We start from the raw sequence: 288,358 nt of genomic DNA, 5'->3' as shown, positions 1-288,358 counted from the left end.
GTTGTGCTAATTGTAACCATGGATCTCAACGAGCATATGAAAAGGAAAGTTTTGATTTAATAGAAAAAATAAATTATTATATTTTTTAAAGATTTATTTATTTATTTATTTATTTATTTAATTTATTTATACATCACTGGGTACAGTCAGAAGCACGGGAGGGTGAGAGAATTCACCAGAGCCAGAGCGGGGAGCAGAGCAGGCAGAAGGACCGAAGGACACTGCTGAGGGGAGCAGCAGGCGGCAGGAGAGGTCTGCGCGCCATGCGGGACCCTCCTCCGGTGGCCGGGGAGCAGCCGGGGATCGAACTGGCGCTACAGAGGCCTCGGGCAGCTTCGCAACCCAGCGCTCAACCGCTGCGCCACCGGGGAGGCCCAAGAAATTATTTTTGAGAAGCACAATGGTGCTGTGAAAATTAGCAAACTGTAGAGATTTTGGTACTTAAAAAAAACTAGCCATCAAGAGCTTAGGGCTTGGTTTGGTGCGGACATGGGTTTAGATGCAGACTGGGCCACTCGATAATTTACCTGCGTGGCCTCAGCGTTTCCATCCCTGCAGTGAGCGGACTGAGAGGTCCTCTCGGATTAAGTGAGATAAGGTGAATAAGGCGCTTAGGGCTGAGTTTGACCCAGAGGCCACGTGGCAAATGAAAGGTCTCAAGACAATAATTGTTGGAGAGAGGGAATGAGAAAGTTGGGTTTATTTTTAGACCGAGGCTGACTCACCTTCGAAGCTGGGGTGGGGACAAGGGGCGGCGAAGCATGTCGTGCCTGAGAGTTTTGTGGTCTGGACTTTTTTCTTTTGTTCTGGGTCTAGAGATGGAGGCTGGTTTCTGCTGTGCTCAGCAGAGGGCAGGGCCTCAGCCATCACTGCTCTCCTGGCTCCCAGAGGAGAGAGCTCAGCCCCTCGAGTCTCCTGCCTCAAGTTGTCGTCCGTCGCAGGCAGAACGGCATGTTCTCTCAACAAGCAAATCCCCAGATGTGAGCCCATTCAGGGCTGCCACGTTTTTCCTGATGAAATTCCTGACTTGGTGTGTTGTGTTTTTTTAAAAACACGCCCACTGCCTCCAAAACCTCAGCCGGGGAAGAGAAACATTTCTCGTTGAATTACCAGTTTTTGAAAGGGTGTCAAATTATGCCCCACTTTCATGGCCTAGATAGGCCACTCTTTCCACTCTGTATTTGCGAGAGGCCGAGACGGCAGTGTGGGCATTATCTAGGTCAGCCCTTACCGTGTACAGATGGGGAAACTGAGGTTCAGAGCAGCCAGGGAGGAGCACCACACGCCGAGTTGATCTCTGAGCCTCAGCCAGACCCAGATCTCTGGATTCCAGGCCTGTTTTCCTCCTCCTTCATCAGAGGTCACAAACGGGCAGCCTGTGGCCACCTCTACCCCACAGACGTGCTTTCTTTGGCTCCAGAGTGTTTTCATTTGAATCAGTTGCCAGCATTTAAAAATCAGGAGATTCCATATAAAAACCCAGATTTCTGGCTTCTCTTAGCCCATTGGGAGATCTGCCAAATGAGGTCTGCATTCCTGCCTGGTGACAATTGAGGATCTCAGTAACAGCCACTCCCTTTAGCCAGAGTACGTCTTCAGTTTGCCACAGTCCCCACCCCTCCCTTTAGTCTCCCTAGACACTGGGGCTGAATGTCAGTTGCCATCAAAGAGCTTCCTGGTTTTCTTATAGTGGAGTTAAGAGGAAAGTATGTTATTTCTTGAATGTCTGTCTCTGTCAAAAACAAGGAAGCAAAATATCAATTGAAATGTCTCCTTGTTTAAAAACTAATGGTACAAAACATTATTTCTTTGTGACAGGGAAGAATGCTCTTATGAATTTAATAGGCAAACAGAATACATCAACGTTGAAAATAGCCAGCCCGCTTCCCTCGCTGATGCTAACTCCCTTTCTCTGCCAGCATTAAGTGTGTGACCCCTGCCTGCCACAGCCCTAGTTTCCACTTATTTTTTTAGGCAGAATTTAACTTCTTTGACCTACATCTGCCCCATTTCTCTGAAATTTGAAATGTTATTAAATCAAATTAAGAAGTTTGAAAAAGCTTAAATAATCTTTAATTGCTCAAAAAAGAATGTGTGTGTGTGCTGGGTGCCTGTGTGATGTGTTCTTGATTTATGGGATTTCCCCTGAATAGAACTGGACCAAAGTGTTTTTTTCCCTGGCTCTGGGACTGGTGCTTCTGGACTTTGCTGTAAATAGAAGCCAGGGTGTGAGGCCAAGTGGTCTTAACTCTCTCCTCTAATGGTCTACCCATGAGCTAGCTGGGTTAAGGTTGGGTTAAGATTGATGTTCTTTCCTTGTGGGACATACTGAGAACGTTCATTGAGATAAAACTTGGGGATTCCAGATTTTAAAAATGATGATCATTTTCTTTCCATGATTATTGAGCAGGAGAAAAGGGACTAACATTTTCAGAATGCCTGCTATGGATGTGCCAGGCTGTCCTGTAAAACCGATCTCTTTGCTTTCCAACGTGAGCTTTGGAACTTTCTTTTATACTGACATGTTAATTTTATTGTGTATTAGGAAAAAATAGATGGAGATAGCCTATAAAGTATGTCAATGAGTAATATTTCTTAGAATGAGGCTCGATTTATTTAAGGGGGAGAAGAACCCATTTGAAAAAGAATATGTCAAGGTTACAGAGGGTTGGAGGGTGTGACGTCACCATAAATGGTTGGTTTCATTTAATCCACCATCCTGGGGTGGGGAGGAAGTCAAGTGATAAGCCCCCTGAGTTTACAAACCCTCCTGACATCTTGTACTTCCTCAGAACACTTCAACTTGACACTGAATACTGAATACTTAACTGTGTCATCTTTTATCTAATTCTGTCTCCCTCCTTTAAACCCACCGTGCTCTCATGTCACTGCTTATTCCCAGCCTTCAGCAGCGTGTCAGGCGCACACGGTAGCTACTCGAGAATGAATGACGGAATGCTGAAGATGATGAAACTGAGTGTCAGAGGAGTTAGTGAGTCCTAGGACAGCAGTGAGGCTACGGCAAAGCCAAGATTCAAACACGTGACTCCAAGGGGGCCCAACACATGAATTTTTGCAGAACACCATCATGGGGAACTCAGCTCAGACCATGACAGCTGGCCTGTCACAAAATAATGACAGTGAGTTTCTTAGAGCTAACTGGGTCTGTTTAAAGAATGATCTGTTGCTTTTATTTCCTTTCCATGTTGAGGGTATTAACAGGTTTGCTTTGTATGACAGGGAAACTTCTCATTTGTTGTTTTTAAACAGTTTATTTAACAAATTCAAAATGGCGCCCCCCCCCCCCCACCTTGTGTTGGTTCTCCCAGCTTTTTCTTGTCTTAGAGGCTTTCAAGATGGTGGAATCTAGGAGTCAAAGAATCCTCACACACTTGCAGTCTCCTCTTGAGATGTTATCAGACAGCAAAATCTCTGGCCTCCACACCAACTTTCCTCAGATCCACTTCAGCATTTTCTCCTCAAGGGTGAAGATGTCTCCCTTACTTTAGCACATGTGACAGAAACCAGGGCAGTGTCTGAAGGACTTGTGCTCACACTTGTCCAGGTGGCCAGAGCCTGCCCTCAAGGTTGTCCAGGGAGACACACATTCCTATCCCCATGAGTCCCCCTCCCCCCAACCCTGGGGTAGAAACAGGCGCTGCCCTGCCTGCGTGCAGTTGACACAGCATCTCTTCCTGGGCTCTGCTCAACAGTTTTAATTTCAGCACAATGTGAACTTCCTGTTTATTTATTAGACCAGTCCACACCCCTATCATCCAATGGTTCATGATAACTACCTGCTGAGCAAGATTCCACCTGTGAAAGTCTGGCCACTGTGACCCCATCCCGACCTCCAAGATTGGAGGCTGCCAGGTGCTGCCTCTCCACACGCTGCCAGAACATGAAACTGTGGCCCAACTGTGACTGACTTCTAATTGGGGAGCCTCCTATGGGGAGAGGGGGGAGTTGTGATAATTGCTGTGGAGGTATGGGGCAGCCCACCCCTCAAAGAGTTTACAGCCCAGTGGGTGAGACAAGACAAGCCCTGTTGCTCACCCAGGCCTGGGTCGCAGGCCCTGTGGTGAGGGCTGGGGAATGACCGCTCATGCCACACACCTCTTCCTGGTTTACAAAGGATGTCCTGGACTGACTTCCTCTCATTTCCATCTTAAGTCCTCTGAAGTAGGTGACACTGAGCATCAGTCTCACTGTCTAGTTTTCCTTTCTTTCCTGTCCTTTCAGGTTCCCACTGGGCTTTCAGGTCATTACCTTACTCCCCAGCCCCAGGTATATACCTGTGAGTAAGTAAGGTGTAGACCTTACTCCCCAGTTCTCAGTGTAGGCAATCTCAGCATTCCATCCCGCTGCCCCCAGGGATTGGGTCAGGCATGGGACTCAAGTTGAGTAGGACCCACTTAAGGGAACTGTGCTAGAATTGTCGGGGAAAGGTCCCTTCTTTGCTGGGCAAGCTCGCCTAATAGAATATGGCCTTCTGGCCTGGCAGAAGCCTGCTGAGAATGAGGGAAGCTAGAAGGAAAATAGAGGCAAGCTATGGAGACAAAAGATTCCTGATGCCATCACTTGAGCATCTGGATCCAGCTGTTCCTGAAGCGAGATCTCCTGGGTTCTTTGATTATTTTTCATATACTTAAGAAAATTTGAATGGACTTTTCTTCTACTTGCTCTAGACAAACACAGTTGGTTTTGCATTTGCTGAGTTGCCCTGCTTTCTCTAATCATGATGAAACTGCCTTTCATTTATAATATAACCCCTCTTGAAAGTCTTTCCATCACAACTGGACTGATTTCTAGGAGACAACACGACCTGATTTTGTTCATGAAGGTTCTGAGGCACAGAAGGGAGTATCTTCACTGACTTTCATTATGGGAAAAACAGTTTTTCATACCCCAGGGGAGGGGAGTGCAAAGGGATTTGAGGAATAGTCTGAGCTTAATAGGGTCATAGAGTTCATAATAAGGGTGATTCTAATAGCGACCTTAGCTGCCTCTAAAATTTCTGGAAGATGAAAGAGGAAATGGTGGGAAGAAGCATGCGGACAGAGCAAGTCTTAGCTTTTACTTTATCTACTCTACTAGTCATTCTGAAAACTTTTACTAGGGGCATGGGTTATTTTATATTCAAATAAACAGTGAGTTTTTTGAAATGTAACAATAACTGGCTTTCCTCTGGGACAATTCGAATGTCAAATAGTGAATTGCAACCTATTGAAAAATTATGAATTACACCATGAGTTATACCAATAATAAATAAATAAGGGAGATTATTTTTGTAGACTGACAAGGGACCACTGGAAGTGTGGAGGGAGAGCTGGGTTATAATTCCATCTTGACTGGTTCTGCTAAGAAGCTTCCAAGGGTACTAAGTCTGGGGGAGGGGCTTTGGGTGAGGACTAGGATATTTGCATGCTCTTAAAGGGTCTCTCCATAGGTGGTTATTCAGCCACATTGCTTCCCTGTGTGTGCTTCTGGCCCAGAAAGCTTAGCCCGAATCCAATCACAAAGAAATGGCAGAACATCCTATTTCCTAAAAAGCACGTTATTTTTCAAAAATGCCATTCTTGTAAAGACAAAGCAAGCCTGAGGAAGTGTTCTAGATTAAATGAGCCTGAAGAAATTTGACAGCTACCTGCAGAGTCTGATTCTAGATGGATCTTACAGAGGTGGGCCAAGTGCTGTAAGTCCTTTGACAGGTTGGAATGTACAGAGCAGTTTCATTCGGATGCTGCTTGGTGTTAAGTGGATGGATGTTGATAATTGTGCTGTGAGTGCCTCAGAGACTGTCCTTATTCCTAGGAAATACACATGGAAGTATTCAAGGGCAAATAGCCATGATGTAGGCAACTTAGTTTTCAATGGTTCAGAAAAATATAGATAAATGTGTGTGCATGCGTGTATATGGGTGGGGTGGGAGCATGGAGAGGGGGCATTGACAGATCAGATGGGGCAGATGCAGATGTATCTGCATAAAAGAGAAACAAATATTCATTGTACTAGTAAGTTTGAAATTATTGACATATAAAGTTTAAAAATTACTATCAGCAAAAGATACATATGACACTAATAGCAATAGGTGGTTGTTGAGTCCCATGAATGACATCATGTACTAGTGACATGGGTACGTGATGTCACCGACTCCTCGGAGACCCCTGCACCAGCCCCTGTGAACATGCCGGTATTCCCAGAAGGTGAAACGGAAGCTGGGGCAGGTGAGGGTATCCCAAGACCCACAGTGAGTGAGTGACTGGTCCCTTATTTAAGTTTTCTAAATTCCTGATATGAGTGAGATCATCCAATATTTTTCTTTTTCTTTCTGGCTTACTTCGCTGAGCATGATCCCTTCCAGCTCCATCCATGTTTCTGCAAATTGCATGAGTCTATCTTTTTTGATTGCTGAGTAATATTCCATTGTGTATATGTACCACATCTTCTTTATCCAGTCATCTTTTTTTGGGCATTTGGGTTGTTTCCACAGCTTAGCTATTGTAAACAGTGCTGCTATAAACATAGGGGTGCAGGCGCCCTTTTGAATTAATGTTTCTGTGTCCTTTGGGAAATACCTAGGAGTGGAATTGCTGGAACCTACGGAAGCTCTATGTTTAGTAGGTTGAGGAAGCTCCACACAGCTCTCCATAGCGGTTGGACCAGTTTGCACTCCCACCAACAGTGCAGGAGAGTTCCTTTTCTCCACATCCTCGCCAACATTTGTTGTTGCTCGTTTTTTTAATAAGTGCCATTCTCGCTGGTGTCGCTAGCTGCTTTTAACATCAAACACGTGCAGGTCCTCATTCACTATGAGATAAGCGCGGGGCAGGCAACAGGCTCGGGAGAGGCTGAACGTCTTGTGTTCTTTATTCTTCTACTTAGCTTTTCTCTTCTGGCATTGACATGTCTTTTTTTTAATAACTTTTAAAACCGTTTATTTTTACGGTTTAAAAAATGAGTCAGATCCAAGAAAAGATTGGGGAAATGACAGTAGCGCAGCAGTGGGGGTGGTAGGGCATGGGGGGACATGACTGGAGCTGAGTTTGGGAAGGACTAAGGCCTGAGCAGCTGAAACTGTAAGGAGATTGACAAGAAAACAGTAACAAAGATCTGTTTAAGAAAGGAGTGAAAGACAGGAACAAGCAATTCACAGAAAAAGGAATGTAAATGACTTTTAACTATGTGAAAAGATGTTCGGTCTCCCTTAAAATTAAGAGACAGTTCAAACTATACCTCCTCGATTGACAAAAACCCCAAACTTGGCTAACAAGCTCTGCTGATGAGGCTGTGGGGAAACACACACTCTCATCTGCTTCTGGCAGAAGCATCTGTATGGGCCTTTTGGGGAGCAAAGCAGTGTATTGGGGGTTGTCCAAATGAAAAGGGTATTTTCTACCTTTTAGCCCAGCAGTCCCACCTTTAGGAATTTGGTGCAATTGTACACGTGCACAGAAGCATCTATAAGTTGTGCAGCATGGTTTATAATAGCATGGCTTGGGAATTGTGCAGGTGCTCAGAGAGAGAACTGGTGGTGTAGATGTGGTTTATCCATGCCACAGAAAACAACCGTGAGACTCTAATCTGATCCACATCTGGATTAATAAAAAATAATCCAGAAAAATATTACAAAAGAATAGTATAGCATACTGCTTTTGTTTTTAAACAAAAACAGGAGTTGAGTAAATCAGAGTAAACATTCTTACTTGCTTCCTGTTACCTAAGGAAATGTTGAAAGGATACAGGGGAAATTAGTGAACATGATTATTAATGGACAGAGAGATAAGAAAGAAACCTTTCCACTGTATTCCTTTGTCATTTTAAGTTTTGAATCATGTGGCTGTAAAGCCTATTTTTTAAATTAAATGAAAAATGAGTACATGGCCTGGGTGAGGGAGAGAGGTCTTCGTGTTGCTATTCTAAGTGTTGTGCATGTCCTGAGTTGTTATTCTGGGACAGAGCATTGCCTTGGGGTACCTAAGGCAGATAAATAAGTTCAGGTCATCTTATAACCACAGGGGATGGTTAGCAGGGCAGGGGACCCCCCGCAGTGTCTTGGCCAAGGGAATGGACCACCCCTTAACTGCAATCTTTTTCCTTTATAGTAGCCAAGAAGTGCCTGGGGGAGGTAGACTTTTGCCCAGCCTGTCTGCCCTAAGTCAGGTTGCCAATACACAGGAAGGTTTGGAATTCAATTAAGTGTAGGAGCAAAGCTGGAGCTATGTACTCAGGCTGGAGTCTGCCGAAGCCCCCTTCCACAGGCAGGGAAGTAATCCAGATGCTGGTGAGCAGGGGACCTTGGGGGAGAACAGGTGACTCTGAGCCCACCTGGGGCTTTCCACTGCAGGGTGCTGGCTTGGGGGGCACAGTGGTTAGGGCTCTCTCTGCAGAGCTGAGTTCGCCACATGCCCATGTCTCATTAATTGTGTGACTTTGGGCAAGTCGATTCCCACTTTAATCCTAAATAGGGGTGTGAATAACACCTCTCTCTGAGGGTTTGTGAAGATCATATGAGGAAATGCAGTAAGCTTTACACTAGACTTTCAATGAATAGAACACTCACAATTATTACAAGTAATATTCACAGAATATACTCACCACACTTACCATGCTGCAGAGTGTGTTCCAGGCCATTTACCTACATTTACTCGCCCCTGACTGTCTATGAAATAGGTAATTACAGTTGTCCCTTGCTCACCACATTTTCACTTTCTGAAGCTTCAGTGACTGGGTTTAACCACGGTCTGAAAATACTAAATGGAAATTTCCAGAAATAAACAAATAGTATGTTTTAAATTGCATGGTTCTCTGAGTAGGGTGATGAAAAATCAGGCAGGCTAGCTCCGTCCCACCCAGGGTGGGAGTCACCCCTTTGTCCAGCGTGTTGACCTGGATGTACAGCCTAACTCACGCCACGTGCCCTCACCACTCACCTTTCTGCATCGCATCACCGGGGCATCGCATCATCATTACATCATCACAGGAAGAAGAGTGAGTCGGGTACAACAAGGTATTTTTGAGAGAGGGACCCTATTCACATCACTTTTATTATTGAATAGTGTTAGCATTGTTCTATCTTAACATTAGTTCTTGTTGCTCATCTCTCACTGTGCCTGATTAATAAATGAAGCTTTCTCATAGCTATGCAGGGCTAGGGAAAAGCACCATATAGGATTTTGTACTATCCATGATTTCCGGCATCCACTGGGGACTCTTGAAATGTGCCCCCCCTCCAGATAAGGGGGGATGACTCTATCCTCATTTTACAGATGAAGAGACTCAGATTGAGATGCGAAGGTGAAATGTGTTGCCTGAGGTTGCACAGCTCATCTGTGGAGGGGGTGGGATTTGAACCCGGGCCGTCTAGCCCAGACACTGCTTTTATCAACTTCATCACTCTGTTCGGGCAGCTCAGGGACCTGAGCCGGAAGGAAAGGGAAATGAGAACCGGAAACCCTCCGTGAAAGCCACTGTGGACCTGAGTGTGGTCATTCGGATACAATTCTGGCTGCTCTTTACTTTGCGAGCTTCGATTTCTTCATATGCCGCCAGGGAGGAGGCTAGGAACAGCAGCTACACTTCCTGAAGCACTGCCAGGTGCCCGGCGCTGTGACAAGTGCCTCTTCTCCCTCTAGCCTCGCCCGAGCCCTCCGTGGTCCTGTTGCCCCATTTTGTAGCTTGGAAGACTGAGGCTTGACAAGACTCAAAATCTCAGGCAGCCAGTTAGTGGCAGAGATAGAATGTGAAGCCGCTCCCTGATGGCCCCGACTCCAGAGCCCCTTGTCTGTGACTTTGGGGAGCTGGCAGGGACGTGGGCTGGTTCCGAGGCACAGGCTGGCCGTGTGAAGTCACCGAACGCTTAGTGTGTGTTGATGCTACACATGTTGATGGAAGATGGACCCAGCCATGTTGGGGTCTCCCCTTCCACCTCTGCAGGGTCAGCATGCACACTGGGGGTGGGAGGGGGCGCTCTCAGGGACTGCTTTGTGGAGAGGCTTCTAGAAGATGGTGTGGCCTGGGAGCGCCTATGTGCTGAACTACAAGCGAATTCTTCCCTCCAACAAGAGCACATTGTGTTCTGGCACCCAGGCCACTCAAAATGCGGACCCTGCTGCCAACAGCTACTTTTAGCAAGGGTGGACTATCTTAGGGAGAGAACTTGTGAGAAAATAGCAAAAGGGAAGCATTGTTCCTGAGGGTTTGGAACGGCCCGGGGAGCTGGGGGTGGGGAGCGGCCTGCAGTGGTACTCTGCCATCACAAATAAGTTGTGCAAAGAGTAATAATAATAAAAACGCACTTAAAATTTTCCCTTAAAGTGAAAAGGGAGCGAGAGAACAAAACTAACTCTCAGAAGGGGCAGGATCCGAGAGTCCTATGGAAGCTCAGCTGAAGTAGCGGGGATGTTTGGAGAAGGGGTATCACATCTGGAGGCTGGCAGGGACACGTGATATGGGTGGAGTGATCTTTAGAGAAGGGGTTGAGGCAGGAGAATAAGAGTAGCTTTCTAGGGGGTGAACTGGATCATATGATGAAAGGTTGCAGGGACAGTTGCAACCGGCACAAGTCAGAAGTTTTAACACCGGATGGAAGCTGCCTGGCTCGGTAGGGAGGGGCCTGTCCCCAGAAGCATCCAAACAAAGCCTGGACGGTCCTGCTCTGAGCTAGGATTCAGGGCTTGAGCAGAGATTCACCAACACTGATCCATGGGCCAAAGCAAAGCAGAGGGAGGAGAGAGGGTTTGATCTGAAAAATGAAATTGATGTTTCTTTGAAGGACTGTCCTTTGAAACTCTGCCTTCCCCAATTTGGCGGTGCATGAATGTCCTTTATAAAATTACCCGTTTTGTGGAATGTGAAAGTCTGGAAATATCAGGATTAGATAATGTCCGAGTCTTTTCCATGGCTGTGCTGTGATTCTAGGAAAATATGCTTCTGATTTGGATGAAACAGGATAGGGGAAATGAGTGTAAAATCAAGCTTAAAACTGACACATCAAGAAATAGCCGTGTCAGCATATTATTTGGCGATTTGGAGTTCATTACCAGAACGATCAGCTAAAAATGTTGACAGTGTTTTTGCCCCTAGAGAACTTGAGTTGGAGGTGAGATTTCTCTTAAGTATCAATTCTGTGTTATCATATAAGCTCTGTGCATGTGTGATAGGATCACCGATTTAAAAAAAATACAACCTTTAAAAATAAAAGACAGATGTTAATAGCTGGCATTTATTGGATACTGTCCTAAGAGCCTTTTAAATGATTGTATTTAATTAATCCCATCTAAGCAATGAGGGGACAGGTTCACAGAGGGAATGACATGTCTGCTCCACAGAGAAGGTCACTGTCAGGTGATTTTTCATCACGATGAAATCACACATTCACGATGCTCTGTTATCCCCTGGCTGGGGTGAGACTTTAGTGAGGTTTGAGGACAGGGAGAGATGGGGACAGGGGAGATGCAGAAAAAGGCAGGAGAAAACAGGAAGAGAGAGGATGACAAAAAGGGGCTTGTGGTTTGGTTTCTAGCTTGTACATTTCAAAGATTCTGCAGAGAAGGGCTCAGATGTGCATGAATAAAGAAATGAATAAACATTCGCCCAGGACACTTTTCTTCTTTTCTCCTCTCATTTTGGACCAGGTGGGAGGGAGGCCGAGTGGTAGAGAGCTAATCATTTTAAAGACTCTACCCTGTGCTAGGAGCCTGATAAAATATCAACCCATCTAGTCTTCACCACCCTGAGAAATAACATCCACAGGGAGCGCCGTCTTCAGGGTTCTCCATTTCTGTGCTGACATCTTGGCCAGATAATTCTGTCCTGGGAGGCTGAGCACCATACAGGATGGTCAGCAGCACTCCTGGACTCTCCACCAGATGCCTGGAGCCTCCCCACCTCCTCAGTTACAACAATGCAAAGAGTTTGCCAACACTGCTGGGTATCTTCAGGGAGGCGTGGCCACCCTTCGTTGAGAACCACTAGCTTCAAGTCCTTGGGCAGGTCCTACGTACTGTCCTTAATGACCTTGAGACTACAGTCACAATGAAAGGGCGAGGGAGGATGAGGTGGGAGACTTTGCCCAAGGTCACTGGGTCGTTAATTGTGGAGCTGAGTGTTCAGCCAAGGCTTCACAGTCCCCAACTTAGAAGACCAGCATTTGAAGACCTGGGCTGGAGGTGACGTTTACCCCAGGCTGGCACTAAAATGCAGGTTGAATCTATTTAAAATAGGCTGGACAGCACCAAGGCTATCCCCATCATCATGGGGATGATGATCCACAGGACCTCCTGTCTGTTCCTTGTGGGGATACAGAATGGTGCTGCCGCTTGGGAGACAGTTTAATGACATCTTACCAAAGTACTGTGTGCTCTTATTACACAGTCTAGCAGTTGCACACCTTGGGATTTACTCGGAGGACCTGAAAACTTACGCCCTTACCAAAACCTGCCCAGGGATGTTTATAAGTTGCTTTATTCATGATTGCCAAAACCTGGAAGCAACCACACTGTCTTTGGTAGGTGAGTGACTCAAAAGACTGTGCTTCATCCAGAGTGTGGAATGTCATTTAGCACTAAAAAGAAAAGCACTAGCAAGTCATGAGAAGGAGTGGAGGAAACTTAAAGGCATATTACTAAGCAAAAGAAACCACCTACTGTGGCTACTTACTGTGTGATTTCAACTATATGACATTCTGGAAAAGGCTAAACTAGACAGTGAAAAGGTCAGCAGGTTAGAGGGGAAGGAAGGATGAGTAGGTGTAGCTCATGGGAGCCTCTGGGTGATAAAAACACTGTGCTACTACAATGGAGGATACTATAGTGGAACATACTAGAATGGAGGATACTATAGTGGAACATACTAGAATGGAGGATTGGTGTCCTGATACCTTTGTCCAAACTCAGCCTGTGCATGCTGGGCTGGCAAATGAGCCAGGCACTATAGCTATAAGGATGTATCATTGGAGGTTCATAAAATATAATGGATTTTCACTCTGGTGGGGAATGTGATGCTGGCAAAGGCCTTGGTATGCATGGAAGAGCATGTATGGGAAATCTCTCTACCTCCCACTCAGTTTTGCTGTGAACTTGAAACTATTCTTAAAAAGTTAAGTATTTTTTAAAAAGTAGGCTTGTTGTCTGTAGCTGAGAGCACAGTGTTTTCACTGCCCACAAATCCACTTACCAGCTCAGAACCCCTGACATCTTGCTTCACTTTGGGCCTCAGTGTTTCTTCTCTGTAAAATGGGACTAACAATCATCCCTTCCCCTTCTGATAAGATTGGGGATTAAATGAAATCATGTGAATCAAACCATGCCTGGCAAGAAAGTACTTAGCATTAATGAATAAGCTGTTATGTTTATTTGCAGCCTTTTAAATCCATGCCATGGACTCAGACCTGGAACTCAGACCCCTGGGTCCATTTCTGAAGTGGCTGACTGTGCTCTTTGCCGGGGTTACAGTTTGGACTGATTTTTCGCTGACCACTAAGCATTCATCTCCGGGCTGCTGGAGTAGCCAGACTTGGCGTAAGTGTCCAGAGGAGAAGGCATCCAAGCTGATCCAGCACTCACCTTCTCCACCAATAGGAATCTCCGGAGAATTATGGAAATATCTTTCCACATGGAAGACATTAATTCATGTGGCCACAAATAGCTCGAACACTGTGTCCTCAGCACTGTGATCTCGTATCCCCTGAAATTTACTCAGGGTGCCAGCTCGGCAGCCAGAAAAACCACAGGGATGCCTTCCCTGCCCAGAGCGTCTAGCTGGGGGTCCCCTCAGGAATCTTGGGGGTGGGGATGAGAGTAAGTCATTTGTTTTGAATTCGCCTCTTCCCACCACCATAGCCTCCTTCTGCACACCCCACCTCCCACCCCCATCAGCCAAATGAATCACTGTTTGGCCTCCTGGCTCCCACCTGCAAGCTTTCTCCACCCAGTTCCCACATCTGGTACACCCGCTTTTTTTGGTGACCATCATTCAGTCTCCAGATGGCTAAATACTGCCATCCTTGAATTCTAGTATCCTACCTCTGCCTCCCGCTAGCAGGTTGTACGTGACTCTAGGGAGCATGGACAGTGGAATTGGGTTTAAACCCCAACTCTGCCAAGAGTAGGCAGGGAGCTTACTCTCTGAACCTGTGTCTGAACCTCTTGGGATGGGAGAGCTCATCGATACCTTCCTCATAGGATTGTTTGAAATTCAAATAGTAGGAAACACTGGGCTGCTATAATGGGTGGCATGTTTCAGGGTACATGGGTAGCCTCATGTGTTGAGCCTGTGGTCATGACTCAATAAATGTTAGCTTGGGGTGGCTGAGACAGAAAGGGGCCTTTGGGCTACCTGGGGGCACCAGGAGAACGTTGGGAGAGGCTGGAGGGGGTGCAGGGTGGAAGCAGCAGTGTGAGGCCTGCGGGCTGGCTGGCCACACCCCCATGAATCTCATCTGTAAGTAGACAAGGCACACCGTGGATTTAGACAGCAACGTGAGCCAGATCAGCTTGGTGTCAGCTCCCACACCCCCCCACAGAGTGACACCGCGCAGAAGGGCCAGATGACAGAGGACGTGGGTGGTAGGTGGGGCACTGTTCATGAGGAGCCAACTTAGAAGGCAGCCAGGTGGTTTTCTGGTCTGCAGCTTTATCCAGAAGGGGACTGTGGACGGATTCAGACTCCACCAGCACTGAAGAGAGGGATGAGAAAAGGCTGGACCCCAGGGCATTCTGTCAAGATGGGTCACCCTGGTTCTGCTTGCCTTTGTGGCCTCTGTGGAGACGGGCAAGGCGACCAGACACCAGCACAGAGCTTCGCCCCACAGGGAGTCAGTGGGAGTGCTGCAAGGCATCCATTCCCACACCTGAAAATTCACTTACCCCACAACACTTAACAAACCCTGCACGGCATCAGGCTCTGTGCTAGTTGCTGGGATTTGGAGACAAGTCTAAGACCTGGCCCTCTCCTAAGACTTCACGTTGGAGGGCAGGAGAGGGATGCCCAAGCTGATGTCAGCAGACCAAACCAAGCCACGCTCAAGGGAGTAGACAACTCTTTGTGGAAACGTCAGAAAAGTCCACATTGGTGGCAATGGCTAGAAATCTCAAAGCAGTTGAAACAGACAAAAAGAGACTTGATTGACTCACACAACTGAAGAGTCCGCCTTTGGGTGTGACTGTATCCACCTGATCAAGCCTGCCGAAGTCACCCTTCTGTGCCGCCTTATCTCCACCTAATACTCTCTTGATCATTTTCTTCTTCATGGGCATCTTGGCAGCTCTAGGCTTTCATCACCCTGAGGGCTGGCGAGCAAATGATGTCACTTCACTGTGTCTCATCTCAAAAAATAAAGCTCTATTAGTATCCTCTTACAGTGCTGCTATATTAGTTGAACAAATCACGTTCAGTGCTTTAAAGAGTTCCTAGCACATAGTACACTCTCAGCATATCAATAACAACAGTCGTAGTAAATGTCCAATGGTGACCGTGCTAGGGATAATTAAGGGAGATTATGACATTATAACTTCTTATTAAATGGGGGTCATTGTAGCCATCATCATTATTCCATTAGATACTTTAAGGAAAAAAATGACAGCATTTGGTTTGGGAGACAAAGTGACACCATTCTCTCCCACAAAGGCAGATGTCTTTCTCCCTGGAACACATGGTTATTCAGTATTGCTCCATGGTCAGGCAAAGACCTCAGTTGAAATGACTCCCAAACCCTCTTCAAGAGGCATAGGAGGTTAAGGCTGACTCCTCTCCCCAACCCTCTTGTCCCAGCTGGAAAAGAGGGACATCCCCCTTCCTCTGGCACTTCCAGAATTTCAGTTTCTAACATGGAATTGCTCTCCTCCCAAGCCTGGAATAATTTGTGGCTCCATTTACAAGAGTAGACGCTCTTGTGATCAACTCCACTCAGCTCCCAGAAGCAGTGATGCCTGGAAAGCACTTTGCAAGGTCAGCAGAGGGCAAAGTCCAATGTGATTTTAAGTGGCCCAGTTAAGTGCCAGACTGAGCAGGGAGCCCTTTTAATTTCTGACAGCTTGCCCTCTGAGGAAAAAGACAGCCTTCCTCAGGAGTAGCATGATCCCAAAGTAATAAATCCCTTTGTGCCTGTAAAAAGTATAGACATATCTAGTTCACATTTCAGAAAGGAAAAAAAAAAATCCCAGCTGGTTGGAGTCCTGGAGTTGAACTCATAATGTGAATCTCCAGAAGGAACTTCATGGAGAATCAGAATTTTTAATTTACAAGAATTTGATCTGAGACTGCCTGAGATCACAACTTCCAAAGCTGTGTGATCTTAAGCAAGTTTCTTCACCTCTCTGTGCCTCATCCGTACAGTGGAAAGAATAGTACTCATTTCTAGGGTCCTTATAAATATTAAATGAATTGCTAGATGTGAGGCAGTTAGAACGGTGCCTGGGACAGTGGACACACTTGGAAAGGGACAGATACTGTGACCTTACACAGGCTTTTCTGTGGGGGTGGGCGGCAATTTTCTGCCTGGCACACAGGAAAGTTAGTCTAGAGAATGGCTTTGTTGTTTGCAACAGAAACCTATAATTGTCTGTTTCTCTTTGGTTTTCTAGCTTGAGATTCCAATGCATGCATTTCATCATGCCTTGATTTTCTTTTTCTTTTTTAATCTAACCTTTCAGGACAAGCTTCCAGCAAGGCATTTTGGAATTCTTGAATTCCAGGGAAATTTTTCTGGCCACATCAGCTTACAGAGGAACGCTTCAAAACCAGGAGAAGCCTGCAAACCACTGGTTAGAAAATTGACTCCTTCATCTATTCACTCTACAAATGTTTCTCGTGGGCTTGCTATTTGCAGGGCCTGGGGGCCAGGCTCAGGGTCCAGATCATGATGCAGTGACCCTGACCCTCTGGGTAACCAGCCCCTGAGGAAAGATCTGTGCATGTGATCACAACTTCTGTTTAATCATCACACAATCCTGTGAGGTAGTATTTTCATCCCCATTTTATAGATGAGGAGAGGCACAGGTTACATTACCCTAGGGCACACCGTTGGTAATAGGTTCCAGACTCAAACCCAGGCAGCTCGGCTCTATCTAAAGTCTGTATTCTTCTCTTTTCCCCACCTTCTCCCCACACCACTCCCAGGTTTGGAAAATATCAAACCTAGAGAAAATGTACCTGGTACATTGCAAACAGTACAGTAACATCATCTACCTGTTACGTGGATTCTCCAGTTCTGGGGTTTGCCACATCTGCCTTGTCACTCTGTTTACTATAAATTTTTCTGAACCATTTGATGCTTGCAAACCTCCTGGCCACTCACCCCTAAATATTTCAGTGCATGTAGTTGTTATTTATGCAGTGTAACAGAACACCCCTAAATGTAATGGCTTTAAAAATCAAGTATTGATTAGCTCATAGTGCTGTGGGTCAGGATTCTGGATGCAGTGTCTGGCTCCTCTGCTTTGGGGTTGGTCACGAGTGTGGACCCACAGTGTCAGCCTTTGTGTTGTTCTTTGTTGCATGGCTGTTGGGGAGACCTCAGCACCTCTTCACAGCGATGTTGGAGTCACATGCGCTGGCTTCACTCAAAGTATGTGGTGGGAAAAGAGAAATGCAGAAGGGACAAGGGGCCTGGGCATCAGGGTGAAGGCCGCCATCTCTATAACCTAATCTCAGCTGTGACGTAGCCTCACTTCGGCCGTGTTGTATTGGTCCCGTGAACCAACCCTGGGACCACAGGGCCATCTCAGGGATGTGAAGACCAGGAAGCAGAAATCACTGAGATCTTGGGTGCTGGTGACCACAGAGTGCCTCTCCCAAGAGCAGGGCTTCTCCGGCACAACCACAAGCTATGTCACACTCACACACAACTTGATTAGCAACCCTAGATACTGCCTCATGTGCACTCCACATTGGGGTTTCTGCAGTTGTCTCCCTGTCTTTTTGACTGGATTTCCCATTCTCTCTCCTATCCAGTCTCGGGTCCTGTCTTGCATTTGCTAGTTGTGTCTCTTTAGTCTCCTTTCATCTGGGACAGTTCTTCATTTGGGGTGTGTGGGGTGTGTGTTTGCTTTATCTTTTAAAACACTGGCTGTTCTTTTTAATTTAATTTAATTTAATATATTTTTACATCATTTTTCAGTTTTGCGCAATGTATGCATTTTCATCTTGATTATAGTCCCCACACAATTCCCACCCCCCTTTATTTGACCTTACTCCCTCCTCCCCCTGCCCCCATAGTGTGTCTCTGGTTTACAGTTGCTTGTTGATTTTGATTTTTACTTTATTATAATTCATCTTTTTCCTGGTCCCTTATTTGGGTTTTCTAAATTCTTGCTATGAGCGAGACCATCCGGTATTTTCCTTTTTCTTTCTGGCTTATTTCGCTGAGCATGATCCCTTCCAGCACCATCCATATTGCTGCAAATTGCATGAGTCTATCTTTTTTGATTGCTGAGTAATATTCCATTGTGTATATGTACCGCATCTTCTTGATCCAACACTGGCTGTTTTTGAAGAATCCAGGTCAGTTACTTTGCAGAAGTTTCTCAATTTGGATTTGGGATTACCTGTGATTGTTGGGGTAAAACATTTTTGTCAGGGACACTGTGCTGAAGGTAATGTGAATGTTTCAGATTCTGCATCTCCCAGGAGGGGTCATTGGTGCCATGGGGAAGAGACTGAAGCCCACTGCCTGGGTTCAGGTTCAGCTCCAGAGCAACCTGGTTGAACAGTCTGATCCGCCATCTATAGAATGGGCACGTCGACCAGCACCCACCTCACAGGGTTGCTTTGAGGAGAAACAAGTTAGTTGGTCTCTTTCAGAACCACCCTTCCAAGGCGAGGCCTGAGGACAGCTCTGAGGTTGGGGCTGGCTGGCATCGCTTCCTTGTCTTTCAGTAACTTGCTCAATTTCCCTACGAGAAGCCTGTCACCCACTCTTACGCTGCCTGCTTTCGGCTTGGCGCTTACTTGCCTCTCCTGGCTACTGACCTGTGAGCTGTCAGAGCCTTTCCGTTCCACCTTCTCGACTTGTATAAACGCACCTTGACTGTCCTTTCAGGAACAGTTCCTCCCAGTCCTTGGGACTCAGGAGGGGCTTCCTCCCCTCCCGCCACCATAGGCAGGCACACAACTCGGCTCTGACCAACGAGCACATGGCATGTCACCCTGATGACAGTGACTGGTCCAAGGATGGGCACATGACACGAGCTGGGCCAATCAGAAAAATTCCTGGATCTTGGCTGTTTCTCTTAGGAAAAAAGGTACTATTTTACCACTGACTTAAGGAGCTGGCGGGGTGCTGACTGAAGACACTCAGGACTCTTTGCCAGAGCTTGTGGGAAAGGATGCCTGAGAATGAAGCCAACATGGAACACAGAACAGGGGGGAGGGTGGGCGGGGGGCGGTAATGACTTTATTATTTTTTTAAATCCCCTCCATCAAACTGCACCCGAAGCTCGCTGCGCCTAAGCTTTCCAGTCATGTGAGTCAGTAGATTCTTCTTTTTTACTTAAACCAGTTTGAGCTAAATTTCCCGTCATTTGCAACAGGAAGGATCCTGACTAATACATCCATCTTCCAGGGAAAGAAAATGATTTACTGTAAGTCCTTACCACAGAAACTGATTTGTTTGCAACACAAGTTTGTTATGAGAAAGCTGGGCTGATATTCTTAGAAGTCAGAGCTCTTTGCTTTCTGCACTCTATTTGTAAAATTGGTAAGGACAGTAACTGGGTTTGTCCATCCCCAGGAGGTTTATCAAGTCCCAGTTGCTTCACTGCTTATTGCTGGGATCTTGGGTAAGTCACTTAAGCTGAGTCCACAGTTTGCTCATCTATGAAATGGATATATTATTAAGACACAAAAATGAGGGGAGAGAAAAAGTCGATGATTTTTGTTAAGTAGAGGGGCAGTACTGAGTATCTAGTAAATGCTAAATAAAACTTAGCACTCATCATTATTAATAGATCATTATTAATAAAGGACTGACTCTGTACCCAACATCATGCAAGGCAGTACTGAGTATATAGTAAATGCTAAATAAAACTTAGCACGCATCGCTGGGAAAACTGGGTCGCTACATGCAAAAGAATGAAGCTTGACCACCACCTCACACCATACACAAAAATCAACTCAAAATGGATTAAAGAACTAGACATAAGACCTGAAACCATAAAATATATAGAAGGAAATATAGGCGAAACACTACGTGATTTGCACATCAAAGACATCTTTACAGACACATCACCCAAAGCAGTGATAGTGAAGGCAAAGATAAACAGCTGGGACTACATCAAATTAAAGAGCTTTTGCACAGCAAAAGAGACAATAACAAAAACAAAGAGAAACCCCACCAACTGGGAGAACATTTTTGCACCCAACACTAATGATAAAGGACTGATCACAAAAATCTGCAAAGAGCTGATGAGACTCAACAACAACAAAGAAAATAATCCAGTCAAAAAATGGGCAGAAGAGCTTAAAACAAACTTCTCTGAAGAGGACATGCAAATGGCCAACAGACATATGAAAAAATGTTCAACATCACTTGTCATCAGGGAAATGCAAATCAAAACTACCATGAGATACCATCTTACACCAGTGAGAATGGCACATATTAAAAAAACTAGCAACAACAAATGTTGGCGAGGGTGTGGAGAAAAAGGAAATCTTCTGCACTGTTGGTGGGAGTGCAAACTGGTCCAACCACTGTGGAAAGCTGTGTGGAGATTTCTGGACCTACTAAACATAGAGCATCCATATGATCCAGCAATTCCACTCCTAGGTATTTACCCAAAGGACACAGAAACATCAATTCCAAAGAACACCTGCACCCCTATGTTTATAGCAGCACTGTTTACAATAGCTAAGCTTTGGAAACAACCCAAATGCCCAAAAATAGATGACTGGATCAAGAAGATGTGGTACATATATACCATGGAATATTACTCAGCATTCAAAAAAGATAAACACATGCAATTTGCTGCAACATGGATGGCGCTGGAAGGGATCATGCTCAGCGAAATAAGCCAAAAAGAAAAAGAAAAATACCGGATGGTCTCACTCATAGCAGGAATCTAGAAAACTTAAATAAGGGACCAGGAAAATGAATAACTATAAGAAAGTGAAAATCAAAATCAACAAAAAACTATGAACCAGAGACACCTTTAGGGGGGCGGGGGCGGGAGGGGAGGGATTGGGGTCAGAATGGGGGGCTGCAATTGTATGGGGAATATAACAATAAAATTTATAAAAAAAAAAAAAAGATAAACACATGCAATTTGCAGCAACATGGATGGCGCTGGAAGGGATCATGCTCAGCGAAATAAGCCAGAAAGAAAAAGAAAAATACCGGATGGTCTCACTCATAACAGGAATCTAGAAAACTTAAATAAGGGACCAGGAAAATGAATAACTATAAGAAAGTGAAAATCAAAATCAACAAAAAACTATGAACCAGAGACACTTTTTGGGGTGTGGGGGGTGGGAGAGGAGGGATTGGGGTCAGAATGGGGGGTTGCATTGTATGGGGAATACAAAAATAAAATTTATTATTTAAAAAAAAAATAAAAAAACTTAGCACGCATCATTATTAATAGATCATTATTAATAAAGGACTGACTCTGTACCCAACATCATGCAAAGCAGTACTGAGTATATAGTAAATGCTAAATAAAACTTAGCACTCATCATTATTAATAGATAAAGGACTGACTGTGTACCCAACATCATGCAAGGGCCTAAGAAAATGCAAGGGAATGTGATGAACCCACCCAGGTATCTCAGAAATCTCCATGGAAAAGAAAAGGCTTCCTCTGCTGTTTTAAAGATTCACCCAGGTAGCTGAAGGACAGCTGCATAGAGTGAATGGCAGAACCACAAATCAAGACTCGCCAGAGCTGGTGAGGGCTCACTGTGTCCTAGGAGTGGTTACAAGTGCTTTTCACGCGTCGGTGTATAACATCCTTAAGTGTCTTGGAGGTGGGTATCATAATTAACTATTTTACAGATAAGGATGCAGAAGCACAGAGGTTAAATCACTGGCCCAAGATCCCTTTGGTCCTAGTGAGGCCAAAGGACTGGACCCCCTCTGGGCTGTCTGGCTCCAGAGCCCCCCTCTTCACCACTCTGCAGATACCACTGTTAACAACAAACACTGCCATAACAGCAGCAGTGACTGAGCTCACACAGCGACCAGCACAAGCACAGACCTCGAGTGGTGCGGTGGCTGCAGAGGAAAAGGCATAACCCTCCCATCCCCCCCAGCTAGCTGGGGCTCCGGCCCAACTCTGTCAGCCTCTGGCTCCCAAGGGTTAAATGCTTTATTCTGTGAGCTTGGCCAAAGAGCCAAAGACTCTGGGTGGGGAAGGCAAACAGGCCTCTGAGGGAGGAGTGGACAGCTCCAGGCAGCTGGTGGCATCGGGAGCTGTGGCCAGCTGTCTCCCACTGACCAGGCCTGAGCACCCTCAGGCCTCTCCTGGGCGAGGCCCCAACAGCTGTGGGAGGGGATGGTGCCTGCCGCCCGGGCGACCTGCTGAGGAGCTGGTGACCCCGGGGTGAAAGATTTGCCTGCCGGCTCCTCAGCCTCCTGACTCGCCATCTGTCTCACCACCTGGAAGTGCCATTTCTGATTGGAATTGGCGCAAGTGGGAAACAATTACAAAATAAACAGTGGGAGCCGTGGAAAATGTCCCATCTTTCCACAGCCAGAAGTCTGCCAGCTGCCAGTCTTTGACAGAGAAGACTGGTGAGGGGGCACAGCCAGGAGACCAGCATGCCCATGCAGTGGAGGAGCTGGGCCTGGGAATCTTACAGACGAGGGTTCAAATCTTGGCCCTGCTTCTCAGAGCCCCCCAACTCAGGGCAAGTCACCCCCCTCCCACCCCATCATGTATCTTCTGTAAAGTGGCCACAGAGACTCCAAATTGCTCCTGGCAGGATTTAATGAGATGATGCAAGTTATACATGAGGTTTAGACTTAATCTCTCAAGTTTAAATTCTGGCTTCATCCCTCCCTGGCTGTAGAACACGGGCAGGCTCCTTAATCTCAGGCTCAGTTTCTAAATCCCTAATATAAGGTGATAACATCTGTCTGCCAGGACTACGGTGAGAAGTCGAATTCAATCTTAAGTGCATTACTGTGAAGTGCCTAGAACACTTAGTTGATGTGCTCTTGGGAGAGGCAGACTAGCTTAGTGGGTAAGAGGACGGGTCTGCCGCCTCCCAGCTGCATGACCTGGAGGAGTCACTCCCTGCTCTGTACCTGCGTGTGCTCATTTGTATCCTGGAGACAGGTGTGCCCTCTCAAAGTCTTGTCACAGTGATTAGATGGAACATGATAAAAGACTGGGGGCAGAGACACAAAGATTCAGACCACGACAGGCCTCAGGTCTGCCTGCTGTGTCCTGAGAAGAGCTGTCCATGGAAAGGAGAGCAGCAGGAAGGCCGCAGGGCTAGCTTGCCATCTCCTGGAGACTCGTTTTGGTTCTTTTTTTTTTTTAAAGATTTATTTATTTATGCATACAAGAGCTGGGGTATAGGCCAGAGATGCGGGAGGTGAGAGGATTCACCAGAGACAGAGTGGGGAACAGAACAGGCAGACTGACTGAAATACACTGCTGAGAAGAGCAGCAGGAGAGTCAGGAGAGGTCTGCTGCTCCATGTGGGTTGCTCCCTGGCCACCAGGGGATCGAACTCGTGCTGCAGAGGCTTTGGATAGCTTCATAGTGCGTTGCTTAATCCCTTGCGCCACCAAGGAGGCCTCGTTTTGGTTCTTAAAAGCAGATGTGCTCCTGCACTTAGCTGGAAAAAGACCTCCTTGGTTTGGGTGGCCTTTGCTTCCCTGGGTCTCTGAGGACATGTGTAAATGGGGATCTTGACAGGATCTGCTTCAGAGGGGCATCTGGATCAAAGGACATGGATGGGAGGTGGCTGGAATGGTGCCTGGCATTTGGGGAGCATGAGGCCATGTTGAGCTGAGGTGGCTGGTAGAATTTTAGAAAGCTCAGGCTCCCCACTTGTAATCTACTGCAAGACTCTTCAGCAAGTTTTCCACTCCCCACCCTACACACACACCCCAGAGTTCCTGCTGAGTTCCCACGGGCGCAGCTGGCGGCCCCTGCACCCCGAGCACTTGTAGATGCATGGGCTGCTGTCCATGAGCCACATTCTCCATGCTTTCTGGGAACTTGGGGGGGACGTGTGGGGCAACTTCTGAGTTCACTCATGTTGGGGTGTTTGATGATTTTGGATGGGATCTGGTTTTCACCTCTGCAGCCTGCTGGGCCCTTTGGGGCGTGCTAGGGAAGGGAATGCCTTGTTTCTCCCATCTGCCTAGTCAGCTTTTGTAGCAGGCTCTCGATAGGACTGTGTGTTTGGTTTAGCTTTTCAGATCTTTGCAGGCTTCACTGCAGAGGGTGGAGCAGCCACATCAGCTGCCGACAGAGGGTTGGGCCAGTCTCACGGCGCAGAGGACGCCTGTCCCACTCTGACTTGGGGTCTGGAACAAGGACCTATGCAAGGCTCGGGTGAGCCTGGCACAGAAGACCATGAGCACCAGGGTCTTGGGAAAAAATGTTGACCTTGTGAATCTGGATCTCATTGCCCAGTGGGGGTTAGTCTCCATGGCCAAGGTCATCTTCCTCCAGTGCTTGCTTGTATTTGAACTTCCTCCTCTGGACCTCACCCACCAGGTCCCTGTAGGACCATCAAACTCTGTTCCATCAGGGGTGAGAGCTGCTCCCTTCTCACTTCTAAGCTCCAAACCCTGGGAGGTGTTGCCCATGGAGATGGGGTGCGTAGCTTTGTGTTTTATTACTCTTTATTGTTCTTGTTATTTTAACATTTATGGAGCACGTCTGTGCTGTGAACTCATTTCTTGAGCGTCACTGCGGTCAAAAGCTCTCCAGGGTGCAAGGCTAGGGGTTACTTGGATTCATTTTTGGCTGTTGCCCTATTTACTTTATTAAAAATACCATTCTACTTGGGGCTTCCTTTGTTCTAAGGACTTTTCTGGAAATGGGCCTGGATCCACCCTAAGCCCCTAACACCATTGTTTGAACGTGAGCGCATGCTCCAAGATATGTAGGCCAGAAATAAGCAAACATTTTCTGTAAAGAGCCAGAGAGTAAATATTTTAGGCTTTGCGGTCTGAATGGTCTCTGCCACCACTCAACTTTAATGTCATTGCATGAAAGCAACCTTAGGCAATACATAAACAAACAAAACTTTATTTACAAAAATAGATGGCAGCTGGAATTGGCCCCTGGGCCTTATTTTACTGGCCCCTAACGTAGATGATGGGACTTTTGTTCTTCCAAGAGAATCTCACCTTTAGTTTCTTTTGTCGATCTAAAATGTAAGTCCTTCTTACCTTTCAACCGGTCTCTACTGGTATGTTTGAGTCCCCTAAAGCAGGGGACAGCACACCGTGACCGTACATCAAATCTGGCTGGCTGCCTGTTTTGTAAATAAAGTTTTATTGGCAAGCAGTCAACACACTTGTTTCTGTCTCTTCTGTAACCGCCTTCCCTCTACAGTGGCAGAGCTGACTGGTTATAACAGAGGTTTCTTGGCCCCCCAAACCGAAAATATTTAGTGTTTGACCCTTCACAGAAAATATTTGCTCATTTCTTCCCTAAAGAGCTGCAGAGTGGCTGGAAATCACCTTTTTGTTTTTGTTTTTGTTTTTAATGTACATGAAGCACATTCAAACTAGCTCTTCCAAACTTATCTCCTCAGAATCTTTCTTTCAAGTTCTCTTGTCTAGTCCTCAGATATTTTGGATCTTCTTTTCTGGACCCAAAGATTTAGCCAAAGGTCTAAAACATTGCCTTTAAACACTTTTTGGACCACACTTGTCAGTAAGAAGTATATTCATTATCACCTTGTAATGATTTAAAAAATAAAAGGCAAATACATAGACATACCCCCCCCACACACACACACCATCCAAAAGCACATATGGAAATGAAAGCTTCAGGAAACAGTACTTACTACATATGAAACGGAGCCCTCCTTGCTCCAAGCAGAAGGTCTTTAAATTGCTATGGGTACTTAAGACCTTGTTTTTAAGGAGTTAAACCTTCAACTTGGAAATACACAAAAGTGTGCTACAAGGTGATACCAAAAAATGTAAATGGCTCAGCTGCCTTTGTGGAAAAGTCTGAAGTTAATGGTGACATTGGAAGCAGGGAGAATGTAACACTTGAGAAACTGTCCCGCTAAGATGTAGTTGGGTTGAACCTACTCTCACATCAAGACTTTACTCTAAAAGTGACAGAAAACCCAATTCAAAATGGCTTAGTAAGTAAAAGGAGTTCACAGGCTCAGAGAGCTGAGAGTCCAGGTTAGTTCAGGTATAGCTGGATCAGGACTCACATGATGGAATCAGGATCCACTTGCTTTCTGACTCTGAACTTGACTTTGTACTCCTATATTTTGTTTGTTTTGCTTCATCTTTAGACCGCCTGTGGGGCTAGGTAGTGGTCTTTTGAATTTTACTCTGAATGAAATAGGAGCCACATTGACCTCCATTGAGAAGTCAGTGTGGTGATTTATAGCTGTGTCCATTCCTTTACCACTCATTCATTCGAGTGTTTGTTGAACACCTAGTACGTGCAACTCTGTGCTCACAGTAGGCAATTTTCTAGTTCCCCTCCCAAGCTGTGTAAGGGAGGGAGAGAGCCCACCAGAATGGAGGAAATTGGCATTTCTCTGGAGTTCCTGCCCACCTTGAGGCTGAGAACAAAGGAAATGTGAAGCCTCAGTCTCTACCACACACCTCCCTATACCCAAGGCACTGCCAAGAACTCTCCTTCTGAAGCAGGGAGCCCACCGAGTGGAAATGAATCCTGTACATCAAGCCCCTCAAGACCCCTGGGGGACAGCGCTCGCACTCCCTCTACCAGAATCTCGTGCTACCTGAGGGCATCCTAAAACTTTTATGGAAGAAGTTGCATTCCCACTTCTTTCAAAATGCCCAACTGAAGATGCTTCCCTAGGGGAGGAAGGCCAAGGAGTCACTATAAGTCTCAGGGCATGGAAAACAGGATTCCATCAACAGCCCCATTTCACTCTAGCGCAGTTTGACACCAGCTTATATAATTCAATTTTCAAATACAACCCCTCTCTAAGAGTTTGAGGTTCTGGAACTCTATTTTCAAAAATATCTTGACAGCAATATTTCTAATGGTAAAATACCTTTTACCATTAGAAAGCATTAAAAAGGTATTTGCTCATGTGAACTAATACTCTGATGGTGTGTGAGGTATCCCTGATGGATGCTTTACATATATGCTAAGTCATTTCATCTTCAGGGCACCCCTGCGAGATAAGGTTAGTGTGAACTCTGGGTTACATATGAGAATGTGTGGGTTCAGGGCTCGATAACTCCCCAAGTGACTCTAGCCACAGTCTCAGGAAGGTGATACTGTGCTGGGCAGTGTTTGTAAGAAATCTTGGGCAATGTGATAGATTTAGTGGATGCTCATCCACATGAAAGATAAGTGTAGAGAGAATGAGTGGGTTTGGCATCAGGGAAATGACCCAGAACTTGGGTCATACTGACATTGGATTCTTTGTGGCAAGGTCGTCCTGCGCATAGTAGGGTGTTACCAGCATCCCTGACCTCTGTCCAAGATGCTAGTACCAGCCACCACCACCACCACCCCAGTTGTAGATTCAAAAATGTCTCTAGACATTGCCAAATATTCCCCGGGGGTGGGGGGTGGGGAATAAAATCACTCTAGTTGAGAACCACTGGTATAGATCCTTGATGGCATTTTACCTTCCTTTTTCTTTACTGTGGTTTCCAAATTTCCTTTAATAGGCATGGATTTCATGAGTAAGTTGAACAAAGAAGCTATCTTTAGAAATGATCATGCTACTCTCATCTTCAGAACCTCCCATTGAATTTCCAGCATCCTTAGCTTTATCAAGGCCTACAAGGTCTTGTGTGGCCTGGCCTATGGCTACTTCTTGGGCCTGTTCTCAACCCTTTTGCCCTCACTCAGTTCACTCTAACTGTTCTATTATCATTCTAACCATTCTATTAGTCTTTCTGCTCTTCAGACTTATGCTGGGTTTTTCTGTTTGTTTCCCTTGATTCTGCCTTTATTCTAAAGGTCAGCACGTGGGCACTTGCTCAGCCTGGGTTGATGTCCTGGTGCCAGATGGACAGACGGAAGCAGGTTTTCTTTTGCTTTTCTCTTCTTCCCACTTCCTTGCTGTATTATTCATTTTCTTCTCCACTTGCTCATGCAGTCAGCATACATTTAATGGGCACCTACTATGTGTTGCCCCTGCCTGGCATTCAGAGAGTCTGAAGGGATGTAAGCACCACCCTCAGCAAATTCTACTTCACTGGTGACCGTTACCTTTGGATCCAAGTCTCTTGGGACTTTTTTTTACCCTTTATTGGTTTTATTTCTAATTGCGGAAGTCATTAGCATGCCTCGCGTGAAGTGTTAAGATAATGCTGAATCTCATGTAGTAAAGAGCGGGCGGGCGGTCCCAGGGGCCCTTCCCACCAACCACTGTTACCTGTTGGGTGTGTCATCTTTGGGTGTTTTCATCGATAACAGACTATTGTGCAAATTCGTATCGTTTTCTTTAGACAGAATGACTCGGACTTTGCACTCCATAACTTAAGCATGGTCTGCTTTTATGTAGTGGGTGTCTTCCCAGGTCAGCACTAGATCTGACCATCTTGTGACAGCCTGTGTTTCGCTGGCACTGCTACATCATTGGCTGATCTTCTTGTTTCATACATAAGTCACCTGGTACAAGCGTCGGTCAACGATTCCTGTAAAGGCCAGATGGTAAATATTTATGTCTCTGTGGACCGGACAGTCTCCATCACCACCCTCATGCTGTTGTCGGGGTCTGCAAGCAGCCATAGACAAGATGCAAGCTTAGGGCCCTGGCTCTGTTTCACTCCCAGAAATACCTGATTCACTTGGTGTTGGCTTTTTGTTGTTGTTGTTGTTTTAAACCCCCAAGGTGGTGCTAATATGCAGAAAGGGCCAGACAGGGGGTGATGGGAGGGGAGGGTGGATGCAGGGACAGGTAGACTCCCTGAGGAGGTGGCTTTTAGCTAAGCCAGATGGACAGGCAGGAAGAATGTTCCAGGCAGAGGGAATGGCACATGCAAAGGCCCAGTGGCACCACTGGAACTCAGGTTGCCAGGAGAGTGTGGGGAGAGTTGAGGCCAAAGGGCTGTCAGGGGCTGGGTCAGAGAGTTCCTCATCCAGTGTTGTTCAGCCCACGGGTCTTAATGCGTCAGTGGGTCATGATATCAATTTGGTGGGCCACAGCCAGTGGGGGCGGGGGGAGCAGAGGGAAGGGGAGAAAGAACAGAATGAAAAACACTCCAGTGTGTCACACGTGAGCTCAGTGTGGTTTCTTGAAACTTTTATTTCCAGTTTATAAAGGTGTACACTGCGCTCATTGTAAAATGTGTTTCTTACTGTGAGTCGCAGTCAAAGATTTTGAAAGCCACTGTTTTCAACTCCTATGAAAGTTTGGAATTTAGCCCAAGGGCAGTGGGGAGTCATTAAAGAGGTTTTAGTGGGGGCGTGACAAGGTCAGATTTATATTTAAAAATCTCACTCCAGGAGCGTGGAGAACGGATTTGGGGGAGGCGGCCTGGGAAGGCTGAGCGGTGGCCTGGGGCTAACGGAGGGGGTCCCTGGGAGAGAGGATGAGCCCCCAGTGCTGTGTGTCCAGTTGAGCAGCTGCTAAAGGGAGGCTTGTGCTGGAGTGGAGGAGCTGGAGGGCTGAAGGGTCAAGTTTCAGGTTCTGCCTCTCATGCCTCCCTGGGAAGCCCAAAATGCCCCCCCCCCCCCGCCCTGCTCCCCTCCCCTGTGTCACCTTTGCTGTGAACCAGATATTACAGGTGGGGTGGCCTCTGGGCTCTTTCATCACCTCCTCTTTGGCAGCCACTCTGATGAATGCTTTCAAACATGAGCTCATTAAAACCCTCTTGACAACCCTATTGGTGGGTGCGGGTACCCCTCACTTTGCGGAAAGTCACTTTCCACCACTTCACTTTTACAGAAAACTGACGTGGGTGCCTCTTTCCACCAATCCAAAGAAATCCAAAGAAGATTTTTGCTTTTATGACAAAGGCAAAAGTCGAAAATTGCCTTCACTGTTGGTTTTGCAGCAGCTGCTCTAGAGGTTTCGCACTAGATGTGGAGAGGGCCCCCCAGCTCCCTCCACCCTAACCCCGGGAATGGCTCTGTGCAGGCCGTGTGTGCAGCACATCATGACTGCTTCCCGCGTGTTGTTTTAGGTTTTGTGTGTGATTTGGTGTGATTTGGTAGGTTATTTTGGTGGTCTCGGAATACTCAAAATTTTTCCATATAAATTAATGCTAATTGCTTCTTTACATCGGTTCAGCTTATGAACGATTTCATAGAATGCTATGGAAAGGCTGCGTCGTGTACCCATGTGTTACATACGCGGAAACGGAGGCCCAAGGAGGACAAAGTAGTTGCCTAAGGTCACAGCTATCATCAGCTGCATAGCTTGTGTCTCCAACTTTGGTCTCAGTTACAGGGGAACCAAAGTGCCTGAGTTTGACTTTGTGGGAACATTCAACGAGTAATATTTTCAGTGAGGAATGTGCTGGGAGCAGTGAATGACTGGAGCCTGTTCCCCAGCGTGATACAGCAAGTCAACATGGAGCTGGGGCTCACACCCAAGTAACCCATAAACAGAATGGCAGCTCCAAATATCAGGCTTCTAATCCCACTTCTCAGTAACCAATGTCTTAGCCCTTGTTATTTGGTGCCCTGTATCAATACTTAGCACCCCATGGCCTGAAGTGACCCCCTTCTAAGTGTGAGTATGGGTCTACCTGCACAAGGTCAAACAGGAATGCAGGCGCCAAGGTGGTTTCACAGTCGCAGCCAGCAACCTTGGAACAAATATACCCCACTCTAAAAGGGCCAAGACACCATTTGCTTGCTCTCCTGGCCCCTCAAATTGTTAATTCCTTCTCCCCATTTCTAATCCCCAACAGTGGACCAAATTAGGGTTTCAGGGCCATTGGGACCATCAGGGTTGCTGGACACCCCAGAGTCCAGTCCTACCCACAGCCTCAGAAAGGAGCAGCCTGCAAAGTCACAGCCCCCATGTGGCCTCCAGCCTGGGCCTGGGCCTCCATGCCTCGGAGACCCTGGGTCTGACCTGAGTTACCTTCTTCTTTTCTTGTCTCCTCTCAGGGAACTGTTTTCCTTGGCATAGGATGGAGACAGGTGACCCCACCTGGTTGGTTCAGGCCCAGGCTTGCTCAGCCTCCCAGACACTCTTGGTCTTGGCCTCTTCACTTCCCTGGGGTTGGCACAGCCCTGCCTGCCTTGGCTCCCATCTGCCATGCAGTTCCCTGCAAGTACGAGTGGCCCTTTCTAGAATGTGTTTGTCCAGTCAAGGTTGACAGACTCCCCAAGCCACTGTCTGTTGACTTGCGGGAGAGCTTGGCTCTCCCACAAACGTCTGAGGAAATTTTTATCCAGCCTTGTCTTCACTCTTGGAGTGTGAAGTCAGCTAAGAAAGCAGGGGAACTGGCCATGATTACAGGATTGGGTCTGAAGAGAAAGCCAGTGCCCACGTTGGCCTGGACCAGGGAAAGAATTATAATTCCATGGATGTAGCACTTGGTGACTGTTTGGAGAACTTTAATGCAAACAAACATACTTGACAAGCAGGAGACAAACAAGGCAGGATCTTAGTGTCTGAACTATTGTCCATTTATTCATTCGACCACCCATCCGTACACATCCTCTTCTGGCACAGGTGCTGTCCTCAGCACTTGAGATCAGGCAGGAACAATCTGGTTTGATCTCTACCTTCATGGCATGATGAGGTCTCAGGCAGCACCGTGCAAGCCACATGTGTAATTTTTAATTTTCTGGTAGTCAAAAATAAAAAGACACAAGTGAAATGAATGTGAATGATATCTTTTACTTAGCCCAATATATCAAAACCATTACCATTTCAATATATAGTCAATAATTTTAATTTAGTAAATGATTTAGCCTTATGTTTTGGTGCTAAGTCTTTGAAATGGAATGTGTTTGAACACAGCTAGTTTGGACTAGCCACATTCCAAGTGCTCAAGTGTACTTGTGGCTCATGGTAACAGTTGAGAGCCTAACAGGAGAGGTGACGATTATACATCTAAATATTTAGCTAATTATAACTGCAGTAGTAGTAAATGTCATGAATGAAAAGTTTAGAACACAGTGAAAATGAATGCAGTAATGGGGATGGTGGAGGTGATGGTGGTCAGGGAAGGCTTCCTGGAGGCAGTGACATTAAAACATTCATGTAGAAACCTAAAGGGGAGAGAGGGAGCATGAACATCCAATACAGAGGGAACATTCGGTGGAAAGGAGCTCATTGCTTTTGAGGGACAACAGGTAGAATGCTGGTGTCACAGGAGGGTAGAGTGTGAGGAAGTTATGGCAGAGAATGGCAGGAGCCAGGGCACCGGAAGCACAGAGCACAGTGCGTGTGCACGATGGGGCTGCCCTAGTAATGATAGCTGGTGCTCAGAGTCAGCTACAGCTTGCAGATGTTTCACACATCTGGACAATTGGCTTGGCCGGGTGTACTGGAGGCAGGACAGTCCCTGCCGGTGGCTCAGCCAGCAGCCATTGCTTCTCTTTTGGGTCAACAGGGCCCTGGTGCTGTTTGGTGGCCACATGCTCAGACCAGAGGGCTGCAGAGGGTCATACACTTTCCCTGAAACATGAACCTACAGTTGAAAGCACGTCAGACCATAAAGGTTAGGATGCAGCTCCCATCTCTAAGGTGGTTTCACCAAGTGGATCTCTTGTTCTTTCGTCCGATGCCCTGATCTGAGGCCAAGTGTTAAAAAGCAGATCAACTCAGGGTGTCTTGGACCAGTGTGATAAATTTGCAGACACTCATTGCAGTTCTTTGTGAAGAATCAATTCTCAGGTTCCCACAGTAAGCATGGTGGACACACAGTGAAAAATACTGCAATCCAGAGTGGATGTCAGCTGGTATTTCTCAAGTGCCTGCCATTTTGAAACTTCCTCTCTGTTCTTTTCTCTCCTGATTCCCACTGCAGACATCAGCTTTCTATTTGTTTAAGTGTGTGTGTCAATACTTAGATGAGAGTTTTTCAACAAGGGCTGATTTTGACCAGGGGACATTTCATATTCATTACATCATTAATTAAAATAGCAAAAAAAAAAAAAAAAGAGCTGTAAATGACTTGAATGTGTATCATTTTGGACAGCAGGTAAATAAACTTTGCTACATCATTTGGATGGAATACTATGCAGTTACTAAAAAGAATTAAGTGACTCTCTGTGAACAAATAAAGAAAACTGCCCATGGCATATTTTTAAATGGGAATTAAAAAATACACGACATAATTTTTGTTAAGTTAATATCTGTTTTGGGGAATATTAAGGATTTTATAGGCATGATAATGGTGTTGTGGCCATGTTTTTCAAAAGAAATACTTAGGTTTAGAAAGGTTTATACTGAAATATTTTCAGATGAAAATATATTCAGGTTGGGATTTACTTCCAAGTACTATGAGAAGAGCAGATGGGTACATGGGGACTATCGGGCTGTGTGCTCATGGTTGCTGGAACTGGGTGATGGAAAATGGGAGGTTCATTAGGTGAATTTGGTATTTTTGTATATGTTTGAGATTCCCCATAATACAGAGTAGCTAATCATACAGGCATACACATGTGTGCAAAGGCACACACACTAACTTACATACAAATGCATTGAAGAAAATGTGGTAGAAGAGGATAGATAGATGAAAGATGATAGATAGACAGGTAGACAGGCAGGCAGGCAGACAGACAGACAGACAAACAGAAGATGGATACATGATTTGGTTCTGTGTAACAGAGAACTGAAATCTTAGGGACCTAAAAACCCCCGGGGTTTATTTCTCTCTCACATAAAAGCCAGAGCTGACCCAGCAGCTCTGCTCCTCAAGGTCATCATCAACCCAGACTCTGCCCACCTTGTTAGTCGTCCTTAAAATCATCCTTAAGGGCCTCCCTGGTGGCACAGGCGGTTGAGAGCCGCTCTGTGAAGCTGTCCACAGCCTCTGCAGTGCGGGTTCGATCCCGGCTGGCGGGCGAGAATCCCACATGGCGAAGGGGACCTCTCCTGTCCGCCCGCTGCTCCCCTCAGCAGTGTATTTCGTCAGTCTGCCTGCTCTGTGTCTGATGAATCCTCTCACCCTCCGGCACATCTGGCCTGTACCCCAGTTCTTGTATTAAAAAAAATTCATCTTATCCCCATGGCCCCATGGGGGCCAGTCCCGCACAGTGCGTTCTAGTAAGCAGGAAAAGGGGCTGGGGGAGTTTCACCCCATTCCTTGGATTAGGTATAGATTAGGTGTCAGATTAGATCTAAGTCACTGTGAACAAAAGGGGTTTTTCCTAATTTCTTCCAATTATTTTCAAAATGTGGAAGAATATCCCCGTGACACAGTGTAACGCTCCTGTCATGAGCTGTGGAACCTGAGGATGTTTCTTTAACATGCTGGCCTCGCGATTCCTTCACTTGAACAGTCAGGTTGACTCTGTACCCTGTTGTGTTCCAGAGGTAGCTGGGTAGATGTCATTCCATCCCTGCAAGAGCAGAGGAGGAAGCTGCTGTGTTCATCCTCCTCTGACAGGTGAGAAAACAGAGGCAGAGACATCCAGGAGACCTCACCCCACTAGTGAAGGGCACAGCCGGGATCTGAGCCCAGGTACCCTGCTCCTGTGGGCACCTGCTCAGTCACCCCACTGTTTCTGGTTTGTTCTGGGTTCCTGCTGGGCAGGGGAGTGTGCTGAAGACTGGTGACAGCAATTTGCAAGAACAGATGCTAAACAAATACACTAAGTTGAGGGCAGTACTCTTGGATCCCTTTCTTCTTTAAAAATATATTTTTTAAACATTTCTAAACACTTAGCAAAATAACAGATTCAGGCCACAAGATTCCTGTATGAAACCACTAGATCAAAGATTTATGGGGAAATTTGTAATAAAGGAAGTGGGGTATTGCCACTCAGACCCACTAGCCCCATTAGGGGGACCATGAAAGGGACACCCAGACACCATGTCCTCTGGGTGAGAGGGAGTAGGAAGAGCTCAGCACCTCTCTGCAGCATTACTGCCCCCCCTCCCAGTGAATCTGAACAAAATCACATTTTAAAGCATATTTATGGGAAATACAGTACTAAGAGAAATAAGTTTAACGTCACGAGGAAGCAAGCAGGAAAATCCAGATATGAAATCCTCTGCGCCACCACTCACCTCAATTCTTCAACATGTCAATAGTCTGTATAAAAAGGAGAGGGAGCCTGTTCTAGATGAAATTCATGTATGAGACACAATAAGCAAATGTAATTGTGGACTTTGTTTAGATCCCGAATCTTATAAACCAACCTTAACAGGCACATGGCGCCCGTGGGGAGATTGGATATGAGCTGTGCTCCGGGTTGCTCAGGGAAGACTTGGGAACTTTTTCCGCGTGAAATACAAAGTGGCCATATTTTTAAATGAGGTATGGGGTGAAAAGAAGAGAATTCAAGCTTCAATTTATTTATTTATTTTTTTAGAAGATTTCCTTATTTACGCATACAAGAACTGGGGTACAGGCCAGAGGTGTGGGGGGTGAGAGGATTCACCAGAGACAGAGTGGGGAACAGAACAGGCAGACTAACCGGAATACACTGCTGAGGGGAGCAGCGGGCGAGACAGGAGAGGCCTGCCGGGCCATGCTCCACAGCTGGCCACCAGGGAGGCCCTTCAATTTATTTTTAAAACCCCCTAAAGAGGATAACCAACAAATCCCAGAGCTCGGAAGAAACAGCGCCTCAAGATCTTTAAAATTATTGAGTCTGAGCAATAGGTGCTTAGCAATTCGCTTACTTTTCTATTTTCAGATACGTTTTAAATTTTTCATTAATAAAAACTTCTAACCGTCACCATGAGACAATCTTACAAAAGAGAAGGAAGATAAAAAAATCTCACTGTATGGAATTGTATAAAGTTGAACCAACCTCCATACAAGAAGAAAAACATTTGAAAACTCACAAATCACTGCCTGGGCCCATTTGTGTTACTAGAGATCAGTCATTAGGGAAGATGAATTTGGGGACATCTGCCACTGTCTGTGACAGATGGCTGAAGAGCAGACGTCCTGACTTTAAATCCATCTTCACTACTTACCAGTCGATTTTAGGCGAGTGACTTAAAACTTCCTGCTCTTGCTTTTCCTACCTGTCAGACGGGGTCACATTCTACCCATCTCCTCTGGGCTGATCGGGAAGGATCCGTAAATGCAGCGTGGTAACTGGAGAAACAGTGCCTGGCGTCAGTGCCTTACTACATTGAACTTCATTCCTTTCAATTTCCTACTGGTCAGGGCGCCTGAAGAAGGATCTGGGTAGAATGAAAATATTTTAATATTCAGTTTTAGTGTTTAGCTTCTCTTACCCTTTCTCCAATATTTTTCTCCTACCCGTTCCCTTTCTTTCAAATTAAGCTGCCTTTGTCTGCAGCCTTGGCATGCTCTCCAAGGTTTAAGATGGGTCCAGGTCACTGCTCTGGACTGTGGCTGCATGAACAAGAGGGAGAGGAAGGGCAGTCTGGGGTGTTACAACTTGAGGGAAGAGGTTGTGTGAAGGAGACCCAGGAGCTCTCTGTGCTATTGTTTTGCTCCTTCTTAAAGGGCAGAGTTGCTGGTGTGATATTGGAGGGCAGGGACCATAAATGCTTTTGCAGCTAAGAGAATGCCATCTCCACCAGCTGCCTGCTCACCTGCAGCTCAGTGGGGCCCGGAGTTTCCGGTGGCCTCAGCATTTGATGTTCCCACCATCACCGGCCAGGCCAGGCCTTCCCTTAGAGTAAGAGTCCGTGGTATTTTGCTCTGTGCCTTATTTTGTTGGTTGTGGGTTCGGGTTTGGATTCGGGTTTGATTTTGTTTTCCTTTTAATGGCACTGAATGAGAAGTATTCTATAAAGTTTTGCGTTTCGCTCCAGGGCCCAGCTGAATCCAACCCAAAATCAGCAGCACATGTGTGGCCCTGTCTCAGGTTGACACCCCACACTGGGTGCTTTTTTAAGGGTTACTGCTTGTGTGCCCAGTGATCATTGGAAACACAGGGTCACATGCAGACATCTGACTCCAAGTCGTATTAAAAAAGAAAAAAACAAGAACCAATTTCAAGAGGCCATAGGCTCTACCATTCCATTTCTACAGCGTTCTCAGTATGACACTTTGGAATGGAGAGTGAATCGCTGATTGCCCTGGGTCAGGAGTGTTGGGAGGGACAAGGGCAGAGGTGGCTGCAAAAGGAAGCACGAGGGAGACCTTGGGGTTCTGGAATGTTCTCTGTCTTGATTACAGTTGTAGTTCCATGAATCTATACGTGATAAAAGAACACAGGACGTGTCCCGGTCTTCACATTGTGCTGTAGTCTGGGGTGTTATCACTTGGGGGAGGGGAGGAGGTCGTAAAAGGAGACCCAGGAGCTGTCTGTGCTAATGTTTTGCACCTTCTTGTACATCTTCATTGATCTCAAAAAGTAAAAAAATAAAATAAATTCCAGCCATTTTTATTCTGGACCAAGTTCATGTGAAAGAGAATTTCTCAAGTCTGGATGAGCGAACCCTGTCTGGGCTGAGATTCTGACCCAGGCTGTTTTTCCCTCCTGACATGACTCCCTGGAGCCGCCCTGCTTGGCTGAACAGTGATGCTAGAAGCTTGGCCACTGCAGAGACGCTTCAATGTCAGTGTTTGTCCTCGTCCTAGGGTTTTGGTTAAATGCTTCAATCAGGGCAATTCAGAGTGTGAAGACAGGGCATGGCCAGTGGGGTTATAAACTGGTTTTGCCACCCTGAGGACCAGTTTGTTAAAGTCCTTCACAATTCCAAAGGTAGACTACCACTTTAACTTCAAGGTGTCACTTCTAGAGATTGCCCCAGAAGAACGGCCCCACCTGGCCTGGCGTTCATGACAGCACTGAGAACGTGGGGGTCTGGGGATCAGCCAGAAGAATTGTGGTGTAGACAGATGTGCTTGGGGTTCTGTGCAGCAATTAAAATGAATTGGGGCTACCTCTGTGCCATCACCCGGCATGAACATCAAGATATTTTATTATTAGAGTGAAAAAAGTCCTAAAACAGGGTGTACAGGTTAATGACATTGATAAAAGCACATTCATAAAACACATTTGTGAAACAATACTGTTAATTTTTAAAGGGATATGTGGGTGTTTATGACTAGAGAAGGTCTACAGAGCTATTTATTTATTATATTGGGCATTATGGATTACTAATGGTGGGAGGTAGTGGTCAAAGGCAACCTTCATTTTATCCAAAATTTCAAAATTTGCTTACAAATGTTTTGCAATCTTACCGCCGTAGCTAAATTTATGCCTTAAGAAATCGCAGGTAGGGCCTCCCCGGTGGCACAGCGGTTGAGCGCTGGGTTGCAAAACCGCCCGCAGCCTCTGCAGCGCCGGTTCGATCCCCGGCTGCTCCCCGGCCACCATAGGAGGGTCCCACATGGCTCGCAGACCTCTCCTGCCGCCCGCTGCTCCCCTCAGTAGTGTACTTCGGTCCTTCTGCCTGCTCTGCTCCCTGCTCTGGCTCTGGTGAATTCTCTCACCCTCTCGCGCTTCTGACTGTACCCAGTGCTTGTATACATAAATAAATCTTAAAAAAAAAGAAAAGAAATCGCAGGTAATACCATTCTTTTCTCAGCAAGAAGTCACATATCTGTGTGACTTCCTTTGCTCCTGCTCTCTGGGGGTCCCCCATTCAGAAATTCCACACAGAACCAGACAGCAACTTCCACTCTAGAATGTTCCACTAATGAGAACGGGGGGCTTGTCTGTCTGACTTGACACTGTGCTTCCATTACCTGGTACCGTCCCTGGCCTTCAAAAATAAAAAGTGAAATATAAGTAGCAGCTTTTATTCTTGATGCAATATGAGACCGTGATGATTCCAAATGATGGACAGTCTGACACAGTGAGTGGACCGAGGGTGAATCTTGCATCAGCTGTGTCCCTACTTCACTGATCCCCCTTCTTCATGGCCTTTGGCATCCACTCCAAAGTCCCTTGTTGCTCCAGAGAGATGGCTCCTATGTAGCCCAGTCCTGCACCCACAACTTACATAAGTGACACTGTCCCCATTTTGAGGGTGATGGGGGGTGTGGACAGGAGGGGCTTGCAACCCTTCCCCAGTGTAGCCCGTGGGATCCTTCATGGATGTTGAAATTGAGCATGGAGGTCATTGGCTGCACCTCCTCCTCCCTACACTCATCGCTACTCCAATTTTCACACCCAGCTGGAAGGATGTGATGCACACAGGTGGCCTAAGGCTGTGCCTCCCCAAGGAGCCTGTGGTCCTGCCCTGGAAGACAGCGGCCAGCAGCTCCGGGAGACACTGTCTGAGGCCCACGGGGGAGAAGTGTCTCCGCGCCTGCAGCTCATCCTGAGCTTCTCGTTGGCCGGTTGACTCATGGGATCACCACCCTGAGCCAACTGTAGACGCAGGGCTGGGAGATGTCAGTTGCCAGCCCTTTAGCAGGGTCAGCCCCACCCAAACCACATGGGCTGGGGTGGGGGAGAGGGGTTTTCCCCAAAGTCAGAAAGTGTACTGCCGCCACAGGCCCACCAGGCCACAGTGCTGGGGACCCACCGTGTCTCCATGCCCTTCTTCAGGGTGACCTCGCCTCCTCTCTGGCTCTGCACATCCCTCCCCTACTTTCTTAGCTCAAAGCAAGATCTCCAGAATCCTATATACATGTATCAAATCATCTGACTGGACACATTAAACCTACGCCATATTGTATGTCAATTATATTGCAATAAAGCTGGGGGACAGGCGGGGTCTAAGGAATGAAAACTACCCAGCACCACCAAGAGCTCATCGACTAGGTGGTTTAATAGCATATTAACCAGAGTTGGCAAACACCTGTGTCACGTGGACCAGGAGCCTTTGGACCATTGGTCTCCTGTGGGGCGAGCATCACCCAACATCCCCACACGTCTTCTCGCCGCCACGGCCTCCGTGAAGTGCTCATGCCGGGAGGCTCCAGGCTCTCTGAGCCCTCGCCTGGGGGGGTCAGCGGGTTATATAAACGATGTGGCGGTCAAGTTGGTGGCAGTGGCAGTGACTGGCAGTGCTTGGCACATACAGCAGGCGCTCAGTAAATACTGGCTGAATGAGCACATTCATTCAGCACATTCATCATACAGCAAATATTCATTAAATGACTGTAAGGGGCCTACGGGAGATTTTGGAAATGTGATGGTGTGGAAAACTGACAAAATCCCTGCTGTCAGGGGCTAGTCTCATCAGAATGACAGATGTGGATTAAATAACATACAAACACCCATAAAAATTGTCACAGACACTGGTGTGTGAGCGGACCACATTCCGTGGAAGCTACCTTGGGGACAAGGGGCCTGCTCAGGGTGGCCTGGGGAAATCGTGCTGGAGCTGAGACCTGTGGGGCAGTGTAATCCAGACAGAGGGAACAGTGTGTGCAAAGGCCTCATGACAGAGGAAGCATGGCGTCAGGGAAAGGCCACTGTGCTGGGATGAGAGATGAAGCAGAGGGAAGGCAGATGAAGGTTGTCTTGGGAAGTCTTTGCTGTATTCTAAGAATAAAAGAAAATCACCGGAGGTTACAAGCAAGGATGAGATCAGATTTATGTTGCCAAAAGGCCCTCAGGCTCAACAAACAGGAAGGAGGCCAGCGTGACCCTAGGGAGATGGATGTGGAGGCCATGATCTCTGTCTAGGCCAGAGAGGGTGTGTCTGCCCTGGCCAGTGGCTGCAGAGCTGGAGAGTGGTCAGTCGTATCCAGGGACGTGTGGGGATAAACTTGACAATGTGCAGTGATGGATCGGATGTGAGAGTTAAAGGAAATCGAGGCGACCTGGTGATCCTGGACTTTTGTTGTGACCCTGAGATGGGGGGACTGGGGTAGATGTATCTTGAGTTGACATCTAATGTGGGGTTGGGGGTGGAGACCACCAGAGATGCCCAGGTTTGGGCCACAGAAGCCTCTGACTGCTCTCGGCAGGTTTGGATTTCTAAGCCTTTGAAAGACGCGAGACTTGTCCCCCTCAAGTCCCCTCGGCTGACCGGCCATCTGTCCTCTCCCCCCGCGGGCCAGGCCACTGTCCTCAGCCAAGGTAGCCAGTGTGCTCAGGGGAGTATGGGAAGGTGAGCCGCCCACCCGCTTGGGACCCTCCATCTGCTTTTGATCCTTCCCTGCCTTTGAAGTCTCCCCCGCCCCCCACCCTCCAGCTGTCATCTCTTGGGCTCCTCCAGCAGCCCCACGCTCGCCCAGTGCTCCGCAGTCCCTGGGGACAGGGGTGGTGACAAGGGTAACAAATGGTGCAAGCCGCTGGCAGCAGCAGGCCACAGAGAAGGCCAGAGGGCGGGGGCTTTTGAATGCCTCTTTCTTCCCACTTCTCTTGGCCTGGGTCTGAAGCAGCAGGGATATCAGGGCGGAGGGGGCTGGGCGGGATGTTGCAACAATGCAATGCAGAAAAAAAATTTCTTTTAGTAAATGAATCCCATGCCTTTGCTTCCTTTCCCTGCCTTCGTGAAATCGAAGCTAAGTCTTTCTCCTCCCCCCCAGACTATGTTCAGACGGTCTGATTTCTCTCTTCCCTCCCCTGCAAGGAGAATAAGTTGGTCTCCTATTTCAGGTAATTGTGAGGAGGGGCGAAAGGGGAAGATGATGAGGAATGCCTTCCCCCCAAAATTGCAAGAGAACTCAACGCTGCCCATCAAACCACAATAGGAACCAGTGGTTTCCGGAAGAGCCTCTGACAGCTCCTGAGTCCACGGAATGAAGCTAATTGTGTGTTTCAAGCTTTTGTCTGTGTGAATGCAAACGATGGCTGTAGCTACCCTTTGTGGAGCACCCCTCACTGCAGTGTGTCTCTGACTTAACCTTCAGGGCAGCCCGGCAGGAAAGTATTCTTTTTCTCTCCATCCTTTCAGATGAGTGTCAGAGAAGTTAAGATAACTTGCGCACGGTCATACAGCCACTAACACAAGTAGCTGTGATTCAAAGTCCTGGAGCAGATGATGGAATGGGAGTTCTAACAGGATAGCTTAGTGGACATTGGCGCTGGATAGGCCCTGAGTACAAATTCGAACCCAGTTGCACTGCAAGCTGTAGCTAAGGGCACCAGCCTGGAGCCACCCACGCCTGCTGGCTCCACCACTAACTAGCAGTGCTCCCCAAGCTTCAGTCTCCTCATTGCTTCCTACTTCATATGATTAAATGAGCCAATTTATACAGAGAGCGCTTGGACTCAGAGTAAATGCTCTTTGAGTGTTAGATATTTTTATTTCTATTATCTATAAAAGGAGCACTAGCATCAAGGCCAAATTAAGAACTTAGAGGTCTCAGGCCTCCCTGGTAGCGCAAAGGGTTAAGATGCAACCTATGAAGTTGTCCACAGCCTCTGCCGCATAGGTTCAATCACCGGCCAGGGAGCAACCCACATGGCGCAGCAGACCTCTCCTGACTCGCCCGCTGCTCCCCTCAGCAGTGGCTTCAGTTAATCTGCCTGTTCTTTTCCCCACTCTGTCTCTGGTGAATCCTCTCACCTCCCGCACCTCTGGCCTGTACCCCAGCTCTTGTATGCATAAATAAATAAATCTTTAAAAAAAAAGAACTTAAAGTTCTCAAAACACCCAAGAGATCAGCCTCTCTCCTCCACTGCCCCATGGAATTCCATAATAAACAATATGACCCATAAGGCATGACAACAGAACTCACTATGGTCTGATACTTTATAACCTTCCTTTTAGATCCTGACAGCACAATATCTGGTCACCAAATAGGAATGATTTCTATTGCCGTGGTGCCCATGCTTTTCTCACACTTATATCTCAGTTTCGTTGGCCTTTGGGAAATAGAGGGGGATATAGATGTCTCCCAGGGTGGGTGAGAGAATGAAAGGAGATCGTGTAAACGTGATCAGGAGTTTTGCTCTGCAGTATGTGCTTGGAAAGTGAGAGCTATGATTAGAATTTTTGGAAGGTTTTGGAAGGTTTTTCTCTCACTTGCAATTGCCTTGAACTGTTCATATTGCCATACTTTGTGGTTAATGTTTGCTTCAGTATGTAGTCGTACCCATAAGCTAGAGCTGGAAAGGGGAGAAAACAGTTTTCAAGTCCTTAAGTTAGTGTAATGTTTGTTTTGTGAGGACTAATGTTTCTATTATGATTTTGTTAGTGATATTTATTTGTCTCCAAAGAATGATGTGTTTGAATCTCTATAGGCATATTTTGAATGTCAGATCTGATATCATCTAACAAAGAACTAGATGCAGTTAACTGCCTATTCCTTTTATGGAGTTAATGTCATAAATTTTGGAAAGGAAAAATTTTTTTAATTTTTTATGTCTCAATGGACTTATTTTTTTTATCACTACTACATGTTCCTCTAAATCTTTAGCAATTATTTTTATTTTCAAGTCTATGTGAAATTGTCAAATTTTCTTTTATTTAGTATTAGTGTCATATGCATTTTTCATTTTGCTTTAAATCTTGCTGTGTCTTTATATTTAAAAGGACCTCTTAAAATGAGCAGGTAGTTAATTTTCTTAATATAGTTTTGTAGTCTGTGTCTTTTAGTAGGCATATTTGTTCTCTTTACATTTAATGGAATTATTGTAATATAATGTGAAGGTACACTAAATATTTGTATTTAATGCAATTATTGGTAAATTTGCAATTGTTATAATTTTTAAATGAGGTAATTTTTGGATACCTTCATCAGGTATTACCACATAGTGTAGCCACCAACACTCACCCATAGTCCACCACTGTAGTCCATTGGGCTTCCTTCCCTCTTTATTGTTACCTTCCCTCACTCCTTCCCCCAATAAATTTGAATTTAAACCTACCTTTTCCCCCCTATTGTTCCATCTATTCATTTATTTTTCTCTACTTTTTTGCCTTCTTTTGCATTCATCAAGTATTTTTATTATTCGCTTTTCTCCTCTATTACCTTCTTAGTATACATATTTTTTTATTATTCTGCCAGTAGCTGTCCTAAAGATTATAGTGTGCATCCTTGATAAATCTTAAAATTAACTATAAATTGGTACTTTTGCCACCTCCAGGAACAGGCAAGTTTCTTAGCATGTGCTAAATGTGTTATGCCCCCCCCAACTCACACACTTAAGCTTGTTTGTTGCTCACCACCCCTTACTGAATTTTCCTGTATCCAGAGCCTCCTGTAGTGCAGGTCTACAAGTGGCAAATAATCCTAATATTGGTTTGTCTCACTTTTGTCTTTAGTTTTAGAAGATTTTTCTTAATGCTTTATCCACCCCTAAATTATATCTGTGAAATGTATCCCTCTTCATGCATGTAGCGGTAGTTCATTCGTTTTCACCACCATATGATATTCCATTATTTGACTGTATGACAATTCATGTATTCATTATACCCAAAACAGCAGTGGTGAATCCTCTTCTAGCTATTTTTGAGATTAAGATATTCTCACTTGTGGGGTCTCCCTGGTGGCGCAGTAGTTGAGCGCCGCACTGTGAAGCTGTCCACAGCCTCTGCAGTGCGGGTTCTATCCCAGCCGGCCTGCGAGAATCCCCACATGGCGCAGCAGACCTCTCCTGTCTCACCCGCTGCTCCCCTCAGCAGTGTATGTCATCAGTCTGCCTGTTCTGTTCCCCGCTCTGTCTCTGGTGAATCCTTTCACCCTCCCGCACATCTGGCCTGTGCCCCAGTTCTTGTATAAATAAATACATCTTTTGAAAAAAAGAAAAGATATTCTCACTTGTGTGCAATTTGACTGTGGTGGGCCAGGAGTGTTTTTCTCTGTATTTATCCTACTTGGGATTCCTGGTCCCATGACTTAATGTCTTTGATGGATCTGGAAACTTTCTGTCAGTTTCTCATTAAATATTGTTTCCAACTTATTCTCTCTCATATCTTTCTGTGTCCCTGTTACATGTATGTTAGGCCATTTCTCCATGTTTCATGTCATGTATGCGTTTTTAAAACCTATTTTTCAACCTTCTTTCCAGGATTTTGTCTACTGACTTACCTTCTAGCTCATTAATCTTTTCTTCATCCATGTCCAGTCTGTGGATCACATTTGAATTCTATTTCAGTTATTGAGTTCTGAATGTCAATTTTTATATTTTCAACTTTATAATATCCATTTGATTTTTTAAAAGATTCTAGTTCTCTAAGAGTATTCTCCACCTTATGTCTGTTTTCTTGATCATATTATCAAGTTTGTTCGAAAGTCCATATTTGATAACACAAATAGCTGAATTTTATATAGGGCTTGTTTCTTTGTCTTGGTTTTTGATCATTTGGTTCTTGTCTCCTCGCATGCCTGGCAGTTCTTTATTAGATGCTGAACACTGTGTATAAAAAATTGTGGCAACTCTGGAAGATGACATCTTCCCCCAAAGAAAAGTTACTTTTCTTCTGGCAGGTAGTGATAGTAGAGGCAAGTCACTTTGCTCCAATGAGGGATTACAATGACTCAATGTAGGATCTGTTTGGTTTGTCCTTACTCCAAGGGAGTAACCTCCTCCCAGTTACAAGCCTGGTGTGTTTCCCAAGGCTTCTCACCCTTGATGGCCCGTGAACTCCAATTTTTGCCTCCCTAGTGCTAGGAGATTGCCAAAAGCTCGGCTTCATTTCTTGCCTTCTTAGCTTCCCCTTTCTGTTCAGCTTCTTCACCTCTTGCCCCATCCAGCTTATGCATCAGTAAACACCTCCAAGGTAACAATCATCAACAAACCAGGCTCACTTCTCTGTGGTTTTGGTTTTTATATTTCTATAACCTTTACTCCTTGTATCCGAGCTGCCTTAATAGCTTTGAATTCCAATTTTTATCTCCCAGCCCAGTGAAAACTTTAAGCTGTTCCTTTCTTCTTCTGTGCTTGTAAACTGGTAATTGTCTTGAGGGGGAAGCGGTAGGGTCAGACTTCACAGTGCCCACCTCATCTCTCTGGGCTGTAGGCCCTCAAGCCCTGCTGTGGTTGCCCTCCAATGTCTTAAAGCCATTTTTGTAGCCTTTATTTTTATTGTGATTGTGGTCTTCAACCAAAAATACAAACTATCCCATCATAACTAGAAGGTGAGGTGAGTTGGATAGTTTAATACACTTAGGAAAAATGACTTCTTTTTAATTTTTTCTAATATTGCAGGAAAATGCAACTTTTGACTGAATAAGAAGGACTGCAATGAACTAAGACTTAAATATGAAAAGTAAACGTCTAAATGAATAGCTTAAAATATAGGTATAGAGAAGGAATTTTTATACTTAGAAAAAAAGAAATTACAGGGAAAATATGTAAGAATATTTTTGTTGTACAAAATACACCATAAAGAAAGTAAACAGACAAATGAAAGATGAAGAAAAGAAATTTACAGTGTCTAAAACCAATGATGAACTAATATATAGACTCTACCAGCCACTCTAGCAAATCAATGAGAAAAGGAAATATAAAGTAAACCCAGTAGAACAGTAAGGACAAAATATATAAATACAATTCCCAGAAGTCCATGTTATTTACATAATCACAATCATGTGAATACATGTTCAATTTCACGAGTAGTCACAGATATGGAAACAAGGATGAGATACTTCTTTCCATCCATCAACTTGGCAAAAATTAGAAAATTAGGCAATGTCGAGTGTTAGCAGGAATTTAGCAAACTGGAAACCTCACGTATTTCTGTGAGAATCTAGATTAGCACAGGAATGAGGAAGAACAATCTTTTAGTAACAGGCCAAGATCAATTCACATATACCCAATGGCACATATATTCTCCTCAAATACATATACATTTTAAGAATGTGTGTATACATATTTAGATATTGTGTGTGTGCATGTGTATTTAATGAAAATGTTCACTGCAGCATTGTATATGGTAGCTGAGAGATGAAGGCTTTCTAGATGTTCATTAGTAGGACAATGAATAAATACCATGTGGAATTCTAGCACCAAGAGAGATAGCTATCCAACAATATGCATGTGTTTTGAAATCGTAGTGAAGACTGAGTAAAAGGCTTAATAAATAGAATGAGATCTCATGCACAACACCATTCTTGTCAATTAAAACATGTCATCCATAAAAGAGCACAGCATCGTTACAAGGAGACATAATTAGTGCATTAGGGTCATTGTTATTAGGGTGTGCTGGAAAGTGACGATAAATAGGACTTTTTAAAATCTTGTTGGAAGGGCCTCCCCAGTGGCCCAGCGGATGAGCGCTGGATGAGAAGCTGCCTGCAGCCTCTGCAGCGCCGGTTCAATCCCTGGCCGCCGGGCGAGGGTCCCACATGGCGCGCACGCGCAGACCTCTCCTGCCACCTGCTGCTTCCCACAGCAGTGTATTTCATCAGTCTGCCTGCTCTGCTCCCCGCTCTGACTCTGGTGAATTCTCTCACCCTCCTGCGCTTCTGACTGTACCCAGTGCTTGTATAAATAAATAAATCTTAAAAAAATAAAATAAAATAAAATCTTGTTGGAAGAAGTTAATCATTAAATTATAGATTTCCTCTCTCTTCCCACCTTCGGGGACCCTCCCTGCTCTCCCTCACTTCCTTCCTCCTATTCTCCAATAGATGTTAATCAGAGAACAATGAACAAGATTCTATGTCAAGTGCTATGGGGGAAATAAAGATGATTTCCATGTTGACTTGGCCTTCAGAATCTAAAGCAAGGCTCTAAGGTAAATACACCAAGTGCTTTAGCAGCAATGCTCTGTCCTAGAGTTAAAACTCACAAGCGCATTCCTGCTGTGCTCTCATTTCAACAATGCTCTTGGATGTGCCAAGAGTGCTTGAGGATGACAGCAATACTCAGTAAAACAAATAAGCTCTGTGATGGAGGCTCGAAGGGTCCTATTATTCTTTCTTTCCTTGTCAGATTTGCCTGATGATATATATGCCAGGGTCTCAAATGTAAAGGCCTGTAGGGACCAGAAGGAAAAATAAATGGAACAAGAACATCAAATGCAATACACTAGGGAGTGGTAAGGACTGTGGCAAACTAGAGCCCATATGTCTTCACTAAATTGGGCAGCACTAACTCAGTCCCAGCTGATAGTTGCTATGCAGGGATATAATAATCTTCTATTTTCAAGAGTAGCTAAAAATCTAGATTTTTTTGTAAAAATGCCTTATTTTTAAATATTGGCAAGTACTTTAAATATTTTTAAATCCCCTGGGGTGAGTAAACAATTCATTTTGTTTTTAACTAGACTTTGTCATTTAGCTAACAGTTTGCTGCCTCTAACACCCATACTCATAGCATTTGGATGCTTAAGGACCTATGCGGTTTTTTTATACCTCATTGTTTATTTTTTAAACTTAAATTATTTGCATACATCCAAAAGGATGAGAGGAATGAGTTTGGATAATATGAAATTTTCTGGCACCCTGCTTATAGATTAAAATAGGGGTCGGCAAGCTTTTTCTGCCTGATAGTAACTATTTTCAGCTTTACAAGTCTATAACCTCTCCTCTACTCAACACTTGCAGTGTAAGAGTAGCCGAGAATAATACGGTATAACAACAAACAGGCTGTGTTCTGGACTTAAGGACACCGAAATTTGGATTTCATACAATTTCTACATGTCATGAAGTGCTACCCTTCTTTTGATTTTTTCCCCAGCCATTTAAACAAACACAGAACACCATTCTAATCTCCGAGGTCACACAAAAACAGATGACAGGCTGGATTTGGAGGGACCATAGTTTATGTCAACCCCTGAACTAAAATAGAGTTGAAGTCCCCAGGGTGCCTCTTCCCAAACTTCATTTTCTTCCTACCCCACTTTGCCATCCTTTTGAAACCGGTGTTTATTATTCCTAAGCATACTACTATCTTTTTATTTCATGTGTCTATATCCTAAGCAATGTTTATTATATTGATTTGTGTAGTTTGAACTTCATAGAAATGGTATTATAACTTGGGTGCCCTTCTTTTTGTTCAGTTCTTGGTTTGGCAGTCTGTCCATGGTACTGTATGGTACTCTGGTCAAGTCTTTTTCACTGCTATATTGTATTCCAGTATGTGAGCATACTGTCAATAGTGAGCATACTGCCTGTGGCAGTGAACAGGCATTTAGGTGACTACCTACTAAAAGTCCCTTCTTTCCATTATCTCTTTTCATCTTCACCAATCTTGTCAAAGAGACACTTTAATATTCCCCCATTGTTCAGGGAGGAAAACCTTTGACTTTGAGATATTTGGTAACTTGTTTAAGCAGTGAGTAGCAAAGCTGGAATTTGAATTCATGACCTAGTCACGATAGTATCTGAGTTTCTAGCCACTTTGCCATCAATCAGTACATCGTTTTTATTAACAATGATAATGGATCCTGCCCTCGATGACCTTGGCTGCACTATCAGTAAGCTTAACCTTCTCTGAGAACAACTTGAATCAATGTCAAACAATACAGTTGTAGTTTCATCCTCTGAAAAACAGGTATGCCACATTTGATATTCTGGGTATTAGCCAGAAAGCTTGCTTCCTAACCATGGTGGGTAGGAATTTAAGAACATTAAGTAATGATATGGTGCAAGAGTTGGAAAAGTTTCCAATATAAAATGAGAATGTCCCAAAGACACACATCCCTATGCTCCCCTCCTCCCTCGCCATAACATTTATATCAAAGTTGTAAGTAATTCAGAAGCTGATGTTTTCTCTCGGTAGGGACCACAGTGATGGACTGTGGAGTTTGCTGCCCAGAGGGACTTGTCATACATTGCTGGCACCTTTGAGGCTTTCTCCTTGTAACACCGCGTCCGTTTTTCTCTCTTAACTGCAGTCAATTCCTGTCTCCCCCGCAAGCCTCTGGGAATCCAAATCCAAATGCTACCTGTTCCCTGCTTTCTCCTCTGGGAGGTCTTCCTGGCTGGCTCCAACTCATTTAGATGACATTGGAAAGAGACTAAAACATAATTTTTCTGATGGCAAAATACAGTCTGAAGGAGGGGAAAGTTTTAATCAAGTGGGTGTATTCTCCGGAGGGGAACAAGTACTTCATTTTCATTCTTCATTTCCCTTTGATGAAAAGTTTAGTGAATTTTTATTATGTAGAATTTATAAGATGGCTGGGTTTAGGTAATCAGCTTTAATATTTATACTCTTAGGGAAAGAAATAGGAATCATTAGTAAGCATGCATAATTAATGAATAAATTATATTTCCCTTTGTTTTCTTCCAGGTACAAGGAAATGCTAGAACTAGTGATCTCACCCAGCCTTACTGTAAACAGCGACTGTCCGGGTAAACTGAAGCTTAACTGCGCTGATGCCGATGTCTGGACTCTGAGTGACGCAGAAGGTAGGCCTCCTGGTGGGACTGGCGGACGGCGGTGGTCCCAGCACGTCCTTGGAATAGAGTAAGGGGCTGGCAGCCTTAGACACGCATCCTGTCGACGGTCCCCTCGTTCCGTGATAGGTTCCCCTCCCGCCCTTTAGATTGCTGCCTCTGGACCAAAACTTAGGCAGACATTGCTGACAATTTTGTCTAGTCGTTACAGGTAAAGGTGTGCTCGTTCGTGTTCTGAACTACCTGTCTTGGTCTCCCGTTCCAAGAAATGCTGACACCTCCACAGAGAATAGTCAGTTTCGATGTGCTCCCGGCGGGCTGGGCGTGCCCCGCGGGGTCTGTCCCAGCTCCGACTCCTCGCTGGGCTCTCCCGTCAGCGCCGCATCCAGACAGGCGTCTGTTTACCGGGCTTTGACATTGGGATGAGATCCCAGCTGCTTTTTGCTTTCAGGTTGGGTTGGAATCAAGGAAGCAGAGGAGAGTTAAGCTGTTTAAAAATTATTGGCAAATGAGGCAGCCGGACTAGTTTTCACCAGAACAATTCCAGCTATTGTTTGCTCTGTTTGGGATCTGTCAGCCTTCCTGGTAGAGCTCAGGGTTAGCAAAAGGCATTAAGCTATTATGTTTTAACCGTTGGGCTTAACCCTTTAGTTGACCAGCTTTGGATCTGCTGCAGTTTGAGAGCTCTGCGGCCTCTCCTTTCACGGTCTGCGTTTCATGACAACTCGAGAGCACAGGTGCTTCAGAGCTGTCGTGGAAAGCCAAAGAGACTTGTATCTGGTCAAATGTAAGATCACAAGAGATTTGCTTTTGAGCAGCCCGAGGCTCGGGAAGCAATTATTGCTGTCACCTACAGTGCCATCTCCCCGCTTGGCTGGCTACCTACGAAGTGGGAACCACTGTGCTCACTGAGAGGGCCCGGGCTCCAGGTCAAAACTGCTCCAGAAAGAGCGCAGCCTCCTCACCCCCGGCATTCTCAGACATCCGTGGAAATGACTCGGGGCTCTTCCAGAGTTTGAGAACACTGTCTGAGCACGCTGTTAGAAGACAGCCACCCTTTTCTTTCTGAGTAGAGGCAGAAGGAAAGCACTGATTGCCTTCACTTCAGGGCCAAGGGAGACAGGAAAAATCCTGTACGGTTGAGCAAGGAAGAGCCGAGTCTGAATCCTAGCCACACTGCCTCCCAGCCTAACGATCGTGGGCCATGGTCGTAACCTTGGGCTTCTCCCCAGTCAAGGGCGGCCTCCTCCTGACACCCTCCCTAGCGTGCTGATGGCAAGGACTGAGCCGATATTATGTCCAGCGCCTGGCACGTCCAGCAGGCGTGGTAAATAGTTAAACTTGCTCCACAGTGGCTCTCCTCTGAATCAAATAACCACTGTGAATTCGAAACCGCAGATGCAAATTGGCAGCTCACAGCCAAGTCTGGTCCTCAGGTGTGCCTTTGGCATACACCATGTTTTAAGTAGACGTAAACTTGTCAAAATTGGGAAAGTTCATATAGAAATCAGAATTTCTCATTTCTCTTGAAATACTGAGCACCTTAGAAATGCAGCATCCCCTGCCTGCCCAGCTGCCACTAGTGGGAGCTGAGGACTGCGGTCCCTTGGAGGAGTCCCTGCCTCACGCTTTCTTCCTAAGTTTTTGTGAGCACCTACTTGGTGCCAAGTACAACACGATTCTCCTCCTCCATCTCCATCATCCACAAAGAAACACTTGACACTTCTCTGTGCCAGGGAGTAGTGTGTTAACTCACTTCCCACCACTCAAAGAAGTGGACATGGTTATTGAGCCCATTTTACATTTTAGAGGAATCTGAGGCACAGAGGGGTGAGGTAGCTTCATCAACATGACATAATTACGTGAAGTCAAAATTTGAACCTAGGTAGCTGATTCCAAAATCTGTTCTCCTAATCAGATACTGTACGGTTCCTCATTTAACTATTACAGTCATACTTAAATATTACATATGTAATATACTAAATATAATGTATATGGTATGTGCTCGTGGCCTCTCTCATGTTGGGCTCATATTACACCTTTACAGATGTGGAAATTGGTTCATGGGGAAGTCGCACAACCAGCTTAAAGTTGCACAACAAGTGGCATTTTCAGGGACCAGACCCACATGCTCAGGCTCCAGGGCCCCCTTGTCTAAACTCCATGATCACTTCTGCCAAGCTCTGAAGGGTCCCAGACCTCAGACCCCATCCCCTGTGGTGGCATCACCCAAAGCAGGCGATCACTCTCCTTCTGTGCCCCTTCCCTGCCTATGTGCAAACTGCCTGCCGAGGTCAGGCTTGGGGGGCAGAGCACAAGGGTAGAGAGAGGTCACGGTCAAGCTCAGAGCAGGTGGGGCCTGGGGTCAGTCGCGTGCACACACTTCTCTGGGGCTCTGCGGGGGGTATTCCACCCAGGTTGTGGCCCCTCATGCCACTCTCTTCCTGCCCAGCCTGTGACCTACCCCTGGTCCTTCCTTCTGGTCTGGGGTCTTCACCGAGTGAGTGCAGGGGCCCAGCTCCAGGGAAGACCCCATTGTGGGATTACACTTAGGGGATTGTGGAGGGGAGCTAGACCTGAGGGCCCCCGCAGAGCCCCCCATTGCTTTCAGCTCTGCCACCCACCAGATCTGTGTGTGTGTTTAATTACTTCATTCACTTAGCCCTTTTTTTTTTTTAAACTGGATAGCATGCCAAAGAGTGACTGTGCCTCCAGCTCATTCAGTTGCGCCCCCGCAGATGAACACCGAGGGTAATTTTCACTTCTTTTGCTCCTAGAAGCAGTTGCTCCCAGGGTGGGGTCAGTCACTCTGCTCCCAAGGCACTTTCTGCACCCACCCCCCCCCCCATGGTCACCACATGTCACTCCAGCGGGCTTGGGTTCAGCCAGGCCACGTGTGTCTCCCAGCCCTGTCATCTGTTCTCTGTATGAAACAAAGCAGGTCCCCACCCTTCTCTGAGCCTCAGTCTCCTCATCCAGGTGATGCAGACAGTTTTCTGCATGCATTTGCTTTAGACTGCACTGGCTGCCCTGGGCCAGCCCTGGTGTGGCTGCCAGGAATGTGATGGTAAAAAAGACAGTCTCCTGCCCAGAACTTTGGTGCTAGTGACAGTGGCAATTACTGTGTTTTTCAACCAATAAGGGATTTTAGGTAGTGGGGATTTCTGTAAAGAAATAAAACAGGAACGTGATAGAGTAACCTACCTGTGGGCCTATGGCTAAAAAGACTTTATGGAATCTTGTTAAGGGTGCTGCAGCTGCTTAAAAACACTCAGTGGAAATTAGTTGTGTGCTTCTACCTCTTAATAAGCACAGAATCACCTGGGAACCTGGTTAAATTGCAGATTTGATCCAGTCTGAGAATCTGCATCTCTAACAAGCTCCAGTGCTTCTGTGAGTAGTCAGGATCTAGGTGAGTGGTGCTCAAACCCTCTTCTGCATCACCTTGGAAGATTTGTCAGCAAAGAGGCCACATCCGGCATCTCTGATTCCATAAAGTTCTGGACCGGGGCCAGAGAATTTGCATTTCTAGCAAGCCCCAAGTAATGGTAATCCACCAGTCCAGGGACCACATCTGGGAACCAGGATCTAGCACTGGTTTTAAACCTGGCTGCACAATGAACTCCCGGAGAAGTTTTGGGGGAAAGTGTTAACATTAAGTCTAGATCCCACTTCCAGAATGTCTGATTAAATTAGTCAAGAGTATGACCTGGGCAATGGGAGATTTTTTTTTACGGATTTATTTATTTATGCGTACAAGAGCTGGGGCACAGGCCAGATATGTGGGGGGGAGGGTGAGAGGATTCACCAGAGACAGAGCGGGGAACAGAACAGGCAGATTGACTGAAATTCACTGCTGAGGGGAGCAGCAAGCAATACAGGAGAGGTCTGCCTCGCCATGTGGGTTTCTCCCTGGCCGACCGGGGATAGAACTCATGTTGCAGAGGCTGTGGATTACTTCATAGTGCGGTGCTTAACCCCTTGTGCCACCAGGGAGGCCCATCAATGGGATATTTTTAAAAGCTCTGTAGATAAGTTTATTGTGCACTGAAGTTTGAGGCCATTGTTCTGGATGCTGAATTCTTCCAGTGCAAAGACAATTTTTTTATTCCTATATATGTATTTAAATTTCCTAATTAGCACACAGCTAATTAGCCTGTGTGGCCCATGTGCATGTGGATCCTTAAAAATTATTTACTGTGGATGAATAGATGGATGGATGGATGGATGGATGGATGGATGGATGGATGGATGGATGGATGGATGGATGGATGTGTAGGTGGAAGGTTAGGTAGATGGGTGAGTGAATACAGTGCAGTCTTTAGAAATCATAAATAACTTGAATTTGACAATGGCTTTGAATCCTTGGTAAAGTCTCCTTAACTCCCCCAGCCTCATTTTCCATATCTGAAAAATATACATAATAACTTCCTTGTTGCATTGTAATGGGGAATAAAAGAGATAAAACCCTGATTTGTAGGACCCAACTGAGAAATATTAACTATCATCATTATTATTCAAGGGAAAATTGGATTTGAATTGTATCCCGTCTTCTGGAAAGAGAGTTCCAGAAGGGGGCAAAGTTGCAGAACTAAGAAAGCAAAGCTAAATAGAAATTTTTTTCTTTGAAATGCAGGTACATTTTGCAAATGTCAATGCTATAATCTCATTAAGTGTTTCCTCGGAGAGGTGAAACCACCGCCCCACAGAACAGGCTGGGCTGCCAGGTTTCCTCAGACTTCCTGACCCCCTCTGCCCTGGGCATGACAAGGTCTGATTTTCAGTTTCAGTCTCATGGGTTCCAGCCTGGGGCTGAAGAGATTCTTTTGACTCACTTCATTCAAGTCAGGTTGAGCTGCCAGGTTGAGCTGTCAGGTTGAGCTTTGCGGGTCCTCCCGGGGGGAGCCACAGGTCAGCTTCTCCTGGGAGGCTCTGGGCTGTATTCCTGGGGCTCAGCTCCTCCCCAAATACCTCCACCTGCATGGAACAGAAATCCCACCCTGGTGGAGTATTGGTAAAGTTTCAAGGGAGTGGGGAATCCCCTTCTTATGAAAAAGGGCACCCTTTAATTATCTGAGCCTCCTTGGGTACAGACCTGTCCCCTATGGCGACATCTCTCCCAGGGCAAATGTCACTCTCTCCCAGGCCACTTTCTGCCAGAAAGTCACACCAGCTCGCCTCCTGGTTTTCCTTTAAAGTGACTCCCTTCCAACCAATTCATCTTAAAAGGATGACTTCAAACCTTTCCCAGATATGAAAAATCATGACATCGATGGTCTCATCATTGTTCTAATATGATTAGAACGGATTTGTGATGATTTCAATAGAAGATCATACTGGCACCTGCTCTGGAATCCTCGCTCTCTGGCCTCTGGGGTCCTCATTCCTCCAAGTTCTCAGGAGCGGTCCAGAGACTCAGCGGGAGTCAAAATTGGGGCACACACTTTTGAACTCCTGATGTAGTGCTCCCTCCTACTGATCTGGGAGCACTTGAACCCCCCACCCCTAAGAGGGAGCTACGCTGAGTATTTACAAACATGCACCTTTTGTAGCAAAAGCTGCCTCGTGACGACTCACTCCAGAAATTCTCATCTCACCCTCGAAATCATCTCACTCGAAATTGTCTCATCTCACACTCAAAATTGCCTGAACTCACAGGATGTTAGAAGCAGCCCTTGGGGCCCAATTAGGCATCATAATAGTGGTTACTACTTTCAGAATCATTAGCTTCTTTAATCCTCCCAGTGAGAGGTAAAAAAGTGTGAACATTCAAATTGGGCTCCTGGATTTAAGTGGCTTAAGAAAGGGCCCCCAGAGAATGGGGAACTAATAACAGCTCCTGTGTGGAGTTGTTACCACTTGGCAGGTACCTGCTCCTGGCATCCTTGCAGCATCCTGTAGGTCTAAGGTATCACCCCTTTTTGCAGATGAGGCTGAGAGCAAGAAAGTGTCAGGTGAGGGTTCCCACTGTTATGTTGCAACAGAGGCAGGAGTTGAATTTGGGTCTGATGCCATAAGCCTACATGCTTTCTTTGGGAAAAAATTAGGTTAACAAATGATGAGATTTGGGTTGCAGATCTCTTCCCATAGTGGGTGCCAATAAACATTTGTCAAATGCATGAACCAGTGAGCAAACTGTCCTCGGGCGAGTTCCTTCACATCGACACACACACACACACACACAGTCACACCTAACTGTGTGTTCACACACAGACCCCAGCTTTAGTGTCCCCATATTGACCTCCTTGGACGCCGGTATGTGTTTGAGTTTGTGACTTCTAGAATAGATGTCTTTTTATGACCCCAGAACTGCGATTTTCTTTTTGAAAATAATTTGCTGTTCTTTGTTAGCCCGTGGTCTCAACTTGCTGCCCAGAGGGTGGTTTCTCAACCTGTTGCATCAGCCCTGCCTCGAGCTTCTTGACCTACAGACTCCAAGTCTGCATTTTATGGGGTCCCTGGGCGAATCCTATGAGTGTCCGAGCTCCCGTGCTCTTATGTTCTATACCATCCAGCTTATCCCTGGGCCCTTGTTAGAGTTGTCATCAAGTGTGTCTTCGTGTAATTATTAGGTCAGCCTCTGTCTCACCTGCTAGACAGGAAGCCCCTCAAGGGCAGCATCCTGCCTGCCTTTGCTCACTGTGCTAGCCCAGCTCTAGCACACGCCTGGCACATTCTAGGCAATGAATCAACAAGTGAACAAACCCATGAACTTATCCCAGAGGCTCTGACTATCTACTTAGCTAACCCTTCTCCCTGCACCTATAGGAAGCTGGGGAGGAAAAGGAGGCTTAGGATTTTAAACTCAGAAGTGAATGGAGGAGGATCTGCCCCTCCCCGCACGAGACGGCCACCCCACCTCCCCGCAGGCCAGCAGTGGGACTGGGAGTAAGTAGATCTGGCGATGAGTCAGGTCACTGGGGCTGCTGCCAGTGCTGCCATGTGGGCATAAGTCATCATGGCAACCTCTCCATCGACCTCAGCCTTGTCCACGATGGCGAGGTCAGTGGCACTGATGAGGCTAAGTGCAGCATGTGGGGTCAGTGGGAAGTCCCTCTCATCTGCTGGGCACCAGCTCCCACCATACCAGGGGCCCGGTGCTCCCCTGTGGACGATGACTGGCATGGTGGGATCATCCTCTCTGCTGACGGCGCTGTGTTTGTGACGCGGTGACCCTGAGAAGTATGGCCACTCCCCCAGACTGCCAGCATGCCCACCCCCGGGGTCTGCAATGCTCTGGCATCCTGGGGGCCTCATGACCAGTCCACACCCTCTCTACCCCTCTGGCGAGCTGTGGCTGTTGAGAACGTCATGCCTGCACCACAGCAAGGGCACCAGGGCCACCAAGAGGCGCTCTGCTCCCGGCGCACCCCTCTTTCCCCTGCACCCAAAGCCCTGAGCATCTCTGATCTTGACGCAGCCCCACTCCAGACCCCCCGAAGGAGGGAAGGCACCTGAAGAGCCCTCCCTTTTCAGCTGCTTTCAGGATTCTCAATGAGGCCTACGCCATCCTTACCAAGGAGAGAAGGAAGGTGAGGGGGGCGGGGAGCAGGGGAAAGGAGACCTTTCTATATATAATATAGTAATTTTCCAGGTTCTTGATCAGCCCCCACCACCACCCCCAGTGGCCCAGGATGAAAAGTTACATGTGATCCCAGTGAAAACCAGAAACAGATCAAGCCTGTGGTGAAATCACCGGGTCTGCAGGAGGAAAACCCCTCCGCGCCCACCGAGCGCTGCTTCTCAGGGGCATGGTCTCCCTCGGGGGTGCTGGGTGGGCAAGGTGGGGATCTTGCAGGTTTGCACAGCCGAGAGGGGACCTGCTCGTGCGGGGGAGGTTGATGCTCAACAATTCGGAGGCACAGAGGGCGGGGAGGGAAGCAGAGCATGCAAATCAGGCCACGGAGGTGGCCGGGCAGAGGCTGCTTCACATGTATCGAATGCCAGCGAATCGGAGCCCATGGGAATGTTTCCATAGATTTCGATTTTTATGAATATTTACGTACTTATTAAAGGAAACATATTCAACATGTTTAATTCAGTAACTTATGTATAACTAGACACTCAGATCACGGGTTTTTACCAATAATGAGACTGTGGCTGCTTAGAAAGAGACAATTCATTCTCCGGGCCTGCGAGAGGGCGAAGAAGGAGATGCAGGAGGCCCAGCCTGTGGCAGCAAACCCTGAGTGCGCACCTACTGTGCGCCAGGGGCTTGCCTTGACCTTAGACCACTGCTGTCCCGACTTTGTTTTCAATACCATGCACTGGAAGAAACGCATTTCACACTGCCTTTCTTGGACTCGGCCAGGAAGGTGATGAAGGAAATGGTTTGGAATTTAAATAATTCTTCTGTTCAAGCCCCAGCTCCTAAGCCCACAGGCTGGGCAGCTTGACGGCCCCCTTTTTTCATCCTTACTGTGGGAAAGTGACAGGCTTTCTCGCGGACATGGGGACTAAACGAGATGAGGGGTACAAGCAGTTAACACAGGGACTGGCATGTAGCTCACACCGTGGACTCCGTGGGTGCTGGCTGCTGTTATCACGGTGACTGTCACTGCCCGCTGCCGAGCCCCAGTTGCAGAGCTAAACCCCGGGAACCTGGCTCAGACCACGGTCCACCCCTTATGACCTGTGTGGCCTTGAGGGAGTTACTTGAACTCTCTGTGCCTCTGGTTCTGTAACATGGGCACATGAACAGAACCCTCCTCCTGGGAGGGACCATCAGGACTAAAATAATTAATCCAGGTAATGTAGTTCACTAGACAAATGATAGATTTCATCATCGTTATCATCATCACCACCGTCATCTCATTTAATCCTGACGTATCCTTGTGAGATTCCCCACCCTCCGCGCCACAGGAGGGAACTCTGCAGCCCAGAAACTCTGGGAAATCTGCCCAAAGTCTCATTACACTAAGTGGTAGATTTGGAATTGGAGTTGCTTGACCTGGCCTGCAGCTCCAGGGGTAAGAGAGGCGCGGAGCTCTGGGGGCTTTGGGGCCCTTCTCAGGAGGTACAGGGACACCCCAGCGGTGGCCTCCATTGTAGGGGCTGTGGCTGGCATGTTGCTACGGTTGGTAGATGGGTGATCTGGGATCTGCTGGGCTCCGCAGGAGGACATGGAGTGGCGCCGTTAAAGATGACACAGCACAAATACGCCCTGGGCATCTGTCCATCTGTAAAATTATCCTCTTGCAAATGTTCTCCCAGCTTAATCCAATCACTTCGCCATCACCCCAGCATCACTGTCTCTGGGCAGTGGTTGGGTCCCGAATGCCCAGGGATAAGGGGTACAGCAGCTGCACCAGGAGCTTGGGCCCCACACTGCCTAGAGCCGAGGAGATGACACCAGATGTGCCTGTGCCTTAGGGAAGGGGCCGGCCCCACCTGTACCACGCGGGCAGAAACAGGGAGGCCTGCAACGCCCGGTGCTGTCATTGGTAGGAGGAGACGGATGTTGGACAGTCAAAGCCAACCGGTGTCTGCCATTCTGGGGCCTTGGGTTGCCTTGGAGGGAGAGAAGAGAGTGGTTCTCCTTCCAGGGTGGGGACAGCACCAGTTTGGAAGTTGGGAAACCTGACTTGAGGTCCTAACTGTGACCTGGCCCACCCGTGTCTGTCCTGCCTCTCTGGCCTCAGGTCGTCTCTGGGGTGGGCGGGAGGGTGGACTCCACTCTGATGTTTCAAGATGCTATAGATTCTTTGCATGTGGTGCTTCAGTGAGAGCCTGCAAACTGTGCCCAGAAAACAAACAGCGCTCAGACGTCACCCTAAGTTTTTGTGTTTGAGAAAGTCCCTGGCGGCAAGTCTGAGTCTCTTCCCGGTTAAGCTGGCGTGTGAAGCCACAGCTTCTGCGGAGCGTGACTCTGACATCGAAAGCCCTTCACGGTTTTTCTTTTTCTCCCCCAGGCACCACCACATCCGCCCCCGCGAGTGTGTCCCAGCTCTTCGTGCGGTGAGTACCCCGCCTTGCGTCCTGCTCTCTGGAGGGTGGCGGCTCAGGCGGGTACCCCAGCACCAGCATTCATGAGCAGAGCCACCTCGAGCCAAGGACTCCTGGCCTCGGTCTCCCCATCTGGGAAAGGGGCCTGGCCCGCCTGCTGCCCCCTGAAGTGAGCGAAGGGGTTAAGAAGCGCCCAGAATGGGCCTGGAGCAGTGCTGCGTGGTGGCTGTTATTTCCTCCTTTCTTCTCTTTGTTCTTGTTTCTTCCTTTCCTTCTCTCCTTTCCGGGCGTCAGCTCTTTCTCCCTTCTCTCCTGTCTCTTCCCTTCTCTCTTCTTCCCTCTCTCTCGCCTGCCTCTCTCCATGTCCTCTCCCTCCTGCACCCCATCTTCCTCTCTTTACTCCCCTCCTGCCTGCTCCTTTCATCCTTTGCGCCAGCATGCACCCATCACTCCTTGCTGCCAATCCCCCACTGAGCCCTGGGGGCTTGGAGATGAGTGAGCCCTAGCCCCTGCCCTCAGAGAGCATCCAGCCTAGTGGAGGAGACAAGCCAGGAACCAGAGGTCTCAACACGGTGGGCAGAATGACCGCACCCTCAGGGGAGTGATCAGGACTGAGGGGGGCTTAGGGATGGCTTACCGAGGGTCCTCCAGGTGCCTCCCCCTTGGGGAGCTGCCCGCTGCACAGCACAGTCCTGACTTCGGCCTGGAAAGCAGGTCAGGTGCCCCTCATCTGAATGGTCAGCTCTGCTATGTCTGATCATGCTTCTCCCTCGGGAACATGGAGAAGCTTATTCTAAGGAACACGGTCTGTAGCCATCCTTTCCCTCCAGATGTTTGCAACTGTCAGTAGCAGCTGACGTCTGTTAAAACTCGCTAACTTTTCCCCCAAGCCTCAGGGCTAGCGAACTCCTTTCTCTGAGTTTTCATTTCAGCCCCTGTTTCATCCCAGCAGGATAAATTGGTTTTGATGGGAAGCAGAAGTTGATGAGCTCAGATTTCCTCCTTCTTCTTCTAAGGAAAGGTGTAAATTAGGAACATTTTCTAGTACAGTTTTCCACTTGGCACCAAGTCCTGACCCATTGGGTGCACTTCTAGGCACCTCACAGAGCAGGAATATTGACTGCTGAAAAGCCTTCCGGTGTTGGTTCTGGCATCTCCTGCACAAATGAGTTTCTTACGCACTTTGCAACAAGCTCCCCAAGCCTTCTCCATGGCAGTACCCAAAAAGAAAGGCAGGAGATCATCTTTTGATCACGCCATAAACATTTGCATGCAGCCATCTCACCCCTACCCTGAGGAGGAACTCTGTAACTGAACCTTTCACTAAAGTGTTTAACCAAAATGGAATCGGATACAGATTTGGGGCTCTCATGAGCATTTACCGGTAAATATGCCAGTTAGGATAGTTAGATACGGGATGTCAAGCCCAGGTGGATTTAGTATCTGGGTATTTAAACTAGAGGGTATGGGGCGGGCTCTGGAGCCAGAGTTCGAGTTTGGTATCAGCCGTGTGCTTTCAGTATGTTACTGAGAATCTGCCTCAGTTTTCTGGTCTATAAAATGGGGATAAGATCAGTAACTACCTCCAAGTGTTTGCACTGTAATGAGATATAACGAGCCAGTTCACATTAAGTGATGAGGGCAGTGCCTGGCTCCTGCTAAGCACAGGAATTGCTGGTTGTTTTCATTGTGAAGTGAAGTGGGACCGCTGTGTGCAGGGGGTGGTCATCTACAGAGGGGCTACTCAAGTCCAGGTGAGGCACTGCCGAAAGAGGAGAGAGGGCAGAGGGAGGGCCGCAGGGGGTGGTCTTACTGACCAGCCCTGGGAGTGGCCATAAATTCTGTTGGGCAGAACCCGGTGCTGACCCCACTGCAAGGGAGCTAGGAAATACAATCTTCCCAGTTTTCCAGAAAGAGGACAATGAAATGGGATTTGATGACCATATACATCGTCTCCGCCCTGGAAAGAGTAAATACCCAAAGGGAAATGGTGGTGTTGAGAGAAAATTAAGGAGGAAGGAATGCCAGGCTGGGTTCGCAGTGTTAATCTGCTCTCCTTCCACGCAGCCCTCGCCCACGTGCCCTGCCCAGCCAGCCCCCCGCAGCCATGGCAACCTACGGCCAGGCGCAGTACAGTGCCGGGATCCAGCAGGCCGCCCCCTACACGGCTTACCCACCTCCAGCACAAGCCTATGGAATCCCCTCTTACAGTGAGTACCAGACCAACCCTCGCTTTCTCCTGGTGTCCCCATCATCATGGTCTTTATTCTGCCCTTTGCCTCAGTTAGATGCAGAGTGATGAATGCAGCCTGAGTTTAGATTGGAAATACAGGAAAAGGACACTTAATATTTTTAAAAGCCTTATTTATTTATGCATACAAGAGCTGGGGTGCAGGCCAGAGGTACAGAGGGTGAGAGGATTCACCAGGGACAGGGTGGGCAGCAGAACAGGAGAATCTACTGAAATACACTGCTGAGGGGAGCAGCGGGCAAGACGGGAGAGGTCTGCTGCGCCATGCGAGTCAGGTTATCAAACGCATGCTTCAGTGGCTGCCAGTAGCTTCACGGTGCTGAGATTTAACCCCTGCACCACCAGGGAGACCCCGGGAGGGGTCTTTTAGACAAGGACCTGCTTCAGCTGAGAACTGAGACATGGCCACAAGCTAGAGCAAAAGGGAGAGCGTCCAGGCAGCAGGGACCGGCTGTGGGAAAGCCCAGAAAGCAGAAGGTGCTTGGCTAGTCACGAGCCCAGTGGCTGGAGCACCTGGGGCGGGAAGGTGGGAAGAGCCTGAGCGGCCTGGGGAGGATCTGGGATTTTATTCCAAGTGAACAGGAACTCCATGGTGGGCTTATAAGCAGATGACACATCTGGTGTTTTAAAGATCACTTGGGCTGCTGTTGAGGAGGTTGGATTGGAGGTTGGCTGCAAGAGGAGACACAGGAAGGGCAACTGGAAGTCAGAGAAAGCCTGGGGGAAGGAGGAGGCCAGAGGCCGTGGCCAGACACGTGGACAGATTCAAGAGCTACGTTAGAGGTGGGAATGGCAAGTCTAGAGGTGTTGCTCGGGCCTTGGAAAATTATCACCCTCGCTGAGTTCTGCCACCCACAGTTCTCAAAACTCCATGACCTGGTGCTCCTTAACAACAACAACCCACCCCCCACCCCGCCCCGCCAACCCTACCAGAGGGCCCCATCATTAGTCTCCTTTGAGAGATAAATGGAGGGAGACAGAGGGGAATGACACCTGCATCCTGACTGGTGTCCAAGTCCTTAATCGAGAGCGCCATTCCCTAAATCCCAGGGGATTACCTATGACAGACCTCAACCAACAGGTGTGGGCCTCATTTCTAACTCTCTGTCCCTCCGGTGCTAAAAGATGTGTGATACAACCACACAAGTGTGACCCTGCCTGGCTGACAGCCAAGAAAAATGAAGCCATATTATTTCCCAGCATAAAGGAAAAAACTAGGCCTGTCCCCAGGTCAAACATGGCATCGTGAAAATTGATTTGGTGCAGTCGTTTTACCGTCTCAGTTACTTTCTGAGAGTCCATTCCCTGGCATAGGGATGAGAGCACCTGTCCTGGAGTTGCCCCGCCAGGGTCACACCCACCTCTGACCCTCTGCCCCTGGCTGTCCCAACACCTGGGAGCACCTCAGTGCTCTCATTCAGCTAAGTCTATCTCCCCACCCCCAATTGTTGTGTGGATTAAACAAGATTGTCCACACCAGAGGTCAACTCACTTTGTAAAGGGCCTGACGGTAAATATTTTCAGCTTTGTGGACCATGCAGTGCCCATCACAACTACTGGACTCTGACTATGGGTCCTGAAAGCACCAGGCAGTATGTAAACTAATGGGAATGTCTATGTGCCAATAAAACTTTATTTACATGTCTTTGTGCCAATAAAACTTTATTTACACAAACCAGAGGTGAACCAGATTTGGCCCAGGGACCATAATTCGTCAGTGCTGATCTATATGTAGGGCTCAGCTCCCAGGGCCTGCCCAAGGCAATGGCCAATCACAGTGGTGGAGGCAAGGCTTTCCCACCCACCAAGGACATCCATGTCACTGAATAATGACAGATGGCATGAAGAGCCGGTTCCTTTCGCATATACCTGGACCCAAGCAAGCAGTGTTTGCTCATTGTCTGAACAAACCTTGTTGAGTCTTGTTAGGAAACTTTTTTCATTGCTTCTTGGCAGAGAGCATTACCTTTGTTTAAATAGCTTCAGGGAACTAACAAAAAATTAAGCAAACTAGAGGTAAGCAGGTTACAAGTACTGAGCATTTTTTTTTTCTCAATTTACTATGCAACGTTTCAGACATAGGTAAAAGCATGAAAAGTAACTCTACAAAAACCACGAGCTGGCCACACAACTTAAGTGAAGAACAGATTACCCACTTTCCTTCTCAGGCATCCCCAGCCCTGAATTTGACATTTATCATTCTTCTGCAGTTCATTTTGTAGAATAGGGGTCAGCAACTTGCTAGTCAATATAAAGAACTTGCTAGTAAATGTTTTCAGCTTTATAGGCCACATAATCTCCATCGCAACTATTCAACTTTACTGGTGTCATGCAAAACCAGCTATAGACATTACATAAATGAGTGGATGTGTCTTTGCTTCAATAAAAATGTATTTATGAAAAAAATCATCAGGTCACCTGCAGCCCATGGGCTATAGTTTGCCAACTCCTGATGTAGAGTATTAGGTTGCATTGCTTTGCAGCTTTCCAGACATTATTTTTTAATATACATTCTTTTGACACTTGCTTTATCCACCCCCAAATTAGGTCTGTGAAATTTATCCCTCTTCATGCAGGTAGCTATGTAGTTCATTTATTTTCACCACCATATAATATTCCATTATTTGACTATATGGCAATTCATGTATTCATTACACCCAAAACAGCAGTTGTGAATCATTTCTCATGGTTCTGTGGGTTGGCTGGAAGAGCCTGCTACTGGTCTCATCTGGACTCTCAGGCAGGTCAGCTCAGAGCTAGGCTCAGCTGGCTCAGCTGGCAGGGCTGGGCCTCTTTCTTGTTTGACCTTTACCCCCAGACTTCCTCACAGCATGGTGGTCTCAGATTTCCTGGAAACTACAAAGTCTTTTTGATGCCTGGTCCCCAGAACTCACACATAGCACTTCAGACGCTTCCATTGGTCATCACAAGTCACAAGACTGCTGCTGAGATTCTCAGGATGAAAATAGACTCCTCTTGATGAGAGAGCTGTGAAATATTGTGGCCATGTTTTCCATGTTGGCATCTATGAAATTTGAAATATAGGAAGCAGGTAGTAGACCTCCCATGTCTATCTAGAAAATCCTTGCCATCTTCCTGTACCGCTCAAGAAAGAAGTGTGGAGCAGCCTCCACACTGCCCCTGCAAAGCAAGGCTAAGATTTTTCCTCCAGATAAGTTCCTGGAGGCGGGAAGCAGGGACTCACCTTCCTTGGTTCAGGGTTTCATGCATTAAGAAACCAGAGCCTAAAAGTCTTCTGTTGAAGCAAGCAAGATTGTCAGAGCAAAGAGCTCAGTTAAACTACAGCATGGGAGAGCTGGAGGAGGGTCTTTAAAGCCCTTTGTAACTCACTGCACTCTGATCTGGGTGCTACTGGGAACACATGGTATGCAAATGAACTTTAAAAGAATATTATAGCTAATCTATTTCAATATGTATCATGAAAAATATATGTAACTTAGTGAGCCTGTACTTTGTTGGTTATTATTAATTAAAGCAAGCAGAGTTTTTAATTTGAGTTGATTTTAAAAGTATATGAAATGAATAATTTTTTGATGGTCCTGGGATATGGAAAAATCAAGCAAAATATACACAAGTGATTGTAGCTGGGAAAACTCTGACCTAATTCAAACCTCTAATTTTTTTCATGAGAAAATTGAGGCTCAGAGTGGAGGGACTGCTTAAGTAATATCACAGAGCCAGGAACTGAGAACTCTGAGCTAATGAAGAGTTTGCATCAGGGACTGTTGATGTTGCAAACTCAAACCAGCATGTATTGTTCCTCTGCTCAGAGTACTCCAGGGCTCTGCTCACTCAGGGAGATCATAGCCAAAGACCTCTCAGTATGTTCTGACTACCCTGCCTTGGCCTCCATGGCCTCTCTAAGCTCACTTCCTGCCCAATCCTCCACTCCAGCCACATGGGACTCTGCTGCTTGCTCTGCCAGCAGGCCAAGCGTGACCCTGCCTCAGGGCCTTTGCACACACCTCCTTCTGCCTGTTCTGTTCCCTTTGCCTGGGCACTCTACCTCCAGATATCTATCCAAATGTCTTGCTGCTCCACTTCCTTTACATCTTTGTTCAGATGTCACCCTTCCACAGGACTTATCCAGATCATTTACTTAAAATTCCATTTGTTCCTTTTCCTTTAGCCAACTCTCCAACCCTTCCATGCTTTATTCTTTTCCATAATACCTTAAGACTATTATAAATGGAATCCAAAAAACTCAATCCCGTGTGGGGGGTTAGTTAGTGTGCAGTAAATGCGGTGGCGGGGATCAGTGAGTGTGTCTGGCCAGCTGAGCATGCCAGGGTTTGGGAGCTAGTTGTATTCTATCCAAATTTATTTTACCAGAGTGCTTTATGTGTCGTTCAATTCTACTATGTGTTTCCCTTATTTTTCTACTCTCAGTCTCCTCCCACCAGGCTATAAGCTCCAAACAGAGATATTTTGACTATTCATTCATGCTGTGTCTCCAGTGTCAAAAATCTTTCACTCCTGGCCCACTGTAGTGCCGAGTTAACACTTGTGGAATGAACAATTAGTGTGTCTCTGTTGTTGACACCTCTGCAATTCACTTGCTTACTTGGTGGTACCACCATATTAGCTGAAGGCTGTGTGAAACCTGCAGGTCATTCCTGAGCCTCTTATGGAAGCCCACAAGAGGTTTTATTCCATCTTTTTACACCAGTAAGCATTCTCTTCATTTATGGGAGTGAGTAGGTGAAGAGGGAAGTAACAATTAAAAAACTACCTCCAGAACATCTTACAGAGCAAAGATGGTTCACTTAACACCATCACCCAAAATCCTGATGGACAGTTAAACCATGCACGGTGCTACTCTGTGGAGCAGGTGATTTGCAGGCTCAGTACCCTCAGAGCTAGGCAGGAAGCAAGAAGCTGACGGCATGTGCAAATTATGAAACCTGGCAGGCCTGCCTTCCCTTATCCACTTTTGATAGTGTCCTAAGATGTAAAAAAAAAAAAAATGTGAAGCTACAATGAAAAAATAATTCCTTAAAACCAACCTCCTCAATGTCACCAAGTAAGCACAAACTGTGGTGACCTGGGAAACACGCAAACTAGGGAGCCTATGGGATTGTCTGTTGTCACGGGGGGACACAGACCACACCATCCTGTTGCTCATGGGAAATCATAAATCAGAATTTTTGGTAAAATCTGCTGATTTTTAAATAAAAGCAGCAAATTCAGATTTTCCTTTAAAATATTCACCTCTATTAAACTATGTCTGTAGGCTACCTTTGGCTCACAAGCCAGTTTACAGCTCCAGGTTTGAAAGCTGATAAAATTGCATGCAGTCTTGACTTAGCCGCTCTTCTACAGATGACAAGGAAGCATCCTAATCACATGTCACTGATGCTTCTTTTTCCTCCTTCTAAGGTATCAAGACAGAAGACAGTTTGAACCATTCCCCAGGCCAGAGTGGATTCCTCAGCTATGGCTCCAGCTTCAGCACCCCACCCACTGGACAGAGCCCATACACCTACCAGATGCACGGTCAGTGTATGCTTCAGCCCCTCCCTGCGTGTCTCCAAGGCACTGCCTGCATTGGGTGTACAGTTGTTTGTTCATTTATTCAACAGATTTATTGAACACCTACTATGTGCCAGAATCTATCTCAAGTAATGGAGTTTCAATAGTAGACAGAATAGGTAACCTATACCTACCCTTGTGACAAGAGGGAGATTGACAATAAATAAGGCAGCAAATAAACAGACTAATTTTGGAAGAGGTTGAGTACAATGAAGCAATAAACATGGTATTTGAATAGAGAATGATGAGCAGTTGAAAGGTCAGGAGAGGTGACTTATGTACCTTTAGATTGAATCATCAGGGAAGACTCTTTGAAGAGGTGACATTGAACAAAGGACCCAAAAGGTCTCTGAGGCAGAACCAGGCATGTGCAGGCCTGGGGGCTGAGCTTTCCAGGCACAGGGACTAGTCAATGCAAAAATTGTATGGGGAGAAATATCTTTTTTTTTTTTTAATTTAACATGTTACATTTCACAAATGTAAGGGGTATTTCAAAGTGATTGTCATTGAAGCAGTATTTTTCACATCATTATAGAACAGTGTTATAGTCTATATTCAGTTTATTGCCCATGAAATCCCTGGCTTATTTATTATCTGTTACACCTTCAAGCCTATCCCTCCAACCCATCCCCTGGTAACCACCATTTTATTCTTTGATTTCCCCCCCCACATATAAATGATGTAACGTAGTGTCATCATTCTCTGTCTGGCTTGCCTCATTTAGCATAACATGCTCAAGGTCTATCCATATTGTCATAAATGGCAGGATCTCCTCCTTTTTCATGGCTGAATAATATTCCATGGTATGTTTCTATTCAACCGCTCATGGGCATGTGGTTTGTTCCATATCTTGGCTACTGGGAATAGTGTTGCAATAGACATGGGAGTGTATATATCTCATTGAAAGCCTGTTTTGATTATATTCCTTGAAGAGGAATTGCTGAATTTTATGGTCTATTTTTAGTGTTTTTGAGGAACCTCCATATTTTCCATAGATCTTGGACTAATTTGTGTTTAGTGTCCAACAGTGTCTAAGGGCTTCCTTTTCACCAGTACCTTTTGTCTTGTCTTCTTGATGATAGCCATCCTAACTGGTGTGAGCTGGTCTCTCACCTGTGGTTTGATTGGCATTTCTCTGAAGATCAGAGATGATGAACATCTTTTCATGTGCTTCTAGCCCATTTTGATGTTCTCCTTAGAAAAATGTCTGTGCAGTTCTGCCCACTTTTTGATAGGATTGTTTGAGCTTATTGTTCTTGTGTGTTTTTTAAATATATTTTAGATATTAATCCCTTTTCTAATATATGCTTTGCAAAGCTTTCCTCCAACACTGTAGGCTGCCATTTCATCTTGTTAATTGTTTGGAGGAAAAGGTCTTTATGTGTTTGAAGTGCAGAACAGAGTCCAGTGAGGCTGGAACAGAGGGGGTGTAGCAACCACATGAGCAGCTGGAGACAGAGCAGGCCCAGCAGAGCAAAGGCTGCAGGCAGGAGAACCTCCTTAGTGGGGAGGGACTCCATTGGAGACTTGGGAATCTGGGTGTCATGAGTAAAGAGGGGAGAGATGGACGTGAAATAGGAGCATGGAGCAGGACATGTGAAACGGTGATATTTCCTCTCTGGTCCTTGCAGCAACCACCTAAGGTGGGCACCATCAAACCTGCTTCACAAAAAATGAGGCTCAGAGGGAAAAGTGACTTGCTCAAGATCACAGAACCAATAAGTGTTCAGAGCTGGGTTTCCAGAATCCCAGCTCTCACTGACCTTTCAGTGCTGTTTCCTGGGCTTCTTCATGCTGCCAGGCACTGCCCTGAACTCTGCATACATACTTCCCCTTAATCCTCCCAACAGCCCCATGAGGCAGAGTCTGTCATTACCCCCACCTTACAATGGAGAAACTGAGGCACAAAGTGCTAAAGTAATTTGCCCTCGGTCATGTGACTGTGGCCATGGGATTTGAAGGGTGCAGTTACCCTTGGGAGCCTAGGCACACAACCACACACCACCCTACTCTCCACACTCCTGTGGATCCATCTAGAAGACGATTCTGCATGGGTGAACCCTGATCTCAACCTTACCCCTACCCCCCACCCACTCAATCCCCATCAGCCCTTCACAAATGGAAAAACATCTGCTCTGTCCCCGCACCCGACCATGGTTATTTTCTTATCGTCCTCCTGGCCCAGATGCCAGAAGGACCACAACAACAGCTGGACTTTGTCCCAATTAACTGCCTTCAGCCTAATGCTAATGGCTATGAACTGCTCTTGAGGCAGCCCAGACATTTTGCAAGCCTGACATATTCCTCCTTAAGTATTTTTTTCAAACACAAACACACAGAACACTCACACACCATGCCCATGTGCTTCCTATTAACTTTTTTTTTCGAGTTGTTCCAGCAGAGAAATAAACTCTCTGTAGGATTGCAGAATAGAAGACATGGGTTGAGCTTAGTTTTAAAAACGAATGAGGAAATGAAGAGGGAGATTGAGACTGTTTTAGGCCAGAAAGCCTCAGTCTTCTTGGAGTAAAATTAGTTTAGAAGCTGAGAAGAGTCTCTATCTTTTCTAAGAATTACAAGCAGAATTTGGGGGAAGCAAGGAGATGCCTACCCCATTTTTTAAAGGTGTGTAAACTGAGGCACAGCAGCAGAGTGGCTTGTATAAGGTCACAGGGCAAGCAAGAATACAATCAACTGACCTGCCTAGGTTTTCTACCTAATCTGAACTTCCAGAAACTTCAGCAGAGTCATTGCCACCCCAGGCCCTGGTCTGAGATCTGTATCTGTTTGGATAACATTGTCCCTCCAAACGTACAACAAACGTAGAAGAGAAAAGTTCACAGCCTTTGCTTGGTTTTGTATTATCTTTTTTTAAGTTCACACAGGGGGTTTTTATAGCTGAAATGCATTTCTTTTGGGTTTGAGTTTTTGTTGTTTGTTTCTTTTTGGCATGTCCTGCTTAAACACTGCTATTCACATAAATGACCACAAAGATTAAGAAAGAGAAGAAAAAAACATCTGAGTGTGTGTTGTAAGAACTTGCTGGTGCCATGCAGGGGTCCAGCACTGTGGACCTGGGCTATGCTCCATCCTGGCTGTGCCTCACATCTGTGGTTGAGACGCTTGACTTCTCTGTGCCTCGGTTTCCTCACCTGTGAAAGTGGTGTCATAGGGAGATGACCCCATGGGACTTTTGCAGGCAGCTATGAATAATTCATGGCACATCAGACAGAGTTCATAAAGGCCCATAAAGACTGGGTGCTCTTTTTGTTTTTCCTCTTAGCCCTTTTATGACATGGATATTTACATAGCAGAGAGTCCAATAGAGTGAATTATTGACATTTATCAAAACCCTAGTGGACATTGACACTGCCATGAGGCTAAGGGAGGGGAGTGAAAGGGACCTCGAAGGTGGTGATGGGGGATAAATAAGTAAATAAATACACAAGTTGGCAGAGGGGTTTCTGAAACCTAAATCATTAACTACTTTGAGATCAAAATCATTCTGGTGCCACTGTCCCTGGCCCGAGAGAGCCATGTGACTTTGGTCAATTGTTTCCTAGTTCTTGTGTTCACAAATGTTCATTGAAACAGTAAAGAGGAGGGCATGATGGTCAAATATATCAATTATATTTGGTAAACAGTGTGAGACACAAAGTTAAGTGGGCATCTTCCCTGCAGTAGTTCCGAAACTTTTCCAGTCCCGTGCACCTTGTGACTCTCCAAGGATGGAATTTGATAGTTTTCCCAGGTGATTTGAACAGGAACTTTCTCCCCACACAATGCCTGTGTGCACTAGAAAGCTCTGGATGTGATGATCTTCCTATGTTAACATTGTTTGATTCTTCTTTTCTTTTTTTTTTTTTAAGAATGAACCTGTGTGCTTTCCTTTAGTTCTGTATTTTAGTTGATTTAATTTTTGCTGAAATATGATTCACATACCATCAAATTCATCCTTTTAAAGTGTGCATTTTAGTGGCTTTGCTCTAGTCATAAAGTTATGTAGCCATGACCACTATCCAATCCCCCATTTTCATCAGCCCAAAAAAGAAACCCAGGTCTATTCTCCATTACTCCCTATTTCCCCTCATTTAAGCAGTCGTTTAAGCAGATTATGCATTTAACTAGTTTAAACATCTACAGAAATCTCTTCTACTCTTATTCCCCCATCCACTCAGTTCCCAAGCCCTCCACAGTTAATCACTTGTGCTAGATTTTGAACCCATCCATAATTTCTTTTGCAAATATTGGCAAACATGAGCACAACCTATTATACTGCGTATTTCTCAGTCAATATTTAACTCATACATGATTCGTAAATAAGGAAATGACATCAGTATAACTCTGATGTTGCACTGATTCCTTTGCTTTTAGGATTTTCTCCCTATTACTGGCTTTAGGCAATTTAATTTTTATGTGCTTCGGTATAGTTTTCTTTATGATTCCGGTACTTCAGGATCATTGAACCTCAAACATGTGAGCTTATGATTTTTGGGAATTTGGAAGTTTCTGAACATTATTTCATCAAATATTTCTTCTCCTGTCCTCCCACCCCATGTCTTCAAGTTCACTCATCTTTTCTTTTAATCTGATCTGTTGTTAATTACACCCTTGGCATTTTTCATCTCTTACATAGCTTTCATCTCTACAAGTTTTATTTTGGTCACTTTTTAATGTCTTCCATGTCTCTACTTAACATATCCCATCTTTCCTCCAGCTCCTTGGACAGATGGAATATAGTTACAGTAACTATTTCCTGTCCTTGCCTACTAATTCTATCATCTGCCTCTTCTAGGTTGTTACTGATTTTTCTCATTATATGTCACAGTTTCCTGCTTCTTTGCATGCTGCTAAGTTCTGATTGGATCCCAGACATTATTGGGTGCCAAATATTTTTATATTCCTATGAATATTCTTGATTTTTGTTCTGCAGTGCGGTCATGTTACATGAGACTAGTTATACATTTACCTGGTTTAAACATCATTCAAGCCTTGCTTTCAACTTAAGTAAGTCAAGCTGTATTTGGTCTCTCTCCACCTAACAAAGTTTTCCCAGTACCAAAGCAACCCTCTCTGAGGATTCTGCCTAGTACCCCTTGAATTCTGAGGTTTTCCACTCTGAGTGGTAGGAACAGAAACTATTCCTGACTCTGTCATGAGCTCTAAGGATGCTCTGTCTAAACTTTTTGGGTGGTCCTCTCCCGGAACTATGTAATCATACAGCTCCCTTCTCTCAAGGATTGCCATCTTAGGAATTTATTTTTTATACTACTCAGCCCCTCTTATTCAGTCTCATCAGGAAGTGGAAGAAGTAAGGATGCCTGGGTCCATTTGCATTTTTTCCAGCACATGTGGTTCCATATTTTCTTAACTGAACCCCAGATTCCAAGACCACTTATGAAAGGAAAAGATTGCAAGCCAGGTGGTGACTTGGGGAGCAGGGAAGATCACCCTTTGAGTCCTGCACCTTGGGCTTATTTCATTAGCGAGGCACACTGAGCCCTGAATGGTGGGCATCCTTGGACCTGGGGTACAGTGGAGCTGGTGCCCTGTTTCTTCCTGGCAGCAGCCACGTTCAGGCTGTCCGGGCCCAGCCCATTTTGAGCAGGCTCATTCTGCCTGGTTTGACTGCGTCGGTCAAGACAGGAGCCAGGCTTGGATTCCCTGGGGTTCCTGGACTGAGGTCAGCGTTCCTGGTGTGAGTCAGCAGTTCTGCTCACAATGAAGTGGGTGAGGTTTTCCCAGGCGGGTGAGCACTCTCGCACCAGGCAGCACCTCCATCCTGGCGGTCACCTTCATGGATGTTGGCTGGCTCGCTGCCTCCCACTGGAGCCGACGCTGCTGGGTTTAGGAAGGACAGAGGCTGTGCAACCAGTTTAATTCAGTTGCCCTTATGTCCGAAACCACTGGAGAGACACATGAACAGTCAGAGACTGCGAATATGTTTGGAGATAGGGTGAAGTTTCATCAATGACCATTTGTTCTGATAGTACTTTCCTAGAGACCTTTCTGTGATGACAAAAATATTCTGTATTTGTCCAGAATGGTGGCCACCGGCCACCTGTGGCTGTTGAGCATTGAAATGTGGCTAGTGCCCTGAATGACTAAATTTTTAATGTTCTTGAACTTTGATTAGTGACAACAATGGAAATATGCTAATGGCTACCATGTTGGGTAGTTCACTTTTAAGGATGACTAAAAATCAACTTTTGATCTGATTAGGGCAGGGGTGAAGATGAGTAATTAGTAGATGTTATGGATTAAATGTTTGTGTCCCCCTAAAATTGTGGGATTCTATTAAGAAAATATGGAGCCACATGTACTGGAAAAAATTTTAGGGGGACACAATTTTAGTCCATAATATCTACAAGTTACCCCTAACACCCAAAGTGTTGCTATTTGGAGAGGAGGCCTTAGGGAAGTAAGTGGAGTCAGATGAGGTCATGAGGGCAGAACCCCTGTGATGAGACTGGTGTCTTTAGAAGTAAACTGAGAGAGCAAGCGAGAGAGAGAGAGCACACTCAAGAGAGTGAGCTGTGATTCCTCAGAGCGCACAGAGGAAAGGCCACGTGAGGACACAGCGAGAAGATGACCATCTCCAACCCAGGAAGTGAACTCTCATCAGAAACCAAATCTACCGCATCTCGAGCTTAGACTTCCAGCCTCCAGAACTGTGAGAAATCATGTCTGTTGTTGAAACTACCCAGTGCATGGGGTTTTGTTATGACAGATCCAGCTGACTAAGACAGTCATTTTCTGAGACATGCAAAAGCAGAGGTGGAAAAGCTGAGCGCTGGGAACATGTTTTTGTTTCTCTTTTGGAGCTGTTCCACTTTCTCTTCCTGCCCATCGGGAGAGGGATTTTCAAGGCAAAGCCACCAAAACAAGGGCATAAGAAGCCCATGCAGAGTTGAGCACTTGCAGGAACGAGCCTGGCGCCTTCTTAGAGCTGTTGTTCCAGCCATGTTAAAGGGGCTCTGTGCTGGGCACGAAGAATAGGGGCAGGCAAGACGGTGTGCCCCTGACCGCTGAGTCGCCGTCCAGTCGTTTGACAATGATCAAACAATGACACAAATCATAAAATTGCATCTAGAAAGTGCTAGGAGGCAGGACTGAGATGGTGGGTGAGGGGGAGGTTGAGGGATGTGGGGGCCGCTCAGGCACACCCCACAAATGCGGAAAGAATGTTGACTTTGGCCCTGATGACTCAGGTGAGGAGCAGTGGAGAGCTCTGAGGAAGGAGTAATGTGCCCCATGCGAGGGGAAGCAGGTTTGCTCTGGTCACCTGGGAGAGCAGACTGGGTGAGGATGGCAGCAGGAGGCCCCGGGCGCAGGCTCCGCGCGGTCCGGGGAAAGACCACAGAGACTCTGCTTGGGGGCAGTGAGGACTCTGGACAGGTTTTGATGTGAAATTGACAGGAATTGCCAAGGGGTTGGAGTAGGGGTGCAGGTGGAGAGGGGCCAGTGAGGCCTCACCCTGAGCTGGATGTGCTGCTGACCAGCTTCCAGACTGTCAGGATCTCCCCAGGCCCTGGGGAAGGAGCTTCATTTCAAGCCGAGTTTTCCTTGGCAGGCAGGTGGGGCCTGCGAGTGGGGAGCAGTCTGGACCCCGAGCTATTTACACTGCTGACTCTTAATCTTAATGCCCCCTTCCTATAGCCAATATCCTAGAAACTTCCTTTTCTACCTTGAAATTTAAGTGGTATCTCATTTAACTTGTTTTTTAAAGTCAAACAGAATGTCTTTACTATAAAACAAAGTCACTTGTAAACTCTGTTTTTGAACATGGAACTGCCTGGGCATGTCCACACAAATTGACATAATAAAATAGTCAGACACACCCAGGCCGAGACTCTGTGTCCCAGCAGCACAGACATCACCTGCCATGAGGCCCCAGTCACGTGACTGCATAGTGGCAAACGGCTCTTGGTGAGATCTGGACAAAACAAAGGACAGGCATACTCCTCTTGGTGGAAGTCACCCCAATGAAGACAGCCCCCCTGGAGCCTGTCATCCCCCAGGGATGAGACTGCTGAGTCAATAGCATGGTCTGTTGAGTATATTTCAAACCAACACACACTACGGGGAAGCAATGAATGGGCACAGGTGACACTTTTGGGAGAGGGGGCACCGAGGTGGCAGGGCCTCACTGCCTGCACCCTGGGTTCTGTGTGCACGCCGTCCTCGCTCTTAGCCCCAATGGTCTCCCCAGTGAAAGCATGTGGCCACTGAGAAGATATTGAAGTTGGGCGAGAGGCTCAGCCGGCACGAGGGGTCTGGAGTCCACCCTCTGTGTTGTGGGAGATGCTGGCTGACCACACTGGTGACTTTTAACCTTATTTCTAGCCCAAAGGACCTATTTCTGTGGGCCAAGATGGTGCCCTAATGGTGGCCAATTTGGAAGTAACATAACTGGCAGTGTAAGGGTGAGTGAGCAGGTTCTTTCTAATACTGAAGGCTGACCTACTCCTTCCAGCCCCTCCTCTTGCATGTGCATCCAGCCTTTAATCACAGATTGCACTCATGTTTTCTTGAATGCATCACACCAGGTTATTGACTCTCTGCAGAGTTCTGCCTACATCTCACAAGCTACTTGCTTACTCACTAAGTTTCAGTAACACTTCTGATGAGTTTCACCCACCCCTTCTTTCTCTTATTTTAGCACAGAATTGAATACTTCGCTCTGTGCCATTAAGAATAATGAATAGTAAAATACATAATAAGTAATAAATACTGTTATGGTAGTATTCTTGCGAAGTTTAACTTTTGTTAAAATCCTGGGGGAAAAACCCTTTGCATGTTTAAATAAAACGGACTGATGGACAAGGGCTGGCAAATTTTTTCTGTAAAAGGCCAAATGGTAAGTATTTTAGGCTCCAGGAGCCATGCACCTTTGTTCCGGTTACTCATAGCTCTGCCATTGCAGCTTGAGAGAAGCCACAGACAATGCAGATGAACGGGCAGGCTGCTTTCCACTAAACCATTATTACTCTCAGAAACAGATTGGACTTGATCCCCAGACTAGTTTGCTGGCCCAAGTGCTATACGATCAGCTCATTAAAGCCAGGTCTTCGCCTGGCTGGTTAGATATTTTGAATGGCTGGTTAGATATTTTGAAAGTCAGGTGGAACCTATTTTGCTGGACTGTTCATGAATTGCAAAATGTCTAGCACTCCCATCACCTGCCCACTAAATGCTACTAAATATTCCCCAATAAAAGGGCCCCCACAAATGTCCCAAGTCCCCAAGGGGGTACCACACTCCCGTGAGAAGTACTGGTTTGCACAGAAGCAGGTACAGGGAGGGATGGCCATGTGTGAAGAAGACCATCCATCATTCACTCAACAAACACTTATGAGTGCCAGCTCTGTTCCAGGCAGCATGCCACGAGTGAGCCACACAGCCCAAAGGGACAGTCAAGCCCTGCCTTGATGGAATTTCTATCTGGGAGAGGATACAAACAGTGACCATTTGAGCTGCCATAACAAATTCCGTAGGCTGGGGGCTTAAACAACAGAAATTTGTTTTCTCACAGTGCTGGAAGTTGGACGTCCCAGATGAGGTGCCAGCAGATTTAGTTTCTGGTCAGAGTCTCCTCCTGGCTTGGAGACTGTCACCTGCTCTGTGTCCTCACCTGACCTTTCGTGTGTGTGTGTGTGTGTGTGTGTGTGTGTTTGTGTGTGTGTGCGCGTGCATGCAGAGATCTATTGGATTAGGGCTACACCCTTATGAGCTCATTGAACCTTGATTACCTCCCAAAGGTCCATCTCCAAATACAGTCACATGGGGTGTTAGGAGGACACAATTCAGGCCTTGACAGGGAGCAAAGACAATGACAAAGACAATGATGTTTGTGATGAGTGCTTGGGGGGGACATGTAGGGGGACATATGGGGGGCAAATGGGGAAAGGAAAGTCTAATTTTGGGGTGGGAGGAGCAGGGTCTCTGAGGAGGTGACAGTAGAGTTGGGACATGTCAATTAAGAAAAGCCCCCTTGGGGCCCAAGACAGGAGTCCGGGTGGTTGGTGAGAACAGGGGAGAGGGGTGGAGGGTGCGGCAGGAAGTGTGAGGTGTAGAGGCATTTGGATTTTTTCTTGTGAGCATCAGGAAGCCATGAGGTTTTTTGTTTTGGCTTTTTTAATGCAATTTTTTTGTATTATTTTTATTGTGGTAACAATGGTTTACAACATGTATGTGCTTTGGGGGTGTACTTAACACCTCTTTAAATGTATGTTACCACACCATGGAGGCTTTAAAATAGGGAGAATAATCTATTTGCACCTTAGAAAGTCTGCTTGCTCTGTGGGGTGAGGGGCCTGTAGGAGGGTTGAGGAAGATCTTTGATGACTCATAGTCCCTGCTCCCTTCCCTCCAGCCCTTCAGGGACTGGAGCCAATATTCACCCACCAGGACCCTGCAACGCAGTTTAGAAAATTCTAGACTCACCTCAACTTATCCTTTCACTCCCCAAGAAACAACCCAAGAGGCCCACTGGAGCAGCTCCTCTCGTGTCCTTTTTTCATTCATATTTTCTAAAGTTTCCAAGAAATAAGAACAGAGTTCACACCCAGGTCTGTATCTGCGTTTGCTGAAAATGTGGCAGACTAAATTTCTAATATGAGGGTGGGGGTTAGAGAGTGAGAAAAATAACAGGGAACTAAAAACAAAAACAAAAAAACTACACCGCATATAAAGAAAGGGCCCCTGCAAGGCACAGGACCCTGCGGGCAGCGCCTGAGAGATGAAAGTCCCCTTTCTCCAGCAGCCTGCTCCCAGCCCCCACAATCAGACCTTCTGCTCGGGGATCCAAAAGGATAATTAAGAAATGAGCAGCGAGGGCCAGGGAGAAACACAGCCTCGGGCAGGGACCCATTATTAGAACAGAGATACACAAATAGACAGACAGATGGACACTGCAAATCCATCTTCACTTGGAGAAGCTGTGGTCAAGCTGTGGGTTATGTAATTTGCACCCTCCCAGCAAATCAAATTTTTCTGCTCCTAAAAGTTCAGGCAGTAAAGGGGCGCTGGAGCCAGCTCTGCTAGAGACCTGGATTTCTTGCCCCGACCCCAAGGAACTTGCAGCGATTTCTCTGATTCTTAGCACTGTATTCTCTCTCTCTCCCTGTCACTTCATTTTCAATCCTTTCCATTCGCCCCAGGCGGCAGCAGCATGCTCCAGACCCTTATTCCTTGCCTTTTTTTTTTTAATTGCTTTTTAATTCTTCATAGATTCGTTTTCAAGCACAGAATTTATACGAGTGTGTATCTTTCTGGAACTTCTGCATGTGTGTGTTTGTGTATGTGTCTCCGACCCATAACTGGAAATTTTCTGCTTTTTTTTAACATAGATAATACCTTGCTATACATCTTGTTTTATAAATTGCCTTTGATTTTTTTTATGAAATGACATGTTTAGATATTTCAAAGGTAATTCACATGAACCCACCTGTCCTGTTTGCGGGCTTCCTCATGCTCCTTAGAGAAAGCCAGACGTCTGGGTTTGATCCTCGCACCACTGCTTACTGGCTGTGTGACTCCAGGCAGGTACTGTCTCTGAGACTTGATTTTCTTGTCTGTGAAAGGGGTCTGGACGCATTGCTGAGCTCACGGCCCCTGTGGAGTTGAATGCCAGCTGATGCAGGCGCCTAGGGCGCCCGGTTAGAGTTGACTGTTACAAGTCTTCGGCTAGGCCGTGGGTCTTATGCATTCCTCTTTGAATGGACAACTAGATCACTTTCAAAAGCGCAGTTACCACCTTCTATGATGCTCTCAGCCTCTGCTGTTTCCTGTCCTGGAGTATGGGTCACTACCCCGGAGCACTGGGGGCTGCCCTGGAACTTTGACTTTGCATTTTTTGCTGTCCTTGATACTCTTTGACAGGGCTCCCATCTCTGGGGGTTGGAAGGGAGTGGAGAGAGTGTCTCTCTTTGTGGCAATCAGGGCCCCCTTCCAACTTCTGCAGCAAGCCCTCCAAGTCTCCCCAGACCTGACTACTCTGCTATTCCAGTCCTAAATTGCAGTCTCCAAGAACTGGTTGCCTAGAAGGATTGTGCAATCCCCCAAATCACAGCCTGGGGTCATCCCAACTGCTGCTGCATTTGGGGCCCAATCCGCTGCCTGACCTTTAAATTCTCTAGGCTTCTCCGACCCTGTCTAGTTACAGACCCCAGGGAGCAAAATAAGGATGTGGCAGAAAACACACCAGGAGGCCTCTGCCTTGGAGGAGGGATGGGTTTTGAGCCTTCTGAGGCCCCAGGTCTTAGGATTTGCTGCTGGGGAGGCTTTAGCTTCTCTCCTGCCTTGAGACCACCTACCTGCTATGTAGGTGGGAGCTGCCTTGGCCTCGAAGATTGGGACAGGTCCTAAAAAGGGGTGGGCGGGATCATCTGTGTGTGTTCCCAGCCTGGAATGATATCAGGGTCAACACACCCTCTCTTTGGGACTCAGCTTTCCCGTCTGTGAAATGAGTGGGCTGGACGAGGCGCCGTTGCCTTTCAGCCTTTTTTGGTCACAGACACACTAAGAAAGACAACCTGTGTCACAGCCCAGGACCCAGTGTCAGGCTGCAGCGCCAGCAACAGAGGGTCCCCCCTCTTACTATTGGTTTGTGCTCTGATTGTTCCTCCTCTATTTCACTTTAAAAAAAAACCAGCAACCAAGCAAAATCCTCTCCTCCTTCATTTAAAATGTTGCTGGTCAGGCACACATTGATTTTGCAGCCCACAGATGGGTCGTGACCTACAATTACAGCCATGACTCTGGACAATTGGGTCTCTAAACTCCCTTCTGATGGCTTGCTGAGGAGAGGGCTGGGTTTTATTATTCCTTAATAATTTTAAAGTATCGCTTGTCCATTATGGAATCATTGGAAAATACCATAAATACATAACAGAGAAATTAGTATCAGTAAGTTGTCTTCCTGCCATTTAATAAAGTTGCTTTGTCTTATCTTTGATTCTACCATTTCCTTTTTAAGTTCCTTTTAAGAAATTTATGTGGGATCTACAGATTTAGATTTTATGCAATTTTTAATATTATGGGACTTTTCTCATTTCATTGAACTTTCTTTGCAACCTTGCTTTTGAATGACTTTATAGTGCTCTTGTCCCATGTGCCATCATTTATTTAACTAATCACACGATGATGGGCATCTAAGGTGTTACCGGTTTCTTTTCTCCTACAAAGGTCAAAAGAAACACCACCACACACATTCGTGTTCATATTGTACACAGCTGCTTTCTTGCTTAGGCGAATAGTTGAATAGAGACTTTGCAGCTTGAAAAGCCTAAAATATTTACTAGCTTCCCCTGGCCTACCAGATGGTGCCACAAGGAATGTATTTGCACTCACATCATGAGTGTGGTGGCCACATCTGACCATTTCCTGCTTCTTAAGGACTCATGTGTGAAAACGTAATTGATAAAACTCTAAAGTTTCTGGCTTGCTTGCCCTCCCAGAATAAACTGCAAATGACTGGATTAAAGTTAAGAAATCGGTATTCCTTTTATTTAATATTGCCATGGTAAAAGAAACCATATAATTTGTTACTTGAATCTGGACTTTTATTTTATGAAAAGGGACACCATTAATAATTATACCAGGACAACAGCATAATCCAAGGTAGCCATGCGTCCGTGGACACACCCACATAGAGAATGCACAGAATCTTACAGAAATCTTGATTGTTTTATTCTGGAAAGGGTGTGAGTCCTAGTCTCCCTGGTCTAATTGCTGTGTGATTTTGGTCTGATTATCTTGCCTCTCTGGTCCTTTATCCTCTCTGCAGTCATGCCAACAACTCCAAGACTCCTCTACAAGTTACCAAAACCCAATTCAAACTAGCTTGGGATTTTAAAGATTTATTTATTGGAATCTAGAAAACTTAAATAAGGGACCAGGAAAATGAATAACTATAAGAAAGTGAAAATCAAAATCAACAAAAAACTATGAACCAGAGACACTTTTAGGGGGGCGGGGGCGGGAGGGGAGGGATTGGGGTCAGAATGGGGGGGGGCTGCAATTGTATGGGGAATATAAAAATAAAATTTATTATTTAAAAAAATAAAAATAAAAAGATTTATTTATTTATGCATACAAGAGCTGGGGTAAAGGCCAGAGGTGTGGTGGGGTGAGGATTCACCAGAGACTGAGTGGGGAACAGAACAGGCAGATTGACCAAAGTACACTGCTGAGGGGAGCAATGGGCGAGTCAGGAGAGGTCTGCTGTGCCATGTGGGTTGCTCCCTGGCTGGCCAGGAATCGAACTTGTGCTGCAGTGGCTGCGGATTGCTTCATAGGTTGCGTCTTAACCCTTGCGCCACCAGAGAGTCCCTAGGTTGGTTGGGATTTTAAAAGGCATGTGTTGGCTCATGGGAGCTGACTCCCTGCAGGGGAGATGCAGTTGGCCTCAGGGACCTGGAAGCAGAGACATAAATCTCATACCTGGTTCTCTCTGTTCATCTGTGTCCTGCCAGTGGTTTCACCAGGCTGGAACCATTGCTTTCTGTGTCTGGCGGCCTCAAATCTCTCAGTTTTATAACCAGAGTTATATACCACATCGCCCACCTCCCTTTTGAAGAATCCCCAAGAAGATCTCTGGTCCAGAAACCCAGTTCCTATGGTCGAGGATTGCAACTGACCCAGCAGGGGCTACATGCCCATCCCTGTGGCAAGACACAAAGGGGAACTGGGAATAGATGGTCACTGCTTAGTCTCTGTCTACCAGGGAGCTGATGAATGGGGATGCCTTTCCAAGATAAGAAGTCATTCATTTTTAAATCTGGTTAATTGACTCTTTGTAAAACATTCTCAGTATATAGAGTTGCTGTGAAGAAACTGAACAAAGGCCAGGGATTCACACTTGAACTTTCTTTGAGGAATTTTTCCTATCACTTGTAGAGATAACAAGAGTTTAGGCCTCCCTGGTGGCACAAGACACAAGCTATGAAGCAATCCGCAGCCACTGCAGCAGCAGTTCCATCCCCCGCGAGGGAGCTACCCACATGGCGCAGCAGACCTCTCCTGTCTTGCCCGCTGCTCCCCTCAGCAGTATACTTCAGTCAATCTCCTGTTCTGCTCCCCACTCTGTCTCTGGTGAATCCTCTCACCCCCACACCTCTGGCCTGTATCCCAGCTCTTATATGCATAAATAAATAAATCATTTTTTTAAAAAAAAGAATTTAGTAGACATGGTGTTTGTTCTCCTCCATTAACATTAACCGAGAGTCCTGCTGACTTCCGATCTCAAGAACCAAGCAGTGGTCTAGCGAGTATGTGGCTCCTGGAGCCCAACTGCCCAGGTCTAGATTCCAGCTCTGCCCCTAGAACTGTGTGACCTTGGTTGGGTTACTTAACATTTCTGAGCCTTAGCTTCTTCAGCCAGGAGGACTGACTGAGGTCCCTACCCCTAGGTTAGCTATAAAGCTGAAGGGATTAGTATTTATGAATGCTGTAGCGTGCCACATGGCATATATATATATATATATATATATACACATATGCCTTATGATGCCCGAGGAATACTCTGATATTTGTGCGTTATCTATGATGTGACTTGAAGACTCCAGTCTGTATTTATAGTCACTCAAGCACAAGAGAATAGAAGCCAAGAATAAAGCAAATGTCAGAGTCCATTAAAGATAATCCAGGATCCCAGAATTATATTTTTGGAAGGGATGGAAAGGATCATCTTGCTCATGGTCAATGATTTTTTTCTATAAAGGATCGAATAAGAAATATTTCAGGCTTTATGGGTCACACAGTTTCTGTTGCAGGACTAGACTTGGCCATTCTATGGGAATTCAGTCCCCTCACAGTGTCACGAAGCAGATCCCCAGCTCAAAGGCCATAGTGTGCCAGCTCCTGACATGAGTTGGCCCGGTTGGCCAGCCCTTCTCGTGTCCAGGCAGGGAGGGGTAGAGGCAGCTGATGAATCCTACCCCCTGCATTGAGAGTGGAAACGGCCACGTCCCTCCTACCCAGGACATTCAACAGCCGACACCAGACCCCACAAGAGCTCTTTTTCCTCTGATGGTGTTCAGATTGGGGGGTGCTCCCTTAGTGGGTGCCAGAGAGAGACCCCAGTAAACACAGTCCCTACTGACCCTCAGTGGACAGAGCATGAAAGAGAAAACAAGTTTATATTTAAATATGGGGGGGGGGGGTTACCCCAGCATGTCATAGCCTCTGCTGATGGAATTATTGGCACAGAGTTTATTTGATGTAGGTGAGAGTGGGGTCACTGAGTGAAGAATCCATCCCCTTTCTATTTTCTGTTTGATTGAGTGATAAAGCAAGTAAGGAAATCTCCACTTAGTGTGCCTATACTTCCTGATCCCCGCGAATATCTCTTTTCTACAAAATGATATTTTTTAATGATGCCCCAGTTTAGGGCCTTTGGTTGACAGGTTGACAATAGTGTTTAGTTCATACTAAGAACATTTGTTTTCCCTCTATTTTTAATCTTTTTGGTTTTATTGTGGATAGTGATGCTGATTTTCTCGTTACGTAGTGATAGAAAGTCTTCTCCGACAGATACATTTAAATAAAAACAATGACTGATTTTATTGATATCATGAGTTAGACAAGGCGATGTTTACAAAAACGTGATTCAACCTAAAGTTGATTTAAGAAAAATATGAAGTGCAATAACTAATGGGTTGAAGAGCTGGTAAAAAGTGCAAAGAGCCTGAGGGAGGAGCGGAGTATGGAAACAGATCTCGTTGGGCATCTTCCTTGCACAATAGATGTGGAGGCTCAGGGACGGGACCTGCTGTGTTGGGGTAACCCAGCTCCCCAGGGCAGGGCTTGGCGGTGTCCTCAAGGTCTGCTGTTTAGAAGGCAGGCTTGTGCCCTAGGCCCTGCCAGCGCTGGAAGGAGACCCGAGGCATGCCAGCCAGCCACAGGACACCCTAATAATGGGGCATCGCAGACCTGGTGTCTTAAGAGAACAGAAAGGCGTCATCTCATACTTCTGAAGGCTGCAATCTGAAATTGAGGTGTCAGCAGGTAGTTCCTTTTGGAGGCCCCGGGGAAACTGTTCCCCGTCTCTCTCCTTGCTGTTGTGTCTGCTGACAAACCTCGGCAGGGCAGGGCAGCCCAGCCTCAGCTCGCTGTTGCCTGTCACCCCGTGTGTCTATGTCCTTCTTATGAGGATGCTGATTATTGGAACTGAGCCCCCCAAATCCAGCAGGACCTGTTCTTCACTTGACTATGCCTCCAAAGACCCTATTTCTACACAAGGGCACATGTGCAGGTATCAGAGATGAGACGCTGAAATCTCTTCTCCGGGGATGCAATTCCAGCCACAACATCAGCGCCCGGTTCCCTGTCTGAGCAGCACGAGCTGGGCAGGGAGCTGTGCTCTGCCCCCCGCATGACTGGGCTTTGCAAAATTGAAACCACCCAAGCGAGAGAGGTCGGTCAAGGCCCCTGCCGCTCAGCTGGCTTGCATTAGTCTCAGTCTAAGACTGTGGCGGCAGCGGCCGTCCAGACCCCAGCAAGTTGGACGAGGAGGAGCCGCCGCCAGCAAAGGTCAGGGCTCCCTCTTTACAGTGTAAATATCACCCCCTTCCCGGCCACCCCTCCCAGGCCCACACAATATCTCCTCAAAGATCTCAAAACACCGAAGCAGACCGTACCAAATTGACTTTATTGTTTTAAAACCGGCCCCTTCTGTCAGCCACCACCCGCCACCCCCTCCCCAAGGGGAAGAGAATTCATAATAGATGTCTCTCTGGAGTCCTCTGCTCTCTCCTCTCTAATGGCCGCTCAGGCCCCGGAGGCGGTGGCGCTAATAGTGAGTCATCACTTCAGCGTTTGGTGGACAGACAGTGACACCAGCCTCCTGGTGGCCGCCACACATCCATGGCCGGTCTGGAGCAGGTGCTGAGGCATCATCAGGACAGCAGCGCGGGAGGGGACTGATGGGAGACAGGCCGGAGGAGCCCCCTGCTCCCCCACCTGCTCCCTGGGTGCTCGCCTCAATGCTTATGGCGAGTGGTTTCCATTTGACAGATAAGGAAACGGAGGCTCTGAGGAAGTCACCACCCGGGATCCCAGGATCTGGCCTGACTAGGTCAAGGCAAGCAAAGCCACCCCCAGTGCCAAAACTTGGTGGGGGCCTGGACGGGGTGGGGGCAGGGCCCAAAACTCAAGATCAATATTTTAATACAAAATTTAAAATAGTCAAGGTCAATGCATTCAACTGACAAGCAAAGTATCAAAGTTGTGAATAAAGACAGACCGTTGGCGTCTGTTTGCTGTATGTCCCTGGGTCATTGTGATGCATTCATTTCCAGCCCCCATCCCACCCCAGGTGGGGTACACACGGTCAAGGGGTCCCGCCAGGTGGGCTAGTGAACATGTGCAGATTTGGTAGCGTGGAGCTTTGTAGATGGCCACACTTGATTGTAGCATATTTAATGCCTTATCCCACTTGGTTCAAAATATGGAAGGATATTTTAGTAAATCATGTAGGAAAGTGTGTTTCTCCTTCTGCCTCAGTCTAGACACACCAGCATCCCCTCCTGGCGGCCGAGTCAGCCCTTATCTTTAATTGTTGCCTTCTGGGAGGTTCTACAGCTCAGCATGTACCACCTCACGTATCCTCCTCACAAATGTAGGGGTTCGGAATGTGGGGGCCAGTGCCAGCCCTCCCACATGTTACCTGTGTGACCGACAAGCATCGGTTTGGGCCTCAGTTTCCACGTTTGTAAGGTGCAGATCATGGAAGACTCTGCGGGTCGTGAGATTGTTGTGAGGACTAAGTGAGCGCACACAGGCCAGACAGAGAAGAGAGGTAGCATGGCACAGAAGCACCGTGTGCTCCTAAGTATTGGCTCATCATTATTCGTGACCATTATTGCCCTCATTTGCTGTGGCTGCTGTAACAAAATTACCACAAAGTTAATGGCTGAAATGAGCACACGCTTGTCATCTCACAGCTCTGGAGGTTAAAAGCCGGACGTGGGTCTCATGGGGCTAAAATCAAGGTGTCCGTGGGCAGTGTTCCTTCTGGAAGCTCTAGGGGGAATCTGTTTTCTGGCTTTTCCCAGTTCCCAGAAGCTGCCCACGCTCCTTGGCTTATGACCTCTTCCTCAGTCTTCAGGGCCGGTGAGAGCAGGTCAAGTGCTGCGTGTCACCTCACTCTGACCTGCTGTGGTCACCGCCCTCTGACACTCCTGCCTCCCCTGCCATGTTGAAGGACCCTGTGATCCCACTAGGTCCATCTTGATAATCCAAAATACTCTTCCTATTTTGAGGTCAGCTGGTTAGCAGCGTAGCCTAGCACACTCACCGCTCAGGACTAAGACCGGGTGTTCTCCAGGGAGCCCAGTAATCTGCCCACCCCCCTCCCTCACGCACCGGTCAGCCATTGTTTATCCATAGTCTCCACTACGGTAGCAGCAGGTCCAGAGGTAACCTGTAAAAACGCTGCCCTGACAGAGCTTACATTCCAACAGGGGGAGACAGACAATAAATAATCCTTTTTTTTAAGTCAATTCCTTTTTCACACAGTGATGAATTTGTTCAGAAAAACAGAACATGGCTGGGCACGGGGAGCTGGTGTGGAGCAGATGTGATTTGAGGTAGACGTGGGCGATCTGGGAAAGCCCCCCTGAGCAGGTGGATTTGAGCAGAGACCGGGGAGAGGACAGGAGCCCTGCAGGGAGGTGTGGGGAAGAGCATCCCCGGCAGAGGGAACAGCGCCTGCGAAGGCAGCAGTGCACCGCAGGGTGGGAGCAGGGGAGGCGCCGGCCAACTGCAGGGGAGGAGGGAAGCGATAAGGCCGGGAGTGGGCGATGAGGCAGGTGGGCAACCACTGCAGGGCTGTGGTTTCCCTCCAGGGTGAGACTGGGCTGTGTTGGTCTCCATGGTTACTGTGACCATAAAACTGAGTGGCTTAAAACAACCAAATTTTCTTCTCTCAGTGGTCAGGAGGCCAGAAGTCTGAAACCGGGGTGCTATGGGTGCACCCCCTCTGGAGGCTGCAGACAAGACTCCTTCCTTCCTCTTTCAGTTCCTGGAGGCTCCAGGCATCCCTCCCCTGTGCTCTGTGCATGGCTGTCTCTCCTGAGGATACTGCCACTGGGCTGAGGGCCCGCTCTCTGCAACCTCCTTTGTCCCAGTGGACATGAATTTAGAGGGGCACAGCTCACCCCACTAGAGGTTCTAGCAGGATCTGCCATGTGGAGAGAGCTTGTATGCGGAGGAGGGCAGGACAGGGGGTCCGATGAGGAAGGCTCTGTTGGCCCAGGAGAGGGGAGGGGCCTGTGAGTGAACCTGTCCTGACTCAGGCTGGAAGTCTCAGGGCTCCCGTGACCCGAGACAGGAGAGTCAGAGGTCAGGGAAGGTAGCCTCTATCCACAGCCATGCAGGGACCCCACACCTACAGCGGGACAGAGTGTATGTGTGTGTCTGCATGCGCATATATTGTGGTGAGAGACATAACATAAAATTTACCAGCAAAGTAGTGTAAACTGTGTGCAGATTTCTGTGCGACAGATCTCTCCAGAAATTTTTCATCTTGCAAAACTGAAACTTTATCCACTATCCAAATCCCCTCCTCCTCCTCCCAGCCCCTGGCAAGCACCGTTGTATTCTGTTTCTAAGAGTGACTACTTTCTAGCTCCTGCAGTATTTATCTCTCTAGGGACCTTTTTAACAAAGGAGAGTAGAGACTTCTAGAAACAGGAGGGCAGATGTGAACAAAGATGTGCTGTGTAGCAGTGAGTTTCAAATGATTTTGGCCTTGACTGGGTGGGGGGGTGGGGCTAACTGCCCCCCCACAGCCCCACCTGCCTGCCACCTGTTTTGGTGCAACCCTGGAGCTAAGAGTGGTTTCTACACTTTCAGACAGTTGTGGGGGAAAAAAAATCAAATAAAGAATAATATTTCATGACACATGGAAATAATATGAAAGTGTCCACAAATAAAGTTTTATTGGCCCAAACCACTTCCATCAACTTCCACGTTGCCTGAGGCTGCTTTTGCATGACAGGGCTGAGCCCAGTGGCTGCCACAGAGACCATAAGGTCAAAGCCAACATATTTACCATCTGGCTCTTTGCAGAAAGGTTTGGCAAAGGGCCTGCTCTAGACCCACAGAAAGAAATGCAGTTTGTGTTTTAACATAATCGCCCTATAGACTTGGGCAGACACACAACTGAAAGAATCAACCACATAGCACCTCTCCCCCTCACTAAGCCAGGGTTTGCAGTTTTCCTCTCGTCTACGGAGGCTGCTTTGAGCTGATGCAGGACACAGATGGTGGCACCAGCCTCCTTGGGGTGAATCCTGGCTCTGTTGTTAGCTGTGTGACCATGGGAAGGTGGTTAACTTCTCAGCGTCAGCTTCTTCATCTCTGATGTAGGGCTTTGTCAAGAGGTTGTTATGAGATTAAATGACTCACTGGCGGTGCTTGGTGCAGGCTGTGCCCTAGACAAGTGTTAGCCAGTTTTAACCTTCATCTTTTTTGCTGTGGCTCCATCGTTTCATGAATCTAGCTCGTGGCTCCCCCCATTTTGTAAACACTGCTTCACACAGTCATAGAGACAATGTGTCTTTGAGGAACAATGTGCTGCTTAGAATCCCTGTCTGGTCCCCCTGGAAGGGGGCTGAAGGGAATCTCTTCACAGTCTGAGCCTCAGTTTTACCAGCAACCTCTCAGTGCCTCCAAGCACTGGCTCTTGTGTACTCTTGCCACCCCAGGTTGCAGGGTCAGGCCCTGGAAGGTAAGAGAGAAAGAATTTCACTGGCCTCTGTAGAGAGGCATGCAGGGATCGATCAGTGATGCCTGCCCTGACCATGGGAGGGAAGTTGCAGGGCAAGTGCTACGGACTTTTCTCCCTTGTCTAGAAAGTATTTCCCAAACTGCAGGCACTCAATATCTTTCTCACATATAAGAACCACCTGTACTATTATTTGATTTTTTAACTTATAGACTTCTTTTGGCATTAAAATAAATTCATCTTGACTTAAAATACTATTCACTGTAAAAGGCAAATTTATGACATTTGCTTAAGTGGAAAGACAGCATTGTTTGCCATAAACAGAAGGAATTGGTAAGAATTAATTCCCTGAAAATAAAATGGCATTATTAAATTCAACCAAGACTCCAAATCCTGTGAGCTCTCTTAGCTAAAAAGAAAGACTAGTAAGTAGTAGAGATTTTCTCCTTGCCCCAGTTGTAATTAATATTTATTTAATGCTTCCTGAGTTTCAGGTGCTACCTGATCAACTGCTTACAGCTACTGTAAAATATAGAAATTATCATCATATCCATTTCATAGAGGAGGAAACTCAAGTTTTGAGAGAGCCTATTCCTGTCAAAGCTCGCTCAGCAACAAGCAGTGAGAACAGAGTGTGGGCCCAAGAGTCCAGGCTGGTAGAGCCAGGCTGGCTGTCCATTAGCTGGAAAGAAAATTTCACAAGGAAGTCACTTAAAATATCTTTTGTGCCACCACTGGATATTTCTGTCACACTTTGGCACCCCTAGACAGGTAAAAAGAACAAAACTAGAAAAGGTTTGGATTCTAACCTTGTTTTGTTACAGATTCATGTGATTCTGGAAATTTAGTCTCTGACCCTCGATTTTCCCTTCTGTAAAGTACAAGAGCTATAGTTGAGATTCTAGATGGCAGGAGCCATCCCTTACCTCACAGAACCCAGAACATCCGGCACATATTACCAGTTAGAGTTCATTCAACACACAGAAGCCCAGTAGCCTAGCTTCCCTCTAGTTTTCATCTTAATTCTTGTCCCCTAATAGTCGCAAGATGGCTGCTTTACCTCCATCCCTTACCTCCACATCCCAGACAGGCAGAAGAACAGAGAATCAAGAAGGAGCAATGCCATGATCAGGAAAGTTAAAACATACAGGTTTTGCTTTTTGGCTGGATTTGTGTCATATGGCCACCCTTGGCCCTGGGGAGAGAGAAGTGATTGTTTTACCTGGGTGCATTGCTATGCCAGATGGATTCTCTTAACAAGATGGAGAGGAAATGGATATTGGGTGGGCAACCATCAGACAACTATAAAGGCTTAAAGAAGGGAAGGAGGGAGGGTTAATCCCTCCTGCCCCTTCCAGCTCTGATAGCTGTGATGAAAGAATGTCCTCTTCTCTCTTACTGAGCTCAGTACCAAGAGCATGAATGTTATATTTTTCCATAAAAGGGCTTCTCTGTGAACTTCTGCATATTGGGGCCACTTTTGTTTGTACTGGCAAACGGATTCCAGGGGAATGAAAGTTCACCACGGTGCAGATGTATATCCAAGTGCGACAGGAGGCATGGGCAGGGAACCCCTGGAAGGGGACTGTTTTAAAGGGGATGCAAACGCACAGCCTGGGAAGGTCATGCTGAGGTCTCAGGAAGAACGTGTCAGGTGGCTTCCAGCTACAGCCAAGGGCAGGAAGTGGCCTTGAAGAACGGTCTGGCTGTCCCCTGCTGCTCATGCCCTGGGTGGGACTCAACACTTTTTTCACGTGGCCTGTCAGGCCCCCAGTACGCTGCACTCATAAGGGATAGTTTCTCTTTTCATTTATGGCCTGAGCTAATATAGCATTTTTCCTGTCACTTTCCACCTGGGTGGCATTCAACAAGTTTCTTAACCTCTCTGTTCCACAGTACATAAGTCCTCACTTACCATCCATACGAGGTGCTTGGATGCTTCATGTTTAAATGAAAAATTGGATAAGGAGGGCCTCCCCGGTGGCGCAGTGGTTGAGCGCTGGGTTGCGAAGCTGCCCGCAGCCTCTGCAGCAACGGTTCAATACTCAGCTGCTCCCCGGCCACTGGAGGAGGGTCCCGCATGGCGCGCAGACCTCTCCTGCCGCCCGCTGCTCCCCTCAGCAGTGTACTTCGGTCCTTCTGCCTGCTCTGCTCCCCGCTCTGGCTCTGGTGAATTCTCTCACCCTCCCGCGCTTCTGACTGTACCCAGTGCATGTATAAACAAAACAAACAAACAAATAAATAAATAAATAAATAAATAAAACAATAAAGTCAATCATTCAATCTACATTTAAAAAAAAAAAAGAAAAAGAAAAATCGGATAAGGAAAGCAGGACCTCAAATGACATTACTTTGACGACATTTTTTCGTTAGACATTGGCCCAGTGAACGTTGCAATGTAATGGCATTGAACCAGAGGTTATTTGAAGACCTACCATATTCTCATTTGCATGATGGGGCGAAGATAATCCCCCCTTCCTGGAATTCTTCTGCGGGTTAACTGAGTTCATAGCACTCTAGCTCCCGGAGACCTCCACAGAAGTTCTCAGTTGAGGTTACTGCATCTTCCTCCCTGTCCCATGTGAGCAGGTCAGCAGTTGACCCTGCCCTACCAGGGTCGGGCAGCTTCTGAGTGATGATCTTTTTGCTGTCAGGAGGACTGGTTCATAGGTGAGGTTTTGAGATCCCAAGGAAGTCACCCAGAGTACATCTGTGTTTGGGGAGAAGAGGCCATTGGGAGGCAGAGCTGGGCCCTGTCCATGCAGCCCTTCCCCTGGGCTCTGCTGGTGATTGTGCACGTGGCCAAGGTCACCTTCACAGCAACATTGGTGTAGACTTGCTAATCAATGGGACCATGTTCTGCGTAGAGTATTAAAGTGTCTCGAGAAAGCAAAAGGCCTTCTTCCAACAGGACTGCCTCCTTTCGGCCCGTGTCTACACTTCCAGGAGCCATGAGTGCCCATGAGTACTCCTGACATTTACCCATTCATTCAACAATGTTTGTTGAAACCTACTGTGTGCTGGGCATGACTCAGAGAACAAAATATGCAAAGATCTACTTTGATGGTGGGAAGACAGGCAAAAGTCAATGTGGATAATGGAAGGAGTGAGGACATTATCTCGTGGGGAGGGGACTCCAGGGGGGTGAAGAACCGTGTGGAGACAGGTTGCCCCCTCTGTCAGATGGTCAGGCCGGGTCTTGCTGAGAGAGTGACATGAGCAGTTGATTCATTCAGTCATCAGGTGTTTGCAGAATTCTGTCATGTCCATTCTTTCATTCCTTCACTCAATACATAGTTGCTGAGGGCGTCCTGTGTGCCAGGCACCCCCATAAGTGATGGGATCACTGTGGAGCCAAGAGGACTGCTCAGAAAGTCGTCAGGCCCTGTCTTTATGACTCTTGATTGGCCTCAGTGGTGTGTGGGTTTGCAGACAGCATAGGGGTGTGCTCAGCTGCTGTAACAAAAACCAAAGACAAGGGGAGAGCAGTTTCTCTCTCTAAGGTAGCAGTCTGGGGCTAAACCAGTCTGTTGTTTCATGATCCCTAGTTGCCAGCCTCTTCCACATGGCCTGGAATGCTTCCTACAGGCCCTCTCCACCTGAGCGAAGGGCGCAAGCGGGGCTGAAGGGACCACACCTTCCTTTAAAGGGCACAACCTTGCTGTCACACAACACACCTACCCAAGTGACATCGGCCAGATCCCGGACACTTCATCACACCCGGGCAGGAGAAGTAAGAAGCTGTTGGATTTATGTTCATGGACCCAGCTCAAACTTGGGAGTTTTGTTGCTATGAGAGGAAAGGAAAGAGCAGAGGCTGAGAACAGTTGTCAAGCTCTGGCACCCAGGGCTGATGAGGGGAAACAACGTGAGGACATGCGCAGGGATGACGGCTGGCTCTCCCATCACCTCTGCACAGAGCAGTTGGCTGCAGGCCGCCCCGGAATCCCCAGCCCTCTCCGGTATAAATTCAGTGTGTGAGCTTGGATGGAAAGTGGACAGGGTCCAAGTCCTCTCGCCAAGCGTGGATTTAGTGCTGCTTTTCCTTGACCAGTTCTTTCATCCGCTCAGAATGCGTGACCGGGCAGCTGCCACCACAAACAGCCCCGCCCAGGGCGAGCTTTGGGCCAGGCTGTCCCAGCAAGATGTGCCACTGCTTATGTGCAGACAGTAGAGTTGAGTCCAAGCATTCAGCAGCTTGGCGTGTTCCTGGAGGAGGTGTCGAGAGATTTGAGCTGCCTCGTGGAGAAACAGAGCAAGCACTGAGCCTTGCTGCAGCCAACTCGCCACTTACCTGCTGAACTTCTGTTTCCTTATTTGTATGCCGGTTGGGGTGGAGTCTGACCTTCATCTCCCCCAGATTATTACGAAGACACAACTAAGATAACATTGGGGCAGCTTATCCATTTCCTAAAATTAATTTCCGTATTTCCCAAAGAATATTTTTCTCTTTTGGAGGCTTAAAGCTTGCAGGTAATGCCCTTGGAGATGCACTTAGACTAAGAGATCTTGAAGGGCGGGGACTGTGTCTCCATCCCCACTGCACTGGTGAAAATTATACAGCACGTGTGCATGAGTGAGCAGGTTAATGAATGAGATGAGAGTCCTAGTCAAGGGGCAGCAAACACAGATGCCCAGGGGAACAGGACAAGCCACACACATGAATAAAGTGGGCTGAGTCTGAGAAAAATTAGGTGACCCTGGCTGATTTTTCTTGCTCTTGCTCTTGTTCAGAGACACAACTCCTGAGTTAGTGTCCTGTTGTCACTGCAGCAAACTACCTCACACTTAGTGACTTCAAACAAGACAGATTGGTCATTTTATAGTTCTGAAGGTCAGAATTCTAAAGTCAAGGTGTTGGCAGTGCTGGATTCCTTCTGCAGACACTCAGGGAGAATCCATTTGCTGCCTTCCAGCTTCTAGAAGCTTCCAGCTTCTAGACACCTTACTTGGCTTGTAGCCCCTTCCTCCATCTTCAGAACACCTCCCTCCAACCTCTACTCCTATCATCACATCTTCCCTGTCACGTGGACCTCTGTCTCTCTCTGATGACCCTGATTCCATCAGGCTCACTTGTATAATCTAGAATATCTCCCTGTCAGAAGCTCCTTAACTTAGCCACATCAGAAAAAACCCTTTCACCCTGTAAAGTAACATAGTCACAGGTTTTTGGAATGAGGACATAGCCATCTTATGGGGTCATCATTCAGTGAACTCCAGATAAACAGAAATACTTTTTGACTCTTAAGAAAGTTATCAGACCAAGGAAAGTGGGGTTTATCCTCAGTGTTCAGGAGACAATAGGGCAGGGAGTGGAGTGTGGTCACCTGTGAAAAAAATCAGCCACTACTGATTTCTAGCATATGACTGCATATGAGAAAATAGACCCAATTTTTCAGAGCTTCCCTCATTTCTTTGTCCCAAGAGTAGATCAAAATCTGCATTTTTAGGTGAAATTATTCCATGTGGTAAGTTTTTAAAATACTGTGCTTCAGCTCCCTGGCAGATTTGATGGGATGGAATAGGTTGGGAAGCTGATAGAGGGCAGTGAATTGCTGTGCATGTTTTACTTCATTCTCTCCCAACATAAGAAAAATAGCAGAAGTCATAGTTACAAGAATAATGATTCCAACCTTGGATAACATTTGCACTTGCATTTCTGAGCACCAGGCACAGTTCCCCACACATCATGCATATTAATTCATTTGATTGTCATGGTGACCCTGTAAGATCAGTGCTATTTTAACACTCTTTTTGCAGATGGAGAGATTGTGGCCCAGAGGGGTCAAATGACTTGCAGGGGATGGTGTAGTCAAGACACAGCCGTTTCAAGCTCTGCCCTTCAGAATTCTGTCTCCTTTTTCATTTAACTTTTTGTTTTAAAGTAGGTTTTGGTCTTGGGGCCTCCCCTGGTGGCGCAGCAGTTGAGCGCTGGGCTGCGAAGCTGGCTGCAGTCTCTGCAGCGCTGGTTCGATCCCCGGCCACCAGGGAGGGTCCCACATGGCGCGCAGACCTCTCTTACCCTGCCCGCTGCTCCCCTCAGCATTGTACTTTGTCAGTCTGCCTGTTCTGCTCCCTGCTCTGACAGATTCTCTCACCCTCCCATGCTTCTGACTGTACCCAGTGCTTGTATAAATAAATAAATAAATAAATAAATCTTTAAAAAAAAAAAAAAAGTAGGTTTTGGTCTTAAAATAAGTGTCACAGATAGTATGGAGAGACTAGCACATCAAGTCACCTGAATATCCTTCACCCAACTTCCCCTAATGCGAACATGTAGCACAGTGGCCACAGCCCAGAAATGAACCGTAGCAAGTGCTGTTAACTGAGCTCCAGGTGATACCTGACCTTCCCAAGTTTCCACAAACCTTCAACTTTCTGTGCCAGGAGCCGATCCAGGTCTTCCACCTGCACTGGCCCTCACTGTCTCATCACCTTGACACTTTGGCCAAGACCGGCCAGGCCTGCGGTGGGGTACCCTCCATCTGGGTGCGTCTGCCGTTCCTCATGATCCAACAGAGCTTATGTGTTCGGGGAGAGAGACCACACAGCGATGTCGTCCCCTCGGTGCACCTTATGGGGCTACATGATATCAGTCGGCCTTATTACCGGTGATGTTGACCTTGATCTGGAGTCCATGCCCTATAGCCCTTTGGTTTAAATGCTTTCCTTGTGTGGCGAGAGAAGGAAATAGAAACAAAATGTTCAGCTGGACTCGTCGGCAGCCCCCTCGATCCCTGGGGCTAACCTGACACACAGGATGTGCTCTGCAAATGTGAACACCTCACCCCTGAGTGTTCAGCAAGGCTGGAAATCCCTCTCTGGTGATGGCAGGAGTGGGGAGAGACAACGCCCCAATTCAGGCCCTTCAGTAATCATTTCAGCTACAGGGATAGGAAGGGATGACCAGAGAAGGGAAATAAACCAACAGAGATGAAAGCCCAGGCCCGCAGCTGCTCGGACCATCAAATCTTTAAAAGCAACATGAGGTTTTAGGGCAAGGAGTGAATTATGGCTGTTAAGACCAAGGACGGGCCGGCTTTGATCTCAAAGGGGGAGACATCTTAAGGGAAGTGGTGGCCTTTGCATAACTTATTCCCACATCCTCCAGGGGTGCGTTAGATGGACCCACTTGGAATTTACAGGTCTGCGAAGAACCTCATTCCTAATGGCAAACACTTGAAACAGGCAGCTGCGTAAGGAGAGGGTGAGGCTGACATCCGCAGGGAGCAGGCGGGCACTCCTGCACTAGTTCCCGAGAACAGGCGGCCTTTACAAGGCTCTCAGCCCCGTCAAATCAGACAGATGCAGGATTTGTGAGCTTGTGAGGCATCCAAGGATTGGAGGTCATTTTGGTGAGCACTTGACCTCGCTATTTGAAAAAAAGTATCAGTTTGGAGAAGGTTGTCTTTACTGCCAGGAAACTTTAGACCAGAGGCCCTAGCCTGGCCTATGGGACCGTCACCTAGATGTTGGCCTCGTTTGTCCCAGGGCAAGCCCCCCGACCTCCAGCAGACCTCCCCCTTGTTGAGAGCTAGCCGCCGGGGCATTCTGACCACAGATTCCTGTGGGCCTGTAGCCGGCACCCCGCACTTGAGAGTAACAGCCCAGCAGGCAGCCACCTGGGGTGGAGGAAGCAGACCCCTGTTTGGGGTGCACTGGGGAGAAGACAGGGAACTCAGACACCCTCCAAAACTGTTCATGACACTTTCAGAGGGATGGAAATTCCAGTAGGTTGGAGGTGGAAGCACAATATGATGAAAAACAATAGGCCCAGGGTCAGAAGGCCTGGATTTAAATCCCAGCTCTGCCGCTTGGAATTGCTGAGTTAGATGCTGCAAGTTGCTTAACCACTCTGGGCTTCAACCTCACCTTCTGTCTATCTCTACTCAAATGTGGAGCCTTTCCTGACCCACCCCTGCCCTGCTAGTTCCACGCTCTAGCACCATCTGAGGCCTTCTCTGACCCAGGCATTCACTCTCAGCCTCTCCACACTAGGATGTTAGCTCCCTGCCCATTGCTCTGTCCTTAGTGCTTAGGACAGACTGGCACATAGTAGGTGCTCAGTAAGCCGTGAAACGATTCAAGTGGGGCCACAAGAGAACCTTCTTTGCTCTGTTACTCTCCTTGTCGGGTGGGTTCTAAATTAGGATAACCAACATAAGGGACTTCACACTTGGTTAGAGTAATAGCAGAAACTATTACTAAGGGCAATTCATTTATGTTTTTTGCTTGTTTTTTTTATTTTTTTAAAGATTTATTTATTTATGCATGCAAGAGCTGGGGTACAGTCCAGAGGTGTGGAGGGTGAGAGGATCCACCAGAGACAGCAGGGAACAGAACAGGCAAACTGACTGAAATACACAGCTGGTGGGGAGCAGCGGGTGAGTCAGGAGAGGTCTGCTGTGCCATGTGGGTTGCTCCCTGGCCGGCCGGGGATCGAACTCATGCTGCAGAGGCTGCAGATTGTTTCATACTGTGGTACTTAACCCCTTGAGCCACCAGGGAGGCCAACATTTATGTTTTTACCTGTTTGTCCAATAAATAGCTATTGAAGGTTTGCTGTGTGCCAGGGACTGTACTGGGTACCAGAAATCCAAGAAACCAGGCATTGCTTTTTTTTCTTTTTTTTCCCCCAAAATCATTTGCAGGGAGCCATGTGCTGCCTACTCTCCTAAGAAACTGGGCATAGAACAGTGACTAGAAGACAAAGGCCCCACGTCCTAAAGGGAACGAGATGGATAATCACTGTTACCAAATATGGGAGATGATTTCCAAAGGGGCGGAAAGGGCTCTGGGCAGTCCTAAGGGCAGAGGGTAGAACCAGGGTCGGCAGAGCAGGGAGATCAGCGAGGAGACGAGACAGTCCCTCAGCAAAGAGACCCCAGACATGTGCAAGAGGTGGCGGTGGAGATGGGGAAAGTGGCTAGATGGGTGTGTATGAGGCCTTATTCACAGAAACCGATGATGACATTAAGATCTGAGAGAGGGGGCCTCCCCTGGTGGAGCAGGCAGTTGAGCGCCACGCTGTGAAGCTGTCTGCAGCCTCTGCAGCGCCGGTTCGATCCTGGCCGGCCGGCGAGGGTCCCACATGCCACGGCAGACCTCTCCTGTCTCGCCCGCTGCTCCCCTCAGCAGTGTATTTCGTCAGTCTGCCTGTTCTGTTCCCCGCTCTGTCTCTGGTGAATCCTCTCACCCTCCCGGCATCTGGCCTGTACCCCGGTTCTTGTATAAATAAATAAATCTTAAAAAAAAAAAAAAAAGATCTGAGAGAGGGGAGAGGCATCGAGATGATGGCTCCATCTTCCAGCTATTCTTCTAAGAGACATTTTTTGCATATCTGGTCAGTGAAAAATGGGTATGTTCTCTCTTTCGGGAAGAGGTGATCATATAAATGCCAAGCCTTGAGAGCTCATCTACTCTCAAGAGAGATATCATTAAGCAACCATGGTAGATAGGAAGCCAATAGTAAGCCCTGTGTAACTCGACCCCTGAAGACCTCTCTGGTCTCAGCGTGCACACGGCCCCCACCATTCTCTGCACCCCACTCTACCTTCTTCCGTTCCTCCCACCTCAGGGCCTTGACACTTGGCTGTGCCCCCACCCTGGGGTGCTCTCTCTCCAGATCTTCATATGGCTGCCTTCTGCCCCACTGCCACCTCCTCTCAGGAGCCCTCCGTGACCCCTCCTATCAAGCCTTGACGTAACTGAAATTAGCAGGCATCAGTGTCTAGTCTCATGTGTGCTCAGGGCAGCATCACGATTCTGCAGCCTGCCTGTTTTCCCCAGCACCGCACACTGGACGTCCTTCCGCACTAGCATGTGTGGACCCACATGCCCCGCGTTCCCCTTGCAGCATTCTTGCCCTCCTTGTGCCCTCCCATCTCTGCCCCGGCGTCATCCCCGCTCGTGTGGCAGAGACGCAGTGACAGGGCAGCCTATCTGAAATGGCATGCTCTGGAATGCGGCTTGTTTTATTACCAGTTAAATGTGCTTTATGCTACCTGTGAATGAGGGTATTGTGACATTTAGCCACCGGCTTGATTGGACACAGATGTGGACTGTGCTCCACGTGGGGCAAAGATGCGGAGGACAGACGCTGGGCGCACGTTTGTTAAGACGGCCAGACGGGCTGGACAACACAGTGTCAGCCGGACAGATGTGGACGCCTCCCTGCCTGACATACAGACGTCTGTCCCTGTCATCTCAGAGCTGAGCTCATCTGAGCCCCCAGAAGCCTTTGTTTTCGTTTGGGATCTGCTCCCTGGTCTTATCCAAATTGTTTGGTTTGTTTTTTTCTATTTTTTTTTTTTGTTGTTGTTGTTGTTGGGTTTTGTTTTTTAACCTTCCCTGGATGTTTTATTCCCATGAATATTTTTTTAAATGGTGCATCAGTGAAGTACTCACATGTTGACACCGCCTGTGGAGATTTTTAATGCACAAGGAAGGATCATCACAGCTCCCATCCACAGAACACTATGTGCCTGGCTCTGCCCTTTGTATATCTTATCTCATAGAATCCTCACAATGAACCAAATAAACTAGGTGTGGTTCTGGTTTACAAGTGGGGAAACTGAGGCTTAGATATGTGAGCCTCTCACCCACAGTCATTGGGGCCGATAACAGGCACATGTGGATTCTGCTGTCTTCCACTCCTTTCCAGAGACTGAGATCCAAGAAAACAGGAGCCAGGACTTTCTTAAGATAGAAATCTTGGTACAATTTATGCACCTAGTAAATATTTGCTGAACAAATGAGTGAGTGCCCGAATGAATGGCACAGCTGGTGAAGGGCAGGACGAGGACTTGCCAAGTCTTTGCTGTCACCATTTTGTAGTCTGTTCAATAAGAGCAGAGAAAGGACCCCTCAGGATCCGTGCTTTGTCCCTCTGTCCCCGTGTCATGGTTGGGGACTCAGGGAGGCGGGGCTACGTAACAGGTCGCCAGCTCTGCCTACTTGTGGCTTTTGCATTTTGTGCATGATCTGCTGCTTTTTATATCACCTCCCAGTTAGGTATCCAGACCCTTTTCACGTGCAGTCTTGTACTTCAGCAATTCTACATTAGTACTGGCATCGTAAGACCTCACTGAGATGAATGAACACAGGTTTGGGGGGCCACTGCAGGCAAGGACATTGTAAGCTGACTCCCAAGCAAGGAACACCAGTGATGGGTGCTGTTCGCTGGGATCGGGTGTACGGCTTTCTTTGCACTGCTCAGGGTGGCATGTAGCAGCTGGGGTGACAGTGAGATCAGGTTGGCCTACAGCAGCAGAGGCAAGCCGTAACCTGTGCCTCAGCCCACAGGCTGCTCGCTGGCCGGGAGCCTGGGCTTGGGAATCGGGCCGACCTGGGCTTGAACCCGGCTCCGCTGGGATTGTGGTGGAGATGAAACAAGATAATACCTGTAAAATGACTAGCCTGGGGGAGATAAGTAAGTGCTAATAAATGGAGGCTCTGATTATTATTATTTATTATTTGTCCAGTTGCTAATCCAGTTCCAGTAACTGAGATGCTTCCAAGGGTTTGGATTAATTTAGTTAGGGCTGAGCTTGATCCAGGAGAGAGAGGGGAGGTTTTCGTGGTGACTGTCACCAGCTCCTTGAAAAAGGGAGGAATTGCAGAAAGCAACCAGTATAGTCTCCAGCCACCAGGGAAAGGTGAATTAAAGACATGTGAGACAGCACATTAGCCCTTTCTCAGCAGCAATCTGGGCTCCAAAGACGGACAGAGGACCTGATAACCATCCCCTGACACCACAACACCCCACTGGCACTGTGCCCATTGTGGGCACAGGCGTCTCTGGTGGTTCTGTATCCTAGACCAGGGTCAGAAACTGGAAACCCACAGGCCACATCCAGCCTGCAAACATTCTTTGTTTTGATTTGTCCTGCCCATTTCTATTTGTTGCTACATTTAAAAAATGGTAAATTTCATGTGCAGATCCAGATTTCTGACTTCTCTTGAACAAATCAGGAGCCCTCACTACACTAGACTCAGATTTCCAGGTGACAGAAGTTGGCTGTAGTTGAGTAGCCTATTGGTTAGGAATGCTTTTACCCACAAGCAACAAAAAGCTCAATTAGTGTTATCTTAACCCATAACATTTACTGTGTGTTTAACAAGAATTCTGGACCCCGAGGTTGGTTTAGCAGCTTGACTATCTTCAAGGGACAGCTTCTCGCCCTTTCTCTCCTTCAGCCTCAGCTTGTGGGGCCTTTTACATTTATGCTCGTGACCTCATGTCTCAAGCTGGCTGCCATATCCCCAGTCACATTCTTACACGATTGGAGAAAACCTGGGGAGAAGGGGAAGGGAATAAAAGAAAAGTCTTTTCCAAAAGCCCCTCTGCCCAAAACTAGATTACATGGCCATCCTGAAGCTTAGGGGACAGGGAAAGCTAGTAGAAAAGCTAGCAAGGTGAAAGGAATTGAGAATGAGTTTTTGGACAGCCAAATAGTGTCTGTCGTTAACTGCTACTTCCTTGGATAGAAATTATGCATTTCAGGTTGCCACAAGCCCCACCGCTCCCTATTGTGTCCCAATAGTGAGGCTCTCTGTCAGTCTCCATTTATCATTGTGCCTGCACCAACTCCTTCCCTCACCTCCCTCACCTGCTGGACCTGTAAGGTTTTGTGTGCTGCCTATCTTACACCCATTGCACACAGCCACTTGGGTTTGGGCATCTTTCAGCTTACCAACTGCATGTAGATTCAGAAAATAGAGTCCCTCTATTTTCCTTGTACATTCTCAATCACTTTCTCCACCCACTCTTTTCCCTTCCCTTTTGCCCTTCTCTATCCAGGAGAATTCCTCCTTATCCTGAAGAAAATCCATCTTCCTTCATATATATAGGGAGCAAGAGAGAGAGACATTATATCTATAATATTAAATTTTTAGAGAGGGGAGGTAGGAAGGAGAAAATGGAGTGGCAATAATTTAAAAAGATTGATAAGCAATGAGATATTTCAAAAGACATCCAAATTAAAAGCCCTGATTTTTTTATTACCAGTTTCAGCAGACACTGGCTCTTGATTCCTACATTTTTATGGGAATCCTCCTCATGGAGGGCTGGTAGTAATGTGTGGGCAGGCGGCTGTCTGCAGCCCACGTTTCAGCTGTGCTGCATTCATGAATCACTGCATTGTTGCTGTGTTTGGAATGATCCAACTCCTTGTGTATCTCTCCACTTAATTGTATTCTGTTGTTCCTTCTGAACATAAGCATCCACCTCCTACCACCATATTTAGAGCTGTTCCTGACACAGTAATATTGAGTACATCACTGGGAATTGAATTGTTGAATGATTGAATGAATGAATGAATGAATGAACATCCACTTAAAAACTGTTCTTCTGAGCCAGGCACTAAGAGTCTGCCTTTGCTTAAAACCGAAGAAAACCAGGGCCTCCCTGATGGCGCAGGGGGTTAAGACACAACCTATGAAGCCGTCCATAGCCACTGAAGCACGAGTTTGATCCCCAGCGAGGGAGCTACCCACATGGCACAGCAGACCTCTCCTGACTCGCCCGCTGCTCCCCTCAGCAATGTATTTAGTCAATCTACCTGTTCTTTCCCCCCACTCTGTCTCTGGTGAATCCTCTCTGCCCTACACATACCTCTGGCCTGTGCCCCAGTTCTTGTATGCATAAATAAATAAATATTTAAAAAAAAACAAACAAGAAAACCAAACAGCCCCCAAAAAGATAGCAGTTTTTCATAACAATTCAAAAAAACAACACTATCTTCAACAAGAAAGAAATATATTTCTTTCCCACCTAAAAGTGCAAACTGGGTCTCCCTGATGGGGTTAAGTCTCAGTGCTATCACCACTACGGCCTGGGCTGGATCCCCAGCCAGGGAGCTACCCACATGGTGCAGCAGACCTCTCCTGTCTTGCCTGCTGCTCCCGTCTGCAGTGTATTTCAGTAGATCTGCCTGTTCTGCTCCCCACTCTGTCCCTGGTGAATCCTCTCACTCCCCCAGTCCTGGCCTGCACCCCAGCTCTTGTGTGCATAAATAAAAATCCAAACTGTTGTGGCAGTTAGATCTGCCCTGTGACTGCGTCCAAACTCCATCAGTCTTGTTGCTCAGCTGTGTGATCCAAGATGTGCTTGTTCAGGACCTGCCTTGCCCTTTAGGGACACAGCCAGGAAATTACATGCATTAACATCTCCCTCTTCCCTTATCTAGAACTCATCACATGAACAGACCTGCCACCAGGGAAGCTGGGGAAGTGTTGTGTTGATTCTGATCAACCCTGTACCCAGCTTAAAAGAGGAGATTCTACTAATATGAGAGAGAGGCAATAATAGCTAGATTTGGGGGAATCTCGCGTACGGTCTGCCACCATCACCATAAGAGAGGATGTTCCCTCACCTCATCCTTCCCTGCCCAGCCCTCACTGGGCATCCCCCAGCCTGCTGGAGGCACAAGTCCATGTTTAACATTCCAACTCCAGGCGGGTCCGTTGCAAACCACATACTGTGGCACAAGATTTCGGGGGCTGTGTGCCCCCCTCCCTCCTGGGCCCTCTCTGGCGTGGGCCGGACCTCTCCCTGCAGGGGCTCTGCGGCTGCCTTTGCACACTGCGGTTTGTTCAGCTGTCCATTCTTCAGATGACCCTGGGTCACAAAATGAAAACAAACAAGAGGCTGTTTGGGAGAAAGAATAGCAAGGAAGGAGACTGTGGTCTGTTTGTTTCCAAGCCTGCCCCGGGGCGTCATTGAGAAGACTGACATAAAAGAGATGAGAAATTGAGAAATCGGGAGAGAAAACACTGCTTTCAGGAGTCTTCCTCAGGCTGCGGGGTCCTAAGCGGCAGCAGGTAGAGTTGCCATGGTAACCTGGGCCCCAAAAGTGACCTTAAATAGACTAGCCTGGCCTGGACCTTCTGCCACACATGTCTGGGCAGGCCACTGAGGGCAGAATGGGATCCAGCCCGCCACACTGGCATGGGCCAGTTCTGTGCTCACCACTTCTGGGTAATTCCCCTGGAATGGGGAGGGGGGAGGGGATGGGGGGAGCCTAGGGCAGCCGTGTTCCTGGGCCCTTCTCTTCCCCCGATTCATCCCTACTCATCCTTCAAAGAGTCTACAGCTATTAAGGGACAAGAGTGTATGTTTCCAATTAGAGGAGGTTCCTAGAGTCATCAAATCCAGACAGAAAATAGAAGGGTGCCCCCCCCCAGGGACCAGGAAGAGGGGGCCAGGGTCATTTAATGACTCTTTGGGGATTTTCCTCAGTGCTCAGTGGCTGCTCAGTGGCTTGAGTTCCAGCTTTGCAAAGTGAAAAAGGTCCGGAGGTGGACACTGCTGGCCGTTCAACAGTGAATGTACTTAATGCCACTGAGCTGTGCACCTAAAACTCAATTTTGTGTTATGGACACGTACCAGAGTTTCTTAATTGTTTTTGCTTTTTTTTGCTTGTTTCTGTGTGTTTGTATTCTCAACTAGTATAGGGTTTCCTTCCAAAATAAATGAGCACAGGTGACTGTCCAGATACTCAATATATTTACATGCCAGGTTCATATATTGTTAAGTGTAAATTCCCTTCGTTTGTGTTTCAAACCCCATTACATATAACATAGAAGCTGCTCACTAGTTAGCGAACAATACAAATAGCAAAGCAGTCACCCGAGGAAAATTCCCAAAGAGCCATTAAATGAGGGACAAAATATCACAGGAATGCATTAGCTCATAGTGAGGTGTGTAATAATAACACCTTACAAATGCACAAGAAATTTTACATAAGAACTTTCCAGATAACCCCTATAGTGTTTGTCTATACTTGTTTCTAAGAGGGAAATAGTGATACTTGTTTTTTTATATCCAGTCATCAACATAATTTTTGAAACCAAATTATAGAAGCCCGGAAACTGTTGTGCACACTGTCTCACTTATTTCTCACCACAATTCTTTGATGAAGGTGTTACTTATTTTATGCATGAATTGAGAGAAATGAGGTTTGGAGAGATTTGGTAACTCGCCAGGGTCACAGTTTCCAGACTCAAAGACCTGCCTTTCTATTGCATCCTTCTCTTCCACCTCCTCCCAGACTGGCAGAAACCCCATCTGAACCCTGTTCCCCTCCCCGCAGGTCCGGCGGGCATGTACCAGGGAGCGAACGGACTCACCAGCACGGCCGGATTTGGAAGTGTGCACCAGGTAGGCACTTGTCCCTGGGAGTCCCCCAGCCAGGGCACCCAGAATACGACTCCCACCCACAGCCTCCCACCCTGGCTTTGGAGCCCACAGCACCAGTGGGGCAACACTCCACTAGGAAGACAGAGTTTCATGGCAAAGAAATTGGAATTACTAAAATATTTCCAAGATGCCATAGTAACATGTTCCATCTTGACCGGGGCCTAACCCACCCACTGCTGCTGAACCTGGGTCAGACAAAGGAAAACGTGCCCTTTACCAGGCCGTGAGCATCTCCAGGGTAAAAGTTTGCCCTCTTCACTTCTGCATCCCAGTGTTGGGGCACACAGTGGGGGCTTTATGGATACTGGCTAAATCAAACCAAGCACTGCTGGGAAGATGAAGGCTGACTGAGTTTGATCCTCTTGGTCTCACTTAGAGAGTGAGCTAAGAATTGACCTATGAACTGAGGGACTCCAGGGACTAAAGGTGCACCTTTCTGTCCATCTAAAATTATCTCATAGTGAGAGGTTCCCATGCCTTCAGACTAGCATCAAACCAAAAGTAGCTGGGTGTTGATGGGCTTTGGAAATACTGAACACATTTAAATATGAGGAATGTACTGTTTCTTGAGAAAACTAAAGCGCCTAAGTGACTTCACCTGGTATACAGGAGCAGTGTTCTGTGTAATTTTTTATTATTTTCAGGGTTCTAGATACATAGATTAAAATACTGATAAATAAAACAGAGTTCTTAGGTATGACTCTTTACTCTGGGTTTTTGTGCATTTTACTGTTGGAGCTTGTGAAAAACACAGACTCTCAGGGCCTCCCTGGTGGCGCAATAGGTTAAGTCTCAGCACTATGAAGATATCAGCAGCAGCCACTGCAGCACGAGTTCGATCCCCGGCCAGAAGAAAAGCAGACCTCTCCTGTCTTGCCTGCTGCTCCCCTCAGCAGTATATTTTAGTAGATCTGCCTGTTCTGCTCCCCACAACCCTGGTCTGCACCCCAGCTCTTGTATGTATAGATAAATCTTTAAAAAGAAAGCCACAGACTCTCTAAACACCCCCCAGAAATTCTGTTTCCATTGGTCTGAGAGGAACCTGGAAACTGAGCTTTCCGTGAGTTCCTTGCAGGGTTGTGAGGCACTGTGTCAGGGTGACGGTGGGGCAGGATATTTGAGTCTTGTGGGCTAACTGGACTCTGCTTGGTTTAAGCAGAACTTGAGAGAGTTGGCATTCTTCAATTTACTCTCCAACACTCCTTCATAGAAGATTCTGGATCCCTAACTTTGTGTAATGGCTGCTATATTCACACCCCCCATCTGGTGTGTGTGTGTGGCCTTTATTATTCATTCACTTGTTCACTGATGCCACCAGTATTCATGAAGTGGCCTTGTGTGCTCCACACTGTCCCAGATACAGCAGCAGCCAAGATGGACATGGTCAGTGCCACCGCATGTCCCTCCAGGTGCCCCGCCCACCTCCAGCGGCCAGTCTCTGCCTCTGAAGCCCAAACTGTCTGCTTTCCCTCCCTCCTTCACCGTCTCACTTCCCTGCTCTCCAACGGGTATCTCCTTTGCCTGCCAAATACACTACGTGCACCTGAATCCTTGCCTCAGATGCTGTGCTTCTCGGGAAAGTCCCTGCCCTCACGGAGCTCTTCTAGCAGGAGAGAGATAGAGACAGACCCAGCAGACCCACCACCTCATGAGACCCTCGCTAGTGTGTGAGCGGCCAGCTGAAGGCCCCGCCCAGAAAGGCCTCTTCCTCACTACCTGTGTGTCTCCCTTCCCAGGACTACCCTTCCTACCCCGGCTTCCCGCAGAGCCAGTACTCCCAGTATTACAGCTCGTCCTACAGCCCTCCCTACGTCCCGGCCAGCAGCATCTGCCCCTCTCCGCTCTCCACGTCTACCTACGTCCTTCAGGAAGCCTCGCACAACGTCCCCAACCAGAATTCTGAGTCGCTGACTGGTACGTACGATGACTGTCACCTGGTGGCTCATGGCTGTGGTCCAAGCTCTTCCATTGAGGAGGAACCGGACATAGATTTCACCTGGAATGAAGTGGCCACTCAAGGGCCAGCACCAGCCCCCAGATGTGCTTTGTTGGCACCTGTGTGTGTGGGTATGTGTGTCATTGCACCCATGGAATTTTCACCTAACAGTCCTGTCTGTTCTCTTGTGAAAGAAGCTGTGCTCCTCTAGGTCCACACTCCTAAGCAAAAAGGCTGGCTGAGCTGAGTAGGCCGCCCCGTGTAGACAGGTACAGGCCCCGGAGTTGGCGCGCCCGGGTCCTCGAGGACAGGAAGCCAGTATCTATCACTTTCCCACTATCGGCCAGCACGAGCCGTGCACACTCCTCTAATCTCTCACTTCCATACTGACTCAACAAATATTTACTAAGTAGCTGCTGTTTTCCAGGCCCTCCTTCCTTTGAGAGTAAAATGCAATACGTACTTGATCTAAGAAAGAAAGACTCCTACAAATACATAATCCTCAAAAAATGTTTTCAGTTGCCCCCTCTTTTCCAGAGAAGACCAGGAATGACCAGCATGCTAAGTAACCTGCTGGTGACCGGTGGAGCTGGTGGAGCTGGGATTCAGACCCAGGCCTCTCCCCCACCAGCCACACGCAGCTGAGTACGTCATCGAAAACCATTTGAGAACAGAAGGGCAGAGGCCTTCAAACTGGGGTTCTCCCTCTAAGAGGACCCCTCGGGAATTCTAGAATCCCTCAAACAATCTTTGAGTGCATACCTTTCACATGGTACTCCAATTCTAAGAAACCCTCTTATTCATCAAGATTTTGGGCTTCAAAAGATAAAACCTTCAATTCAAACTAGTTTTAGCCAAAAGGGCGTTTTGAGACGTCTGCGCCGAGATGTACAGGGGCTCAGGGCACAGTCAGGAGTTCAGATGAAGTATTGGACTTGGTCTCTGTCTTCCTTCTGGCTGTGCATTTTTATGGGTTTCACTTCACTCTTAGGCAGGCTCTTCCCTACAGCGGCAAAGATGACCGCCAGCTGCACCGGGCTCCACCCAGCTGCTCATCCAGAGGCTCTGGCTCCTTCCTACAGTCCCTACAGAGCTCCCAGTTAAGCTGCGCTGACCCAGCTTATGCCACATGCCCACCCTCAAACCAAGCTCTGTGGCCAGTGGAGTGGAATGCTGGGGCGGGGCAGCAGCTCATGCCCACAGCCGTCAAGCCACAGGGAGTGAGAGTGAAGGGGAGGTGGTTTCCCAAAGAAACTCAGTAACCTCAAGATGGAAGGGACACTGCGTGGGCAAAAACAAGATGTCCACAACCCCGAGGGAGATCCCACCTAGCCCATGAGCAACATGCAGTAGAATCCACGCCCTGGCCCCTTAGCGAGGTGCCCCTGACTCACCACCCATTCACCCCGTCAATCTGCTATACACGTGTCTTCTCTCTTCTGAACTGATTTGGACTTACCATTAAATAGCATGACAGCAATCAAGTAGAAGGTCCAAATGCAAAGTAAATATTATGTTGTCTTCTTTTTTCCTTCTTTTCTGAAATCTTCTGCTGTTCTGGGGCTTTGTGTAGCTAAGCCAGCATGGTGGTGGCATTCATTTAATGAATGTTTATTGGCTGATGATTAGAAAAATGCAATAGTGGAGACACACCTCTCTACTTCCTGGAGTCGTTGGTGCAGCTGCTACGTTCAGCCCTTATTTTTTCCATCACTGTGGGCGTGTTAGTTATCCTGGGTTGGGTGACAAATGTACAATGTGGTTATGCATTATCAAGTCAACTTTTGAGAACATTTAGGGCTTAAACATTGCTTTTGGTCATTGGGATTTCATCACAGATTATTTAACAAAAGCATAGTACCGACTTGACAAATTCCAAATTTCTTTCTTTGAAGGTACGAAATTTAACAAACATTTTTTCTGCCATAATCTAGAAATATGTTTGGCCCTCCTGCTTTTCAGAAGGTGGCTTCTCCAAATTGGTTTCAGCAAAAGAGACACACGAAAAAATAAACTGATAAGAAATTAAGGCAGAAAGGAAATGTAAACAGGAAATTTTCAAGTAGAGGCTACTGTCTATAATTCAGTAGTGAGCTGGATTCCAAAGACTTCTTCCCAAGAATTTGGGCTACCTAGGAAAGTCATCTTTATTCCTCATCAGGAGCAAACATAAAGGCTCATTGTGTCTCTTTGAAATTTGTCTTTATCGTTTCCCCCTGTTCTTCATTTATCCCTTCGTCTGAGGTTCAACAATAAGTGGTGGAGATGGTTTTTACTGTGTGTCTAACAAGCTCACATAAAATCTAATGGCATAAATAATTGTCAGCTATAATCGAGGTCTCTTGCCTCTTTTCCCCAGTGTCTCTTATAAAGAAAGGGCATATAAGCCTGTGTGTGTGTGTGTGCGCGTGTGCGTGCACGCACACACGCACACACACGCACACACACATACATGCACCCTCTTAAAATTTCCCATAAAAACTCCACTTTTGAAATTATCCAGGGTCTCCTTGAGTGGTTGATTCCGAACTCCAGAGACTCAAGAGGTTTATATATTGCCGGCAGATCATGCTCACTCTGCCCTGCCAGAATACGGTGTCCTGATGCCCTTCTCCACTCAGCCCCAACCCCACTGCAGCACCATCTGCATTGACATGTATTAACAGCTACATGAAGCCCCAACAATTTGCACATGATTGGAGCACAATTTGCTGATGCAGAGCGCAAAATCTCAACATCTGACATTACTCAAGAGAAAAGACAAATCAGTAGTGGTTGCTTAAAGACTTTTTTCTTTCAAAATTTTAAGTATGATAGAAATTATCAAAAAAGAAGTTGGAGGCTATTTTTGAACTTCTTAGGTCATCTCCCTTTGTCAATAGGAGAATTTCTTCAAATCTCTCTCAAGAAAAAACTTGGAAGTCTCTTCCATGCAATTTGGCAACATCTCACAGAATTTAAAATGTATGTGCTCCCTAATCCAACTTTTGTACTTCTAGGAATTTATCCTAAAGATAAACTTCCACATAGATACAAAGGCTTAAGTAAAAGAGTACTTGTTGTACCATCGTCATGGCAGAAAACCGGAAAAAAAACTAAATATCCATTAACAGGAATCAGGTTAAATAAATTATGCTACATCCCCCAATATCAGACTATACATCTGTTAGAAGAGAAAGGTAGACATATCTTTGCTGATATGGAGCACTCTTTGACTTACTATGATAAGTGAAAATAAAACAAGGTGCAGAATTATACCCATCTGTGATCTTGGGATTTTTTTTAAGTGTAAGTATAATCTAATACCCATATTTGCATATGAAATTTCTGGAAGGATACAAAAGCAATGTTTCTAGTCATTTGTCTGGGAAGGGAACTAAAGTGAAAGGAAAAGACTAGAGGCAGCACTCTATAGACTGCTCCATAGAGCAACAACAGCAAAATATACAGTTTTTAAGTCTGCATGAGACACTTAGCAAAATAGACATATTCTGGGCCATAAATCAAATCTCATTACATATAAAAGGATTCAAGGCATAAAAAGTATGTTTCCAAAAACAGTAGATTAAATTAGAAATAAATAATGGAAAGATTACTGCAAAATTCCCTAATAGTCTAAGCTAAATAACATACTTCTAAATAACCCATGTGCTGTGGTTAATTTTATATGTTGACTTGACCAGACTAGGGGATGCCTAAATATCTGGTAAAACATTATTTCTGGGTGTGGCTCCAGAAATAAGATGAGATTGTTTCCAGAAGAGATTAACGTTTAAATCAAAAGAATCAACAGACTATATGGCAGGCATCATCCAGTCCATTGAGGACTCATATACAACAAAAAGACAGAGTAGTAATGATATCTCTCTCTCTCTCTCTCTCTCTCTCTCTCTCTCTCTCTCTCTCTTCTCTCGTGTGTGTGTGTGTGTGTGTGTGTGTATCCTATTGATTTTATATCTCTGAAAATCCTGACTAAAGGTACCCTGGGTCAAAGAAGAAGTCAAAGGGAAATTAAAAAGTATTTTGTACTTAATGAAAATGAAAACACAACATATCAAAATCTATGAATTGTTACTAAACAATAACAAAAGGGAAATTTAATTAGCACCAGTTTTCTATATTAGTAAAGAAGAAAGATTTCAAACTAAACACATCAACCTCTACCTTGAGAAATTAGAAAAAGACTAAATTACTCCCAAAGTAAGCAGAAGGGATATAACAAAGATCTCACTGTAAACCCATGGAATCTGAAAACAGTATGGCAAGACAGAAGATCAGTGAAAGTAAAAACAATTTCTTTGAGATCACTAAAATTGACAAAACTCTAGACAGACTGATTTAGAAAAAAAGACACACATTATCAATAAAATGAGACAGGTAACGTCACTACAGACCTTACAGATATAAAAAGGATAATTGAATTTTAGGAGCAATATCATGCCAGTAAGTTTGACACCTTAGATGAAATCGACAAATTCCTTGTAGGACAAAAACTTACAAAATTTATCACAGACTGTGATTCCATTTGTTTAAAACCCTAGAAAATGCAAGTTAATTGCTAGGAAAGCAGATCCGTGATTGTCTGAGGAGGGGAACAGGAGAAAGAGACCAGCGGGGTTACAGGGAAGCTCTTGGAGGTGCTGGATTTGTTCATCTTGATTGTGATGATGGTTTCACTGATGTGTACATGTGAAAATTTATCAGATTGTACACTCTAGATATATGGGGTCTATTATTTGTCAGTTTTGCCTCAATAAAGCCATTAAAATAAATAAGTAAAAACATTAAAAGGGACTAAGGATAAGAGTAAAATAACTCCCAAAAAGCCTTCTATAAATTGCTCTAGCCTCTGTCTCTGACTGCGACCTTGAACTTTGACATTTCATTCTTAAGACTGTCTAAGTTTGGAGAAAGAACTGTCTTGGTGAGGTGGGGGGCATCCCTAATGAACTGGGTTCAGTTCGGCTTATTTAGACCTTTCCTAGGTGAGTGGTTTTCCCCTCTCTTTTTAATAAAGTTTGCCTGAGTTTTAATGTATACAACAAATGTTTTCTAAGCCCCTATAACCTTAGAAATTACCAAGTAAATCAAGATAAACCTTATTTGCATGACTCTGAAGCATCTGTGAATTTATTTACTGTCTATTCCTGTTCTCCTGAAGAAAGTCTTTGCTAGAGAGATGTTTGGGAAGCCTTAAGACTGCATCCTGAAAATGTTGGGGAGTTGGAGACCGCCCAGCAGGCCTGACAATTCAAAATCACGTCTTTTCTTATTATGCCCTTAGTCTGCTAAGAAGTTTTATAAGTATTAAATAAACAAAGCTAGTCCCTTGGGTTTTGGAGGGAAATAGTCCTTCCAGAGGAGGGAAAAAAATCAATCCATTGCCAAGTATTTTTAGACAAAAGCATTTTCCCCCCAACGAGCCAAGAACTGGATTATGGAAGGGGAGATGGAGTCCGCAGGATCCATTTGGGAGCTAAAACAAACAGCTGTAAAATGAGAAAGTGGGAGGGGGCCCTGAGGTTCTAGGCTTACCTTCTGTCACTCCAGGGAGGAGGGCAGGCCCAAGTTTTAGTTCTGGCCCTCCCGCTAGTGTGCAGGGTCTAACGGAGGGCTTATATCACCTCGGGGGCCTCTTTAGTGAAATAAAGATAATAGAGTCTAACAAAAATCCAAGTCTTTAAAACTTCTGTGCTTAAAAAACTACCCAACTTGGACTCTAGATTTGGGACCTCAGTCCCAGGAGGGACTTGTCTGGGGTGACTGGACAACCTTTCAAAGGTATGAGCCTGGCAACCTCTTATCACTCCTGTCTAAAACATGCCTTGGTCACCTTGTGTCCAGCAGCTTCTCACTGATCCCCAGAATTTTGTCCAGCCCAGCCAGAACCCGATTCAGAGCATAGATGACAGCTCTCCGTAGCCCCCTGTGCGGGATGCTCCATGCCTGCATAATCCCACTTCATTCTCAAATGGGATTAAAACATAAAGGACTTGCTTTTCATAGAGAATGGAGCAAGCCTCATAGGGAGAGGAAAGTGGAGAATTCTCCCACACACAGCCCCTTATCCCCAGCAACAGGGGTCTCCTAAAGGTGGCAGCATTTGTCATCCTACTCCATATAAATATTTTCTTCCTTCTTTTAGGGATTCTAGGACATTTCTTCCTTCTGTTAGGGATTCTAGGATTTTAGGACATCAGAGAGAGGGAAATGAAAACTCTGTCCACTGTCAGTTCCTCCAGCACCCCCACCCACACTGTGCCCAGATCCTGGCTCAGGTGGGTCCTTATCCATGAGGCCCCCTGCCCGGCCCCAGATGACCAGTGACCTCCCCCACCCCCACGTCCTGCCTTCCAGCCATAGTTTCTCTGTAACACATGTCCTGCCAGCGTGCGTTTTCATGTTTGTCTGGTGTCTCTCTCCTCTCTCTGGAATTTAGGTGCATGAGAACCAGGCCTGGAACTTCCCTGCTCACTAAATCTTTGTGGGATGTATGGATGATGATTGGGCCGCTTAAGAGCCTCCCACGAGCTATTTCGATTCCACATTGTCTTTACCTCCAGCGTGGCTCGGGCCCTGCCACAGGGCGTTAGATGGCTCTGGTGGCTATTTCCAGGCAGGAGACACTCAGCAAAGCTCCTGATATGCCCCTCCTCCCTTTCCACCCAGGCGACTATAACACACACAATGGACCTTCCACGCCGGCAAAGGAGGGAGACCCAGACCGGTCGCATCGGGCCTCGGACGGCAAGCTCCGGGGCAGGTCTAAACGGAGCAGCGACCCCTCCCCAGCTGGGGACAATGAGATTGAGGTAACTTCAAACTGCCTCTGTTTGATGGGGGAATGTCATCTCCATGTGTCCAAAACAGGAGGCGGGGGACAGAGTTCTCCCCAAGTACCTGGGGGCGAATTGACCTTTCAATGGGATGTGTCAGGGAAAAGAGCACTTGCTGGGAAAGCAGGGAATAATTAGGGTGACCCCAGTGGTGGGCCTGAAGAGTGACCCCAGAAGAAGATAGTCAGGTCCAGGGGGATCTCAAGCTTAAGCAGGAGCAGACTCCCCTGGGGCCTCATGAACCCACACTATTCCCCAGAGTTTCCAGTTCAGCAGATCTGGAGCAGGGCCTGAGAATTTGCCTTTTTAGCAAGTTTCCAGCTGCTGCTGGGGTGGGGCCCACACTTTGAGAGCCCCGGGTCAAGCTGACAGTGGGCAGTGGAGCCTCCCAGTGGGTCAGGGTGGGCGGATCTCAACCCCGGCACCGTGTGAGAATCACTTGGGATGGTTTCTGAGTGGCAGGTGCTCGCCTCCTCTGCCCGCCATGGAGTAAACATTGCAGGCAGTGCTGAAGGATCCCCTGGTGGTGCCAGTGTGGCTCAGCTGGTGCTGTGCCTGGGCATGAGAGGCTGCTTCAATGAGATGCCTCCGTTCTAGAGTCTGAGTTTCTCAGACACTTGGCTGCACGTGAGAATCTCCACGAAGCTTTAAGAAACCCTTCTCGAGCTGCATGCTAGAGCCTCTAAACCGGATTCCAGGACGGGACCCTACGTATCAGTTTAAGCTCCCCCTGGTGATTCCTATGTGCAGCCCAGACAGAACCACCGGTCCAAGGGATGCACCCATTTTTATTATAATAAAGCAAGTGAGTGGTGAATGGTCAGCATTGACATGTCCCCAACCAACAGAGAAGCACATGCAGGAGAGCGGGGAGCACTGGTGCAGTCGGAGCTCAATGCATGCCCAACACGCACTGTTATCAAGGGAGGAAGTGGGCGTGGGTGCTGGTTTGGCTTCCTTTGCACTAAGCAGTCACTTGTTGGCATGAGTGTGCCGGGGGCTGAGGTAGTGTTGGCCAAGCCTGTGTCCGTGCCAAGAAATCCGCATCATCTCACATCCCCGTTCAGAATTCTGCTCGACTTACACAGCAGCTCCCCACTCGGATATGCTCAGGATCGTCACTGTCATCACTTCTTTAAGTCCATGTCACTTGACACTGAGTCCCCCCCCCCCCACTGGGGTAATAGGTAATGGCCTCTCATTATTGGGGACCCTCCTTTCCCAGAATATGAGAATCTTGGGGTTCAAGTGGTCTCAGAGAGCAGAACAAAGTCTCTCACGTCCAGCGTGGCTTGGTCGCCGCCCCCTTCCTCGTGGCCAGTGCCTGCCCAGGCCAGGCCATCATGCTCAGGTTTCCATGCCATACGTGGGGCAGAAATCCTCATGCAAGATGAACCTTGGCGTGTTGGCTACAGTCCCCTGCATGCAACAGAAACCAGTGCTGGCCACTTGCCCAAAAAGGAATTTACTGTGAGGACGTGATGCAACCAAAAACGTTGCAAAGAGCAGCAAGAAAGGCTGTGCTGAGGGACCCAGGGGGCTGGGATCTGCTGGAGGCTGAACCCCCTGAGAATCTAGTGCCTCTTGACTCAGTGTCTGAGTCCACGGAGACAGCAACCCCTGCCAGGCATGGGTCTCGTGCCTGCCCTGGACAGATGGGCCCACCGACAGCGCACATGGGAAGAGAAAGGCCCACTTGTTGGAGGATGGATGCTGAGGGCACACAGGCGATGCCCAACCAGGGGGCTGGCATTTAGCCAGTGCTCGCCAGTAGGCCTGTACTAGTCAGCCTCTGTTCACTGGGAGAGTTGTACTCATTAGCTGCTGTACACTAGTAAGGCAGTACTAGTTAGGCACCATTCACTAGCAGGACAATACTAGTTAGTCACTTTTCACCAGTAGGAAATACTGGTCACTATTGACTAGTAGGGAAATACTAGTTAGTCACTTTTGATTAGTATGACAATACCAGTTAGTTGCTGTTGACTAATAGGGAAGTACTGGTTAGTCACTCCTAACCCATAGGGAAGTACTAGTTAGTTGCTGTTGATTAGTAGTGTGGTACTAGTTGGTCACTGTTCTTTAGTAAGGCTGGATTGGTTGCTTATGACAAGTGTTATAAGCAATTTCCTCTGAGAGCTTGGCCACCCTACCTACCCTGGGGTCCTGCCATTCAGCAAGTCCCACTGCTCATGGGACTGTTCACAGTCCAAGAGATTCTGTACTTGCTTTTCCGCTAATTCTTAAAACTCATACGCACACACACACACACACACACACACCACCTTGCAAAACTTCGGCGACTTTACACAATCCCTTTAGTGGCATTAGGCCTTCGAAACAGACTAGAAGAAAATATATTGACTTCACGTTTTCCCTGCTTTCTTCTCTCCCATTCCTGAGTATATTTTCTACCAGCTTGAAGCTATGGCACGTCCACACATACATTAATAATTCTTTTTTAACTATATGGCCACCTAATATGGTTTCTGTCCTGGTGGGGAGTAGTGGGGGTGGAGAGACAATTTTTCACTGAACTGAGAAGGGGGTGAGGAGTACATGGAAGTCAAGGATTGTGGGGTGATATGATTCTGGAAACATCTGCTCCTTAATTCTGAGGCACACCATTGGGCAAGAGAAGTTGAAAAGGTGTGAGCTGTGTTTCACTCCAGTGCTTAATGTCAGCGAGGAGGGTTTGCCTGGGTCACACCTCTTAAGTCTTTGGCAGTTTTGTTAATATCTGAAGCCCACAAGAGAGAAATTATAAAGAGAAGTGGAAAAAAAGGAAATTCCAAGTGTGTATTCATTAAAATCCTTCAGCTACAGGTGCCAGACTCCAGCCTGAGCTCACTTAAATGACAAAACAGGATTTATCTTGAGGATCCTGGGGTCCTCTTAGCACCCAAGGGCAGTGCTAGAGAGGTGTCCACAGATACTGGAACCAAAGGTAGCTGGGCAAGGAGATGTGTTTATGCCTTTGCTCTCACACACCACAGGGAAGGTGCTAAGATCCCCCAACCAAGAATGTCTTTCCCGGTTCTTCTCCAAGCCCCTCACTCTGCTTCTAACTGAAACCAGGTCCTAGAAAAGTGCTAAGTTGGAGTTGTCTCTCCACCTTTCACTCCTCGGTTCCTCTCTCTCTGCTGATGGGCCTTCCTTGTCCTTCAGATCATACAACTGCCAACAGCTACCCAAAGACAGTGAACTTCCTTCTGGGCCCCCATTTTAAGTTCCCAAGGAAAGACCACTGCCCTGCCGGGGGCTAAGGAGCCACCTGACCCAAACCAGGGTGTCCTACAGAAAAGCTCCAGGAACATACCCGCTGAGGCTCGAGGACAGGGGGTTTGAATAGATACAGAAACCAGGACTTGGCATTTTTAAACCGCAGACCTCTCCTTTAAATTAATAGTTTTCAAACACTGTTTACCAAGTAATGCTTATTTACGTGGTGGTCCTGCACGTACCCACACGTACATATAACTAAACTGAAAAATTCACAAAATAACACTCAAGTTTGCTAATTGCTTTGAAACTCCCTTCACTAATTGGCTTTTTTCCTTCTACTTTCTAGACACTATTCTTCTCTTTTCCTTGAAAAGCATGGTAGATGCCAATGTATAAATATGACCTGACCTACAGAGAGTTTTCTAAGCTAGCCCATTCAAGATGGCAGAGTGAATAGGTGATGGTTGCCCCCACACACCAGCTACATAGATATTCTACATTTTTCTTAGAAATAATGATCACCAGGGGCCTCCCTGGTGGCACAGCAGGTTGAGCGCCGCACTGTGAAGCTGTCTGCAGCCTCTGCGGTGCAGATTCTTCCCTGGCCAGGAGATGCCCACATGGCACAGCAGACCCCTCCTGTCTTGCTCGCTGCTCCCCTCAGCAGTGTATTTCAGTCAGTTTACCTGTTCTGCTCCCCACTCTCTCTCTGGTGAATCCTCTCACCCTCCACATCTCTGGCCTGCACCCAGTTCTTGTATGCATCAATAAATAAATATTTTTTAAAAAATAATCATCACCAGAAAAATGAGGAAAACCAACAGCATGAAAAAACAAGGTCAAGGTAAATGAATTGCATAAATGACAGGAGAGGTAATTTACAAAACAGAACTTAGAAAAATTCTGAGTGATTTTTTTATAAAGATTCAAGGAAATCTCATGTGTATAAAATAAGAAGGGGTGGCTATTGGGAAAGGAACACACAGAGATAAGCAAGAATGACAGTGGTGATCAAAAGTTTAATAGAAGGGCTGGCAGGGAAAACTTAAGAAATTTCCCTGAATATAGAACAAAAAGACAAAATTATAGAAAAAATATTTTTAAAGAATAAGCAGTATCAATTAACAAGGTCTAAGTTGACTATTGGGAACTTCAGGAGGTAGAAAACATAGGAGGAAATTATTTGAAGAAATGCGATTGAAAATGCTAAAGTGCAAAATGGTATGAATGGAAAAGACCACACCTAAGAATACTCTTATGGAATTTGAAGATACCAAATATAAAGATCCTTTTAAAAAAAAAAATCCTAGCAAGAAAAAAAGAAACACTTACAAAGGACTGAGAATCAATGAAATATCAGACTACTTCAATCATTTTGGATAGATAGGAGAGGGTAATGGAAGAATTCTTTCAAAGATGTAGAGGATATTGTTTTCCAACTGGGATTCTGTAGCCACAGGAGTTAGCAAAGAAAATAAGGGTAACAGATTTGGAAGAATTCAGAAAATTATTTTCCATGCATCCTTTCAGTAAAAGCAACTAAAGGATGTACTCAAGCAAAACAGGGAAGAAAACCCAGAAAGAAAGACATGTGGAATTCAAGAAACAGTAGACTGACCCAGAAATGCAGAAAAGGCTCCTCTCAGGATACTGCCTATGCAGCAAGCCTAGAAAGAACTTAGCCCACAGTGAAGCATTCAGTCATTGTCAGTGTGGCATATTTTCAATACAGAGCATATGACTGAATTTGAAATTCTTATTTATGGCAAACAAGAAGAGAATTAAAACAATAAAACTCCAGCCAAAAAAAAAAAAAAAGTAATACCAGACAAGCATAAGTCCTAGATAAAGAAACAAAATTGGCATGGTTTTAATTGGGAAGGAGATCAAGAAAGGAGAATTCCTACGTCCTTCATGGTAAGAAGGGTCTCCTTAATGTGGCTCAGAAGATTATTTCAGTGGACACACATTACTTGACTCTGCAGTGAAGACTCATCACAAGAACTAATCACAGTGAATGCTTTTTACCTCTTACCAACTTTTAAAATCAACACACACAGCATGGGAAAGTATAGTCATAAAACTAAATGCACAAGTCATTTTATACACACTAACAACACAAAAGTAAAGGTAATGCTTAATAGATATTGGAAAAGAAAGGAAATAGGGGCAAGAGTAGGGACAGCAATATCCATATTGGATACTGTTTTATTCAAGAAAAAATAGTATGTCCAAAACTGATGGAATTGACAATAGAGGGGCTCGCCCATGGCAAAAATAGAAAGTTCTGGAAAAAATGGGGGAGATTGCCATGAGCAAAGCCCAAATCTTTCAGCCTTTCCAGTCAAAGGATATTGCCTAGGGCCTCCCTGGTGGTGCAGGGGGTTAAGATGCAACTCATGAAGCTGTCCGCAGCCTCTGCAGTACAAGTTCAATCCCCGGGCAGGGAGCTACCCGCATGGCACAGCAAACCTCTCCTGACTCACCTGCTGCTCCCTTGAGCAGTGTATTTCAGTCCGTCCGCCTGTTCTGCTCCCCACTCTGTCTCTGGTGAATCCTCTCACCCCCCGCATCTCTGACCTATACCCCAGCTCTTGTATGCACAAATAAATAAATATCTTTAAAAAAAAAGATATTGCCTAAAGTTGGCAGTGAAAGTATAATTACAAGATTTAGAATTATGGAAACAATCAGCAGAATCACTACCAACAGAAATGGTCGGCAGGAGTGGTGTCAGGGTAAGCGGTGTTATATGGTTTTTATTGTTGCCTTTGGACCAAACTCCTGCTCTTTTGAGCTTATATGTGGAAGGCTCCTTGGTTCTGGCACCTAGTGTGTTGATAGGAGTCCAGAACTGGCCATCAGAACACACTTTACACAGCTGAGGCTGGATGGGGACTCAGCTCCGTGAGTTGCATGTTTTATAACTTAAAGATAATCTTTTCCAAGACTTCTTTTTCCTCCTAGGGAATTAATTTCTGCAGACACTAAAGTCAGATGCAGACGGGTCCATTTGTCCCCCATTCTCTTTCTCTCTTTCATCACAGCGTGTGTTCGTGTGGGACCTGGATGAGACAATCATTATTTTTCACTCCTTACTCACGGGGACATTTGCATCCAGATACGGGAAGGTAAGAATCCATTTTGTCTCTTTTCTTCCTTTCAACGTAACAGTCTGTCCAGCTGATTTGTCCTGGGAATTGTGGGGGCAGTTGATGAGGGACGCCAGCATGTGTGGGTCAGCCTGGCTTTGAGAACTCCTATGGAATTTTCCCTTGACATGTGAAAAGGTAATTAGCTTCTCCTGCTATTGCCTCCCATGTCTTGCCTTCCAACCTGTGGAGCATCCACCATCCACCTGATGGGCTGTAAGCTCATAGTCCCCTCCCTCCTGAGAGGGCTGGCTGGGCCAGGCTGCAGCCAAAAACAGTAATCCTAACTGAAAAACGAGGTAAAATACTTCTCTCCTCCCCTCTTGTTTAGCTTAGTGTCTCCGGCAGATGAATTTAATTTTCCTTCCTTTTTTCCTGAGACGAGAGGGAGGCATTATATCGACTGAAGTATAGCTCTTAGCAACAGTTTTGCAAATGTATCATTGACAAATTATGTCAGAGAACCAGCCGGTTGGAATTCTGGGCAGGTGCTCTTAGCTGATTGGTGGTAAATGGAAGAAATATTAAAACCACCTTAATAATTCAAAAATGAGCCCAACTGCTAAAATCCCATCCCTGCGATTCATGGCCTTGGTTCTGCGACATCCCAGCAAACCACAGGTGGATGCTGCAGACATCTGCATCTCTCCAGGGAGACAGGTAGGGGTGGGAGGCAATGCTTTGGAGGACAGGTGAGTTGTCCTGTCGGATGGGAGTGACGTGATGGCAGCCGCCTCCACGCCTGGGTAGGAACTGTGAGTCTCACCAGCGCCTGGAAAATATTTCTGTTTCTGTTTAGAGACCAGGAATATGATGTGACATCACCTCATGGCTTTCCCAGCTGCTCGTGTTTTTTATAGGGGTTATAACAAGCTGGATGTGTAATTAGTAAGATAGATTTATCGTCTGCCATTATGTTGTAAAGAATATAAAAATGGTGTTGGTGGTGCAGAAATCTCTTGCCACTTAGGAATGCCGTTAATATGTCTAGCAGTGCCTGCGGGAAATCCGGCGCGTTGGGGCTGTGCATGGCTTAAATAAAGGATGGCAGAGCCCGGAGCTGCTGAGAACACCAGCAACAGGGGCAACAGGGGCAACAGTAGTGAGCTGCTGGTGAGGTCTGGCTGACCCAGGGTATTGCTAACCATAGCCACCTCCTCGGAGAAGCCTTCCTTTGCGCTCCATGCCTTGTGGGATCTACCCCACTTTTAAGTTTCAAAGCAGATTGGTTCTCATGGGTTGTGCTGAGTTTGTCATCTTGGGTGTGATTTCTTCTGTTGGTGTCTCACCAGCACTCCTTAAACCCAACTGTGAGCGCCATAGCCCAGGGCCATGCCAGCAGCCTCTCTCCAACCCTCCCACCTAATCCCAGCCACCTTCCCCTCCACTGGTCCCCTTTCTGGTTGGCCAGCCTCCACTTGTGCCCCTTACTGGCCCTGCAGAGGGCTCATCCTAAAACACAAGTCAGTTTAGACCACACACAACCCCCCCATGCCCTCCCCATGCTGAAAAACCGTCAGTGCTTCCCCGTGGACAAACCCCAGTCCCAGACTCCCCCCCACACACCCCTGTTGTGAGCTGGCTCTCGCCTCTTTCCCAGTGTTCGCCCCAAGCTGCTTTTTGTCCTGGAATCTGTCATGTTCTCTCCCATCTCTGCTGGGTTTTTCCCAGAAGCAGAGCCGGAGGCAGGGTTGTGTGTAGGTAGTTACAGTCCTGTGGCAGGTGAGGACGTCTCAGTCAATTCCAAACCGCATAGGTGACTGCGGTCCCAACCGCCTGTACCACCCAGCCAAGGCCCGCAGCAGGCTCTGCCCGGCACTTTTGCAAAATGGCAGCCTATGGCACGCTCAGCAGTGAGATCACTCAGTGATACATTTCTCAGGACTCCCTTAAGGGACACGTGACATAGTTGGAGGGTGATCCCAGGAAGCATTGGGGGCGGGGTGGGGAGGTCTGGGGCACCTGAAGAGTTAGAAGTACACACCTCAGAGCTGACTCTGCCAAGGAGCGAGGGGCAGGAATATTTACCTACCGGTCCACTTCCCTCATGACCTGAGGGCTTCTTCTAGAAGTGTTACCTCCCTGCCCCTCTGACCTGCCCTAGGGAAGCCCCAGGGCAGTGGTCATGGATGCCAACAGAGGAAAGGTACAGAAATGGTGACAAACAAGGGGAGACATAGGAGAGCAACACACTAGAAGCTTCTGCTATGGTCCAGAATGTTCTAGATTCTTTTTCTTTCACTAAGTTAAATCTTTCCTTCAGTTCTCATTTTAAATGTGGCTTCCTCAGTGAGGACTTTCCTAACCACTCCCCTCCATCTAAATGGCCTTGCTCCTCATAACTATATTTTTGTGTGTGTTAATTATGCACTTGTCTGCCTGCCTTCTAGGCTATACTTGCCATGAGGGTAGGGACCATGAGTATTTTATATCAACCCAACAGATCCCAGTGCATGGGTCAGAATTGTTCATAAATATTCCTTGAAGGAACCAGGATGATGCTCTAGAATAAAGCTGCATAAAGACAGGTCCATTTTCTTTCTATTTTGTCCTATTTTATTCGTTGCTTTAGATCCCAGTGCATAGAACATGCCCAAACACACACACACACACACACACAGAGTATCAAATAAATATTTGTTGAATGAAGAAAGGAAGGAAGGAAAATGGTATCAAAACAAAAAATTCCTAACTGATGGCCACCAGCCAAATTCAGCCTGCAGACATTTTTGTTTGGCCCCTTGAGTGTTGGAAAAAATGTGAATTTGTCGCCAACGTTTAAAAACCAGGAGAATGCACAGACCAAAACAATCTAGATTTTCAACTCTTCTTGAAAATTTAGAAAATCTGGCAGTCCTGCTTTCACTCCCCTGGGCAGCAATCACCGGGGGTGGAGGAGCCACTGCAGTCTTGGCAGCACAGACACGCTGCGGCCCGTTCGCAGTCCCACCTGCCTGTGGAACTCGTCTGTGGGACCCTCCCGCCCCCGTTGGCATCTGAGTTTCGACATCCGTCCTAGAATCACAGAAAGCCAGTGTGGACGGGCCTAGGAGACCCTCCTGACTAATTAGTCTCCATAATACATAAGGAAAAACGGACACCCAGAGGGAGCAAGATCACCCAGGAAATAGTAAGTCACACCTCAGGCTCCCCTGTCTCCCTCTGTGCTCCCAGCAGGTTCAGAGAACACTGGGACCTCTTAGAGTCCCCAGGTCACCTATGCCATGTTGGCTGCACTTCTAGAATTTTCTACTCCCTCTTCCAGCTCAATCTTAGGCGAAGAAAGAGATTAGGGGTTTTTGTATTTTGGTTTTGGGGCTTTTTGTTGTTTTGGGATTTGTGTGTGTATTTGTGTGCTTTTTTGTTATTTTGGTTTGTTTTCTAAATCCAGTCACCCTCAGAGGATGCAAAATAACCATGACTTAAACAAAGTAGGGCTTTCTTTATTTCTCTCACCTGGCACTACAGGCATAAGCACTTCAGGCCCCTTCCGTCTTGTCTTCTGCCATCTCCGGAACATTGCCCTCATTGACAAAATAAAGCATAACTCACCCCCATATCTGCATTCGAGCCAGTGAGAAGAGAGAATGGGAAAAGAGTTCACCCCCTTCTTTTTTTTTTCTCTCTCTCTTTAAGGCCAGACCCAGAGGTTGCCCATATCTTTTTAGTCACATCCCAAGGCTAGAACGTGATTACATGGCTACACATAGCTGCAAGGGAGCCTGGGAAAAACAATTAAGGCATGTACCCTGTTAAAATTCAGGGATTCTGTTATGAGAAGAAGAAATGAATCTTTAAGGACAGCTGTCAGCTCCTAACACAAAGTATTATCTGACAAGAAAAATACCAATGAAAGAGAAATATACTGAGGCAAAATAAAATTAGTTCTGTTTAAGAAAGCCAGAGAACAATTGGATTTCTGGTCTGAAACTCCAAAGAGAGGTCTGGACTATAGCTACAAATGTGGAAGACGGAGAACTGTGGAGGGTCTAGAGGAACAGGAGCATGTGCCCAATTTTGCAGAGTGCCTGAAGCACAGGTTCTTGATATTCTCACAACAGAACTAAAATACATGCCCTGACCTTTGACCCACAACTTTCTCTCCGTGCTTTTTTGGCAACTGCAGCCATGTGGTGTTCATCAGTTAATAGCTGATACCAAGCAGGACTCAGTTTGAAGCATGGAGTGTTTAAGGTACAAAGGGACTTACTAGATCACAATCATTGAAACGCTCTCTGGCATCTGAGATTTAGGTCAGGCTGGATCCAGGAGCTTAAGTAGTGTTTTCAGGGCTTGGTCCTAAGTCCTCAGTCAATTTTCTTCATATAGCGATACCCTCTCAGCAATGGACAAGGCAGGGCTTCTACTTCCCAAATTCCAGCACAAGTCTCAGGCTTGAATCTCATTGGCCCAAAGTGAATCAAATGTCTGTCCATATGCCAGCCTCTGTGACTCTGATTGGCCAGCCTAATCAAGAACCCATTCTTGGCATGGAGATATTGGAGGAGCCAATCAACTCCATCCCATTCAAATGGACTGATGGGCCTCCCTGGTGGCGCAGTGGTTGAGAGCTGGGTTGCGAAGCTGCCCCCATTCAAATGGACTGAGTGGGGGAGGGCTGGCCACCCATCTCTAGAAGAGGGTCAAGTGGGGAGTGCAGAATGGGCTCTGAAGGAAGACACTTTATACATCCACGCCGAATACCAGCAGCTCTTTGCTGCTTGTGGCCATTGTGCTTAGCACTTTGCAAGAAGCAGAAATCACATCCATTGTGGTCCCAGCCCAAGAGGTGACTCGCTGTTTACTTAGGGAAATAAGACCAATAGAGCTAAAATGATTACAGAATGATTCAAAACACAGTGTTTGAATTTTAAATAGAAACTGGGCTCTCTTCCTGTTCCCAATCAGGATGTGTGCTGCTCAAGGCTGTCATCTCTCCACTTCCTTTCCATCTCGTCCTACCCAATGCTCAGAGCCAGAGCATCCCCTTAGTAGCTATACCTCCCTGTACCTCGCATCTTGTGTATCCATCAGAAATTCCCTGGGGAGCAAGAGCAGCCAGCATTTGCTGCCTCTTTCCTAAACTCTCCTCCTCCACCTCCCTTGAAGAGTCCTTGAACTCTGTTCTTTCCGGCTAGGATTAGGCAAATCCAAGGTGGTCAGAAGCCTTTGCCTATGAGCAGGAAGGGATTCTAAGAGGGTTTAATCAGCAGTTCTCTGGGTTTCACAGTGGCCCTAAGTCCTCCTTTGTGCCTTGCTCTCCAGGCAGCTGAGTACCAGTTGGAAACTCAACTCTAGCACCATTTGTGTGTGTGTTTTTTTTTTAACATTTATTTATGCATATAAGAACTGGGGTGTAGGCCAGAGGTACAGGGGGTGAGAGGATTCACCAGAGACAGAGTGGGGGCGAGGGGAGCAGAACAGGCAGATTGACTGAAATACACCGCTGAGGGGCGCAGTGGGCAAGACAGGAGAGGTCTGCCGTGCCATGTGGGTCAGCTCCCTGGCCGAGGATCAAACTCATGTCGCAGTGGCTGGCGATAGCTTGATAGCTCTGTGTCTTTAACCCCTGCACCACCCGAGAGGCCCTCTGTGTGTATTTCTAATAACAGCTTTATTGAGATATAATCCACATGCCATAAATTTACTATTTCAATGTATACAGTTCAGTGATTTTTAGTATATTCGAAGCATTGTATAACCATCCCCACTGTCTCATTGTCGAACATTTTCATTGCCCCAAAAAAGAAACACCCTTCCCATTAGTGATCACTTCCCATTTCCACTTTCCCCCAGGCCTCAGCAACCACTGACCTACTTTATGTCTCTGTAGATTTGCCTTTTCTGAACATTTCATATAAACAGAATCATAAAATATGTGGTCTGAATGTTCAGACTTCTGCATGATTGGTTGTCATGATAGGAACCTGCCAGAGACCTATCATAAACTAAGCCCTCCTGGCTCCCTGGTGTGGCCCGGGGCCCGGCATCACTAGGGGGGGCTGCTAGAAATGCAAGTTTTGGGGCCCACCCCAAACACACTGAGTTAGAATGGCCATTTAAACTTGCCCCCCAGGTGAATCCTTCACACTGTACCATCTGTGAAATGAGAAGTCAGCCTTGACTCTACCTAGTGAGGGCTGCTTGCCTGATCCAGCCAGTCAGCCAGCCTCTTTGTGCATCTAGAAAGGGGAGGTTACCAAGAGCCTGGCCAGACCTGGACCTTCACCACCACCCCCCACATGCCCTGCTTGTCTAAAAAAAGACAAGCAGGCTCCTCTGTCCCTCTGACCAGTCTCCGTCCTCCCCAACTCCTCAGTGGGTGTTATGACATGATGCCGGCTGGGATTCCAGAATCCAGTGCCCAGCACCACGCCATCAGGATTCAATCAGATGCACTTGGCGATACACCGCTTGGCCTGTCCCTTACCACTTTATAAACCAAGAAGGGGTGGGGGGAGACCCTGGTTTTATGACCCAGCAGTTAAAAACTATTTGTAGAAGTTGCTAAGGTTCAAATCAAAAGTGCCCTCCCCGGAGAACTATTAGTTAATTCAGAGGAACACGGAGCCTCTCCTTGTCTTTCCTTTTCCCTTCTACCTTGAGCTGCAGCTCTAATTCACTTCTGCCGCTCAGACATCTAGAACTTTCCATCCTTTGACAAACACAAGCCAAAGTGCTTAAGGACATCTGTTTATTTTATTTCTTTAATGAGAAAACCTTCCAATTTCTCCGGGCTCAGCTGTGTTTATTTACACTGTGTTAGCATGTGAGGCCAGCACCTTGAAAGTTTAAAGACCTGGCCGGGGCCTCGCAGCAGCCCAGGCTCAGAAATGGAGTTGCCCTGCCCAAGGAAAACAGAGTCCTTGGAACTCTATAAAATAGATTTTCAAAATAAATACTGCCTAATTCACTCGGTAGATGTGGATTAAGTCAAGATGAATACAATTTGGGAAGGATTTTCTGAGGAAGTCAGAGATTTCTTTCCCCCACTGGGGGTTAAACCTTGTATTTAAATCTCCTTCCCCACTCCAGCTCTCTCTTCGCTTCAGTAAAAGTTATTTAGTCTTTGAGGCTAATAAAGAAACAGTGGCTTTGATTGGCCTTTCGGCCATGGTCTTTCCTTCGTAGGTGCAGGGGTGGTGACTGAAGGGGTGACTTGGTGACATCCACAAGACAGCGGCAAAGATCTGCAGGGTCATCCGGCGGGTGGGCCGGGGAAGGTTGGAAATGCTTTCAAAGATGTCCTCGAAGTGGATGACAGCTGGCGGGGCCCTGGGCAGGGGGTTGGTACCCTTAGTAGATTTAATCCTCTATAATAGTGCCTCCCTGAGCCAGTGGGCCTCCTTGCCAAGTGCCTCTGCTTATATATTTTAGAGCATTAAAGGATTATTTCCAACATAAAATGTATTTCAGAGGTGGCTTGGGGTTGTCAGAAAAGTACCCATTAGCAGTGACTTTCTTTGAAGCCCCACGCTCTCTGTCGCTTGGAGAGAGCCATCTCTTGGAAGCACCACTCCACTTAGCTGAGGGTTTGTGAGCTAGTTAAGACTCCTGAGTGCTCCTAATTTTCCACCCACAGACTTAACAAATGTCGACTGCTGCCCTAGACTTCTTTTGCCAACTTTTTTCCCCTTCTCTTGCCCTACCTTTCAATGAATGCTGCTGCGGGGCATCTGGGGGAAAAAAGAAAACAAACAAAAAAAAAAACCCACAAGGACTCAAATCTCCTATGCAAAACCTACAGCAAATTGTTGGTTGGGTCAGAGTGAGACGTTCTTTTGTCTTCGTAAATATAGGGGTGGCTTCTCACAATGATAAGTGGTGAAAAAAAGCCCAGGCACCCTGAGAACCTAAATAATGGGAACAATTCCCTTTACATTTAACTAGCAGGTTGAGAAGCTGTCTCCCCCAAGGCCCCACCTGCACTTTTTACGGTTCTTATTCCCAACAATAGGGCTCTTGAGCTGGCCCAAAGATTTCTGGGATTCCCGTGAGCCTTTGGTGATGAGGTGAGTGGCAGGACGGTGTAAGTGTGGTTGTTTGGGGGTTGACTTTGACAGGGAAATGGGAGGTTCCCCCCATCACGCCTGCTTCCCACACCTCCTCCGTGAATTAGTGAACTGGTGGGCCCTTCCGATGGCAGAGAGCTCTGATGCACGTCCCCGGATGGGGCTCATTCAAAGTAGAAATATGTGGTCTCAGAATCTCTTTGGAAATGCCCATCAGCGGATGAATAGATAAAGGCATCTTCCGATAGTCATGCAGCCGGAGTGATTTTTCAGCCATACAAAGGCATGGAGACCTGATATCTGCCACAAAGTGGAAGAATTCCCCCAAACAAGAAGCTGCATGAAAAAAGGCAGACACAAAAGGTCATTGTGTGATTCCATTTACATGAAATAGGCAGAATAGTTAAATCCTTGGAGAGAAGATGCAAATTGGTGGTTGCGAGAACAGTGAGGAATGGAAGCAACCGAGAACAGTGAGGAATGGGAGCAACCACTTCATGGTTATGGGGTCCCTTTTGGGGTGATGAATATATGTTGGAACTAGATAGAGGTGGTGACCAGACACCACTGCAGATGAGGAAGGTGCCACTGAATGTTCACTGGATTCAAAGGGCTTCATCTTTCGCCGTGTGAATTTCACGAAGGGCTCTGGTTGGCAGCCCTTGGTCATCCTGGCGTCAGGCTGTTTTTGTGGTGCCATTTCTTTTTTCTTTTTATTATTTTATTTTTTTAATATATTTCTTACATCATTTTTCATTTGTGCACAATGTATGCATTTTCATCTTGGTTATATTCCCCATACAATTGCACCCCCTTATTTTGACCCCAATCCCTCCTCTCCCCACCCCACCCCCAGTGTGTCTCCGGTCTAGTTGCTTGTTGATTTTGATTTTTTTCTTATTATAATTAGTCTTTTTCCTGGTCCCTTATTTAGGTTTTCTAGATTCCTGCTATGAGTGAGACCATCTGGTATTTTTCTTTTTCTTTCTGGCTTATTTCGCTGAGCATGATCCCTTCCAGCGCCATCCATGTTGCTGCAAATTGCATGTGTTTATCTTTTTTGATTGCTGAGTAATATTCCATGGTGTATATGGACCACATCTTCTTGATCCAGTCATCTGTTTTTGGGCATTTGGGTTGTTTCCTGTCGTGCCATTTCTAAGGGGAATCCCAGTTTGGGAGCGAGGGGGTCAGGGTTAGCAGTAGAGTACAAAGACCTGGAATCAATTCTTGTCTCCATCACTTCTGGATCCAAGACCTGGGGCAAATAGCCCTTTTTTAGGTTCTCAGTTTGCTTTTCTGCAAAATTGGAATAACAGTTCCTGCCCATAGTGACCTCAAAAGACCAGGCTAAGAATGGTGAGATTTCCCAAAGGGAGCCCTGAGCACTGTTGAAAGAACGTAAACTGACTGAAACTGGCAGATGAACATGCTTTACTTAAAAAATCAGGGATTTGTTGTTTTGTTTTTTTTTAAGTCTTCATCTGGTTTTGGTGTTGGGGAAATACTGGCCTCATAAAATGACTGGAAAGTGTTGCCTTCTCTCTTGTTTTCTGAAAGAGATTGTGGAGAATTTGGTGCTAATTCTTCTTGAAATGTTTGCTAGAGTTTTCCAGTGATCCCATCTGGGCCTGGAGACTGTGTTTTTCAGGAGATTTTTAACTCTGAATTCAATTTCTTTAATAATTTGCAGCTATTTCATCCTGGGTGAGGTTGGATCGATTGTGGTTTTCAAGGAATTGGTTCATGTTGTTGGTTGTCAAATTTGTATGTCTAGAGCCTCAAAAGGGGAAAAAATGTATTTACTTTCATGGTGACTTTCAGTTTGTAGCCTAACCCACACCCACACAGGATCTCTCCCCATGTGCCTGCTGCTGAGTCATTAATAATCTCCTTGATCTTCAAAACAAATTTACAAAAAGTAGACATGGTGATTCCCTTCTAGTCAGAAGGAGTCTGAAGCCCTTCCCAAAAATACCAAGCCCATAAGGGACAAATAAGGGGTCAGCTCAGAACTCCAAAGGCCCTGTGCCTCCCAAGCCATTCACAACCCATCACCAGGTCCCCGAGTTCCCTGACCAGTTTTCAAACCTTCAACCCCAGTTTCTCCCTGTGCCAGACATCATACTGGGGGGCAGAGGCATTCTCTAGGCCATATCTGACTCTAAAATGTATTTTTTAAATGTATTTTTTCATTACATTTTTTAATTAGTTGTCAGCATTTAAAATGAGGAGATTTCATATAAAAATTCAGGCTTCTGGGTTCCCTTAAACCATTAAACATCTGGCCATTTGCTTTGCAAATGACGTGCAAAGCAGCTGCTGCCCTTTCAAGTGGAACAGTTAGTCTCCAGTTCACCTTAGTCCCCACCACTCCCTAATGCCTCCCTAACACTAAGAACAAATACAGTTGTCATTTTACTCTCTCTCTTGCACTGTTGTCTTTCTCTAAGAAGAGTGAAGGGGGTGGGCCTCCCCTGGTGGCGCAGGTGGTTTAGCGTCGCACTGTGAAGCTGTCCGCAGCCTCTACAGTGCTGGTTCAATCCCAGCCGGCTGGCGAGGGTCCCACATGGCACGGCAGACCTCTCCTGTCTCGGCTGCTGCTCCCCTCAGCAGTGTATTTCATCAGTCTGCCTGTTCTGTTCTCCACTCTGTCTCTGGTGAGTCCTCTCACCCTCCTGCACATCTGGCCTGTACCCCGGTTCTTGTATAAATAAATAAATAAATCTTTGAAAAAAAGAAGAAGAAGAAGAAGAAGAAGAAGAAGAAGAAGAAGAAGAAGAGTGAAGGGGAAAGTTAAATGTTTCTTTTATCAGGAATTGCAAAGTGAAAGACCAACAAGACCATGTGTTTACCTGAGCCAAATCTTGCTTTTAAGTGTGTTGCTTAGTCTCTGTAAGTCTACTTGGCTTTTGTGCCTCATCCACAGAATAAAGTCCAGCCTCTTTTGATTGGCATACAGACCTTTCATGACCTAGCTCCTTCCATGCTCTCCTGCCTCATCTCACATACATACTTAATCTCTCTCTCTCTCTCCTCACCCTCAAGCACATCTTTGTGTTTCCTTTTCGTCAGAACAATTTTCAGTATTTAAGAACAAGAGGCCAGTACAGCAAGTGGTCTAGAACAGGAGTCAGCAAACAACATCTACCCTGTGAGCCAAATTTCTCCCAACACCTGCTTCTTTAAATAAAGTTTTATTGGAACACACAGCCACACACTTTCATGTACCTATTGCCCTCAGTGCTTTTATGCCACAGCAGGAAAGGTGAGTAGATTTAACAGAGACCCTATTTGGCCACAGAGCCTAAAATATTTGCTCTGTGGTCCTTACAGTAAAGTTCTCCCACCTCTGGTCTGGAGCTTGGTCTCCGGAGCCTACCTGCTCCAATCAGAAACAGCTCCTCCCACTAGCCACATGACATCAGGAAGTCACTCTGCCTCCCTGTGCCTCAGTTTCCACCCTTGTAACACAGATGTAATAGCAATAACACCCCATAGTGTCCATGGGGGAAGGTTACTTGAGTTCATACATGTGTAAGCAGTTGTTATAGAGTACATTAATTATAAACATAATGATAAATAATAATAAACTAAATTTATATGATAATAAACTAAATTAATAAATGTCTTCAGAAGAACTGCGTCTGTGCAAGCAGGTAGCCGGTTGGGTATAAAGGTCCTTCTGTGGAAGGTGTGCTGAGGTGTCCTCCTCCTGACAGTCACCGAAGACTCCTACTGGTGGAGGTTGTGTGGGGAGGAAGCCAAGGCGCTTACTTGTCTCAGCACTTGGAAAGAGCTTCCATAATTACCTGGTCTCTCCCCTCACCAAAGAACACCTAGTGCTGGGCTGTGTGTGGCTCCTGTTAGGTCATCACCTCACCTGGTTCTGTCTGGAGCTTTCCCATTTTTAGTATTCAAGGTCCCAAGCCCCAGGAACCCCCAGTTCGGGCAAATCAGGAGGACAGTCACGCTGCGTCATCAGGCTTCTGTTTATTTGCTTATTCATTCACTTACTTTTACCTTTAAGTTTCCGTCCTAGGAAAAGGCTTTCAAGGCTGCTAGACCTCTCCAGCTGAAAGAACATTTTTCAAAGGATTAAAAAAAAAAAAATCTAAGAGCCTGAGGAGTTGCGTAAAACTCCAGAAGGGAACCGGTCCAGACATCTTCGTGTTCCCTCTTAGATGTGACCTTGATTTTATCATCTCTTGTCAGTGTGACTCTTTTGTGATTCGGTGATGACAACCTACAGTTTTGTGTGGTTTTGTGTGAAGTTCTTTTTAGTACAAATAGACCCATTTGCTGAACTAAGGAGATCTTTGCTGTTTTCTGTGCTCCCCTAAGAAACTGCCAAAGAAGACAAGGTGGTTTTTTGAGCTTCACTGTTTAAACATGTGAAGCAGCCGATTTTTTCTTTGCGACCATCATTTCCTTGTCTTCCTCTTTTAAACACATTGATCTGTTTTCCAGGAGTTTCCAAGTAATTAAACCCAATTAAAACCATTAAATTCTTTTTTTTAATGACAACTTTATTATGAAAAGCTAACCACAAGGAGGAGATTTAACTGGCAAAGCCCTCCATTGTGTGTTAATCCGTCCCTAACCTCTGGCTGACACTTCCAAGAGATAAACCCCACAGAATAGGGAGGCTGGTTTAATGAATAGCCTTAATTAATACTTTTCTTCCCTGTGGCAGAGTAATTATTTGTTCAGCTTGTAAACAGCTACTTGGCAGTGATTTTTTAAAAGCCCAGTTGGCTTGCATGGTGAGATGACTTTGATTGGTTTTATGTGTTTGTGTGTTTTTACTTTAAGAGGCAGAGGGCAGGGTGGGGGCTTCCTTCCAAGGAGGTGCAGAGGCGCATTGTCCTGAAGTTGGGGAGGCAGCATAGCCGGCGCCTGAGGAAAGTGAGGCCAACACAGGTGGCGGGCTGCCTGGGTTTGTGAAGTGTCTCCAGCGTGGGCAAGTCTGTCCTCTGCAGAAGTCTGCAAGTCTAGGCAGCGTCCCGGCCAGACACCATGCTGGCCCGCGGCAGTCTGGGCGCTGGGATGGTAGGAAAGGGTCTGCCATCGAAGCTGCCTGGCCAGCTCCAGCCTGGCACCTCCCTGCTTCCCTTCAGGGGGGCACCCGGGACAGGAACAGGGCGTGCCAGTGCCGCGTGTGGCCCTGCAGGCCCCAAGGAGGGAGCCCTGCTAACACCAGCCTGCGGGATTGCGAGCTGAGCAGCACCCACTCCAAGCCTTCCACCCAGCCCCTCGCTTCTGTCCCTGTCAAGAAGGTGCTGTGGGAACAGCACAGGGACAGGGAACAGCCAGGCTCCCTGCAGCAGCGAGGGCAGAGCCCGGTTCATAGACATGCCAGGCTGCGGCAGTGGGTCCAAACCGCTGGGTCTTGGTGCCCGTGGACACAGAGAGTGGCACCTTCCACTCGGCGCTCGGAGGTCTTGGGTTTGTTTTGTTGTTGTTGTTGTTTTAATTTAGCTCTATCACTTTGTGAGAAAGCTCACTTCATTAATGATGTTGCCCACTCTGTAATTGTGAAGGGGGTTGGCCAGCACTGAGGAGCAGGCCTTTTCTCTCTTCTAAAATCATTTCATATATTCTAAAATCAAGCAGTTGCTCTTCCCACGGGTGATTTTGTCTCCCGGGTACCTTTGGGGCTGTCTTGAGACATTTTGAGAGGTCCCCGCTGGGCACCTACTGGCATCGAACGGGTGGGGCTAGGGGTGCTGATGAGCACCCTGCAGTGGGGGGACAGCCCCCACGACAAGAGCAATCTGGCTCAAAGGATCACAGTACAGAGGCTGGGAGCCCCTGGTTTGTAGAGCGCTTGAATTCTTCGTTCATTAAATGTCTGGAGACATTTTTGTAAACATCCAAAATCAATGCCCATATGCCCACCAGTAGATCCCTGAAAGAAATGGGCCAACGCTCTTCTTTATAATCTATCAATTCATTGTCTCACCTCTCATCCTTTTGAAGATCATGTGAAGTCAATTCATTATCTTAATGATTTTGACTCTGAACCACCAGAGGTTTTTCAGACACATCGAAAGAGCTGAGTCTCACACCAACCTCAGCTGTTGCCCAGCGGACTAGTACACGGATATCTGATGATGCCCCAAATTCCCAGACGCCTACCTCTACTGGTGCAAGTTTCCTTAAGAAAACGCCTCTTAAGTTGCGCAAAGCAGATGCCTCTTGGGAGGTACCCAAATTGTCCAGCTCTCCACCCCTCACCCCAACTTGAGATGCATTTGAGAGGGAAAGAAAACAGCCCGGGAAACTTTGCACTGGGAGGGCATCTGCTCCCTGACTGCAGCTGGGTTTGGCACCGAGGATGTCGGAGTTCAAGCATCGCGGAGTAAAGGCCTTTGTGTCCGGGTGTGGAAGGACTGACTGAGGCCCGCCTGAGACACCCCGGGAAGCATGAATCAGGGCACCCAGTGTTATAGGACAGGGAGAGGGGCAGCCCAAACCCCGCAAACCTGCCTATTCTAAATGGGTTCTGCCATCCGCCGCATCAACACAAAACATAGGAGACTTTAATGGGAAGGAACTTTAATAAAACTAGGAAACAATACAGGTAAGGCAAAGAGTCTAGTTTCTAAGTGAAGCACCCAAAGTTACCCGTCCCCTCGTGGGTAAAAGTCCATCCATATGGGATCGGCCCAGAGCAAGGCCCCAAAGCCTGCCACAAGTCTAAAGCATCTTCCAGTGGGGACCCACAGAAAAGAGTCAGAAACAACCAGACAAGCCCGGAAGGAAAAGAGCAAAATCAACATCCAGATAAAAGCTGCCATGGTCACCTCCCCACGGGTCTCACCCACATCTGTGTCACCCAGTCCACGACCAAAAGACAAGCGCAGTTTCTTCACGTGTCTCTAGGCTCCATGCACCTCCTCCAGGTCTCCTTCTGGCTCCATCCTGCTTCCTTCCTTCCTCAGTCTCTTCTGCAGCTTCTCCTCTTCCTGCTCAGCTCCACCCTCCCTTGGGTGGGGCAGGGAACCTCCCCCTTTCCTGGGACCACCCTGTTACACCAGGACAGGGCCAGCCTGACCAGGCAGTGTTCAGGGAAAGCCGTGCATGTGGTTGGTGTAGGGGCAGGAAGGCACAGGGCAGGATCTCTACTGTCCGAGCAGACGGATAAAGGAGAGTCCTGGAGCCCTCGGTGGCTTTTCAGGCTTTTATTGAGTTTTTACAAGGAAGAGGGGTCGGTGGGGCAGCAGGCCTCCCAGCCCCCGGTGATTCTTCACTTTCTGGGTTCCCTGGCATTCCCTCGTGGTCTCTGCTTCTCTGCTGGTTCTTCTCTTGTTCTCATTCTTTGTACTGCTCCGCTGGTGTGCCCCTGACACCAACCTTATAAGCCCCAGTCTCTCGACTCAGGTGCGCCCACCGATGCACACCCACACCCTACTCCAGGTGTCACCCTACTCCAGGTGTCCGCCATCGGGCATGCGTGTAAGACCCCAGGGAGCCATCATTAATGCTAATGGCAGGAGGATGGAAAGCCTGATAATCACTTACCCTACAGTTGGTTTCCTTCCGAAACTCACTTTTGGGGAGTGTTGCCCTGGATCCCCTCCATGGATCTAAAGAAGCCCCGAAGGGGGTCCCCAGAAAACGACTTTCCACAACACACCTCCTTTGAATTTCTGCGATGACATTCTAAGAAATAAGTTATGAGCTACCAAGAAGCAAGAGCAAGGAAAGGACCTTAAGGCCTGCAGGCCCGAGGTAGGGAACTGATTTCCAATCTCCGCCAAGGTGTCTGGTTCCCCCAGAGCTGTGCCTGGCAGGGGAGGGAGCAGCTGAAAAGTGAGGGATTTACTGGGTAACTTTGCTTTTCCATATCAAGTCCAGGAAATTAAAGGCACAAATGCTCAGAAGCAATAAGGGAGAACCTTTCCCACCCCGGGGCCCTCCTTTTATCCTCTCTGAATCCCCACAGTTATTAGAAAGGAGAACCAACCTCAGCCCGAGGAGAAAATCGGGGCTGCTGCTTAAGTGGCAGCTGCTTGTCACCACCCCCAACTTTGGAAGTGTAATTTAATTAAATGGATCTTTTTTCATTAAATATAGACATCAACGGTTTTAAATCAGATATCTACCAAAAACAATGGAATTCTGACTCTAATCTGCCTTAAGCTTGTTTCACTAACCAAGTATTTTATGTGACCAGTCCCAGCAGAGGCATATCCATGAGTAAAATGCTTAAGATTTTGGTGTCTTAGCCAGATAGTCCTAGGTTTGAATCCCAGGTCTGCTGCTTACTAGTAGGGTGACCCTGATCAAGTCACTTCATGGTTTTGAGCTTTAAAAGATGGAAGATATTTTGAGAAGGAACTGAGGTCATTTGCATAATGTACACACACACATTCATTTGAAAGAAAACCAAGGACCTGTCATGTCCTGAGCTGTGTCCCAAGGACAGAGACATGGTTCTTCTAACGCACACACCCATGCTTTTAGTGATCGTGTAGTATGGCTTGTAGTATGTAGTGATCTTGTAGCATGTAGTAGCCATCTTGTGATGGCTACGAGGGGAAGAGACCACGAGAGAACGCCAGAGGAAGCCCAGAGGAAAGCATATAGAGATTCACAGGGGGCTCAAGCCTCCCTGCTGGCCATAATTACAGGTGTGCATGCCCCATGCTCACGCTCCCAAACACTTTGTACAGGTCGCAGGTGACGGCTGTAGAGGTCAGGTACTTCAGTCAGTGAACTTCCTGAAGTACCAGCAGAACCCACAGGCCCAGCATTTGTTCCCCAGTGCTATCCCCACCTCAGGCACCCATCACAGGCCCAGGCCATTCTCTGGGCTTCTGACCACTAACTGTGCACTGGAAGATTCCCACCACCTTCTCCTTTGTTAGATTAATTTGCTAGAGCAGCTCATAGTACTCAGAGAAACACTGTCTTGCTTGTACATTTACTTATAATTTATTTTAAAGGATATTATAAAAGATACAGATGAACAGTCAGATGAAATACAAAGGGAGGGGTCCTGAAGGGTTCCACATGTAGAGGCTTTGTCCCCATGAAACTGGGGTGGGCCACCCTCCCAGCACAGGGAAACATTTACCACCCAGAAGCTCTTCAAACCCATCCTTTTGGTATTTTTTATAGAGGCTTTTTTACCTAGACATAACTGATAAAGATTATCACCCATTGGTGATTGAACTCAATCTCCAACCTCTCTCTCCTCCCTGAAGATCAGTGGGAGGGATTGAAAGTCCCCAAACTTCAAAATACAAGGTTGCTTTTGCTTGCAACCAGCACCCCTTTAGTGCTTTCCAAAAGCCACCTCATTAACATAACCTTAGAAATGATTGAAAGGGGCTTGTATAATTAAAAGATATTTAGTTCCCTTTTGTAGCTCTTGTCATTTGTTTCAATAGCTTTATTTGGCAGAAGACCAAAGTACATATTTATTTTAATAAATGATATCACATCCCCAAATATCACTACTCCCCAATACTAGGACAACCAAAAATGCGTGCCAAATTTCCAAACTGCTCTCTGGGAGGACGTGCCTTCTTTGCTGAAAACCACTGCCTTAAAACATGGCACAAGAGAGGACAGAGGCCAAAGGGCAGCATTTTGTAATTCCATCCTGGAGGGTTGCAAAATAGATAGCTCACTGGTCCCTGAAGATGTCCACCTCCTAGTCCCCAGAACCTTTGAATTTTACTTATAGGGCTAAATGGATTTGGCAGATGCAGTCTCAATGTAGTTCCTGAGGGCAGGCAGGAGACCAGGGAGAGTAGCAGGAGACAGGAGGACAGAAGGAAGAGGACAAGCAGAGGGACCACAATGCCAAAAGATGTAGGTGGCCTTAGATGCTGGAAAAGGCAAGAAAACCAATTATCTGAAAGCTCCAGAAGGAACACAGCCCTGCGGACACCTTGATTTTAGACTTCTGAATGTAGAATTGTAAGAAAATAAATGTGTGCTTGCAGGGTAAATGAAGATAATCAGGCTTTTATGCCGTTGGCCTTTGTGGCTATTACCTTTGGCCTTGATCTTGTTAACGAGGGTTGGACCGCACATACCTAACTATGTACACCTGCATGTGGGTGTGTGCGCATGTGCAAGCGTGCACACTGAGCCTAGAGGGCAGGGCTATAAGGGCAGCGTTACTCAAAGAGGGCTACAGCAAAGCAGCTTCAAGAGGGATTTTAATGTTCTCTTAGTGATCGTGTAGTATGGCTTGTAGTATGTAGTGATCTTGTAGCATGTAGTAGCCATCTTGTGATGGCTACGAGGGGAAGAGACCATGAGAGAATACCAGAGGAAGCCCAGAGGAAAGATCATATAGAGATTCACAGGGGGCTCAAGCCTCCCTGCTGGCTTGTTTCCCCTGCTTGCCATTTAAGCCTGTGAAAATGATGCCAAGGGCTCCAAAATTCTCTTTCAAATCACTAGAACTGCTGGTGAACTTACCTAGCCTGGATTGGTTGCAAAACAGTGATTTTTAAGCCACTAAGTTCATGGTCATTTGTTACGACAGCCACGGGAAACTAATCCGCATGCTCCTCTTCATGGTCACCTTCCAGTGATGGTGAGTGAGACAGTTCTGGTGTTAATGGTCACAGTCACAAGTTCCTTCTAAAGTAAATGCATTTAAGTTAAAGGGGAAAAGGGCTGGGAGGGGTAGATGAATTGAAGGAAAATATTGTTAACATAACACACCTGTTCTGCATTGTGGCAAAACTTGCAAAGGTGTTACAGGAATGGCCTTGGCGTGAAAAATATCAGGTTAAACTATTAGATGGGAATTTTTTTTTTTTAGAGAAAGAAAAAAATTTTTTAAGATTTATTTATTTATTTATACAAGCACTGTGTATAGTCAGAAGCATGGGACGGTGAGAGAATCCGCCAGAGCAGGGAGCAGAACAGGCAGACTGACAAAGTACAATGCTGAGGGGAGCAGCGGGCAGGGTAAGAGAGGTCTGCGCGCCATGTGGGACCCTCGCCCAGGGCTGGGGATTGAACCGGCACTGCAGAGGCTGCGGGCAGCTTTGCAGCCCAGCGATCAACTGCTGTGCCACCAGGGAGGCCCTACATGGGAATTTCTATTCGGGAAAGGTTTTCTAGTGGGAGACTCTAGATACTGCTGCTTTTTGCTACTAACACCTAAGCACCAGAGGCAAATTACATCACATGCATTATCTTACAGGAGCCCCAGAAATGACTCACTGCTTGTGTTCTGATAAGGAAACTGAGGGCCAAGGGGGTAAATGTTTTATCCAAGTTCATGTCCCTGGGAAATGGAAGCCCTGTGTTAACTATCTGTTCAGCTGGTATTGATCAAGAACTCAGAGCATCTGCCAGAAGCCAGCCAAGGCCAGTAATAGCTTAATAGTTATTACTAAGCTAACATTTATTCAGTGTTCTGTTCCCTCGGTATGTTTTATGCTTTTAATAGTCATTAACTCTCTGCTTTGTAATATTTTAACGGTGACAATAAGAAATACATTTTACATCATGACAACACACACACACACGTTTGCCATTACTGTGTAACACATACAGATATATGTTGTCTGTTCTAGCAATTAGCAAGTTTTATTATCCATTTTCCTATAAAGGGATAATAAATATTGTAGGTTTTATGCTAGGCCTTGTAGCAGCTATTAAGTCTGTCATTGTAGCACTAATACAGATATAAACATTATGTGAACAAGTGGGTATTGCTGTATTCCAATAAAACCTTAAAAAATGGGCAGCAGGCCATAGTTTGCTGACCCCTGAATTCTCTTGTATTTCTCCCATTTTTTTTTAAAGGTGATGTAGGGTAAATGAAGATTGCTCAGGCTTTTGCAGTGTTTGCCTCTGTGGCTATCACCTGCAGCCTTCTATGCAGGAGGCACTTGAGAGCATGGGCTAGGGGTACACATGCCTGATGGTGGACACCTGGAGTATGGTGTGGGCATGCATAAGTGGGCACGTCTAAGCTGAGAAGCTGAGGGGGTGGAGGTTAGAGAAGGTACAGCAGAGTGCAGTGGAGAGACCACTGGAGAACTTCAGGTAGAACCCAGAGAGAGTAAAGATTCACAGGGGGCTGGGAGGCTAACAGGCCTGCCCTGCACCTGGTTGCCATACTCCAAGATCACTAAAAGATCATTAAAATACTGAAAAAGACATGGAGGGCTCTAGGGCTCTCCTTTACCCGTCTGCCCAGATTCATAGAGAACCTGCCCCATGCCTTGCTGGCATTAAACTTTCACTAAAAATGATTACTACCTGCCCTTTGAAAAACTCATTTGGTCTTCACAACTACCCTAAACTTACCCAAAATTAGGTAAGTAACCCCATTTTGCAGCTGAGAAACTAAGGCACACAGGTTAAGTAACAAGTGCAAGGAAACAGAGCTAGGAAGAGGTGGATCTGGCCTGGTCATCAGCACACTGGCTCAGAATCCACTCTTCACCTTCTCCAAAACAGGTATGATTATTATTCAACCAGCTGTGAAAGAACCCCAGACAGTAGGATGAAACTAGAATGTGCCTTCCTTTGGTTCAAAGGGCTATGAGGCTGTATAAATAGTGTGTGGATCTCCTTTGAATCAAACATGTCCTAGAACCATTGCTAAAAAGCACTACGTACTTAAAACAGAAAATTTGGAGAACACAAAGGAAATCCTTTAATGGACAAGTAGAGTTGTAATTCATTAAAAACAACTTTTGGGGGAAAAAAATGGATCCCTTTATGTGAAAGGGTTCCTTCCCTCATGATCTAGAGGGACTGGGAAGTAGAACTCTCCAAATACAGTTTAAATTAGTGAGTTTGTAAATTTAGGGTTGGCGTTGGCACTTGATAGAAAACAACGGCTGTAGTCTTAATTAGTCTGAATAACTTTTGCTTTTGGGTTGTGAAACCTCCAAGAATCCGCATGCTGTTTTCTTTTCCTGTTTAACAGCAGATTAATTTTGTTTTAGCAAAGACTTTCTTATTCTCCTGGCCTCTCCCCTCCATCCAGGAAGTAGAACCATGCATCGCAAGATAACTTTCTGATCCACAAGGCAGATCTCAGAGGCCCCTATGGTGAAAAGCTCACCACCCTCCTCTAATTAAGAGAACTTCAGCAAGAATGCGTAATAATTAGGTTATGGGACGGCTTTCAGGCCCACAGCATCTGTCTTGGGGGAAGGGGTATACAATGCTCAGGCCTCCTCCTGAGCCCCCTAAATCAATGCGGGCAGAACCCACCTCCCCATCATCAAAACTGAACCCTGAGAAATCTGTAGAACATTAGAGCACACTGAAAAAAATCTGCGGTGCCTTCATCTGATTTGTACCTTCACTGGGAAAGAACCACCCACAAACTCTGACATTCCAGCCACCCCAACCCACCAGCCCCCAGCACAGTTCTTCCAAGGACAAGTTACAAATTGAAGATTGTTTTGGAAAAACTCTTTCTTTCTGTTCTCTGTTCTGGTTTAAATTGATCATTTTTTAAAGCAATCTGTTTCTGCTGTTGCTTGTTTAGGAAATTAACCGCTGATTTTTTTTTTTAATCCAAAGACGATGTAATGATTAAGAAAATGATTTTCATGTGAGTAGCATCTTAAAAGTACCATCTGATTTGGGGTATTCCTGTTGGGTTTACAGAAACAGGTTCTTGGCTTACGGGTGCAAGGAAACAGATCGAGGGTTTGGCCTGAGAGGGCCTGCTGCACACCAGGGTGGGTGTTCGCACAGGTGGTGTCCTGTCTAAATCTCACTGCAACACCCAGTGGTGGAGACAGCCCCATGATCTGAATGGGGCAATGGCCTTTTGTGAGGCAAAGAGCATGGCGTGAAGGACCCTATTATTTCAAGACGTTCCTTTGATAGAGACGGGCTAGGTCAAGCGGTGGGTCCTCTCCATCCAAGCTGCACACAGGTCTCGCATCCACCGGCCAGGTGGTGTGTTCCTGGGGTCTGTGAGGGATGCACTCAGAGGCAGCCCACCATGAAGCCCGTGGCTTTCGCTGCAGATGTATTTCACATTAATTAACGCTGAGTCTCCACCTATTTTTTTTCTTAGTTTCTCAGTCTTTTCAAGCCTGGAAAAACATTTTCTTGGATAAAGTGGTCTGGCCTGAGGTAACACTCTGCGTTGCTTAACTCTTGGGACAGTTGTGCTTTTTTTGGGCTGTTCCAGACTTTCCACCTCCATGCAACTCATTTCTCTCAAGTCCCTTGAAAAGAGGTCCCCCCACACGGCTTGCTGCCATCAAAGAGACAACAAACAAGCAGGTTTTAGGAAAACCTAAAATAAGAATGCTGGAGAAGGTGGCTATTCCAACGGTCGTCAGGGATACTTGGGTGTCTTTAAGATTTTTGTTTTTATGTTTTTATTGTGCAATCAGTGTTTGATTCCCTGCGCCTTTAAAAACAAATTTAGTTTCCTAAATAATGCCAAAGTTCACTTTAATCATGACCTCTAACCCCTGACCCTCCTCTCTGCCTTCCAGAATGTTCACCACTCCGACTCTCCGTGTATCCTTACAGCTATTTCCAAATATAAAAGTGCCCGTGGAAAATATGTAGTAACCCTGTATGTGTTTCTAATAAATGGTAATAACGCAGAGTATATAACTTCCAGAAAACCGATGCTTTCACGCAATCATATTTCTTTTTTGACGTGCCTGTGTTCATACCTGAAGATGTGGTTCATTTCTTCCCATTGCCCTTGGTTTCCCACTTTGGTTTCTAGTCTCCTTTGAAAGGACAGCGAACCTCTTTCCAACCGTTTGCTATTTACAAACAATTCAATAATATCTTTTTTACATGTCCCTCGTTCACCTGTATGGACTTTTCTCCCAGGCAGAGAATGAAAGGTGGAATTATCGAGGGTGTTCCCTTTTTGTTTTGTTTTTTTAATCCAAGAAATCCACGCATATAGTTTAAAACTCAGATCGTTCTACAAAAGCAAGAATTGTGAAAAACAGTAGGGCCCCCTCCTTCCTCACCCCTGCCTCTCCTCCCCCACCCCTGCCTCTCCCTCCACGCCTCCGCCCTACCCTTACCCTCCTCGCTCAGCCCCACCCCATCTTACTGCCCCGAGACAACTTCCAACCCTTGCTGACTCTTTGGGTACTTGCCTCCAAATTTCTAACAAACCTGCTTATGTGATCACTTCTTGATGTTTCTCCCGCTTAGCCATGTTCTGTGGCTTCCCAAAACAGAAGACTCGAGCTGTCTTTTCTCACCTTGCGCTGTCACACCCTCGCGGCCTCCCTCCTTGCCTCCCCCCAGCTTGGTCTAGCAGAGGACTTGCCTCCTTCAGCCGTGTAGACGCTCTTCGCAAATAAGCCACCTACTACACGAGCCTCCCCCTGTGCTGTGTGCTGGCTGGGAGCCGACATCTTTCCCAAGCCAGTCCCCTCCGTGGCTGAGTCTGGGTGGCACTTCTCGCTTCTCGTCCGGTCCCCGGAGGACTGGCGTGGGTGGGTAGGGGCACAGCCGTGCCAGGAAGGCCCCGGCAGCCACGCAGGGGTGGGATGCCCTGGGGCTGAGCAAACCTTTCCCCAGGTCACAATGGTGCCTACCTTGGCCCTGAAAAGTTTGTTTTCCTCATTTTCTCATTTTTCGCTGAGACGCCCAGCCAGCACCAGGAGTGCTGAGATTTGACTGTGGGGGCCCTAATGAGGTGTTGCTCCTAACGACCGCATTCCTGGACTTGATCCTTCACAGTCGTGTGTGAAGCCAAGCTTGCCGGCTCTGTTGGTTTTTCTTTTTTTTTTTTTTTTTTTTTTTTGGTGTCGTTCATTATTTATTTTTATAATAAAAGTAATATCCCCTCCCCAAGAAAAATTCAAGCAGGAAGGGTGGAGTAAGCCCCCCCTCTCTTCTCTCCCATCCATGCCTGTCCAGAGCCTCCTCTGAAGCAGCGCTGCTCTGCAGCCAGGTTACCTGGGTTCGAATCCTAGCACCTGCCAGCTGGGTGGACTTGAGCTAGTTATCTCATCTGTAAAACAGGACGATACTAGCTCACTTCTTAGGGCTTTGTGGGAATTAAATGAGTGAATACTTACAAAGCAGCATAGAGAAAATACTTAATAGGTGGCACCAGGATTATTGCTAAGTGTGTCTTTTACACCAGCTTCTTAACCTCGGCTCCACACTGAATTCCCTTGGGGAGCTTTAAATACTCCTGATGCCTGAGCCCCACCCTCAACAATTCTGATTCTATTGGTCTACAGTGTGGCCTGAGCATCAGGAAGTTTAAACACTCCCCAGATTGTTACAGGATGCCAGGGATAAGAACCACTGTGCTCCATATTTTCCACATGTATCAGTCAGGATTGGTGAGGTTATGTTGCATGACAAACATCCCCGGAAATCATGTGCTTCTTCTTATGGGACGCATCCCACAACGCTGTGGTCTTCTGCACTCCCACCCACTCCACCCTCACTCTGGATCCCAAGCTGCCAGAGGAGCTTTTATCCAGATCATTTAGTCTTGTTAAGTGGGAACAGAGAGAGCAGGTGGACCACGCACTGGCTCATAAAGCTTCTGACCAGACATGGGACACAATCTGCTCACATCTCACTACCCAAAGCCGGTCACATGACCATACGTGAGCTCCACAGGAGCTGCTGTTTCAGGGGCTGGCAGACTTTTTCTGTGAATGATCAAATAGTAGATAGTTTAGGTTTTGCAGGACATAAGTCTGAATCACATCTGCTCACCTTTGCCTTCAAAGTGCAAAAGTAACCACAGACAATACTCTGATAGAAAATGTAAAAATCACTCTTAGCGCATGAGCCGTACAGAAACAGGCGGCTGGTCAGCTTGGCCCAAGAGCCATCATTTGCCAGCTCTTGGTACATATCATCCTTCCAAAAGTGAACAGTAATTCAGTTTACCACACTGAGGGAGGGAGGAATAGGGGGGGAGAGTAAGGGGGGAGGAGAGGAGAGAGGAGGGAATGGGAGAGGATGAGGAACAATTGCATGATTGTGTTTCACGCTGTAGGTGATAGCTTGCTGTTGTTACTACTGTATTTCCTGAGGGCAGATTCCTATCAGTAGCTCCTGCCTGGCTTGCCTAGTTTCCCTGGCATAGACGTGCCATGGTGGGTTTGGAGTGTTTGTTTTTGCAATTATTCCTCCATTGCTAGATAACTGAATTTTTATGAATCAGGAGAAATCAGAATGCCTCAAGAGATGGTTGTCAAGTAAGAACCTGTATCCCAGCTCGCCCAGTAGTTTGCACATAGTTTGCACTGCTCTCCCCGAAATCTCCCAGGTCTGCCTACCAACCAGAACGGTTGAGGGGCCTGAAAACACACTTTTTCCAGCGGGCCCTCCATTGTTACTGCCATTTTGTGCTTGCAGCACTAAACACTGTTGCCAGCCCAGAGCATTTGGGAGCTGGGGGAGACAACAAATGTAAAGGCTGCCAAGCTAGAGGTGCAGTCTCAGAAGCTGTACGGTATTATCACCCAGACCCCACACGGAGACAGGCTTGAGGCTGTGTTAGCTGCGCAGATGAGGAGAAGCCAAAAATGCCTTTCAGTGGTGGGACAAGAGGGCGAGGGGGGGCTGAGATGATGACCCCAATTACCTGGGCTTCTCTTCCAACAGGACACCACGACGTCTGTGCGAATAGGCCTGATGATGGAAGAGATGATCTTCAACCTCGCGGATACGCACCTGTTCTTCAACGACCTGGAGGTTTGGGCTGCTTGTTTCATTGGGTGTTTTCTGTATTCAATCACATGGAAACAAATGGAAAAGCATCTGGTTTGGGGGAGGAGATACAGCCCCTCTCTCTCTCTCTCTCTCTCTCTCTCTCTCTCTCTCTCTCTCTCTACCTTTCTGTGCTAGCACCTCCCAAGAAGGCACAGCGCTGTGGACAGCAAAGTTATTGGAAACACACTTGACCCATGGTCTCCCCAGCTTCCCTGGGCAGTCTCTCTCTGCTGCAGTGCTGATGTCCATTGGCAGTTTTACTAATCCAATAAAGGCTGTGTAGTTTCTTCCTCTCGAAATTTGCTATTTAATAAGTTTATTAAGGCAAATTAGTACAGATCCTCCTGGGTCAGTAATAATTAGCAGTGGGCCAGGATGGAAGCTTTTAAAAACAATTTACATTCCTCTGAAAACATGTTTTACAAAGAGAGAGGGGGGAGCAGAGGGAGTTCGCTTGTTTAAAGTATCTGCTTCTGTGCCCCTAAGCAAGTGACAAGGGAGATAGGGAGAATTGGGAGAAAACAGCTTCAGAAAATCAATTTCATTCATTTGTTTATAACCAGCCTGTGTCAGAAAGATTCGGGAAGAATTTTAGATGGAAAACATACTTTAAATCAGACCACTAAAGCAAAGGCAAATAGAAGTTATGTGATGAATAAAGGTAAGGGACCGGACAAAAATATCCGGCTCTGGCTTCTTACTACGGTTCAAAATTAATCTCTGAGCTTCCTGGTAGCCCAGGTAAGGAGGGAAATACAATGCATTACTTCCCTCTGATGAAAATGCAGACCGCTTTCTCTAAGGTGAAAAAGGTTTTTTTCATAAGAGGATTCGTACAGCAATCTTCTGGCTTTGTAAGAGACAGTTCCGTTATTAGTTTAACAGATTTAAAATAAAGCCACCTAGGGCCTCCCCGGTGGCGCAGAGGTTGAGCGCTGGGTTGCGAAGCTGCCCGCGGCCTCTGCGGCGCCGGTTCGATCCCTGAATGCTCCCCGGCCACAGGAGGAGGGTCCCACACGGCGCGCAGACCTCTCCTGCCGCCCGCCCGCTGCTCCCCTCAGCAGTGTACTTCAGTCCTTCTGCCTGCTCTGCTCCCTGCTCTGGCTCTGGTGAATTCTCTCACCCTCCTGCACTCCTGACTGTACCCAGTGCATGTATAAACAAACAAACAAACAAACAAATAAATAAATAAAACATGCCTCCTATAAAAAATAAAATAAAATAAAATTAAATAATAAAATTTAAAAAAAAAATTTAAAATAAAGCCGCCTAAAATAAAACTGTATGCAAACGAGCAGTTCTATTTATCCTAGTAGGAATATTCTTCCCTGAAAAAAATAAAATGTGAAGTGGAAATATGAAGGCTACGAATTCCAAATCTGTCCTGGCTAGCACAGAGCAGAACCAATATTTATCATCACAAAAGGGTACAGGGTTTTTTTCCTGGTCTGCAGTCCCAGAGTTTCAGAGGGGAACTCTGTGCCGAAATGGTCGATCTTGTGTGTTGTCTTGTCTAGAAGAGGCATTTGAGCCTCAATCCTCCTATCTATAAAATGGAATTGATGTTCTTTGCCCAACATCTGGCTCAAAGAGAGGCTTGAGATAGAAACTTGTTGATAGGAGAGGTTTGTCTCATGGAGAATACCTCTAGCATCAAGGCTAGGACTGTGTCTTTAGATATGCAGGATCCCTTTGCAATGGCCTCTCATGCCTTGAGGGAAAGAAAGAGAGGAAAGGAGCATTTACAAGTTGTTTTTTAAAGGCAATTGAATTCCGCAGTTATTTATGGAGTCTAATGTAGTGAAGACTCAGCTGACTGCAAATAGCAACATTCAATTCACTTTAGCAAAACATGGCAATCCTTGGCCCCTGTAGTGAAAAGCTGGGGTAGATTGGGTTTCTCCCCATCTCTGCCTTCCAACATCACTTCCACGAGAGCAGGTGCCACCTCTGTCTAATCCACCCTGAAATCTCCAGGGCCCAGGCAATAAACAATGAAATAAATCCACAAATGAGAAAGTCTGTGATAGTATAAAGGATGTAAAGAAAATAGATCAGATGTGATAGAAGTGATGACAGGGAGCAAGGGGATGGAAGGTCTTGAGTTGAGCCAAGGGCTGGATGATTACAAGAGCCGGCCAGGTGGGGATCTGGAGAGGTGGGCTCGGCAGGTGCAAAGTCCCTGTGGTGAAAACCGGTCTAAAGTAATTAAGATAAGAGAGAAGCAAAGTGACCCCAGTGGATGAGGAAAAGCACAGGGACAGCTGGGAACAATGAGTCTGAAGAGGGAGGCAGATACAGGCGTGGACATCAGAGTTCATTCCCGGTGCTGGACACAGACACAGGGCGAGTGAGCATTAACTGGGAAAAGCCACGAGACCTGATTTATGTTTTTAAAAGACCACTCAGGCTGCTGCATGGAGGTTGGGCAATAGGAGGGGTCAGGGAGAGGCAGGGAGCCCAACAAAGAGATAATAACATCTCCCAAGCAAAAGAAGAAAAGCCGGTTGTCTCCAGGTGCTTAGGCGATGCCAGCTTCAGATGGAAGCAAAAGCCAGAGGCCTTGCTGATGGGTGAGATGTGGGTGACGAGTGAGAGGAGAGTCAAGGGCACTCATGAGCTTGGCCTCACCAGGTTGATGGCCTTTCTCTGAGATGGGCATCTGGGATGTGACGGAAAGATCCATCCTTCCCTGAAGGGCACACAGGGTCTGCCATGTCTGCGACAACCAGGGAAAAGACCAAATTGACCAGTAGAAATACAAGTTTGAAGCCCTCATGCAGTCAGGTTGCCTGACACACAGTAGGTGCTTTGTCCATTCTGGGTGACCCTGAGCCTAAGAGCCAGTGTTTTGAGCCACTGTCTTTAGGGCATGTCCCCACCAGCCTGCAGTCAAAGTCACACCTCTTGGAGAAGGATCTTAATGACCAGCTGGAGCTACTCAGGGAAGCCAGTTTGTTTTTATTCTCTAAATTTTTTCCCAGAATGTCCCCAATGCCAGAAGCCCCTCAGGGCACCTCAGCACAATTGAAACCATGTTACAGAACAGAGAAATTCAGACTCACGCAAGTGAAAACATATTGCTTGCTGGTGTGGGGAGCCCCCAAAGAGCATCCTCTGTGCTCCCCGGGAATGCTTTGGCGAGGGAGAGGCACAGGACTCGCAGAAGTCCAGGCCGAGGCCGGCTCAGCTGGGACGGTCCACTATGGGGAACAAAGTGAGAGCCACTTCTCTGCTGGCCCTTTACAGGTGTAACAGGTGAGGCTGCTCTGACATTTGTGCAGAGACCTAGAGTTGGTGAGGGAGCCAGACCTGTGGGTATCTAGACAGGAGCGGTCAAGACAGAAGAGCTGTGCAAAGGCCCTGAGGCATGACCAAAATGGGCAGGAACAGGGAGGAGGCCGGAGTGGCAGAGCAGGAAGGATGTGGGCAGTGGGGGGGTGAGCGGGCAGATCAACTGGGCCTTCAGCCTCCATAAGTCTTAGGCACGGTGCTACAGGCAAAGCGCCCCGGGAGGGTTTTGAGCAGGGGAGTGACATGGCCTGATGTGGTTCAGAGGCTCCCTCTGCTGCCTGTGAAGAATCCAGGAGGCATAGCTGTGTCTCTGACTGTCAGGATTCGGGATGCGTGTCCTCAGTTACGGCAGTGCCTTCTGATCAGCCTTTTCTTTTTTCTTAAAGATTTATTTTATTTATTTATGCATATGAGAACTGCAGTGTAGGCCAGAGGTGCAGGGGATGAGAGGATTCAGCAGAGACAGAGTGGGGAGCAGAACAGGCAGATCTACTGAAATACACTGCTGAGGGGAGCAGCACGCCAGACAGGTCTGCTGAGCCATGTGGGTCAGCTCCCTGGCCAGGGATCGAACTCGTGCTGCAGTGGCTGGTGGCTTGAGAGCGCTGAGACTTTACCCCTGCACCACCAGGGAGCCCCTGATCAGCCTTTTGAGTCCTGGCTCCCCCATCTCCTGTGTGACCTGAATAAGTAGCTTCCTCTCCTTGTGCCTCATCTGTTAAATGGGTAGAAGAAAATCCTCGCCCTTCCAGGCTTGTAGTGGTGATGGGCGATGAGGACAGCAGGTGCACCTGACACACCACACCTGCCCGGTGCGTGGCCTCCACCAGCAGGCACCTGTGCACTCAGACCAGCCAGTCAAATAAATGCATGAGGTTTCCGATTTCTCTGCCCAGCTGCCCGCACTTGGTATTGTCCTCTGTGATTATGGGCCTCCTGGCAGGTGTGAAATGGCATCATATTTGAGGTTTGACTTGTGTTTCCGTGTATGGTTATGATAATATTAATAGGCCAGAGTAACATTTTTAAACAGGCTTTAAAAGTAAAATATGCCTTGTAGATTTTTAAGATCAGAGGCAAAGTGTGTGAAGCCCTTTGCGAGCGGAGTGCTCGGCTCCTCGGCTATGAAAGTACCAGGGCTGACACGGGCAGAGCGCCGAGCACATGGGAGAAGCTAAGATCGTACCATTTGTAATCAGACCTGCAAGATGGACAGTCGAGTGTCCTTTGCCCCTAGAGACCTAGGGAGAAGCAGGAGTCACCAGCAGCAAGTCCAGATCCAGACCTGAGAACAGAATCTCCAGGTGTTTGTCCTGGGAACCTGGTCTCTGCCTGGGGCTGCTCAGCTTCCTGACCCAGAGGGCCTTCCTTGTTGATGGGTGAAGGAGGAAACCTTGTCACCCCGATGGGCCAGCTTTACAGGAAACACAGAGCGGTCCTACTAAGCACCTGCCCAGATGCCTGGCACAGTTAGTGTTCTGTAGATACTTTATCTAATTTTTTTTAATTGTTAACATCATTGTTCATTTTTAAACAGTTTTCTTCCCCCGACCCCCTCAGGTGTAGTCCCCATAGAGTTTCCTTCACCAATGCACCCGTGCACCATCACCTCAGTCCCCTGGGCTTCTCCCTCCCTCCCTCTGATCCCTCTTCCTCCTCCTTCCCTGCAGGATGTCTCTGATTTATAATGGTCTGTTTTTGCTTTGTTGTATTTTGTACTGTTATTATTTTTTACATTGGTCCAACCACTGTGGAAAGCTGTCTGGAGGTTCCTCAGCCTACTAAAAATGGAGCTACCATGCGGCCTAGCAATTCCACTGCCAGAGAGCTACCCAAAGGACACAAAAACATTGATTCAAGAGAACACCTGTACCCCTGTGTTTATGGCAGCACTATTTACAATAGGTAAAACCTGGAAACAACCCAAATGCCCAAAAATAGATGACTGGATCAAGAAGATGTGGTCCATATACACAATGGAATATTATTCAGCAATCAAAAAAGATAAACTCATGCCATCGCAGCAACATGGATGGAGCTGGAAGGAATTATGCTCAGTGAAATAAGCCAGAAGGAAAAAGAAAAATATCGAATGGTTTCACTTATAGAAGGAATATAGGGGAACCCAATAAGACATCAGCGTAGATACTTTTTAAACGACTTTGATGGCACAGAAAGCCAAAGGGTGAGCTGCAAATCTCCTTTGCCCAGTGGGCCTGTGTCAGAAGCAGTTTGAGGAAATGGTGCAGAGTGAAGACGGTCTGGATTCAGAGACCAGCTCTGTTCTTACAAGCTGTAAGGCCAGTTACTTAACATCTCTGAGCCTCAGTTTCATCATCTGCAAAACTGGAGTTAATATAATACCTACCTCATAAGGATACTATGAGAATTCAATGAGTTCATGAACATAAAGAATCTTGAATATAATAAGCACTACATCGCTGATCATTGTTTGTATTTTATAAATAATTTCACTATCATTATTAGCATGTAGAATAATTACCCCCTGGGGCCACAAACTGCAAAATGCTCTATGTGCACAATCCCAAGTTCACAGTAGCTGTAAGTATCAAGCCCAGGTTTCAAACCTGAGTTTTTCAGACTCTGGGGCCATGCTCTTAAAAATGCAAATCTTAAGAGTTCACTTATGTTTTAAGATGCTATCACTTTGATTAAAATAAATAAGAAACCTAGAACATGTTGAATGGCCGAGATTTTATAACTGATTTGATTAGGAGTATTTCCAAATTCCAGAGCAGGGCACTGAGTTTGGGCATGAAGTTTAACAAAGGCAGCGACAGGCAAGGGCATCCCGAACGGCTAGAGGGCCAGAAGGAAAGAGCAGGTGACTTGGGCTCTCTGCTGCAGGGTGTTAATTACCAGCTTGTCATGCCCCGAGGCTCCCTGCGCCTGGTCCTCAGATCCAGGAAATTTGGCTGCCTTAAAAAGTGCCTGGTTGTGGGCAGTACCCCTTTGGTCAAATAACAGCCGGTCTCCACTCCTTTCTTGGTATGTTTTTTTTTTTTTTTAAAGAGGCATGTATTTTTATTTATTTATGATTTATTTATTTGTTTGTTTGTTTTGTTTATACATGCACTGGGTACAGTCAGAAGCGCGGGAGGGTGAGAGAATTCACCAGAGCCAGAGCGGGGAGCAGAGCAGGCAGAAGGACCGAAGTACACTGCTGAGGGGAGCAGCGGGCGGCAGGAGAGGTCCGCGCACCATGTGGGACCCTCCTCCGGTGGCCGGGGAGCAGCCGGGAATCGAACCGGTGCCGCAGAGGCCATGGGCAGCTTCGCAACCCACAGCGCTCAACTGCTGTGCCACCGGGGAGGCCCTCTTGGTATGTTTTAAAGGAACACAACAGGCAAGGCATGGACCCCTAGAGGGGACTCCTCATTCTCCATTGCCCTAATGGGCAGGCTGCCAATCTCAAGATGGGAGGGTAGGAAGGAAGGCTACAGTAGTGAGAGGGAAGTAGCTGGTCCCAGGAGGGAGGCTGCAGGGACAGCCTGGCCGTGGCCCTGGCCGGGAGGTCTATGAGTCAGTGAGAGAAGCACCTCCCCTCAGGGTGGTTGGCAGTGACAGCTGCACCATCCCTCCCCTCCTTGCTGAGTGTGTAGCACCCCCTCGCTGCTCTGGTCCTGGCCCCTGTCCGCATCTCCCCACCTCCTTTGCTACCTCTGTTGTCCTGCAGGGGAGACTGTTAGAGGCAACTCACTCGCCCTGCTCCACTGTCCCTGATCTCTATTAAGATCCAAGCTCACAAAGTAACTGTTGGCTTAAGCAAGATAGGAGTTTATTTTGCTCCTGGGGCAATCTGAATGTGAGCAATCTTAGGGCCAATAGGCAGCTCTTCCATGCCAGAAGCAAAGCCCAGGTTCCTCTCTCTCATTGCCCTGGACCACACATGGCAGCTACCACATGCACATTCAAGGGCACCACCCAGAGGTTGCGGTTATCGTTTCTGTTCACGTCCCAATGGTCAGAACTTAGTCGTGTGCCCACACCTTCCCGCAAAGCCAGCTGGGAAATGTAGTCCTCATTCTGGGTGAACAGGAGCCTCACTGCAAGCCTTTAGACTAGGAGAGGGAAGAGAACAGATATTGGGAGAAAAGGTGCCAGAGCACCTAATCCTCGTCTCCTATTTTAGCAGCCTCTGGCCGCCCTCCTTGAATCCTAGTCTCTGATTCCCACCTGGAGCTGGGACCCTGGCCCTCTCCCCTCATTTGCTGGATGGCTTAGCTTGGTGTGTTCCCCCCGGGATATTTCTTAGCTCTGAGTACACACCGCCTCTGTGTGCGCCATACCCCTGTTCTTCCATCCGTGGGAGAGGTGAAAGTGACCCTTCTCTCTTCCCCAAGAGCGTTCTCCTTGTCTGCAACCTTCTGGTCTCAGTGCTGCTCCAAGGGTAGTTCCATGATGGGGGTGGGGGGAGCAGTTGGAAATGGCAGGGTGTTGGAAATGGCAGGGCGTTGGCTGTCATCTGAAGGGGAAGGACTGATGGTTTGTGGCAGGTCGGGTGGGGATGCCAGGGATGCCCCAGGCTGTGGCAGCCTTGCCTTAAGACGCTTTGTCCCACCCAAAGTACCCTCTGAGAAATGCCCTCACAGCCCGGAGAGGTAGCGGCAGCCAGCTGCGCCGTGCTCGCCATCACCGGTACAGCAAGGCTCACTTTCACTTGAAATAGTACCCACAAAAAATCTTGTTACACTTACTTTTTTCCTTGCTAGTGTTTTAGGTGGAAAATGACTGATGTATTAAGTCAGTGATTTCCTGAGTCAGACTGCCTGGGATGCAGCTGAAGTTTTAAGCACTGGGGAAGGAGAGTAGATGAAAGACCAGCCAGAAGCAAGCAAAGGTGGGCCTCCTGGACGGCAGAGGTCACGAAGGCGCAGCTGCTGGACCACCGGCTGGGGGCTGTCGTGAAGGCTGCCCCTCCACCAAGAGGCCTTGCACTGTGGAAAGAGTAGAATGCTCTTGGGGGCCAGAGGGATCCAGTGGCAGGTCCTGGTCCTGCTCCTTCTTGGCTCTAAGACCTTGAACACGTGCTTGGTTTGGCTGAATCGACCTGCCTTCTCTTGTCACGCTGGGAACTGGCAACCCAGGAGGTGGATGTGGAACCGAATGAGGGAAGGGATTTAAAATACCTCGTCCAGGCTGAATCCACTACAATAGTAATCATCTCTCTTTCCCTCACCCCCGCTTTGTAGCCTAGAGAGCAGTTTTCAAACAGCAAGCCATGGCCTATTTAAAGGGTCAAGACCAGAAAAAATTCTTGTAATCAAAAAGGAAGGAATTAGGGCCTCCCCTGGTGGCGCAGTGGTTGAGCGCTGGGCTGCCTGCAGCCTCTGCAGTGCCGGTTCATTCCCCGGCCGCCGGAGAGCGTCCCGCAAAAAAAAAAAAGGAAGGAATTAAATAGAGCAGAGTATGACAGGATGCATCACCAATAATGGTGGTAAATACTGGAGGCTCCAACTCCCGGTCAAGGTGCTGGTGCTTGAGGGGAGGGGAGAGAGGATACTCTGCTATCTAGGACAATAATAAGATCAAGAGCTGGCCTTTGTGGCCTCACTTAGCTTTCAATTACTGCCTTAGCGGCTCCAGTTCTGATTACAGCCATATGGGGGAGGCTAGGACTTGAGCATATGAATGTGGGGAAGATGCAACTGTCTAGTCCATAATGCCAATTTACAAGTGAGGAAACTGAAGCACAGAGAGGTTAAGTGACCAGCCCAAAGTCACACAGCAGTGGCAGTCTTCAGACCCTGCAGCCTGGTCCCTGAGCCCTAGCGTTTGTCCGCCATGCAGTGAGCCCGCACAGGAGAGCCAATTCATCTGGCTTGAGAAAGAAGAGTCCTAGGAGGAAATGTAGGCTCGTGCTGTGCTGCAGACAGTAGGTTCAGAGAAAAAGAGGGGGTGCAGAGTAGCTGAGAAGGTGGGAGGGAGACAAGCATGTTCTGACAGTAAGAGAAGGAGAAATTCCCAGTGAGGATGGACAAGACAAAGACAGGGAAACTCCTCCCTGCGTTGGCCTGTCATGTCACATTGTACATGCGAGACTCACACACACACCAGCCAAAACCACACCACCACACAGCACCCTCACTCCCCACCCTGAGGCCAGCACACCCATAGACAAGGGATCTAGGTGCATTTCTACAAAGGAAAGCCCTTGGTTGGAGCTGAGCAGAGGCAGGAACAACAGTCACGGGCGTCAGCCTGCCTTGCGGCTCACTTAACCCTTACACCACCCCTCGAGGTATTGCTGCCCTGCACCCCCCTTAGAGATGGGCCTTGGAGCCCAAAGAGGTACTGCCCAGCCACCCACATGTACCGAGCTCTTAGCCTGCACCAGGCACACACGTGCATTTGCTCACTGGAATCTCACACTCAGGCAAGGGAGGCTGTTTTAGGCTCTATTTTACAGGTGAGGATACTGGGGCTCAGCGAGGTCACTTTCCCAGGGCCTCGTGAATCTAAGAACAGTGCAGAGATCTGACCACAGGCCACGCTGACTTCTAAGCTGGGACGATTATCCTTCATGGAAATGGAGTTTTGAGATGACTTCCGAGGGGCACAGAAATGCAGCATGGACTGGGGGAAAAGAGTCCTTCCTAAGGAAAAATGTGAAGCTGACGGTCTCCTGGCCTGATTCGGAGAGGCCGGGCAGGCGGGTGGGCCAAGGGGGAGCATGTCCAGAGGCAGCCAGAGCACTGCAAGGACTTTGCTGGAGGGACTCAGAAGTCGCTGGGCCCTGGGCAGGCCATGGCTGCCTGCCTGACACTGGGGCCTGATTGCTAAAGGTCTGATTTATGGTTCTGCACGAGCTATCAGGGAGAATAATATTTCACCGTGTCAGCACCGAGCTGCTCTCCAAGGCGTCCTGCCCAACTGGCCATTAATACGGTGCGGGCCGCAGCCTCTTTAGTGCTCGTGAGATAAGTTAAACATTTAGACAACACAAGAAGGATGGCCAGGGCTTCCCTCCCGGGGAGGAGGCCTCTCTGGCTCGTCTTGAGGCGGCATTAAGCAATCTCACTTTAAAAATATTCCTGCCTTGGAGGAAAAGGAGTGGCCGGGAGTCCATCTGGGCTCTGACAAGAATCATTTTTCTAAAGCAAATTTGTCAACAATTTCCTTTCTGCATTGGTGTCTCCAGGCAGCCAAGGACAAAAAGTAGCAGATCAGACCACAGCAGGGCAGCTTGGGGAAACCCCAGCTGTCACCAGCTTAATCAGATGGGTTTTTATAGATACTCATAACCAAAGAAAAGAGCGAGGATGAGAATTCTAAGTGTCAAAACCTGTGGGAAGCAGGCAACGGCGGATCCAGACACTTACAGCCTTAAACTCCATGTGTTAGAAAAACAGGAAAATTAATAAAAACTGCTCACTGAAAAGACAATTAAAGGAGAAAAGCCTTTGGCAGGTATGGACTAGAAGGAAAAAAAAGAAGAAATCCATAAACAACACCCACAGTAAACACTGGCCATGGCTACAGACCCCAGGATTGTCTTTGTTTTTAATGATGAGAACATCATGTACAATATCATACCAATGAACTTGAACCTACATGAAGTTGACGCTCTCCAGGAAGATAGAAATTACCAAAATTAACCCAGGGGAAGTAATAAACTAATCAATTAATTAGCAATGAAACCATGAGAAACTGAAATGGCATCTGAAGATGTACTTCCCCCCAAAATACCACCAGACCCAGCTGGTTTTAAGAAAGAAGACCAGGGCCTCCCTGGTGGTGCAAGGGGTTAAGCATCACAGTGTGAAGCAATCCACAGCCTCTGCAGCACGAGTTCAATCCCTGGCCAGCCAGGGAATATCCAACATGGCGAGGCAGACCTCTTCTATCTCGCCCGCTGCTCCCCTCAGCAGTGTACTTCAATCTGCCTGTTCTGCTCCCCGCTCTGTCTCTGCTGAATCCTCTCACCCCCCGCATCTCTGGCCTGTACCCCAGCTCTTGTATGCATAAATAAAGAAATCTTTAAAAAAAAAAAAAAAGACCAGCATATATGCACAGAAAGGATAAACCCCACCCTCACAAACAGGGAGCAAAGGAAAAGATGCTCAGATGCTTTCTGGGCATTTGATGAGACTAGAATCATCCTGAAAGTAATCCTGGACTTGGAGCATATGACAGACATACACAGCTATGGCGCCGTCCCCCAAGTACCACCCTCTCCTGCCTGAGACTCTAAGTTCTACCTGGCGCCTCTCTGAGCTCCAGTTTCCAGATCTCTGGTGAATGGTCTGGGCTCCGATCCGTGCCCTCCAGTAGACCTGCCACATATGTGCCTTGTGACACACCTGCAGGTGGCTGTGTTATCCATGTTTCACAATTGAAAAGGAAAATAGTGGAGACCTTGCTCTATCACCCAGAAGTGGGGAGAGCCCATTGTGGTGGGGCACACCCAGCACCAGATCTGCTAAAAGAACAAGGCCTCCTTGAAGGGAAAAAAAAGCATCAGCCTCATCTGCACACAAGTCTTGGGCCCTGGAGCTGCTGTAACAAAATGCACAGACCTGACGGCTTAAACCTCAGAAACTTACCCGGATACTTACTGTCTCAGTCTTATGACAAGGGTCCAAGGTCAACGTGGGGGCAGAGTTGGCTCCTCTGAGGGCTGTGAGGGAGAATCTGGTTCTTGCCGCTTTCCCTCCTGGCTGCTGGTGATCGCAAACATTCCTGGACTTGCAGGCGCACCCCCACCTCTGTCCTCACTGTCACATGGCCGCCCTGTGCGCACAGCCCTCTGAGGGCCCAAACTCCCCTTTGATTGGGACACCAGTCAAGATGACCTGGTCTTAACTTGACCATTGCCAATGGCTCTATTTCCAAATAAGGTCACATCTGCAGGTAGGGGGCATTAGCCCCTTGACATCATTTGAGAGGACACGGCTGTCATGGCAACCAGGTGCAAGGTAGACCAGTTCATGGCTGATTCGGGCAAACAGATGAAGGATCCTGGAGCCCTCGGTAAATTTGACAGGCCACTAATGCTGGAGCAGGGAACTGTGTCCCCAGGCAGAGCAGCAGGCAGGGAGGCAGGCACAACCAAGCCTCCCAGTCCCGCTGTGACCTCCACACCTTCTGCTTCTCTCCTCTCTCCCAATGTCTTGTGATGGCTCCCGGGCGTCCATACTTACAGGTGCATGTGCCCTGTGCTCATGTTCCTAAGCACCTTTGGCAGTAACATGTGGGCAACGAAACCTAGGGGGACGAGAAGGCCACAGGTGGCAGCCATTGAGGCAGGTGGCAGGAAGGCGAGAAAGAACCTGAGTCTCTCCATTTTCCTTACTGTGGCTCAGCCCTTAACAGCCTGTCCCTCCCTCCTCTCCCTCGTTTTCTCCTCTGTGAGCTGGGGCAACTGTGGTGCAGGGGTGTCCTGTGATGCTGGAAGTGTGAGCTCAGGCCCCTGCACATGGCAGCTCTATCCCAATGTTATGTTCTGCCTCCTCCCCAGTGAGATATTTTCAGTTCTTTTTATTTTTCAAAAGCAGTGTGTGTGTGTGTGTGTGTGTATTTATCCTTATTTCAAAGAAAGCAAGCCAGCATTTCAGTAAGTGTAACTTCTCCTTTGACCATGAACCCAACCCCAGGGCCTTCCCAAATGAACCTGCTACTTCCAACCAGAGGTGTGAGCTTCCAGAGCTTTCTTTTTCCATCTATGTATATATCCATTGCAAAATATCTCATTTCATGCTTAATGGGTTTTTATAAACAGCTGCATGAAGTGAGAGTGGATGTATGTTTCTCTGGTCTGCTTTTCTCACCCTGTAGGATGTCGTGGATGTTTCCATGTGCTTAATATAAAAATCTGCCTCATCCTTCTGATCTGCTGGGGAGGGTCCCACAGAGTGGACAACCCACCTTTTATTTGGCTGTGATGGGGTCGAGGGAACTTCAGGTGTTTTCCGTCTCACGGGGGTGATGGACACCCTGGCACAAGACCCTGCAGGTGCTTTGCTGGGTCAGAAAGTGTAAATTCCCTGAAGTGGGAATTGCAGTGGCCTCACCCATGTCAAGTTCATGGGGCCCTTCTGTCCTTGCAGCTGGCCCACTGGAAGCCCCTGGACAGTCATATGTTGACCCAGGAGTGGCCAGAAGCACCCTGGGCTCTGAAAAGTGGGGTCTGGCTTCTTGGAGGCCTGCCCCCCATGAGCAGAGCTAAGGCACAAGGCGCCTCTTCCTGGAGCTCAGGTCCGGCCTCCTGTCCGTGCACTGTCCCGCTTCCCTTTCTTGCCAGCACGCGGCTCAGCAGGTAATTCGATCCAGGTCAGCTGGTGGAGTATGAGGTAGCGTCTAGCTGAGCGTCATGGTATTTTATTAAGTCCGAAATGTGATCGCTACTGTTGTCACACTTTAGCGCCCCCAACAATCCCCTTGCAAATGAGAAAACCAGAACCTCCCCACATACCATTCCCCTGACATCAGGCGGAGCACATGGAGCCCAGCGCAAGGGCCTGAACCCCTTGACCCCCCAGCAGCTTTCCAGCTCTAGGGAAAGACTGCGAGGCACCGTTTTTCCAATTTCAGGCAAAGCAGTGAGACTAGGGGTGGGGTGATCTGCTATTCATTTTTATCTCTGTGATTAGGGATGTAAAGTCAGCGTGGCATTTTAATGGGCCCATTAGCATATCCCCCCATCTCTATAAGATGCCTGTGGATCATGGTCTCAAACTCACATAGGCAGGCAATGGAAAGTGGAGAAACCCCAGTGAAGCAGTGGGGCCCTGGAAGGGGTGCCCGCGCTAAGGACTGGCAGGGTATAAGAATCGGAGTCCCACATTGCCAGAGTGTAAATTCCCAAAGTAGCTGAAAGTCCCCTCTCTGGAGGCAGAGAGAGAGAGAAGGAAGGGGTCAGCTTCATTCCTTTCTCCTCCAGAACAGTGCTGTCCAGTAGAACTTTCTCTGCTGATGGACACATGCACTGTCCACTCTGGTGGCTCCCTGCTACAGGTGGCTCTTGAACGCTTGAAATTAGACTGAGGAACTGGATTTTTTTTTTTTAAATAGAGGCATGTTTTATTTATTTATTTATTTGTTTGTTTGTTTATACATGCACTGGGTACAGTCAGAAGCGCGGGAGGGTGAGAGGATTCACCAGAGCCAGAGCAGGGAGCAGAACAGGCAGACTGACGAAATACACTGCTGAGGGGAGCAGCGGGCGCGGCAGGAGAGGTCTGTGCGCCATGTGGGACCCTCGCTCGGTGACTGGGGATAGAACTGGCGCTGTAGAGGCTGCAGGCAGCTTCGCAACCCAGTGCTCAACCGCTGCGCCACCGGGGAGGCCCTGGATTTTTTTTTTTAATGTATTTAATTTCAATATAAGGAACCTCACGTGGCTCATCACTACTGGGTTAGACCGTGTAGCTGTGGGGTCTTTAGATCAGGGGTAGACCCTTGTGCTCAGCTACTTCAGGAAATATTGCAAAGCAGCGTTACTTCAATAAAAATGACAACCTTTTAAAAGTAAGTTCATGGATTCATAAGGAAAAAAAGAATCCACAAACTCAGGGTGTTTATTCCACGAGAAACCAAATTCCCCATTTATTTGAGAAATATATTAAGGTCTATTTTTTAATTCACAAGATATGTTTAAGTGGCAAATTTGGGACTAAGACTCAGGACTTGTGATTCCAGGGGCCGAGTGCTCACTCCGCCCTTCCGCTGATAAACCGACTCTTGAAAGGCTGTGTGGGATTCACCACTCATGATTTTCCTTTTTCTCTTTTTGCCAAATTCGTCATAGGACTGTGACCAGATCCATGTTGATGATGTCTCATCTGATGACAATGGCCAAGACCTAAGGTAGGAAAATGTCCCATTGGATCGGGTCCCTTCTTCTCTGGGAAAAGTGGAGGGCCAGGGAGCTGGAAGGGCCCTGTGCCTGCCTCCAGCCAGAGCTGGACTCACATCTAATCCTCCTGCCTCTTCCTGTCCCCTCAAATCCCTGAGGCTGAACTTCCCACACATCCCCCCTGACTCTGCTCAGGTTAATCTCCCTATAGTTTTTTCCTGCTTCCTAAAGTCATCCATGCATATTGTAAAAAGTCCAAACACCATCCCCGAATGTGCCTCCCAGAATCACCACTATTAAGAATTTTGCATCCTCATTAAAGATAATACTTTAAAAAAAAAATAGTTCACAGCATATATTCTTCAAATGTTGGGTTGCTTTAATTAGTATGCATGTATTATTTGATAGAAAAGCTGATACTCAAAAAAATAAGTGACATGGATTCCAGAAATGAGGCGCCCAACCACTCAAAATGAGGCGGCTCTCAGAGGGATGTAGGGGGAATGTTCCATACCTGCCCCTGGGGAAACTTCAGAGAAACGGAACGCTTTAAGCACATTAATCTGTGCTTATCCAAAATTAGCATAATTCAACACCTCTAGACCTATCAAAAATATTTATTATTAGACCAAATAATGTTTTGTTTATGGGGCCAGCTGCTGTAACTCCACTTAGCACTGCTTCCTAGATGTGCCTTCCAGTGTATTCCGCCCAAAGATGTCAGGTTTCTGTTACTGAGCCCTGCCAGTCTTTTCAAAGCCCAGCACAATTAGATGTCACAGGCGGGCAGGCACCTGCTGTATTTTAATTAACCACACAGTAATCTCTTTGCAGTCAGGTCTGGTGACTGGCGAGGCTCAGGGGCCAGACAGGACTTCTCATTTTATGGAGTCATAAGCCTCAGGCCAAGGTGATTGTGTCCTTTCCATGAAGTCATCGTTGGGATCCACTTTCCCTTTCAAGGCGGTGCCTCTGAGCCTTGCCTGCCTCATGCTAATCTCACGTCAAGAATCCACAATCAGGGCCTCCCTGGTGGCTCAAGGGATTAAGCATCAGCACTGTGATGCTATCCACAGCTGCTGCAGCACAAGTTCGATCCCCAGCCAGGGAGCTACCCACATGGCACAGCAGACCTCTCCTGTCTCGCCCGCTGCTCCCCTCAGCAGTCTATTTCAGTCCATCTGCCTGTTCTGCTCCCCACTCTGGTGAATCCTCTCAACCCCCCCCACCTCTGGCCTGTACCCCAGTTCTTGTATGCATAGATAAATAAATCCTTAAAAAAAAAAATCCACAATTGGAAAAACCTAAATGCCCAGTGACAGAAGAGTGGATGGTGCATCTACGTGATGAAATACTGCCCGGCTATAAGAAAATCAGCCCTAAGATGAAATCTTGCCGTTTGTGACAACATGGATGGAACTGGAGGGGATTGTGCTAAGCAAAACAAGTCAGAAGGAAAAAGACAAATACCAGATGATTTCACTCATGTGGAATATAAAAAAGCAAACAAAGAACCAGAAAATCAAAACCAAAACAGACCCTAGAAATAAAACTACAGGACTGAAGCTACAGCGGAGCTAGAGGGACACATCTATGGCAGAAAGGAAGGAACATGACAACTGAGAGTGTGGGTCCTGGAACGAGGGGTCATGATGAGGTTAAAGCCCGGGGGCCTTCCTCCTTGGGCTCGGAGCGCGCTGGCAGTGACTTTCTCTTCTGGACTCCCCTGTCAGGACGAGCCCACCCCAGCTGTTTTTTGGTATTTCCTTCTTGCTTTCGATTCCAAAGGGAGAGGGAAAGTGGCCCTGGCTTGGCCACTACATGCCAGGGGCAGGGATCGTTCTACCCCCTCCCCCCACAAACAGAGAAGCTACTTGACACCAATGACAGGAAAATGGATGCTGATTGTGCCGTTTCCAAGAGCAAAATAGCACACGCCACTGTTCTTTGGGAAGCTGATGAAAGCTGTGGTCCCACCGCTCCCCTTACGCACATCCACACAGACCCACGCGCTTTCGGGGTCCACGCAGGTCCGAGGAGGGTGCCATGGTCACGCCAGGCCTGCGGTCTCCTGGGGAGAGCCCCAGGCCCCCCCACTAACTGTCTCTTTCTTTCCCTCTCCCAGCACGTACAACTTCTCCGCCGACGGCTTCCACAGTTCGGCCCCCGGAGCCAACCTGTGCCTGGGTTCCGGGGTGCACGGCGGCGTGGACTGGATGCGGAAGCTGGCCTTCCGCTACCGGCGGGTGAAGGAGATGTACAACACCTACAGGAACAACGTGGGCGGTGAGTGCGGGGAGAGGACTTCGCTGGGGGGTGGGGGGCGGACGCGTGGCCAGGTGGCGCTGCCTCTGCTCCCAGAGGCTTAGAAGCCCTGGCTCGCCCCGCGTGACCTCAGGACACCCTGTGCCCGCGGGTGCTCGGAGGGCATCACCCCCACTCTCAACCTGCTTTGAGAGTACATGTCCTGCAAATGGCGGGGGTGGGGGTGGGAGCTGACCCCCCCCACCGTGTCTTAATCATGGGTGGTTCTCAAAGTGTGGCCCTCGGGCCAGCAGCATCAGCGTCACCTGGATCAGATCTAAACCCCCGGCCTAGCCCGCTGTGTTGAAACACACCCTCCAGGCGGTTCTGATGCTCCTGGTGTTTGAGGATGGGGCTTCGGCACAGATTGCGTGGCCCATGGGCCAGCCGCAGGGGCATCCCTGGGGAGCTTGTTAGAATTGCAGAATCTCAGGCCCTACCCGAGGCGAGGCAACTGGTCAGAGCTGCGTTTTTTAACAAGACGCCAGGTGATTTGTGGAAACAGTGAAGTGGAAGGAGTGCTTGGCTCCTATTGGAATCACCTGGGGCATTTCTAATTGGGCCTTCCTGGGTCTGGCTGCGGCCTGCCCTGCGGGATGGTTCCCGGTGCTCCCAGGGCACCTCTGAGGCAGCCAGGGTGCAGCCGCAGCCTCAGCAGCAGGGGGGCATCTGTGCATCTCTGCACACAGGTCTGGAGTGGGCTGGAGACAATGCTGGCTTGGTAACCGCCAGCCCTAGATGACAATTTCTAGAATTCTCCAGGCCAGTGCTTATCAGCAGGAGGTGCTATTGCTTCTCCCTCAGGGAGGGTTTGGGGGTGTTTTGAGCCTCACGATTTCTGGAACCAGCTGCTGGTCCTGAAGGGAAGAGGTCTGAGTGGGTAGCTGTAGTGTCCCCACCATTCGCACTTCGGCCCCAGAAGCTTCAGGGCTACGTTCTCCTGCCACCTCACCCTCCAGAAAGAGTAGTTTCCCGGAGGATTAAGGTTCTCAAACTGCACGGGACCCCCTCCAGCCCCAGCATGTTCTAGCTGTGTGACCTTAGGCAAGATACACAATCTCTCTGGGCCTCTGTGTCTGTGAGATGGGGGTAGAAAGTTCTGTTTCCCTGGGTTACTGAGAGATTTGTGGTAGATGATACAGACGCACGAGACATGGCCCACGGGACCTCCTCTCCCTCGGCCTAACAGTTTGCTTGGGAGTTTTCACCTTCTCCTCTGTCTTCTGCTTTGCCCCATAGACTGCTGGTTCTTTTGGCCAGATTTTCTCCCTTGTCGTGGCCCTAACGCAGTGCTGGCATCATGAATGTTTATTGAGCGCTTACTCTATGCCGGGCTCTGTTTCAGAGAGTTTTCTTCTAATTAATTTACTCTTTACATCATTCCTATGAGAGAGGTGCTTTTATGATCCATGTCGTGTGAAGGTAGAAACTGAGATCAGAGAGGTGAAGTAACCTGCCTGGCCTCACACAGCCCAGGCACAGAGCCACCATGGAGTCCCAGGCTGGCCGCTCTGCCCCCCTCACATCCAGTGTCCACCACAGGGTGTGGGGTCAGGGTCTCTGCTTGCTCACATGCCCCTCCATGGAGCATGGAGGGGAGCAGGTGTGCTTGAGGTCGGGGGGACAGGATGGAGTCACCAGTGAAGGCCATCTGATCCCCATCCATGTTAGGCCCCAGGAAATGCCCAGGGCTTCTGTCAGGCTGCTTTGCTTTCCCATAAACTGAGGGGAAATTATCCAATGTGTCAACAGGTGAGGGGCTGGCAGGATGCCGGTGGGCAGCCCCCCTACCTTTCTCCTCCCCCCTTGCAGTATCTGCATCACAGAACTAGCCTGGAGAGGGCTGCAGCCCCCAGCCTGGGGGTCAGGGGATGGGTCAACACACACCCCAGGATTCCAAGAGTTTCAGAAGGCGTGCTGGAAGAGAGGCCTGCAAGTGCGGGGTGGAGAGAAACGTTTACTGCAGCCCCATCTGGGCAGAGGTGGGGTGCAGAGGCTTTTGCTGGGTTTCACAGCCCCTGTGCTGTGTGGCCATGAGTTGGGTGATTTGACCCCAGGCCTCATTTTCTTATGTGTAAAATGGAGCCAGTGCTGCTCACAGGGTAAATGTCAGGAGGATGTGCCTAACGCACAGAAGGTGCGTCTACAGCATGTCTCAGGAGTTGCTCTTATTATTGGGGAGGGTGTGGAGGACACCAAGTGCAGAGGAAAAGCTGAGGGTCGGGACCGGCAAACAGGAGCCGGACTGAAGTTGAGCTTGAGTGTCACCGATTTGAAAGCTCAAGAGGCAGTATCCAGACTCCCCTAACCGTCCCCTCCCAGGCCTCTACAATGAAAGCAACCACAGCTTTATTTCCTTTATCCATAGGCTTGATAGGAGCTCCCAAAAGAGAGACCTGGCTACAGCTCAGAGCGGAGCTGGAGGCTCTGACTGACCTCTGGCTGACTCACTCCCTGAAGGCATTAAACCTCATCAACTCCCGGTAGGTGGAGCCCCCCTTTTCCTTCGTGCCACTGAATTTTCTCCCATTCAAGAGTGGTGGCACCTCTGTTTCCACACTCGAGGGAATTGGACTCTCCAAATTCTCTCTTGTACTTTCCAGACACTTAATAAAGTTGAGGTGGACTCCTTGTACCAGAGCCCAGCAAACAGCTGTACAGGCTTCTCAGGGTCCAGCAGAGCTAAAGACCTTTAAGTGTGTATCCATCTTGTCCCCTTCTCTCTTCCCCACAACTCCTGCCCTTCACAACATCATCTTCTGATAACCACTTTATAGGATGGCACAGATCATCTGATAGGTACCTAGTGAGGTAAGAAGGCCTCCCAAGAAACTGCCTCTTGTTCTGAGATCCTATGGGCCAGACAACAAATTACCCACCCATGCCAACATCAAAAAATCGTGTCCCATTACATAATTACAAAATGGCATCCCATAAGCTGAGTCCATCCTGCTGATGTTTTGATCCATTTTTTGTCCCAAAGAATCAGGATATTAATCCATAGCTTTAGGTTTCTGGGTTCTCTTAAAATAGAAGAACTGGCATGTGCTCTCCAGATTACCCCAGTCACCACCTCTCCCTGTTGTCCTACATCTGTTCCATGCACACAATGACCTTACCAGTAGGCCTCTGGAGTTACTTCAGTGCAATAAATATGAAGTGCATATTGCCCTTGCAATAAACATTTGGTTTTTAAATAAGAAAAGTATTACACCCATTTCACATTTCAGCATGTCCAGCAGCTTCAGGCTTAAAAAAGAAACAGTTGAAAAGTCCTACAGATGACCAAACCAGGGCCTCCAAAGCCCACCAGACCTTCCACCAGCTCCAGGCTCATGCTGTAGGCAGGGTGAGGCAGCCTGGCCTTGTGGTACCTTTGTGTTCTGATCAACAGTCTCCCTTATCCTCAGGCCCAATTGTGTCAACGTGCTGGTCACCACCACTCAACTAATTCCTGCCCTGGCCAAAGTCCTGCTGTATGGACTGGGCTCCGTGTTCCCCATTGAGAACATCTACAGCGCAACCAAGACAGGTAGGGGGCACCCAGACCTTGGGGTGATACAGGGGGGGTGGGCATGGCTCAGAGCCCCAAAACAAGCCCTTCAACCTACTTGCTTTAACCTTTGCTTCCAGGAAAACTGGTTAGGACCATACTGTTCCAGAGTGTATTAGTTAGGGTCCCTGCAGATGTGCTACAACACACCCTGAATATGGGGGCTTGCGTCAGAGTCAGAGCTTATCTCTCCCTCAAATAACAGACCAGAGGTAAGCGATCCTGGCTAGGGGGTGACAATGTTCTCAGTCGCCCTGGAAGCCAGGTCTTTCCCATTTAATTTTTCCACCCTCCTCTATGGTTTTAGGCTCATGTATGTGTCAAATCAGAGTCCTGCCACATCATTATTCCAGCTTCCAGAGACAAGGGGAAAAAGGAGTAATACACTTCTGACATTTTAAAACCAAGACTCAGAATAGGTGCGTTACTGCTACTCACCTCCTATTGGCTCAACTTAGTCACATGGCCACAACTAGGTGCAAGAGTAGCTGGGAAATGTAGTCCATAGTTGCAAGACTCTCAGCCCAGGTGGGACTGGTGAACTTCAAGTCCTTAAGAGGAAACAGTTCCCACCACAGCATGGTACTTGAGGTGATTTTAATTTAGATGGCACAAGTCATCAGAAAACCTTGAATTTAGCTCTTGACCCACACAGAGCTGAAATTGTTTTGTTAATTCTCTTTCCAGGGGAGTCTCAGTTTAGCACTAGGCTGGCTTTAACACCTCTCAGTACTTGCTAATCTGTTAACAAAGACAGCAAGCCTTGGGCTCAGAGCTTTCTGCAGATACAAGATTTAATAACCTGAAGATAACAGCATCATTTATCATCAGGGCAAGTAATAATGGTTTTCTTTTTTGTGGAGGTGGAGGAGCTGGGGTTTTTTTTTTTTATTATTATTTCACCTAAAAATGTATAACAATGCAAAATATATCTAGCTGCCCTTGTTTTGTGGGGGGGGGGGGCAAGGAGAGAGATTTTTTTTATAGACCATGAAAGACAATTGACAGTATTTAGGAAGCATTTTCTTAAAATGCCAATAAAGGCAGAAACTGCCCTATGTCCAAACATTATATAAAAGTGCCTTTTGATTTTAAAAATCAAAGGAATTCAAGCCCTAAATGGCCATTAAAGAGGCTGCAACAGGACCCTGTTTGCCGCCTGCGTACCTCTAGTTATGTGTCTTTGCAGGTTTATCTAGAAAATCTTTTTTTTTTTTTAGTTTTGGTAAAACACATCAATAAAAAGTTCCCATCTTAATAATTATGTGACATGATGGCAATGCTGAGGTGGCAATCATACTGCAATATAAGTGTATCCATTTAATGTATGTCATACCTTAAATGTGCACATTATATATTAATGTAGCTCTCAAAAAAAAAAAAACAAAACCATGGTAACCATTTAAGAGAACAGTTCAGGAGCATTAAGTCACTCATGCTGCTGTGCAACCAGCACCACCACCCTTCTCCAGAACTTTTTACCTCCCCAAGCTGAAACTCTGTACCCATGAAACAAATACCCGCCATTCCTCCTGCCCTCCCTCCAAACCACCCCTCTGCTTAAGTCTGTCTCTATGACTTAGACTACTCTAGGGACCACTTGTCAGTGAAAGCACATAGCACTTTTTGCTTTATGAGTGGCTGACCTCACATAGCATAATGCCCTCATGCCACATACTGAGCAGGTATCAGAAGTCCCTTTTTTAGGGTTGAATAATATTCTGCTGAATGTATGGACCACATTTTGTTTATCTATTCAGCTCTAGATGGATATGCCCAGAAGTGCAGTAGCTGGATCATAAGGGAGTCCCACTGTTAATGTTTAGAGGCACTGCCATATTTTCACAGCAACTGTGCCATTTTACATTTCCACCAGCAGAGCACAAGGGTTACCGTTTCTCCACATCCTCACCAGCTCTTTTTTTTTATAGGTATTAGCCTAATGAGTAGGAGCTGACTGGTCTTTTTAATTTAGTGGTTCTATGATGTAAAAAATATATAAAAATTTAAAAATAGTAATTTAAGTAAAACTAGAAGGATGAGTTGATTTTAAAAGTAAAATGAAGTAACAATGGTTCAGATGTGGAGGGAGTTCTGGAGTGTTTGAGAAACAAAGATCCAGAATGGCCTTTCTCTAGAGAGGATTCATGAGCAAAAGATTCAGTCAATGGTCAGGCTGGTTGGGAAAACTCAGTGAACAAGGGACTATCAAAAACTCCATTGAATCCTATGATAAACTTTAACACAAAGTTCACATGACAACAGACTTTTTTCATATAGATTTCTCTAAATAAGAATCCCTAACGCAGACACATCCAAAATGTCCCTCTTACCTACTTATTATTTCTACGTCAGAGGAATCACATGCCATCAGGGGAGTGATAAAAGGCATCACTTTCCACTCAGGGAGCCCGAGACCCGAGAATAATCAAAGCTGAAACAGGACAGGAAGTGGCCTCCAGTGCCCTGTTTAGCTTAAAAAGTCACTTTTTTTTCCCCCGATAGTCAGGTTCCAGCTCTGCTAATGCTGCTTAACAAACATCCTGACTCTCGGTGACTTACCACAACCCGTTTTGTTCTCGCCCGTGGGCTGGCGAGTCAGCTGTGGCTCTGCTGGGCCTGGCTCCAAGCTCTGGTCTGCTCCACGCAGCGTATCTCCTCTTCATGGGCGGGCAGGCATCCAGGGCACATTTCTCACGGTCTGCTCCCATGGGTGGCCCTGCAGAGCGGAGTGGCGGGGCCAAGTTCTGTGACGCTGTCATTGCTGCACCCGGTCCTGACCCACTGCTCTGACCCAGCCCAGCTCCCCAGAGGAGCCGGCGTGGAGGGAGGAACAGCCGCCAACACGATTCCCAGCTGGAGCGGGACAGTGGCGCGGCTCCAGCCTGAGCCCAGGAGACATACACTGGGCTGGCACCCTGACCCACCCTGGCTGGCTGGGTGCTCGACGGCAAGGGACGCCTTCACTCCTCTGCCTTCTAGTCTATAAAGTGGGTGATCAATGCCTCTAAGTACATGCTACATGGTGGGGGTGAAACCTTCAGCCGCTCCCAGCAAAGCACAGGTGAGCGTTTTCACGGCACTCCACCAGCCCTAGCCTCAGTTTCCTCATCTCCCACCCGGCGAGGAAGGACTGCTGGGATTGTTAATTAAAGTAAGTCCTTGGCTCCCACTGGGGCCAGGGAAGGAGTCCGCAGGGGTTCTGCCTCCCAGGAGACTTTTGGCAACACCTGGAGGTGTTTTTCACTTTCAAACTGGAGGAGTTGCACTGGCCTCGGGTGGGTGGAGACCAGGGATGCTGCTAAGCGTTCAGGGCAGCCCCCGCAGCAGTGAACTATCCAGTCCAACGTGTCAGTAACACTGAGGCCGACAAATCCTGACAGGTAAGCGCCGAGAAGAGGACTGAGCACATAGGAAACTCAGCCAGCACCGACTATTACTTGTTATCGTTATTTCCATTATGAACACGCTAACCCAGCAGCTTGAACTCACATCTGAACCCAGTGTCTGATGTACGCTGCTGCCCAGACACCTGGGCGGAGGAAAATGCCAAGAGGGAGCAAGAGAAAGCGCCCAGGGGAGCTGTGACCAGGGCCAGCTTAGGGCTCCCTGCCTGTGACTCCATGAATCCCAGCGCCCCTCCTTCGTCACCCTGGGGTCCTGGGCACATCACTCACTCCTCAGAGCCTCATGTCCTCTGTAAAGTGGGTCTGTCTCTCCACCAGACAGCTGCGGAGACCCCGGGCCGCCTCAAGCCCCTCTGTCCCTCCGGCAGGCCCCGAGCCCTGGCCTCAGTCACGTGAGGGTGATGGCTGCTCACCCCTCAACACTTGGCCCGAGGACAACGTGACGAACCCCTGGCCCTTAGGAGGATGGCTGCCCGCAGGGAGCTTGGGGCTTTATTAGCCACACCCTGGGTCCTCACGCGTCTTTTCTCTTTCCTCTTCCACGCACGGCCAGGGAAGGAGAGCTGCTTTGAGAGGATAATGCAGAGGTTCGGCAGAAAAGCCGTCTACATCGTGATTGGCGATGGCGTGGAAGAGGAGCAGGGAGCGAAAAAGGTACATCTCCCTCCCCGGTCTGCTGCTTCTCCTCCCCCGACCTTCCCTTGGACTCTTGGGGTCCCCCCCCACCTCCCTTGCTGGCTGGAGCTCTCCCTCCCAGCCCACTGGCCAGCCCACTCCCATTTGCAAATCGCAGAAGCATCCTGAGTAATTTCCTTCTGTAAATCCCCCTCCAAGCCTTTGGCTGCCGACCCTGGTCGCCCTGGATGTTTCTGGGACAACTGCTCAGGGAGCCCAGAGGCGCCCTGTCAGGCCAGGCCGGTGGGGGGCTACGCACGTGTGTGTTTTATTTAATACTTACTGATCATATGTTCCAGGAACCCTTCCCAGTTAATAAAGACAGCATTACGCTAATGAAAAAGAAAATCCTGCATTTGTGATCTCGGGCCCAGGAGGAGAAAGGCAGGGGGTTCTGGTGGCCACAGCTCTGTTCTGGGAGAAGAAACAGCTGCCAAAGACCTGGGTCTGGACCTGTCAACAGCATCCCAGAGAGCCTGTCACCCCCACCCAGAGGCCTGGGAAATGGGTCGTTAATGTCACAGGGCTTAATTTAGGGGACCTGGTTTCTCCCTTCCCTCCCTGGCAACAGATTCCAAGGAAGTGCAAAAACGTTCAGAGTCTAAGAGGATAACACCCACGAGAAGAGGGAGGGCTGCAGGAGGGAAGCTTAGAAGGCTTTGCATATACTGTTCCATCTGCCCGGCTCCCCCACTCCCTGGCTCACAGGGACTCACCCTTCAGCTCAACTTCAACACTTCCAGAGGCAAAAATTCCCTGACCCAGGATCAGGCTGCCCATGGCTCCTCCCAGCTGCCCAGAGTCCTCCTTCGGGGGATTGTCATAAAAGAAGGACTTGATGATCAATGGCTCCATTACTGACTCTCCAGCTTGTGTGTAAGCTGTTAGCTGAGCACCTACTGTGTGCTGACCAGTTACAGGCACTGGGGATCCTCATTGTGCAGAACATACCCAGCTCTCACCCTGGGCACAGGCCATGAACCCATGCGGTGAGTGTTAGGAGGTGCCAAGAGCTTTGGAGGAAAATAAAGCAGGAAACAGAAACAGAGGGACATGGGCGAGGCAGTTTGCAAGAATAGATAGTGTTCAAGGCAGGCCTCTCTGCAAGGTGACATCTGAGCAAAGACGGGGGCTGGGGGCAGGTCAGGTACCCTGGCCATTGCCAGAGTCCTTGCTTTTACTCTTAATGTGTATTTATTTCTGGGATTTAAAAATGAATTTATTTAGAGGGAAAATATTAATGACAGAGATCATCACGACAGGACCACACCTGCGGATTATCCCATGAACTCACTGGGTTTCAGGAACACCAGCTCCCCTGCAGTCTGGTTGGTCAGACTGCCCAAAGGCACTTGGGCCTGGGCCCAAGGGGGCTGTCAGAGCCCCCGCCCCTTTTCCAAGTTCAGACCTAATGGAAATCTCTGCCCTAAGCAAGTGACACAGACAGAACACAGCTTGGCTTCTATCAGAGTTGGAGTGGAGAACCCAGCTTGGGCCTAAGTCCCCGGGCACCCCCATACCTGCCCTCTGGTTCTCACCTGGAGAATGACAGGGACATTCACACACCTGCCTGCTCACCAGGCAGAGAGGGTGGTTAGGGCAATACAGCGAATGTTTTGAAATGATCCCTTTACTGAAATAAAATGCTATTGGATAATATAATCTACCTAACACCATCCAGTCCAAAAGACGGCTAAATAATGGACTGTCAACGAGAAAGGGAAAGTCATTTACACTCAAAATAAGGTGTTTCAGCATGTCAGTGTTCAAGCACAAATCCCAGTGCTCGGCCCCAAATACGCCATCGCTGTGGCTGTGGCTGGCAAACGCAGAGGGACGCGGGAGAGCAGGTGCTGCTGCCATAACGTGGCCCCTCCCAACTGCTAAGCTGCTAACCTCCAGGAAGGTTCAGAACAAAGCAAAATACAGACCTTCCTTGGTTTACACACTGGTTGCACCTCCAGGTTTTATAATAAACACACAAAGCATATTTGTATGTTACCTATAAAGTGAAGAGCTCAGGCTATTAGGAACAGGTCTGTACTTACTTGAGTATCTGGCCAGACATTTGAAAATCACCCAGGTCCAAGGTGTGTGGGATGAGGCAGGGGGAGTCTGCTCCTACCTGCAGGGGGAACAAATCACCAAGACATCAAAAAAAAAAAATCACACCTGTAGAAATTCCCACGATGACCCCTAGGGGGCAGCCTGTTCCTCCTTTGAGAACTGTTGGTCTGGGGTCACACTCCACTATGAGGCCAGCGGGAGCCCACTGAGGGGCCAGAGATTCTGTGGGCCACACACCCCAGCCTGGTTCAGCATGCCACCTGGGGAGCACATTCGCCCTAAATCCAGCTCCACCCGGGTCAGAGAGGGGGCCGTCGCCCATTAGTGAGAAAGGCTGAGCACTGGCAGCTCCTGCCTGATGGATGGGAGTCATTAGCCTCAGCCACCCGACACCTGAGCTGCGTGAAATATGGTGACATGACCAGGGGCTTTGACTGTTCCAGCTGACAGTGGTGTTAATGTCTCCAGATCGGAGGGTGATTTGTCTCCGCCTCCCTACAAGTGATAAATCTACCTGCACTCTGGAACCGTCGGACCTGGGCTGGGGGTGGCTGAGACATTCTCTTCTACCTCTGCTCGTTTCCTCCCAGAAATACAAATGAATTCCACTCTAAAGGGGAGCAGGATTGGCTGGGCAGCACCCAGCATCCATCTCTGCAGAGAAAGGGAGGCTTGGCCGGGTTGAGGAGGGATGAGGCACCGGGGCGATTGACAGGCATTCACAAGATGGCGTCTGTTGCGCATAATGGACAATTTTCTGCTTTCCTCTGTGAAAGAAAAAAGCGGAAAAGACGTGTTCATTGAGGACTTCACCTGAGAAACTCACCTTCCCTCTTTCCCCCTCCCGTCCTCTTGTCATTCCTCCCACAAATATTTCTTGAGCACCTACTCTGTGCTAGGACCGCAGCAAGAGAGCCATGAACGTGGCTTTCCAAGCTTGAACTCACCTCCGGGCCTTTGCACTTGCTGTATTTGCTGCCTCGACAGCTTCCTCCCAACCTGTTTGCAAGTTTCCCACTTTTTCATCCTCTGGGTTCTACTTAAAGGTCACCCCTCCTTAGACTCCTCCCCTGACCAGCTATCAAAAATCAGTCCCCTCCTCCCAGTTATTTCTACCCGACTTCCACATTTTATCTCCTTCCCGGCACTTATGAGATGAAATCACGCTGTTCATTATCTGTGACTCCAGTGAGAGCCTGTTGTGCCAAGCCTGCGGGCCGGCAAGGCGGGGGGGGCGGGGGGGTGGGAAGCTCCGAAGGCAAGGAGGCAGGCATGGGCCCAGTGGGGGCGGGGAGTGGGGTGGCTAGGAGCTGGAAGGCAGGTGGGGCACTGAGCCTCCCAATCACCCCCAATCTTTATGCTCTTTCTCTGGGCTCTCTCTGGCATTCTCTCATGGTCTTACCTCTTCTGTAATCATGTCGCTCATCCTCTCGTAGGAGTCTTCCCGTAGCCATCCTCCTGTCTGAGTGACGCCGCCCTAGAGTCCTGCCTCCAGGCTCAGGTGTGCCCACTTACGCATGCCCAAACCCATTCTCCAGGTGTCCGCCATCAGATACTCGTGCCCCGAGCCCAAGCTCCCAAATGCCTCCTGCATTAGACAATCAGGGCCACAAAAGATAGCCACAGAGGCTAGTGGCATAAAAACCTTGACCAATTCACTTCCCCTTCAGAGCCCTATGCATGTGTGCCACCTGTGCAGAAGGCCCCTCTGGGGACACAGCAGTGGACAAAGTCCCTACCCTCCAGGTGATTTTCTCATCTCAAGATCCTTAAGCACATCTGCAAAATCCCTTTAGCCATGTGGACATCTTTGGGGGCTACTATTCTGCCCACCACAGACCAGAAAGTAAAGGTGAGCAATGATAAAAAGAGCTGGCATAGTAATAAGTGCAGCGCCCCCATCAGGAAAGGACTTGGGGTGATCTGGGAACCAAAGGACATTTATGAAGCTTCTACTCCAGGCAGCTGCATTACCACAGGATGCAGGCATCATGTTCATTAAGCACCATATGTTTCCACACTAAATAATTTAAGGCCAATGACTGAAGAAGGCTCAGTATCTTTTTGTTGCTGGTAGCAGAAAACCTTTGTAATGATGTTTAAACGTGCTCACCTAACAAAATTAGAAGCAATTGTGCCCTAGGTTGTTTCAGTGGGTCAGAAATAACCCCAACATCCATTTCCATCATTTTGCTCTGCTTTTCTAAACATCTTTGGCTTCTTAGTTCCTCATGCCTTGCCTCATGACCTCAAAGCAGCTGCCACGGTTCCAGGCATCACATACTAACATGATAGCATCCAAAATAGGGATAGTCAGGACCAAGGAGTTCTCAGGTGCCTCTCTCTAATCATGGAAGAAAACCTTCCCCAGAAATCCCCGACCAGCATCTTCATTGGTTTCAACAGATCACAAGGATACAGGACAAATCCCTGAGAACAAGGCTGGGGTTGCCATGGCTAACTTAAACCATCATTAGTCACCCCCATATCTGACCCTAGTGCTGGCAAATTCCAAGCTCTGGAAGCAAGAAAGAAGGAGGATGGGTACTGGGTAGGTACCAGCTTTAGCCAGTGGTTAAATTTTCCAGTGAATAAAAATATAGTCAGGTTTCTTCTTTGGAACCAGACACGGCCCTCGGTGCTTCAGTCTCCTCATCTGTAAAGTGAGTGAACATGGCGCCTCTTTCTGAGGGCTAGCAATCAGGTTAATGGGGCGATGCACGTAACTTGTTGAACAAAGTGCCTGGCACACAGTAGGCACTTAGCAAGTGTTACTGATTTAGTATGGCTGCAGTCATGACCCTAATGATGACTGGCTGGCCGGCCGGCAATTTCACTTTGGCTAGATCAATTCTCTCTTTTCTCATCCCCCATTTGGAAAAGTGGTTTTGTTTTTGTTTCCTGGTTTTTTGTTGTTCTTTTTGGTTTTTGTTTTTCAGTTTTGGTTTTTTGGGGTTTTGGGGGGTGATTCAATGTGATGATAAACATCAAGTACTTAGCACCGTGTCTGGCTCAAGGAGTGAAATAAGTGGATTTGAAAGATCTTTCTTGAAAACATTGTATGTCACAGACTTACACAATGAAAGCCAAACAGCATCATGACAGACACATGGACCCCTCGCCCCATCCCTATACCCCCGTGCACACGCGTGCACACACACACACGCACACACACACGCACGCACGCATGCTCTGCACTGCATGATGCTTCCCCCGGCCCCCTGAACCTCAGAATCCTTGTCCATCTTCCTTGGCTCAGACACCCTCGGTGTAACCCCTTCCCTTCAACTACCTGCCATGACACCCTGGGTTCAGTCCTCAGCACCCCTCCTCCTACAGGACAGCTGTCCGCCCCCACCATTCTCTGTCCCCAAAAAAGGGGCCGCTTCCTCCTGCTGGCTCCCCTGCCATCTCACTCTGCCTGCCTTAGTGATTTTTCTGTCTTCACAATACAGTCTTACTATTTTGAAAACTGCTGGGAACACCCCAGATTCACCCCTCCACGTCCACGCAGTCTGCCGTGCATGCTTCCTGTCGCTGGCCTGTGTTCTGCAGACATGTCCTCGTGTTCACACACATAATCCTAACGGGGGCGGGCGCCCGGTGTCCCGCCAGCCCATGTGCCCATGACAGCTGTGTGCAGGAGCACACGCCTAAGGCCACCCCACGGGGGTGGGACAGCAGAGCCTGGCACGCAGCACCTGTGCCAGGGAAGCACCTCACTGGTTTCCCGGCACCTGAGTGGTCCTCCCCGGCCAGCATCATCATGCCTGGCCCGCGTGCTTCACCCCCGCTGTGCCCACACGGGCCCACAGCCTCTGATGCTTCCCTTCCATCAGCGCACACATGTGAGACTGAAAGCGTGCTGTGCCAAGACGGCAGGGCACGCACCCCCTGCTGTGAAGAAAAGAAAACCAAAACCACAGAGAACACAGCTTTGCAGCCCGCTTCGCCCCGGCCGCCCCCTCAGGCCAGCTCTGGCCCGCTGGAGCTTCGCGAGCGGTGGGGACACACACGCCTGGCTGAGGTTTCTCCTCGGGGTAGCAGGACTGAGAACAGCCCCACCTGAGACCGCGCTGTAAACAGAGGGAGGCCAGGTAGCCGGCTTGCAGGGAGGGCAGGGCCAGCGCAGCCGGACACGCAGGGGCCCAGAAAAGGTGGGCACTGCTTGGCCACACCGGTGGGTGCCGGCCCCATCAGGGTCTGCCAGTAACGGGACGCGCCTCCCGACTGGGGAATGCCCCCACGCCAGACTAACCCGCTTGACCCCTGAGCAGGCTGCCCGCAGGTGCGGGGTCCAGGGGGTGGTGGGGCCTGGAGCGGGGCCTAACCGTGCGGCCTGTTCTGTGTTGCAGCACAACATGCCCTTCTGGCGGATATCCTGCCACGCCGACCTGGAGGCCCTGCGGCACGCGCTGGAGCTCGAGTACTTATAACCAGCGGCCTCGCCCGGCACCCGGCCCTGAGCCCACCCGCGCCCCTCGCCTCCCCGCCTCCCCACCTCCCCGCCAGATGCTGGACACCCGGCAGGGCCCCTACAGCCAAGAGGACGTTTCTGGTGACCAGAGCTGTCCTTGCAGCCCCACAAGAGTCCGAGGAGCGGAGCACCCAACTGTGGCTTTGGAATATTTCACTTTGGGGAGAGGGGCTGGCTCAAAGTCCAGACTTTTCTACAAGACTCAGAACAAAAGCAAGGAGTTGCTGATGTGGAGCAGGGCTAGTGACGAGGAGAGGACAGGCTCATTGTTTTTTCTTCCTTTTTAATTTATGGACTGATCTCATTACCCTGGTATTACACTCTCGTACCTGTGTTGTTGGTTTTCTTAGTCGTTGGTTTGGTTTTGTTCTTCAAACTGGCATGCGGGGTGGCGCACAGTTCTGATCAAGCGCTCTGCTCCAGGTTGTACTCTGGGGGGACAATCATTCTCTGAACATTAGTGAGGGAGGTGATTCGGGGCGTCGGGAAGATTCTTGCTTATTTTTGTTTTTAAGGACCTGACCTGATGTCATGTGGACAGTGCACGTGCCTTATGCTGCCATCTTGTTTTCTAGGAAGAGGGAACCCTGGGAGGAGGCGGTACTTTGTGAGGGAACAAAGGCATTAAATAAAACCAGGTTTACATTTTGAAGTGGGGGCGGGTGTCGCTGCTTTATTGCTACTCTTGACACTCCCAAATGTGTTGGTCTTTCCCGGAAGCTTTTCTGTCACAGAAGAATAAAATCCAACTTGAGTTGGCTTAAGCCAAAAAAAAAAAAAAAAAAATGACTCCAGCATTTCAAGGGATAACTATCTTCAGGTAAAGCAGGATCCAGGTGATCACATGACTCCAGGGTCAGCTTACTTATCACTCTCTTCCTCGTGTGGCCAGGATGACCCCAACAATCTTTCAGCAAAACAATACAAACGCCCCAGGATTGTCTTATTGATCAAACCTGATTCATGTGCTAGTGGTGATGGATTTAGGGTTCAGTCACTCATGAACAGAACGTTGGGGAGAGTCGGTCTCCCAAACAAAAAAATCAGTGAGCTGGTACTAAAAGAACTGGTGGAAATGGGAGTTGGAAACTATAACTGATTTCCATTCCATTGATAGGACTTTATTCTCTAGCGGATGAGCCAAGAATTCAGGGTAGGGCACAAGGAGGGACATCTGAAGGCATCTTGAGCAGCTTTTGTTCCCACAGAGGACCAACCAGAGCCCGAATCCATTCTGACTGGATGCTAAGATAAGCTCCTTCCTCTACCCATGTGGGTGAAATCCAGGGCTACCAACTGGCAGGTATCCATGTTAGTGAAGATAGGAGATGACTTAGTGATGGAGTCTAAGAGCTAGAATTTCTGATGGATAGAAAACCATCTCTGAGGATAAAATAGACTCACCCACTAGCTGCTAAGCTCCTTGGCAGCAGAGGGAGTTGGTTTTTATCTCTGATCCCCAAAATCAAGCAGAGTTAGGTGCTTGTAATCAGCCCACAGAGTGGATACTGACCCAAATTCGAACCCCATTATAGATGAGCTGTAAAGAAGGATGGAGCTATAATCGGAATCATAGTCAGATGGGTTGTGGGATGTGAGCATTTGGATGAGTGAATGGATGGATGGCTAAGTAGTTGGGAGGTGGATGGGCACCTGATTGGATGGCTGAGTGATTAGCAGGTAGCTGGGTCGCTGGGTGGCTAGCGAATGCATGGGTAACTATGTTAGGATAACTGGACAGATAGTTCTATAGATCACACATGAATGGATAAACGGGTGGATAATTTACAGGTGAATGAATTGATGACCGAATGAGTATATGGAGACATGAATAGATGGATGGTAGTTCAGTTCTGTGGATGGTTGAGTGATTTGATAGAAAGATGGATAGATGGTGGGTGAGCGGATAAATGAGCGAGTAGCTGTTTGAATGGGTAGATGAGTGACATGACTCATAGTTGATGGGCAGTTGATAGTCATGATATGATGGCTGACATGTGGGGGTGAGGGTGGCATGACAGATGAATGAATAGTTCGATGGAGGTGAAGAATCTTTAAAATTGCTGAACACATTTGGGTCAGCCTCACTATTATCTACCAGCTTAAATTGCTTTTAGAATGAGCGGCGTTCTACTGGTAAACCGGCTTCTGGTTGCAGTAGAGAAAGATATTGGAGGGAGCAGAGCACCTTGGAAAGTCAGTGATATGAACACGCCTGGATCCTCTGTCTCCCCATTGTTTACCACCCTGCCCCTCAGGCTCCACTTGTAATCACGCTCTATCCATCCCTCCCTTCCTGCCACCACCAAAGCCCACTGCCAGTAATTTTCTGTTTTAGAGTCAAAGAATAAAATACTTATAAAAAATAACTTCTCAGAGTTGGCTTCCATTAGAGGCTCTATCAATAGAATTTCAGACATCAACACAGAAAGAGATTTTAGGTGAAATAGATAAACTTCCCCCTTTAACTCTGATACTTACCTCCAAGATGGTCTGCTTCTCTGTTGTGATAACGAAATGTCAAAGACTGGTGCTGACAGAAGCTAGCAGTCCACAATCCGTAATATAACTGGTGTAGCCTGAGTTCTAGATGATTCTGAGCTACCAGGTACAAAGCCAGTATCTTTATCATCTCTGTATACTTGGTACTTAAAAGAGTCTGGCACAAAGGTGACACTAAATGAATGTTGGAAGATGGCTGGATGATGGGTGCGTGATGGATGGTCAGGTGAATGATGGTTGATGGTGGTGGGTAGATGAATGGATGGATATGTGGCTAATGAACTTATGGGAAGCTAAAATTCCATGGCCATAGGCTGTTTGCCTTTATTGTACCCCCAGAAGTACAGCTCTCTAGAACATTCTTAGAATTAGAGTAACAGAATTATTCAGCACTCACAAATAAAAGTGCCATATTCCTGCTGCTTCCCATTGCCTGCTCGGCGCCGGCGAGGCAGTGCTCAGTGGTGACCACCAGAGGGCAGTGCCACCCCACAGCTAGCCGAGCTGCCCGCAGGTGCCACCTGAAGTTGGACAAGAATCCGCCATTCAAGGCGCCCGAGAGAGTTCCAGAAGTGTCACCTTCAGACCAGGGATTGCTTCGATGAAATGGCGGCCTGGTGGATGATGTCTTCAGGCCCAGGAGTGGACAGGTGGAGTGCTGTGGCCACAGCAGGATCCCGGCAGAGGGCCGGGTTTGTGCCCAGGGCCCAGGGGACACTGTGGGGCCTCCAGAACAAGAGGCCCCTGGGCTGAGCAGTGCGCCTTCCTCTGCCAGCTTTCAACCTCGGTTGCTCTCATTTTAGTGATGTGATTGTATCATAGTTAAAATTGTTCCCCCAAAGTTGGGATTTGTTTTCATCCTGGGGTGGCAATCAGCCTGCTTCAGAAAAATACTGGCTGTTGTTTTTTAATTCAACTATTAAGTATTTGGTTCAAATGAGTATTTGCTGCAGGTGAGGAGGGTGTCTTCCTGCCGCTGTAACCCCCACCCTCTCAGCTCTCCTCTCTCAGTCCTGGGGTCCTCCTGGCCACCTGGTATTGTGACTGAATGAAAAACTGCAATTACAGGGCCTCCTTGGTGGCGCAAGAAGTTAAATCTCAGCACTGTGAAACTATCCCCAGCCACTGCAGCATGAGTTCGATCCCCGGCCAGGGAGCTGACCCACATGGAGCAGCAGACCTCTCCTGTCTCGCCCGTTGTTGTACTGTATTTCAGTCAAGCCACCTGTTCTGCTCCCCACTCTGATGAATCTTCTCACCTCCTGTACCTCTGGCCTGTACCCCAGTTCTTGTATGCATAAATAAATAAATCTTTAAAAAAAAGCTGCAGTCACAGCTGGGCCTGCATTTGCATGTGATCAGCTGGAGCCACACCTCAGAGACCTCTAAGAGCTGGTTTGGTTCTTTTCTTTTTTCATAATGGGAAAATACCTTTCTATCGAAAGTGGAAAAACGGTGCGGGGGGCGGGGGGGGGGCCTCCCTGGTGGTGCAAGCACCGCACTATAAAGCACCGCACTATAAAGCAATCTGCAGCCTCTGCAGCATGAGTTCAGCATGAGTTCGATCCCCAGGAGGCCAGGGAGCAACCTACATGGCACAGCAGACCTCTCCTGTCTCGCCCGCTGCTCCCCTCAGTAGTGTACTTTGGTCAGTCTGCCTGTTCTGTTCTCCGCTCTGTCTCTGGTGAATCTTCTCACCCCCCACATCTCTGGTCTGTACCCCAGCTCTTGTATGCATGAATAAATCTTTTTTTTAAAAAATGGAAAAACAGGGCCTCCCCGGTGGCGCAGAGGTTGAGCGCTGGGTTGCGAAGCTGCCCGCGGCCTCTGCAGCGCCGGTTCGATCCCCGGCTGCTCCCGGGCCACCGGAGGAGGGTCCCACATGGCGCGCAGACCTCTCCTGCCGCCCGCTGCTCCCCTCAGCAGTGTACTTCGGTCCTTCTGCCTGCTCTGCTCCCCGCTCTGGCTCTGGTGAATTCCCTCATCCTCCCTTTCTTCTGACTGTACCCAGTGCTTGTATAAACAAAACAAACAAACAAACAAATAAATAAAAACATACCTCTATTAAAAAGAAAAAAGAAAAAAGAAAAAGAAAAAAAAAAAAAAAGGAAAAACAAAAGCAAGCCAAAGGGCCCATGTACTTCATGGAGAAAATAGATGCACAAATCTCTTCTAACATTTCATATGCAAAGAAACTGTGTTTCGGTCAGTGTCTCCCCAACTTGTTTTCACTAGTTGCTGCCTGGTCCTGGGAGCAGAGTTCACAACTCCTCCACTGCCCTGTATCTACCTGCCTCTTGTACTGCCCTGTATGTACCTCTGTGGCCAGCACCTGAAATTGCTTGACTGAGGATGAACGTCTAATTAATGGATGAGTGACTTTTCCACAAAAGCTTCTCTGGTGATGACAAAAATACATTAAGGGTTGAAAGCAGGACTTTTTTTTGGTGTCATCAGACTGGGTTCAAGTTCACCTTTTGCTACTGACTAGCTGTGTGACCTCAGGCAGCTTCCTCAATCTCTCTAGGCCTCATGTCCTCAGTAACCACATGCAGATTATTAGGGTGCAATGTGGTGAATTGCCTGGAATGCAGAAGCTGCTGTGTAAATGCTATTCCCTTCTTCAGTTCACCAAGGTGAACCAAGGTCGGTACTTAAATGTCATAACAAGCTGTCTAGTGCCCACTGATCCAGGGGCCGTTAACATGCATTACTCCCCGAAAAGAGTCCTGAGCAGGTAGAGCCCTGAGCCAGATGGCAAAGCCAAGGCTCTCACCCCCTGCCACATCTCTGCCCTGTTCAACGCCCAACCATCCATCCTCACTTTGTGGCACCTCCTGGACCGAAGAGAGTGGAAAGCTGGAAACTCAATTCCCCAGACTCCCTTGCAGTCAAGGGGCTGCAGCACCGAGGAACCCTTCAGCTGCATTCACCAGTGGCCTGGGAAGAGCTGATGGACACGGGCCTCCAGCCTGCTGGTGAGACACAGCAACGCTGGCGCATCTCCTCGGTCAGCAGCGATGCTTCCGGATCCTGCAGCTGGTGTCCAGCCACAGCGCCACCTGCCATGCTCCCCTCGTGGTCCTTTCAATACTGCTCCTGGGTCTGTCAGATTCAATGAGGGGAGCAGCCAGCTCTTACCCCAGGCGTGTGGGATAATTGAGTTATACAGGGGTGGGAGAAGGGAAGTGAGGTCTGAAAAGGGCACCTGGGGTCACCGACCAAGAACCCTGAGGCTCCATGAGGCACAACAGCCACCAAAGTGAGTCTGCAGGGGGCTCTGGTAGAGAGACAGGAGCATCGCCTCTGCAGCCACGTGTGCACGGTGGGCCCGGTGCCAGGCCAGGAGTGGGGAGGAACACCCGGGGGCAGCAAGCACAAGCAGGAGCCCACTGTGGACCGGGGCTGTCTGCCACGTCTTGCCATAGCAAGCTTGCAAGAGTGGAGGCCGTGGCTTCCCTTCCGCCTTCATCGCACACAGGTCAATTCTAACACACTCTGACCCGTTCAAGGGGAAGGCTTCTGGGAAACGTAGTTCCTGCCTAGCCAAGTGGACACAGTCCAGACTTCAGACCTGTTGGCTTATGAAACCGTCCTGCTTCCACTGGCCGAGTGACTCTACCCAAGTCCCTCTACTCTTGGCGGCCGGTGACTGACCAGAGAGCCCCGCAGTGGCTGCCGCCGGTGTTGTTGTCAACAGGAAGTCTTCTGTGTGGACTGTTTCCCACCTTAGGAGTCTGCGCCAGAAGCAGCAAGTCTCACTCCCCAGGCCTCCCTTGTAGGTAGCGTGTAAGCTTCTGACCAAGAGGCAACCAGTCAGACCCAGCTAGAGCCCAGGCTCAGCCCATCAGACAGACCCAGATAGAGGCCAGGCTCAGCCAATCAGAGGCCCAGAGGGAAACCAGGTTCAGTCAATCAAACACACCTAAATGGTACTTAGACTCAGTCAACTAGATACACCTCCTTAGCACCTAGACGTAGCCAATCCAGATTCACCACACGCGAGAGCTTGGGAAGTGGATTCTGATGTGTGGGATCCAGTCCAGCAAGGCAGCGGAAGGGACGTGCCCAGGGTCACTAAAGAGAGCGCAGTGTCTGGGCCCAGTAGCAGAGGCGCAGAGGTCCTGCAAGGTGATCTGGACACTGTTCGTGGCTGTAGTCTCCTGGCCGGTCTCTCTCACTTTCCCCAGAGCACTAGGGTCCACTTAATGTCCTTTAATAAATCCCTTGCCCGCTTAAACTACCTAGACTGGATCCTGACCTCTCCTCTAAATTCATTTAACCTCCAAGCCTGTCTCCCACCTTGACCTTGACCTCGACCTCTCCCTCGCTGACCTCATCCATCCCACCCCACCCTGAATGCCTCCACTCTGGCCTCACTGGCCAGCCTTCTCTTCCCGAAAGCTGCCAAGGGCCCCACCTCGGACCTTTTACATTTGTTCTTTCTTCTACCTGGGATCGTCTTCCAAGCAGCTTAGTGGCTCTCAAAACTGGCAACCCACTATCCTCACCTGAGTACCCAAGACCCACCTCAGAGAGGCAGGTGTCATTATTCAGGTAAGCAGGGATGATGTTGGGCATTTATTGGTTTGTTTAAAATCTTTTCAGGTGCTTCTAATGTTCGGTCAGCATCACAAATTGCTAGACTCTGCTGAGCCCCGCCTCCTCCAGGTTCCTGCTCACCGACCAGCTCCTTGGTGCTGCCCCCAAACACGGCCTCTGCGGACCAACCCTCCCTACCTGCTTATTCACCCGTCTGCTTAGGATCACACTGCATTTTTATGCACAGTTGGCTGCTTCCCAATGCGGATGTCAGCTGGAGGAGGACAGAGGCCACACCTGTTCCGCTCTCAGCTGTGTCTCGTGCTTGGCTCAGCCTCAGGAAGCAGCTGGAGGCGATGGACAGCTTTGTCCACCTCCCCGCTGGAGGCGCCCTCTGGGGCACGCAGTTCTTCTGGGAACCAGCAGGTGGCGAGCGTGCTCGGCTGCATTCCTGGTCACCCCTAGACAGTCCACACTGGCTGGGCCAGCCCGCCCGGCCCAAGACCTGCCATGCCAAGCGAAAGGTGCAGGGGCCCAGCACAGCCATGTGCCCCCCACCCCCGCTCTTCCTCATTCACTGATTCAGTCGAGGGCATCTGAGGCACTCAGCCCACACTAAAGCCCCGTCTGGAAACTGCAAGTCCCTCTTTGGCCACCGACCGGCACCGGGATGACGTGGGCCACCGCCGTCCTGGTTCTTGAGCGCCCTGCAGGTCTGCCTGCCGTGACCAGCGTCCGGAGGCCATCTAATGTCCACCGTCGAGGGACACTGGCCCACAGGAGGGACAAAGCCAGCCTGGAGCGAGTAAAAAGGGGTGGGAAGAGGGGTGTCACCTGCTGCCACTGGGGCCTAAAGGGGGGGGCAAGGACTTCCTCTGCATGTCTGTAAAGGTGGGCTCTCTCTGAGTCCCAAGTAGGGGCTCCCTACTTCCCCAGCTGGGGAGGGGGCTCGACAGATTACTAGTCACAGATGACTAGTCACGTAAACAGAGCAGCTAAGTCACCTTTTTTTTAAGCAGGAACCAGTTCTTGACCAGCGAGTAAGCCCCTTCTTCCTCGGCCGTCTTCTCCTATGGGAGGCCGGAAAGGGTGGGGGTACCCGTGCCAGGGAGCCCTTGGGGCCTGGCGGCCCAGCAGCCGCCTGGGTGCCCACCCCGACCCACCACGCAGGGCCACATCACCATCCGAGGGGGACAGCGTGAGGAGAGCCCGCCTGTTTCTACAGCACCCGGGGGGGGGGCACGTCAGAGTGCCCAACAGCGCTTTCTGACTTGGCTCCCGCCCAAGGCCCAAGGGAAAATCAGCTGAACACAAAACACCCAGGGGCTTGCCCCACTGCACCTACCAAGGACCGAGGCCTCACACTGACCCCAGGGCACCCACTGGCCCGTGTCTCGGAGGCTCGTCCACCCTGCCCGGCCTGCTCTTCCCTCGGGTCTCAGCCAAACAACCCCTCCCCAGAGGCCGGCGTGGTCCCAGGCCGTAGCTCAGTCGGGCTGAGCCCGCCCACGCCATCCCTCCCCAGCACTGGATGGCCGGCATTTTGTCCATCCCTGAGCTGTCTTGTGGACATCTGAGTGGCTGAGCATGTGTCACATGAAAATGAAATGAGCGGCATGTGCCTGGCACTCCCTTCGGCCCGGCCTCCACCCCGGCCCCACCGCTCCCCACTGTTGTTCCCAGGCGAGGGGGGGGGGGGCCTTCCAGGGCACATCAGCAAACTCAAGGAGCTGGAGGTCTCTGGGCAGCGTCCTGGGCCCTTCTGGCTCAGCGGCCACGACCCTGCAGCTGTGCTCGGCCGCCCCAGGCCCTCTCCTGCGCTGGGCAGTGCCCACCTGCCCCAGCCATCCCGACCACGGAAAAGCGCACATCCGAGGACGACCAAGCCATTTTTCCAAAACAGTTTAATTAAAAAAAGGTGAAGAATCTGAAAAAACTGGGGGGGAAGGGGGAACCCAAAAGAGCATATACCGTGTGAGTCCACTGGCTCAGTCACAAAGAAACACCATCATCAAAAAAGATATTTAAGTTTAATACAAATTTTATACAAAGAAAATGTGAAAAAATACTTCCATATGCTAAAAGCAATTATGCTTCACAAATAAGGCCAGCTAGGCTATTGGGTTTTTTTTTTTGACAACTGCAATTCACAAACGCTCTTTCCTCTCCCGTGTCCTTCTAATACTCTGTCTTAATTTCTTCTCTAATATGGGTTAACTAGCTGGAAACTGTACAGTTCGCATCCTCTTATCAACAATGAAGAGAAAGTAAACAAGACTAAAATGTACAACAAAATGTACTGGAATGATATCGTACAATTAATTTTCTCATATACATACATCACCTTTTGCTTTGTTCAATGCTTTTTGTTTTACACAACATACAAAATGGTGCACAGCATACGTAGTGTACAGCGCGGCGGGCGGCCTGCTTCCTCTCACACTGCCTTTGTTTCATGCTTACATAAAAACGCAAAATCCCATCCTATAAATAATACGTACATGCTTCCTCCGGGCCGGCTCGGTCCTGCACATGCGTCCTGCCCGGATGCCCCCGGCCGGCGCTGCGAGCCCTCAACCAAGCGCGTGTGAGTGTGTCCAAAGGAACCACAAAGCAAAGCCAAGAGTCCTCTTTGTTTCTGAGCTGACGACGCGGGCATTTTCTAGGTTCTCTTCTGCCGCGGAGCTGAGCGGGGCCGGTGTCCGTCTGTCTCCTGTAAACAAGGCCAGCGTTTCCTTTACCCCTGGAGGTGGAGAGCTGCTGTGGAAATCACCAGAATCAACTGGCTGCTCCGTGTGTTCTTGGGGTGCAGAGACTTGCCTCCGATAGCCTAGTGATGTACTTAGAAGGGGCTGATGGCTTGTGTGAGGTGTCCGCGTGCCCTGCGTGCACCCCGAAAACGGAAACAGCTCACTGTCCCCGGGGCACCCCGGGCCCAGGTGACAGACGGACTGACCGACCACTGTCCCCCCAACACCAAAACATTCTTTTTGTTGTTGGGGGTGTTTTTTTAAATTGTTTTTCTTTTTTATAAGTTAAAGTCGATACAAATATAAAAAGGGGAAGGGACTCTCGGTTCGGTGACATCCACAAATTGTACATTATTTACACCTAAAGCACAGGCTTCGTGGGGGCCGAGCAGTCCTCGGTCGGCGCTAATGCTGGACGCTGTGTAGTGTAGGGTCCCTCGGAGCCGGCGCCAGGGCCGGGTCGGAAGGTCTGGAATCTTCAAGTCTGAAGGTGGAGGTTCTCTGGTCTCTGTTTGCTGTCTCCTGTGTTCCCGGGGTCCTGATTTTACTTTTCCTCCAGGAGGTGGGTGGCTCCCTAGTCCCAGAAAGTGTCCAGCCGAGACTCTTTGGGGAGGAGACTCTTCGCGCTGGTGCTGGCGTTGTGCTCCGAGCGAGCCGACCCGCGCTTCTCCTCGCTGCCGCTCCAGCAGCTGGACTTGCCGCTCCGGGAGTGGTCTGCGGAGGGAAGCCCGCGGGAGAGACGGTCAGCGCGCCTGCCCCCGCCGCCAGGCAGGGCTTGGCCTGCCCCTCCAGCTGCCCACACGGGGCGGCCACCTTCCCCTCCCACCGTGGCGCCGTGGCGAAAAGACTTGGCCACACACCTCCCTACATGTGTGGGTTTGTAGAGTCCAAAAGCAGAACTTGCTTTCTCAGAATTTAACCAGAACAGCGGGTTGGACAACAGGTGGCATGCTCAGAGGGCAGATGAGTGAGAAAGGCACTAAGACTGGAAGGCATTTCTTGGGCGTTCCTGGGACGGGGCATCCTTAGGACATGACTAACCAGTACCCCTGGCACTGTGACCTTGGCACCAGAATTTGGCAATTCGTCTACTTACATTCCTGTTGTTCCCTAACTGATCTATAGGCAACTTGGAAAAACAGGCTTCTTAGCAACCCGCCCGACAAATAAAACACATCCAGGCAGACCGGTCAGTCAGTGCCTGCCTCTCCCTCGCCGACCCGCCCAGCACCCTTGCAAGGATCCCTAAGGTGCCACAGCAGTTTGAAAACCGCTGCCCTGAACGCTTCCACGTCTGCCTGAGAAACGTCCCCCTCTGCCCGCGGGGAGGGTGACAGCGCCCACCAGCCACCAGGGGCAACATACCCGAGCCTTGGTTGGAGCCTAAGAGAATGGAGGAGGGCGTCTCCCTGGAACCCGAGAGGTCGAGGGTCTAGAAATATGAAAAGAGAAGGACTCAAGGTACTGGGGTCAGTGTAACCCCCAGGGAAGCCGGGGGATGCCTGGGGGGGATGCACGTCACCTGGGGAGACCAGGGCAGCCGGTGGCCCCTACCAGTGCACTATTCTCCCACCAGGGAGATGGCGCTGGGGCCTCTGGAACATTCAATTTCCTCAATTTACTGGCCTACCCACCCTCCAAAATTTTACCTCATCCAAAAAAGAAGTATATTACGTCAAAATAATATTCACTTATATTTCACATCACCTTGCAAGGCAACAAAATCAATAAAAGCAAAGGATTTTTACTGATGTGACAAGGACATTTTTCTCCTCATCCACATCACAGTAAATAATAACTGAAAATCTAAGAAATCACCACCCATGGCATCTGCACGTCACCCCCGTCCACCTACACACCCCAGGAACTAGAAGGGGACCTTCCCGCTGCTCAAGGATGCGGCCACGAGTCCCGGGACCGCTTGTGTTTAAATCGACGGAGATGAAAAAATTTCTGAGCTTGGGCCCTCGGTTAGGTTCGTCCCAGCTCGGGCCCTCCCCAGCCGCAGGCAGGAGCGGCTCCCGCACCGGGCAGAGCAGACGGGGGTCGGCAAGACAGTGCAGCCCTGATCTCTGCAAGCCGCCGGGGGCTGCCAAGTCACATGTCAGCCTCCGCGTTCCTCCCAGCCCCGCTGGCTGGCCACCATCTCAAGGCCGGCACCCCCACAGCAAGGGACTATTGGGGTGGTGGACAGAGCCAGGTCTTGAGGTGCAAAGGGTCAGTGTCCCTGGTCAAGGGTGTGGGGTACTCACCGAGCCACTGTCCTTGCTCTTCTCAGCTGGCGTCTCCTTCTCTTTCGAGGCGCTGGCTGTTTCTGGAGGGGCTGCCTGTGTGCTGGAGGAGCCCCCCTGAGCCGACTTGTTTAGTGTTTCTGTGTTCACCTCGGCGTCTGCTTCTTGCTGAGGAGCGGTAGCTGCGGGCACAGGGGAGACACCACGTGTAAGCAACTGTGAGGCTTTGGGACCTGTGGCCGGGGGCCCGAGGCGGAAATCTAGACTTTGTGCAATAATAAAATTTTTAATAGTTTGATCCAAATTTTAGGCTATAAAATAAAAGCTTACTATAGAAATCACACTTAAAAGATGAATTCTTAGCTCAACAGTGTATCTGCTCGGACGCCCTGACACCAGACTGCCCCATGTTAGATTCAAGTTCTTCCACAGAACAAATGGGAATCCTTATTCCAAGCTGTGAGTCCTGTGTTACCTTAAAAGCAGGGCTTCTCAGGGCCTCCCTGGTAGCGCAAGGGATTAAGATGCAACCTATGAAGCAATCCGCAGCCTCTGCAGCACGAGTTCGACCCCCAGCTAGCCAGGGAGCTACCCACATGGCGCAGCAGACCTCTCCTGACTCACCCGCTGCTCCCCTCAGCAGTGTATTTCAGTCGATCTGCCTGTTCTGTTCCCCGCTCTGTCTTTGGTGAGTCATCTCACCCCCCACACCTCTGGCCTGTGCCCCATTTCTTGTATACATAGTTCTCCAAACTACTGTTTGGGGCCAAATACTCTCCATTGGGGGTGGGGGGAGCAAGGCGGGCACATTTAAGGGAGCTCAGCAGCATCCCTGGCCTCTACCCACTAGATGCCAGTAGCAGCCTCTCCTTTACAAGCACCACTGCCAGCGTCTTAGGGTGAACGAGACTCCCAAGCTCTCCCACTCATTGTCATGGCCCCATAATGGAAACAAGGCCAAAGAGCCCAGAAGTTCCAGACCTAAGCCCCATATCCCAGGGAGGGGTCTGCAAGCTGCTCTCTGCTGTGGGAGACACAGCTGACTGAGAGCGAGAGTGCTGAGAGCTGCAAAAGGCACCCAAGGGCCAGCAGGGTCCGACACCCGGCAGTCAAGGCAGTACCTGACTGGGTGCAGGACTTCATGTGCTCCGGCCAGTGGGCCTGCTGGCAGGGGTAGTCACAGTAGCTGGTGTTCCAACAGCAGTAGAAGATGGCCTCCTTCTTGCAGTTGGCGCACCACTGCTTCTTCTTTGTTTCATCCACTGCCTGCTGCTTCTCCAACTCCAGCTGCTTCTTCACCTCCGCGATGAGACGGTCCCGCTCCTGCTCCAGGCTCTGCCGCATCTCGGCCATGGTCAGTTCTAGAAGGGAGATTCAGAATCCAGCTCCATCACCCGGCCCCGCCCAGGGTGTGGGCTTAGCCTACAGGCCCGAAAGGGCACACAGGTGCAAATCCTGCCTGGAGATGCCCGTCTGTGTGACCCCAGTGGGGTGATTCTGTGGGAAACCCTCAAACCAACCAGCATCAAATTCACCTTGCAATGGATCATTAGTTTAAGCCCTTTTATCTTATCAACTAAATACCTGCTACATGCAGGCGATTTTTCTAGGCACTTTATAAATATTAACTTATTTAACCTTCATCCAATGAGGTAGGCGCTATTTGCAGCCCTTTCACAGGTGAGGAAACTGAGCCCAGCTAATAAAAGTGAGGGACTGGATCTCCCAGGTAGGGTTCCATGACTGATCAAAGCCCTGTAAGGAAAACTCCCAATTGCTCAGTTTACTGAGATTTCTCTAATTTTATTTTCAACAGTAAGTCCATGGGCTGCGTACCCAGGCACGGCCTGCACACTAAGATAAAAGAAAAACAAATGGTTGCTCAATTCTTTAAAATCCATCTCCTAGAGGGCCTCCCCTGGTGGCACAGCGGTGGAGCGTTGGGCTGCAAAGCTGCCCTCAGCCTCTGCAGCACCCGTTCGATCCCCGGCCACCGGCGAGGGTCCCACATGGCGTGACAGATCTCTCCTGCCGCGCCCGCTGCTCCCCTCAGCAGTGTATTTCGTCGGTCTGCCTATTGTGTTCCCCGATCTGGCTCTGGTGAATTCTCTCACCCTCCCGCGCTTCTGACTGTACCCAGTGCTTGTATAAATAAATAAATATTTTAAAAATAAAATAAAATAAAAAAATACAGTAGGGCCTCCCCTGGTGGCGCAGCGGTTGAGCGCTGGGCTACGAAGCTGTCCGCAGCCTCTGCAGCGCCGGTTCAATCCCCGGCCACCGGCAAGGGTCCCACATGGCACGCAGACCTCTCCTGCCGCCCATTGTTCCCCTCAGGAGTGTATTTCATCGGTCTACCTGTTCTGCTCCCAGCTCTGGCTCTGGGGAATTCTCTCACCCTCCCGCGCTTCCGACTGTACCCAGTGCTGGTATAAATAAATAAATAAATCTTTTTTAAAAAATTCATCTCCCAGAATTAAGCGGCATTCTCCTTCCCCCACCAAGAGAAAGGGGGCATGGTGGGGGGAACAGGAAAGAAAACCCCTCAACAACAAGGGCAAAAACATTCCAGCCAGAGCCACTCCATCACTTACAAGAGCCTCTAAGCACCCGCCGACCCCACAGCTCCGGACAGTCAACATGTGTTTTTTACAAATGTTCGGCCAATTCTTTAAAAATGAGATTTTCTGCATAAAGATTCCTTAGCTTACTAGAAAAACAAGAAGCAACAAACCTCCCCACCCCCACCCCCATCAACTTCCTGCACAGAACAAGCTAAGGAGCGGCCGGCTCTCCTGCTCAGAACAAGGCTTTGCGTCCGCCACGTGCGAGTTAAACAGGTCTCACCTGTGAGCAGGGGCACACCTGTGCGTGCCTCCCCGATGAAAGAGGTGAGGTTTCCAGCATCCTCACTCCGAGGCTAAGAGGGGATCTGAAAGCATCTCCATAGCTTTTGGGGAGGGGCCTTAGCCACGTCTACACAGAGTGGGCGGCCACAACGGTCCATCTGATGCAGGGACCCACAAAAAGGCCTTCCCGACTTAGTGGAGCAACTCAAGAATTTGTTAAAATGCCCAGCACACAAAGACTAAGAGGCAAAGCCTGCAGCCAGAGTGCCCAGCCCAGCATGGACTGTGTGACCAGGGACAGCTTAACACGCCTGTGTCTGGGGTAACAAAGCCCTTTATACTACAAGAATCCAGTCAGGTTGGTAAGCAGGAGCTGCTACTACTGTCGTTGTTTTGTTGCTGGCATTGATGTTTTAGATGAACAACGGGCAGTCCTGCCCAACACCAAATGCTTTTATCCTTGGTTTCCGCAGATTCTGTTGTCTCCCTGGAGTGGGCCGACCCCCTCCCTCCTTCCTTTGACGCAGTTCACACTGGACTCCAGAGGGGCAAGAGGTTCAACCCCAAGCCTTCCCCAGTCCAGACCCATTCTCCAGGCCTTACCCAAGTTGTGTTTCATTTCCGAGAGCTCTTGCTGGTGCAGCCACTGAAGCTTCTCAATCTCGATCCTCAGCCTGCGGATCTGTAAGGAGGGAGAAGAGGGCTTCGGTGGCATGTCGGGCGGTCACGGCAGCCGCGCTCTCCACTCTCGCGGGCTCGGGGCCAACGTCATCACGCTAAGTGGAGGCGCGGGCGGCTGGGGCTGTGCTGAGCCCCAGGACAGTCCAAGAAGAGGGCACAGGGCTGAGGGGTGAACGTCACAGAAATTGTTTCTGAAAACCAAATACAAGCTGTCTGCCGTTCCCAAACACTGGCCCTAGGAAGAGCCACTTAGTGACAACAGGGCGATTTCCACAGTAAACAATACATGGAGGTTCGAGTGGGCCTCTGCTATCAAAATTACACTAAAATAGTTTTATTTCACTGCTTATTTAACATCTTAGGTAGAGCCCATGGTCATTCACCTAAAATTCCAAAGCCTGACACCTCTGAAAACCAAAGGATATTTTAAGAAGAGGGTTAAGTTTTAGGCCACATACATTTGGAGGGGGGGAAATAAACTCAAACTGAACTGATGAGACAGTTTATAGGGCCCAGTAATATCTGTGGTTCTCAGCTCAGAGGATTTGCCTCCTCTTCCTCCTCCTCCCGATCACAGTGCAATTTCAGGAGGTATTTTGGGTGGTCACAAGCAGGGTGTGGGGAGGGCTTGCTACTGGCATCTGGTGGGTGGAGGTCAGGGATGCTGCTGAACACCCTACAATGGACAGGACACACCTCCACAGAGGACTACCTGGCAGCACGTTCACCCCTTGCAGTGTGAACAGTATGTTTCACTGCAGAAATGTTGTATGTAATTGTGGGAGGGGGCCTGCAAATTAGCTCTTGAAAATCTGAAAAATCCCAGCACACATCTGGACCCAAGGTATCAAGTGAGAAGTCCTGGATCCATCCTTTCAACCACAGGCCAATTTCTTAAATTAACAAGAAAGGAAGCAAGGTAGCGGGAGGGTGTGTTTCTAAAGTAACGTTTGCCCTTTCTGTGTGACCTTCCAGCAGAATCCTCCAGATGGTCATATTTGCAAAATCATCCAAGAAGATTCAGCGATTTCTCCCAGGGGTCTTCCAGCCCTTCCCACACACACTGCTCCCAGGTGAAGGCCCATCAGGGCACCATCTTGGAGATGCTCTTCTGCAGCTGAGGACCATCTAACCCCACCTGGTCGTCAGAGGTCCATGGCTTTGCATGGGTTTCTCAGTGTCTCCAGCTTCCCTTTCAATGACCTCAACACACCCTGCCACTTGTCCCTTGTTCCCTCATTTGCCAGGCTTGCAGCGAAGCAGACTAAAAGGGAAATCCAGGGACTATTTTTATAAGGGGTCACTTCCTAAGTGGACATTTTAATGTTATAACCACTCTACTCCCTAGGAATCGCCGTAATTGTGGAGACGCGATATACAATTCTTGGGCAAGGATCAGCGACATAAGCAAGTCCAAATGTATGGAGAAGATCAAGGAGCCAGTTTTACACAGAGCGGGAAGAACTGCCTTCCATAGGGCGATCTCAGGATCGGGCTGATCACAAAGCAGAGCGCATGTCTGCACAGCACCGGCCTTCTCACTAAAGGAAGGAACACCCTCGCCAGTGACCACCGTCTGCAGAGCAGAATCCCAGAGGGATGTCCAGAGAAGCCCGTCTCATCACAGTCTGTAAGATGTTCTGAGCAAAGCAAGAATTCAGCATCATCTCTGACCTCGGCTATTGTGCTTCCGGTAGTGTTTTTGGAAAGATCGTTATATATCTCTGTCATCGTTCCTTTTATTGCATCCATCATCTGAAAGAGAAAACAGAAACAACGCCGGGATCAGTTCCCCGGAGTTTTTTCTTGAAGACATACATCTAAATTCTACCTGTGTGAAGCCACAGTTCTCCAAGGGGAGGCAGTTTTGCACCTTAGACACTTGGGTTGTCATGATTGGGGTGTGGGGTGCTGCTGGTATCCAGCAGGCGGAGGCCAGGAAGGCATGAAACATCCCATGGCCCAGCAGAACCCTCCCCGCCCCACGAAGAGACAATTCTCCAGACTAAAGTGTTACTCACGCAAAGCTGAGAAACTTGGGTATAAACCAGGGCGGGAATCACCCCGTCCCCCAGCTGAGCTTGGGGAAGGCATTCACAGTGGCAGTTGGTTTCTCTAGCCCCAGGCTGTACTGGAATTTGATCTGGCCAGCTTTGTGGAGTCCAGGGAAGAACCATTCTGTTGCCGTTGTTTTATATTCTTTCCTCTCTAAAAAATGTCTGGTTGGGGTGTCACTCATTCACCATGGGGTTCACCCATTGACTCCCAACAACTCAATGGCTTTTAAGTCTACTAGAGTTGCCAATCCCCTGCACAATCAAATTCAGGACTTTCTATTACCTGGAAAAAGAAACCCCACTGCTCCTTGGCCTTCACCCCTGCAGTTCCCATGACCACCCCACCCCCCCAGCCCCTGCCAAGTGACTCTGCTCTATCTCTGTGGTCCGGCTTCACCTGGAGATGAAACACAGACATGGTCCTCATGCCAGCCTCTGCCTGGGCGGAAGGCTGCCCGGGCCTCGAGGGCCATGGCTGCTCAGAGCCTCGTTCCTTCTAAGGTCGACTCTCACAGTCCGCACATGCACAAGGCCACTGGGAAAGGTCCTGGTCAGGGCATCATGGCCTGTCCCACTCATTTCCCATCTTTTTCTTTAGCTAGCTGACCCCTGGAGGCATCGTGCAATGGGGCATCACTGGGAAGTGGGAACCTTTGCAAGATCAGTTTCCCTTCTACCTCCCTGAGCCCTCTCAGGATAAAGCAGAGAGAGCAGGAGACCAAACTAGGCCTTCAGGCCAGGTCTGGCTGCTGCTGAGTCTCCCCTGAGTTCTGTAGTTTGCTGCAATTCGGTAAAAAGGCAGGACCCAGAGCTGCCTCCTCTGGATGCGGGAGGCTTGTCCCCCATTCACTCCCCTCTGAGCCTCGGTTTCCCCGTGCAGAACACAAGGACTGGGCCTGTGCCCCATGGGGGTGTGCACAAGGGCTAAGCGCACGGTGTGGGCCTGCCGTGCCTGCCACAGCGTGAGGTGTTCTCAAGAAGATGCCCACTCATTTTCACCAACAGTGACCCCAAATTCATCCCAAAATAGGAAAAGGTAAAGACTTCCACTGCCAGCAGACACTTGGTGCCCCACGCAGCCTGACCCCCTGAACCCCGGACAGGCCTCCAGAGTCAACTCGCCGACCCCCTCGACTGAAAATATTCAAATACTGAACTGCTTTGCAAGAAAACTTCAGAAAGTGGGCGAAATGCAATATACTAGGAATGCAATGGCTACACATTCCATTTGAAAGAAATCATGATTCTGTGAACCGACTTTGGCTCTTCCAAATACAGCCGAGAACAGCTTGTGCGTGAAGCACGCCCTCCTGCCAAAACACACGAATCTGGGGCTTCAGCTCCAGTCACCTCGGAGACAGGAAAGTTCATTAGCTCAGAAATACGTCACCGTGTTCACTTTCCTCAGTGCAATGAAAACGGCTACGTCCACAAGTGTGGGATGGAGACACCCACCAGGAACACAGCCTTGCAAATTGGAACACTGCTGTAGAACACACTAGATGGACCTTGACATCACTCCCCACCGTGGCAAGGAGCGGAGGAGCAACTTCTGCCAACAGCCAGCTGGGAACCGAGGCCCTGGAGGAGGCGATTCCCCATCCCCCCACCCCACAAACACCCAGAGCAAGTCTGCACTGCTAGAGTGTCCAGGAATGAAGGGACCCTGCCCACCATGCCCTAGAAGGAGAGTGAGCTGGGGAGGAACTACCCATCCCTGGTCTGGAACAATCTCAGTGCAGGCCCCATACCAGCACGCCTGGTACATGGGCTGTCACTTCTGTCCCGTGTGTCTTCGAAATGCAAAAAACCCTTGGTGTGTCGTTAACAGAAGGAACAGTCATTTGCTCCAGCACTTAAGGAGACAGGGTCCTTCCTGAGACCTGGGTCCCGCAGGGGAACTATGACTGATTTTGGGTCATCTTCCTGTTATGAACTGACGTCAGAACTCAGCTCTCTTAAAGAAAGAAGGACAAATTTGATCCAGTCCACATCTCTCTCTACTTACGGCAAACTTTAAAATTTTGGTGGAGGGGGTCCTCCCTGGTGGCGCAAGTGGTTAAGATGCAACCTATGGACCTAGCCACAGCCACTGCAGCGCAGGTTCAATCCCCGGCCAGGGAGCTGCCCACATGGCGCAGCAGACCTCTCCTGACTCGCCCGCTGCTCCCCATCAATCTGCCTGTTCTGTTCCCCACTCTGCCTCTGGTGAATCCTCTCACCCCCCAGATCTCTGGCCTGTACCCCAGATCTTGTATGCATAAATAAATAAATCTTTAAAAAATTTTTTTGGTCAAGGGCCTCCCCGGTGGCGCAGCGCTTGAGCGCTGGGTTGCGAAGCTGCCCGCAGCCTCTGTGGCGCCGGTTCGATCCCCGGCTGCTCCCCGGCCACCGAAGGAGGGTCCCGCATGGCACGCAGACCTCTCCTGCCGCCAGCTGCTCCCCTCAGCAGTGTACTTCGGTCCTTCTGCCTGCTCTGCTCCCTGCTCTGGCTCTGGTGAATTCTCTCACCCTCCCACGCTTCTGACTATACCCAGTGCTTGTATGAATAAATAAATAATAAATAAAACAAAAAAAAAATTTTGGGGGGGCCTCCCCTGGTGGCACAGTGGTTGAGCATTGGGCTGCGAAGCTGCCCGCAGCCTCTGCAGCGCCGGTTCGATCCCCGGCTGCCGGCGAGGGTCCCACATGGCACGCAGACCTCTCCTGCTGTGCCCGCTTCTCCCCTCAGCAGTGTACTTCATCAGTCTGGCTGTTCTGTTCCCCACTCTGGCTCTGGTGAATTCTCTCACCCTCCCGCGCTTCTGACTGTACCCAGTGCTTGTATAAATAAATAAATAAATAACTCTTAAAAAAAAAAATTTTTTTTTTTGGTCAAGGAAGTTCCCAGTGAACATGGGGTCTACTCTCCTCACCGCACCTGAAGCCTGCCAGGTCATGGCCCCAGTGTCCCTGCCAGGAGGTTCAGACTCCCTGTGGGCCTGTGGGCACTCACTTTGCTAGTGTACTTGGCAATGTCCGCGGCTACGTCGGCGGAGGCGGTGGCGATGGGCAGGTCTGCGCTGACCGATGAGGCGAGGGTGCTCGAGGACCCCGAGTTGGTGACCAGAGGCGACGGCTGGGTGCTGGTCACCAGGGTGATGGTGGAGGTGGACGGGCTCTGCGTGATCTCCTTCTGCTGGACAGCTAGGAGAGCAAAGGGTCTGGTTACCCCACTGTCTCGGGTGGGGCCACCCCAACACGAAGCTGTGTGAGGGAGTAAAGCCCCGACACCTGCCCTGCTTTTCTACTTTCACGTGACCAAGAGTCTCCCTTTGACCAAACTCTGGGCAGGCTCCTCCCTTTCCAGTGAGGCCTTTGCCATGGCCTGCGGAGACTTGAACAAGCACTGACATGGTCTCTAACAGCTCAGGCCAGCAGCCCTGGAGGGGCAGGCGGGGGGCACTTATCCATCTTTAAAGTACCGGCCTGAGAACATTCAAGGCTGTCAAGAATTGACTGTATTCTAGAGACACCCGAAGACAGACAGGGTCCCTGTCCCCCATCTCCGTGGGAGGAGAAATCTGACCCTAACAGGCGCCAGGCCAGCACATCCCAACAGCTCCACGAGGACCAGCCCTTCCCACTTTATTGCTTCACTTTCCTGACTGCTGAGTCCACACACAGCTTCCTCTTCACCTCCCCAGTCTCCCTTTAAAATCCCAGGCTCCTCTGTACAAACTGGAGCTGACTTCAGTCCATGATAGAATTTCCCTGTTGCAATAGTGTGTTACTGATTTAAACTCTGCCCTGACCACCAGATGGCCCAGCTTTGATCATTTCGGACACAAGGCTATGTGGAGATTGTGAACCAGACCATCAATGAACCTCCTCTTGCCAGTGCTAGGGGAGACTCATGAGCCTTAGGTGGTATGAAGACAGAAGACTGACTGGGAATCCCAACCTCAAAATCCTAGACTCTGGGCCTCCCTGGTGGCGCAACGGGTTAAGACACAGCCTATGAAGCTATCTGCAGCCACTGCAGCATGAGTTCGATCCCTAGCCAGGGAGCTACCCACATGGCGAGCAGACCTCTCCTGTCTTGCCTGCTGCTCCCCTCAGCAGTGCTTTCGGTCTGTCTGCCTGTTCTGCTCCTGCTCTGTCTCTGGTGAATCCTCTCACCCTCTCACGCCTCTGTCCTATACCCCAGTTCATGTATGCATAAATAAATAAATCTTAAAAAAAAAAAAAAATCCTAGACTCAGTTCTGCCCACCAACTGTTTAAAGGCAAGATCGACCCTGGATCCAGCTTACTCCAACTTTGCCTGTCAGTCTTCTGTCTTCCCGCCTCTCCCCACCCAACCTTGGAAAGGTTTCAATGGGGGCCAAATCAAGATCTGGCCACCTGCCCCCTCGCATCCTGCCCTGCTCCTAAGAGCTCTACTCACTAGGGTGCGCTCACTGCATGTGCATTTCAGCCAAGGAGCCCATCCTTCAAGGATCTAGCTGCAGGGTCCCCAGGAAGAAGATCTATATCAGGGCTCACCAGAGCCGGGGAACTGGTACCCATCAGATAGGCACTGTGTGCGACCTCACATCCAGCTCCAGCCGGAGCCTCCTGCAGTCTTGATTCCACAACTCCAGCAACTGGTTCTTGACGCCGGCTCTTCTTTCGTAGGTGGCTAATCCCTCACTACTAAGGAAATCTTTGCTACCAGCTTCCCACACTATACTTGAGTCAAAATCATGCCGAGAGGGGTTCACACATGTGCACAAGGTATTCATTTGCAGCACTGCTTATCATGGGGAAAAACTGGAAGCAACCTAAATACCCATCGGTGGGGGAATGCATTAAGCTGTGGAATACTATGCAGCAGTCCAAAATGATAAGGTAGAACTATACGTACTGACATGACAGACCTCCAAAACATGCTGATGGGTAAAAAAAAGCAAGTATGGTACCATTTTTATGTATTAAAAAAGAAAATAGGAAAAAAAGTGGTATTTTTATGGAGTCATGTATAAATATATATGGGCATACATGCATTAAAAAGGCTTCTATGGTTAACTCTGGCCTTTGAGAAAGGAAGGAACATGACAATCAGCACAAAACAGACTTTTGTGTAAATAACCTGCCCCCCTTCTAAGGAGAACATTCGCGTGTATTGTTTAGAAAATGGGGGAAAAAATAAAAGTAAAAAACTCAAGTGACAAAACAAGATTTAAAAATAATGCCAAATGGAATATGGGAGGCTTCAGGACACAGCGGCCAGGAAACCAACTGAAAAAGTAAAACGATGGTTTTCTCCTGTCGATGTGGCAAAAAGGGAGCGGGCGCCACAGAGAACAGAAGGGGAGGCTCGGTACCTTTCACAGCCTGTCTGGTCTGATATCTCGTCCCCTGGGAAGACTGAGGCTGCTGCTGCTGGCTTTGCTGCTGCTGCTGCTGCTGCTGCCGCTGCATCTTCTGCATGTGCCACTTTTGAGAAGACGTTTGAAACTTACTTGATGAGTTCCACACGACCCGCTGCACGGCCGGGGCAGTCTCCTTCGGTAAGAGCGGCCTCTGCTTTTTCACTGGGCTCCCCGTGGCGGCGGCGGCCGGGGCCGTGACCGTGGACGTGGTGCTGGTAGTGGCCGTGACACCAGCCGTGGGCGTTTGGGAGGAAGAGCGGGTGAGGACTGGCGTTTCAGGGGGAGACTGGCTGCCCGCCGTAGTGGACGGTGGCGTTTTACCTACAACTAAAGCCGATGCGTGAAAAAAAACAAAGATGGGATTTAACTCAGGGTCACCTGCCAGATGAGTCTAGGACACCCAGGTCGGGGTGAACCACCCAAGGCCAGGGATGCTGAACCAATTCGGTGCAGCCAGTGCGCCCCATGGACGAGCATTTCCTCGCCGTCTACCCGCTGGCACCCCACCCCCAGAGACACCTGCTCACACCGATACACACACCCAGGCCTTGGGGGAACGAGGCCAAGCAGCCCCAACCCCTGCCTTCACGTTGCCCACCACCGAGTGAACAGGCAGCAACTGAACAGAATCACTACAAGGGTCTTGTTTTTACCAACAGGGTTGGCGAGACACTTTGAGAAAGACCCAGCCAAGGCCAACCCAGAGAGGAAGACGAAGCCTCTGGCCCGGGCACCTTCCCAGGCATGCGCCTCAGGACCAGAGGCTTTCTGGTGGCTGAAACACTACAGGACGTTCATTTACCCCCAAAGGAAAGTGACCCTTTAATTCCCTCCGAGTCCCCAGGTATTGGTGTGGTGCTGATGGCCTTGACGCCTGACACTTAAAGGGGTTTCTGCCCCCAAGGCCAGACCCTTCCCTAAGAGACGGAAGGACCTCAGTCCTGGAGCCGCTGCTGACATGTTCCCGCCACCGTGTTCATGGACAGCACCTGTGACACTGGCCACCTCATGGTGTGATGGTCAAGTTTAAATCAAAAATGAGTTTTTTGTAAAAGAGTGGGTTTGCTTCAAATAAAAATATTAAAGCCAATCAATATACAAGCAGGACTGAGGAATGGCCAAAAATGCATCCATTTTGAAAAAGCTGCCTAAGGGGTTATGTCTCCGGCAGGAGCTGGGCTCTGGGCGGGGTAGGAGTCCACAGGCAAGAGTGAGAACCTGGGGGAAGAGCATCAGCCAAGACGTATCCAGAAAAGCGTTACGGTGAGTGAGGACAGGCGTGAGGGGACCAGGAGGCAGGTTAGAGCCAGAAGCGCTGAGCAGCGTAGAGGGGGGGGCCCCGCGAATGCTCGATTGTGAATGGACAGACATCCCACCCCCCGCCACGGGGGAAACCCCTTACCCCGTGCCCCGACCCCTCCCAGGATGCCCAGGACCAAACACCAAACACAGGATCCAGTCCAGTCCAAAGCCCATCTTGACGTGTGCCTTGACTAACACCCTTTCGTGAGCATCATACCCAGCAGAGATGTGAGCTTGATTATTCTAGGGGGGTTCAGTAAACTGAGTTTGGGGGCACCAAGGAAAGTGAGAGGAAAGGACAGGTTGACTTGTGACTCCCTGCCAGAGCTGGCCTTTCTGCTCCTCTGGAGAGGAGAGTTCAACCAAGTTCATGGGCAAGGGCACAGGGGGAGGCTTAAAGGAGAGATCTTCCTGCAGTGAGAATCCCCGAGCCATCCCAGGACCACCTGCCAGGCAGGGGATGCAGGTGCTGCCCTTCCAGGTGTCTGTGCTGGCCCTTCGATGAGCAGGGGAGGCCCCCCAGGAGATTCTGACCTTCAGATGTACCATCAATGCCTCCTCTTTCTGCCTTGACCAAAAACTAGATTGTTATTGTTGATTAACTTGCCTAGTCCCCCTGCTGGATAAAGGACAACCCACCAAAAGGCCCTCATCTCTCCCCCAATTTGCAAAAGCAAACAGCTGATTTTGCAGATGGGTTACTTCTCTAGAGTAGCCCTGTTTCTCCACATGAAAACTGGAGTGCACACCCTAAAAAGCTCTGGAAGCGCTGGGAGCTAGCATTTATAAACGGAAATATTTTCGTTTCTAGAGGAATCTGATGGTTTCGGGGTTAGAGGTTACAGGAAATTTGCATGTTTTCTAGAAACTTGGAGTTTATAATCAATTTTGGGTTCAGAGTCTGACCCCCCAAAACAGTGACTCTTTTAAAGGTCAGCACTCCAGAAGCTAAACCATCAAATTTGGCTCATTCCAGAGTTTGGTCACTCTCGTGTACATCAAAGGAGGACTTTTTAAGGATGGAAATTACTAGCGCTACAGGGCAAGCAGAGCTCCAGGTCTCCAAGCGGGCTCCCTTTGCCTTTGTTCTGAGATCACTAGCTACAGAAGGCGCTTTGCTGCCTGAGGATTCATATTCTATGCATTAGCTGTCTTCACTGCTGAAGGTAAGCTGGAGGTCAGGACGATACCATGGAAAATGCTCTTCGCTTAATAACTCCTAAGCGAAAGTGCACTGGTGAAAAGATGATCTACTACAGAATTTGACATGAAGATCATTCTTCAAGACCCGAGTCACTATCGGGGGCTCTGGATTTAAGGCCAGAAGAGTCAGTCTTGCCCCAAACTGTGGGAAGCTGCTCTAACTAATTTTGAAATCATCTTCAGCTGAAATACCCACCACACACGTGGGGTCTTTCAGAGAAATATCCTTCAGACATCAGCGTAGGGAAAAGTTCTGCTTCATTTAATCAACTGAAATGTTTTTTTTTTTATTTTTTAGAAAACATGAGTTGTTTGTTTTTTTAGGGAACTGTGTTTCTCTTTTTGCTTGGACTGCTAGGAAGCTCACGACCAAATGGAAACCCAACCTTACTAACTCTGAAGGCTGGAATGGGACATGATCCTGTACTGTACACAAACTTCCCCCAGAACTTTCCTATTCTACCTTCAGTTTATACTTTATTTTCATTGCATTTCAAGATCTTTCCAACCTTTTGCAATTTCTCTCTGGAAGAAGGGGCATGAAACCAATCAATCAAAAGATCTGGTCCCAAAAGAACATAAGAGTATAAACAAACCATTCACAGAAACCCTGTAATCTGCACCCAGATGTTCCCACAAACCTCATGGAATAAATGCTATTCCTGTTGCTCTCTGCAACATCAGGAGAGGTCCCTGAAACCCCAATTCACAACATCATTGACTTTCTCAGGGCAAGCCATGAACCTAAGAGATGACTCAGTGATGACGGTCTGGTCTTTCCTTTCTGCCTACTCAACTGCATGGCTCTCCCCCTCCACTGCACCGTTCAAACATATTCCATACTCTCGTGATCAACTGCAGGGATTCTTCCTAACAACTGAGGTTCCAGAACAGTTCAGGTTGACATAACCAGAGAAGACTTTCAAGGTTCATTCCTGACTTACTTCTTGCTTTAAGCAAAGGACTAAGCATCCCCACGGGCAGCACAGACTCACACCTTACTCAAGGTTTTGGTTGAAATTAGCCTGTCACAAGTCAGGCACTGTTCAAAAATTGCACCCTGAAGTTACTTACAAAGCTTTATGACCACCTTTAATTTGTCCTTAGGCAGTATTTCTCCCAGGCCCTCAATTAATTCTTCATTATCTTTCTCGGGCATGTCGGAAGCCCTTCAACACCCACTTGCCAACCCAACTGAAAAATGTGCTGACTGCTATGTCAATGGGAAGGACCCATCAAATCATTCACAAGTTCCTTCTGGAGAGTTTGCCAACATGCCACGGCCGTGGCAGGGTGGAGGGCAGAGCCCGTGCTGCTTCAGTCTAGAACAATAGCTTTGACTCAGACAGCAATTCTAAACTCAGAAGAGGCTTTTCACTGTCAAATATTTTTGATAGCCACAACTGGCAGTGTGCAGGGTCAAGGATGCCCTCTAATCACAGGACAAAGAACTTCTCAGCACAAAACGTCAGTGCCAGGACTGAGAAGCCCTGGACTCAGTTCAGTTAAACGCAAATATGGTGGGACAGCAGACAACACCCCTTTAATTTCTAGTTCCACAGAAAGCACTCAGCATCATTCTGGTACTACCTGCCCCAAATGGCCTTGGATTCTAGTAAGAAAATGGGCTTTAAGATGCCTAACAGCATGGAGGGAGGAAAGACAGGCATCAAGGCCTGCAAACTAAACACCTCTAGGAATATACGTCTTGTCAAATGTCTAAATGTTGACAAACACTTTAGGTGCAAGGAGTGAGCACGCTGGGAAAGAATTTTAGTCTGCTTGGGCTAAAAATGCCTGGACCGCTAAAATCACCTGCTGTTTTTTCTAAGAGACTTATTTTTCTGAGCTCAAGGTCAACCAACCACATTGGGTCCCCTAGCAGATAAAGGCAGGCAAGGCCCAGGTGAAGTTCTGGTCATGCTCAGTAACTAGAGCGAGGTACCTGGAGGCAATCAAAGCATGGCTGAGCCCCCCTCCATGATGTATAAGGGTCTGATAATACTACTGATAATATGACCACAAAGTGGAATTCTCAACCAAATCAAGAAACTGGAAACTGGTGCAGTCACTTACCATCCTGTTTGGGAGATGGTTCTTTGGGTTCCTTCTTATTTTTTCGACCCTCCCTCCCAGAATGGTCTTCTCCTAAATCTATGACAAGTTCGCTCTCTGAATCGGAGTCCAGGCCCAAATGTACTGTTGGGGAATCCGTCTCATCTTTTCCCTTCAGTTTATCCTTTGTGGGATGAGGTGAGGGTTTCGCTTTTTCTGGAAAGTCTTTCTCAGGCTGGGGGCTGGCCTTTTCCTTGACTGAGCCCGGCTCTGCTTTCTCGCTGGTTGGTGATGTGCTTTTCAGCTCCTCTTTAGTATCCACTGGGTTTGACAGTTTGGGCTTTTTTTTGACAGCAGATGGCTCTTTGTCCATCCGACTACCCTCTTTGTCTTCTGTATCTTCTGGCTCATTCTTGGACTTCTGCTCATCATCACTGATATACTCACTATCGCTACTATCTGACTTCTCGGAATCTTCCGAATCGCTGTGCTCTACGGCCGTATAAACATCTTCTGAGATTTCATTTATGCCTAAATTCAAAGAGAAAACCCAGCATGTGGCGTAGTCACAAAATAAAGAGCAGGACCAAAAACGCAAACATTTTCCACGCCAAACGCTGGAATAAAAAACATTTCAAATTGCATCACATAGGCCTGGTGGGGTTAGTAGTGAACTAAATTGCAACTGACTATAGCTGACAAGTGCAACTTGTGGTTGGAGGTTTCAGTTATTAACATTCAAAGATGACATGGGACCTAGCAACATAAATTTTAAATCTATATGGCGCCAAGTCTCTGTAACATGGATAACTAATCAGAATAGAGGGGTTGGGAGGGGTGAAAGGGACACCAGGCATGAGCTGCTAAAACTGCTCCATCTAACAGATTAGAAAATAGAGACCCAAAGAAATCACTTGACCTCAGATACAAAGAAAACCAAGACAGAGGCAAAGGCAGAATCCCAGACTCCTACTTGCCACCAACACTCAACCCACGCAACCCCAAAGCATTTAAGTCCTTTGCGCTCTGTGTCTAGGGCTCAAAGAAATAAGTCAAAGCTTTAAAGCATAGGCTGCAGACTCACAGCCCACAAGTCACATCTGACCAGCAGAAACACTATGTTTGGGAAGCCATGATTTGGCTCATTTTATTGTTATTTGTTTTTTTTTAAATTTAGAACGTGATGCCCATTTCACAAATCAGGAAATTTTCCATGGAAATCAAGATGGTGGGTTTGTGTACAATGATCAGAAGATCCGGCCACTCTGGGTCACAGACCTACAAGGCGATGCTGGCCTGGAAGCCACCAGCCCTTTCAAGTGGGGCAGTACCATCTCCAGGTGACTGGTGCCTGGATATCCTCTCTTGCTCTCTGCCCTGTTGCGGTCAACTGTCATAGGATTTGCCTTATTCTTCCATTTACAAAGGGGTCAAGAGTAAAGTCTCCTATTTCCACATCTCTATCAAAGGGGAAAAAGACAAAATAGCATGTCTCGCTCTCGTTCTCTCTCTCTCTCTCTCTCTCTCTCTCTCTCTCTCTCTCTCTTTCACACACACACACACACACAAATGTGGGCAAAAGCAGATTCCTAACAACTGTTCTATTTAACCCATTTATGTTTCCTGCTTGTGCCATGAGCATCATGGGGGTAAGTAATCCTATATCCTAAAATCCTGTAATGAGGAAAACCCACTCAGTTCTTGGCACAGTCTTCACTGTCACCAAGAGCTGGGTCATTCTGACCCAGATGCACGGACATGAAACTGACCCAAGGGCAAGAACCATGTGCCACTCGGGCACTGGACACCAGCACCAGCCCTCCAGCTGGGCTCAATCAAAAACAGGAGAATTCAAAACACAAAAACCCAGATCTAGCATCATCCCTGGGGCCTGGGCTTGAGCATGCCAGCGAATACCTGCACACAAAAGGACAACAGGACCACTCACGACCAGGAAGGGCTTGGGTCCTGACTGCAGCCAGGAGGATGGGAGTTCAAATCCAGCTTTTATGAGCTGTGTGACCCTGAACAAGAGACCTACTTCTCTGAGCCTTAGTTTCTCCATCTGCAAAATGGGACTGTTAACAGTATTGACCTTGCAGGCCAATCTACGCACAGTATTTAAACAGTGCAGAATACATACAGAATACTTGAGGAGTAGTATTAAAATTCTAGTTGACAATAATAATAAATCAACGAGGTCAAGCAGCTGCATGGAAGGACCCAAGAGAGATTTAAATGCTCTCAAAACGCCATTCATGGCACTCAATGTCCACCAACACACAGCCCCACAAGGAATGCACTTCTCTGGACAGCCCCAGACAACCCTTAACTATAGTGTTTTTCTCTCCTACAGATCCAGAGCACCCACTGACATGTGAAACCTGACCTTGGGGATGCTCTCCCAAGGTCTCCCAAAGTCTACTCATTGACTCCTGGCTTTATTTACTTATTCAACAAATACTCCAAAGCATCTACTATGCGCACAAGACCTTGGAGAAGGCAAATCTTTACAAGGCAACCTCCCTGCCCTCAAGGAGCTTCCAATCTAGGTTGGCAGGGATACCCCCTCACCAAGGGACCACTGATGCTTTGGGGCAGTAAAGTATCAAAGAAGGCAGGCAGGCAGATGGGATGGGCAGTCAAGAGGAGACTTCCTGGAGAAGGTGACACCCAAGCTCAGCCTTTGGGACAGGATTCAGGTAGGCAGGGTGAAGGCAGGCAGCATGGGGAAAAAGAAGGGAGGCAACAGGTAAAGAAGCAGGATGAGTTTGCCAGGAGGTGAGCAGCCCAGTCTGGAGGGGAAGGGGTATGTGCAGGACACACTGGGTCCTGGTGCTGAAACACAGACTTGTTCTGAGAGGAAGCACAGAGGCAAACTCAGGAGGATCTTTCTGCTTCCAAACTTTCTCTGCAGACTGCTGCAACCAAAGAATAAACTGAGGAATCCAAAGAGCCCTTCTGAACAATTAACTGGCAAATCAGAAACATTTTGCCACGAGTGGAAATACCCTTTAGTTGAACCAATAATTCAAGGTTAAAGCAGCTGCCGAAAGCAGACAGGACAGGATCCACCTCTGGTTTCATCTGGGTGGTATCCCTAACAAGTGATAATGATGACGATGATGCAAGCTGACCAGAAGACATACCTAATTGTGCTTTGCAACTCTCTATCGTCTTGTCAAGGTTTAGTTGGAACCTGCTGCGAATCTGCCGCTTGGGAGAGATGAGAGGAACAGGGGCTGACTGCTGCTGGACGGACTCACTTAGCTCCTTCAAATCCATCTCAGCCTTGCTTCGATCTGGAAGACATCACCACACCACGTGAGACCAGGCGCTGGAGGAATGAATCAACCACACGCATACTTCCTCCTTGCCACGTTTTACAGTGGGGAGTTGGGGGAGCTGGGGCTAGAGGGAGGGGTATAGAGAGACATAAAAGTTGTTTGTCATTTTTCCCAACAATACCATCTGCCTGGGAAAGAACAACCTGAGGAGATACATTCAGGAGCAGGTTCCTTCAGCCCACCCAACAACTATCTGGGGTGCTTTCACTCTTTAAAATATATAATCCCAGGGCCTCCCTGGTGGCACAAGGGGGTAAAACACAACCTATGAAGCTGTCCGCAGCCTCTGCAGCACAAGTCCGATCCCCGCCAGGGAGCTACCCACATGGCGCAGCAGACCTCTCCTGACTCGCCCGCTGCTCCCCTCAGCAGTGTATTTCAGTAGATCCACCTGTTCTACTCCCCACTCTGTCTTTGGTGAATCCTCTCACCCCTGCACCTCTGGCCTGTACCCCAGTTCTTGTATGCATAAATCAATCGTTAAAAATAAATAAATAATAAAATATACAATCCAGACTGACGGCTGTCTGTGGGACTCAGCATCAGTAGGGTCCCTTCAAGGTCAAAAGCAATAATTTCAAGTTGTCATCAGCAGATCAAGTAAAAAGTCTGGGTCTCTCAGAGAACACACTGGTAATGGGGAGCCCTAGCTCCTCAGCTACCATGGACCCTTCATTTTTCCTTTTTTAGTTGACCTAGTCCAGAGCACAAATTAGAAACAGAGGGAAGGTAGAGGCTCCGCAGACCTTGCAGTCAGTCTGCTGGGCTGTCCCCCTTGGCTCACAGAGCACTTTGGAGGAAAGGTGGAGAGACTAGACCTGGATTGAAGTCTGCCTCCTACAAGCATCCTCGCTCAGCTCATCCCTAATCCCACGTAAAGGCCTATGAACCCACTTAGGCCCAGAGGTCCTGTCCCCTCATGCCCCACTTTTGTCCCAGGGTCAGGTCTTTGTAAGTCCGACTACACCAGATGCCAAGCGGTCTGTGGGTTTGCATTTCTCGTATTCCTCCCCCACCCTCACTGGCCCCTCTAGTACCCCCAAGACATTAAAAATGAGACAACATCAAGGTAGTTGCAAAGGCCCAGAAAGTAATGAGATTTTGCAGGCAGAAGCATGATCGTTCACCTGCCTGTCACTCTCTGGCATCCCCTCCAAACACCCAAAACAGAAAACGTGGGCATCTTTCCCCAAGCCCCACCATATCCCTTGTCCCACACCAATCCCAGAAAATAAAGGTCAGAAAATAGGTGGCATCTGTCCAGGAGAAAAGGCCACTCAGCTCATTCCCACCAGCTGTGGGCCTGCTCCCCGACTTCCTGCACCTCCCGACACCTCCACCCCGTCCACCAGACCATAAAGCTGGTACAGGCTGGTGGCTGCCAGCGAGGGTCCTGGGAGCCTTCACTCTCCCACCACCTTTGGGTTTTGCTCTCCGACACCCTCACCCAGGAAGGGCACGTCCTCTTAGGCTGCAAGCCCAGAGATATGCTCCTTCAAGGTGATATGAGGGCCTGAAGGCCCCACCAGCAACTCACAGGCAACATGACTTTACCACCCTAACAACATCCCCACCAAACTAAGGCTGGGAAGGATCTTTGCCCTAAAAACACATTCAGGGTCAGCCCCCAAGGGAGAGTCCCCCCTGAGATACCGTCACTCAAGAAAGGCTCTAAAAACATCTGTGCATTTGCGTGTGTTTTTGTGCATGTTAGTATGCATGTGTGTTTGTACTGTGGTCATACTTGTGCACCTTTGTGTGTCTGCATGCACAGGTGGATCATGAACATATTTGTGCACTGCATGTTCGTACATGTGTGCATGGTGAGTATACATGTGCTTGTGTGTACATGATCGTCTTGTGCACTGCATGCTTGTGCATGTGATTCTAGGGGTGTTCACGCATGTGCAGATGCAGAGAGGCCATAGGGCTCACAGAGAAAACAGAGAACGTGCAGCCACTTGTGACAGAAGAATTTCCATCTCGTTTCCCAGAGAAATACACACACAAGGAAAATCTAAAGTGAAATAATAAAATGCAAAGGCAGGGGAGGAAGGACAGGGAAGCAGAAAGATCCAGGGAAAGAACACACATTGGCTTTAAGTTTTAAGGACCCCGGGAGTCGGACTGCACACATGACCACTATGGGGAAGGCTGTGCTCCCCAAGTAATGTGCTCATTGGTGCCCCATTGTGGCTAACACGCTACACGGCAATTACGGAAAACACAACCCACTGTGCCTGGGTCATCAAGGGTTTTTTTCTGTCAAGGCCAAACAGTAAATGAGGTTCTTACAGGCCCCACAACCTCTGGTGCAAAAATGGCCATCAATGTTTAAGTGGTTGTGTCCCAATAAAACTTTATTTACAAAAAATGGGTGGGGGCGGGGGAACAGCCCTGGAACACAGGCCGTAAAATTCTTGTTTCCCTGTACTGCTCATCAATCAGCAACAGCGAAACTTGACTCCATACTGTTATCTCCTTTAGAGCTTTAAAAAATCCTTTTTACTTAACACCTTCTCACACCTCCCTAGATTCTGAATCTGGCCTGGGGGAGGATAAGGTCTGAGCATTGGCCTTTTCTCAAGTTTCCCAGGTGATTTCCATCAGCAGCCAAGGCTGAAAACCCCATGTGAGTAAAGAAAATTCTCTTGATTCCCCTTACCCCTTGTGTATCTGTGTTAACAGCAATGCTCTTGCAAATCTTAGGATTCATGACCAGAGACCTCACCAAATGTGTGTGTGTGTGTGTGTGTGTGTGTGTGTGTCTGTATAAGAAAGAATGAGAACAGTAATCTTTCAACTTCAGCTTAAAAAGACTAAACTCTGGCATATTCATAATCAAAAGGAATGAAAAGTAGGTAAAGCACCTCATTTTACAAAATCACGTTCCCCTGGTTACGAAGCCACCGTAGTGTTGATTCAAACAATTAACCAGCAAAAGCCAGAGCTGGGATCAGGTCCCTGGGCGCCAGGCTCAGGAGCGGTAGCCAGATGTAATTATCTTTCTCCAACTTTGGGCCGTGCTGTGCCTTCCTCTCCTCCGCAGGCAGAAAGAAGAGCTGTTTCTCATTTAGCTCATAGTAGCTTATCAGCACTTCTTCTACCCCTGCCCTTCTATATCAGGAATATCTTCAGAATCCACCCTTGCTGCCAACATTTTGAACTTTTCAGCTGATACGAAGACAGCTTAGGCTATAAATGGAAAGCAGGGATAAAAAATATCCTTGCTTGAAAAAGAGGCACGATCTTACATTTCTGGAGGGAGCTCACATCAGAATCACCCCTTTAGGGGGCAATTGGCAGCATCTCCCAAAATGTCAAGCGCACGTGGCCTCTGACCCCGCGACTCCACTTCTAGGAATTTAGCCTACGGATACGTCCCATCTGGGCAAAAGGATCTTTGCAGCAGCTGCTTCAATAGCAAAAAAATGGAAAACAAACCAGAGTCAATAAATAAGGAGCCTGAATGAGCAAGTTGGAGTTCACCTTGAAATGGGATAAAATACAAGTGTGAACTGAAGCTGCAGCAGAGCTTATGAGCCGATGAGGAACAGGAAGCGAGGTCAGCAGAGCGTGCAGGTGCGGGGAAAGGCATAGACACGGCTGTGAGTGCCCTGAGGTCCTCAGCATGGGCACCCCACCCCTTACCCGGGTGAGATGTGTCTCTGCTGTGAGATGAAGGGGTTGGGGCTACCCAGGCCTTGTGTGGTAATAAGCAGCAACCCTGGTCTCTCCCCACCAGATGCCAATAGCAACTGCATCCCAGTTATGGCAACAATGTCTCCCAGCATTGCCAAATGTCCCCTGGGGGACAAAACCACCCAGGTGGAGAAACTGTGTCTCTCTAGAAGATTCTCCAAGGAGACTAACAGGCCACAGAGGTCACCTGTGGGGGAGGGACACAGAGCAGGAGACCAGAACAGGGTGTCTTTTCACTTAAATTTCTGTCCGTACTTTTAAATCTGTTACCATGTGCATTATTTACTTACAAAAACAGAATAAACTTTTAAAAAGAAAAATATAAGAAATTTCAGTTTAAAAAAACAAAACAGGTCTCTTTTGTTGGTAAGCAGTGGGCCAAGTGTGAGAGATGCACTTCCAGAGCCACAGGATGGCGGCACCTGCCAGGGAAGTGTTTGTTCTGACATTGACCCAGTCAGGGGCTCTCTTATCAATCAAAGTCAAGCAGAGATCATCACCTCATTCGGTGTAAAAGAGGAAAAAATGAAGACAACGTCTGAGAAAGCAGGATCCCTGGCTCTCAAAGGCTGCCTGATATACTCGGTGCCTCTTTATGAAAAGGGGCCCCACCATCGACAGTGGCACCCCAGCTGGGAGGCTCCAGCCTAACAACCCTCCCCCCATCATCTTCCACAGAGCACCAAGACATTTTTGTCATGAACACGACTAGCTGTGTTTTGCTTGACCCAAAGCAAACCCTCTATGAGAGGAGACAAGATTACCAGAAAGAATCAGGTCTTCCTCCTCTTCCCGTCTCACATTCTCCTCCTTTATGATTTATTTATAATCACATGGAGTCACAGGAGGGGGCTGGAACAACCCACCAGGAATCGGCTCCTTCATTTGGAGAGAAAGAAGCCCAAGACACCAAATGCGGGGCCTGGGCAACAGCAAGCAGGGAGAGAACCAGTCTCTGCATAGACCAGCCCCTCTGTCCAGCACAATTCGTAGTCATCCAGGTAATAAGCAAACAGGTAATACCCTGTTTTTGTATTTTTATTGCATTTGTTTGGCCAAAGTAGAGTTTTCTTTTTTTTTTTTTTAAGAGTTATTTATTTATGTGTACAAGAACTGAGGTATAGGCCAGGGGTTCAGGGGTGAGAGGATTCACCAGAGACAGAATGGGAAACAGAACAGGCAGACTGACTGAGATACACTGCTGAGGGGAGCAGCAGGCAAGACAGGAGAGGTCTGCTGCGCCTTGTGGGTATCTCCCTGGCTGGGGATCAAACTCATGCTGCAGTGGCTGCAGATAGCTTCATAGTACTGAGACTTAGCCCCTTGTACCACCAGGGAGACCCTGAGTTTTTGTTTTTAATGAAATTTACTGTTCATATTTACAATCTAGACGAGTTCCCATAAAAATCTGATTTCTATTTTTCTTGGAAATTCAGACAACTGGCAAGACAGTTGAAATGGTGGGAGGGGCTTCCTTCAGAAAAGCACCTTCATCTTCTATGATCTCCCATTCCAAATCTTGACCTTGCCTCTGACTCTTATGGCTGGGGTAACTGACCCAACAGCCCAGGGCTCACAAAAGTCAAAACACCACCCAAATTGTGTCTGGGTTAAGAGCCAGCTACACAGCAGACAGGCCTCAAGTCTAAAGGCCAAATTTGACCGGAGCTATCCTGGAGAGCTAGCTGCTTTTCAGTGCCTCAGTGTCCTCTTCTGTGAAATGAGGCTGGTCCCTACCTTAGAGGCTGTTGTATTCTTTTAATGGCTTTAATTTACAGAGTAAAACTCAGGGACATACAGTGCTGCCACACCCACAGACAGGAGGCAGAATTCCATCTCCAGAAGAATCCCTGTGAGAGCTGCAGCCAAACCCTCCGTTAACCCTAACATGGATATTTTCTAGCTCTATATAATTTTGCCTTTTCCAGGTTTTTTTTTTTTTTTTTAAGATTTATGTATTTACTTATACAAGCACTGGGTACAGTCAGAAGCACGGGAGGGTGACAGGATTTACCAGAGCCAGAGCGGGGAACAGAACAGGCAGACCAACAAATACACTGCTGAGGGGAGCAGCGGGCGTGGCAGGAGAGGTCTGTCGCGCCATGTGAGACCCTCGCCCAGCGGCCGGGGATCGAACCGGCGCTGCAGAGGCTGCGGGCAGCTTTGCAGCCCAGCGCTCAACTGCTGCACCACCAGGGGAGGCCCTCATTACTTTTAATGATAGCTTTGTCAGAAGTAGCAATATCATCGTCTGTTGTGTCCGTTCCTGTTGATTCATTAGAGATGAAAGACATAATCAAGCCCCTAAAAAGCATCTGCCCCGACCCCGGACCGCCACGGAGAATTATTCAGCATTTCCCTCCATTCTCCGCCTTTCCCTTCCCATCCACAGCACCTTCCCTTGTGCCCATCTGACCCTCCTCCCTTCACATCACTGAAATCCCAGCCCATTAAACATTCTCATTTCGGTGCTTTCCTTCCCGCAGGGAGGGGCCGGGGACTGTGCCCACCCACCGTGACACCCAACAGGAAATGGCCTTGCACTCCCAAGAGGGGTCAAGTGGAGCTGACCGCCCCATGACACAAGGCCCACCCAGCCTAGGGAGGGAGCAGGTCCTGGCGCTCATGACCGGCAGAGGGGAACCAGCCGTGAGAATGCCTCAAGCAAGGTTTCTTGGGGGTGGGAGGCGGGTGTGAGAAAGGCTGTTGCAGAAAATGAATGTTCCCGGGCAGCAAAGAGGTCCTCTTTTGTTCAGTGAGGAATTCTCACCAGCCGAGCTGACCTGGAACCGCTCAGCTCCCATCCTGTCACCAGGTGATCCTGGCCACAGAGTCTCCTCTCCCCAGGGCTCAGTTTCTCCACCTGAAAATGGCCCTGCAGGGCAAGATGAGCCAGAGGGCACTGGCCACTGAGGCTGCAATTCACGCGGGGGCTACACTCCATACAGGCGGCCCCTCCCTCCTGAGGCCATCTATACCTGAGGCCACTGGCACCACACACTCACCTGGTGCTGCTTTCTGCTTGTCCTCAGCTCCTTTCCAGCCTCTCTGCTCACTTTTCTTCCCCAAAGTCTACACGATCAAGCACCCAAGACCCTCTTGTTTCCTTGGGTTCTAGATCAGGGTCTCCTGGCCTCAGCACTATGGCCATTAGGGCCAGTCCTGTGCAGAGTAGGGTGGTCGGCATTTCTGGCCTCCAGCCACTAGGTGGCAATAGCACCTCCCGTCTCTGCCTCCTCACCCTGTGAGAACCAGGGTCCTAACCCAATCCCACGCATAAATCAGGAATTGTAACTCCTGCCCTGGCCTCAGGGCACCCTTGCTCCAATCACACTCTCTACCTCTCCACCTGGAAGTCTAGCAGGCATCTAAAACTGAACTCTTGGTTTCCTGTTTCTCCTGCCACGACTGAAGCTATTAACACAGTTATTGGCATAACGCAGTAACTCCTGGGTGTGCAGGCCAGCTCTGTGCATTACAGGGTGTTTGGCAGCATCCAGGGAGTCTACCCACCTGTGACAGTTGCTAACCCCCACCCTGCAGTCGTGACAAACCAAAATCTCCTCCCTCCAGATCCTACCATGTATCCAACGGGGAGGGAGAACCTGCCCTTGGTTGAGAATGGTGGACACGGGAGTCTCAATACAACACCCAGAGCTGTCCTTTAAACGTACCAATTCAGCCACAGTGCTTCCCTGCTCAAGCCCCTCCACAGCAGGCACACAAGGTCCCTTGTCCTCTGACCTCTCCCCAACCTCCCTCCCCACAAGCCACCCCCCCTGGGCCTCCCAGCCACTCCTGTGACACACCCAGGTCATCCTTACCCCAGGGTTTATAAATTCCTTGTTCCTTCTACAAACTTCTTCCTCCAGATACAGGGATGGCTGGTTTTTCTTGTTGTGCAAATCAGTATTTAAGTCACCGCCTCAAAAAGTTCCTTCCAACCCACCACCAGAGACCACTGACCTTGCCCGCCCACTGCACACCCCCATTCTACCCGGCTCTCTCCTTATCATATGAACATATTTTACCTCCTTGAATGGCATGAACTGTCTTGTTCATGTGCCTGGAGTACTGTAGCTCCCTCTCTAGAACCTAGACTCCACTGCAGCAGGGTCTTATTCACCACTCTCTGCCCCAAGCCTAACACAATAAATAGGACACAATAGCAGCTCAATAAAAACCAGGAGTCATGATGGAATCAATCAGTAAAATAAATTTCACACTTACGTATTTAGCATTGCTGGTGCCAATTTTTGCTAAAGACTTTGGCCTAAGGTAGTGCTTTTAGAACTGAAACCCAATTGGCCAAAAAAAATAAATTTTAAAAAAATCTACCAAGTCAGAGGATAAAGGCCAGCATTTTAAATAATCATATGCAGGGCCTCCCTAGTGGCCTAGAGGTTGAGTCCCAGTGCTATCACTACTGCTGCCTGAGTTCAATCCCTGGCCTGGGAGCTGACCCACATATGGCACAGCAGACCTCTCCTGTCTCGCCCGCTGCTCCCCTCAGCAGTGTATTTCAGTACATCTGCCTGTTCTGTTCCCCACTCTGTCTCTGGTGAGTCCCCTCACATTCTCTGCACTATACTTCTGGCCTACACCCAGTTCTTCTATGCAAATAAATCTTTAAAAAAGTAAATAAATAGGGCCTCCCCGGTGGCACAGCGGTTGAGCGCTGGGTTGCAAAGCTGCCCGCAGCCTCTGCGGCGCCGGTTCGATCCCCGGCTGCTCCCCGGCCACCCAAGGAGGGTCCCACATGGCACGCAGACCTCTCCTGCAGCCCGCTGCTCCCCTCAGCAGTGTACTTCGGTCCTTCTGCCTGCTCTGCTCCCCGCTCTGGCTCTGGTGAATTCTCTCACCCTCCCGCGCTTCTGACCCAGTGCATGTATAAACAAAAACAAACAAACAAATAAATAAATAAAACATGCCTCTATTAAAAAAAAAAAAGATTCAAAGTAACTTTAAAAAAAAAAGTAAATAAATAAAAAATCATAAGATAGTTAAGGCAACTCTGTACCAGATTATACTGCACTTAGGGAAGATGAAGATTTGAAACTATGGAGTTTGTGCTTTAAATATACATAGATCCACAAATTTGAGAACTGGGCGACTGTGTGTGTTAAGGGCAAATAAGACTGTAAACACTGGTTTAAGGTACTTGATCATAAAACAACTCAGCACATCAACCAGTCCCAGGAAATCCCCTCCTTGTCATTTTATTTGACCTCTCTTCATCCCCATCTACGGCACCTTTTAAATGATTTACATATGCTCAGAGTTCAAGAACCACACACAACTTGCAAAAGAGCCGCCATAGAATAAGCCATCCCAAAACCCAAACTGACCCAGGTTAAGGTTCAGGATGCTTCCGGTGGTGGGAGTCTTGTCTGTCTTGGTGGCGATAGGCGTGGACGCTTGAGGAGAGAAGGGTTTTGGGCTGCCGGATGAGCTCCCTGCTTGTCCTGTCTTCGTGGAAGCTGGTGAAGCTGGAAAAGTTTGGTCATTGTTAAAAGGCAGATTTACTAACCACTAGACAAAGAAAACTCTTGGTGTAGGTAGATGGCGAGAGGAGACATTGCATTTGATTTCCACCAGGCCCCAGAGCACCACAGATGGGAGAGCGAAGGACTTTAACCCAATGTCAAGCCGTTAGAGCCACAGAGGAAGCAGGCCCCCCAGATATTGTGTTAAACACAAAGCTCTAAGACAAATCGGCTAAGCTGCCACTGAAATTGTTTTGGCCCATTCAGGGGTGTAAATCTCAAAATAAATAGCGATTAAACCAACACCCACCCCAGTCCAGATGCAGGGACGGGAGCTAGGCTTACAAATGGTGTGCTGCCCGTTTGTGGGAGACACAGGGCGGGCTCCCACAGCCGTCGCACCTGCCGGAGGCCAACATGACCTCTGGGGAGAGCGCGGGCTTCCCTTTCAAAGGTTTTGCCGAATGAAGCCAAATGTGGCCCCAGATGGAGGCGGGAGACGTTGGTATATTATCTCCCTCCTTACTTATGAGTGTCAACTTTCGTGGAGCACGAAGTGGCGGGGCTATGCCTGAGGCTTTCAAAAGTATCTTAAAACTATCAACATCCTGCACCTCCGAATTTCGTCCACTGGAGAAGGGAGAACAGAAACCAGGCCCTTTATCTTAACAAAATGAAGGCCTCAGATGGGACAATGAGAGCCCCACACCCCCTTCAGACTCTGCCCTTTGCCCACATGCTCCACATCACTACCGTGTGAAGGCCACCCGCACGTGCACCAGACTTCAGCTGTGGAGCCACCTGTTCCCCCAGATAAAGCTGTGACAGCCAAAGGGTTAGGAATCCAGACACCCCTGGGGATTCCAGAAGTGCTTGAATAGTTTCAGAGGCACTTGCCTCAATTTCGTCATCCACCATGGCGATATTTAGAGTGAGGATTCACTGGGTTAAACCTGCATCCAGCTCAGCCCGTCAAGATACATGTACTATCCTCACCTCCAGTGCCAGGATCTGTGAACGCTATTTGTAACATAATAGAGTGGGAAGACTCTAGACCTAACAGGGGTCTAAGACAGGGGTCAGGTGTCAGGATTCAAATCTCAGCACTGTGACGGATTTGCTGTGTGACCTTGGGCAAGTTATCTGACATCTCTGAACCTCCTTTCTAAGCAATAGCCAAAAGAGATACTAATAATATGATACAAAGGGGTTGATGAAAGTACCTCTCTCATCAAATAGTAAGAAACAAATTAATTAATCAACCATCTGAACAATGCCTGGCATCTATGAAGTACATTATTGCCTGCTATTGGTGTAATGTTATTTGTTATTTCCCATTAACCTCTGTGGCTTTAGTTTTGTTTTTTTTATTTTTATTTTTTTTATTTTAAATAGAGGCATGTTTTATTTATTTGTTTGTTTGTTTGTTTTGTTTATACATGCACTGGGTATAGTCAGAAGCGCAGGAGGGTGAGAGAATTCACCAGAGCCAGAGCGGGGAGCAGAGCAGGCAGAAGGACCGAAGTACACTGCTGAGGGGGGGAGCAGCGGGCAGCAGGAGAGGTCTGCGTGCCATGTGGGACCCTCCTCGGGTGGCCGGGGAGCAGCCAGGGATCGAACCGGCGCCGCAGAGGCCGCGGGCAGCTTCGCAACCCAGCGCTCAACCGCTGCGTGTGGCTTTGGTTTTGATCATCTGAACCAGTGGTGCTTTCAGCCAAGAGTGAGTTTGCCCTCCAGGGTGCATGGGGCAATGTCTGCGGACATTTGGGAGTCTCACTGGGGAAGGGGTGCCACTGGCATCCAGTGGGTAGAGACCAGGGGTCCTGTCAAACATCCTACAGTACACAGCACAGCCCCGTACAACACAGAATTATCTCTGGCCCCAAGAGTCAACAGAGCTGAGATTGATAAATCCACTTAACAGGGAAGTAGCAAGCATGGGTCTGGGAATGGAGGTGGAGCTCAGATCAGCTCATCCATGCAAATGGATTTTTCTTTAAGATTTATTTTTATTTATTTATGCATTCAAGAGGTTGGGAGGTAGGCCAGAGGTATGGGGTGGGGAGATGATTCACCAGAGACAGAGTGGGGAGCAGAGCAGGCAGATCTACTGAAATACACTGCTGAGGGGAGCAGCGGGCGAGACAGGAGAGGTCTGCTGCGCCATGTGGGTAGCTCCCTGGCTGGGGATTGAATTCAGCGCTGCAGTGGCTGGCAATAGGTTGACAGTACTAAGACTTCAACCCCTGTGCCACCAGGGAGGCCCCATGTGAATGGATTCTTAGCAAGTGTTCAATAAACATCAGAAACCATTTCCAGAATTAAGTTTTTTAAAATACTGTCTTAAATCATAGACATGAAGAATCCTTTGTTAACAGAACTTAAGCATACATATTAAGGTTTAAGAAACAAGCTACAATAAATTTTCAAGTTAGCACTTGGGTGGGGCGAGAGTAAGGGTGGCTTCCCGGGGGTGCTGTGTCTGTTCTCCCCCTCCAGCAAAGAAAGGGCAGGGGCCACCCCTCCTGCAAGGCTTTGTTCATGCCAGCAGGAAGGGAGGGGGGCCACATGCCCCACCTTCCAATCTGTGTGAGGCCTGTCCCGACATCAACCTCCCACATCAGTTAACAGGCAGCTCACAGAAAAATACAAAAGATCAAGAGACATCTGAGGAGCGATCACTAAGCTCAACATAAATCATGCAAAATAGGTGAAAAGTAGAGACAGTACATCTCTCCAGCCTCAGTGCTTTACACCTGCAAGGTATATTTGTTTCAAAAAACAGCACCTTGTGTTGAGCGTAAAAAAGGCAGCTCATAAAAAAATCATTTACGATTTTTAGGGGATACTGACCATTATCCAAAATCTAAATGTGTACAACACATGAACCCCAAAGTACCACTGCTAGGAAGTCACCCCACAGGTGTCTCTGCAAAATATATTATGATGTGCAGGTAAAGTGGACAAGAAGTTTGATGGCTTATAGGAATCTGCTTGAAATTAGCTAAGTACGCGAAGGTACAGATACTATGCAACCCCTAGAATGACTGATACCGACCTGTGTCCTCAAAAAACGGTGGGTGGAAGAGAAAGAGGAAAAACCAAGTGTGTATAAAGGCCCCCTATGTATAAATGCTTTTTAAAGCTAACCCACACCACTACATAAGTGGATACATATCAGTATTTTTAGAAGCACATTCCATAAACTATTACTAGTAGTGGTAAAGTTTAGAGAAAATATGGAACTGAGAATATGGGGGTAAAAGATCTTTTCCTATATTTTTAATACCTTGCTATACTGTTTTCACATTGCTGCAGTTTGGGTTTGAATTTTTACCATGTGCCTGTAGTACTTTCATCAGTACAAAAAGTCAACTAGAGGTATTTTGATTATGGGCCATATTTTACTCTTTATAAAAATACTTTTAACCATACTTTTGTTGGGAGGAAAATATTTTAAGGTCAGTACAAAAATTTATTTGTTGACACAGAAAAATGTAAGGAATTCTGTGACTGTATGACTATTACACGTTCTTAAAAGCTTTTATTCTGGCTTCCCCTGTGGCCATCAAGGGTTCATGTGAAATAGCAGGCAGGTCAAAATGCCTATGGCTTGAGGCTCCTGAGAGAGTGAGCAGGGACATAAAATTTACATTAAGATGACAAATCAGAGCTATTTACAATAGCCAAGATATAGAGACAGAAGAGTGGATCCAGAAGATGGGGTATATATACACAATGGAATACTACTCAGCGATCAAAAAGATCATGCCATTTGAGGCAACCTGGATGGAACTGGATGGGATGATCCTAATTGAAATGAGCCAGAACGCGAAAGATAAACATCAGATCATTTCACTTATATGTGGGATATTGAGAAACCAAACAAAGGACCAAAGACCAACTTTAAAACCAACCCTTGAAAGCAGACCACAGACCCTGGTGGGGTCCACTGTGGTAGACTGTGAGTGACCTGGTGGTGGGAGCACTGTGGTGACCACACCTGAGGGGAGAAATTCTTTATTATGTAACTAATGATCAAAGATGTAAAATAACAATAGTTCAATAATTTAAAAAAAAAGGAAAAAAGAAGACAAATCAATGTATCCATTTAAAACATTCACATTCACTTTCCTTAATAAAACCAGGTTTCTTCAAGAAATGTTTCCCCAAGTTCATTCATATGCCCCCATTTCTTGTCATTTTCATGTACTGTCTATGCATCACTGACAATGAGAACTGTAGATACTTAGAAAAATGTCAACTGCTGCAGAATTGAAAGTTTAGATGACCCCATTCCACCACAAAAAAGTACTCTATCCATGTAATTCTACTCATTTAAGAACCTGAACACCCAATTCTTAACAGTTGTTACCTCTTGGGGTGGGATTACATCTTATTTATCTGTAATATTAAAATCCAAATGCAACATTTTATACTCAGGAAGATACAGAATTAAATGTTAATAGTGAAAAGCTTCAAAGATCAAGGTAAAGCAATCAGAATTTTGGTCTCAGTAGTAAACTTCCAAAGTATGGTCCATTCAATTGATGGTTCTCAGTATGGAGGGGTGATAACAAACCCCAGGGGGTCCTAGGGTATCTGGAGACATTTCTGGCTGCATCACTGGGCAGGGCTATGTCCTGGCATCTCATGGTGGGGACCACAAATGCTGCGACAGGAAACAAGACAGCCTCACGACCCAGGATTATCAGGCCAAAAATGTCAACAGTACCTAGATTGAGAAACCCCACTTTAAATCACTCCACGGACATTTTCAAAAGCAAAAGGACATTTGGAAATGCTCATTTCAATTATGCTTTGAAACAGATGCCAATTCTTTTATAAAGCCATAAATCTTGCTCAAAGGAAGAACTAATTGCCTTTGAAGTCACAAATAATTGAATCAGATTTTAGACTTTGATGTACAGCTCAGGAGTGTGGGCTAAAACACATCATTTATTCTCTACATTTACAAAATACTAGCCTGGGCTAAATGCTATTCTGACTACATGAAACATGAGTTTCAGAATTAAAATGGAAAAAAGGTCCCTTCCCTCCCACACACCCCAGAGCTCTGGGTGGGGTGGGGGTAGAGGAGTTAATGATTCATGTTACATTTTCTCTACTTCTAAAACCTTGGAAACAACCTATGGGTTCAAAGGGCTGCATCTTGCAGAGGAGCGACCAGCAAAACCATTGCACTGAAGGGGAAAGGATTCAGAACACAGGTAAAGCCAAAAATGTCCACACCAGACACTGCCAACAGGTCATCCAGGAACCGAATCGTTCACACCTACACTTGAAGCAGTATGCAGATTTCCTTTTTTTTTTTTTTTTTAATTTGACTCATTAAGTAAAAGAGTAGTTCACATTTGGAAAACACATTTGAGACTTCTCAACAATCTGAAATCTGGCAACACTGAGCCCACATGCCCACTGAGAAGCAGCAGGAGCAAAAGGTAAAGGACCCTCCCTAGCTGAGCACATCACAGAAGGATCTGGAAGCAACAGGCACACAAGTGGCCACACTCCTGCTTCACTCACCCCATCCCTGCTGCTTTCCAGCCTCACCTACTTCCTTATCCACCTGATCCCTGGAAGCATTTGAATTTTCAACTTAACAGTGTGACTTATAAGCCAACCTAGAGAAAATTCTGGAAACAAAGCCTAAAGGCTGACCATGAGAGGGGGGATAATCTGATTTCAGTTCTTAAAATTAGTAATTGTTTTATGATGGGTATGTATTAAGTTTATATTTTTTAAAGGGGGGGAGGGGTAGACAACTGTCTTCCCTTCTGGCTCATCTGTAACCCAGAAGGGGCTAGAAGACGAAAGCACCATCAGTTCAGGATGGGGTAAAAGCCGGGACCCACAGACTCCTGCCCTAAACATATAAATCCTGACAACTCAGGATCCCAAAAGCAAATATTGGCAAAGGTATCAAATTGGCCAGGGGGTCTAAATAAAGGGGAGTAGGAAAATCACCAAGAATAGGAACAACTCCGGTGCAGGTCCCCAGGACAGCGTGGGTGAAAGGTGGGGGCCAAGTCAAGAGCTCCTGGGCAAGCTGAGTCCAGGCCCAAGGATTATGGTGGCAGGATTCTCAGCTCCTCATCTCCCAAACAAACAGGGGCAGGTTTCTAAGCTCTCATGGAAGTTTTACTTGTCGGCTTATTTCCATTGGTAGCTTTATGCCGCTGGTTACAAAATTCCCATTGCTGAAACTGTGTTTTTGCTATTATCCTATGACAATTATTTCTTTACTCAATTTTGGGTAAATCAGTCTCAGACACTCCCCCCCAGTGGTAGGGGCACTGCCATAGATATCCCACTTCCTCTTCCATTAAATGCTGTGATCATTGCTAACAGCAGAGGGCAGTGAGGTGCAGGGAAAAGCAGCCAGGCTGGATTCAGGAAGAGGGTGTGGGAACCCCAGCACTTCCCTGCACCATCCACCGGCACCTCCACTTACCTTCTGTGGAATGGGAAGACTGACTCAGCTTCCTCTAACTTCCTCAATGTAGACAGGGGTGGGTAAGTCGACCTATGGGTCAAATCTGGTACACCCCCTGTTCTTGTATAACCCACAAGCTAAGAAGGGTACTGACCATTTTCAGATTATTTTAAAAAAAAAAAAAAAAGGATTAACAATTCACAGAACATACAAATTATATGTCATTCAAATTCCAGGGATCCCAGCCACATATTACATATGGCTGTTCTAACAAAACACATGAATTTAGTAATGACAAGAAGTGGACAGTTTCATTATTGGGACCGAGACCCACGAAACCTTAGACATTATTTCACTGTTGCAAGACAAAAGGCCAACTTGCAAGATGGAAAGCAATTCTGAGTATCACCTGTTCCTTCTCTACTGTCCACTCTCTGAATTAGGATTAGCAAAATGACCTAAGCACGTGCTGGCAAAGAGATTCTACTAAGGCGGGCTAGTCTACCCACTCACCACCTAACAGTCACTTCTCACTCTCATGATGAGAAATTTTATCAGGCATTCTCGTGTCATTTCAAACTCCATACCTCATGTGGAAGAGAGAAGCAGCTCTTAATTAAACACATGGTATGTGTTATATTACTCTACAACCATTTCCTGAAATGTGGGGCAGAAAAAAACAATGGTGGTTCAGAAGCCATGTGCTAACTGCATGTCTAGTAGCACAAACTACAAGCAGGCCTCCCTGGTCGCCTAGGGGTTAAGTCTCAGCCCTATCACCTGAGTTCAACAGCCTCAATTTGATCCCTAGCCAGGGAGCTGACCCACATGGCACAGCAGACCTCTCCTGTCTCTCCTGTCTCGCCTGCTTCTCCTCTCAGCAGTATGAAATACACTGATCTGCCTGTTCTGCTACCCACTGTGTCTCTGGTGGATTTTTTCACCCCCTGCATCTCTGGCCTACACCCCAGTTCTTCTATGCAAAAATAAATAAATAAAATCTTTAAAAAAAAAAAACTACAAGCAATTTAAGCGCAGGCACTTCAGTTTCTATGACCCACTTCAGTTTCTATGACCCATGAGGGTCACTTTCCTCACGCTCAGCCAGCATCCCTCCTTCGACTCACCCTCTCTGATTCACACAGGCAATCTGCTTATAGCAAGAACCAGAAGAAACACTATGAAGTCCAATATTTGTGATGTTTAATATTTCAAGCACTGTCCTGAAATATTCTGGCCTTTGCCAGAACCTAGCAGGTCGGTCCTAATACTAAGGTCATGTTACAGATGAGGAAACTAAAGTCCAAGAGGTTAAGGTTAAGCACCAGGCCTAAAGCCACAGATATGAGCCAGCCTCCTCCTTCTTAGCCATTCTACCTCTACCAAGTCCAAAACTGCAACAGAACTGTTAAATGAGGTGCCCTTTACCAAGCAGATGTGCTCTGGGGAGAAGGGTTCTTGTTTACCTCACATGTTGCTCTAACAACTGTGCCTTTAAAGTAAAGTGAATGTTTAACTTTAAGAGAAAAACCCATGTACCATTAAGATAAAACTCTTAGGAAAGAAACAACTGCTGTGATTCATCCAAGAGACATTTGAACTAAACTCTGAAGGGTTTCTGGCCATCCGACTTCTGGGAATGACCCGCAGCTGGCCTGTGGGAAATAATCTCGTTTTCTGCTTCCTAACGGCCAGAATTCCATGGGTCACTCACTTAAACTGTGCTCCTCTGGGCAGAACATGGTTCTAGGACAACAGTCAGTGTGGGCTTGTCGGGTGTGGCCCCAAAGGAGCCCGTGCCCCATGTCCCCCTCTCGAGCCCGCAGCTGACCTGTGCTCTTGTCAAGGAAGTCCATGGACTCCTCACTGGCGCTGAAGTGGCTGGAGGTGGCTTTCTTCTCTGGGTCCTGCTCCACGTCGGAGCCGGTGTGCACAGAGGAGTTTGTGCTCATGGGGGACCTCGGCATATCCGACAAGGAGATCCTGCGACCAGCACCCCCACTCAGCATGGGCTTGCTCATCAGGATCTTGGGGGAGGCCGTCATGTCAAAGTTGAGCTTGACCTTCTCCTGCTTGTCTACCTTGGCAGCCCCGGCACTGGGGTTGGTGGGGTCAAGCAGCATTTGGTACTGGCTGTTGGGTGTGTAGGGTGTCCTGAATGGAGAGTAATTAAAAACCCCAAACTTCCTGCGGATGTTCTCCACATAAACTTCCATCTCTTGCATTGCACTATTGAAGATGCTTTTAGTCTTTTTCACAGAAAAAGGAATTTCTTTAGACATGAGGTAGCAGTTATTGATTGGAACCCAAGCCCTAGGGGTGCAAAAGAGAGAGTATTTGTCAATTTCGGCCATATCTAAGATTCTCTTTTTTTTTTAAGCTTCAAAAAATGGACTGTACTAAGAACACTTAACCCAAGTTCTCACTTAACAAATGTCTAAGTGTACGACATATTATCTCCCCAGCCCCGGCAACCACCATTCCACCTGATTATGAATTTAGACTGTTTTTGATGCTCCAAATACATGGAATCCTACAGTATTTTTCCTTCTATGATGTGCTTATTTCATTCAGCACAATGTCCGCAAGGTTTTGCAGTGTTGTCACATACAACAAAATGTTCTCCCTTTTCAGGGCTGAGCAGTACTCCATGTCATGCGCACACATTTCTTTATCCATTCATGTGTCTGTGGACATTTAGAATGTTTCCAGGATTTTCTCCTTAATGTAAACCAAATTAGCCTAGTATGTCTGCTAAGATTCTAAATACCTATCCCGTTCTTTAAAATGACTTGGATTGAAGGGGGAAATAAAAGATCCACTGAATAGTCAGTCACATTCTGTCATAAAGGACAGAATATAAACAAACTTGGCTAAAATATTAAGACATTCAATAGACTTAGTGCTTTTAACGCAATAAAGAAAAAATATAGTAAAACTCGTTGGCTTTGGTTTAGTAGAATGAGAAAACCTCCCAGACTACACCTCTGAAAGAGAATTCATTCCCAAATCTCACTCTTCTGCACTGAGGCAAAAGAGCTTTTTTTTTTCTTTTAAAATTAGGATTTGGGCCTCCCCTGGTGGCGCAGACGGTTAAGCACCGCGCTGTGAAGCTATCAGCAGCCTCTGTAATGTTGGCTCAATCCCGGCCGGCAGGCGAGGGTCCTACATGGTGCAGCAGACCTCTCCTGTCGCTCCCGCTGCTCCCCTCAGCAGTGTATTTCATCAGTCTGTCTGTTCTGTTCCCCGCTCTGTCTCTGGTGAATCCTCTCACTCTCCCACGCATCTGGCCTGTACCCCAGTTCTTGTATAAATAAATAAATCAATCTTTAAAATTAGGATTTGGGCATCCCTAGTGGCGCAGGCAGTTGAGGGTGGGTGGGGGAAATGCTTGTCCCATGTACCAAGGATGCACAGATCCTGAGAATCTGCTTTCAGTAGATTCTGTCCGCAGCCTCTGCAGCGCAAGTTTGATCCCGGCTGGCCGGTGAGATACCCACATGGCATGGCAGACCTCTCCAGTCTCGCCTGCTGCTCCCCTCAGCAGTGTATTTCAGTCGGTCTGCCTATTCTGTTCCCTGCTCTGTCTCTGGTGAATCCTCTCACCCTCCCGCACATCTGTGCGTCAGGACCTGTGACCAGGTTCTTGTATGCATGAATAAATAAATCTTTTTTAAAAAAATAAAATAAAATTAGGATTCTCCACAGGATTAAAGGGAACGTTGGGGAAGTGATAACCCTAAAAGCTATGTATTGTTTCAAGTGTGAGAGCAAAGTGCATGGCCCAAGGGGCTCTGGTGGAGGAGGCCAAGTACCTTGGTGGCAGGGGTGACATGGTGCCAATCATCTGAAGAGAAAAGATTCTCTCTTCTGCAGTGTTGTAAACCAATGCTACCTCAGTCAATAAATAAGTGCCCAAAATTTTTTTCTAAACTTCTACCAAGAGCACTTAACAATCATACCTGCTGTATAAGAGGCACTCAATGAATGCCAGCTCTTTTGTAGTTCCACAGACATTTGATAATATTTTAATAAAGTATTTTCTGTATTTTCATATAACACTGTGTGTGTGTGTCTCAGAAATAAAACCGAAGGACGCAAAATCTTGTAGCAGACAGAAAGTACATGCTGAGACCGCTTGAAACATGCCCTTCATCTGTGCAAGGGCCTCCCCAGGCTCTCTCCAGCATTTACAGACTTTCCCGGAAACATAAAATGGTCCAGGACATTCCCTAATCTGCTGGCTGACCCACTGCGCTCACACCTGGTCCAGACTGATGTTTGAGCTCTACAGCCCCAAGCGAGCTCCCTGAGGAAGGGGCGGAGGACCCTGGATAGGCTGTCGGCAAACCCAGCCCACTCAGTGCCATCCAAGGAAGAGAGACTCTGCGAGGGAAACGCCTCTAGGCGAGTCCCCCACTGGGACTCCCTGTCCCATCCCTGAAACATTCCCTGAACACCTGCCACGTGGACATCCGGGATGTCCATGCAAATGCACAGGCAGCAGCTCAGCATAGTCCCTCTGAGGGGTCAGGGGACACTGGGGGGAGGCAGGAGTTAGGATAATCTCAAGGGCATAAGACTGTGCTGCTGGCCTGGCTTCCTTGGCAGTCCCTGCCCAGAACCACCCCAACCTTCAAGCTCAGGGAACAGCCCCAGTAACCCAGTCTAGCAAAGTGGAGAGCAGATTCTCAGGATCTGTGCATCCTTGGCGCATGGGGCAAGCATTTCCCCCACCCACCCACATCCTAAGTACAGCCACACTGTGCTTCACTATTAGAATGAGAACAGCCTAAATCATGGAGAAAGTTAACAACTGGCATGCTCTCAGTAAGACAGACCTAAAGCCAGCTACCGATTGCTCTGGCCCTTCGAAACCCAGACTCCCGGCCACATCCCTGGGATGGGCCCTGGGCCCTTCTCTTCCCACCCCCGCCACCTCACTGTTCAAACCACCGGTGCCTCTGCTCTTTCTGGGCACACTGCCTTGGAGCTTCTCTGCTCTCCTCAGACTCTCCTCGGCACTGCCATTCCCTCTGGCCCGAGGTCATCGTGCGCACTTGTTCATCTGTGTGTTCCTCGTCTTCACACTAAGATGTCAGCCTTGACACATGGGGAGACAGTTGTCCACTCCCTCCCGCAGCCCCAGCCTACACACACAGGCACCAAAGTCATGTTTCTTTGCATGAATGAATAAATGAATTTTAGGAAGATTTCCAACAGAAGTGGCCAAAATCAAATAAACTGTATTATTTGCTATCGAAACCAGCAGACCATCCCAGTCACCTCCCCACCTGATCTCCTGAAAATGGAATACCAAGACTCCTAATAAAGGATTCTGCAGATTATACTGAAATTTACTCTTTTCTGTGATTTCCAAGATGCCAACTTTTACAAACAGATGCAATGTTTCAGATGCTGGCATTGTTTAAAAACATAAACAGCATTTTCTGTATATTCTGGGGGGTAGGGGATGATTTTTAAACCCTGTATTTTATATATTCTCCCCGACATAGTCACACACTTTCTCTAATGGCTTGGCTGGGTTCTGAGAAGGGTTTTGCCTCATTTAATCATAATGTAACTTGTTAAAAGGGAACCCAGATATTAACTGCTGCTCATCTCTGCCTACCTGTTGTGCTGGGCACGCAGGGGCTACTCTCTAAAGGGAACTGCAATTAGCTGGAATAATTCACTTCACGGGGAACGGAGGGGAGGGAGGGCTCAGACCTGTCAAAACAGCAACCCCTTCTAATTTCCCATTTTAGCTTCAGAGAAAAGGGAACAGGAGGGAATGACCCAGTACAATGACAGAAGAGTCATTTACTGGCAATCTGGGAAAATACCTCTGATACCTAGGAGCGTTATTGAAAAGTAATTTGCATGGGGATTTAATTTACATTAGAAAAAAAAGGAAAAAGAACAGCATCAACCAAACCACAAAAGCAAGAGGAAGACACCTTTCTAACAGGTAGAAAAAAATCCAAATTTGATGAATTATCAGGCTTAACACAGCAAAGGCACCCTCTATCATGGTAGTGTGACAATAAACAAAACAACAGCAACCCCCCTTCTCACATCTGCCTACAGTATCAAAGGTTCAGTTCAAGTGACATGTTCAAAGCTAATTTTTAACTCCCACCTGTCGTGTTGTCCAAAGAAACGGGCATCAACCTGCCCATCTTTATCCCTCAGGGCTTTTGCAGGCCAGAATGGAAACCCCTTCAGTTTTGCCCAGACCAAAGGATGTGGATTGCTCTAGGAAAAGAAAAAAAAATGCAGGGTTTGGATGCAGTTGACAACAAGAATCACATATGAAGGCTGGTATGTGTGATGATTAAACAGGGTAAAGGCAGAGGTGAACCAGGCTACACACTGACCAGATTAAAGTAGATGCTCCCCAATAGTGCTCCCTAGAATGTGAGTGAAGCTAGGAATGGGATGAACCCACAAGAAGAAATGGGGGCCTCCCTGGTGGCGCAAGAGGTTAAGCACCACACTATGAAGCAATCCGCAGCCTCTGCAGCACGAGTTCGATCCCCAGCCGGCCAGGAAGCAACCCACGAGGCACAACAGACCTCTCCTATCTCACCCCTGGTCTCCTCAGCAGTGTACTTTGGTCAATCTGCCTGTTCTGTTCCCCACTGTCTCTGGTGAATTCTCTCACCCCCCAGTATCTCTGGCCTGTACCCCAGTTCTTGTATGCATAAATAAAATAAATCTTTTTAAAAACAGAAGAAGAAGAAGAAGAAATGGCTGCTGAGCAGACAACACAAGGCTGGAATCCGGCTGCATCCCATTATCTGGGTGGCTGTGGACAAGAGAGTCCACTTTCTGTACAACACAGAGATGATTCCTGCATGCTGTTAAGTTGGAGGGTCAGCAGTACATTAATCCTGCATATATTATGGGGCAGCAACATCCGCCTTAATTCTGTACTGTGCAGGTGTTCATCTCCAAGGCAGGAAGAAACAATAACAGTGTTTTGATTCTCAACTTTACCTGCTCAATCTTGTCCCCAGTATACTCAAGCCCCACCCCCACCCTCCCAACAGGCCACCCCAACAATGCCCTTCCCTCTGCAGTTCACCAGTCTGGAAAATGCAGACAGATGAGGAAAGCGAGGGTGATGGTCTACCCCCCAACCCTCCTGAGAATCACGGTTTGGGGAGGCCATGGAGTTAAATCCAGAGAGGCACGTCCATGCCTCTTAGAACAGACCCCGCACGATTAGTCATACCACGCTGGCTTCATGCACATCCCAAGCTCTGCATCAGCCGGACACCCCCTCTCTGATGAGCTCCCCATTACTCTGCAGGCTGCCGTCTACCCAGGGTAACAAGCATAGTAAATCACGATGCTCCCTGGCTTACGTTTACTCTCCCGTAATGTCATCAACAAAAAATTACTGAAAAACTTCAGCCAAGGTTTCATCCAATACGCCACCTGCAGAAAGCCGTCCTGGCCAGTCATGTCAAGGCACAGAATTCAGAAACAAAGAAAGGAAATCCAACTTACACAAGGCTCGCAAAACCAGTTATCTCGTTTTTGGCAAGCAGCTAGGTAACACTCTGGACATACTTCAATCTCATTCATCTGTAAAGCAAAAATAAGTTAGAACGAGTCACCCCAGGGCCCTCGCATGCGGTGGTCTTCCAGAAACGCACGATGAGCTCAGCAGGTGAGCCCAGAGTGGGATGCGTCCAAGTCCTTGTCACCAGCCCAAGACTTCCACCTCACCCAAGCCTCCATCCTCTCTCCCGGCCCACATGGCCCAGCTTCCACACGTGCTTGCACTGGGGTTCATTCTCACAGATACAGCAGCCAGAGCCACCTCCACACACAGGTCTGATCCTGTCCCTATCCTTAACCATGGTTCTCTTCTCTACTCGGGCAGCTCCACCCCACAGGGACATCTGACAATGTCCAGAAGCGATTTTGCTCATCACAGTTGGGGGAGTTTGCAATTAGAAATGATGATGATGAATGAGAGAGTTTTGAAAGACAAGAATTCTCCAGCCAAGGCTGAGAAACTAACAAGGAATCTAAAATACCTAATTGGTTCCTTCCAGGCCATCTGTGACCTGATCTCGGCATACCTATCTGAGTCCCCCAGCCTCTCCCATGCCACACTCCATTCCTATGCATCTCTAATCACACTCTCTAAAGTGGTTCATTAATACCTCACTGCCCTAGTTTATTTCCATTCACAACAACCTGATCGTTCTATGATGTAATGGTCTCCTCCCTCCTGAGCAGTGTCCCCTACAGCCATCACTATCACTTAGAATCAGGGCCTACAAGCCCCATACTTCATCTGAATGCAGACAACCATCTGCTAGCTCTGAAACTGTAGGAAACGGTGTTCTAAGCCCCTATTTCCTCATCAACAGGATGGGTGCGAGAGCAGCACCTGTCAAACAGGCTCATAAAAATTATATAAGCCTTCAAGTGACATAGTAATCAATATATTTAGCAAAGGTTTAAAGTGGGCTGGTGTCACTCTAAGTATCCTACGGGTATTAACTCACTTATTCCTCACAAACCCCAAGATGAGATTATTAAGCTGCCCCAGGTCTCACCACGGCAAACTGGAAGGACCTGGAATTGAACCAAGCATTGGGCTCAAGCCCACACACTTCACCACGGCCCTGTGAGTTACTAGTAGCTTCTGGTCCTCAAGCTTGTTTCTGTGTCTCTTACATCATGAAAAGTGTCAGATACATAGTAGATGCTCAACAGTTATTTATGATGAAATATATTCATATATGTTTATATTCCACAGATGAGTGAAGCCATCCAGTATCTGTCTTTTACTGTTTGATTCATTTCACTCAATATAATCACCTCAAGGTCCATCCATTGTCCCGATGGCAATCATTTCCTCTTCACAGCTATATAATACTCCACTGCGTATATATTACACAATTTCTCAATTGGTATTAACTTATTTTCTGACTTAACAGGTCAATGAATAAATGAGTGAATGAATGAATAAACGAATGAACAGTAGATCATATTTCTACCTTTCACCCACTCAACTTCTGGGCTATTCCAGAAGCACTGATAGGGAAAATAAGTGGTAACATCAGGCCAGGTCAGCCCTGACCTTGGAGTTCACAAAGCAGCCATGTGTGACCAACAAGCTGATTCAGAAATGGCAGGTAAAGATGGGGAGGCGGTGTCAGTAAATTTTACCATCAGGCAGTCTACCCATTAAACGCCTCAGCTTATGATCCCAAATGCAGGGAAAGAGATGAACCCATGGGGGAAAGCAACTAGACATGCCCACAAGAACCTCAAATCACAGTGAACTTATAAATCGTACATCATTTGTCACCAAAGAAATGCAAACCAGGGCCTCCCTGGAGGCCTAAGGGTTAAGTCTCAGTGTTATCAAGCTATCACTGCCACGACCTGAGTTCGATCTCCAGCCAGGCAGCTGACCCACATGGCACAGCAGACCTCTCCTCTCTCGCCCGCTGCTCCCCTCAGCAGTGTATTTCAGTGGATCTACCTGTTCTGCTCCCCACTGTCTCTGGTGAATCCTCTCACCCTCCACACCTCTGGCTTATACCCTGCACCTCTGGCTTATTTATTTATTTTGCAGACTCTCCTGGAGGGGTAGCTGTAGGGATTTGGGGATTTGCTTATATCTTCTATGCAAAATAAATAAATAAATACTAAAGGGGGGGCAAACCTAAATTATAGTGAAATGCCACTGTTTTCACAGATCACCCCAGAGAGAGACACAGACATCCCTCTGGAAAGCACACAGCATACCACACCTCCGCTCCAGGTTGCTGGACCGGGAACTCTCCACCCAGAGCTCTGTCAGGGCTACAGCACTTCTAAAAATTACACTGGGGAAATCATCAGGGCAGCAAGGAAAACTCTTGTTCTCCCTGTTGTTCCATTACAAGGAAAACACGCACACTAAGAGAAAAATGCAGATCTAACACACTCTACGAACACACGTTAGGGACAAATCCTAACTTATCACAAGGCTGCCTCAAAGGCAGCGAGTGAACATATGAAATGCAGAGACAGGGTGGAGGTTGTTCCACCGTAAGATTGCCACCCCAGCCTGTCATACCACCACCAGAACCTCAGGGCGCACGAGCCCGCAGGGTCTCTCATCCACACCCTCAAAACTCTCCTGGACACCAGGGCCACTCTCTAAAAACCAGCAGGACCTGTCCCCAAACAGCCTCAACAAGGACCCCGAAAGGGACCTCACTCAAGGCCACAGACCGTGGGACAAAGGAATTCAGAACACTGTGTAACCACCCTCAGGACACTTGACTCAAGGCTGGGAACGGAAAGATCATTTCCATCTCCCTGCCTACATCAGGCTGAGGTGAGGGTGATATGTAACACGCGTTGCTCTTATTTTCCTTAAAGAGAGAGGGGAGCCGCTGTCCACACCACAAACAAATCCCCAAATCCCCACAGCTACCCCTCCAGGAGATTCTGCAAATGCAAACCTGAGCCACCCCCCCACCCCACCCCGCTCACACTGGGCACGCGGACACGGGACAAGAGACACACACATACCTCGTGCTCACAGATTTTGATGACCACTTTCGCTATTTGCGTCAATTTGTGATTTCCTAAGGGAATAAAAAAATAGGATTAATCCCACTGGAAACACCGTAATACCTGCCGTTGGAATAGCATTTCCACTCACAACCTTCTGCTTTCCCCCAGGATAAAGCTTTGCAAAGTTAAAAATCTAAAGTTTCTGGCTTGTAACATAATTCAAGTGATGTGACTTTTCCCATGGACAGTGACCAGTCTTGGGAATCTCGATGTCGCCTTATCTGCAACTGGCGACTTGTGTGGGGTGTCCTAGCATCCAGGGACTGACACTGCAATGGGGTGTTTGTCTTCTAAAGGTTCGTATTAGTGGCAAGGGGTCTTATTCCATGCGTTGTCCCAGAACCCATCCTTAGAAGGCTCTGGGGGAAGGAAGGCATTGAAATGAGTAGCTCCGGGCCAACGCAAAGGTTCCCATTTCATTCATGAGTTAAGTCAAGGCTCACAGGAATGTCTGTGAGACGAGACATTTATCCAGTAAGTTAGGGAACAGGATCTCACTCTAAATCCCTCCCCTTTGCACAAAACCAGAGGCCAAGGATGATCAAAAAGCCATGTTTTCCTCACACTTTATAGCGTAACTTATTACTCAAAAAGATTTCATATACCCATACAGGCACGCAGGATAACTCGGCTATAACTGGCTCAGAAGTCTGTTAACTCTGTATCCAACAAGCCACTTAAGTGTCCGGTGGCAACAGGTCAGGCAGGAGTTTCCTTGTTCAGAGCTCTCTCCCCACAGCCACTGGCCACCTGCCGTGTCGCCATTTCCAGCCACCTGACCTCACTCACTTGTTTACATGAGTTTATAGACTTACTCGAATTCCCGACACCTAGTGACACCCTCCCCTTGCCGGAGCCCCAGCCCAGCTAGGAGTAAATGACCATCATGTGCTTTGAGCTGACACTCATTTGTGTATCTTCCCTGAAACATTAGCTACCAGTCTCTGCGGGGCCCAGGGCTACACAGGGAGCATCTGCCCATGGAGTTCATATCCCTGTGAGCAACACAAACGAAAACAGCACCAGCCGGACAGTGTGAGGAAGCAAGAGGTCCTACAAGAGCCCCTTGTGTGCTCTGCATATTGAGGGTCCTCAGAGCACAGAGAACAGAGTCTGAGCACAAGGGGAAGCCATCAAGGCACAGAGAAGAGTGTTCTCAACCCATGAAAAGACAACAAACAAAACCTGATCCATAATATAAAAAACTCCTACATTCAACAATAAAAGAATAATTGAGTTTCTCAATGAGCAAAAGATACAAAGTTACTTTATAAATATATATACAAACACACAAATGACTAATGTGTACATGAAATGATACTTAGTACCATTAATCATTCTAGAAAGGAAATTAAAACTGCCATGACATATTTCACACCCTCAAGAATGACTAAAATTAAAGACAGCTAATACCAAGTGTTGCCAATGGTGGAGCAATTAAGTCGCTCACATTCACAGCTAGAAGTATAAATGAGACCACTGCTTTGCAAGCAGGCAAAAGTCTTGTAAAGTTAGATGGAAACCTTTCCATGATGCAGCGATATCACTCCTCAGTATGTATCCAAGAGAAAAAGAACTGTATGTCCACACGAGGACAAGTACAAGAATGCTGAGTGGCTTTATTCTACAGTCAAAAGTTGAAAACAAGCCCAATATTCATCAACATCACCAAGGTGAATGGATAAATGGTATGTTGATAAATGAAAAAAAAAAAAAATCACTCAACAGGGCCTCCCAGGTGGCGCAGTGGGTTGAGCACCGCACTGTGAAGCTGTCCGCAGCTTCTGCAGCACGGGTTCAATTCCCGGCCAGCCAGGGAGAAACGCAGACCTCTCCTTCCTTGCCTGCTGCTCCCCTCAGCAGTGTCTTCGGTCTGTCTGCCTGTTCTGCTCCCCACTCTGTCTCTGGTGAAATCTCTCACCATGTGGCGCCTCTGACTGTACCCCAGTTCTTATATAAATAAATAAATCTTTAAAAAAAAATCAGGGCCTCCCCTGGTGGCGCAGTGGTTGAGCGCTGGGTTGCGAAGCTGCCCGCAGCCTCTGCAGTGCTGGTTTGATCCCCGGGTGCCGGTGAGGTCCCACATGGTGCGACAGACCGCTCCCGCTGCTCCCCTCAGCAGTGTATTTCGTCAGTCTGCCTGTTCTGTTCCCCGCTCTGACTCTGGTGAATTCTCCCACCCTCCATGCTTCTGACTGTACCCAGTGCTTGTATAAATAAATCTTTTTTAAAAAAATTAAAAATAAATAAATAAATAAAAAATTTTTGAAAATCATTCAACAATCAAAAGAAATGAGCCATTGGTACACACGACAGCATGGCTGACCCCAAAATATTCCACTGTATGAAAGTACCAAGACACAAGAATTGAATCTCTTGACACCACTGACAGGCAATTCTATGCAAAACTAATCTATCGTGACAGAAAACAGAACAGTAGTTCCCTTCGAGGAGGTTCGATTTACTGGAAAGGGGCAAATGGGAATATAATAAAGTAATGGAAATATTCCGAGTCTTACCTGAGGTTGTACCTACACATTTATCAAATTTATGGAATGTACATGGAAATTCTAAGCACTATGTTGTAAAATAAGGCTTTTCAAAAGGACAGGGATCAGCATCCTATGGTCACGAGCCACTTTGGATGTCAGCTCACACCTTAAAATGCATGTCATCACCGCCCCCTCTTATCACACATATTAGTTATCTATATGCACGCAGTCTCAGCTACTGGCCCTGATGCATGAACCAAGCACCTGATTTTTTGCATGAAAGATGGTAAATGAGCAACACACGCAGCATACGCTCCTCCGTTGGAGTCATCTAAGTCACTCACCCCCGTTATAAATGATGCAGTTATGCAGAATCCACTTTGCATCCGCCAGGAAGGCCTCTGTGCAGCCATACATTTTCTTTTTAGCGTTCTGGGGAGAAAAGCAGGGTGCAAGGTCATTGGGGAGTCTTAACACGCTGCCACCAATAACACCTGTGTCCCCACGTAATTTTCTGAGCAGTCATTTGCCAAATTAATTAATGCCGTTACTCATTTCCCAAGATGCTATTGTATTTGAGATATCTAACTAAAAAAATGTATTCATTAAATTCAGGACACTAACTTGAATTTTCTCGTAACAGCTGTCATTTCTCAAGCAGCTTCTTCTTATGAACCAGGATCCTTTATAGAATTATGTACCTGTTATTCATTGTACAGTCTCAGGACTGAGAACTCAATGGAGCAATTACTATGATCCCCATTTCAGAGACAGGGAAACTGAGGTCTGTTAAGGATTATCAAGAGTTCCCAAGTTATTACTGTATGAAGCTAGGATTCCAACCCCATGTTTTTTGAATACCATGAGGATACACAGAATTTTCTAGAGCTGGATTTACTGCTGGAGTGGGAGTAGGGGAGGGTCATCAATTTCTCCTCATCCATGATTTTTCTTTACCCACATTTTGTTGCCCCCAGTATGAAAATCAACCCCAGAATGGCGGGTACAATCTCAAGTGTTACAAGTGTAATTTTCAGCCTGGAATTTGAGTGTGAGCCTTTTACAAACACCTTTAGGCATTAAAGAAATATCCTTATTGGTAGAATAATTCAAGTTCTAAGAAGCCACATCTTTAATGCTAATCTGGAAGTTTCCCAGACACTTAATTTTCTCTTCTTGCCTCCTGCTGCTCTCATTAGCACCTCCAAAAGAAAGAGGAGTTAAGACTCAATCAAATCACCAATTTTCAGAAGCTGCGGCTTTTTCAGGTTGAAAGTTGGAATCACTAGCAGAAGTAATGTTTGGAGCTAATCAGCGGATTTCAACACTCCGCTGCAATCCTTGGAAGAAAGTTATAGATGAGGTTCACGGATCAAGAGTTCTTCCATCCAAATACAAACGGAGCAGGGAAAATGCAGAGGAACAGCTAACTTGAGATGGCGCACGGGATGTAAGGGAGAACCTTTGGTCATCTCAACAAGCACGGACTACCGTGGAGAGGTTCTGTGATGGAGCCAACCTTTTCCAATGTACAAAGGTCCATGGGATGGAAGATATACTCTGCGTAGTCTGGATGCTGTTCCAATGGAACAGGCTTCTGGAATGCATCTGTCTATAAGAAAAAGAAAGGAGACACACTGACACAATCCGTCACAGCTGCAGGATCCCAGCATGAATGTTAGTGAGCACTTGAAAAAGGAAACCACTTTGCAGACAACACAGAAAGGTTTCCAGGAAGATGGCCTTGAGGATCTCTAAATTGGTTCACCTTCTAATCCTGGCTGGTGATCAATAATCATAGGCTCACTTGTGTGATGGTTTCTTATTTGTTTTATTTTCACTCTATACCCAAATGACAGGTCCTGTCCTCTTGTATTAGGAGTGACAAGAGACATGCTGTCTGTTACCAAGACCTGGATTCGAGGTGAGCTGATCTGCACACTGCAAATGCCCACAATTAAAACTGACAGCAGATGAAACCTTGCCACACCCAGACCTAGCACACCAATACCGTGCTCTTAAATGTCAACAGATACTTTACAGATGGGGACTCCTGGATAGTGAAATGGTGCAGCTCCTTTGAAAATGCAGGCTGGGGGCCTAGAGGTTGAGTCTCAGCACTATCGCCGTGACAGCCTGAGTTCGATCCCTGGCCAGGGAACTAACCCACATGGCACAGAAGACCTCTCCTGTCTAGCTCGCTGCTCCCCTCAGCAGTTTATTTCAGTAGATCCCCCTGCTCTGCTCCCCACTCTGTCTCTGGTGAATTCTCTCACCCCACCCCCGGCCCCACACACACATACACCACACCTCTAGCTTATACCCAAGTTCTTCTACACAAAAATAAATGAGTGTTTTTTAAAAAAAGAATGAAAAGTCAGACTGCTTTCAACAAAGGGGCTGCGCGTTCAAGGTTTCCTTCTCAGTCATTTACTCAAGCCTCACTGGAACCGGCTCAAAATGCAAGGCTCGTTTGTTCATGGGTGTTTGTGTTTATCAATAAAAAGATTTTAATTGAATTAAATACCCAATTATACTCCAGCAAGCATGTGAACGGGTCACCACAAGCAGTCACTTGAGTCCTCTTTCACAGAAAAGGGATGTTTGGCCATTTTATTTATTTAATTTTTTTTAAGATTTATTTATTTATTCATATAAGCACTGGGTACAGTCAGAAGAGTGGGAGGATGGGAGAATTCACCAGAGCCAGAGTGCGGAGCAGAACAGGCAGACTGATGAAGTACACTGCTGAGAGGAGCAGCGGGCAGCAGGAGAGGTCTATGCGTCATGTGGGACCCTCACCAGCAGCCAGGGATCGAACCGGCGCTGCAAAGGCTGCAGGCAGCTTCGCAGCCCAGCACTCAACTGCTGCGCCACCAGGAGGCCCCTGTTGGGCCATTTTAAAGTTGAAGAGATGCTTCAACAAAATCAGTAACTTTCTGCCCTGACTGGTTTCATATCAAACAAAGTATGTGAGAAAGCAACGCTTTCTTTGATGTTTCCTTTTGGCTTGTAATTCTTTTGTGTTGACAAGTCTACATGAATCTATTCTTTTTGTAAACAGTCTTCGGCAGATATAATTTAACCTGTGAAAAGCAGGAAGTAATTCTTTGTCACTCAACATGAAAAAGACTCTACAGTAAGACAACTTTTTTTTCTTTTTTTACCAAACTGAGGCTAAAAACTTTGCTTTCATGGACTGAGATTTTTGTGAAGAGACAAACAGATCCCCAATTTAGCAACAACCAATCAGCACGAAGAACTGTTTTCATCATATCCAATTTCAGAGTAGAAACTCAAAACTGAAGTGTGTTGATTTTTTTTTTTTAAGAAATTAAACCACAGTGGCTATTAAAAGCCCCCAAGGTTCTACCTTCCTGTATTTTCACCTAACTTAGAAAACAAACCTTGAAGAGTTTCACAAAGGTCACCTGCCAACAGATGGTGCAAATCAGAAAGAGACACACCTCCCCCTCCAAATATCTTTAGATTCACCCTTTGGGAAAGTGACAATGTTGATTATATTGTAATAACACAGTGTTTTTAAAAAACAATGTTTTGCTGCCACCTTTTTGAAGACTGTCACCAAAAACTGCAACCAACATACAGCTACAACATGTAAGATGTCTACAACTCTCAGGAGGAAACCACAGTGTACAGAATTTGCCAGGTACGTGTGGCAACCAGGCTGTCACATCCAGATTTTCCTTCAAAGGCCACAGCTGTACATCAATCTCACTTCAAAAGTGAAGAACAAGCCAAATTCTCACTCTTTATGGGAATCTCCCCGGGTTGAGTTTGACTTGAAGGTCCCATCATCAACCAGAACATGGTTGTCAAGAAGCTGGTTGTACTCAGCTCTCTCACGGAGATAAAGTTTTACTAATTCCTCCGGGAAGGAACACAAAATTCCCCCTTCAAAACCAATCAGAATTTTAAATACCCGCCGACTTCTGACTGTACATTATTTCCCGATTAAACTCTTCTGGGACAGAGTGCTCGGTAGAGAGAAGTATCTTAAGGCCATGACACCTTCGATTTCATTTACAGATATTTGAATTCAAGCAAGATGGTCCAAAGATATGCACAGGTGTCTGAAAAGCTAAGACAATAAGGAATAAGACTGTTAACCCAACAAGATTCACCAAGTCCACAGACACCGAGACCAAAAGGAACTTTCTTCTTACCCCCGGCTGCTTCATTTTCTGAATGGCAAACTTGAGCAGGTAGGACAGCTGTTCAATGGTGAGCATGGTCATGGCTTTGCTCTGGGTCTCGATGCATTCTGCTACTGTGATCTTCTGCAAGCCAAGATCACATAAACATCCAGTTAGGGGAAAAGGCACTGCCAATGTACTCACTTCCCTTCCCTCCTGCCTATCCAATCAGCTAACCCTGAAGTCATCATTCCCACCTAATTGAGATCTGCTGCTTTGTCCGACAAGGACCTCAGTCCACTTGACCAATGGGTACCGGCATCAGTGCAAAATGGAGAAGGCCGTTGATCCACAAACTACATTATCAGCATGAGGCTTGAGCTCAGGAGGATGCCCTACTCTGAGAAGGAAGCAGGGCCCTGAAAACTCGTCATTACTGTGACCTTGGGTTTCAGGAATGGGATGTGAAAGGAAAAGCCACTGTTGGTTTCGGGGTGCTCACACCTAACAATGAGTCAGCCCCTTAATTTGAGCTCTTAAGGTTCTGCATTCTGCTACTGTGATCTTTCAGGAAACTGACAAGGCATCAACTCACTGACATCACCGATGAAAAAGGGACAGCTTTCCCTGTAGAATTAGTCTCCTGCTAATTCTGAAGTCTCTAAACACGACTTTGTTCTCCGTCACCGACGTGTACCCACTCAGGCCATAAATGTCATCTTGTATGGGAAATTCTCCTTAAAGAGACCCAGAGAAATGTCTGAAACCGCATTCTGCTATGCAAATCTGGTGCTATTTCAGGGCTTCAAAATCCTTAGGTAGCAGCAACAACAAAAATAGCCAATTCTGATGATGTCAGGAAACACTCTTCCACCATCTGTGCAGGGAGAGCTGAGAAAAGTTGTCCCCAATTCATTTGGATTTAGTTCCCATTCCTCATATCTCTAGATGCTCCAAAAGGAACTCTTCATGCACCTGTTTGGTCATCGAGGAAAAGGGCATTGTGTGAGTTGCTCCAAGACACACAAATCCAATGGCTGAGCCACCAGAATCCAGCGGATGGATCAACAATTCACCCCCGAGAGACCTGGGGACCCTACAGCTCAGATATCAGACACACAACACCTGTCTGTTTGCATTCAAGTCCATTTCCAGGTAACTACCCATGGTGAACCCCTCAGCAGCCTGCTCACCTCCTCTCCCTTCACCCCAGGTCCTTGCTCCTGACGGGAATGTCTGGTCCCCACAATACAGACTGAAGGCACCAGATACGCATTTCCAGTCTTTTCTACGCCAGATCTGGAGGCCCTATCCTCACCAATGGGCCCAGGGCGCGTCAGCTGGAGGTTGCAGGCAACGTGTTCGGCTGGACCAAAACAGACACTCTTCTGAGGGGGGCTTTGTGCAGGGAATGAGCTAAAACCACAGGCATCTGATGGACCCATGGAAGTGATGGAAGGTCTACCACTGAAAAACTCTGGCCTGGCCCTGCTGCTGGGTTCTTTCCACACATGTTAATAGTAAATCCCTCGTCTTAGCAACCTTCCCTCAAGAACCATTGTTCAAAACAAAAGCATCCTATGTTTGAGCATCTATCGCATTGCAATATTAAATAAAGAAGCATCGCTCAAGACCAAGGTTCCAATCCACACACTTCACGTGGCACCCGGAGGCCAGCTTCTCCTGAGGACACCGCTGAGCAAGGTGCCCACAAATCCTTCTACAGTAAACCAAACACCACAACCAGCCATGTTTGGCAAGTTTAGGTGCTGAACACCATTAAAATATCATGATCACACTGACCTGACATCTAATTTCTTTCCCTGCACAAAAGCAATGCCATAGATACCATATCACAGAAGTCTGGGAGACGCTCCCCATTTCACGGAGAGAAAGCTTCCTCATTTGACAACGAATGCCAATAAACCTCAGACTCCAAATGAGATTCCATGATTAAATGATTGTGTCGATGACATTCTTACGTCTGAGATTTTGGAAAAATGTCCTTGTTGGGAGTTGCCGGGAACAGAAGCCACATTAGAACAGCGGGCACCCTTGATATGCAGTTGAACAAAGAGGATTCAGACTACCAAGAATGAAATGCATGGGCCCCTCCGCCAGGGTATTGGGCTTCTGCAGGTGCTTCCTGGGTCCTGTGCCTGTAGCGCCCTCTGCAGGGAGAGCAGAAGGTCTTCCCCACGGCTCCCTCTTCACCTTCTCCAGGTCATCCTCAGATCCAAGCGAGGACTCCCATCCACTTCGTTTAAAATGGAAACATTCTACATCCCACACACTCTCTATTCCTCATCTTCATGTTCCCTGGAACACTCTTCTTCTAACACACTGTAGATGACTTTATTTTGGCTCTTTGTCCTTTTCTTCTGCAAGGAATGTGGCTCACGTCTCTTTTCTATCACTTTGGACTCCCCCTGGCACCTAACGGAGCCCCTGGAGAGACGGGTGGCATGAGCACCTTGGCAACCCCACGGAAGCCACACAGACACTGGTCTTCCCAGCTTGGCCACTGCTGGAGGTTCAAGAGACTGAGTCCATGAAAATTTCTGAAAAATTCATCCTAAGAAAATCATAGAAGGCTGCAGATCTCAACACGATCCAGACCCGCGAAGAAGCAAAAATAATATTCAGTGCAACTCTTTCCAACAGCTGCAGTGCTGAGGCTGTGCCGATGCTGGTCCAGAAAGAGGCCTCCCAGATCAAGCAGATGGAAGGAGCTGCATCCGGACGATTTGGACAATTAAAAATAAAGGGGAAAGAGAAAGGAGAGGAAACGAGGCAGGTCATGCATTCATCATCAGGAACTAACCTCACATTCAGGACAAAACCAGTCCCCCTCTGGTTCCGATGTCAGTCTCAGACACTTAGCGTGATAAACCCGGGGACAGAGCTCACAGCAAAGGACTTGGCCTTCCCGGTGACAAACCCAGCAGTAGAAATCATTTCGTCCATCCTGCGGTACAACATCAACAGGGTCTGTGGTGAGTGGCTGCTTCATATAGTAAAACGGACCATGTCTTAGTTCTGACTGAAATGTAGGCAAGAAAGACAGGTTCGGTTTCAAAACAAATGTGCATTCTCAAAAGGAAGTTGAACAAATACATCAACACAACACAAGTATAGCATTTCACACATTCATTAAAAAGCCATCTGGGGGCCTCCCTAGTGGCACAAGGGGTTAAGACTTCAACCTATGAACCTATCCGCAGCCTCTGCAGCACGAGTTCAATCCCCAGCCTGCCAGGGAGCTACCCACATGGCGCAGCAGACCTCTCCTGACTCGCCCACTGCTCCCCTCAGCAGTGTATTTCTGTCAATCTGCCTGTTTGTTCTGTTCCCCACTCTGTCTCTGGTGAATCCTCTCAACCCCCACACCTCTGGTCTTTACCCCAGCTCTTGTATGCATAAATAAATAAATCTTTTTTAAAAAAAAGCCATCTTGGGTTACTCGATTAAATACAGAATTTGCAGGTTGTCAGAGATTAAGATTCTTTTTCTTGTATTTCTTAGGAGGTGCTGGGTTAAAAACTAGCATCTAAGAATTAGCAGGCACCCAAGCAGGGTTGCACAACCACCACCACCCAGATACATGCATTCAAATTTTCACTCTCCCAGCTGCTTGGGTGAGCTCTTAACCTCTCGGTTTCAATTTTCTCATCTGTAAAATGGGGATAAAAACATGTAGCTTTGGCATCCTGGTTGAGATTAAATGCACTGAACACAGTATTGTGACAACAGAGCTCTTAGTGAGGTTAAAAAGCCACCATGCAGAGGGTTCAATGTACAATGTCAACATAAATATGGAAATCTGCCCTGGGATTCTTTCAACAGCAGGCATTTGGATTTGAGCCACCGAAAACGGGTCACCGGTTTTTTTAAGTCTACCCCCAAAGCATAAAGTACTGATGAGCCAACGAGAGCCTCTTGAAGTCATGATTCTTGAATGAGGGTAGGTTCTCATATTTGCGAAGTAGTCTCGTCTCCAGTTTAGGACCAAAGAGAGCAGAAAGACGAGATGGGAGGCCAGTTCACGGCAGCCACCCCTTCCCTCTACTACAACATCAGGAGAAACATGTACCTGATGATTCTGCTCTGAATCCAGCAGCCAACTCTGAACATGTAAAATTACCCATTAGTGAGACTTCTATCAGAGACCACTAAGAAATCCTGTCTGAGAAGAGAAGAGAGCCTGGTAATAAGCACCACAATGACCTGGTAACTATGTGACCTTGAGGGTTACACAATCCAGCAGCCAAAGAGCCAGGGTTAACAGCTTAGCTGCAGCCACAGGACCTACCTGTGAATACACCTCATAGTAGAAAAAGTGGTTTTTATCCTTCAAGAAAACAACAATTTCAGTTGATATTGTGAATGAGGATCTTTTCTATTTTATTTTCTAAAGAGCTAATGTTTGGTACATAGAAAAGCTGTTCGATTTTTAACAGTGACCTCACCTGTAAACAATTCTAATAGCTTATTGATTCAAAAAAAAAAAGTCTTATCACCTCTAAGGAACAAGGGTTTTGTCTGTTCATGTCTAATATTTTTACATGACTCTTGTTGTTTTCCTTATTTCAATGGCTAGGTCCCCAGAATAAAGAGAAAGTGGTCAAGACTGCAGGCACCTCATCTCATTCCTGGTTTTTAATGATGAAATTTTAATGTTCTCAAAATGCCCATGACATCTACCCTCCTTGATAAAGAGCCTCACAGATGCTTATTTAGCAGATCTGTTTAACAATCCTTCCAAGCCTCTCTGCTCTCATTGCTACTAGGAAAACAGCAAAGATGTACAGGGTGGTTACATAATTCCTGAGCCCAGTCACTGCCCTGTTTCAGTTCAGTGCTGAAGACAGAACTCCCCTTGGTTTCCAGTGGATAACTATTGTTATCATATTGTTACTATATTCTTTCCACCTTCCATTTTCAATGCATATTGTTCACACATACCATGCGCATTTTATCCTCACAACCACCCAGAAAGGTGACCAGGGTAGATATTACAATCTTATTTGACAGGTGACAAACTTATTTAAAAAGACTCATGTGCCTCTCCCTGCCCAGAGCAAGGACTCAAACCTGAGTGTCCCAACCTTTTCTCTGGCCCCTGTACCCCATATGAAATGACACTAGATGCAGAAGAGAGGCTGATGATTCAGTAACCCCCTCAGAGAACATTCTCTGTAATTCAAAATAACTCTTGCTTAATGCAAAAAAGCTGCAGGGGGAGAATTCTGAAAATCAGGAAGACAAATAGAAACACAATAGAAGGGACCCTGCAAAGTTAGCACAAGCAGAGCCTGGCTTCTCTACCCCAGCAGCAGAGACCTTGGGGGCCAGAACATTCTTCACCCGGGGAGTTGTGCTATACTCTGGGGGATGCACAGCAGTGTCCTTGGCTTGAGACCAGCAGCACCCACCATGCACAGTGACAGCTAAAAGTGTCCCCAGATATTGCCTAATGTCCCCTGCCTGTGACTGAGAACACCAATATAGAGGGTCTGCTCCAGGGAAATGGTGCTTTGAGTTTCTTTGTGATGAGGATTTACACGGGGCTAAGGGAGAAAGGAGAAGGAAGGGTAGGTGATGAAGGAGAAATTCCTCTGAAATTAAACTATGCCTAGCAAAGCAGAACCATTTCTAACCTGACCAGGGTCTTCCAGGATGCTCTGTGGCTTTTGCAAGATACTAGTAAGCCATTTGTCAGAGCCCAACTTCCGTTCAGTAAGTTATTAATAGGACAGGAAGCGTCACTGAGATCTACATGAAACTGGAAGGTTGGAAGACGACAGCCATTCCCCCTCAGCAGCAAGTCCTGCCCACCTACCAGAAGCCAGGTCTCACCACCTCAGAAGCTAGGTTTCCCCATGTCCTTGCCCCAGCCCCCACCTGGCCCAGGTGGGTGTTCCCGGCAGGATGACAAGGAGCGCTGGGCAGCACCACACTTAGCAGATTTCCTCCTTTTCTTAAGTAGCACTTTGTGCCTGAAAACTAGGAGACTGCTAATCTTGTCTATCGGGTACCTGCCTTATCTGCTGCTTGTAAGTGTTTCCTTTTCCATAAAAATAATCTGATAACAAATACAGAACATTAAAAAAAGTAAAAGCAACTCATTTCAGGTCAAATGAGTTATGGTTTTTCTCCCCCACAGGTACGAGAAGGTGTGTTACCAGCCTGCTAGGAAGGCAACAGGTTGCAACCTGTGTTGTTCCAGGATAATTGCAGGCTCTGAGAGCAAATGGTCTTATTTCCCTGCGTCTTTCACAGGCTGGCTTAACTTGTTCACTCTGGAAGACATTTGTCTACATCAGGGGCCAGCTCACTGTTTCCAAAGGGTTCAGTGAAGATGAAAAATAGTTGAGGCTTTGCAAGCTGTGTGGTAGAGCAAAGGCAACCACAGATACTGTAAGTGAATGAATGAATGTGGTTAGATGTCAATAAAACTTCATTTAAAACTTAGGCCCCAGCTGCATCTGGCTGATAGGCTGCAGTCTGCTGACACCTGGTCTGCATGAAGCAGAGAGAAGGTATGCTGGCTGGGTGTGAGCACAGAGTACTTGCCAGTAGCCAGGGATCACAAATTCAAATGCCTGCAGGGTCACACAAATTCAAATGCCTGCAGGGGTCATACAGGTAACGTACAGGAATAAAGATGGTGCCTGTGCTGATTTTTCATTCTCCTGCCTCAGATAAGAGCTTGAGTACTGTAAGATGTATCTCTACTCTAAGGAGTGAAGGGAATGACACCGACATTCAGCCTTCACACTGGTGGGACAGCGGGAGGGGTGGAGCTCCTGCCCCCCTAAGGAAGCAGCACTCACTGAGCTGGGTGTCCTGAGCCACACATGGCCAGGCACACATGCACTGCGCTGCCAGAGCTCAGGGAGATGTCAACCCAGCCATTGGCTGGATGGTCTCAACTGTTAGCAACTGACTCTGCCAACAACAAAGGGCTTCTATGAAATGTCCCGGTTTTTAGGGTAAAGCACAAGCCTAAAGAAGTCGATCCTGACCCACCTGTACTCAGAGGAGGGGCCTCCTTTTTTGCCATAGTTGATCAAAGGTACACCTAAGGCCATTTTGTACAAATCTACGAGCAGATTATTTCTCAATCCTTTAATGAAGAAAAAAGGAAAACCTCTAGAACTCTTTGAACTCTAATGTCCCAAGAACTAAAGATTAGAGTGAATATTTTTCAGTGAAGGCCTTAATGTTACTTGGGGCAAGATCCCTCTCACCCCATCTGCTGCAGGGTGTTCAGCAACCTAACCCTCCTGCTCAACAAAATGCCAGGGCCACCTTCCATGCTTAGGGGTTCGTCAATGCTTGAAACCCCAAGAAGAAAATACCTACATGTTTTTAAGCCTGTCCTCAGGGGTGAAACCACTGGACCAAAAAGCTTTCAAAATTAATTATAAGCCTTAGGTTTTTTCTCCCCTAAAATTAACTTGTTTAAAAGTTATTCTTAAAAGAAGCCCATATGAAAAATGGGTGTAATGGTTCCCAATCTTAAAATTCGACCCTCAACTTCACTTAGTAATATAAGGTCTCTATCAAAATGGAAAAATACTTGTTTTTGTTTGTGTAAAGCCAAAATGGCTTTCTTTTTGGGACACTGGAACACAGAAATTAAGAGTGAAGAAAATAAGGAGCTGGCAAATCTGGATATATACCAAAAATCTAAAGTACTCAACCACCTAAGAGCTCCAGAGGCAGAAGAAACAAAGCAGGCCGAGTGGTACACTACAGAGAGGAGTGGAGAGTGCAGCAAACTAGAGTAGCCAGGCCTTGCGCCTAAAGAGACAGACGACTCAACTCCCACTGTTGCTGGATTTTTCTGAGATTTTGTTGGATTCAGAAATACAAATTTTTATTTGAAACCTCATGATCTTTAAATGTCAGTGACCAAAAGAAATTATGTTGGTCAAACGGACCTACAATTTGCTTTTCATTCCAGAATTCTAAAAGAAGGAAGAGAGAAAAGAAAATGGGAAAGATAAGTGCCCAAAGAAAACTTTTTGTAAGGATTAACTTTTCCCTGGAGGGAAAGACTGTGCATGAGGGTGGTTACCCCTATGATGCAACTTTATATGCTAGAGTGGATTGTGAGGCCACAGTTAGGAAGGCCCTCCTCTACATTTCAGGCTATTTTCTGCCAACTCCTGGCCGCTCAGCTCACGGGGGTTTCAGACCTGAAAAAACAAACTATAATCAACCTTACAATGTTCCTTAGTCCAAACCTCTATTTTCCAAGGTCACTGAAGCTCAGATGGGAAAACAACTGACAAGGCCACACAGAGAGTTTCCCCAGTGGGGCTAGAAAGGACCAGGTCCCCAGGTCTGGAACTTTCCCTCCAGTGCCCTGGCTCCCTGAACTTGACTGTCAAAAGTAAAGACTAATTCTTCAGAGCACAACCAACCCTGTGTCCAGTCACCCATGCTGTGCTACTGTCCAGAGACTAAGGGCGTTAGCCCTCAGGAGCTCCCACCCTGTGTCAAACTCTGGGGGGTCTGCAGTCCCCAGACACTGCCACGTGTTGCTGATACAGAGTGGACACAGATTCACAAACACATCACTGTGGGCCTGAGGCAAGTGTTAGAGAGCCAATATTAACACACAGATGAAGCGAGAGCAAAGAAATGCATGAGTGACCCAAGTTGATAAGCTCCCCAAGAGATGGGAGGCAACTCTCAAAGGACAGCTGAGAACTGGGTGTGCGCACAAAATGTGTGTGCACGTGGGCATGCTGAGAGCAGGTGTGGAAGACCATTTCTGCATGGGGGGGTGGATGGGCCAGTATATGCCTTGTGGAATCCAGGATCTCCCCAGAAAGCTACAGAATGGCTTTGGGGATTTTCTGTGGCCTTCACGCTTTTTTACATCAATCCCCAGCTATGGGATGGCCCCTGGGTAACAGGGGTGAACTGTCCCCAGCTTCAAGCCAGATGGGCAGCTTCTAGTTTGCTCTGAGGTCTTGAGGAGGCAACTTAACCTCTCTAAGCCTCTGTGATGTCCTCTGTAAAGTCCTTCCACACAGGGCCACGTGCAACAGTGAGATTAATGCAGAAAACTGCTGACAACAGAACACAGCTGACTATGAGCCCTGCCCTTTGTGCCACTGTCATCCACACCATTTAATCTGTTTTTCAAATCAATACTCCTTGCAAGATGTATGGGGGACCCACCAATTCTCCTGTTAACGTGGGGTGGCCAATGTCATACCTGTGCTGCCTGACACAGAAGCTACAAGCCACGGGTCACTCGTTAAAATTAAAAATTCAGCTCCGCAGTCACATTTGCAACTTGCTCTGAGGCCACACAGACGGCTGGTGGCTGTCACACTAAACTGCGCAGGTCTAGATGCTGCTAGAGCTGCTGTTTCACTAACTCACATGGCATTTGTGCGTCTGCACCGCCTTCGCGTAGAGTCTGGCTTAATGTCTCCTATGATTATTGATATCATCTGGCTCCATTCACCTTCACAACCCACCCCGGAAAACCATAGGGATCAGATCGTCATCCTACTTCAGTAGATGAGAAAATTCGGCACCAAGAGGTTAACTTGCCCACAGCCACAAAGCACGAGCAGAGCTGGCAGTCAGCTGTGTAATTTGGAGAGTGAAAATAGATCAGTGTGCAGAAACGTGTGCCTCTCACGGCCCTGGCACTTAACCCTTGCTGCATCTCTCCCGTGCCAGCATGCTCTTGTTTTTTCCAACTTCATCCCCCCGGGGCCCACCGCTTCTGTCCTCCACGAGGCACAGAAGGGAAAAATGCCCACAGCCGCTGCTGGGGCAGCCTGAATCCGGGGCTAGGAGACGTGAGCTCACAGGCCACTAAAGCACCTCTCATTTTTAGATCTCGATTATCTACCCCAGTTAAGAGAATCTTAAAACTAGCAAGTTCCTGAGACAAGACCCTCGGTGGCAAAAAGATTTTTCTTATTGAATTGACTGGTCTTGGGCTGCTGAGGAGGGAGATTCTGTGGTGTCTGGGGTCTGTGCTCCCTGAGGAGGAACCCAGGCACTGGGCATGGCAAGCGGCTGCCCCTCACCACAGACCTAAACCTGTTATTTTACAGATGAGAAAACAGAGACAGGGAGGAGCAGGCCTCCTCTAGCACCCACACCCAGGTAGAGCCTGGAGTTGGACCCACAGGTCAAGGAGGCCGCCTGGGCAAACTGGCCCAAAGCACAAGAAATGAAATCCAAGGCAGCACCCCAAGTCCTAACACTGCATATTCACTGCATCAGGATCCTGTCCCCAGAAGCTCTGCAAACCCACAGGAAGCTCCTATACAAGCCCCCTCTGAGCTGTCCTGGCTGCCCCATGCAAACGCAGCCTGCGCAAGGCAGCTTGTCAAATGTCAAGGACACAGGCCACAAGAAGACCCGGGAGCGGCCGCACGTCTCGCCACAGCCTTGTCCCGCTGCAGGGACACGTTCCCGGCGGCCCTTTACCTGCTCCTTATTGTTATTGTTCAGTAAGCCAGGTTTCTTTTTCTTCTTAATGGGGCTTGTTGATGTGTCCTGTGGCGAGTGGCCATTGGAAGAATGTGGAGGGCTGGGGAACTTTCTTTTCTGGGCTGTTCTCTCTGAGGAGCCAGGATCTGAAAGAGACACACAGGACCAGGTATTTTAAAGCAGTTCAGGAGGCCCGGGCCTCTCAGAGAAGGACATGTGGGACACAAGGCATTTTATCTTCAAATCCAATGCCACTGTAGCTTTCTTCTTCGAAGACACCCCCTGCCTTCCTTCATTGCCTATCTCAGACATTCTTCCTTCAGCCTATGTAACACTGTTGTAAAAGCCTTTAATTCACTGCCAAAATACAATAACCCAGATTTTTGGCTTCTCATTTAAAAGAAAAAAAAACACAGATCAGGGTCTATAGGGCATTATGGCACCAAACAAAACTGAATGCCAGAAAGCTACTTTTTGATGGGAATATGCCCGCTGTTTTGCCACAGTCCCCCACCCTTCCCTACTGTGTCCCGATTGCCGAGGCCTAAACCCAGCTGCCATGAGTTTATCATTCAATTACCATATCCCAAAGAATTATTTCTTCTCCACACTTGTGCCTGATGGCAAAAGCAGGAAACCATGACAGGTATGCCAGAAATGCAGCCACGTTTCAAGAGAATGAAGGCAGACAGACACCATAGTGAACAACAACATTTACTCCTGTTTATTAGGCTAAGAAAGTTTAACTGCATAAAGAACATACCCCACCCACTGGAAAGCTCTCAGGACCCAGTCAGAAGCAGGCATCGTGTTTGGAACTCTCAGGAAAATACCAATCCCACCCACGTTGCCCCTCTCTTCGCTATTTTTACTCTGCCAGCATCTCATTTACACACATTTTACCACCATCCGGTCTTCACCTGCAAGGACCGGAGTCCAGTCCATGCCTTACGGCGACTTGTTAGCTTGGGGGTGAGAGAAGGGCCCAGCCCGGAGCACCTGACATCCCGAGGAATGAGAGCTCCCGGCTCCGGAAGAGCAGAGAGCTGTGCCGAGAGCATAGGTGATGGGTGGGAGGTGGAATCCGGAAAGATGACTATCCCCAAGATAGCCCGCGACGTGTCTCCGCCAGCCTCCACTCCCGGGCAGGCTCCGGCACGCAGGCCGCCGTGTCCCGTCCTCCTGTCTGGACAGGAGCTGCCAGGGCTGGATGAGCAGGGTCCAAGATGGCCACAAGCAAGGCCTCCTGGAGGTTACTTCCGACTGAAGGGCGAAGCCAGCAGGAAAAAAAAAAATGAACTGTTTTCGCCAAATCCAATCCACACACTGAACCCTCCTAGACACGTGCTGAGCGTGCGGCCCCGAGACACAGCCTGGAGGGAGCAAGAGCTGACCACAGGCAGCTGGAGGGGGATCAGACCCAAGAGGTGGGGGATCATCCCACAGACATCAAAACGGGGGCCCAGAGAGACAAAGGGACCATGACAACTAGTGAGTGAGAAAACTCACTGACTAGGTGCAGCCGGGGATTGGCACCATCTCCCCAGGAACCTCCTCTCGTTCCTCGGGGGTCCTGGTACCCCGGCACCACCTGCCATCACAGGTGAACTCTCAATTTGGCTTGTGACCAACAATCTCCTCCTGGGAACACATTCTCTGGACGTAGTCGAAGGGAAGCAGAGCACACACATGTGGGTTCCATGCTGTGCTGTGAGCCACACCCCAAGTAGAGCCACTTCAACGTCACCAACTGAGACCTGGTGACACCATGCTGGAGCCACACCAAGGAGTACCCGCCCTTACGGGTAGGTAACAAGGAACCTTGACCCCGGCCCACACCCGACCATTTCCAAGCTTGCGTGTCAGGTTTAAAAAGCTACGCTAGGGCCTCCCTTGTGGCGCAAGGGGTTAAGACGCAGCACTATGAAGCTATCCACAGCCACTACAGCACGAGAGCTGACCCACACGGCACAGCAGACCTCTCCTGTCTACCCGCTGCTCCCCTCAGCAGTGTATTTCCATAGATCTGTCTGTTCTGCTCCCCACTCTGTCTCTGGTGAGTCCTCTCACCCCCCGCACCTCTGACTTGCATCCCAGCTCTTTCATGCATAAATAAATCTTTTTTAAAAATGAAATAAAATAAAAATAAATAATAAAAAGCTACACTGATCTAATACCATTAACAGATCAACACACACTCCCTCAGAAGGATGCTTTCTATCTAGTGCAAATGTCACCTGGACATGGGTACATACGTACATCCAGGTTTGTACTATGTTCCACAGTGGACCCTTGTGTACTAATTTTATCACATGCCCTGAACTACTGGCTCAAAAGAAAACCATAAATGCAGTATTTCTGAGGTTCAGTCACACATCAAAAAGCAGCAGGTGCGAAGCCAGCAAGGAACAAAGGAGAGAGGCCAGACCAGAAACGTCACCAGGTGGGCAAAGCTGGGACAGACCACAGGAAGAAGCTTGGGTTTCGTCTACATGGATCTTCTATTTAGGATCTGATAGACCTAAATAACTGCTCGAGTATTGCAGTGTGGGTGTTTAAGGAAGGTATTTTAGGGGTTCAGAGGAGATGCATGCCAGAAAAGGCATCCTGGCCAGGAAATCATTGAGAGCAATTGGGCAAAATTGGTTTTGTGTATTTTCTTCAGTTTGAAAGATTTTCAAAGAAATACCTGAGCAAAGACACAGCCACGAGAAACTCAGGGGCGTGTTCGTGGGTGGGGAACACAGACAGTGTCTGATGTTTCTGGATAGAATGTTACTGGATTTGGGGAGGACAACTCTTCCTCGTGTCACGACACCCTTGGCACCACCTTGGCACCCTCCCACTCAACGCCATCAGTATTCCTAAACACTGTGGCAGCAAAAAGCATCCCTGCATACCGCCCAAGCGCCCCCAGGAAAGGTCTGCCCTCATGAGGGGCAGCTGAGCAGGAGCAAGGCCGGTGGGTGAACAGCAGAGCGTCCCCACCCCCACCTAGCAAGAATGGGCACTAGCGGCCCCTAGCAATCTAAGCTTCCCTGAGGCTCAGATCCCCCAGGATGCCAATTTTCAAAATGTCCCCAAGTTAGTAGCAGCAGCACCTGTGGTTTGTTAGAAATGCACAGTCTCAGGCCCCACATCAGAGCTAGAGTCAGAAATCCTGGGGTGAGGCCCAGCCACTTGTGGTTTTAGCAAACCCTCAGGAGGAAGATTCTGGTGCCCACTAGTTGAGATGCTCTGGCATGTGTTTGGGGGAGTCTGACTGCCACGCTGGTAAGCCCATCTCTTCTCCTTCCCACCACTGCCTGTGGGCTTGGTCCCCAAGCTGAGGAGTTAGAAGCCAAGCAAGGAGGCAAATGGAGAGAAGTTCAACAGGAGACAACCCCAGGCAAGTCTCCCCACTTCTCAGGGCCCCAGTGTCTGTAATGTGGGGGGGGGGACGGTGGTGGAGAAATGAGCCAGACCAGGCGTCCTTACCTGGAGTCCACGAAGGCCGTCAGGGGCCCAGAATCCGCACCCCACAGCCGGTGTGCGGATGCAGTTTCCCGCAAGAGCAGCCATGCCCACCGCACCTTCTCAAAGGTGTCACCAGCTCTACAGATGAAAGACTACAGGGCCAGCGGGTCGCAAACGCTAAAATGTCTGAATTCCATGGGAAAGAGAAAAGGCAACCAGAAATGAATACTCATCGGAACCATTTAGATTGGGAGAGAGTTCTGTTGGAGTCCACCAGGGAACAAAATGGAGAATCGTGTCGCACTCAGAAAAGGGTTCAGACCCAAGGCTGCCTGCACCAACAGAGTTCCAACCCCTTTGGTCTTCGCAGAACACAAAAACCCCAAATCTGTTCCCAGGGACGACCACAGGGACTCCCGGCAGAGCTGAGACTAGATCCTAGAGCAGAAATGTAACAGGCTCCAAACAACAGACACACGGCCAACAAGGCTTTCAACGAAGGTTCCCTGGGAGAAGGTTCCCTGGGAGAAGGCCTGCGGACCGGCGCCCCACTGGGTGCCAGAGCAGGTCAGTGTCTGAACTGCAGACCCTCCCCAGTCCAGTGGGGGCTGGGCGGCAGATGGTAACAGCAGGGTGGCTGTGGGTGGACCTTGCTGTCACCCTGGTGACAAGGCCTGAAGGACCATTTCCAGAAAGCTGAGTCAGAGTTGCTTTTTTCCCTTGCCTAATGATTTAATTCTGACGAGGCTGTATTGCTATCAATTTGAAACGACGACAGCCAGCCAGCCGCTGGAGACTGAACAGCAGGGGAAATGATGTGCCTTTGATCTGAAAGGGCTCTCTTGGAGGTAGCAGGATTGGGGCCCACCGGTGGCCCCCCGCCTCCCACCCCTGCTCCCCCAAAATAAGTCTGGTTCTGAAGGAGTTAAGGAGGGCAAGGGAGGAGAGCTGCCTCCAGAGAAGGACAGAGCGATGACTCAGGAAAGCAGCTTGGCGTGGTGCAAGAGCAGCAGAATCTCCCCCGCCTTGTGACATTTCGCTGAAAACTTAGTAATATGGGGAGGTCTGCTGGGTACTGGAACAGAGCAGGTGACGAGATACTTCCCAAACCTGTGTCCTGCGAGCCGCCAGAAATAATCCCGCTCAACCCTTCCTGGGGACCCCTCGTCTGAAAGGACGCCGGCCTCTTAGCTTTCAAACCACAGACAGTGACAGCTGAGGCCTTTTTTTTTTTTTTTACTATGTCTGAGGCAGCAGGCACTGTCCAGATGCCCTTTGTATCCTTCCCTCTAAGTCGTTCCCAGGGTCACCCATGTGGCCAAGCTGGGGTCTGAGCTCAGGAAGTGACATTCCAGGGCACACCCATGGCCTCGCGGAGGGGGAGGGAGGCGCGTCCCCAGCTCTGCGGCCAGTCGACTTCCAAATCCAGGGCCTGTGTTTAGAGACTCTTTCTCACTTTGCCCTTTTTTCCCCTCTACCTGTAGTTGAGGGCTGGGGGAGAGAGTACAGCAGGGAGCTGGTAAGAGGAACTGAAAGAAAAGGGGAAAATCCTGTGTGTCTGTGTGTCTGTGTGTCTGACTGATGATGCAAGCACTCTGTCACAGCCCTCTTCCCTCGGGAAGCACATTTGCCTTCCAATCTTTGTGTGTAGGCACCAGAACCTGGCCTGAGCCACAAAATAGGCGTGGGAGGGGGAGGCAGGAAGGGAAGTGGGGGGCTGGCAGCTCCCCAGTCGTCTCCCCTGCCCAAATACTCCTCTCCAATCTCCATCCAGCCGGCCACATCAGGCCCCCACCCCCACCCACATCCGGGCCTGAGTCACAGCTCTCCCCTTCTCCAAAGTCTAGGAAATGACACATCGTTATGGGAATTGTCTCCTCTGGAGAGGGACAGGGCCCCAGCTGAAAGGACGGCGCATCCCCAGGAGGGCCAGGTCTGTGCATGTTTTTGTGGGTGTTAAATTTCCTTAATGATGTCGCCGAGGAGCCTTCTGGGGCCTGCATGAAGAGAGAAACTCGGTCAACAAGCTGAGACAGGCCTCATGGTCCACAGGGTGACCAGCTCTGCTCCGTCAGAGATGAGCAGTGTCGGGCAAACTGGGACACAGAAGTCAGGGCACAGACTCCGACAGACAGGGCTGCAGATGGCATAGGCGGGGTCCAGGGTGCTCGGGACCTAGGCCTGCTGCCGGCCCAACAGTGTGGCCTTAAGAAAGCTACTCAACCTGTGTCTCCGTTCTTCCCTAAGGCAGGGGTCGTGGCGCCTGACACAGTCATGGAAGATTAGATCAGTGAGCTCACGGGGAACTCTGAGTATACACCTGGCAGCGAGTAAGCAGGCAATGGAAGATGACTGGTTTAAACCAACAATTCCTCCTGCGCCCTCCCCCCACCACCATCCCTCTCCAAAAACAGCTCGGTTCCCAGAGGAGCGCGAAATCCATGCCACAGACAAAAAGTTAGGAAGACGCAAGAGGCTAGAATCAGCCCACGACGCAACCTCTCCATTGCAGTCAGAAGGTGGACCGTCCGGTTTCCCCCGTTACTACAAAGGCAGGTCAGAAGCAGCGGCCCGTGCTGGCTCCGGGAGCAGGACCGCGGCTGGCGAGAGGGTGCTCTCCCGAAGCAGCAGAGGCCAAGGATGGTTAATCATTTCAAAGGGTTTCCCAAAGACACAGAGCAGGTACCCAAGGCGGCCTCCTTCCCCAGGAATCTCAGGGCCCTCTCCAGCCAGCAATGACATCATGATGAAACAAAAGCCTGGAATTTCCTCCAGGCCCAGAGCAGACAGGAGAAATTTGGGAGCAAAAGATAGGGGGTGCGGAGCAGGCAAATGCTTCTTACAGCAGAGAATGCCCAAGCCACGAGGAACAAGTGGGGGGGGAGGGGGGAAGAACCCTCAAGAGCATATTTAGCTCACACACCAAACACTCAGAGTCACAGAATCTTGAAAACCAGGTTGCAGCCTGGCCTCCTCCATAGAGGCCGCCCTCACCTACGCTGGGCTTCCAAAGGGGAACTTCTCCCCCAGGCCAGGAAAAGGAGGGCTGGCGTGGAAAGGTAGACAGTGGAACAACTGCCAACCTGGGGAATGACATGTAGCAGAAATCCAGGCGCTGGCAGGGGGGCCAGGCCAGCGAGGGGCTTGTGACCCGGGGAGGGGCGCTTACCTGCCACTGAGAAATCACTGCTGCTCTGAGGACCCAGCCTCTCCTTTTTTAAAGAGAACAGAGGCTCACCCTCGGCAGCCATTCCTGCTTCCGGATGCTTAGAGGCCTCTCCCAGGGGGAGGAGGAAGAAGCAAAGCGGACAAGCTAAGAGTCACCACTTACCAGGCCAGCCCGGCCTTGTGGCCTCGTGCGCATTAGGTGGCCTGCGGGGGCAAGGACAGGCTCACCTCCCCGGGTATCAGACTGTCTGAGACAGAGTGACGAGCCTCCATGTCCCTGGGCTTTCAGCTCTAATTTATCACCCTCGGCAGACAGCAGCTAGGCCGAGCTGAAAGCCTCCAGCCACTGCAGCCGAGCCATTTATTTCCCCGGATGTGAATAAACACACAAATTGCAGTTGTTCTGCTGGTTGAAATGCGACCATCCAAGAGGGGGAGGAGGCGGGCTGGGTGGTGGTTGCCTTTTGAAGGTTTTTCCGTTTTTTAATAATTGTTCCCCAATCGCCCTAGTTCCAATGTACCCTTCCTAGAAGGGAGGGGGGAAAAAAACATCTTTTTTTTTTTTTTTTTAAACTGATGGTGTAATCCTTTCCCTCTGTGGTCAGTCTGGGTCTCGTCTGCCTCAGTAATGCAGAAGTGGCACATTCATATGTAAAAGGTGAACCCCCAAACCCTGCAGGACTGAAATGGCTTCCATCCAGGGAAAAGAGGCTGATTTACAAATGAATTCCGTGTTTAGCCCTCAACAACCAGAGGCAATTGCAAGCCCAGCAGCCCTTTCTGCCGCTCTGCTGGGAAGAGGCCTTCTGGAAAAATCAAAAACATCTCAACAGGAATTTCCTGGTTCAAGAATGCCAAGCTCTTGTCAAATTTTACAAAGCGGGGCGGCAGGGCCCAATTCCCTCTGAGAAACCACTGCCCCCCACACACCTCACCAATGCCCCTCACCAATGCCCCTCAGCAGTCCAGGGCCGTCTGGAAGGTTACAGCCAACATGTGTACATATTTGAGGCCCTGAAACGCAACCAAATCACCACAAAGAAAATGTGGAGTAACCGGTTGCCTCTGGCCTCGACTCGGTAGCTGGTAGCTGGCGGAGGGCAGGGTTCACAGGTGGCGGAAGCCATTTGCATTACTTATCCAAAGAACTTGGCCTGGTGCGCCCACCCCACCTCCCCACTCCGGGCCCGGCTCAGGTTCTGGAGATTTCAAGTGGTGGTGTGTGGCTTTCAAAGGGCAGCAGGGAACTGTAGTGTCCATGGGCCAATTCAGTAACAAAAAGTCACCGCCGGCACCAAGGAAGCCAAGAAGCACCCGGGAGAAAAATAGGCAGCAAGGAGCAGAAGAAAGGAAAGACACTGCTGACAGGCAGGCACTGAATGAGGGTCTGGCCTTTCCAAAAGTCATTTTATTGGACAAATCCTCTACAAAGACAGCAGGGACAGGAGAGGCCCTCGACAGCCTCCCGCTCACCTTCCTGCAAAGAAGCAAGGATATCAGCCCCAAAGTGTCACGTGAAGTACCCCCATCAAAAGGACACTTAACATCTCAGCACACTGGGGCCTGGGAGGAGCAGTTCAGAGTGTGTCCTGTGGCCCACACGTTCCGGGCACCCACAGGAGGAACTAAGGCAGCCACTGTAGAGCTTCTTGTAGAAGCCGAAGGTGGAAGCGAACATCGACATCATCTGACAGAACCAGAGGCACCAACTGGCCCCGCTGCCATGAAACAGATTAGAGGAGGAATCGCCTCTTCTATGCCCTGGCCTGAATAAAACCCAAGTGAACAAAGGCCAGAAATCGAAGCCGGGTGAATGAAGCAGGGGTTGTGTGGGTTTGCAAAGGCCTGGAGGAAAACCCAGCAGACGCCGGACTCCTGTTTGAACGCTTTCTCATCACATTCACATGTTTAATTAAGAGATTTCTAAATGGTCATGGGGAAAAGGACATCACAACCACATTGATGGAGCTCTCATTACATGCCAGGGAATGTCGCGGCCAGGCACGGTATCTTCACCCCCCACCTGGCCCCAAGAGGAGCTCAGAACATGTCCCCAGAACAAATCGGGCGCCCCCTTTTAAAGGACTTGGGTTATCAGAAGAGTGTAGAGCACTTTCTCAACCGCGTCATGCTGCTCTCCCCAGGGGACACCTGACAACGACTGGAGACAATCTGGGGGTGTCACCATCTACGCAGAGAGAGAGGAGTGTTACTCGCACCTAGTTGGAGGGACCAGGGATTTTGCTGAACACACTACAGTGCACAGGATGGGCACCGCCCCACCCCACCCCAAATAGAGACATCACGCCCCAAAAGTCACTGTTGCCCAGGCTGGGAAACCCTGATCTAAAGAACCTTGCAGAGAGCTACCAGGCAGGTCTAACCTTGTGTAAATAAATACGCCACCCACGGAGGCATCTGCACCCATTAAAAAGGAAAATGATGCTGAATGTTTCAGAGCAGACTTCACATTTCAAAGAGAAGAAAACAGTGGGACCTCTCAGTGAACAGTCACTGAGCAGCTTCTGGACAGAAGGAACCTGGGGTACGGAAGCCTATGTGGGACAAGTCCTGCCTCCAAAAGAGCCAGACAAGCAACAGTGCAACAGCTGCCTTGTGCTCAGCACTTCTCATCAGCACCTTCATCACCATTCTAAGTACAAATATCAGTTTACTTACTCCACAGGGAGGTAGCTATATCCCCATTTTACTGATGAGGAAACTGAGATCCAGAGAAAAGCAAGCCTGTGTTGAAGTGTCTGGTACATATCCAATGACTATGATTCGCTCTAGAAATACATTAGACACTGGTCAGAAGGACCAAAGGCCGAGCAGGAGGAACACCAGATATCTGAGTGGCATCATGGGGGAAAATGTGTTTCCAAGGAAACGCTGCTCTGTTTCCTTCTCGAACTGGGTTCATGCAACTCAGCTGCTTATTGAGATCAGCTACTTCCCTCCTTGGGGTCCCTCCCAAGAATCCCAGCAGGTAGGAATGGTGCTGTCTGTACCCAATTTGCAGGTGAAGCTCAGAGCAGCCAAAGTGTTTTATATACTCAAGGAAGACAGGTCAGTGAACCCGCTGGGGCCTCCACCTGGCTGGGTCCTACTCGGAAGCCCTCACCTAAACCAGCCACCTGCCTTCTCTAGGGTGGGAGCCCACCTGGTAAGGACAGGCTTGGCACGGTGTCAACAAGCACTATTGTTCAGTGTGTGGGCTCTGAGCCACACCACTAGGGCTGAATCCAAGAGCCGCCACCTGCCAGCTGTGTGTCCTCTGGCAAGTTACTCAGCCTCTCTGTGCCTTGGTCAATTCAGCTGCCACTGCTAGCATTCCCTAAAAGGGTTGTTAAGAAGAAATAACACAAAGCATGCAAAGTGTCAAAGCCCCGTTGTGTTATTACTGTGATTATTCGGGAGAAGGAGGTGCCAAGGCAGAAAAAAAAAAAGACCAAAGCTCAGAAATCCCAAACCCGTTTCCCCAAATCAAAAAGATCTTCGTGATCTGCCCCAGGATTCTCCAGCTTGTTTAAAGAAAAGTTTCACTGGTGAAAAACACGAACTTCCACTGAACTTCCATGGTTAGTCCCTTCTCAGGCTGGCACAGGTCCCACCCAGCCGGGCTCAAAATTCCCCCAGGGCTCAGGATTTCCTCCCAGATCAAAGCAGAACCCTCGGGTGGCCCACACCACCCCCCTCCTCCCCCCACCCCTATTCTAGACTGACCTTCTCCAGGACTCCTCAAATGCACCCTCCTCCCTACTCAAATGAGGCCCAGCAGCCTGGGAGGGAGTTGGCCTCAGAATCCGAGTCATGTGCAAAATGCATTATAATGCCAACCCTTGCCGGGTAGAATGGCAGCGCCTCCTCCGTGGTGCCTGGCACACAGCTAGTCCTCGGCAGACGGGTGCTCCTTCCCTACCATGCTCACTACTGCCTGTTCAAGGTCAGTCCAACCTTCAGTGTCACCAAGCTTGATCCAAGATGTGACTATTCACTGCCCCTCCGTAGCAGCCCCCAATAAGAAAAGCACTCGCATCCCCCTGCTTAAACCCTGTGAGGGGTTTACTCATGTACATTTTCATCAAGACCTACAAAGCCCCTAGTCATCTGGCCCGGCTCACGCTTGCTCCTTCATTCATGCAGCCCTAACCACAGTGGCTTCAAACAAGCCACACTCATCTGCACTTGCTGGTTTTTCCATCTAGCAAGTTCCATGCCCGACCTTCCCACGGTTGGCAACTTCAGCTTTTGGCTCAAATGGCACCTCCCCAGAGATGCCTTCCTGAGCCCCCAGCCTCTGGCCCTGTTACTGTATCATCCTGAAGTTGTTTCCCCCCTCATGTTTTTCCCTTTCATCTCTAGTTGAAAATGATTAAAAATTATTTCCTTCTTTTGATGGTTCACATGTTTTTTGTTTCTCCTCCAGAATGTGGGCTTGCTGTCAGGTTTTCCTTTCTTTCTTTCACCCAGCCTGGCTCATGGTGCCCCCAAAACATTTCTCTTGACACCTAAATGAGTCACAGGAGAGGGTTAACAAAGCCACATGGTTTGCTGGCAGAGAAGACTCACAGGAAACTCCAGGTTTTCTTCCCCTATCTAAGAATTTCTCCCTGCAAACCAAGAAAGCAGGAGTGTGAAGCCAATGGGGAAGGTCACACAAAAGGGACCCTGGCCATTCCAGGGTCCGAAAGAAAGAAACTAGAGCAGGAAATTCCCTTTCAACAGGTACTCAGTCTGTCTTATTTCTTCCTAAAGAGCCCACTTCCCCCAAAAGTAGGGGATTAAGTAAGGATTTATATCCTGAACGTGATGAGGCCATGCAGCTAAACACAATTGCTGAAAGCCCAAGGGGGGTAACTCAGGTTTTCTCAGGCTACCGGCTTCCAGGGTCTCTCCATTCTTCTAGGGAGGAGCTATTGTTTCAAAATCATTTAGCCTTAAAAAAGAGAAATGACTTTCTCCAGGGAAAACACTCCCCACAGGGAGACCCCCCACTGTGATGACCATTTAACCAAATTTTTTAGTCGGGATTCTTTGCCCTTTTTCTTATCAGACCCTTTTAAGTCTGAGGATCTCTTTCCCTTCACCTCCCTTGATCCTCCGGCTCCATTCTCCAATTCTGCCCCTGCAGTGGCAAGCAAGGGCTCTCCCTCTTATCTATGTTAAAGCAGCAAACCCAGCTCAGCCTCAAAAAGGGAAAGTGAAAAATTATCATCCAAGTTCCTCTTCTCTCCATCCCACCCAATCGGTATACCAGTCAAGAGAAAATAAATCTGCTTCTCCTGTCTCCATCTCGGCTCCCTGAGGCCTCTCAACCTGTCAGCATCTCACCAGGCTTGAGATGAGTCTGGATTTTAAAGATGCATGTTTGTCAAACAACTCTCACCGACTACTACTATCATATCTGGTCCCAACCCCAAAATCCAGCAACCTACTTTGAAAGACAGTCCCCAGACTGCTAGGGGGCTGGGAGGAGGGAGGGGGCATTGTTGAAGGGTGGGTTAAGGAGGTGAAAGACAAGACTAGGGCAGCTTCATTAGGAAGTCAGGGCCCCATGACAGACGAGGACAGCAGTGACCTAGAAGGGAAGCCACCAACGGCCAGGAAATTCATCTACAGAACCCATAGCCATGGCCCGAACTGGGAATGGCCCACTAAGGACCCAGGATGCATCCTGTCCACCCACAGCCAGGTGAGACTTTAAAATTTGAGTTGCCATTTAAAAAATGGGGAAAACTGCCTTTGGACAGCCATGCTTTAGCTTCTCCTTAAAAAAATCAGAAAATCAAGCCACAAAAGGGCCTCCATTTCCACATGGAACAATCCTTCAGGCTGCCCTTGAGGATAAAACACAAAATCCCCCATTTGCCAAGGTCTCCGTTATTCTCAACTGCCAGAAAATGAAATCTAATCTGAAAATTCCCTTACAGGTAGAGAAAACCAGAGAACACAAGAAGAGAAACAAAGGACTGAGGGATGGCCAAGTTGTAGAAAGTTTGACCCCATCGTGGTATAAATTTGTTTATATTTCATAAGCAGAGAGGTGGGGGGAAGTACACATGACTCAAATGGCTAATATAAAGTCCCCTGGTGGGAGAAGATTTTAGCTTTTTTCATTGTATTCTCTGGCTTGTAGCAGGGAAATGCACTGATTTTATCATTTGAAAAGGAAATCCAATAAACCATTTTTCCCCCTTAAAGTTAATGAGTTTACATTTTTTGGAAGACAGGCTTTATTCAAAAACCATTTATTGAGCAGCTACTGTAATGTGCCAGCCCAGGTTAGCAAAGAGGTGAGCAAGACCTGGCCCCCATCGGTCCAGGTGAGGAGACACATGCTGGCACACGGGGAAGACTTACCTGCGTGTCCTGTGGTATTTTCCCCAGCCAGGGTGCCAACTTGCCAAAGGCCCAGGCAGAAAGGCATTTCAACAGGACCCCCTTTTTTTTTTTTAAGATTTATTTATTTATTTATACAAGCACTGGGTACAGTCAGAAGCGCAGGAGGGTGAGAGAATTCACCAGAGCCGGAGCAGGGAACAGAACAGGCAGACTGACAAAACACACTGCTGAGGGGAGCAGCGGGCGCAGCAGGAGAGGTCTGCGCGCCATGTGGGACCCTCGCCGGTAGCCAGGGACTGAACCGGCGCTGCAGAGGCTGCGGGCAGCTTCGCAGCCCAGCGCTCAACCGCTGGGCCACCGGGGAGGCCCTCAACAGGACCTTGATAGGAAATGCCAACTTGGGAAAACGGAGGAAGATCGGAGGAAGATCGTTGTGTTCTCTCTGTGTATAACAAAGAGCGGCCCCTGGAACCCTATGCAATACTCCCTTGAGAATGACCTTCACTGTGCCAGTCCCAGGCCAGATATTTCACCTTCGGCACTGGCACAACACAACCACTAAGGCTGTGTAGCAGTGCCAGAACTTTCTATAATGATGGCAACATTCTCTATCTGTTCCCTATGTGTACTAATAGGGCAACCTCCAGCCACATGTGGGTACTGGGGTACTGGAAATGTGGCTAGTGTGACTAAGGAAGGATAAATGTAAATTTGCAGAGTCTCATACAGCCAGTGGCTGTTTTATCGGGCAGCATAACTGCAGATACTAACAGACAAAGGAGGTAAGACAAGCAGGCCACTGCAGAATCCTCCATCCATCCCTATTTGCCCCAAAGGCTTTGGTGGTGGTCTTTAGTGCATTAATGATCTGATGCCCAAAAATATGTAGCTTATGGGCTGGTCTTTGATTCTTCTTTCTTTGAGCTCGGAAAGTCTCAAAGCATCAGTACCCAGAAGAATGTCCGACCAGAGCTGAGCACATGGCAAGATGAGTGGATTTCCTCACCTTCACAGAGAAGGTGAGGGTTTGGTGTTCCAGGGAGAGAGCTGCAGACAATGACTCAGCCAGGAGCAGGAGGCGGCCTCCGCACATCACAAGATCCACAAGCCACACAGGAGGCCATACAGGAGGGGCAGGTTCTGCAGGGCCTCTACCAAAACCAGAAAGACAGAGGGAGAAGGACCTTGAATCCAAGATCAAGCCCAGTCCCCAGGAGCCACTGGAAGTTTAAAGCAGGAAAATAGGACAATCACACTTATGTCTAGGGGTTGATAGGGAACAGGCCTACTAGAAGTGCTGCAACAGGAAGGAGAGAAATCAGAAGGAAGGGGACCATTTCAATGCGTACCATGTCCTGGGGGCAAAGAAAGACAAGCCAATCATCTCAGAGCAGACATTTGAGCTTGGGTAATTATTTCCAGGCCCCGATTATGCTGGAAACAAAGACATCCTCTCTAGCTGAAGGGTGCTTTCAGCTTTCTCCAGGAGAAAAGTTCTATGCATCTCACAGGCCAAGTCAAGTTACTCTCTCATGCAGTCAAAATAAGTTTTTGTCACGTACGGGCCAGAACAGACACTGGTTAACAGGGCAGGCACCAGGTGAAACTGGGTGTGCAAACCCCACCTGTGTTTGGAGCCTTCAAATCAAGGGTGTGGGGGGTTAGGAGAAAAGAGAGGGGAGGCTCTTCCAGGCACGAGCAAAGGCCCTGTGGTCAGATACCGTCTTTCAAGGATCTGGGAGAGCAAAGGGCCATGGAGAGGGGAAGCTGAAAGCTGGAAAGCTAGCCAGAAGCAAGCACAGGGGGGGTTTAGGATTTTGATCTTTATCTTAAAACCAAGGAGAAAGCATGTCAGAGTTTATAATTGGGGGTGTTACGGAGAGGACATCCTTTTTCCCCTAACAGGGGGAGGAGGGAAGCCAGAGAGATTCCTTTCAGAAAGTCAAAAGGTGAGGCAGACAAAGACAGTGAGACCAGCTAATAGACTGCAACAATTCAAGGATGACAGACCAGAGAGGAATGATCATTTTGTAAGAAAGTGACACGAAGAAGGCAAAAGGAGAAGAGTCTCAAGGGTGAGGGGCTATCCTGGCTCAGGCACAGCACTGGGCTTACTGTGGCGAAGCGGATGCTTTGCTGGGGAGAGGAGAGAACTGGAGGGACAGGAGGAAAGGCCGAGGTGTGAAGTCTGTGTTGGACATCTTGAGTTTGAGAAACTCATTAACAGGTGAGGCAGTCAGGTAGGCAGCTGACTGTGCATCATGACTCAGGAAAATTCCAGGTTGGTAACATAAATTGTGAGTCATAAAGCTACAGATGTGGGCGAGTTTGCCCAGGGAAGGAACATGCTGAGGAAGATGAGGACAGGGCCAAGCTTTCAACCACACCAACTTCTAATGGCTGAAGAATAAAGGAGCTGGGGAAACAGAAAAACCAAGATTGCAGTGGCAAAAAAAAAAGTCAGGGGAAGAAATGGTTTCCAAGAGAAAAAGATTGAGCAGTGGCCAATGCCTCTGTTAGATCAAGGAAGATGAGGCCTGGAAACCCTCACTGGAAAAGGCCACGTGGCAGCTGCAGAGAGCTGGGGGTGACCACTCATGTGGAAGGACTGGGGGGGAGGCACAAAGGAACTGGCCGGCCCAAGCGGGAGTCCAGGAACCCAGACATGAATGAGTACACACACTTCTAAGAAATTGGGCTTTGAAGCAGCAGCCAGAAATGGGGAGATGGGAGGGTGCTCGCTGGAAAGATACAGGCAGAGTACATGTGGAAGGACTTTCACCATGTTCAAAAGCCTATGCATTCCCCCAAAAGCGTGACATAAAGTTACCCTAAGTCCCCACAATTCCACTCTCTGAACCAAGGGAAATGGAAACATACATCCACGCAAAAACTTGTACCCAAATGTTCATGGCAACATAAATGTCTGTGGGTGCAGAAGCCAATGGGGCAGAGCCACATGGAGCACTGCGCCCGCCGTGAAGAGCAAGAGTGTGCTCCCACAGGGCGGAGTCTTGGAAACAGCGCTCTAAGTGACAGACGGACACAGACGCCCACCTGCTGTATGATCCCATTTACATGCAATGCCCATTACATTCCCTGAGACAGACCATACGTGAGCAACCATCAAGGGCTGGGTAGAGAGGCAATGGGAGTGACTACCAGTGGGCATGGGATTTCTTTTTTTTTTTTACAGATTTATTTATACAAGCACTGGGCACAGTCAGAAGCGCGGGAGGGTGAGAGAATTCACCAGAGCCAGAGGCAGAGCAGGGAGCAGAACAGACAGACTGACGAAACACACTGCTGAGGGGAGCAGCGGGCGGCAGGAGAGGTCTGCGCGCCATGTGGGACCCTCGCCGGCGGCCGGGGATCGAACCAGCACTGCAGAGGCTGCGGGCATCTTCGCAGCCCAGCGCTCAACAGCTGCGCCACCAGAGAGGCCCAAGGGCATGGGATTTCTTAATGGAGATGAAATTGTCTAAACTTGATGGTGGTGACGGCACACCACTATCTTGGAGACCATATTTAAGAAACACTCTCAAATAGAGAACTGTACCATAAATGACTTAAATCTCAATAAAGTCAGCTTTTTGGGCCTCCCTGGTGGCGCACGCGGTTGAGCGCAGCACTGTGAAGCTGTCCGCAGCCTCTGCAGTGCCGGTTTGGTCCCTGCCGGCTGAGAAGCTACCCACATGGCAAGCAGACCTCTCCTGTCTCGCCCGCTGCTCCCCTCAGCAGTGCTTTCGGTCCATCTGCCTGTTCTGCTCCCCACTCTGTCTCTGGTGAATCCTCTCGCCCTCCTGCGCCTCTGGCCTGTACCCCGGTTCTTGTATAAATAAATAAATCTTTAAAAAATAAATAAATAAAGCCAGCTTTTTTTTTTTTTTAAGTTTGTGAAATGCTGGGTATCCAGGTTCCCAGGAAAGCTGAGGGGTAAGGGGCTATAACATGAACCCCCACACACAACTCCCATGAGATGTGGGCTTTTCAAACATGTTCCCCTTAAGTCAACAGTAAAGGCGCCTCCATCCCTGGAACAGAACAGAATTACTACTATTTGAAAACTTTCAGACCAAAACTAGTGCCAGGAATCTCTAGAAGGCCTCACATCTACCATGTTGGTGCTACAGGCATTTATTTGGAAGAAAAGCTTGTTCTTTTCATTGAAGGTTGAATATGGTGCATTTTTGATCACAGTCTTCTAGAATAATACATCAACATACAACGCGGGTCAGGCTTCACAAACAGGGTGAACACAGGTTTTCCAAAGTGACCCACAAAGCTCAAAGGCACAGACTGCCCGTAGGAGTCTAGGAAGAGGTGCGGGGTATAGACCCATGCTGGCCGGAAGTAGAGATTTCTCTTTTGGAAAGTGGTTCTCTGGCATCTTCAGTGACAGGATGTTGCAGGCCTTGTTGGGAGAGGAACAATCTGGTTGCTAACTAATTTGCAAATAAATTCTCCCCACTGCACAGTGCAGGGACTGTGCTTCTGGGCTGGAGGAGAGATAGGAGTGCCAGAGCAGAGTTAAAAATACTGATGCTCGTTTTTTAAGAGAAAGATTCTCAGCACTTCTGTATCAAGCTGTGACTTGAGTGTTTATGGTTACATTTTCTTAAAGAGTTTCCTTGGAAAAAAATGACAGAAGGTCTCTATCTCATAGCTGTCCTCATAAACAATCCCTTTGTGAAAGAGTCTTAATTTACATACAACAGTGAGAACGAGGATCCTGTACTAATTAAGGTCTGGGGCTGGTTAGCAAATTGCTGTAATTGTATATTCTCCAGCATTCTGTCTCTGAAAATATATCCATACTCAGGCAAATCTCAGCAAGAATGATACTGTTCAAGATTTTAATATCTTGGGCTTCCGTTGCATGGTTTCCAAGTGGCTGGTTCTCTTGTGTGGGTGACATTACACAGACATTTTTAAAAATGGTTTCAGCTTTAGCAGCCTGGCATCTGCACACCACCATCATTACTGCAAAATGCACACAAGGCAGGATCAAGATGCCAGCAGCCCAAACAGGGGAGCTTTTGTAGGGAGTCGTGAACTGGCCTAGGCCATCAACTTCTCAGACTCGAAGCTCTGGTCTTGGAGGGGCTGGTTGGGTTTAACTCAAGCACAGCGTAGCGAGCACCCTGCGGTGGACTGTGCCCCGTGACCAGTCTCAGCAGAGAATGCAAACCGACAACCCTCAGCCACTTCTGATCCAGAGATGTGTCTTGATGGGTCTGTGCATGCTCAAAGAGAAACTGTCCACACAGGTCCCATCCCCTCATCAGGGGTTTTTACAGGGGAAAAAAAAAAATGCCAGCTGCCAGCACAGGCTGAGTCATATTCCTAGTAGTGTGGTGAGCACTCAGATGAAGGCAGACCCCCTACAGTGCACGCACTCTGCCATTCACCAAAGGCCCAGAACCCCTGAAGCCTGGTCTACCTGACCTGAAGCCCACGGGTAGGGCTCAAGGTCAAGTACGAAGATTTAAAGTCAAAGACAAAACCTGAACCCAGTCTGACACCTTGCTACTTCATTAATGCCCAAGTCTCGGTTTCCTGAACTGTAAAATGGGAATAACAGCAGTCTTACATCCTAGCACTATTAGGAAAATCAAATGAAATAACTTGCATGTTATACCTGGCATCTAATCAGCACTCAGAAAATAGCAGCTAGGCACACACCTGGCATCTAGACAGTGCTTCCAATTTATGCCTGAGCATCTCTCAGCCGATCATTACCCTCGGACACAAATGTCAACCTGACATCTTGAAATCTCGAAAGCTTTGTCTCTCAAGCACTAAAATGTTCCCGTAAATGCCAAGGCTGGTGGAAAGGCAATAACTGGCTTGGGAATTGCTCAGTTAATAAGTGAGGATGTGTCAGGGGAAGGGGGTATACAAATTGAAATTCAGTTTGAGAACCTGAAAGGTGGGTTGGACCGCATAAGAATAATACAGACAAATTCTGAGTCTCCCTAGCACGATACAGTTCGCGGCCTGTTGTCCAGAGGCCAAGCAGGGAATGATGTGCCAGTTTCCATGGTGCCTGAGTGGGCACCTCATCTTCTTTGGAGGAATGACCTTTTTTTCTTGGGGGCGGGGAAGAGGGTCCAGTCCTGGTGTCCGGACACCAACCTCTCCAGGCCGAAGGGCGGACATGACACAGGGAAGTGGCTCCCTGGGGACTTGGCCTGGCTGCTCCTGCGGAGGCTGTGCACTGGTTGCCCTCCCCAGAGCTGCCCTGGACCTCCAGCCTGCACAGCAGCCCCAGGTGACCACTTTCCAGCCCATCTCCTTCTGGCTTCCACTGTGCGCAACCAAAGAACTCTGACCTGACAGCATCAGTGGAGACAGAAGCACAGAATTTCCCAAACCACAAGAAAAGCAACTGGAGAAAGACATGTCTGCTGAACCAGACCATTACACCATGGGCTTTGATGGTTAGGGCTGACAGGGCCTGCTCCCCATCAGCCCTCGCAAGTGTCACGGGTGGACTTCAGCTCTCCAAAGCTCAGCCAAGCCCACATCAGAACTCCATGCTTTGCGAATTTCCTTACAGGTCAGAAATGTCCCCTAGACACAGAAGCAGCCACCTGACCCCGGAAGACAGGAGCTCGGTTCCACAGAGAAAGCCGTCCAAAGCCGTCAGTCTCTGGGGTGAGAGAAAGGTGTCCCTCAAGCCTCGGTGACCTCCCTCACTCAGGCCTGCTCACCTCCCCGCTCCAGGACTCCCCACCCGAGCAAGGGAACCAAAGGTCCTGGAGAATCATCCTGATAACTGCAGAACAGCTTTCTACTAATGCCCCAGAGGCCAGTGGTCAGGCAGCCTGTCCTGAGCCGCTGCCGGGATGTCTGCGTGATTCGTGGCTGGGCATCGGTCACAAGTTCTCGCCCCACCTCCACTGTCCTCTTCCTAGAGGGTGCACCTGGGAAAGCAGTGACACAGGTGCATAGGGGGATACAAGCTCGTCACCCCAATTCCAATCACGGCTGCCATCTCGCACCAGGTCGCAGGGAGCCTCCTTTCTTGAGCGCTCAGTAGGTGTGAGCAAGCTTAAGCTTCACCATGACCCTCTCTATCATGTCCTATTTATAAGGGCAAACTGAGGGCACAAAGAATGACCTCGCTAGGCAGGGGGCAAGCCCAGGGAGTCTGGCTGAATCCTCTGTAGCACCTGCCTCTCAAAGGGAAGGGAGGGATTGGGCCTGGTGAAGGGAGGGATTGTGCCTGGGGCGAGGAAGAGCCTACATTCTAGCAGAGGAAACCACCCACACACACAAAATAAGAAATACAAGGTCATAGACAAGGGCTGTGAAGCAAGTTTGGAGTGACCCTGAAGAACTTTCTGGATGGCTACACATACTCGGCTATCTTGAGGTGGGTTGTAGTCCCACAGTTATTTTGAGGTGGGTTGTGGTCTCACAAGTGCATACACATGTTTTAGTTCATCAAGCTGTACACTGAAGATAAGGTTAAAAATGTACTAGAAAATAAACAGCAGATGTTAGGAGGCACCTTTCTCACTATGGGCCTGGGGGTCAGAGGAGAAGGTAAGGGGGAGGAGGGGTTGCCTACTGATGACAGAACACTCAGTGCATGAACTCATGTCTGGCTTGCCGCAGATGGATACATGCAGAAACACTTACAGATTCGCGTGCCCACATGGCTTAGCACATGGTGTTTCCTTGCTCTGTCAGCTCAGAAGACCAAGAAGCAAAGATACCTCAGCAGCCATGAGCACACTCAGCCCCCAGATCTTGGTTTCTAAAACTATTCTCTAACTAAAGGAACCAGGGCTTCCTTGGGAAAGAGCTAATTGCAGGGCCCAGGCAGAAAACACACAAGATGAGCCAAGAGCATCTTACAATGGCTCAAGTAAGAAAATTGAATTAGGGCCTCCCTGGTGGCGCAAGGGGTTAGGCACTGCACTATGAAGTAATCGCAGCCTCTGCAGCACGAGTTCAATCCCCGGCCAGCCAGGGAGCAACCCACATGGCACAGCAGACCTCTCCTGTCTTGCCCGCTGCTCCCCCCTCAGCAGTGTCTTCGGTCCGTCTGCCTGTTCTACTCCCCGCTCCGTCTCTGCTGAGTCCTCTCACCCCCCGCATCTCTGGTCTGCACCCCAGTTCTTGTATGCATAAATAAATACATCTTAAAAAAAAAAGAAAGTTGAATCATCAATCAATCAATCAGTCGGTCCCATGATGACGTCAAAGGGACATAGGAGGCACCTGCAAGTGCTCCCACTGGCCAAAGGTAGAACAATTTGAGCAATAAAGTAATTAAATAGCATTGGACTATAACCCAAAGTATAAAATAACTGCATCCACACTGCCAGACATAAACAAAGACGAGAGAAGAGACAAATTCCTACGGAGTTCCAAATAACTCTAGCTAGTCTAGCCTCGAGGAGGTACACAGCGTGACTCCCCACTTCATCCTGTAATTTCCTTCCCAAGAGTATAGTACAGAAAAGGGGCCGCCCCAGCCAGGTGATCAAGGTCAACCTCACCACACCACATCATGGTGTAATATGCACCTCTAATACACGACGTGGTGAAAAGGGCACTGGGAGGCCTTTCTCCCAAGACTATAACCCCGGTCCACCCCAGTGCAGTCAGGAGCAAAGCACCCACAAAGTGCCAGCAGAGGGGCATCCGACCACATGCCTGAGGCAGACCTCCTCAAAATTATCAAGGTCATCAAAAAAAAAAAAGAAAAAAAAGAAAAACCTGAGAAACTGTCACAACCAAGAGAGATCTGAGGAAACTTGATTAAATGTAAGGTGGTCTCCTGGGTGGGGTCCCCAAAGGGAAACCAGGGAATGATGTACCGACGTGGAGTCATCACTCAGAACAAGTTGGTGCCCCGATGCAGGTGTCAATAGAAAATCATGTCGGTGGGGGTGGGGAGGGCAGGGGAGCGCTACCCATCTTCACAACTCACCCGAAAATCTAAAACTGCTCTAAAATTGGAAGTTAATTTTGAACATGTAACTGAAAATGATGGAATGGCTGCTCTGGACTGGGTGACTACGGGAGGCCTCTCCAAGGAGATGACGGCGGAAAGGAACAAGATGAGAACAGGCGGGACCTAGGGCAGCGTGTTCCCTGCAAAGAACACAGGACACACGGGAGCCCCAAGGAGAGATGCTGCTCACGTGGAGCCCGGCGGAGAAATGTCACCAGGCGCAGAAATGTCATCAGGTGAACCAATGTCACCAGGTGGACAGCTCAGCCCAGGTAGGAAGGTCACAGGTGACTTCAGCCTTGAATCTAAGGACACCAGAAGGTCAGTGCAGGGAGTTAAACGAGGTGAGGAGGATCTGATCTACATTTTTCAAGATGTCCGACTGCTGTTGGGAGAAGACTAGAAGGGGACAGGTAAGAAAGAGGCTGATGGGGACCCTAGGGGGTACCCTTCAGGAGGCACACATGGAGGCAGATAATACCTGGTAGGGAGCTAGGAATATCAGAGGGTTTGAAGGAAGCTGAAAATAGGGGTCTCCACACTTAAAGGGGGAGAGAAGAATGGCCTCCACTTTGGGGGGTGGGAGAAGAGGGGGGCCCTGTGCAGAGCAGCCTCCCGCCCAGTTGACCATCTGTGGCTTTGACCTTTTTGGAGAGGTCTCCACAATAGGGCTCTGGGCCACTCAGGCACCGCAGTGCCCAGGAAAGCAGCAGCCCCTGGGAGACAGCACCTCAGGGGTCCATCCTCTTGTGCGGCTTACAACCTGGGAGGCTTCACAGCAGAGCACCTCAGCTTCCTCATCTGCAAGGTGGGAATAACACCTCCCACCTCAGAAGGGCGTGAGATAAAGCTGCCTGGGCGTGCAGCCTCCAAACACTGACAATGAGTGAAGCCCCAGGTGGAAGGAAACTTCGTATCTATTCCAGCACCCATTTCACAGAGGAAAGCAAGAGTCTGAAGCAGAGGCCACCCCTCCTCTGTGAACACAGCCAAGTTCCCATCTGGCAGGCCAGGCCTGAGCCACAGCCAGCCCCACTTCCCGGGTCTGTCTTCACTGTCCAACCCTTAGCTCTGCCCAAAACAACACGCCGTCTTAGGAAAAAATCTTCCAAACAGCTTTGTTGCTGCAGGAGCCATTGGAAGCTGCTCTTTCATGGGGCCCCCTAGCTGGGTGGGCATCACTCTCTGGCAGAGTCTGTAATAACCTCTCTCCAGCCCTGCCTACACCACCACCACTCCCAACAACCTGAGGCCCAGGTGTATGCTGAGAGCAGGCAAGCAGAGATGGGTCACAGGAACAGAACCACCTGGGTACACCAATGATATGGAAAATGCTCCATGAGCCATTTCTTAAAAAGCACCCTGGAGGCCAAAGTATGTACGTATATAACAGTTCCCAATGAACAGCACCACACTGCAATTAGAAGACTCTGAAGAGTCTAGGATTCTGAATAAAACATAAATTGTGTCTGTTCTGATGTGCTGGTCCTAAATGCAAACACTGGCCCCAACATTCCAGAAAGTTCCACGCTTCCTTTTCCTATCTAACCAAAACCACTGTTTTCCAATCAAACAGGCCAAGGCTGTTCCACTTCTGCAATTCCAAAGCGGCCTGATATTAATATCAGAAGCCCAGCAGAACTGGAGACTACGGTTGCTTCCAGAACATGCTTTGTTTAAACTGCTGAAAGTCACCCTGCAGAGAGGGAGCCAGCCACCCTCCATCATGATACACAAGCAAAATTTACTGTCAGGACAATCCCCGACAGGTTGGGACACCACCACAGACACGCAAGGGAAAGACAATCAAGAGGAGGAGATTTCTCCATAAATAAGGTTCATCCATCACAGATTCCACATCTCAAAATCAGTGAGGGTTGCAACACAGAGCCACACTCCACTGCTCTACAACAACAAGAGAGAGAGATTCCAATTTCCTCCTCTACTCGGGAATATATAATACAAGGTTTTTACTCACCTTTGGAGCGAGTAGAGATATCCATGCCCTCTCCCACCTCCTGTTCTGTTTTTATTTCCTCTTCAGCCAAGCTGAAACAGAGCAAATTATGTTCATGTTTAGGTAGACGGGAGGATGTGCCCCATGGGGGCAACTATTTAGAAGTTCTAACAACAAACCCACCTTGAAGACAATCCCCCATCCTCAGGCAGGGGTGGGGGAAAGAAACCCACACTTGGTTCCAAACCAAGTGTTCAGACTCCTAAAGGGTTTTTAAAAACACTGGGTTGTTCTTTTTTTAAGTCAAATTACTATTCCAGTTATCCTGCTGGTGGGGGATGCAAAAGGGCATTTTTTTTAGACACACAATTACAATCTACCCCCTGGACCAATGAAAACCCAGCCTCCGAGTAAACAAGTTTCTCATTTTTAACACCAGTTTGAAGGCAGGCAGGTTGGAGGTGGTTGGCAGGGTACCCAGAGTTCTGGTCTCTGAATTCTGCAAGGCAAGAGTGTTTCCCAGACCTCCCTGCTAAAGGCAGGAACATGAGAAATACATAGGATAAATTACAAAGTAGAAAAATATGCCCGGGCTAGAAGCAAAAGACCTGGTCTCAAAACATTCAAGCAACCAGTATATATCCCAGCAAGCAGGGCTGGGGTCTCCATACACCCACCCTTGGATGTTTCTTCTCTGTAGTAGGCATGGCTGAGGGAAAGCATTCAGCACTCTTTTGAGCTGTGACTAATTATCCTCCACCACAAAAGTGGAATGAGGAAGGATTATTTAAAAGACAGACTGAGAGTTGGGGGTTGGGGAGAGAAGCAGAGAAAACAGGCCCCTTTGCAGAGGGAAGGGCCACCAGAATCTTCTCTCCGCTCTGCTGGAATTCCAGATGAACAGAAAGCAGGCCGCTTCCACGCACACACCTTCCCAAGCTATGTCAGTCAAGTCCTGCTTTAATAGGTGCAAAATGTTTGAGGTTCTGGACCTTTGCAACCATTTAGTCGGACAATGAAGTGGTAAAGAGTCTGAGCAATTACTCCAGATGCGATTCCATTGAACTGTGGCTCAAATGAAAAGAAATGGGGGCATCACCAATTGATATGGCTGGAATTTTCCATTTTGAAGTCTCAAAGCCAAGGGCAGGGAGGCGGCTGGGTAAGAGGAGAAGGATTAGAATGTCCCTTCTGTGTTCCGTGGCCTGGGACTGTGACAAGACAAAAGATGAGTCCAAAAAGGCTGGAACCTCGGAGCAAAACGGAGATGGAATAGGAGAGTCCCATGTTTGTTGGAGGAAGAGGATCCAGGATTGGAAGCAGACAGAAAGGAACAGATGAGAGTTTAGGATTAAATTAGAAGAACTTGGAAACTAACTTCACGAGTCCCAGCAGAGAGAAGAAAGGAAGGGTAGATTAGTTTTAAATCAGAATATTATACATTTAGCTCTCTGATACTGAATCCCATTAACAATTCCATTTATACCGCATCTGGACGGAGCCTGTGACACCAAAGAAACAAATCACCAAAGAAACGACTGACATGTCACAAATGGTTTTCATCACAAGAAAGCAGTCTATTAATTGTAAATACACCCCTAACATGCAATAATACCATGGTGATTCGTTGAAGGGATTTTAGCACCAATACTTTTCACTGCAACTTAAAGAGGAAAACATTCCTAACTCAGAAACATTCTCTGCCTGCAACACACACAGGTTGTCCAGATGGATACTGCTGACGGCTTCCGTTTGGGGTGACTGGAAATAAATCTTAACAAAAGCCTCACGCAGCCCCCACAGATGGGGAGATGGTGAACTTCAAATGAACAAACAGCAACCTTGATCTTTCTAGCGACTAGAATTGTTTCCCTCTCTAGCATAAAGTTATGTGAAATCCTAAACTTCTTGAAACTGATCCCATATTTTGAGTGATGCAGAAAACGCTAATCTGGGATCCAACCAAAACGCACGGCGGTGAAAAACAATTATGTATCACAGAGCCCCAAAACCCACTTGAAGGATTTCTGCAGTGATGAAAACATTCGAAGGTGTATTGATCACGGAGGAGGGCCACATTCAAGAGAACAATTATTTGGCTTGTCACCGCCTAGAGGAGCTGAATGCGCCAGCCAGGAGGAATGCTGCTGAGAGGCTCAGAAAATGCAAACTAGTTAGGTGGTGGCTATTTGCTGTGGAGTTTAAGATAATCAATTCTGCAGCAGGAAAGAGAGGGAAAAGTTAAGCTGTTTTATCTTTCCAAGTATTACAAGTGGGCACCATAATCACCTAACTTAGCAATAGCACCACCAGCTTTAGCCAAGGATTTCAAGCACAACAATTTCAGAAAATCATCCTTTTCACAGATGAACCAACCATCCTTTCAAAGGGAATCCATGCGCACACATGCATGCACACACACCAACTTGTATATGACTAAAGGAAACTGCAGTGTCTATGCATTAAAAGAAAAAAAAAAACTTCATTTACAAAAGCAAAGACCAGAATGCAAAATTAGTCATTTTGAATAGCCACATCTAAAGGGACTTCCTTTTTTCTACACCACTGATCTGTTGGGTGTGTTTTTTTTTTTAAGTGTTAAGTACTAGAATGGTATTAGGGAAAAAACTATGAACATTACATCAAAAGTGGTGAAGAAAAGATTTGTACCTGTCTGAATGCCCCACAGATCTTGGTCAATTTAGGTTAAGAAGTGTTCATTCATTTTGGAGGAAAGGCAGTCAAATAACAATAATTGTTAAAAAGAAAAAGCAGCTGCATCTGGAGAAAAGACTTTGAACTCTTGTCATTAACACATTAAAGTCTTAGAAAACATACAGCATCTTTCCTTCCTTATCTGCTAGCTTCCAGCAATCCCGTTTATTTAAATCAAAACAATGGAACAACAAGCCCTTGTTTCAAACTGACATTACTTTTTTTTTTTCTCCAGTCGGGGGGCCGCTAAAGAAAAGGGTAAAATAAGCTGAAAAACCAACAACAGCCTCTCACCCCAACAGGAAAATAAGATCATCAACTAGTTGTATACAGTTTCTAATACCACCACCTCCTGCACTCACATTTGCCCCATGCCTCTGGATTTCACAAACTGATACAGTTCAGGCAATTAAAGAAGAAATAACAGTCCTGCAAATAAAACCAAGACCATCCCATCCAGCCCCAGAAAAGAAACAAAAAAGATTTCTCCCCCAATGCCTGAGTAAGAAAACCTATGCTTACTTCTTAACCTGCATGCACTGAAAAAGAGCAATTAAAAGTTGCAGATGAACTGCTGCACCGCCGAGATGTTTTAAGCCTTCTGATTATTAATTCTGAGGACTCAAGGCTGGTCCGTAATTCCCAGGAATCATCACATCCCCTCAACCCTTCCAAAAGAGAGAGAGAAAAGAAAACATCTAGTTTTGACAGGAAAATGCCTGGATACACAATGCCCAGATATTTCTTTTCCCCAAGTGCCCCTACTACTATTTGACTTTTAACCAAGAATAGCCAACCCATCTAGAATATATAACCAGCATGCACAAGTCTGGTTCTACAGCAGATGAGGACCATCGCACAGCAATTCAAGAATCATGCATCATTCCAAAGGACTTTGCCTTCAGCTTTTTACTTTCATTCAAAATACCAAACTGGTCCAGGCTGTAAGAAATATTTAATCCCCAAGACACAACATCTTCCTCTTCTAGATCACAAAATAGTGAACATCATAATAATAATTTAAAAAAAAAAAACATGCTTCCCTAAATCTGCAATTAATTTTCTTAAAAATTGGGGGAAGGGAGAAGGGAATGGTTAGCAGAGCCGCTTTATATAAGCACTCACCTAAAACAGGCAGAGTCATCGGTAGCTAAGCTATTTATGCAGGATTCTTAAAATGGCGTCTGGCAACACTGCCTCATTCCTGTATTGAAGCTAAAATGGTAGCAGTTTGTTCAATAGCTGTAGTTCTTGTTTAAGCAGCCCTGCTAGTTTCAAAGCCACCTTCCTAAATATCAGAAGTAGGGAAGGCTCAACCAAAGGACACCAACAACCCAACGTTGTGAAGCTTAAAAAAAAATCTGCAATGACAGGGGGAGTTTGTGAAGTCACAGGTTCCTAAGGAAAACCCTTTCCTTTTAAGATCCTGAGCCTTCACCATGAGGCTGTGATGAGGCCCCCTGGCCCTGGAATAGGTGGGTGGAAAGTTAGGAATTATGCAGCCCTGTGGCACACGTTGCAGACAGACAGGTGTCGGTGCAGGCAAGAAAATGCTCACAGGGAGCAGGCTGGGGAGAGGGGGTGGAAACCCATTCCCCCTTCTTGGTTTATTAAAATCCAGCTTTGTATCCATCCCTAAAAGGAGCTGGGTGCAATCAGAGTGCTTCAAGGACAACAGGCAGCTGAAAAGTCAGGCGCAAGGGCTGCACCCCAGTCTGAGGCCAAGGTGAAAGAAAAAGGCTGTTTATAAGCCTGCAAACGACCACCAAATACCCAGCCAGTCTCAAGACAGTTAACATCAAGGCAAGACAATCCGAGTCTGCAGAGGAGAAACAACAGTAAAACATTCCCTGAGCCAACGCACAGGATACTCACAAATTAGATTTTTGTCCACCCCCAACAGAGCCCTGAAAATTAACAATGGGTTTGTGCGAAACCAGCTTTCAGAGGCCGAACTAATAGCCTCATGGTGGATAATGTAATTTACTGTTACAGGTCTGAGGATTGGCCTCAGAACTCTGCTGGAGCTGTGTGTGGGGAGTTTCAAGGTGACTGCTTTTTAGCTCCAGGGGAGAAAGGAGGGCATGGTGCCCAAGGCTGTGCCAGGGCGAGGACGGGTGGGTAGGTAATCTTGATGAGGAGGGACAGGCTGGCAGCGCTCGAGCTGCAGTGCTGAAATGGCTCCCGCCTGCTTGTTTATCTGGAAGGAGAGAGTAGGGGGAAGGGCAGCCTAGTCCTAGCAACCTGGAGCCTGGGTGAATCCTTACTTGCTTTTGCATTTGAGAGCCATGGAAGGGCTTCTAAACAGATTCCCTTACTAAATCTCCACTGTGGGCTGGCGAAGGCACTTTTACATGTATCTTTTCTTTTCAGGGTCAACCAGAGGCAAAGCCAGCCAGATCTAGGACTTCTCAGCTGACAAATGTTTGTTGCCTCTGCCACAGGAGAGAGAAGAAGAAGGCAAAAGAAACAAAGCGATCACACATTTGACATAGTTGGACTTTTGAAAAACCTACCTTTGCCTTGAGGGTTTTCTGGGGTTACTGTCACCCTGCTTTTTTCAAGTGACTCATTTGCAAACCCCCCACCCCATTTAAGACCTGAAGCAGTTTCCCTACTATTCTCCCAGAGAAAGAAAAGGGGGAATGTTTTGTTTAAAAGAAAAGGGGTTACAAGAAAGAAAGGGGGAAAAAGCTATTGTTTTCATCCCTAATTTATAATCCAAGAGGCCCCCGTTGTTTCTTTCTTTCTGACTCAAATCTTTGAGCTGTTAATTATAAAAGTAACTGGACTCAGCTCCAACAGGCTAAGTACGTTCGCAGCAATTAGAAAAACTCTGTAGAAAGTTTACTGAGTGATTATATATAATTAATTCCTAGTTACAGACGGAACACTGACCATTTTCTGGAGCTAATAAAAGCCTCCCCCTCCCCCACGTGAATGCCACTTAATTTCCCAAAGCAGAAAGTGAATCCATCCTGGAGGGTCTTGAAGGAAGGGGGGGTGTGGGGGGAGAAGGAGACGAATCAAAAGCTCCAGTGTCTCTGTGTTTGTCCCTTGCAGCTGTGCATCCTCTTTGGGGACTTGAGGAGGCAGAAGGAGAAAGGAAAACAGCCCCTGTTCTGTTCCTCCCTCTGCAAATTACAAACGTGGCAGAAAGAACATTCTACTACCTTGATGTTAAAAAAAAAAAAAAAAAAGGGCGGGGGTGGGGGGAATGCCCTAGGAATGGAATGCAGGAGACTCTTCAGCTTGGCAGATCTGCTTTTCCTAAAAAGAACAAAGATGGTAGAAATTTCCAGAAGGCCCATTCTCAGTTCGGCCACTGCAATTGTCAATCTGTAACCTTTCCTCCAAGTCTATTGGTTCAAAAGCTGAGAGAGGAAGCCTATTGGGCTGCTGTGTGAGCAGCACTGCTGGCCCTACTACCTAGTCTGGCTGCAATGCAGGCTCACTTTTTACCCTTAGTGAAACTGGAAAATAAGGCTACTTTGAAAGCAATTAACATTTTACAGACTCGTGTTTGGTGGTGGCCACAGTACCAGGGAACTGCAGCTGGCTTGGTCCAGGGCTGGGAACTTGCTGGGGCCGCCCATTTGAAAACAGATCTTGGCTTTGCAAACCTGTGGGAGCCATTTTAATGCAGGCTTTTAAAGGACAAATGCCTTGCCCTTAGGTTTCCTTCCCATCCAACAAACACACCATTATGCAAACGTTGGAGGCACCAAACCAGGAATCTTGTGATTAGATATTGCTTCTAGGGAGGCCACAAGAACCTCAATATGTAATTTCCATTTACAGCCAGGAGATAAGAACAAAGAAAAGAGCTAAGTGTCTGGACTTACTTGTGTGGGGTACTAGCCCTGTTCAGTTTTAAGTACGTAACATCAGCTGCCTGTACTTTTATTCTAAGAGGCTGGACCTGTCTTACACACTTTTCTCAACTGAGAGGTCCGTACATTTCTCCTTATTAAATGAGCCTTTTTCCAATTGGTGCTAAAAGGTGGCTAGGTGGATATGAAAAGAAAAAAAGAGTTATTGACTCAATAAAGTTGGCATAACAACAACTGAATATTTTTCCACCATTTACTGTTATTCTGGATGGGTGTCCAGGCTGGAAATTTATGAAGTGAACTTCCAGGGAAATTCTGAAGGAAACACTGAACAAAAGTACTTTTTTCATCCTTAAGTTCTAGCTCCAGCAGGGGAAATGTAAAAAAGCGAGAAATAAAGCATAAGTAAAGGCAAGCGGGCATGCAGACGTGTGGGTCTGGCTTGGAAAAAGGCCAGATCTGTAATTCAGTGAGTCCTGCATCAAAGCAAGTTTGGTGGTGAATGGGATTTTGCACTACAGGTAAGTATCCTAAAACATTAAGTGCTGACACCAACACACACACACACACACACACCAGCTCCTGCCTCACCCATGTTTAAGACTCTTGTGACCCTAGGAACAAGCACTTCAGTTACATTTCACAAACAGAGCACCTACCCAGAGTTCTACCATCCAAACAAACCCAATTAAAAAAAGTCTCTGAGGCAAGTCACAATGAACTAAACATTTCTCCCCAGGTTGAGAGTAAACAGGAAGTGTAATCCTCAATCCTAGCTGCAGGTTATCAGGACAATCGGTGGAGTCAAACAGTCCCCTAAAATCAAGCTACTCTTAAAAAGCCCTTGTTTGGTTCCTGCTAGTGAAAAGCCCCCACTACTTTAGCCAAGCCCCCCCCCCATTACGAACAGCCCCCAAATGTTTGCCAAACTATCCGTGGCCACAGAGGAAATGGATGGGCTGCCTTACTTACCCAGCAAATGTTCAAGCCACCGACTCATTTCTCCACAGTTAAGAAGAGAAAACAGGCTGGCAGATTTGGGACTTGATCAAAAAGGAAATTTTTTTTAAAACAGTTACATGGAATTATTAAAAACACACACACCACAACAACACAATCAACAACTGAACATGGAATGCTGTCATGAGCCACAGACATGGTTTTATTTCCTCTGCCCTCTATCACCCAGGAGGGCAGAGGAGGATACAATGTAAAAAAGCAAAAGGAAACTGAAAACCAGGATAAAAGACACATTAGTTCATTGAAAATCATGCAAGAGTAGCAAGCTAAGGGATTCAAAAAGAGTCCTCACAGATTTATTACAGGATGTTGTCCAACATCCCCCCACACACACACCCCCAATCCCCATCCCTACTCCAAAAAACTTCCTCCAAAGCCTAGAAAACACTTTCAGAAACATTTGCTGGCTGTAGGCTGGCTTGCAGAAGAACACTCTGTATCAACAGAAGTCAGGAAAAAAGGCTGAACAATGTAGTTTCAAGTGAAGAAGCCCTGTAGGGAGAAAACAAGACCATGTAGAGACACCACACCACCCACCTAGGCCCCAGGAGCTGGGATCTCTCCCTAGCACTGATCTGCTGAGGGCTGGGTTCTTTTTCAAACACACGTCCTCTCTTGTCAGAACTTAGTCCAGCCTTCCCAGAACCTCTTTGGAGAGGTAAACTTGCCTGCTTTGCTGTGCTGCTATGAGGTCTCCTTGGAGAGGAGCCTGCTTTGCTTACCTTCCATTTTCTTCCCCCAGCAGGCATGTGACACAAGAGAAGACAATAGTGCAGGGGAGGGGGGGGGGAACTGCTCAGAGAAAGAGAGAGAGAAAAAGGAGGAAAAAAAAAAAAAAAAAAAGCTTCTTTTTTGACATACCAGGATCTAGCTTCAAACTATTCCAGAAACACCATGTCCTGGTGGAAGAAAAGGTGTTGCAGGCCCTTGCCAGTTTGCAAATTCAAGCTATGGCTAATGGCTACTTAGCCATGTGACCCAAGAAAGCAAAAAAAAAAATTCTCTCTAAACAGTTCCAAGTTAACCTAAGTGCTGTGGGGGTGAGTGTGGCACGGCCAGCCACAGAGAAATCACACTGCTCGCCCACAGTTCGGATGTCTCAGAGGGAGGGGGAGAAAAGATGGTTAAAAAGTCGAGCTTACCTCTGTGGATGCATTGTTAACACTGTGTAATGTCAATACTTATAAAACATGGAGGACAGGCTCCTAGTTCTCACAGAAAAAGGGTTTGGCACTTCGGCTTGATGATCTGGCCGCCTAATAAAAGCTCATCCCCGATTGGCTGCCCCAGCAAATCGGAGTGTAAAGCCGCCCGGGATTGGCTGAAACACTTCCTGAGCGATTATCTTTGTGAGGCTCTGGTGAGCAAGAGCCATCCTGTGCATAGAAAAAGACAGGCTAAGCTAGGCCTTTTGCTGCAAGGAAAACTTGGGAGAGGGGCCCCCAGAAGCACTTCTCCCACACCCTGGCTAGATTTCCCGGCACGGACAAACCAGTGCAGCCAGCCTGACCTGCTCCCGCAGAGCCTGAGGCCCAGATGCCACTGGAAAGAGAGTTTTGGGGGTGAGCTGGAAGGGCTCACCTTCACCTGCCCCCACAGAAGCAGCTCCCTTTGCTAGGAGGGAGGGCTGGCCCTTTTCTAGAACAATCCAGCAGGATCGCCCTCCCTGAGAAAAAGTGAAACCCCAGAGAAGGGAGCCCTAGGAAAGCAGCCAAGAGAGCAAAGAAAAGGGGCTGGAGGCAGGCCTCTGAAGAGCAGAGAGGACAAGGCAGGCAGGCAGGCCCTGAGAAATCGCTGAGAAGCGGCCCAGGCCACAGAGGACTCAGGCTGCTGAGGGGAGGGAGGAGGGGAGTGGAGTGGTCAAGTTTGCATAGTCATTGTCAAAACGCCTCCTGGAAAAAGCAGGCCCCGGAGCCATTTGCCTGGCTGAGACTGTAACCTCTCGCCCTACCCCCCCACCTCCCCAGGCCAGCTCTCAAAGGAAAGCCAAAATGGGCTCCTGCCTCCCTGCCACGGTGCCAGGGGGACCCCCTCTCCGTCCTTACCCTAAGACAAGCTCCTAGCAGGCCACATGCCTAGATCTACAAACTTCCCTTCCCCTCCCTGCGCCCTCCCCCACCGCTGAGGCCTGCTAAACCTGTCAGTTAAACAAAAATCTGACTTCCGTATTAGTCTGCGATGCCTTCAGCTTCCTGCCTGTTAACCCTCTCTCGGACTCCAGGCCTGGCTGGGAAAAACTAGGCCCTGAGATCGCAGAAAAGGCCTGTGGAAAAATACCAGCTGCAGCTCCCGGCAGATGCAGAAAGAGAGAGAGTGAGCCGCTGTCTCTCGCCTTTGCTTCCCGAGGAGGCGTGTACCTTCTGAATCCAGGGCACAGGCAGTGCCTCTCGGTCTGAGAAGCCATTTAAATCCAGAGGGAGAAAGAAAGATGTCAAACTCAGCGAGGGAACAAGAACCCCCATTATTAGTCAGGCCTACACCCACCGCTCAGCCCTGCCTGTCACAATCATCCCTATGTCTGTTCTAGGGGAACTGGGCCCTCGGTGGGCAGACACATCCCATGAGCTTTATAAGGATTCTTGCTTAAATTTATTTCCACAGAGAACGGCTTCTCTTCGTCCCCTAAGGCAGATGGGGAGCTATTTCACACAGCCCTACACTTGGCAGCCCCCCCACCCCCAGCTCTGGCACTGCTCCCCAGTAAAATATTAACTAGTTTTTCAGAGCTGTTATAATTTCACCCATTTCAATCATATTAGGAGGTCTTTTCCCGGTTTCCTCCCTAAAAGCTGCCTTTGTAACTGGTTTGCACCCCAAGAAAGAAAAGGCAAATCCAAAAGGATCTTAAAATCCCCATGCTCACACTCACGCTCTCTTGCTCTCTCGCTCTCGCGCTCTCTAACCAGGTGCTTAATTAACAAGATTTTTTTTAACAAGATTTTTGAAAAAGAGAGAAAAAAAAAACAGCAAGCTGGAACAACAGAAGCTAAATACACACCCGGCTTGGGAGGCTGGGAAAAGCTTCCAGAGGTGATGTCGTCATATGCCAGGAGGTAAACTGAGGCGCCACTGTCTCACCTTTCCTAAAATTAGCACTCATGGGCTTTCTAGTCCCACACTGTTGGTTCCACAAAGAAAACCTAGAGCAGATCGCCAGCTCTCCCTGCCCCCGCCCCCACATGGACAACAGATGCCCACCGCGTGTACATAAATTCTTCCTGGCTGGGAATCTTATATCAAACAGGAACAAGCCAGCAATCCAAACACTGTACTGCAGGAGCAGGGCCCAGGCTTTATGAACAGGGAGGGGATTTTGTTGTTGTTTCTGTTGTATTTTAGGCCGAAGAACTCAGATGCAGGGAGGGACACCTCCAGCGCCTGACAAAGGTCCAGCACACAGGCCTGGGCCTCACCAGAAGGGAGCCGCCTCTTCCTGGGGGTGGGACCGTGTCCAGGGAGACCCACGGGGGGCCGAGCAGATCGGCAAGAGCACATGGAACCCTCAGACCTCACTCTCCTTGCTGTGGGCAGCACAGGCCACCGCTGGGCCATGAAGGTGGGGGGGGGGGGTTGCTGTGTGCCTCTGCAGGGGCTGCTATGGGGGGAACAATGTCTAGGAGTTGGTGGCAGATCTCCTGTATGAGTCACCACGAGGCCCAGTGAGGAAATGAAATACACCGGGGCGCGTGGTGGATTTTAACCTGGGATAAAAGCTCCTTGCATAAGCAGCTGCAGCGTACCCCTCCCTCCGGCCTGCCGGCCTGCCTGCCTGCCTGCCTGCCTGCCCGCCAGCCCGCCCGCCCTCTCTGATCATTTGATCACTTGAAATGTTTTCTGGGGCAAAGAGCAGGAAGCTGCTGGCTTATTCTGGCAGCTCTGTTCAGTTTGAGGAATGCTGTTGGCATTCGGGTAGGTCTGAGGTTATCTGGAAAATGGCAATTCGGCTGGGGACAGAGACAAAGGTATGGTGGCAGATGGAATCCTGAGAGGGACAGGGATTGAAAAGGAAGCCCGGGGCAGGCCTACTAAGGGCCAGTCCTGATCTTGATGGAATGCGGCTGATAAGCAAGAAATACAGGAAACCAAATGTGGATGAAGCCCATACTGCAGCATTC

The 288,358-nt window shown here is 48.0% G+C and overlaps 2 protein-coding genes across 8 annotated transcripts; one reads left to right on the top strand and one right to left on the bottom strand.

The window, feature by feature from the left end:
- Positions 1–50,049: 50,049 nt before the first annotated feature.
- Positions 50,050–178,445, top strand: EYA2 (EYA transcriptional coactivator and phosphatase 2; the record flags this gene model as incomplete). 3 transcript variants are annotated; one of them, XM_084247047.1, is made up of 15 exons in its annotated part: positions 50,050–50,368; positions 60,268–60,313; positions 62,369–62,511; positions 67,953–68,069; positions 105,933–106,000; positions 107,776–107,953; positions 114,645–114,787; positions 121,084–121,167; positions 146,784–146,873; positions 161,956–162,014; positions 164,129–164,289; positions 166,676–166,790; positions 167,718–167,839; positions 171,821–171,921; positions 178,365–178,445. In XM_084247047.1, the coding sequence occupies exons 1-15, from the start codon at positions 50,215–50,217 to the stop codon at positions 178,443–178,445; spliced, it is 1,662 nt and encodes a 553-aa protein (XP_084103173.1). In that variant the 5' UTR covers positions 50,050–50,214. The 3 variants fall into 3 exon arrangements, with proteins under 3 accessions (XP_084103173.1, XP_084103172.1, XP_084103174.1); XM_084247046.1 differs by having other exon boundaries at positions 67,953–68,075; XM_084247048.1 differs by lacking the exons at positions 166,676–166,790; positions 167,718–167,839 and having other exon boundaries at positions 67,953–68,075.
- A 10,409-nt stretch (positions 178,446–188,854) lies between these two features.
- Positions 188,855–284,915, bottom strand: ZMYND8 (zinc finger MYND-type containing 8; the record flags this gene model as incomplete). 5 transcript variants are annotated; one of them, XM_084246677.1, is made up of 22 exons in its annotated part: positions 188,855–189,072; positions 189,646–189,712; positions 190,533–190,693; positions 191,633–191,872; positions 193,964–194,042; positions 195,716–195,796; positions 199,094–199,284; positions 201,446–201,820; positions 206,075–206,584; positions 209,203–209,355; positions 218,451–218,591; positions 226,877–227,358; positions 231,188–231,303; positions 232,564–232,641; positions 235,603–235,658; positions 238,484–238,571; positions 239,659–239,751; positions 242,327–242,440; positions 245,121–245,339; positions 252,773–252,921; positions 276,697–276,767; positions 284,781–284,915. In XM_084246677.1, the coding sequence occupies 21 exons, from the start codon at positions 276,719–276,721 to the stop codon at positions 188,855–188,857; spliced, it is 3,636 nt and encodes a 1,211-aa protein (XP_084102803.1). The 5 variants fall into 5 exon arrangements, with proteins under 5 accessions (XP_084102803.1, XP_084102801.1, XP_084102802.1 ...); XM_084246675.1 differs by lacking the exon at positions 284,781–284,915 and adding an exon at positions 281,266–281,358; XM_084246676.1 differs by lacking the exon at positions 284,781–284,915 and adding an exon at positions 278,692–278,720 and having other exon boundaries at positions 188,855–188,994; positions 245,121–245,264.
- Between the last annotated feature and the right edge of the window lie 3,443 nt (positions 284,916–288,358).

This window comes from Talpa europaea (genome assembly GCF_964194135.1).
Source record: "Talpa europaea genome assembly, chromosome: 11".
Taxonomy (NCBI): Eukaryota; Metazoa; Chordata; class Mammalia; order Eulipotyphla; family Talpidae; genus Talpa; species Talpa europaea.
Note: the sequence above shows the minus strand (reverse complement) of the source record. Positions and strands in the feature narration are given on the sequence as shown.